The sequence below is a fragment of the Macrotis lagotis genome, chromosome 4 (genome assembly GCF_037893015.1).
Source record: "Macrotis lagotis isolate mMagLag1 chromosome 4, bilby.v1.9.chrom.fasta, whole genome shotgun sequence".
Classification (NCBI taxonomy): Eukaryota; Metazoa; Chordata; class Mammalia; order Peramelemorphia; family Peramelidae; genus Macrotis; species Macrotis lagotis.
Window position 1 is genome coordinate 166715757 of NC_133661.1, and position 288358 is coordinate 167004114.

General features: G+C 35.5%; 1 protein-coding gene across 11 annotated transcripts; it reads left to right on the plus strand.

The window, feature by feature from the left end:
• The first annotated feature begins 95316 nt into the window (after positions 1–95316).
• On the plus strand, positions 95317–198127 carry ZNF280D (zinc finger protein 280D). Of its 11 annotated transcripts, none has more exons than XM_074234597.1 (22): positions 95322–95423; positions 106464–106583; positions 115729–115938; positions 117266–117445; positions 124084–124149; positions 124241–124365; positions 126297–126414; positions 135086–135244; positions 135448–135548; positions 136775–137001; positions 142113–142270; positions 142691–142791; positions 143439–143585; positions 145521–145652; positions 146806–147092; positions 147652–147792; positions 162214–162276; positions 165205–165323; positions 165412–165448; positions 170400–170445; positions 183967–184022; positions 186079–196881. In XM_074234597.1, exons 3-22 carry the CDS (start codon positions 115911–115913, stop codon positions 186695–186697), a joined length of 2910 nt encoding a protein of 969 aa, XP_074090698.1. In that variant the 5' UTR covers positions 95322–95423; positions 106464–106583; positions 115729–115910; the 3' UTR covers positions 186698–196881. The 11 variants fall into 11 exon arrangements, 10 of the variants coding, with proteins under 10 accessions (XP_074090701.1, XP_074090698.1, XP_074090700.1 ...); XM_074234599.1 differs by having other exon boundaries at positions 95348–95423; positions 106467–106583; XM_074234598.1 differs by lacking the exon at positions 95322–95423 and adding an exon at positions 108092–108160 and having other exon boundaries at positions 98572–106583.
• Positions 198128–288358: the final 90231 nt, after the last annotated feature.

The window sequence follows — 288358 nt, forward strand, 5'->3', positions numbered from 1 at the left end:
ATAGTGTTCTTTTTTTAAAAAAGATTTTATCTATGGAGTTTTACAATTTTCCCCCATTCTTGTCCCCCCACCCCCCCCCACAGAAGGCATTCTGTTAGTCTTTACATTGTTTCCATGGTATACATTGATCTCAGTTGAATGTGATGACAGAGAAATCATATCCTTAAGGAAGAAAAATAAAGTATAAGAGATAGCAAAATTACATAACAAGATAATGGGTTTTTTTTTCCTAAACTGAAGGTAATAGTCTTTGGTCTTTATTCAAACTCCACAATTCTTTCTCTGGATGCAGATGGTGTTCTCCATTGCAGATAGCCCCAAATTGTCCCAAATTGTTGTTGCACTGATGGAATGAGCAAGTCCATCAAGATTGATCATCACCCCCATGTTGCTGTTAGGGTATACAGTGTTTTTCTGGTTCTACTCATCTCACTCAGCATCAGTTCATGCAAATTCCTCCAGGCTTCCCTGAATTCCCGTCCCTCCTGATTTCTAATAGAACAATAGTGTTCCATCACATACAAATACCACAGTTTATTAAGCCATTCCCCAACTGAAGAACATTCACTTAATTTCCAATTCTTTGTCACCATAAACAGGGCTGCTATGAATATTTTCATACAAGTGATGTTTTTACCCTTTTTCATAATCTCTTCAGAGTATAGACCCAGTAGTAAGTGGTATTGCTGGATCAAAGGGTATGCACATTTTTGTGGGCCTTTGGGCGTAATTCCAACTTGCTCTCCAGAAAGGTTGGATGAGTTCACAGCTCCACCAACAATATATTAGTATCCCAGATTTCCCACACCCCTTCCAACATTGATAATTGTCCTTTTTGGTCATATTGGACAGTCTGAGAGGTGTGAGGTGGTATCTCAGAGATGCTTTAATTTGCATTACCATAGTGTTGTTAACAGAATGTCATCAACTAATGAGAAAGCATTAATTCTTAACCAAAGCTGAAATCAAGCTGTCCCTAGATGAAGTTCCAACAAAGAGATTTTGAATGCCATTAAGCTCCTTTCATGTGGCAAAGTACCTAGTGCTGATTCTATTCCAGTTGAGATGGGGGTGGGGGATCCATTGCTCATCCAAATGATTGAATTTCCAGTTTTTATGGCATAAAGAGGCTATTACCCAGGAATTTGAGGATGCCTCCTTTGTCCATCTCTAAAAATAAAAGGATTAGCTTGTCCTCTGACAATGACAGGGATGTCATTGCTGGTAAGATTCTTCCCAGAATCCTTCTCTATAGACTGATCCTTCACCTAGAAGATGGTCATCTACCTGAGAGCTAGGGTGGCTTCAGAAGGGTTCAAGGAATAGTTGATATGGTGTTTGCTGCCTGACAACCCCAGGAAAAAGGCCAGGAGCAGAACAGAGATCGATTTACCTTTGATAGCATCAGTCATGAGATGAGGGCATATAGAAAATTATGCCAAAATGTGTTTTCCCAGAGAAGTTCATCAGTAATGTACATCAATTTCATGACATGCTTGCTCAGGTTCTGGACAGTGGACGATGTTCTCCTGATTTCTCAGTCATCAATGGAGTAAATCAAGACTGTGTCCTTGAACTCATTCTTTTTATGATGTTTTCAAATATGCTATGAGGATGAACAGAGCATCAAGGTCAGCTACCATACTGATGCTAAAATCTTCAATTTGAAAAGACTGAAAGCCAAGAACAAAGTGGAGGGAATGTTTGTACATGATATTCTGTTTGCAGATGATTGTACACTCAATGTAGTCTCTCAAGTTTAGATGCCACAAGGCCTGGATTAATTCTCTGTTGCTTTTGCTAATTTTGACCTAACAATTAACACCAAGAAAACACAGATGCTGAACACTGATCAAGTAAAATCTTTGTTCTTTAAGATCAATTACATCAATGTATCTGAGATTACAGATCATAGATGAGGTAAACCAGCTGCAAAAAAAAATACATCCTGTAAAATTTGCCCTAAAGATGCATTGCATATTTAACACATTATTAACAAAAGCATTGTATTCTGGTTCACTCTACCTTGGAATTTAATGCAAGAGTTTGGAAGCAAAAGTCATCAAAATAGCATTGAAAGAGTACAACATAAATTCTTAAAATCAGTATCCTATAAAATTAGTCATGTTACTTATAATATACCTTATGATGATATTAAGCAAATACTTAACCTAACATCATTACTGCAGAGGAGAAGGGTCATTGATTTAAATTTCATATACAAACTTTGCAATAATCTTGTTGAGTGTCCTGCTTTCCTTGAGATTCTATTTCAATGTTCCTAATGTCATAAAAAGAGAAAACAAGTTTTTTAATTTGAGTTTCTACAGAAGAAACTATGCTTATTTTAGTGCCATAAAGACAATGATGAAGTAATAATGAACTGCCACTTGATATTGATATAAATAATTTGTCATTATGCAGCTTTTATAATATTTGTTGTTTATTACTTTGCTATTATCTATGCAATGTCTTCATTTGTATTCTTTTATTGCCAATATTTAAATTTAATTCCTATTATTTATATGTTGCCATGTAACTTCCATTGTAGATACTTTATATATTTTTTACTTTTTCCAAGCTCTGTGATTATATAATCTTTTATTCCCTTATATATTTGTCCTTTAATTCTTGAAATACATTATTTCTAAAACTGTGTTTGAATTTTGATATTTTTCCACTTGAGCAATACAGCTCATTTTTATGATATTTTTGTTTTGTCCCAGCTATTGGCATATTTTTTGCAATTTTTCTTTTTCTTACAATTCTAATTATTGCCTATTCTATATTCTATAATTTCTTCTGGTGATTGTATTGATATATTATAAATTTTGCATTCTGTATTATATGTCCTTGCTTGGTTATTGATACATATACTTTTCAATAAGTTTTTGTACAGTATTTTATGATCTTTGATAGAGGGTATTAATGTCCATAAAAGTTTTTGGTTAGATATTATTGAATATTTTTTATTAATATTTTAAAACTTTTCTTATAACAATCTAGTTTTGTACACCTCTTTTATTGTTCTTATTTGAATATTAAATGCATAAAATAATAAACTACCTTTTAGTATTGTTTATTTACTTAAAACAGTCATTAGGGCAGAGCCAGTTGTTAATTGATTTGAATCCCACCACTGTATGGACAAGTTCACTTACCTTGGCAATGTACTTTCTAGGGAGGTATACATTGACAGTGAGCTTGGCACACACATTGCCAGAGTTAGCTCAGCTCAGTTATTTGGGAGGCTGCTTTTAAAATTCACTAGAAGTTTTATCTAATTGTGAGATACAGCTGTAAATTTTGAGTGCCTGACATTGTAGGCTCTCCAAAAAATTTTTACTACATTAAATCCCCTCTGAGTATAGATTCATAGCAGGAGAGTAGGGTAGGAGGGAGCAGGTATTAGTGAAAGAGGGAAATGGTGAAGTTCTTCAGTCCAACAGTTTACCCATAGTTAGTTTGTAAGCATTAAACCAATTAAGTTTGGCTGCTCACCTGTAGCTAAAGAAGATGTCTTCAGATCCCAAATACATTTAGAGAACCATGTGACCTGAAAATTCTACAGGAACTACGTAACCTTCTAACATACCCTTGCTATGTACTAAAGCAGTAATCTCAGATCAACCTTTTAATATGTTCTATCTATTATATTGTAAAGGTTATTATTATTATAATATGCATATTACAAAGTTTAACAGAGATATAACATGCATATTATAAAGTTTATCAGTGATCATATATGTATATATGTAACTGCATATATGGGGGTGGTTGTGATTTTCACCTTTACATGTGAGACTATCTGATATATGTGCCTTAGTGAGTGTTTTAAGGTTCTTTCCTATATGACACTGGGAAAGCAAGGGAAAAGACAAATATCCTTTTTTTCCCTCAAACCTCAGAATTTCCTTTGCCAAGAATGACCAATTTTTAAACAGGAGAAAAATGCAACAGAGTACTGACCTGCAACTATAATGTAACTGGAGAGTCCTTTCCTTCAAATATGCACAGTGTTTTGCCTACTTCAATCCCCCATGTGGAGTCTTGGTCAAGCAGGTCATTTCTCCAGGCCTTCCTGGCATCTTACTCAGCTCAGCTGATAATAAACTCTGGAATGAACTCTTAATTTCTGGATCTCTGGTAGACAGCTCACTCTTCCAATCCTTCAGAGCTCACAAGGGCATAGAAATCTCCAATATTCCTCCACCTTAGATCAAGAAAGAGCAGATACAAAAGAGACCAAAGTCATAGCAATGCCATCTGCTTACTGGATGTGGTGTGGATGGGGAGACAAAGGCCTAAGGCCTTTATTGCCTACCTCCCACCCCCACCTGGTCTCTGAGACTTGCGGCATTTCATCTTCCTCATTGGAATGCGGCCAAGGAGAGAGAGAAAGAAGTTGAATTGCCCCTTGGGAATCTTTTGTATGCTCATTCAGTGCTGGCTCAGTAGCCAATCCAACAGCCTTTCCTCACTATGCAGTAAGCAGACAGAAAATAGTCACAGAATACCCATGCATGTTCTAAGTCAGGAAGCAGGGCCTTTCTATTATGCATGTCTGGAAGCAGGTTTACTGCCTTTCTGTAGGGGATTGTTGCAAGCAAAACACTAAAATAAGATGGAATAATGGGACTCCCATTGGCCAGTTCCTTATTACATTTGTATCCCCAGGGCTTAGTATAGTGCTTTGTTCATAAGTGTTTAATAAAAGGTTTTTGATTGACTGCCTGACTGCTAAGAAGACTGAAGAAGATGGTAAAGAATTCAGTTCTTTTGTTTTAATGATGTGCTCCACAAAAAAAAAAAAAAAAGCAGATCCTCTAGAAAAATATTCCTGTGTGTGTTTTGATTCATTAAGTATGAACACTTACTTTGTCAGATTGGTAGGTTGTTTTTATTTTTTTTTGTTTCTTTCATCAATGGAAAAGACTTTTTTTTTACCATTTTGATCATTTATTTAGCATTTTTTTCCTGTTTATATTTTGAGTTCAAATCTCTCCTTCCAAAACCTACTCTACCCACTAAGTAGGCAAACAATATGTTAATTTTACATGTGAAATAACGCAAAGCATATTTCCATATTAGCCATATTTCAAAAAAATCAAGAAAAAGAGTGGAAAAATATACTTCAGTTTGCATTTTCATTTCTTCATTATGAATCTTATGTAATTGTCTTGAATCGTTATATTCTACAGAGTAACCAAATATTTCAAAGTTGATCTTCATTACAATATTGTTACTGGCACAGTGATCACTTTTCATCCATTCAATTAGGTCTTGCTATATTTTTCTGAAACCAAACCCCCTCATCATTTTCCATAGCAAAATAACACTCCATCACAGTTATGTGCCCACAACTTGTTCAGTCATCTTCCAACTAATAAGGATTCCTTGCAATTTCCAATTCTTTGCCACCACAAAAAGAGCTGTTATTGATAAAGAGGGAACCAATTGAAGAAATTTTAAAATGAAGTTTAAAGATGTTTTTGGACAATGGTTTTAGGGTTGTCTAGTTTCAGGTTCGAATGTGATGAATTCACAAAAGTTCCAGTTCTAACCCATTTGTTTTTAGGGATAAAAATATTTATTACAGTGGTTAGCAGAAACTAAGGGAAAGATTTGGTTATTAAAGGCACTGGATGTCATTGATTCCCCAAGGGAATTAGCAGCAGCAAAAACAACATCAGCAATATCACCCACCATAAGAGAATAAGGAATAAGGAAAGATATAGGAGCATGAGAAATTACCTGGAGGATCGCTCAGCAAAGGTGGTGTAGCTTCTCAAAAGAAGACAAGTAGTTCAATGGAGGAGAGGGTGAGCTTTCAAAGGGGTTTATACAGGTTTACCTAGGTGTATATAGACTGAGGACCTGAGACTTTGAGAGTAGAAAGAAGATAATGAAGGATAATAGCTCAAAGACTTAATCCTTTCAGGCTAGGGCTGGAGGGATCCATTGCATTGACAATGACTTGTCCAGTGTCTGGGGACAGAGATTTACCCAGAACCCTTGCCAGGGAGGGGAAGATACTTTACTAAAAGTTTATTAATCTCATCTGCATAACTTGAACAATGGGATGGGTGTAGGGGTTTATATTGCCTTGAGTACTGTTAAATGTAAGATACAAGGTTATTGCAGAGGGAATAGATTGATTATAAAACATATTTCTTCTACTACATTATAAATATTTTTATTCATATAGGTCCTTTTCATTTTTTTTTATGTTTTTGCAAGGCAAATGGGGTTAAGTGACTTGCCCAAGGACACACAGCTAGGTAATTATTAAGTGTCTGAGACCGGATTTGAACCCTGGTACTCCTGACTCCAAGGTCCGTGCTTTATCCACTGGGCCACCTAGCCACCCCTGTCCTTTTCATTTTTTAAAAAATCTCTTTGGGATACAGACCAAGTGATGGTATTGTTGGGTGAGGAGAGGTCCTCCAAAAAATGAAGAGAGATCCTTACTTAGTTTTGACCTTAAAATAAATAATTATTTAAAATATGTAACCTCAGAGTTTGTCCTAATCTTTAAGAAAGAGCAAAAGAGAATTAGGCTAACATATGCATTTATTAATATTTCTCTAAATTTGCATATTACACAGGTGCATAGGAGTGTCCGACTAGACACAGGTGCAGTGGATAGAGAACCAGCCCTGGAGTCAGGAGTACCTGAGTTCAAACCCGGCCTCAGACACTTAATAATTACACCTAGCTGTGTGACCTTGGGCAAGCCATTTAACCCCATTTGCCTTGCAAAAACTAAAAAAAAAAATGCTGTTCATATCCTTTGACTATTTATCAACTCTGGAATGACTTATGTTCTTATAAATTTGAATCAGTTCTCCATATATTTTAGAATTGTCTTTTATCAGAAACACTGGCTGCAAAAATTGTTTTAATGCAGATCCAATTCATTGATCTGTTTTTTCTTTTTTTTTAAACTAATATAAACATTTAGGGATATAAATTCTCCCCAGCTACTGCTTTGGCTGCATCCCTCAAATTTTGAAATTTTGTCTCATTTATTGTTATTATCTTAAATAAAATTATTGATTATTTCTATGATTTGTTCCTTGACACACTCATTCTTTAGGATGTTTCCTATTAATTTCTAATTGATGCCCCAAAAACCCTTTATTGAATATAATTTTTATTACATTGTATTTTAAAAAAATACATTTAATAGTTTTGGTTCTCTATTTTTTGTGAGGTTTTTAATGTGTTAATATATGGTCAATTTTTATGAAAGTAATATATACAGCTGAAGAAGAAGGTATATTCATTTATATTTCAATTCAATTTTCACCAGAGGTCTATCATATCTAACTTTTAAAAATTCAATTGAACATCTTTCTATTTTATGTTTTGACTAGATTTCTTCTTTATGAGAAGGGAAAGTTGAGGTCTCCCACTAAAATAATTTCATTGTCTATTTTCTCCTGTAACTCATTTAACTTTTTCTTTGAGAATTTGGAAGTTATAGAGGCAAAGCCAAGATTGTGGCGTAAAAGCAGGGAGTCACCTGTGCTCTTCCCCAAACTGCTCCAAATATGTTAAATAATGACTCTAAACTACTTAGAAGGATGGCAGGAAAGGTCTGTTGTAACAGGGTGAGAGAGAAGCATAAGTCATGTCCATGTAGACCAGGACCAGTAAAGCAGGAGCAGGGCTCAAGGCAACTGAATCAGTGACTGCAGCTACTATTTCCAGACCTCTCAGACCATGGATGTCAAAGATAACTAAGAAGGTCTTCAGGAAAGATCTTTCACACCTGGATAAGAATGGAGCATAATCTAGCATAAGCAACACCAGCACAGACTGGGCCCCAATCTTGTAAATCAGTGAATCTGCAGTGGCAGAGGATTGAACAATTGACCAGGAGGAAATTAGAGGGGTCTCTTAGCTAGCACTGGGGCAAGGACTCTGTTGCTTTGCGCATTTTCAGATCTGGGTCATAGCCCTGAGTGTTAATCCTAGGATGAGGAGGAACAGTCACACACCAATGCTTGCGGTCACTGGAGAACAGGAGTTCCAGATCATAAAGGGATGCTGTGGTCATATACAGTCCAGAGTACAGGGTAGAAAGAATTAAATCTACTTCTGCTTAGATCATGCCCCCTTGGCCAAAATGAAAACTTACAGGTTTCCTAGAAGTATTTCTAAAAACAGTTGCACAAAATTCCAGAGGATTGGGATAGCACACCCTCCACACCGGAAACTTAGCATTAATTTAACAAAGACTTAAAAGTGAAGAAATAGGTAACAAAATTCTGACCATAGAAAGTCACAATGATCACCAGGAAAATCATACTATACAATCAGAAGAAAAAAAACAAAGTCAAAGCTCCTACATCCAAAGCCTCCAACAAAAAAAAGAATTTAGTCTCAGGTCATTGAAGATTTCAAAAAGGATTTTGAAAGTTAAGTAAGAGAGGTAGAGAAAATATTGAGAACAGAAATGAGAGTGATGTAAGAAAATCATGGAAAAAAAAGAGGCAATAGCTGGTAAAGGAGAAACAACAAATATTGAAGAATACCACATCTTAGAGAGTAGGTCAAATGGTAAAAGATGTACAAAAATTCACTGAAGGGAAAAAAACTCCTTTAAGAGGAGTATTGTCCAAATGGGAAAAGAGGAACATAAAATATAAATATAAAAGAAGAAAATAATTTCTTAAAAATTAGAATTGAGCAAGTGGAAACTAATGACTTTATGAAAAATCAATTATGAAAAACTTAAAAAATGAAAAATAGAAAGAAAAAAGAATGCTTAATATTTCATTGGAAAAACAAATGACCTGGAAACTCAATCCAGAAGAGATCATGTTAAAATTATTGAACTATCTGAAAAACCATGATCAGAAAGAGCCATCACTCAAGAAATTATCAAGGAAATTTGCCTTGATAATCTGGAACCTGAGGGTAAAATAGAATTTGAAAGAAACAAATAATTATCTCCTGGAAAAGATCCCAAAATGAAAAATCTCAGGAATATTATAGCCAAATTCAGGAGCTTCCAGGTCAAGAAGAAAATAAGAAACAATTCAAGTATCATGGAGCTTCAACATTTAGCAGTTCAAAGAATCAGAAGGCTTGGAATATGATATTTGTGGGGGGGGGGGAGGCAGAGAAACTAAGATTACAACCAAGAATCATTTACCCCACAAAACCTAGTATAATCCTTCATGGGGAAAAAAATAGATTTTCAAATAAATAGAGGATTTTCAATCATTCCTTTTTTTAATGGCTTTTTTTGCAAGGCAATGGGGTTAAGTGACTTGTCCAAGATCACACAGTTATATAATTATTAAGTGTCTGAGGTCACATTGGAACTCAGGTCCTCCTGATTCCAGGACTGGTGCTCTATCCACTACATCACCTTGCTGTCCCCAATGATGAAGAAGTGAAAACTGAATAGAAAAATTCACTTTCAAATAGGTAAATAGGTAAATAGGTAAATGGGAAAGAGAACTCATAAGGAACTTAATAAGATTAAACCATTTTTACATTACTACATGGAAAGATGATACTGGTAATGCATAAGAAATTTCTTACTATGTCTATTAGAAGGAGTATAGGTGTGAGTTGAATATGAAGGAATGAAATGTACCAAAAAAAAAAAATAGGTTAAGGGGCAAGAGAGGAATATAGAGAGAAAGAGAAAGAGGAAGGTATGGAAGTGGGGAAAAGGAGAAAAGTAAGGTGAGTAAATGAAATTTAATTTCATCAGAATTGCCTCAAAGATGGAATAATATATATAGATATAGATATAGATATAGATATAGATATAGATATATATAGATATGCAATTGTCTAAAGAAAATCTGTCTTACCCTACAGGAAAGTAGGAGGTTACGGGGTCAAGAGAAGAAGGAAATAGGATGGAGAGAAATACAGTTGGCAATAGTAACTGTGAAAAATATTTTGAAGCAAGTTTCTCTGATAAAGGGGCCATTTCTCAAACATAGACAGCTGAGTCAAATTTATAAAAATAAGAGCCATTTCTCAATTGATAAATGATCAAAAGATATTATCATTTTCAGATAAAATAATCAAAACTATTTATAGTTTTGTAAAACTGGTCTAACTCTCTATTGACTGATGTAATGCAACTTAAATCAATTCTGAGATACCACTTCAAACCTATTAAATCAACTGAGACAGAAAAGGGAAATGACAAATATTGGGGGAAAGGAAGGAAAAATGAGACATTAATGTATTGTTGGTAGAGTTGCGAACTGATTCAACAATTCTGTAGAGCAATTTGAAACTATGCCCGTTGACTTAGCAATATCACTACTAGGTCTGTATCCCAAAAGAAACAAAAAGAAAAAAGAAAATTTGTTTTTAGATTTTTTTTTTTTGCAAGGCAATGGGGTAAGTGGCTTTCCCAAGACCCCACAGCTAGGTAATTATTAAGTGTCTGAGGCCGAATTTGAACTCAGATACTCCTGACTCCAAGGCCAGTGCTCTATCCACAGCGCCACCTAGCTGCCCCCAAAAGAAAAAATGTTTAAAGGAAAATTTTTTTAAATATTTATAGCAGTTCTTTTCTGATAGCAAAAAGTTAGAAATTGAGGGGATGTATATCAATTAGGAAATAGCAGTACAAATTGTAGTATATGATTATGATAAAATACTATGGTACTATAAGAAATTATGAGCAGGTTGTTCTCAGAAAGAGCTGATATAAAGTAAAATGTACTTTGTACAAAATAATAGTAACCTTATAAGATGAGCAACTATGAATTATTTAACTCTTCTCAGCAATACAATGATCCAAGACAGAAGACTAAAGGACTTGGGATGAAAAATGCTAAATAACACCAGAGAAAGAATTGATGGTGTATAAATACAGATTGAAGCAAATTTTATTTGCTTTCTTTTTCTTTTTTTTAATTTTCATCTCCTGTATATTTTTAAGTTACAAAATTTCCTTCCATCCTCCCTTCCCACCTCTCTCCCCTCAGCCACAAACAGTCTGGTTAGCATTGTACATACATATTTTGATAAACATGTATACAGATTAGTTATTTTTGGTATGAGGAATTAGAATTAAGAGAAAGAGACACATAAGACATAATTTTTATAAAGTGTTCATCAGATTCTGAAGAGTTGCTTTGTGTGTGTGTGTGTGTGTGTGTGTGTGTGTGTGTGTGTGTGTGTGTGTGTGTGTGTGTGTGTGTGTGTGTGTGTTTTATTTTGATTTGTTTTTCTTCCTCTGGATGGGGATAACATAGTCCATAGCTGATCTAATACAGTTGTCCTAGCTCTATGTATTTTATTAAGGTATTTTCTTTTGGAGGATTGGCTGGGGGTCCATGTTTTCTCTCACAGTATGACAATTTTGGAAAAGTTTTGCATTACTACACATGTATAGCCTATATTCAATTGCTTGCTTTCTCAATGAAGCGGCTGGGGAAGAAGGAAGGGAGAGAATTTAGAACTCAAAGTTTTAAAAATGAATCCTAATTAGGGGAAAAATGAAAATACTAAAAACTTTAATTCAAAAAAACTTACAAGATATTCCATTTGTTGCATATTTGTATCTATGGAACTTTTTAGCAAGATGTAGTTTCCTTACGTATCTCTTTTTAATTAGATCGATTTTTACTTTTGTGTTATGTGAAGTCATGATACCCTTTTAAAGTTCAAATAAAGCTTCATAAGACACTATTCCAGACCCTTATTTTAACTCTGAGTATATCTTTCTGCTTCCTGTGTTTCTTAAAAACAATGCAATCTTTTGTTTTCTTTCATATTATATTTATCTGATATTTTATTTTTTCCAAATTATATGTAAAAACAATTTTAAATATTATTTTTAAAATTTTAACTTCCAAATTTTCTCTCTTCATCCCCTTTCCATTTCTTGAGAAGTCAAGTCATTTGATATAGGTTACTTATGTACAGTCATGCAAAATATATTTCTATATTAATCATATTGTAAAAGAAAGCAAACACCAAAAAAAAACCCCAAGAAAAATAAAGCTAGGTGGCACAGTAGACAGAGCACCAGCCTTAGAGTCAGGAGGACCTGAGTTCAAATCCAAGCCTCAGATATTTAATAATTACTTAGCTGTGTGACCTTGGGCAAGTCACTTAACTCCATTGCCTTGCAAAAAAAACAAAAAAAAGTAAGTTTTGAACTGCATTGAGACTCCCTCAATTTTCCCTCTGACTGTGTATTTTTCATCATAAGTCCTTTGGAAATGTCTTGATTCATGGTATTGCTGAGAATAGCTAAATTATTATATAATACTGCATTATTACTCATCAAACACCACTGCTGTTACTGTAAATAATATTCTCTTGATTCTGCTCACTTCCCTTTTTATCAATTCATATAAGTCTTTCCAGGTTTTTCTGAAAATCCAATTCATCTTTTCTCATAGTAGAATAGTATTTCATCACAATCAACTGGTTCAGTCATTCCCCATATGATAGGTAACGCCCTCAATTTTCAGTTCTTTGCCACCACAAAAGAACTACTACAAAAACTTTTGTTTTTATAAGTCCTTTCCATCTTGGGGACACAGACCTAGTAGTGGTATTGCTGGGTAAAAGGGTATATAAAGTTTTATAGCCCTTTGGGTATTATTTCAAATTGCTATTCAGAATAGTAGGATCAGTTCACCTCTCTACCACCAATACTTTAAGTGAATCAATTTTCCCTCATACTCTCCAATATTTGTCATCTTCCTTTCCTGTCCCTTTAGCTAATCTGATAGATGTAAAGTGGTACCTTAGAGATGTTTTAATTAGCATTTTTCTAATCAGTGGTGATTTAGTGTATTCTTTTAATATGACTATAGATTGTTTTGTTTATTTCATCTGAAAACTATCTGTTCATGTCCTTTTACCTAAACAAATCCTTGATATATATGAGAACTGAGGTTTTACTACAGAAACTTACTCTAAAATTTTTTTTTAGGTTTTTGCAAGGCAAATGGGGTTAAGTGACTTGCCCAAGGCCACACAGCTAGATAATTATTAAGTGTCTGAGACTGGACTTGAACCCAGGTACTCCTGACTCCAGGGCCGGTGCTTTATCCACTACGCCACCTAGCCGCCCCTAAAAATTTTTTCTGTTATAATTATATGACTACTATGATTTCCCCCTTTTATCTTTCTCTTGCTCTCTCTCTCTCTCTCTCTCTCTCTCTCTCTCTCCTTTCACCCTGTCCATCCTAAACGTGATACTTTTAACTACTACCTCCCAGTCTTCTGCCCTACCTTCCATCACACCTTGCCTTCTCTTATCTCCTTCCCCTCCTGTTTTCCTGTTGGGTAAGATAAATTTCTATACCCAATAGAGTATGTTATTTCTTCTTTGAGCCATTTCTGAAGAAAGCAAGGTTCTAGTGTCACCCTCTCTTCCCCCATCTTCCCTTCCATTGTAAAGGTTCTTTATGCCTCTTTTATGTGAGATAATTTATCCCATTCCCCCTCTCCCTTTCCTCTTCTCCCAATGTATTCCTCTTTTTTCCACCTTTTAATTTTTTTTTTAATTGTCCCATCATTTTCAATTCATCTCTGTGCCTTCTGTCAATGCTTATTTCTTCTAATTGCCCTAATAATGGCAAAGCTGTTAGGAGCTACAAGTATCAATTTCATATGTAGGAATATAAACAGTTTAACCTGAATCCCTTATGATTGCTCTTTCCTGCTTACCTTGTTATGCTTTTTTTGATTCTTATATTTGCAAGTCAATTTTTTCCATTCAGCTCTGGTCTCTTTATCAGGAATACTTGAAAGTTTTCTGTTTCTTCGAATATCCATCTTTCCCCCCCTGAGGCTTATTACTGAGTTCTGTTGGGGAGGTGATTCTTGGTTGTAATCCTAGCTCTTTTGCTTTCCAGAATATCATATTCCAAGTCATCTAATACTTTAATGTAGAAGGTATTATGTCCTATGGACTAAGGCTCTTTGATATTTGAAATCTTTCTTTCTGGGTGCTTGCAATATTTTCTTGATCTAGAGTTCTGGAATATGACTGTAATATTTCTGGGAATTTTCATTTTGGGATCCCATTCAGGGGGTGATTAGTGGATTCTTTTCATTTCTATTTTGCTTTCTCCTTTTGATATATAGGGCAGCTTTCCCTGATAATTTCTTGAGAGATGATATCCAAATTCCAGATCATGATTTTCAAATAGTCCAATAATTCTTTAATCATCTCTCCTTGAGCTATTTTCCAGATCATTTGTTTTTCTAATAGGACATTTCACATTTTCTTTCTATTTTTTCATTCCTTTGACTTTGTTTTATTGTTTTTAAATGTCTCAAGGAATTATTTTCTTCAGTGAACTTTTGTATCTCCTTTTTCACTTGTCCAATTCTGCTTTTTAAGGAATTATTTTCTTCAATGAAATTTTGTACCACTTTAATTTTTTTATCTTATTTATTTTGAGTTTTACAATTTTTCCCCCTAATCTTCCTTCCCTTCCCCCCCTCTTCCCCACACAGAAGGCAGTATGTTAGTCTTCACAATGTTTCCATGGTATACATTGATCTAAGTTGAATGTGATGAGAGAGAAATCATATCTTTAAGGAAGAAAAATAAAGTATAAGAGATAGCATAATTACATAGTAAAATAACAGAGTTTTTTTCCCCCTAAATTAAAAGTAATAGTCTTGGTCTTTTTTCAAACTCCATGATTCTTTCTCTGGATACAGATGGCATTCTCCATTGCAGATACCCCAAAATTGTCCCTGACTGTTACACTGATGGAATGAGCAACTCCATCAAGATTGATCATCACCTCCATGTTTCTGTTAGGGTGTACAGTGTTTTTCTGGTTCTGCTCAACTTGTTCAGCATCAGTTCATACAAATCCCCTCAGGCTTCCCTGAATTCCCATCCCTCCTGGTTTCTAATAGAACAATAGTGTTCCATGACATACATATACCACAGTTTGCTAAGCCATTCCTCAATTGAAGGACATTTGCTTAATTTCTAATTCTTTGCTACCACAAACAGGGCTGCTATGAATATTTTTGTACAAGTAATGCTTTTATGCTTTTTCATAATCTCTTCAGGATATAGACCCAGTAACCACTTCAGTATTTTTGTGTGCCTTCTTAAACAAGCAATTTTTATGATTATTAATTCTTTTTTCATAATTTTCCCCTTACATTTTTCTCATTCCTCAGTTTTTCTTTTATAAGTCTTATTTGAATTTTCATTTTTCATATTTCAAATCTCTTTATTTTGCCCTTTAATCTCTTTAAAGAATCCTTTTTGGGCTAGTGTCCAATCTCCAATTTCCTTTGAGACTTTTTTTGTCATATCATTTTCCCCCTAAATTTGTGTCTTCAACTTCCTCCTCACTATTGTAACTTTTTTTTGTGATCAACTTCTGTTTTGTTGTTTACTGATTTTTCTAGCCTACTTCTTGATTTTAAATTTATGTTATAGATGAACTCTTTTCACAGCACTGGTCCATGCTTCAGGCTTTTCCATACTGCCATTTTCACAGCTTCTACTGATTATTTGTAGAGAGGATCATTTGTAAATAGAGACATTTGAAATAGTTCATTATCAACAAGGAATTCTTTTATTTAGATGCCTTTTATGAAACTGATGAATACTTTAAACATATTTTCCTCTCATTCTTTTCTTGTGGTCAACATATTATTCAGTCAGAACCTGTAATCTTATGGGTATGGATAACTTCCTATCATAGAAAATCACTTTACCTATGCAAACTGGCAACTCCTTAGAGTTGCTTGGGCTACCTATAGTCACACAACTACTATGTTTCAGGATCACAATTTAAATCTAGCTTTTTCTGACTCCCAGGGTAACCCTCTATCCAGTATGTTACCTCTCTCTGACATTAATACTCAAGCACATTTTTGAACAAAATTGTCTCATCTCTCTGAGAATCCTGTACAATTTTAACATATGCTTGGAAGACTACAATTTTGAAGCTAACTTTATAAGATGGTATGTACAGTGAAATCTGAAATAACTAAGGAATAAAGGTTCAATTTCCTGAGCATATTGCTTTATTTATTAAATAATACATAAAAATCAGCACCAAGTCTCCTCAGCTTAATACTGGGCCCCAAATATAGGGATATATATATTTTTATGCATTAAAAGAAAAAAAATTAACAAAATGAAAACCTGGATACAAGATTAAGCAATCTGATTTCTAATAGGAAGAAAGACTAGAGGCTATCCAAGTTGGCAATGTAAGAGTGAACAAGTATAATTCCCTGAAATCAGAAAAAGAAATGTCACACTATTCTCCAAGTTTTCAATCAAAGGACAAGGAAATAGTAAATGACTGAACAATTGGGAGACATTGCTCAGATAAGAACCAGATTCAAACAGTGCAATAAAGTTTACTCACAATTCCCATAATTGAATACTGTTTTCTCATGAGACAGAAATTGGACTAGATCCCTAACTGAATAAAAAGAGAACTGTACTAGAGTCAAAATGGAGTTACAAGATGGAGTCAGTGTGGTTCACTCAATTACCACAATTCCCTCAGCATATTTTCATACAGAATATTTTTCTTAAATCAAGAAGCAATAGGAATAGAGGTATTAAAAATCTCTAAAATTCTGTCAGTAGTGTGGCTGTAAATATATACTCTGCTATAGAAAGTTGTCTGCATAATACTATCTGTTCCTTTCTCATATTTAATCAAGGAGGGGCAGCTAGTGGCACAGCAGTAGGAGTACTGGCCTTGGGTCAGGAGGACTAGAGTTCGAATCTGCTCTCAGACAACTGACACTAGCTAGCTGTGTGACCCTGATTGACCTGCATCCAGACCCATTTCCAGTCATCCTGATTCATATCTGGCCACTAGATCCAGATGGCTCTGGAGGAGAAACTGAAGCTGGTGATTTAACACAGATTTAACACTCAAATCCAAGTCATGTGCTTGTCCTGACATCACCTCCCTGATGTCATGGTCTTCTTCTTCTTCTTTGAGAATGAAGAACAAACATTATTAATCAAGGACATGTTTGATTCATGTTTAGATGAATTATTATAGCAGGGATTTTTATCCTGAGGTTCATACACTTGAAATTTTAATACTTTAATAGCTGCATTTCATAAGGTGATTTACTTTGTAATTCCAAAAATTTTATTTTATATATTAAAAAACATTATTCTGAGAATGGACTTTAACCAAACTGCCAAAGGACTGTGACACAAAGACTGTGTCACTTGAAGCTAATCTGACTGTTTGCCGCTGTTGGGAGTGGAGGTAGGAAGGGAGGGTGGAAGGAAATTTTGTAACTTAAAAATATACATGTGCATATGAATGAAAAATAAATTTAAAAAGGACTTCAAGTAGAATGATAATTCTAACAAATTAAATTACTTATTCAGGGCCCTACCAATCAAACTACCAAATAACAACTTTATTGAGCTAGAAAAAATAGTAATAAAATTCATCGGGAGAAACAAAAGGTCAAGAATAGCAAGGGGACTGATGAAAAAAATGTAAAGGAAGGTGGCCTAGCTCTGCCAGATCTCAAATTATACTATAAAGCAGCAGTCATCAAAACTACCTGGTACTGGTTAAGAAATAGAATAATTGAACAGTGGATTAGGATAGGTTCAAAAGAAGTTGCAGCAAATGATCACAACAATCTGCTATTTGACAAACCCAAAGACATCAACTTCTGGAATAAGAATTCGCTATTTGGGTGCAGCTAGGTGGCACAGTGGATAGAGCACCAATCCTGGAGCCAGAAAGACCTGAGTTCAAATTTGACCTTAGACACTTAATAATTACCTGGCTGTGTGACCTTGGGCAAGTCACTTAATCCCATTGCCTTGCCAAAAAAATACCCACCAAGTATTCACTATATGATAAAAAATTATTGGGAAAACTAGAAAATAGTATGGCAAAAATTAGGCATAGAGACACATCTCATACTCTATAGCAAAATAAGGTCAAAATGGGTACAGGGTTTAGACATAAAGAGCAACACCATAGATAAATTAATAGACCAAGAAATTTTCTTATCTATTAGATCTATGGAAAGGGGACAAATTTATGACCAAACAAGAACTAGAGTACATTATAAACAGCAAAATGAATAATTTTGATTATATTAAATTAAAAGGTTTTGCACTAATAAAATCAATGCTGCCAAAATTAGAAGCTGGGAAATAATCTTTACAACTAGGAGTTTCAATAAAGGTCTTATTCCTAAAATATAGAAAGAATTGCATCAAATTTATAAGATTACAAGTCATTCCTCAAATGATATATGGTCAAAGGATATGAATAGAGTTTTCAAATGAAGAAATTAAAGCTATATATAAATACATGAAAAAATGCTCCAAATCACTATTTGATTGGAGAAATGCAAATAAAAACAACAATGAAGTATCACCTTACATCTATCAGATTGGCCAAGATGAGAAAAAAGGAAAATGACCAATGTTGGAGAACTTATAGGAGGATTGATACATTGATGCATTGCTAGCAAAATTGTGAACAGGTCCAACCATTCTGGAGAACAATATAGAACTATAAAACAGTTCATAACATTTGACCCAGCAATTCTGGGTCCAGAAGAAATTATAAAAAAAAATGGAAAAGTGCTACATGTTCCAAAATATTCATAGCAACTCTTTTTGTAGTGGCAAAGAATTGGAAATTGAGGGGATGTCCATCAATTGTAAAATGGTTAAATAAGTTATGGAACACGAATACTGTGGAATATTATTATTCTATAAGAAATCAGAAATAGTCAAAATCTAGAGAAGCATGTAATGACTTACAGGATCTGATGCTGAGTGAAAGGAGCAGAACCAAAAGAACAACAATATTGTGAGATGAACATCCTTGATGAAAGCAGCTCCTCTAAGCAGTTCAGAGAGGCTATGGACAATGTTATCCTCATCCAGAGGAAGAAAAACAAAACAAGAAAAAACCAACATTATAGAATCTGATGAACACTTTATAAAAATCATCTCTTATGTATCCTTATCTCTTATGATCTTAATTCCTCATACCAAAAATGACTAATCTGTAGACATGTTTATCAAAAATATGTATGTACAGGCGGAGCCAAGATGGCGACAGGAAAGGATTGTCTTTTAGGTGCTCTCGAACAAAACTTATGAGCTAAGGACTCTAACTACATTTGTGAGAGATAGAACCCACAGAGGGAGCCAGTGATGTAGTTCTCCAACCCAAGGTAACCTGGAAAAGAGCAGAAAGGCTCAGCATGATGGGATCGGAGGGGTGGCCCACCAAAGGGGCCACCCACCAGAGCAAAGGAACTTCAGCCTCCTGAAGGCAGCCCTAGGGCGCTGCGAGCCACGGCTCACAGCAGCAAGGGCAGTTTCCTGACTTATATGCCAGGGAGCACCAGACACACCTTGGGGGATCAGCAGGGGACCTCTGCCAGAGCAAGCACGTGAAGCCCATCCCTCAGGGCATACAGTGAGCAGTGTGGTCACCGCAGTCCAGATCCAGGAACCAGAAGCAGAAGCTGGTAAGAAGGAGCCCCCCATGGCATGAGTGCTGAGCCTATGGAGGGGAGGGGAAAGAGATTGCCGAACTCTGTCCTCTGTCCCTGGAACAGGACTCTTGGGTTCTGACCACATTCAGATCCTGATCGCAGTCTGGGATCCCCATAGAACAGCAGGGCCCCCCACCACAGCCCCATGGCAGAGGGGTGCCTTTGTGGTCATTTACAGACCAGGAGGAAAGACAGAACCTCACACATGGACATCCTTGTGGGGGGGTGGTGTCCCAATAATACTCAAAAGCTCAGGAAGCACCCCAAAACCAGGCACAGGCTGGAGAGATGAGTAAGCTGAGAAAAAAGAGGAGCACCATTGAGAAATACTTTGCCTGTGATCCCAAGAAGTATCAAAACACTCAATCTGAAGATGAGGAAGCACAAGCTTCTGCATCTAAAGACTCCAGGAAAAACAGAAATTGGGCTCAGGCTATGACAGAGCTCAAAAAAGACTTTGTAAATCAAGTGAGGGAGATAGAAGAAAATTGGGGAAAGAATTGAGAGAGATGCAGGAAAAACATGAAAATGAAGTCAGCAGTTTAGTCAAGGAGATCCAAAAAAACGCTGAAGAAAATAACATGTTAAAAACCAGCATAGGACAAATGGATAAAACAGTTCAAAAAGTTATTGAGGAGAAAAATGCTTTAAAAAGCAGAATTGGTCAGATGGAAAAAAGAGAAAAGAAAGCTCTCTGAGGAAAACAAATCCTTCAGAAAAAGAATAGAACTCAGGAAGATTGTTGATTTTATGAGAAATCAGGACTCAATACTTCAAAACCAAAAGAATGAAAAATTAGAAGAAAATGTGAAACACCTCATTGACAGATATGGAAAACAGATTTAGGAAAGATAATTTAAAAATTATTGGAATACCTGAAAGTCATGACCAGGAAAAGAGTCTTGACATCATTTTCAAAGAATTATTACAAGAAAATTGTTCTGATATCCTAGAAGCAGAGGACAAAATAGAAGTGGAGAGAATCCACTGATCTACCCCAAAAAGAGATCCAAAAAAAAACAACCCCCAGGAAAATTATAGCCAAGTTCCAGAACTCCCAAGTCAAAGAAAATATATTACAATTAGCCAGAAAGACACAATTCAAATATCGTGGAGCTGCAGTCAGGATCACACAGGACTTAGCAACAACTACATTAAAAACATGTAGGGCTTGGAATATAATATTCTGGATAGCAAAAGAGCTTACAGTGCAACTGAGAATCAACTACCCTGCTAAACTGAACATCCTCTTGCAAGGAAAAAGATGGACTTTCAATGAACCAGGGGAATTTCAAATGCTCCTGTTGGAATGGCCAGAGGTGAACAGAAGGTTTGATCTTCAAATACAGGATTCAGGTGAAGCATAGAGAGTGGAGGAGAAGGGGAAAATATGAGGGACTTAATTATGATGAAATATATGTATTCCTGTATAGAAAAATGATATTGAGAATACTCATATGAACCTTTTCATTTAATAGAGCAAGTAGAAGGAGCTTTTATAGATGAAGCACAGGAGAAAGCTGAATTTGAAGATATCATGTGGTGTAAAAATGGAGTCAATAGATAAAAGGGAAATGTAATGGGAGAAAGAAAAAGAAGAGGAGGAATAGGCTAAGATATTTCATATAATAAGATTTTTCTTTATTAAAATGAGTTATTGCAATGATATGGAAGGGGGAAGGTGAGGGGGAATGAGGGAATCTTTGCACTCATTAGAGGTGGCTAGGAGAGGAAACTATATATACTCAATGGTATATAGACATCTGGAGTAAGAAGGAGATGTAGGGTGACAGGAGGAAGTGGGGGGTATGAGTAATGGAGTTGAGGATGGACCATGGGGGGAGAGTGGTAAGATATAACACATTTTCTTATTTACTTCTTGCAAGGGGCTGGGATTGGAAGGCCTGTCCAGGATCATAAAGCCAGGTGGATGCTGGGCCTAAGGGGTAGTATGGGGGCTCAGAGCCTCCTGGCCCCAGAGGTGGGGATCTGTCTGCTGCACCACTCAGCTACCCTACAGCAGAATCAGAGTGAAAGGAGAGAGAAAATATAGCACATGGTACTGGAGAAATACTAAAGGAGGGAGTTGCGATCAGCAATGGCAATGGTGGAAAAATATGGAAGCAACCTTTGTGATGGACTTATCATACAGAATGTGATCCAGCTGCAACAGAGCTGGTGGTGTTGGAATACAGACTGAAGCACATTTATTATTATTATTATTATTATTATTATAGTATTATTATTATTAGGGGGTTGCAGGGCTCCTGGCTCAAGGGCCAGTGATCTGTCTGCCACCTGGCTGCCCCTACTATTATTATTACTATTTTATTATTTTATTTTATTTTAGGTGTTTTTTTGGGGGGGAGGTTTATAGGACAATGGGGTCACGGTGGCTTGCATGGGGTCACACAGCTGGGTGATTGTTGGGTGTATGGGGCCAGATTTGGGCTCAGGTGCTCCTGGCTCCAGGGCCGGTGCTCTGTTCACTGTGACACCTAGCCATACCTACTATTATTATTACTATTATTATTATTATTTTTTATTTTAATTTTTTTTTTAGGTTTTTGCAAGGCAAATGGGGTTAAGTGGCTTGCCCAAGGCCACACAGCTAGGTAATTATTAAGTGTCTGAGACCGGATTTGAACCCAGGTACTCCTGATTCCAAGGCCGGTGCTTTATCCACTATGCCACCTAGCCGCCCCTTTTTATTTTAATTTTAATTTTTTTCCTCTCCCCTTTATATTATCGCTCATGCAGGTCTATATTTTTGGGGGGTGAGAGGGTATTATGTTTACTCTTAAACAAGAATATTTTAGTAATTTCTAAAAAAACATTATTTGTACAAAATAAGAATAAATAAATAATTTTAAAAAGAAAGAAAGAAAAAAAAGAAAAAATATGTATGTACAAACTAACCTGACTACTCATTGCTGAGGGGAGGGAGGTAGGAAGGGAGGGTTGAAGGAAATTTTGTAACTTAAAAATATATATGCATATGGATGAAAAAATAAATTAAAAAAAAAGACTAAACTGCCTCTCTAAATAGGTTGATGATACTTATAATTCTGGAGAAATGTATTACCATTAAAAGGGGGATACTTTGGTGGCAGCTACAGTGAATAGAGCACTGACGCAGGAATCAGGAGGACCTGAGTTCAAATCTCACCTCAGATACTTAAAAAGTACCTAGCTGTGTGACCTTGGCCAAGTCACTTAACCCCATTGCCTTGCCAAAAAAAGGAATATTCTTAGAAAATAAATAAAGAATATTGATACAATCTGAAAAAAAGGAATATTTGAAATATCTTCAATTGAAGTATATTCAATTCTGCAATTCATGACAATTTCAGTAGATAACAAAAGATGCTATGCATCTTCAGAGAACTGATAGAATTGAAACATTTTTTCACTTTCTTTCATTTTTCTTCTTTTTTGTTTTTTTTGATCACTTGGTTAATATGTAAATATCTTGCATGACTTCATGCTATAAATGGATATTATAACATTTGTCTTCTCAATATGTAGAGGAAAAGTTAAAGAAAGTGAGAAAATTTGTAATTCAGGTTTTTTTTAATGTAAAACAAAACAAAAATAAATAAGAAAAATAGAATACTTCTCCAAGCCAAGATGGCGACAAGAATGGATCTTGTCTTAGGTGCTTTCTCATTAAACTTATAAGCTAAAGCCTCTAACTAAATTTTCGAGAGACAGAACCCACAGAGGGACCCAGTGAAGCAGTTCTCCTACTCAAGGTAACCTGGAAAAGAGGAGAAAGGCTCTGCTCCTTGGGGTTGGAGGGGCGGCCTGCTGGAGGGGTGGCCCACCAGAGCGAAAGAACTTCAGCCTCCTGGAGGCAGCCCCAGGGAGCTGGGAGCCGTGGCTCACAGCAGCGCGGGAGTTTCCTGAGCTATGCCCCAGGGAGCATGGGGCACAAATTGGGGGAACAGCAGTGGGGGGACCTCTGCCAGAGTGAGCATCTGGAGCCCAGGCCTCAGGGCACACAGTAAGCAGCAAGGCCAGCACAGCCCAAGTTCCAGGAAACAGAAGCAGGTGGAGAGGGCAAGCAGGAGCCCCCAGGGCATGAGCCCATTGAGCTGAGGGAGGGAAGTGAAGAGAGAGAGACTGCCAAGCTCTGTCCTCTGGAACAGGACTCTGGGGCTCTGACCACATTTAGATCCTGATCGCAGTCTAGGCCCCCCCATAGAACATCAGGGCCCCACCTCAGCCCCATGGCAGAGTGGGGCACATATGGTCAATATGGTCATTCACAGACCAGGAGGGAGGACAGAGCTTCACACACTGAGACCCTTGTGGGAGTGTCCCAAAAGCTCAGGAAGCACTCCCAAACCAGGCTCAGGCTGGAAAAATGAGCAAACAGAGAAACAAGAGGGACACCATTAAGAAATATTTTGCATATGAGCCCAAGAAGGATCAAAATACTCAGTCTGAAGATGAGGAAGCACAAGCTCCTGAATCTAAAGACTCCAAGAAAAACAGAAATTGGGCTCAGGCTATGATAGAGCTCAAAAAAGACTTTGAAAATCAAATGTGGGAGTTAGAAGAAAAAAACTGGGAAAAGAAATGAGAGAGATGCAGGAAAAACATGAAAATGAAGTCAGCAGCCTAGTCAAGGAAATCCAAAAAAATGCTGAAGAAAATAGCATGCTAAAAACCAGCTTAGTTCAAATGGATAAAACAGTTCAAAAAGTTATTCAGGAGAAGAATGCTTTAAAAAAGCAAATTTGGCCAGATGGAAAAAGAGATAAGAAAACTCTCTGAGTAAAATGAATCCTTCAGACAAAGAATAGAACTTAGGGAGATTGATGAATTTATGAGAAACCAGGACTCAATACTTCAAAACCAAAAAAATGAAAAATTAGAAGAAAATGTGAAAAAACAACTGATATGGAAACTGATATGGAAAACAGACTTAGGAGAGATAATTCAAAAATTATTGGAATACCTGAAAGTCATGATCAGGAAATGACATCATTTTCAAAGAATTACTACAGGAAAATTGCCTCCCCCAAAAAGAGATCCAAAAAAACCAACCCCTAGGAATATTATAGCCAAATTCCAGAACTCCCAAGTCAAAGAGAAAATATTACAAACAGCCAGAAGGACACAATTCAAATACCATGGAGCAGCAGTCAGGATCACACAGGACTTAGCAGCAACTACATTGGAACCTCGTAGGACTTGGAATATAATATACTGGAAGGCAAAAGAGCTTAGAATGCAACCAAGAATGAACTACCCAGCAAGGCTGAATGTCCTTTTCCAGGGAAAAAGATGGACTTTCAATGAACCAGGGGAAATTCAAAATGTTCCTGTTGGAATGGCCAGAGCTGAATAGAAGGTTTGATCTTCAGATACAGGACTCAGGTGAAGCATGGAGATTGGAGAAGGGGAAAATAGGAGGGACTTGATGATGAACTGCATGTATTCCTGCATAGAAAAATGACACTGATAATACTCATATGAACCTTCTCAGTTAATAGAGCAGGTAGAGGGAACTTTTATAGTTGAAGCACAGGAGAAAGCTGAATTTGAAGATAAAATATGATGTAAAAATGGAGTCAATGGAAAAAAAGGGAAATGTAATGGGGGAAAGAAAAAGGAAAGGGGGAATAGTCTAAGATATTTCATATAATAAGATTTTTCTTTATTACAATGAGCTATTGCAATGATATGGAAGGGGGGAAGGTGAGGGGGAATGAGGGAATCTTTGCTCTCATCAGAGGTGACTAGGAGAGGAAACAGCATATATACTCAATGGGATAGAGACATCTGGAGTAAGAAGGGGGGGACAGGGGGAAGGAGGGTGATGTGAGTGATGGAGGAGAGGATGGACCATGACGGGAGAGTGGTCATAACACATTTTCTTATTTACTTCTTGCAAGGGGCTGGGATTGGAAGGCCTGTCCAGGATCATAGGGCCAGGTGAATGCTGGGCCTAAGGGGTGGTATGGGGGCTCAGGGCCTCCTGGGCCCAGGACCAGGGATCTGTCTGCTGTGCCACTCAGCTACCCTACAGCAGAGTCAGAGTGAAAGGAGAGCGAAAATATAGCACATGGTAGTGGAGAAATATGAAAGGAGGGAGTTGCGATCAGCAGTGGCAACATTGGAAAAATATGGAAGCAACTTTTGTGATGGACTTATCATAAAGAATGTGATCCACCCGCGACAGAGTTGTTGGTATTGGAACTCAAGCACATTTGTTATTATTATTATTTGGGGGGGGGGGGGTTGCAGGGCAAATGGGGCTGGGTGGCCTGCCTGGGGCCGCATAGCAAAGTGATTGTTGGGTGTCTGAGGCCAGATTTGGACCCAGGTGCTCCTGGCTCAAGGGCCAATGCTCTGTCCACCACCCAGCCACCCCTACTATTATTACTATTTTATTTTATTTGGGTCTTTTTTTTTTTTCTTTTTTTTTTTTTTGGTTTTTGCAGGGCAGTGGGGTTGGGGTGGCTTGCATGTCACACAGCTGGGTGATTGTTGGGTGTATGGGCCTGGATGTGGGCTTGGGTGCTCTTGGCTCCAGGGTTGGTGCTCCGTCCATTGCGCCACCTGGCCATAGCCTACAATTATTACTATTATTTTTTTTAATTTTTATTTTTTTCTCTCCCCTTTACTTTATCGCTCAAGTAAGTCTATATATATTGGGAGATGGGGTATTTCGTTTACTCTTAAACAAGAATATTTTATTAATGTATAAAAAAACATTATTTGTACAAAATGAGAATAAATATTAAATTAAAAAAAGAATACTTGAACTATAGAAAGCAGTTACTTGCACTGACTGTTAATGCCATTGCAGACTTGAAAGGGGATGCACAGGATTGAGGGCAATGTTATAGTTTTGTTTGTTTCGTGATTTTCTGTGGTCAAAAAAAAATTAATTTCTTGGTAGTCAATGATCAGGAAATAAATTTCTCCTTCTGTAGCATGACCAATACTCAGTACCTTTGGAGCCTTGATAGAATTGACTCTTTGAGAAACTTGTGTCACTTCCATACCATGATGAGATACCTGAGTGCGACTTCAGTGAAGAAAAATTTGATTCTGATCAGTCTAATTATTGTACGAATATAACTGAGTTCCTAAACCAACAAGACTAAGGTCTAGTAGACCATAGATACATAATGAATTCTTTGCCATGATTTGTATCACAGGCTTTTGGCAGTTTCGTGAAGTCCATTCTCAGTATAATTTTTTTTAATATACAAAATAAAATGCACAGAATTACAAAGGAGATCAACTTATGAAATATAGCTATTAAGTTTATTTCTAAGTTTATGAATCTCAGGATTAAAATCCCTACTATAGGAAAACTTTATGAGAGCCATCTAAGAATGAATCAAATAAAAATATGAGAAAGGAACAGACAGGCACAGTAGAATGGACCAATATTTAGGGGTAAGAAGGAAGAAACATGTGTCAATGTGCAACTTTTTCCTGCCAGGAGCAATTAGTGGTGATTTGCCACAGATGCATATGACAGAATTAGTAGACATATAGCTGCATAGACCTGAGAGTGTAGTTGTAGTCACTGTTCTTGGATCCAGGAATTTAGTCTTCTGGCCAGAAAGGGAGATTTTTCTGTATAGCTCAAGGGATAGTTGTAGCTAGGGGACTGAGAGATTTTTTTTTTCTTTCAAGTTACAAACATTTTTAAATCAATCTGTTTCTCCTACTACCCCTCCCCAATTTAGCAAATTAAAAAAAAAATCCAAAACACAAATAACTCATGAAGTATCTACAGAGTCAGCAAAACAAAACTTCCACATTGGCAATGTCTAAAAAAAATCTCTCTCTCTCTCTCTCTCTCTCTCTCTCTCTCTCTCTCTCTCTCTCTCTCTCTCTCTTTCTCTGCATTTTATTTGGATGTGAAAGACATGATTCATTTTCATTCTTCTGGACTCATGGATTATCATTGTGTTGATCAAAATTCTAAATTTGTTCATAATTGTTTTTCAACCGAAAGATTTTCTATTGAAGCAAATCCACTTAGACTAATTTTGAGAATTCTAATATGAGACCTAAGAAAAGGTTTTCCTGATATCCTTAGGCAAAGAAGGAGATAAGATATTGAGTATAAGTAATCCTTTTCTCTACCAATGAAAAGAGTCTTCTGCTAATATTAAACTTGAACCTCTGGTTACATTGATATCTATTAACAAGTATAAACATTCAAATGTCCAAAAAAGAATTTTTTAAAAAGTTGGAGGTGTTGTAATTTGGAAATTCCAATTTTTGTTACTTCCTGAGGGAAAGATGAGTGCTCTGTTTCAGAATCCACTTTGGGCATCTATATTTACATGAAGCAAAATAAAGGTTGTCTTATCTTTTAACCCACATATGGGAAAAGTTTGACATGAGCTAAATTGTAAGAGTTATACCCATAATCCCATTTTGTGGATTGAGAGAACTCATTAGATTCAACAGAGCTTTCCTTAAAAGTCTTTTATAACAGGAAAAATAATTAATTTTCCCCAAAATTATGTTATATTGCAGAGTGTTGGAGCAGTTAATCATATATTTCAACTCACTATATGAGATCATGAATGACAACTCATGGTAAGTGGGTGGGTGGGGAAAACAAAATAAGTAACAAAATTTAGTCAAAATAAAAGTATTTTCAGAGAGAAATAAATAAAAGTAACCAGGGAAATGAGGCAAAACTGCTGCTGCATATGTGATCTGTGAGCCTACTCACATGGAAATACATGGCATGCTTCCTAGAAACAGGGCAATAACAGAAACTCTTTTCAAGCCCTTTGGTTTTATGATCTGAAGCAGCAATGTCCTTTCCATTACCTAGTCTTTCCTAAAAGTTTCAGACTTGAAAGAAAGCAGTTGTCTAACTGATAACAGAGTCCAAGACAAAAGGATCCTCTCCCATTTCATTCTGATATCTTACTTAGACTTACTTTTGTTTAACAAGAATTTATTAGGTACCAAACTTATACAAAGCACTGTATAAGATATATATATAAAGATTTTCAAAATGGCACAATCTTTTAAGCTAATTATACACTAAAGAGAAAGAGAGGAATATAACATACATACATACATACATACATATAATTCATATGTGTCAAATACAATACACTGGAAGTGAGGGTGCAACATGTTCATCAGCAAAATAGATAAAGAAAATAAAGGAAACAAATATAATAAAAGACATAAAAAATATCCAGACAAAATGCTCTAGGAAACTCTGGAGAAGGAGAAAACACTTTCAGCTAGGAGCATCAGTTATGGAGATCTTGCTTACACAAATATGTCCTTGCCTAGCTCTTATAGATCTTATACTAAGATTTCATCTCTGAATATAAGTTTGGTCAGTCTCATAGCAGGCTTGGTGGTATGACCTGAAAGGTATTCTGAACCATCTCTATAGCCCATCTATTTCCATTCCTAAAATTCCAATCTATACAGTTAGAGCCTTTATTTCAAGTTTCTCCTTCTATAAACACAATATATTGGACTAAATTGGGTTCTCAATCATTTTTGTACCATGCACTCCTTTGGCAGTCAATTTATGAATACATGTTTTGTTGTTCATATTCATAATTAAAGGAAATGTTTAATTTTAGTTAAAGATTACTAAAAATAGGGGCAACTAGGCAGTACAGGGGATAGAGTACCAGCCCTGGAGTCAAGAGGACCTGAGTTCAAATGTGGCCTTAGAAACTTAATAATTACCTAGCTGTGTGACCTTGGCCAAGTCACTTAACCCTATTGCCTTGCAACCACCCCCCCAAAATTACTAAAAATAAAGTTGCAATTGTTTTCCCATCCAGGTTCATAGACTCCCTGAAATCTACCCATGGAGTCCTATGAAAGCCCATAGACTCCAAGTTAAGAATCCCTAGATTAGGCAAGTTAAATTAAGTACTGTGAATGACTTAGATCCAGTCAAGAATAATGTTCAAATGCAACTTTTCTCAGCAGTTCAGTGATCAAGGACAATCCTAATCCAGAGAAAACTGTTATGGAAAATGTCATCCACATCCAGGAAAAAAACTATAGAGTCTAAATGCAGAGTAAAGCTTGCTATGTTCATTTTTTAAAACTTCTTTTCTGTTTTTTCTGTCTTTCTCATGGTCCCCCCCCCCCCTTAGTTCTAATTTTGCTTTCACAATATAATTAACATGGAAATATTTTAAGCACAATTGTACATGTACAACTTTTACCATAGTTTGCCATCATGGGGAAGGGGAAAAGAAGGGAGGGTGGTAGAAAAATACAGAAATCATAAACTGCAAATGGATGAATGTTGAAAACTACCTTTGCATGTAACTGAAAAAAAATAAAATAAAGAAAAATATTTTTTAAAAAAAGTAATGCTCAACCCACCATGTATTGGTTTATTGAAATGGCAAGTGTAAATGCCTAAGTCCAGGTATGATGCTAGGCAAGACCACTCAGCCTTCTAAGCCTACACAGTTTCAGAAAGGTCCTGCCAAGCTTCCTACAAAGCTGAGTCACTACTCCAGGTGGGGGTGGGGGGGAGTTTGTTCTTGAGAAGGGAAAGCCGCCAACTGTATAGTAAGTAAGGGATCATGCTATTAAGACTACTAGCATGGTCAAATCATTGTTCCCCTTGTACCAAGTCAGGTGGACTTTCCCATCTCCCTAGTAAGTCAGCATCAGTGACTAAGCTGGCTAGTCTACTCTGGCTAAGACTGGATGATCAGTGGACAAAAAAAATCATGGTTTTTTTAATACAGTATTAGAAGGGAGAAAGTATGTGCACAAGGAGGGGTTGAGAGGTTTATCTGGGCAAACACATAGTGAGCACAGTCTGTGGTCTGACTTTATGAAACATATCTATGAGGATGTAACTATGAGGTGTGACTATACCTATAAGTGTATTGCTATGCTTTACAGTTTCACATGTACATAATAGGAGGGCTTAGAAATATAGCTATGTCATGGAAATAGTCATCTGGTCAATATCCTCTGCTAAACCCATTGCTTTGCTCTCCATCTGCATAATCTAGACTTCACAGACATTTTCTTCATCATATCTGGTTGTCAAATCTCTAAATGAAAAAGGGATAGTTTCGCAGGTCATTTCTCCTTTTGACTCTAAAATTCTATAATTCTTATCCTGGTCATAAAAAATGCTAGTATTCCGATAATGGAGTCCCATTCAGAAGGACATAAGGTTTCCTGGCTGATCCTTGCTCTGTACCACAGAACTCAAAATGCCAAGCTTCTCCAGCATAGATGCAGCTACCAACAGATTAAATCTTTTTGTGGGCACCTGACAAAGTTTATGTCGAAAGGAAGACCCATGGACCAGGGGAAAATAACCTTTTAATAAATTAGGATGCTGAGATAACATATAAAGCAATGGGAATCAGTTCAACATAAACCTTTATAGGCAAGCAGTAGGGAAGAAGGAAAAGGGGAAAGGGGACCTAATACACATTACACATTAACAGAATGCAACTTACATAAAGACTGTGTTGCATTAGGAACACAATGAAATGGATCCATTCAATGGGAAAAGTGTGCCCCAAGATGCCCTTCAGAGAACAGTATACCCCAATTTGGGTCACCACATGGAGCTGGACACTTTGCATATCAGGGATTGTGGCACACAGGTACAAGGAGAAAAAATAAGCTAACAGTTAGAAAATAATATTTCTGGATTCAGAGCTGCATGGATTTTAAAAATGTTATTGCCAAATGGTTAAAGGATATGTAAAGGCAATTTACAGCTGAGGAAATCAAAGCAATCTATAGTCATATGAAAAATTGCTCCAAATCATTACTTATTAGAGAAATGCAAATTAAAGCATCTCACACCTCTCAGACTGGCATTATGACCAGAAAGGACAATGATCAATGTTGGAAGGGATGTGAGAAATCTGGGACACTAAATACATTGTTGGTGGAACTGTGAACTCATCCAACCTTTCTGGAGAGCAATCTGGAATTATGCCCAAAGAGCCACAAATATGCGCATACCCTTTGATCCAGCAATACCACTACTGGGTCTATACCATGAAGAGATTATGAAAAAGGGTAAAGACATCACTTGTACAAAAATATTTATAGCAGCCCTGTTTGTGGTAGCAAAGAATTGGAAATTAAGTGGTCCTTCAATTGGGGAATGGCTTAACAAATGGTGGTATATGTATGTCATGGAAAACTATTGTTCTATTAGAAACCAGGAGGGTTTCAGGGAAGCCTGGAGGGATTTGCATGAACTTATGCTGAGCAAGATAAGCAGAACCAGAAAAACACTGTACACTCTAATAGCAACATGGGGGTGATGATTAACCTTGATGGGCACGCTTATTTCATCAGTGCAACAACCAGAGACAATTTTGGGCTATCTACAATGGAGAATACCATCTGTATCCAGAGAAAGAATTATGGACTTTGAACAAAGACCAGACTATTACCTTCAAATTAGGGGGGAAAAACCCCATTATCTTATTATGTAATTTTACTATCTCATACTTTATTTTTCTTCCTTAAGGATATGATTTCTCTGTCATCACATTCAACTGAGATCAATGCATACCATGGAACCAATGTAAAGACTCACCAGAATGCCTTCTGTGGAGGGTAGGGGGAGGGAAGCAAGAATGGGGGAAAAAATTGTAAAACTCAAAATAAATAAAATCTTTCTAAAAAACCGTTATTGCCAGTACTTTTCTATGCATAGATGCTACAGCCTTCCTTAAGGGGAAACTGTCATGGTAGTCTCAAGATCACCACACCTTAGCTCTCTCTTTTCATTTAAGTGACTTGCCCAAGGTCACACAACTAGGCAATTATTAAATGTCTGAGGCCCAATTTGAACTCAGGTTCTCCTGACTCCAGGGCTGGTGCTCTATCCACTGCACCACCTAGCTGCCACCACCATGCCTAATCTTAAAGCACAGGGATAATATATTAAAAAATAATAATAACTAGCATTGATATAGTGCTTTAAAGTTTGCAAAGTGCTTTTACAAACATCATCACATTTTACCCTCACAATAACTCTAAGAGGTAAGTACTATTATTATCCCATTTTATAGATCTGGAAACTTAGGGGTCAGAGGCAGACAGTGATTTGCACAGAGTCTACTAGTAAGTTATTGAGGTAGGATTTTAACTCTGGTCTTCCTGAATCCTGTCTTGGTTCTCCATCCAGGCAGCAACTCAATATATTTTCAGAGATCACTTAATGGATTTCTGTGGTGAACTTTGAACTCAGCATGGTCTTCTGATGGCAGCCTATCTCTGGACTCATCGTTGGTGCCTCTTCTGCTTTGTAAAATTTGACAGGGATAAACTTCATTCGCTTAGACTTAAAGTTAACTTTCATACTAATTCTTTAGTCATTATTATTTAGTCATTTAGTCATTATTTAGTCAGTCACTAATTCTTAAGTCATCATCTCAAAAGAAATTAGAATCAGTGGATGTTAGACTTGACAATAATATAAGAGATCACTTAGTCTATTCTCATTTTACAGATAAAAAAACTAGAGCTAAGGGACTGATCCAAGGTCCCATGGTTAGCACGTAGTAGAACTGAATAGGAAAATTCTAGTTTTATGTTCTTTTTACTACAGCACTCTGCCTACCTAATTTTATCATATGCATTGAGTCTGGAGGGTTTTTGAAAACAAGGGAGAAAGGCATCAAAGAAAAACTACCCATCCTTATAATTTGTTCTGGAGTCCAAGGACATATAATTAAAGTTCTCACTTTAGCTATTTTTGATGTATTTACACCACACACCCATAAGAAGTGATTTTGGGGGTATGGAAAAACCAAATCAATAGTTTACTTCTAAGTGGAAAGGCAGTAAATATAACCATATATTAACTTTCACTTTGTTTAATTTCTTTAATGAAAGGCAAAGTTATTAAATTCATGACATAGTTGAATATTCACCCAATGGCCTCCTGATCCATGGTAATAGCTGTTATTTTATTTATATTAAAAGAAGTTACTATAGCCATACCAGTTCATTGAAGGGCAGTTTAAAGGAAGTCCATGATTTTCCAATAGTAGTGAAATTACATTATTAAAGGGTGATGTTAGAATTAGGTTTAAACTAGTACATCTCTAGTTACTGCTGAAAGTCAGGAGCAACTGTTATTTCATTTTTAGAAATCAGTGTGTCTGTGTGTGTGTGTGTGTGTGTGTGTGTGTGTGTGTGTGTGTGTGTGTCTGTGTGTGTGTGTCTATGTGTGTGTGTGTGTGTATCTTTAACAAGCTGATAATGAAAGCATGTATGTGAAACCTGATCCAAATCTATCAAAGAAACCAAAAAGTTTATCAAGAATGAAATCAAAAAATGTATGTAAAATACATTTTAAATATGAAACTATATAATTGAGCTAAAATTTATCCTTTATATTAACATAAAACTATCTTCTGACAGAAAATTTACTTTAGTTGATAGCTTTATAATGGTAGAATGTCATCATCCATACATTGCGAATAAACTGACTCATTTTCCATAACCAAGAATACAGTCACTTTTTTAAAAAAGTACTCTTAATCCCTTGGCTAAAACAACTGAATGATACTGCCAGGTCAGCCACTTAAATTTCTAGATTCATAAATAGAAATTCTTAGACACAGTCAGACTATGAGGAAATTTAATAATCAAATATTAAAATGTCATTTTCTTAAAAGTTATGGCTTTTAAGGAAATTGATTATAGAAATTCTTGCCAGTGTAAAATGCTAGCTACACAAATTTCGGTAGCTCAGTTATTAGTCATCCAGTTTTGTATTTGTCCAGGCCTTAAGATTCTCCTTTCAGATTGAGGAACCCTTTAACTCTTCCTAGATTCAGTATGATTATTTGGGAATAAAAACTAAGGACTAAGGTCTGTTCATCCTCGTCTAATGTACTATTTAATTAATAACCATCCCTGAGAATGAATCCTAGTGTAAAAATATTTAAGACATGAGAAATAAGTTGGTAAGAAGATACTGACCTGCACTGGTAGAGAGACTTTTCCCATGTGGTAGGTCCTCTACTAATAAAATCACAAATCCAGCTCCTAGTCCTGGTCTAGCCATAGCTCTAGCTCTGAGACATAAATAACAATAGAGCAAAGCAAGTAGTGCATTTTTATACTCATATACAAATGAATACAATCACTTATACTTCTAGGAAAGAGTTATTCTCATTCCTGTTCAATCTCCTTAAATTCCCCAACAATGAACATAGGCTCAACAGAACTCAGTTCCATGGTGGATATTTAAGGTATGGTCCCATCTATCTTTTGGACTTAATTCTCTCTGGCAGGTGGAATGGCTGATGAATCTTCTCACCTCTTTTTTGGAATCATTTGAATCCCATCACAAAACCCTGGATAATCATACTGCTACAGGTTTTGGCCTCCTGATTTCCCTACAAATCATAGCTGTACTGCTTACTTTTCCAGTTCTCTATGTTGAAGAACCTTGTCACTAATTAAAGTCCTCTCCAGGTGACATTGCCATTCTGTAGAGGCACACACATATAAATCTCTAGAAGACATTCTCCTGGCCTCAAGAATTTGAGAATGAAATCCTACAGATATGCCCTGTACCATTTCTCCTCTTTATCTATCCCCACATCAATTTTTTTCCCCTGAATTTCTCACCCATCTTATTTTATGCTTTCACCTTGAATGAGGTAGATGGAATTCCAATAGTAATGGGCTGCTAGAGTCTTTTTTTAAAAAATAGAATACTGGGGCAACTAAGTGGGACAATGGTTAGAGTGCCAGCCCTGGAGTCAGGAGGACCTGAGTTCAAATTCAATCTCAGACACTTACTAATTACCTAGCTGTGTGATCTTGGGCAAGTCACTTAACCCCATTGCCTTGTAAAAACAAAAACAAAAATAAAAAAAATAGAATAAAGTAAGGTTTATTGAAAGGATACATAAAGACAAATGTCATTCAGCAATCTCCAGTTAGTGGACAGAGTGTGCTGGTTTAAGAATCAGCTCTCCAGAGGAAAAATGTATACATGGTACACTTTTAAGCTTAATTCTCATTATTAACATTTTCTCCATCATTTTCTTTTTAAATTTTTTCAAATTTTAAATTTTTTTTTTTTTAGGTTTTTGCAAGGTAAATGGGATTAAGTGGCTTGCCCAAGGCCACACAGCTAGCTAATTATTAAGTGTCTGAGGCGGGATTTGAACTCAGGTACTCCTAACTCCAGGGCCGGTGCTCTATCCACTGCACCACCTAGCTGCCCCTCAACATTTATTTTTGTAAAATTGTCTTTCTTCCTCTCCTCTTTCCCCCCTCCATAAGATAATAAGTAATAGTATTCCATATTCATACCATAACTTATATAGCCATTCCCCAATTGATGGACATTTCCTCAATTTCCAATTATTTGCCACTACAAAAAGAGGAGCTATGAATATTTTGGAACATGTAGGATTTTTCCTTTTTTCTATAATTTCATCTGAATATAGACCTAGAATTGGAATTGCTGGGTCAAAGGTATGAACAGTTTTATTGCTCTTTGGGCATGGTCCCATATTGCTTTCCAGAAAGGTTGGATCTGTTCACAACACCTGTTCACTATTTCTCATTGAACAAAAGTTATAATAGAAAATACATTTACATACCACAACTTGCTCAGCCATTCCCCAATTGATCAGAATTCCCTCAACATCCAATTCTTTGACACTACAAAAAGAGCTGCTATGAATATTTTTGTACATGTGGGTATTTTTACCATTTTTATGATCTCTTTGGGATACAGACCCAATGGAGGTATTGCTGTATGAAAGGGTATGCAAATTTTTACAACCCTTTGACTAAAATTCCAAATTGCTCCCCAGATTGGTTGGATCAGTTCACAACTCCACTAACTTTGTTAGTGTCCCAGTTTTCCCATATACCCAAATTTTATTTCCATTTTCTGTCATATTAGTCAATTTTATAGGTGTGAGCTGGTACCTCAGAGTTATTTTAATGTGTTTTTCTCTAAATAAAAGTATCAATTAATTAACTGATACATTCCTGTTACATGTTGGTCCTTGATGAGTTTTGGTTGAGAAATTTGTTCCAAAAGATCTAAAAGGTTGGACAGCCTTCAGAGACAATCGATAAAATGACAAATCAAGTCCTGATTTGTAATACTTACTGATTTCCAAGGTGTAAATGCTCATACTGAAAATTTAACCATTTTGAGCCATTTAAGCTGGTTTAGTATATCTCTGACTGCATAGTGTGTGAAACAATATAATTAGTTAAGTCACCAGAGCACCATATCTATCTCTACTCATTGAACAGACCAGAAATTAGTGCTTCAAATTTCTGAAAATCACTAAATGAGAATGTATTAAATACTTATTATGTACCAAGTCTTGTTCTAAATACTGAAATTATAAAGAAAAAGCAGAAATGAGCCTTGCCCTCAAGGAGCTTACAATCCAATGAAGACAACAAATACACAAATAAGTAATATAATAGAGTACAGTAGATACAAGGTAACCAAATAGGCAAGTAGGAACTATATGTAGATGAAAGTGAAGGTGAAGGAAGGTGAAGACTGTCACTGTGGAGAAGAGTCCTTACAGGCAAAAAGAACTATAAAAATTCTTTTGTTCTAGGAGATACTATTCCATCCTCAGACATTCTAGTATTGCCTCTTACTGATTTCCTGAAAGTTACCAAGGCAATACATTGGCATAGTCAGTGATCACAAGAATTCACTTATTCTCATCTTAATCTAAACCCAGGCCAGCATAAATTCTTAATTGTGGAGATGATTCCATGCATTTTTACAATAGAGGCTGTTCTTTCATACATCACATCTCCCTTCCCTCTGTTCTAGTTCTGAAAGTGCCAATTACCCAGACTGATTCAGTGGGGTCTGATTGAATGTTGATAAGTATACAAGGTATCCATGGAGATTCATATTAAGTAGATGTTACTGGCGCACTCACGCTCTGACTTTGCTTTGTGGATCTACTCACTTATCTCTCCTTTTTTTTCCTCTAGTCATTCTCTTTTTTTTTATATGGGGAAAAAGAAAGGGCTCAGAATTATGATATTTAGAAATAATATTTGCTAGAATTCTTTCATCTCTATCCCTATGGTACTGAAATCACTTAAAGGGAAGACTAGTCGATCACTATATATTCATTCTTACTGGTTAGATGCATGGGCTTGGGATACTCACCCCTTGGTCTAATCCTCCATTCACTATAAATCATGATTTATTCTAGAGGCAAATCCAATCTTTCCTGATGCAAAGTTTCCACAGTCATTTCCCTCTGTAATTGCTCTCTTTCATCACAAGCTTATATTAATTCCCTACTATTCTCTTTCCGTTTCATTCTCATATCAGTAACATATTCCTATTCTTTGTACATACTCAATAATTGTTTCACATTCTGACTCCATTAATTCAAGGGCTAGTTTCCTAGCTATGTCTCTACTCCATTGACCATCTTTTATAGTCTGCTCGATAGAGTGGCAATTATCAGCTATGAGCTTCTATAATCAATTCCTTTTCAACCAGTATACAGAACCATTTCTACTTCGTAGTCATTCCTTCTGTAGTATTCAATAGCCCTGGGAATAACAATGTCCCATTCATTGTTGACCCTACTTCTAACCTGGGCCCCAGAACACATCCATGAGGGGAAAAATTACTATTCCTTTCTAACACCAATACCAACCAATTGACCAACTGCCACCAATGAGAAGAAAAGTCCAAGAGTCTCAGGAGTGACAGGGCCCCTCCTATCATTAATACTGCTGCCAGCCTAAGCTCCCCTCTGCAAGCTATCATTCCTCAAAGCAGTTCCTTTGGAGATGAGAACTGACTACTGCTTTGGTTGGTTCTGCAGTCATTCAGCCACAGCAGCTACTAAAGACCAAAAAGGTTCTTACCACCAGAGTTCTTGACTCAAAATCACAAATAGATATTTTATGAGTGGAAATAATGTTAAAAAAAATACCCTACTATGATCTGCTCTGCCATTGTTCCTAAGGGCTGTGGAATTTTTCCATATGAAATTTCTTTCATGGGTTGTCTCTCCTATTAGAATATGAGCTCTTTGAGGGCAAGGGTTATCTTTGTTTTCTGTTTGTATCCCCAGGATTTAGGACATGCTTTTGCACATAGTAATTACTTAACAAATACATTTTCATTTGTTTATTTATTCACATCTTGTAACTCCCAAAACAGACACTTCAGTTTATGTCACATTTTTGGAATGCTTTATAATCCTTCAGATAAAAATTCATATTTTCACAGCAATCTCAGTCTTAGACATAGAATATGAAATTAACCATAGACTTGGATGCTATGTTTTACACAATAAGGATAACTGAACCTACTTAGTATCCACCATGGAATTTTAGTTTTATACTAATAATAACAAGTTTTGTTACATAATAAAATTATATAGTTTCATGTTATACTTCATGTGCATATTACATATATTATAATATAATATTTTGAAAATAACTTCAACTCTCTGAAATGTCTTTTTTTTTAAATGAAATAAAGTATCCCCCTTTCATTTTGCCCTCCATTCAATCCATGCACTTCAAGTTCCTTTAAGTCTAAGACTAGCTGGATGATTAATTGGATGATGACTAGACTAAACTTGTAATGCCGCCCATGAACAGCTAAAATAGCATTTGTAGGAATGACCAATTGACACCATATTCTTTGACATCTATACCAATGACCTGTCCTAGAAATGGATAGATCAGTGAGGGAATTGTGGAAATTGAGTGAATCGTATTGACTCCATCTTGGGACTCAATTTTGGAGCTAGTTCAGTTCACATCTATTCAAATTATGGGTCTAGTCCAACTTCTACCTTCTGGGAAAACTTTGGGTCCTCTTCAAGAAGTAAAGACAAGCTAGTTCCAGGCCCTGAGAGTCCATAAAGGAAAATTCTTTCTGAATGTGTTATTTGCATCTGTAAAAAGCATTTTACTACCAATAAAAATTCCAAGAAATTACTTTAATGAGTTAGAAAAAAATTGTAAGTAAATTCATATGGAGAAATAAAAAGACAAAACTTTCCAGGGATTCAATGACACAAAAGTGCAAAAGAAGCTAGCTTAGCCCTACCAGATCTAAAATTATATTATAAGGCATCAATCATCAAAACTGTCTGGTATTGGCTAAGAAATGGAGTCGTGGATCAGTGGAATAGACTAGGTGCAATAGTAGGAAAAGATTATAGTAATCTGCTGTTTGATAAGCCCAAAGAGTCCAACTATAGGGATAAAAACTCTCTCTTCAATAAAAACTGTTGGGAAAATTGGAAGTTAGTATGGAAGAAACTTGGATTAGACCAACACCTCACACCCTATATAAGATCAAAATGGATATGGGATTTAGACATAAAAAACAACATTATAAGCAAACTAGAAGACCAAGGAGTAGTTTACCTGTCAGATCTATTGAAAGGGAAGCAATTTATGACCAAGGAAGAGATGGAGAACATCATTAAAAACAAACTAGACAATTTTGATTACATTAAATTAAAAACTTTTGCACAGACAAAAGCACTGTAACCAAGATCAAAAGAAATATAGTAAACTGAAAAACAATTTTTACAACTAGTATTTCTGACAAAGGACTCATTTCTAAAATATACAGAGTCAAGTTTTCAAAAAAACCAAGCCGTTCCCCAAATGGCAAATGGTCAAAGGATATGCAAAGGCAATTTACAGATGAGGAAATCAAAGCTATCCATAGTCATATGAAAAATCACTCTAAATAATTACTTATTAGAGAAATGCAAATTAAAGCATCTCTGAGGTACCACCTCACACCTCTCAGACTGGCCAATATGACCAGAAAGGACAATGATCAATGTTGGAAGGGTTGTGGGAAATCTGGGACACTAATACATTTCTGGTTGAGTTGTGAACTCATCCAGCCTTTCTGGAGAGCAATTTGGAATTATGTCCAAAGGGCAACAAAAATGGGCATACTCTTTGATCCAGCTATACCACTACTGGATCTATACCCTGAAGAGAGTTTAAAAAGGGTAAAAACCATCACTTGTACAAAAAATATTCATAGCAGCTCTAGTTGTGGTGGCAAAGAATTGGCAATTAAATGAATGTCCTTCAATGGGGAATGGCTTAACAAATTGTGGTATATGTGTGTGTGTGTGTGTGTGTGTGTGTGTGTGTGTGTGTCATGGAACACTATTGTTCTATTAGAAACTAGGAGGGATGGGAATTCAGGGAAGCCTGGAAGGATTTGCATGAACTGAAACTGAGTGAGATGAGCAGAACCAGAAAAACATTGTGTACCCTAACAGCAATATGGACTTGCTTATTCCATCAATGCAACAATCAGGGACAATTTGGGGCTGTCTGCAATGGAGAATACCATCTGTATCCAAAGAAAGAACTGTGGAGTTTGAACAAAGACCAAGGACTATTACCTTTAATCAAAAAAAAAAATGTTATCTTACTATGTAATTTTGCTATCTCTTATACTTTATGTTTCTTTCTTAAGGATATGATTTCTCTCTCATAACATTCAATTTGGATCAATTGTATACCATGAAAACAATATAAAGACTGGCAATTTGCCTTGGGAAGGGAGTAAGATTAGGGGGGAAAATTGTAAAACTTAAAATAAATAAAATCTTAAAAAAAAAAGAAGTCAGAGACTCTCGTAAGACTTTGGAGGAATTAAGGTCCCAGTGGGGTGTCCCAAAAACCCCCAAAGCCTTGAAAGTGTGGTAAATCATTCATAGGCTAAGGAAATGTAAGAAAAAGAAGACTCTATTCATAGAAAATTACTTTGGTCCCATGGAAGATTCAGAAGATGATGAAATTGAAGCTTCTATATCCAAAGCCTCCAAGAGAAATAGAAAATGGGCTCAGGCTATGAATGAGCTCAAACAAAGACTTTGTTGTTATTTTATTTTTTAGTTTAGCCAAGGCAATGGGGTTAAGTGGCTTGCTCAAGGGCACACAACTAGGTAATTATTAAGTGTCTGAGGCTGGATTTGAACTTAGGTACTCCTGACTCCAGGGCCAGTGCTCTATCCACTGCGTCACCTAGCTGCCCCTCAAAAAAAGAATCTGAAAAGCAATTAAGGGAGATAGAGGAAAAATTGGAAGGAGAAATGAGAGTGATGCAGATAAATCATGAAAACCAAATCAGCAGCTTGGTGAAAGAAATACAAAAAAATACTGAAGAAAATAATATGCTAAAAACCAGTTTAGGTCAAATGGAACAAAAGCAGCACAAAAGGCAAATGAGGAGAAGAATGCCTTAAAAAGCATAATTGGCCAGCTGGAAAAGGAGATAATAAGGCTCTCTAAAGAAAATAACTCCTTCAAATGCAGAATGGAAGCTGATGACTTTTTGAGAAATCAGGAAGAAATAAAACTATTCCCCCAAAAAGCCAAAAATTAGAAGAAAAAATGAAATATCTTCTTGGAAAAACAGCCAACCTCAAAAACAGATCTAGAAGAGATAATTCCCACCCCCCCTTCTTTATTTTGTGGTAAATGCTACTGCTGAACATGCACAACAAGGAAAAATTCACTTTCACGCACAATCTGGAAGCATTTTGGTCTGGAAAACAAGTTCAACATAATTGAAACAGGCCTTCAAATTTTCAAGTATTCATAAATAATGTTTATCTCTAAGAAGATTATAATTATTCCTATGTCTTCTATTTTCATGGGCAAACAAATATTTTCTTTTATTACTGTTCCAAGATACATAACAAAGTGAGGACAGGTTAGAAAAGCTGTAGAGGCTTGATATCTACAATAATAATTTTCTCTTCTTCATGTAAAATTACATTGATAGTAAATTATCTTAGACTACTAGAGAGAGCCTCAAAACAACTAATGTTCTAGTTAAAAGGTATTTATACCTTGAGCAACATTGAAAACTTAAAATATTAATTTGGGAGAAATAATTTTTAAATGACTGGGATACCTGAAAGTCATGACTAGAAAAAAAAAGCCTAGACTTCATTTTTCAAGAAATAATAATACAGCAAAATTGCCCTGAGATCCTGGAAGAAGAGGGCAAAATAGAAATTGAGGGAATTCACCAGTCACCTCCTGAAAGAGATCCCAAAAGAAAAACTTCCAGGAATATTATAACCAAATTCCAATACTCCCAAGTCAAAGAGAAAATACTAAAAGCTGCCAGAAACAAGCAATTCAACTACCGTGGCTCTATAGTCAGGATTACACAGGATCTGGCAGCATCTACATTAAGGGCTTTTAGGGCCTGAAATATGATAATCTGGAAAGCAAAAGATCTTGGTTTACAACTGAGAATCAACTACCCAACAAAACTGAACATCCTCTTTCAGGTGAAAAGATGTACTTTCAGTTATGCAGGGGACTTTCAAACTTTCCTATTGAAACAACCAGAGCTGAACAGAAAGTTTGATCTTCAAGTACAGGACTCAGGTAGACCATAGATAAGTCGGATGAAAAGGATTAATTATGAGTAACTTAATGATGTTGAACTGTTTGTATTCCTGCATAGGAAGAAGAAACTGATGACTCATATGAACATTTTCATTTTCATAACAGCAGATAGAAGGAGCATATATAGATAAGACACAGGAAGGAGCGGAATATAATGGTATAATATAGTAAAAAGATGGGGTCAATGGGTGATAAAGGAAAGTACTGGGAGAAAGAGAAAGGAGAGGAAGAAGGGGCTAAAATATTCCACATAGGAGTCAGTAAAAAACTTTTTCAATGTAGTGGAACAGGGAAGGTGAGGGGGGATGAGTGAGCCTTCATTTCTCATCAGAAATGGCTCAGAGAGGAACATGCATCACACTTAATAGAGTATAGAAAGCTATCTTACCCTAGAGAAAAATGAGGAGAAAGGGATGGGATAAGAGAGAATGGGGGGGGGGGCAAGGAGAAGGGGTGAATAGGTGACAGAAGAGAGGGAAGATCGTGGGAAAGGATACTCAGATACAACACACTTTTAAACAGGGACAGGGAAAAAGGAGAGAGAGAGAGAGAGAGAGAATAGAATAGAATAAATGAGAGTGGAAAGAAATAGAGTGGAGGGAAATACAGCTAGTAATAGCAACTGTGGGAAAAATAATGAAGCAACTTCTTTGGTGGACTTATGATAAAGAAGGCAACTTATCCCAGAGACAGCGCCATTGGAATCTGAACACAGACTGAAGCACATTTTTTTCTCTCTCACTACTCTTGAGATTTCTCATCTTCTTGGCGGAAAGGGGGTGTTTACTCTCATAACAAGATTATTATAATAATATAAAATAAATAAACAAAAAAGGGCATTTTATTTTAAAAAGAAAAACAAAAACCTTTTCAGCATAACTTGCACTATACTTTTAAGCTAAAAGTGAAAGTTTAGATTAAAAAAATCAAAGCTTGAAAAGAATCATCAAAAGAATTTCTTAGTTTCAAACAAGTATCAAAAAAATGGTTGGTGTATTTTGTCAATAGTTGTATATGATTTTTGGCACATAACATAAAATGGGTATGTAAACTAAAATTATTTTGCTAAAAGACTATATATAAACTGTGGGTCAATTTTAAAGATGTCTAGAGCAAAGTGCCTTCTTTGTACCTATTTTTAAAAATTTCAAATATACTAATATATATTTTCAGATGTTATTGTATTAAATTGTTTAAGATATAGATATTGTCAAAAAAAGACAACAACAATTCATTATTGGAAACTGAGAAAATTTCATTTCATTGTTTAAATCTAGCCCTGTGTGAATGGGAAGATGAACCACTTCTCCCCACTGCCTAGAGACACTTAACTAAGGAATTATGCTAATCAGAAACCCAGTCAGATCCAAAGACTGATACAAGGAATTTTCTCACAATTGTACATCTCAAGCAACCTATACATCTCTGAAAACTGGTCAATCAGTTACTTTTTCCTTGTTTCTTTTATTGAATACAGAAACTTTGAGAGGAAGGGGGATTTTTTTCTGATTTCAGGGAATTGTACCTATTTGCTCCCTCCCCCAACTTGGAATGCCCCTAATATTTCAATCAACCCACAGGTTACACCAGACCTTTTTGTTATTACTCAAGTTGTGATTTCCAAAGACAATCAGCTAGAATTACTTTTTCCATTCCATAGTCATCTAGTGTTCTATCTGTTCCTAGTATGTGGTAACAATGATGCTAATAAGGTTAAGTGCTTTATATACTTATCTGATTTCATCAATCTCAAAACCCTAAATCTATTTGCAAATAGGAAATAGACTATACTATGTAGAAATGATATCCTTGACTCACTGAGATAGTGGGATTATCTCCAAAAACCTAGTGAATAGATTATGGTAATTTATTTAAGTAGGTCAGGTTGAAATTGTTTTAATCATACATCACATCTTTTTTTTTAATCATTTTTTATCTTTCTATTCTTTTCCATGAACTCTATGGTTCCACTATGTTGATGTACTTACCTTTTCTTAAAGATATTCTACCTCCCATCTCCACATCTTTGCACTGGTTATCATCTATACTTAGAATGTTCTGCCCCTTCAGCTCTCCCTTAAATTCCTTGGCTTCTTTTAGGAAGGGAAGGGCTTGAAATTCACCTTTCAGCAGAGGTCTTTCTAGTCCCCTCTGCTGCTAGTGCCTATCCCCTAAGTTAACCTTTCATCTATTCTGCATATGTATTGTACATATTTATAGTTATTTATATACTGTCACTCCAATAGAATTTCCTTTGGGGAAGTTCTCTTTGTATTGCCATACCTTAGCATAGTGTCTGCCATATAGTAATTGCTCTAAAAAATATATATGTTAACTGACTTCTGTTTGGTAAGTATCCCTGTTTTTGGTCTCACATTCCTTACTCCTTTACATATAGTTTTCTGTTTTTTTCAATTTTCTACATTTATTTTTTCTTCTTTGCATTTTTCCCTTTTGGGAAAAAGAAAAGAAAAACAAAACTTCTGAAGACATATTCATAGTCAAGTAATTACCTATTTCCAATTCCCATATTACTCATGTCCAAAAATATATATGTCTCATTCTGCATATTTAGTCCATGACCTCTGTCAGAATTCTTGATCTTGATTCTCTGTAGTCTCTTTCATCACTGGTCTTCTAGAATCAAAATTCATCACTATATTAATCATCATTCTTGAGTCTTTCAAAATTTCATTTTTATATTTATATTTTATATTTTTCTTTGTCTTATGGGTTGGCTCAAGAATTCATCGCAGAGGGCCAGCGTGCTGATGAGTAGACTATTCTTAGCTCAGAAATCAAACAGAATCTGTTGCTAGGAAAATATTCAAAGTGTTTCCAGTGTAGTAGAATTTGTCAGATCTTATGGTCTGCTGTCAGAGTTTTCAAGAACCTAAGGACACTCCTATGCTACAGTAAGTCATCAAATTCATTCTCAGTAAAGGGTTATTTATCCAAATAAGTCAATATAGATAGAGTAGAAACAATTTACAAGGTCAGCAAAGGCTTCCAGGAAACTGAGTTGAATTTTGAAGATAGTTAAATATATGCTAATATTATATAATATGTTAATATAATATAATAACAGAAATTTAAATATAATATAATCATATTATTATAATATAATAACAGAAATTAAATAAAAGAAATATATTCTAGGCTTGGGGAGCAGTCTCTGCAAAGGTCCAGAGACATGAAAAATGGAGTGTTGAGTTTGATCACTCAATCACCATTTATTAAGTGTCTATGGGGGCGGCTAGGTGGCGAAGTGGATAAAGCACCGGCCCTGGAGTCAGGCATACCTGGGTTCAAATGTGGTCTCAGACACTTAATAATTACCTAGCTGTGTAGCCTTGGGAAAGCCACTTAACCCCACTTGCCTTGCAAAAAAAAAAACCTAAAAAAATAAAAAATATATATTAAGCGCCTATTTTGGTACTAAATACTGTGGCTGTGGTAAGAATAAAAAAGAGGGAAAAGATGGCACTTGCCCTTCTTAGGGAGATAACATGCAAACAAATATATACAAAACAACTTATATACTAGATAAAGAGAAATAATTAAGAAGGAAAGCACTGGAATTAAGAGGGTTTGGGGAAGGCTTCCAGTAAAAGAAGGGATTTTAGTTGGGCCTTAAAGGAAGCCAGAGACATGGACATCAGAGGAAGGAGAGCATTCCAGGCAAGGGAATGAAAGCCAAAGAAAATGCCCAGAGACAAAAGGAGTGTTTTGTTTGAAGAATAGCCAGGAGGCCAGTGTCACTCTATCACCTTAGATAGATGGCTCCGGGAGTAAAGTGTAATAGAAAAGTTGGGGGTGGGGGTAGGGGGGAAATTTTGAAGGGCTTTGAATGCCACAGGGAACATTCTGTATTTACACCCAGAGGCAACAGAAAGTCTTCGGAGTTTATTGAGTAGGGATGTGACTAGAACAACAACCACAACAAAAAAAGGCAGGGTGTGGTCTCCTCTCTGGTTAGTGAATATTGTGAATAAATTTGCAAAATACTGACTCTTGACCCAGAAGCAATTAAGGACAAAAAAGGTTTATTCTGTTTAATTAGGTAAAGGTATTAAACAGTAATGGAGATTTAGCTAAATGAAGAGAGAAGGTTAGAATATTTGCCTAATCATTAGCAACTGCTCTCAGGGGATTAACAGCATAGGGACTAAGCAGCAGAGAGAAATTAGGGACAGTTGCAAAGTGATTACAACTGGACTGAATCAGTAACCAACAGCAATCAAGGGATAAGGATTATGGAAGGAGAAATATCTCTCCAGTTTTTAATATTAAGAAAATGTTATTGTACCTGTCTGGTATTTTCTGAAGGCCTCCTTGGCATCTTGGACCCTAATCAGATGTAAAATCTCCTATTCAATCAAACTTCATTGTTAATATGGATTCCTCAAGATAAAAGCAACTCAGCTCATTCCTTTACCCCTCCTCTAGCCTTCTTCCTTTCATAATGGGCATCTGACCTCAGTCATGGAGAGGGGGTGGAATCCCCTTGTTTTTCTGCACAGGAAGTGAGTAAGACTATAAAAATCTGGCCTAAACTCCCTCATGGCCAGATTCACTTGAGTCTAAACCCAGTCAGCTTTTATGGCTGTTTTCCTTTCACTCTTTCCCTCAGACACTCTTGCCTAGACCCTTGTTATTCAACCTGTTCTCAAGCAGCTTACTGTATCTCCAGGAAAACGTTTTAATCTGTGAACTTGAAGATTTGTGAAATAAAAATCCTGAGCTCTCCCAACTCCAGGGCTAGGCTGTGAGTTTTTCACTTTCAAAATAACTCATATTTATGATGGCACTGTTGGATCCAGGCCCGAGTTTCACTGTTACCCTGTAAAGCTCCATTGATTATCCTTTCCTAAGGACATGAACCCTAACCTCCTTGGAAACTCCAAACAACGCACAATTTCACCTTAGTAAACCTCCAAACAAAACATATACTCCATGGCAACCCTAAAGGCTCCCAGACCCTATAGAAACAACACCATTCTGCCTCCTATATCTCCCACCCTATAAAAAGACTTGCTCTTCCCACTTACCCACTGCTGGAGTCCTCTTGGACCTGGTCTGCAGTACCTTCCTTCAATAAACAGCTTTGCATTCACTTCCATTTATAGTACCATCTTCTTTTTTCTTTAGTTAGTTTTTTTTTTTTTTGCAGGCAAACTGGGTTAAGTGACTTGCCCAAGGTCACACAGCCAGGTAATTATTAAGAGTCTGAGACCAGATTTGAACCCAGGTACTCCTGACTCCAGGGCAGGTGCTTTATCCACCACGCCACCTAGCTGCCCCCTAGCACCATCTTCTTTATAGAGGTTTCATGTTTTGACTTTTTAGGCACCACCAATTTCTCCCATCTCAGGGTCACAGGGAAAGAGTAGCATAAAAAAATTTGGGGCAGCTGCAAAACCATTCTTAGGACTTCACTAATAGCAGTACCAGTAGATTTAAAGGCAGGGTTTATATGGAGGTGTACACACTGGGAAGGGCAAAGGGCTAAGTGAGAACTTAGGGGAAGGAGTTGAGGTAATTCCTATTAACTCAGTGGATATACATCTCACTACATCTCTGGGTGGACTAGCTAGCCCTTATGATGAGTGTGGGAAAGGAGTTGAGATATTTACATCTCAGGACCCCTCTTAGGGGGATAGCTTTAAGTGAATAGGTTTAACATGGCCCACTTTGGGAGTTAGTTATCTAGGTAACAGTGAAATGAAAATCAGACCCTACCAAATATGCAAGAATGAAATAATATCCCACTTCCTGTGCAGAATGAAATAATATTTGATTTAACACTTTTCTTGTCTAAAATTTCTTCTACTTCAATCAGAACTGCATTTCAGGAAAGTCACTTTGTGAGTGAATGGAAAATAGATTGGAGAGAGGACAGATTTGAGGCAGGCAGATCCAAGAGCAGGCTATAGTAGCAATCAAGGTAAGAGGTAATGCAGATCTGCACTAGAGACAAGAAAAGGGAGCTTGTGGGAGAGATGCTGCAAAGGTGAAATCTGCAGGTCCAAGACAACAGTTTGGATATAGGGGGGTGAGAGATAGTGAGGAAGCCAGGAGGATTGTTAAGTGGGCTAGTCTGCCTGAAGTATAGAGTGTGGAAAAAGTAGTAATGTGAAGTCTGGAAAGGCAGGCTGAAACCAGAGATCTTTTAATATCAAGTAGAAGAGTTCATTTTTTTTTATCCTAGAGACAATAGGATAGAACTTCAAACTTTTTAAATAAAGGAATACCATGGTTTATAAATGCTTTAGGAAGATTACTTTGGCACCTATTCAGAAGACAGACTAAAAGGTGCGAGGTCTGGAATCAAAATGCTCAATTAGAAGACCATCCTACAGGCGTCTAGGTTGCACAGTGGATAGAGCACTGGTACTGGAGTCAGGAGTACCTGAGTTCAAATCTGGCCTCAGACACTTAATAATTATCTAGCTGTGTGACCTTGAGCAAGCCACTTAACCCCATTGCCTTGAAAAAAAAACCCCCTAAAAAAAGGACATTGTAGTACTTTGGGTAAAAGGAGATACAGGTCTAACATGGGGTGGGGGCTATGTAAATAGAGTAAATAAAATAGATGGGAGAGATGCTTTGGGTACAGAATTGATGGGGATGTGGGAGAAGAAAGAGTAAAGGAAAACTGAGGAACCTTGAACCTTTATTTATTGGATGGATAATAGCTGATGGGAAATAATGATTGGGGGAAGGCACTATTTAGGAGTGAAAATCAAGAATTCTGTTTGGGACATGATACTTTTGAGGCATCTGTAAGTCATCCAGATAGAGATGTCTAGGATGAAGCTCAGGAAAGATGCAATGTGGATTTATGTGTGAGAATTTCTGCATAGAGATGATAAAGGAGGGGAAGAAGGCAGAGGTCAAACTTCCAAATTTCCTCAAAAAAAAAGTTGGAACAACACCTTAGAATGGGCAAAGAGCGGCAGAAATAAATGAGTCAGGGAAAAGCAGTTGATCTAAGACAATTTGAAAGAACCTCATGAAAAACCTGAGGGGAGGGGAGGGGGTAAGGCTTGGGGTCCAGGTTGGGTCTAAGTGAAGAACAAACACCTCCAGGCCAACTCTATTCAAACAACAAGCCCTGGAAGGTAACCTCCATCTCAGAACTTTCACCTCACAGACAGAATGGGGATTACAGAGATGATAAAGGCCTACTTTATTCAATCCCAGGCTGCAGCAGCTGACAAGAAGGAGCTAAAACACCCCTGGAAAGTTTGGTAGCAGAGGGGCAGGGACTCTGTTAGCTACTGGCATTTGCAGGGGAGCAGAGTCCTTGGTTTCAATTCTAGGGCAGAGAGAGCAGCTATAGTTTGCAGACACCAGAGGGACTACAGGAAACAAACATTTTGTTGGGATAGTTTAGCTGAGGACCCTAGCAATGGTTTTAGGGAATAGAGACAGAATGCTAAAGTTGGGCCCTTAGGACAGAGCTCAGAAAATAACAGTAAAAATAATCTCAGGTTTGAGATATCATTCCCCATACCTTATTTTATTATAATAAAAGCTGCTAAAAATAAAAATGAATAGGCAAAGGAGAAAGATCCTATCCATATAGAGAAACAGCAAAGATTTGGTTCATATTCAAAGGAAGATAGTGGAGCTAAAAAAAGTCACTCCTTTTTCAAAAAGAAATGCCAAATGACCCCAAACCCAAAAAGAATTCTTAGAAGAACTTAAAAATGATTTTTAAAATCAAAAAGAAAGATCCAGGGAAAATTTGGAGAAAAAAGTAATCCAAGAAAATCAATCAAAAGGAAACAGAGTCAAAAACTTAAGAAAATAATTCCTCAGGGCAGCTAGGTGGTGAAATGGATAGAGCACTGGCCCTGGAGTTAGGAGGACCTGAGTTCCAATGTTACCTCAGACATTTAATGATTACCTAGCTATGTGACCTTGGGCAAGTCACTTAACCCCACTGCTTTGCAAAAACTAAAAAAAAAAAAAAGAAAGGAAGAAAGAAAAAAGAAAAAGAATTCCTCAAAAAAAAAAAAAGAATTCCTCAAAAATTAGAACTGGGTAAGGAAAAAGTAATGATATTCTAAGAAATCAAGAAATAAGGAAACAAAATAAAAAGAATGAAAAAACAGAAGAGATGTGATCCATCTCATCCCAACAATTGACCAAAAGAAAAAAGTGAGAAGAGACAATATCTAAAGAGTTTTTCTGCCTGAAAGTTACAATCAAAAAAAGAATCTTGATGTAATATTAAAAGAAATTATCAAAGAAAATTGCCCTGAAGTTCTAGAACAATCTATAGATCAACACCTGAAAGCCCAGAAGGAAAATTTACAGGAATACCATAGTGAAGTTTCAAAGCTCCCAGGTTAAGGAGAAAATGTTGAAAGAAACAAGAAAAAAAGTTTAGTATCATGGAATCACATGAGGATTATACCAGACCTAGCAGCTACTATGCTGAAGGATCATAGGTCTTAAATTACTACATTTTGTAGAGCAAAAGGCCTGGGATAATTATATATCATAAGTAATTTATAAACCAAAAATATCAAAGGTAATTTACCCAACAAAGTTAAGTACAATACTATTTTTTTAATGGGTATTTAATGAATTGAAAGACTTTCTTGTATTCCTAACAAAAATAGCAGAACTTAATGGAAAATAAATATATGATCCAGAAGAAATATAAGGTAAACATTTAAGACCAATTATGAGGGATACAATAAGTTCAAACTGTTTATTTCTTTTATGTAAAAGTGTTATCAGTGCTCTTAAGACTTGTCATTATTTGGGTGGTTTGAAAGAAAGACTTGGGGTGGCAAGGTGGCACATTGGATAGAGCACCAACCCTGGAGTCAGGAAGACCTGAGTTCAAATCCAGCTTCAGACACTTAATAATTACCTGGTCTTGTGGCCTTGGGCAAGCCACTTAACCCCATTGCCTTGCAAAAAAAAAATGAAAGAAAGAAAGAAAGAAAGAAAGAAAGAAAGAAAGAAAGAAAGAAAGAAAGAAAGAAAGAAAGAAAGAAAGACTTGGACTAAGCTGTGTATATGTGGTGATTCTGAAAAATATAAAGGAAAGAGATACAGTAGAACCAGACCTTAAGTTATATTATAAGGCAAGTGTATTGTTGAAGTATAAAATGGATTATTTCATTTTTCTAAAATTAAAATGTCTTGTATAAATAAAAACAATGAAATAGCCAAGACTAAAAGAAATGCAGAAAAGTGGGAAAGAATTTCACAGACAATTTCTGAGATAGACCATGAGTGCATAAAATGCTGTTATGATATAAGAAATGATAAGCTAGCTGATTTAGAAAAATATAGTAAGACTTTGAAGATACTTTCCATTTCCAGAGAAAAAACTGACAAATAGAAATTTATATAATATAGTCCTACATATATTATTTTTCGTTTTTTCTGAGAAAGGACCAACATATCAAGAAGGTGATGCCATGACTTGCAAGTGAATTGATTTTAAGTGAGGAAGGGCTGTGCAAAATAACTGTACATATATGTATGTGCATATATGTTTATATGTGTGTACATATTTATTTGTATATATGAATGTATTGAAAAAAATTAATAAGTATTTTAATCCTACATTCTTGGTAAGGAAAAAAAATCTGAGTTCTTTCTGTTGGGAGAAATGGAATGTTATCTCCCCATATGTTAATTAAAAACTCAGGAAGACATGATTAGGAAGCCAGAAAACTTGTCCTGCCCTCATTATACTTTAAGTCCAGGAAGAGATAACAATTCATTCTCATTTAAAGGAAATAGATTTGAATAAGGAATTATGCAACCTATTGTATATAGATAAATTAGATAAATTTTTTAATTCTCTCTCTCTCTCTCTCTCTCTCTCTCTCTCTCTCTCTCTCTCTCTGGATAGATGGTTTCCACCTCTAGGTTTTCTCAGTAAATCTTAGAGAATAAACTTCTTAACTAATATATTTTCTGTCATTTTATTTCAACCCTCAAATATTTCAAGTTTTACAGTATGTATATTTATATTGTCAACTCTAGTTACAAATAACCAGAGATTTTGCTACTGTTATTAATTTTAAAACTACCTAAGAGCTCACACATGTTATAAACCAAAAATTGTCTTTATTCCTCTGCAGGATTGAAATTAGACACATATGTCGGGGTCTCCTCTAGTAGGAGACCCAGGGCAGTGGGGCTAAACCTTTATCCATTTGTGCTTAAACAAAGAATCAAATAGTGTAGTATGGCAACAGTGAGGCAAGATTGCCTAGTAACAAAAAGTCATTCATAGCAGCAGATTCATATGTGGGCCTGTTGGTGCTTGCCCAAACTCAGGATCAATCATTGTTCTTCCAGAGGGTGAGGCCAAAGGATTGTTTTATGCCAAGTTCAAGGTACAACTTGCTTGCTGGGTCTTAGCTCCAGAAAACAGGGTGTCTCCTAATAGTAAAAAAGAGAAAGGGTGGTCTTGGGCCCTGAAATTTATCTACCTATACATTGTGAAAAAATAATTTCTCAAAACTATATTGTGCCCCTTGGAGAATATGGGCTTCGTATTGGATCATCTTGGCTCGATAATTAGAAATTAAACTCTGTGTTAATTACAAATCTAGAACAATGTTCAGGATGTAAGGAGACCATGCTCCCAAGAAGAGACAAGAGGAGAATTCAGCAAGAGATATAAAGATGATAATCTTTATAGATCAATCCCAGCTAGAGATATTGTGCAAATTCCTTTGTTAAGAATGGTTGATTTTTCTCTATTCTTTGTTTTTGGATAAATATGCCTGTGTCTCTCTTAGTTTCCTGGAAACTATATTTAGATGATCTCTATCTATATATTTTTGTTGATAAATCCCAGAGAATAAAACTTCATGTCTAATCTACATTTTTCTGTTGTTATTTTAACTCTCTCTATATATATTTTTTTATTTTTTTTTAGGATTTTGCAAGGCAAATGGGGTTAAGTGGCTTGCCCAAGGCCACACAGCTAGGTAATTATTAAGTGTCTGAGACCAGATTTGAACCCAGGTACTCCTGACTCCAAGGCAGGTGCTTTATCTACTACGCCACCTAGCGGCCCTTAACCCTATATTTTTAATATTCTTACAATTTTAGGGTTCCCACTTATCTATCTGTATGCATGCATGTATGTATATTTCTATATGTATATTTATACACATACAATTTGTGTTCAATTGTAGCTTTCTCTAGGGTGGGGGGTGGGGAGAGGAAAAAGTAAAAAGAGAAGAAAAGGAAAATTATAAAGAAGTACTGAAAAACTGGGTTGCTTTGAAAACAATATGTAGGATTTATTAGATAGGTTATTCATTCAGTTCATAGAGATGTTCTTTTTTCCCTTTTCTTATTTTGTATTTCAGTTCAAAATAAATAAAAAAATTTTTTCTAAAACGAGATGACAAAGGGATCCATGGGAACTGATATTGCCAGGGATTGATGTCAACAGTTTAAGACTAAGTGATCTTGAAGGTGAAAAAATTCACATATAAGCCTGGAATTTCAAAACCACTCAAGTTTTATTATACCAGCTGGAAAAGTATAAGATTAAAACCTTTTCTCCTCCTGGAGAGTCAATTAGCAGCTTGAGGACAGGTTAAATAGCAAAGGACCAGGCCAAGTGCCTGAGGGAAAAAAAAAAGTGAAAAGGAAAATAGCCAGGAGATCTGACTGAGCACAAGGTGAGAGGGAAAAGAGACAGCCATAAGGGCTGGTTTAGCCATCCACATTCCTTAAAGGCCCATAGTTCTCCAGGTTCTAGGCTAGAAGCATGTGTCATAACCTTCCTGGAGAGAGATAAATCCCCATCCTTGGAGGGTGAAGGTAGAATGAAGGAGAGAGAGAGAGAGAGAGAGAGAGAGAGAGAGAGAGAGAGAGAGAGAGAGAGAGAGAGAGAGAGAGAGAGAGAGATTGAGAAAGGATAGACTCAGCTAGAATTGGCTTGGGGAGTGGTCCCACACTCCCAGGTATTCTCCAAAAGGCAAAGTACTGCTCTCCCCTGTCTGAAGGTGTGTGACCTTTAAGTTCAACATGTCATTTAATTTCCTGTCACGCCAGCACAAGCCTGACCCATTAATGGCAAAGGTCAGGTAGACTGGAAACTGGAAACTGGAGGAAGGAGAAGGAGCCAAGGCCACTTCCATCTTGAGGAATTAACATTCAATTCTGGAGTCACTTTGAGCAACAGGGAGTTCCCCAGATAGGCACAGACATATTTTTCCTTCTAGATAATTTGTTTCTAATCACATCATTTCCTATGTCCATAACTCCCTGCATCAATATCACAAAGTGAATGGAGAGGAGCCTGCACTAGATCTTTGAGAACACTAATGACCTGGAAGTAGGAGTAGACAAGTAGGAGAATTTAGAATAGAGAAAAATGATGAGGGACCAGAGGGTATAGAGAAGGGTATTAACAGTACCAAAGCAGTAGAAAGATCAAGAATCAATCAAGTATTTAAGAGTATAATTTATGCCAACATTGTGCTAGTGGCTACAAATACAAAAATGAGATAGTCTCTGCTAGGATTTAAGAATAAGGACTGATGGGCAGCTAGGTGGCCCAGTGGATAGAGCACTGGCCCTTGAGTCATGAGTACCTGAGTTCAAATCCAGCCTCAGACATTTATTAATTACCTAGCTGTGTGGCCTTGAGCAAGCCACTTAACCCCATTGCCTTGAAAAATCTAAAAAAAAAAAGGACTGAGAAAATGGCATAACATTGAGATATTAAGAGATCTCAGATAATTTTGGAGAAAGGAATTTTAGTTTTCTTTCATGTATAGACTTGACCCTTAAAAAGGTAAGCTCCTTGATTGCAGGGACTCTTTTTTTTTTTTGCTTGAATTTACATTGCCAGGACTTAGTTCAGTGTCTGACACATGATAAGTCTTTAATAATTATTTATTGACCTAATTGGAAGCAATGAGTATAAAATTTCTAGGAGTTTAGAGACCTTGAGTGATAGCTAGAGAGGTGATGGCTCAGATAAAGATCTGTTTAAGGAAGACAGGTCTGTGGCAGTGAAATCTGAATGAGTTTGGGGATTCAAAAAGCAGTATATGAGTAGATTTCCCCTCCTAAAAGCTGGGACAATTTACTTTTTTGTCTTGTGCAATATTCATTTATGATTTCTTGAAATATTGAAAAGTGTTTTTTAAGTAGTCTAGTGATTCTCTGGACCAGCTCATTGTGTTTCAAATGAAACTACTTTACAACACCTTTATTTTATTTTTGTTTTTTGTAAGGCAGTGGGGGTTAAGTGATTTGCCCAAAGTCATAAAATCTAGGTAATTATTAATTGTCTGAAGATAGATTTGAACTCAGGTCCTCCTAACTCCATTTACCTAGTTTCTGCCTTTATTATACCTTTAAATCCCAAAACACTCTGACTTTCACCTAATGACTGATAATAGCCCTCAGATCAAACCTCAAAGGCTGGTCTTTTAGGTTTGATGGCCTAGAATGAATGTAAATAGCAATTGTTTTCTGGTTGGCCAGAAACTCCAGAGGGTATCCCCCTCCCAGAATGATACTTTTGTGATGGTAAATTATTCAGTTCTGTCAACTATTCTTGCCCCCATATGTGGTTTTTCTCAGTAGAGCTACTAGTACTTTGCCATTATCTTCTCTAGCCATTCTAGAGAAGAAGCAAACAAGGTGAAGTGACTTGCCCAGTGTCACAAGACTGTGTTTAAGGCTTGATTTGAATTCTGCTAAATGAGTCTTCCTGACTCCACTGCCTTCCAATCCTTAGAGAACCTTCCAACCTGGGACTCATTTTCCTGGTAACTAAGTCTCTGACTAGCTTTGCCATCATATTTGATTCAACTAACTCACTCTGTGGATTGCTGCACCAGCTGTCTCAACCCCATGTATATGTCCTCTCACTGCTCCCTACTTTCCAACTCCTTTTAAATTTTGTCTTGCCCTAGTAGATGTAGGCTCCTTCAGAGTATATTTTCTTATACTTGGGTTGACAATGCTTAATTCAATTCGGTCAATAAACATTTAATAAGCCTCTACTTTGTTCCAGTCATTCTGCTAATCAGAAAGGCAGTCCCTCCTATCAAGGAGTTAATAATCTAATGGTGGAAGACAAAACGCAAAAGGAAGCTGAAGGTAGCAAGCAGGGAATTTATCAGTAGTATGGAATCAAAACCAACCAGAACTGCAGAGGGAAAATGAAAAATTTACCTGGAAAGTTTTGAAAATTCTAAGCCCTTTATAAAAGAAAGTTTTTAAAAGGAATTTATTGTTCCACTCTCCAACCTTCCAGTCAAAGGAGAGAGGCAACTGAGGGAGCTGAGAGCTCAAAAGCTGAGGCAGCCCGGTAGTTCACAAATAGAATTCCCAGTTAAGTCTTTTTGATGCATCTTCTTGATTTAAATATGGCCTCAGATAGAAACTAGCTGTTTGATCTTTTTTTTAATATAAATATTTTATTTGTTTTTCCAACTACATACAATGTTACATTTTACCAATCTTTTTTTGTAAAGTTTTTCCTCCCTCCATTCCTTCCCTCCAATAGAAACAAAACGAAATTGAACATGCTGAGCGAAGAATTAGATCCAAAAGGAAGAAAGAAAATATTACAGATAACAAAATTACACAATACATAGGACAACTTTGAAAAACTGAAGATAATAAGCTTTGGTCTTTATTTAAACTCCACAATTCCTTCTTTGAATACAGATGTATGTTCCATCACAAGTCCCTTAAAAGTGTCTCTGATTATTGCACTGATTGAATGAACAAGTCCATCATGGTTGATCATCACCCTATATTGTTGTCACTGCGTATAATGTTCTCCTGATTCTGCTCATTTTACTCAGTATCAATTCATGCAAGTCTTTCCTAGCTGTAGGATCTTGGGCAAGTAAATTAACTTTGTTTGCCTCAGTTTTCTCATCTGTGAAATAAGCTGGGGAAGAAATGGTAAACCACTCTGGCATCTTTTTCAAGAAAACCCAAAAGGGAAAAGTTAATAAATGACTGAACAAAATAAACTGAACAAATGGATTCATAGATTTTTCTACTAGGAAAAACAGAAATTTTATTCTCTGGGATTTACCAAACTAGCAGTAGGTAATGGAGACCATCTAAGAATGATCTCCCCAAGCTGAAGGAGATCAGAAAATGTATACAGCAATGGGGGGGGGGGGGATATAATATACATAACAAGAGTAGACAAAAACCTTAAACTTGCCTGGAGACCATTTTATTATTTAATATCAGAGAACCACCCTTCTTTATGGCTATTTTCCTTGAGGGAGGTATCTTTATTTTGAGTTTAAGTACTAGGAGGGCAGGGTGAGTACTTGTTTTCCAAGTCTAGAGGAAGACAGAATTCCTTCTTGGACTAAGGAGGGCAGAACAAAATATTCCTTTCAAATTATAAGGTATGCAATTCTTTTCTGAATTAAAGAGGACCAGACAAGTCTTCCTTTCAAAGTCTAAGGTGGCAACTTACCATTCCTCACAAAAGTAAAGAAACATCAACCATTGACCAGGAATAGCTATAAAAATTACTTATAGTAATTATTATACTTTAACAGTGCTTAATACAGTAACTGACACCTATTAAATGTTTAATAAATGAACTATTGATCTATCAAGAGAAGTAAAGATCTTTTTAGCTTTGGGAAAGAAAAGAACCCTATTTTTATTAGAGACTAAGAAAAATGTAAATGAGAAATAATATAGAAGTACTTTTGAGAAACAGAATATAGAAGAGGGTGCTGTCATATGGTAATAACAATAATACTAATAATAATTTTTCACAAGTATATTCCTGATAAAAAAAAAAGGTTGCTTTCTCTTGACAGTACTCAACCTTTCCATCTCAGTTACCTTTGCCACTAGGTTAAAAAAAACCTGTGATTTACCCCCTATGTTAATTGTAAAAGCAGGAAGACAATGATCCAGAATACTGGAAAACTTGTCCTGCCCTATGTATGCTTAAAGTCTGGGAAGAGATAACAATTCATCAGATAGTATTGTATAAGGAAGGATGATAGGGTCTCTGGAGCAATTGGGCAATTTAAGATTATGCAAACTTCATTGTCAGGTCTTACCAGAAGGTTAATGATTTCCCTTATCCTTTGTTTTTGGATAAATATTCCTCTCTTCTCTCTCTCTCTCTCTCTCTCTCTCTCTCTCTCTCTCAGAGGTAGTCACCTTGGACAGAAGGCTACCTTTAAAGTAATGCTAAATCTCAGAGAATAAAATTTCAAGTCTAACCTATATTTTCACTCATTTTATTTTAACCCTATATTTTAGGGTTTACAGTTTTAGGGTTCACAGTGCTAATAGGACTCTATTTTCTCAATAAAAGTAGGAGGTTAAAGTTAGTTACTAAGAGGCAAATAGTAGGTAGCCAATGCTTTGAGGACAGGTGAAACAATTTGGTCTGAGGAAATTGTAAGAAGAAATCTTTATTCAGCCCTAGTTATGGTCAATGAGACAGACAGAGGAAAAAAAGGTAAATTATTTTATTTAGCTTACAAAAGTAACAAATTTATTGATAAAATTTTCGCTCTGCTTTTTATAGAGAGGAGTCAACAACTTCTATGTGAGGGCGAAACCTGATTTAATCTTCACACTGCTTTTTATAGACAGGAGTCAACAATATCTAAGTAAGGGCAAAAGTATGTTTATTACTACACAAGATCATGAGGAAATAAGGTATGAGGAGATGGCATTAGTGCCACCCCAGCTCCTCCCTCATTAAGATATCATAGGGAGATGGTGATGTAGAGAACTGTGAATTAGCAGAAACAAAATCTGTCAAATGGGTGGAGGTTCCCCCTCTTGAGATTCTGCTTCCCTTGGACACTGTTGATTATATCCTGTCTCCTCTTGATTCTGTTGTTTGTAGTTTATCCCCCTATTTCCCCCTTCACCTGACCTTGGCCTACACACATTAAAATTAGACATCAAGTACCTTGAGACAAGGAGGACCAGCACCTAGATTGCCATTGGAAGTTACCTGCTCCAAGGTGTAAAAGACCACTCCCAAGCACCACCCTCTGTCCAGCCTACAATGGAAGAGTAATGAACAGGAAATCGAGTTCTTCCAGCCTCCCATCCAGAAGGGGCCTGCCTCAAACCATGTGCAACTCCATGGGCTTCACCCTGTGGCCTGGTTAACCCAAGCCTCATGGCTGCCTGCTCGCGCGCACTCTCTCTCTCTCTCTCTCTCTCTCTCTCTCTCTCTCTCTCTCTTTCTCTTTCTTCCTTTCCAGACTTCAGCTGAGCCTGCCAGCTGCCCTGACAAGATTAATTAGCAATCCATGTGTTTTTTTTTCCTGAAACTCTACTTTCCTATCACTTTCCTATGTGGTATAACTTCTTTTAATAAATCTCTATTTTCTTTTTCACCTGCATTCCTGGGTCAAAAGTGAGATTCTTCACAATGGATAATGGAACTCAAGTGGCTACAATGGAATTAATGTGCATGCACAGTTTCCACCAACATCTCCTACAGATTGACTGCACAGGTACCCAAGTTCTAAACAAACTGTAAAAATGGAATCATTCAGGGTAGCTAGGTGGCGAAGTAGATAAAGCACTGGCCCTGGAGTCAGGAGTATCTGGGTTCAAATCCAATCTCAGAAAAAATGGAATCATTCAGGGTGACTGCACAAATACCGACTTTGGAGAGAACTGCATACAGAAGTCAGTCCAGAGGAATAAAAGTACTGCTTTACTGCAGTGAGGACCAATTGATATCACAAATTTTAAATGGACCCAATCCATAGGATTATGAAATTCCTTCCAGTCCTATAGAAAGAAGTCAAGTAGGGAGAGGGAGGGCAAATGGTAAAGATAACCTTTTGGATTTAGCAAGCTATGAGTAGAGAAAGGACAAAGGGGAAAGGGATTCAAAGTAGTGGATATTTACAATAGGGTAGAGAATATTAAGCTAGGAAAGTGAAGTTAGAGCATAGACTTTGAGAGCAAGTTGGAATGGCATAGGTAAGGGTGAAGAATATACTTAGGAGGAGTAGGGCAATATAGGAGATTGAGGTGGGGGGGGATTTCAGAGTTTGATATCATAGATTTAGAGCAGTCATAGGTGTTGCTAAGATCAAGGGCATCACCATCCCTAGGTTCTAAAGCCAGGATATTTGAAGGAACTTTAAAATATATACTAATGTTCTTAAGTTTGAAGGTGGGGATTGAAGATGAGAAAAGACTATGTAGAGTCCTGAATTCCTTGAGAATTCAATAAAATCAAAGTTTAAGATTAATTAAGAAGTAAAAGGGCTAAAGATCAGAGGTAACTCAATGGATAGAGAACTGGACCTGGAGTCCTAAAGACCTCAGTCAAATCTATGTGAGCAGTCACTTTTAACCTCTGCTTACCTAAGTTAGGGGAGAAAAAAAATTGATAAATTGATAAATCACTCCAGAGTCTTAGCCAAGAAATCCAGCAATAACAACAGTTAGAGATAAAACCTTGATAGGCCAAGATAAGACAGGGAATAATAGTGTGAGGAGGATACAGGCCAAGATAAGACTTTGAATGATAGCCAGGAGGAGGATGTAGAAGTTTTCACTTTGGCTAAGCAATGCAGATACAATGTAGATATCCACAGATAAATTTCTAAGTTTAACTCAATCAGTGTAAAGCCTATATTGCCACTGAGCTCCAAAATTTCAATAAATAAGATCTTGCAAGCATACAGGAAAAAAAAAATGACAGACTAAAAAAACATTAATCCCAATCAAAAAGGACTTCTCTAAGATAAGAAATGATAGGTATAAGAAAGGGTTATCCTGGAAATAAGGATTTAAATATCCATCAAAACTAAGTTCATCTTTTCAACAAAAAAGTTTGTTTCTTTTTTAAAAATTCAAAAGATTAATTCAAAATTTAAGAACCTTTTAAATGCAAAACAACAAAGCAAAGCCTAAAATAAAGCATTATCTAAAAAAAAAAACCAAAATGTAATTTTCATTTTAAATTTATTTACTTCTATCATTTGCTTTTGTATCACCCACATTTCTCAACAATATATTTCTTCCCTGAAAGCTATGTCTTTTAAAGAGTAAAAGAAAATAAATGTTCAGCAAAAACTAACCAACAAATCAACCCAATTTGATACTATGTTCAATCCTGTTCTCTGCAAAAATGCAAGGAAAGTATCTTCTCATATTTTTCCATGTTCAAGATTCTTCACTACAGTTTTATAGCATTATTTCACATGATTTACTATTAGTTTTATTTATTTGTTATTAGGTTTTTTGCAAGGCAATGGAGATAAGTGACCTGCCCAGGGTCACACAGCTAGGTAATTATTAAGTGTCTTATGTTGAATTTGAACTCAGGTCCTCCTGACTCCAGGGCTGTGCCACCTAACTGCCCTCCTTGTTCTTTTTTATTTAAAATATTATAAGGGAAGGGGCGGCTAGGTGGTGCAGTGGATAGATCACCGGCCCTAGAGTCAGGAGTACCTGAATTCAAATCCAGTCTCAGACACTTAATAATTACCTAGCTGTGTGGCCTTGGGCAAGCTACTTTACCCCATTTGCCCTGCAAAAACTAAAAAAATTAAATAAAATATTGTAAGGGGGCAGCTAGGTGGCACAGCCCTGGAGTCAGAGGTATCTGAGTTCAAATCCGACCTGACACTTAATGATAATTACCTAGCTGTGTGGCCTTGGGCAAGCCACTTTACCCCATTTTCCCTGTGAAAAAATAAAAATTAAAAAAAGCAAATGTTGTAGTCATTGTGCATATTTTACCCCAGTTCTAAATACTTTTTTTATATTATATACAATCACTTTGTATTGATTCATATAATTCTTCCAATGTTCCCCAAATTCATATATTTATCAATGTTTTGATCATAGTATTATTTCATTACATTTATGCGCAACAATTTGTCATTCCCCATTCAATGAGTGTCTAATTGTTTCTAGTTCAAGGTTATCACAAATATACAGCCAGATATTTAATAATAATAATAATAATAGCTAGCATTTGATAAAACCTGTTACACAACAGAGTATATATACAGGTGTTTTACAAATATTATTCCTTTTATTCTCACAATTCTTCAAAATAGGTACTATGATTTTACTAATTTTATGGTTGAGAAAAATGAGATGGGGCTAAATAACTTGTCCAAGGTCCCATGGTAGATCTTGCTGACTCCAAGTCCAGTGCTCTATCCCCTGAGCCAACCATTCACCAATATAAGATGTTAATTTTTACCACTAACCTCTTCATTTTACAGTTGGGGAAAATGAAATGGGGTTAAGTGACTCATCCAGGGTCAAACAGCTAGCAAGTATCTTAAGCTGAGTAGAACTCATGCCTTCCTGATGGTGCAACAGGAAAGAATGCTAAAGAGAATGAACATTTAGTCACTTTCTTAGAATAGTTCCATATTGCTTTTCAGAGCTATTGGGCCATTTTACATCTTCTCTGCCTCTAATGCACTAGTGTGCTTATCTTTCCACAACTCTTCCAACATTTACTATTCTCAACTTTTGTCATCTTTTGCAACTCTGAAATTGCTGTGAGAAGAGATTATTTCCTTTATCTCCCAAAAGGCAAGAGAAACAAAACAAAAAAACATGTCTGAAAATTGATTGTCAAAGAAAGAAATGTGATCTCAAAGAAGAGAATTACCCTGAAGGTTGATGTCATCAATGTTAGAGAAGTGAGGAGAGGGTAAAATTGACAATCTTAAAAGGACATCTTTATCTATGATTAGACAGAAGGCTCTTATCAAGAGATTATCAATCTCTTGTAGTATCAAACTTATAGTAAGAGTAGTAGTAATATTAATAGTAGTGGTAGTAGTTGTGTTAGTAGCAATAGTGGTAGTGGTGGTGGTAGTAGTAGGAGTAGTAGTAGTAGTAGTAGTAGAGGAAGAAGAAGAAGAAATAGAAGTAGTAGGAAAGGAACTTGGGAACTTTGTTTAATATTGATAGGGTAAGGAGGGTATATGTGGTATGAGTGTGTGAATGGACTAAGATTAGATCAATACATATTTGTGAAATTAAGTGGATTGTGCTGTTTTATTCTTAAAAAGGATCAATGACATCACAATGACTTGCCTGTGGGTCTATGTGTGAACTGGGTTTGAGTGAGTGTACATGGTGTAGAGAGAATAATATTCTCCTGGTTTGGCTATGAATTGCTTCAATCTTTTTGGAAAGTAGTCTTTATGAAAAATGGGGAGCTTTATCTTAACTTCCATTCTCATTGATAAGTCAGGTCCCCTTTGGGCAACTAACTACATTCTCTCCCTCAGAGTTATAGGAGTCACCCTGAGGTCTGATGTCTTCCCTATGGATATATTGTTGAGGAGCTCTAAACAGTATGCTCCCAGTCTTGATTGTCAACTGATTCTCAGTTAATCATCAGCTTTTAGGAAGGAATATTTATGGGATGGCTAGGTGGCTCAGTGGATAGAGCACTGGCCCTGAAGTCAGAAGTACCTGAGTTCAAATCTGACTTCAGACACTTAATAATTACATAGCTGTGTGCCCTTGGGCAAGCCACTTAACTCCATTGCCTTGCAAAAACCTAAAAAAAAAAAGGATTACTTATGACAGTGGTATATAAAGAACAGTTGTTATAGAACACCGCTTCTGAAAGTCTGTGACATTACTCTCACAGAAGTACATACAAAGGGTTGATGAATTTGCTTTTTTAAGTATTTGGTTGAAAAGCATTAAACTGTCATTGGTTTCCTTTGTAATCTATTGTATTTTATGTTTTAAAAACAGTATTCTAAGAAGAGATCTGTAGGTTTTATACTACTCCTAGAATATTGATGATAAACATCAAACATTTATATAGTACTTATCATGGTCAGATATTGTACCAAATACTTTATAATTATTATCTCATTAGATTATAACAATCCTAGGAGGTATATTATTATCCACACCTTACAAATGAAGGACGATTATACAGTTAGTAAGAGTCTATAGTCAGATTTGAACTCAATTCTACTTAACTCCAGACCTGATGCTCTATCCACTGGGTCACTAGGTCAAGTAGCTAATTATCAAATAAGGATCTGAATCATCAGTGAGAGTGGGAGTTGAGATAATGACCCTTGCCTCTTATAAAGGCTAGACTTTCCCAAAAGGGTTGGTAAATGAAGAAGTGAAGAGAATACTGGGCTTGGCATCATGAATTCAAATCCAGTCTCAGACAGTTACATGATCCTGGACAAGTCACTTAACCCTGTTTGCTTCAATTCCCCCCTCTTCTATAAAATGATCTGGAAAAGGAAATTCTTTTTTTTTCATTCATTTATTTATGTAAGACATATACAATCATGAATAACAAATATTTTCCAAAAAGATTGATTTCATTGATGAACCAGAAGAATATGCTGCTATTTACTTTATAAATACTCTTTATAATTTTTCTTCTACTATATCCTGTTATGTAGCTTTGTTAAAATAATGCATCTAATTCCAGTGGTTATTCTTAATCCAATGCTAGTCTACACACATATAAACACACAGGGATCTGTGATACTAAAAAAAAAACAAAAAACAAAAAACTCTTAAGGTCTTTCTGCCTATACAGTTGTGACTTGTTTTGCTTTTTTCCTTAGAGATCTCATCATAGGGGTTCTCGTAACCTGAACTTGAACTGGACCCCACCTGTGTTAAACTTAGGGGTGAGTGACCAGGGTGGGAGCCAGCTGAGAGTTGGGTGTCCTCAATAGTCCTAGAATCCTCCCAGATGTTCCCATTTTACACCTCAGGGTCAAGGTCCTTCCCAGTTTGGAATGAGTCCTTGAGCATGAGCTCTGATATAACTTTTCTTTGCTGTGTGGTTAGCTTTTTTAACAGAGTCTGAGCTTGTTTTTCTGTTGCCTCAGCCTGTGTTTGGCACCCCTCCAAGGATTCCTGCAAAGTTAATTTATGTTCCTCTAGTTCTTCAGTTTTACATGGCCCTGTTCCCACTCCCTCCCTTTGGAGTTTGCTTAGAACACTGAGCAATAGCCTGGATTATTATTTTTTCATTGTTTTGGACATTTCCTATCTCTGTGTCCCTCTCAATCCAAGGGAACAGATTAGTAGTCAAGGTGCTACAAAATTGGAAAGCATGGATGGGTGCCCCTGGTTTTAGAGATTAGAAACTTCTACCCTGCCTAATTTACTCTTATCCATACATAGTAACAATTGGTCTCAGGTCATTAAATCTTACTTAGGTTTTGGATGTTGAAAATATCAAGTAGACCCAAGAAGTCTTGAAGAAGCTAGATTGACTTTCCTGCTCTTGTGGGTGACAGAGTTCAGTTGGTGGGGATCCTTGGGTGATGGCTATGAGGGATGGTCTAGTTATTAGAAGCTGACACTTCCAGGGATCTTGTGTTTATCTGTCTGGTTTGCAGTAGTTAGTTGCTGGTAACAATGAGGAAGGTGGGCCTCCTCTCCTCAGCATTTCTCCTCTTAATGAAGGTAAAAGGAACTGGTGGTTTGGGGGACACTGCCATTCCCAAGGTTACAGGGCTCAGGCTGTCTCCATCAGGGGCTGAAGAGACTGGGGGATCAAAGTTAAAGGTAAATGGTGGTCAAAGATAAATTCATAATTCTATGCTCTTCTACACATACCTGGGATAAGGGGAGTTCATACATTATTGAGGAGAAATCATCAATGCCATATGTGGCATCAATGTTATGTTATCAAATTATGTTAATAACCTTTATAGAAGTTACTGCCCTTTATAGAATAAAGACCTCATCATTTAACCTTGTTAACTTTGACCAGGATTTTCCTGGTTATACCCCTACATTTACATGTGTGGGTTTTGAATTGGAAAGGTAACAACACAACATGAATGAGTTTTCAGTAAAGCATTAAGAAGCCTGCTCAGGTGGAAATTAAAGGACACCAATAATCATGAATTCACATAATACCAGTGCCACAAAAGTCAATGACTGATGATTGAATATGCTCATTAAGCCACTACAGAGTTGAATCCTTAGAATTTTCTTGAAAGCTGTGGCAACATGCAACATTTCTTTTCTTTTTTGCAAGGCAATTAGCATTAACTTGCCCAGGTCACCTAGCTAGTAAGAGCAGACTTGAATTCAGGTCCTCCTAACTTCAGTCCTGTCTCCACTGCATCACATAATTTGCCACAACAGGTCTTTTCAAACACTGTGCTTTACCAATTTGTTGTCATAATTCTTGCCTTACTTAAAGAATAACCTTGTTAACACTAAGTATACACACCATGATTAGCCTTGGCTAATCAAAGAGAGAACTGGTGGTTGTGGAAAAGGTTGAATTGCATTTCCCCAATGGTCAAATTGAATATTTGAATGCAGCCAGAACACTAGCAATATAATGTAAGTAAAAAAAAAAAGCATAATGCATTACAAACATATAGTTTTATCTGATCAGGAAGCTGAGTTAGAATGGAAAGGCAATTTCATTAGAGTTGAGGAATTTGATGAACCAAGAGTTCAGTTGTGGTTGTTATATGACATTTGTTTTCAAAGGGGATCAATAACATCACATGATGATGTCTTGAGTTATGAATGAATCAGATATTTATAGCAGCTCTTTTTATGGTGGCAAAGAATTGGAAAGCAAGGGGATGTTCAACAATTGGGGAAAGGTTGAACAAGCTACTGCATAGGAATGTTATTACTATTGTTCTGTAAGAAATCATCCAAGTCCTCACTTCAGAAAAGCATGGAAAGATTTGTATGAACTGATGCTGAGTGAAGTCAGTAGAACCAGGAGAACATTATATACACTAATAACAACACTGTGAGATAATTAATTATGATAGATCAACTCCTCTCAGTAGTTCAGTGATCAAGGACAATTTAGAAACCTGTCAGGGAAAATGTCATCCATATCCAGAGGAAAGCATACTATGTTCACTTTTTAAAAACTTCCTAGGGGTGGCTAGGTGGTACAGTGGATAGAGCACCAGCCCTGGAGTCAGGAGTACCTGAGTTCAAATCCAGCCACAGATACTAATAATTACCTAGCTGTGTGGCCTTGGGCAAGCCACTTAATCCCATTACCTTGCAAAAACCTAAAAAAAAAAACCCAAATCTTCCTTTATGCTTTTTTTTTACTTTCTCTTGTTTTTTTCCCCTTAGTTCTAGTTCTTCTTTTACAGCTTAGCTAATATAGAAATATGTTAAATTTGATTTTTACATGCACAACCTATATCAGATTGGAGGAAGTTGACAAGGGAAAGTGGCAGAAAAATGTGGAATTCAAAAACTTTCAAAAGGATGAATACTGAAAACTATCTTTGAATATGATTGGAAAACAAAAAAAAAAGAAAAACAAACAAAAATTAAATGTTAACTTCCAGAGTTTAGCCTCAAGGAAAATCAAAACAGAATTAGGTTAATATAAATTATTATTAACATTTTTTCTAAATTTGTTAATTATGTACCCCACCCCCATACAGAACCAGTCCCTCAAAATGGAATTTTGCAAAGGATTTTTTTCTTTTCTTTTTTTTTAGGTTTTTGCAAGGCAAATGGGGTTAAGTAGCTTGCTCAAGGCCACACAGCTAGGTAATTATTAAGTGTCTGTGGTCCAATTTGAACTCAAGTACTCCTGACTTCATGGCCCTTGCTCTATCTATCCACTGCTCCACCTTGCCAACCCTGCAGAGGATTCTTATACCTTTTTATTATCAGAAGGTGACATCTAAAAAATCTGCTCCTGGAAGGGAGCTGTCTTCAGATTAGGATGGGATGGGGGTAATTTAGATTGAGGCAAAAGGAGTGGCTATCAGACATTCCATTAAAAGGAGTATCCTATCTGGCTAAAAACTTCCACAAAGTAACATGAATCTTCCCTCTCCCAGTGACCTTTGTTAAAACAGGATTTGTTATTAAAGATCAATGAAACTCTAGAATTTGTGGAGAGGTGAAAGAAGTTCACAGGCCTCATTTTCTCCTAGGAAGCTATGTGGGTTAAGTGGCTAGATATGAATCAGCATGATTGGAGATGGATGGAATGTGAGACAATTAAGGTTAAGTGATTTGCCTAAGGTCACACAGTGGGGTCGAATTTGAATTCTAGATTCCTGGAGCTGCTCCATTCACTATACCAGGAAGCTGCCTCTATAATCAAGTAGCTCCATTTGAAACATAATAGATGTTTTTTAAAGCCTGTTTTTTTTTTTCCTGGAGCTATATATTTCTAGAAATCATAAATGAAACTTGCAAGGGGCCAAAAGTAAATTATCTCATCTGGGGGGGGGGAATAATTATAAAGAAATAAATACATTTATAAAGAAATAAAGTAAAAATCAAAATAAAAAAATCTAGCCCCCAAATCCTAAAATATCTTGCAAAATAGAATGACAAAAACATATTTCTCTGGATAGAGCACCCCAAGTGAGAGAAGGATCGTATAGGGCAAAGGAAGAGGAAGAGAGGGAAGAGAAAGAAGGAGAGGAGAAAGAGTAGGAGGAGGAGATGGAAGAAAGAGACATTTTGGCTACAACTGCATAACTGGAAGTGAAGGTACATTCAAAAGGCATGGTCCTTCTCTAAGCCTGCCCTTTCTTTTGGATGACTTCTTCCACCTGCAGGTCTTCTGGTGAAAGAAAAGAATGTTGTAAGGAGAGAGGTTTGGCCTTCCCCAGTCACATCTGTCCCATAAATGTACTTTGGTTTTTTACTTCAGCATTTGTTCTTTTGTTTTTAGGAGAAGAAGCTGTGGCCTTCCGAGTTTCCAAAGGTCAGGAAAGCAAACCACCGAGTAAGTTTGAGAGCAAAGTCCATCTTACCTTTTGTAGCCAGAGAAATATTGTAATTTGAAACAATTTTTTGTAATCTTTTCTGTACTGTTAAAATATTTAAAATATTTTCTCTTGACCTTTAGTTTAACCCTAGCTGTCAAACTAGATTAAGAAGGCAAGATAATATAGCACCTTAAACCAGGTCCTAGTCACCCCTTCAATAAAATCTCCTACAGCAATCTCTCCAATACAAGACCTGGACCACTCCCCCCAAAATACTGCCCCTTCCACCGCCCCTAGAGGGCATTTATGGGGAGTCTGACCAGTCCTCACTCTTTACTTTGTTTCCTTATGTCTCTCTCTATGCCCAAGTTAATCAGTAGCTGGTCCATTTGTTTAAACTACCTCACTCAAACCCTATGTAACCTTTGAAGAATGACTAATTACTTCTTGCTTTCTTTATTTTGTATCATAACTACCTTTTAATAAATCTGTATTTTTCTTTTACACACACACACTCCAGGGTCAGTCATGAATTTTTCATTTGTAGCGAACCAATCATCCTCCATCCGGTCCATCTGGGCCATGGGGAGTGCTCTTCAGAACAGAATTGAGCAGTGGTTGAGACATTCAGCAATAGTGCAGTATTAGGGCATGAACTTGGGGGGACAATACTATGTTGAATCTGGGTGAATTCTGAGTCCATCCTCCAAAGGACCAAAGTGGTTATAAGAAGAGTGTGACCCCCAGGTATTAGAGTGAAATATAGATACTTTCTATTCTTGTTTTATCTTTAAAGTAAATTTAAAACTTTTAATTGATATTAACTGGTTAAATAGAACTGAGGCACTAGTCACTGGTACCTGAGAGGAATACACTTGGAATGGGAGCTACAGACATTAACATTATAAAGGTGACACTTAACTTTCAAGGTTACTTCTAAAACACGGAGAAACACAGAGGCCAGACCTCACTAGTTGCACCAATATGACTATACTACAAAGGGATTATCCTACCACTCATCCAGAAGGTGGAAAAAAAACTGAATCATCTCCCAGTCATAGCACTCTGGTGGCAACAAGAACCCTGGACGGGAAGTTAAATGATTCAGGTTTTCTATACTTAGCTCTGCCCTTAATGGCTACAGGCCTTTGGCTTTATCATTTCTCCTCTTGATCTCAGTTTCTTCATATGTGAGCTCTCTAAGGCTCTTTTCCACTCAAATATATATAGTTCAAAGCAAATTTATTTCTCTCTTCAAATTGCAGATTCAAAGTTTCCTTGAAGAATGGAACAGTCATAGTCATTTTGACTTAAAAATTGTTTTTTTTCTCTATCAGATCCAGCTGATATGATTATGAGCCCTATTTTCATTATGATTACATCTAGGGAAGTTAAGAGAGGTGCCTTAGGGCTTGCATTCCAAGTTTCCCCTGGTATAGAAGGGATTGATATGCTCCTAGCATATACATTTGCCTGTGCCTGCCCAGTACAAGCTAAATGAAAAGTGATATGGGTTAATTCCTCCTCTCTGTGAATCTAGATTATAGTTCTCCTAAAAAGGATAGATATTGGACACTGATATAGCTAATTCCTCAAGTAAGAAAATTACTTCAACTAATTCAGGTCAGGATCTTTTCTGCAACTTAAGTGTCTAGGAGAGTTCTACAGAATAAGAAATTACATGATTTACATAGGGTCACACAACCAGAATGTATCAGAGTTAGAACTTGAACCCAGATCTTCCTGACTCCTAATAAATTCATGTATTAAGTATTTACTGTATGTTTGCTGGTATTTGTTGGTATATAAAAAAAAAAGATGAAAAATGACAGTGCCTGTCCACAAGAGGCTCATGATAAAATTTTATTTACAAGAAGTTGGAAGAATTCTGGATCTAGCTCTGGCCTCTCCCCTGAACTCCAGTTTTGCATCACTTCATTTCCAACTGAACATCTCATAAGCATCTGAAACTCAACATGTTTAAAATATAACTTATCTTGCCCTACAAACCTACTTATCTTGCCCTACATACTTAGCCTTCCTCTGAACTTTTCTATGAAGAGCAACATCTTTCCAGTCTTCTGGGTCTGAAATCTTGGAATCATACTGGACTCTACTTCATCTCACATATCTATTCAGTCTTGTCACATATCTGTCCTTTTCTCTCCACTCACATAACTATATCACTTTTTCTGATTGCATTTGTCTCTTAATTGATCTCTCTGTTTCAAGTCTCTCCCCTCTCTAATCCTTCCTGCACACCGCTGTCAAAATAATATAAAGCATGAGTAAAACCAAATCAGACCCCTGCTCAATAAACTGCAGTGGCTCCCTCTTGCCTCTAGGATTATAGATCTAGAGACGGAAGGGAACTAAGGCACAGAAAGCTTATGATTTGCCCAGGGTCATAAAACTAGTTAATATATGAATCAGAATTTGAACCCAGGTCTCCTTGACTCAAAGTCCAATGTGCTATCCACTTTACCATGATAAAACTCAAACTCTTCTCTTTGACAGTGAAAGCCCTACACAATCTGGTTACACGCTGAATTTCCAGGCTCTACATACTGAAGGTTTACAGACCATCTTTCATCTTTGTTTCCTTGTGGATGCTCTCCTGCAAACTTGGAAGGCATTCCTTGCTCACTCCTGGGTCTTAAAATTCCCCACCTTCCTTCAAATCTCAGTTCAAGTACCATTTCCTACATAAAGCATTTCTGATCTGCCTAGCTGTTAGCCCCACCTTCACTTCAAAGTTACTCCTCTTTACTTTTTAGATATTTTGCTCTGCCTCATGTGTACATGTAATTTCCCCCAAAGAATGTAAACTTTTATTTTTGTATTTGTCTCCCCAGTGTCTGGCTCATAGTAATGCTTCATAAAAACTTTTGATTGATTGATGACCAACACATCTGCAGATAATAGAGCGCAGTCAAGTATAACCACTTTTAAGTTGACAATCCTTTTATTCCTCCCTAATTGATTAGCTATCTCATTTCATATAGAAGCTATTTAAAACCTTTTTCTCCCTTTTCAAGACTGGCACGCCTCACTCCCTCCCTCTCCTCTGCTAATATCTGCCTCTAACTTTACAGAAAAAAACTGAAGACATACAATGTGAACTTCCTTTTCTCCCATTTCCTTCATCTCCTTGATATTATCTCTTATTTTTCTCCTTTTCCTAACTACTTGACAAAGAGGTGATCCTGCCACAGGTGGAATTGATCCCAACCTTTGATTTGATCCCTGCTCTAGCAGACTGTATCCTCAATCATTCCCTTTTTTCAATTTGAATCTCGAGTTTTACCTCCTCTACTGGTTTTCCCCCTGATCTTCAAACATATGCAAAATCTTCATGATTCTTTTAAAACCTTCACTGAATCCTACCATTTTTCTCATCCACAATAATATATAAACAAAAACCAGACTTTGATCACCCAACAGAACTCTGATTTCTTCAATATGGTTACTCCTTCTATCTTTCCATGCCTTAATAATCAGTTTAATGAATGGCAAGCAAAAAATAAAAATAATCACTTAATATCAAAACAATTCAGGACAATGAACTTTTCTACCATATATTCAATAAATATTCATTTACCTCTGAAGAGCTCTAGTGACTGGGGAATATGCTAGCTAGAAAGGTAGCCCATTGCATTTTTTTTTTAGGTTTTTGCAAGGCAAATGGGGTTAAGTGGCTTGCCCAAGGCCACACAGCTAGGTAATTATTAAGTGTCTGAGACCGGATTTGAACTCAGGTAGTCCTGACTTCCAGGGCTGGTGCCTTATGCACTGCGCCACCTAGCCGCCCCTCCATTACATTCTGAGATAGGACTATCACAGCTAAATTTATTTTTCTGCAATTTCTTAAAATATTGCTCTTACAATAGTTCTACTTTGAAGATCCAAGTAGAGCAAATCTAATCCTTCTCCTAATAAATCTTTTTTTTTTGCAAGGTAATGGGGTCAAGTGGCTTGCCCAAGGCCACACAGCTATGTAATTATTAAGTGTCTGAGACCGGATTTGAACCCAGGTACTCCTGACTCCAGGGCCGGTGCTGTATCCACTGCATCACCTAGCTGTCCCATCTTCAAATATTTTTGATGTAACATAGGACATTAATCTTTAAGGGAATGAATGAATGATGATAAAGTGTATAAAGTATGAATAAAAAAATTATCAGTCACAACTGTGCTCAACTCAATATGTATAAGAGGGTCCCCCTTTTCCCTGGAATATCCTATCATTTTCGTGATCCTGAAACATCCCTCTGCAAGACTTACAGCCACCACTGTCTCTTTCCTTGTTGAATTTTCTTGAAGCTTCCATTTTGTAAAGAGGTCAGGTGAGGGTGCCTTCATTGCTCTCCAGGCCCTATCCTTACTTGATGAACTTCAGAATCATGACCTTGTTCTGGATGACTTAATTTAACTTTTCTCCCTGCCAGCCCACTTTTTTCTTTTGTGTGTGTGTGTATACTCATCCATTAAAATGTAAGCTCCTTGAGGACAGGGCTTTGGTTTTTTTTTTTGTTTTTTTTTGGCTGGTATTTGTCCCCCATTGCTTAGTATAGTGCTTGTCACAAAATGAAAGCTTAATAAATCTTTATAGCCTTCCTTTCTTCCAAAAATAGTTCTTGTCCACAAAGATAATACTTATATATTAGAAAAAACAAAAATCACACACACATACACATACACATAAAAGATAGGAATGAAGAAAATCAACAGTTTCAGAGAGACTATAATAAGGGATTTACAAATTTCTCATTTGATCCTCACAATTACCTTATGAAAAAGGTGCTATTGTTATCTTCATTAGTAAGTCTCTGAGGCTATATTCAAACTTTTCTGTTTGCAGCCCCAGAGTTCTGTCTATTGTGTCACCTAACACCTGTTTCCAGTAGCTCTAGAATGTTAGCCAGTTTTGATCTGAATGGGACAATAGGGAAATCCACTGATATATCCCTTACAGAAATGCAGATTTCAGTTCCCAGAGCCATAGGCAGAATGAGAGAGGTGTGAGGGAACAAAATGAATGGAAGATGACTAGAGTACAAATGGTCCCCAGTCAGAACTGCCCACTCACATGGTAAGAGCTGGAGGTGGAGGAACAGGTCAGAGCTAGTAGAACAAGAGAGTTCATGCTAAATGAAACTTAGTGAGAACTGTTAGACCTCCTGCTTTACCATCCTAGTCATTAAGAACCATTCCTAAATTCAATGTTCTTTTTTTTTTAATAATACATTGGGGTTGTTACTTGCTCAAGGTCACACAGCTAGCTTATTATTAAGTGTCTGAGATCACATTTGAACTTAGGTGGTCCTGCCCCCAGATTCAACTTTCTGTCAAAGCATCTACCAAGGGGCGGCTAGGTGGCGCAGTGGATAGAACACTGACCTTGGAGTTAGGACAGGAGTTCAAATCTAGTCTCAGACACTTAATAATTACCTAGCTGTGTGGCCTTGGGCAAGTCACTTAACCCCCTTTGTCTTGCAAAAAAACCCTAAAAAAAATCTACCAAATAACTAAGCACAACATCATTGCATTGCTACTCTGGTGCTCCATGCTTAAAGGTGAGAGGTCAGATATTTTAGGAGAGGCTTTATGGTGGAGGGCACAGACAGCTGAGCCTGGAGTCAGATCCTTGGAAGCTGTGTGACCCTAATGTGATTGACTAGGGTAGCTCTGTGGCACAGTGGATAGAACACTGACCTTGGAGTTAGGACAGGAGTTCAAATCTGGTCTCAGACACTTAATAATTACCTAGCTGTGTGACCTCAGGCAAGTCATTTAACCCTGATTGCCTCTCATCCAGGGCCATCTCCAGTCATCCTGATTCATATCTAGCCAATGGACCCAGATGGCTCTGGAGGAGTGATATCTTAGCACAGCATCCCCTCACTCAAATTCAATTCATATACTTGTCATTGGCATCACCTCCCTGTTATCATGGTCTTTTTGAGAATGAAGGACAAACATTATTATTATTATGTGACTGACTGATATTCCCAAGCACAGGATATTGTCCTAACATGACTTTTATTCAGTACAAAGCAGTTCATTACCAATAGATAGGCAACTAGATGATGAATTCTTTATCCCAGGCAAACTATAAAACAAAATATCTCCTGGTCTTATATGTCTAGTTTCCACTACCATAATGACAGTGACAGAATGGTAACAGGGTGAAGAACTATCATTTTTTTATTAAATATAAATACTAATTTTAAATACTGATGTCTTAAATGTGATCTCCTGGACCAGTAATTAATGAATTGACAAAATGCTGTTGCTGTTGCCCCTGCAACATACTTCTGAATGATGGTTACCACTTAATTTTTAAAAAATTAATTAATTAATTATGAATTCCACAATCTTTCCCCCAATCTTGCTCCCCCCACCCCATAGAAGGCAGTCTTAGTCTTTTTGTTTTAGTTTTTTTTTGCAAGGCAAATGGGGTTAAGTGGCTTGCCCAAGGCCACACAGCTAGGTAATTATTAAGTGTCTGAGACCAGAATTGAAACCCAGGTACTCCTGACTCCAGGGTCTGTGCTTTATCCACTGCACCACCTAGCCGCCCCAGTCCTCGTCTTTACATTGTTTCCACTGTATACATTGATCCAAGTTGAATGTGATGAGAAAGAAATCATATCCTAAAGGTAATAATCTTTGGTCTCTGTTCAAACTCCACAGTTCTTTATACATTGCTAAAATATTCTTTTTTAAGAGCAAACATAATACCTCCTCCCCCACAAAAAATATAGAACCTCATGAGGAAATAAAGTAAAAGAAAGAGGGAAAAAATGTGCTTCAGTCTGTGTTCTGATACTATCAGCTCTCTCTTGGGTGGATTGCATTCTTCATAAGTCCATCATAGAAGCCACCTCAATCCTTTTCCACAGTTGCTGCTGCTGACTGTAACTCCCTTCATCCTTTCCTCCCCACTACCATATCCTATATTCTCTTTGTCTCCCTTTACCCCATCCCTCTTCCAAAATGTCCTGTAGGGCAGCTGAGTGGCATAACAGACAAAGCACCAGCCCTGGGGCCAAGGGGCCCTCAAGCTCACATACAACCCCAGAGACCCAGCAAGCATCCAGCCCTGTGGTCCCAGAGAGGCCACCCAATCCAAGCACTTTGCAAAAAGTAAAAAAGATGTTATATCTAACTATTGTCTCCCATGATTTACCCTCTCCTCCATCACCCACATCCCCCGCATCTTCCCCCGTCTCCCTTCTCTCCTCCTTATTCCAGATGTCTATACTCTATTGAGTGTGTATGCTGTTTCCTCTCTGAGCCATTTCTGATGAGCGAAGGTTCCCTCATTCCCCCTCACCTTCACCCCCTTCCATATCATTGGAAAAGCTCAGTGCAAAAAAAAATGTCTTTTATATGAAATATCTTAGCTTATTTCACCTCTCCTTTCTCTTACTCCCAGTACATTTCCCTTTTAGCCATTGACTCCATTTTTACAATATATTATATCTTCAGATTCGGTTCTTTCTTGTGCTTCATCTATAAAAGCTCCTTCTATCTGCTCTACCAAATGAGGAGGCTCATATGAGCATTATCAGCATCATTCTTCTATGCAGGAATACATGCAGTTCATCATCATTAAGTCTCTCATAATTTACCCTTCTCCTCCCTCTCTATGCTCCACCTGAGTCCTGTATTTGAAGGTCAAACTTTCTGTTCAGTTCTGGTCATTTCAACAGGAACATATGAAATTCCCCTGGTTCACTGAAAGTCCATCTTTTTCCCTGGAAGAGGATGTTCAGTTTTGTTGGGTAGTTGATTCTTAGTTGCATTCCAAGCTCTTTTGCCTTCTGGAATATTATATTACAAGCCCTACGAGGCCTTGATATAGTTGCTGCTAAATCCTGTGTGATCCTGACTGCAGCTCCATGATATTTGAATTGTATCCTTCTGGCTGCTTGTAATATTTTTTTTTCTTTGACTTGGGAGTTCTGGAACTTGGCTATAATATTTCTGGGGGTTGTTTTTTTTTTGGATCTCTTTCCAGGGGAGATCAGTGAATTTTCTCAATTTCTATTTTGCCCTCTGCTTCTAGGATAGCAGGGCAATTTTCCTGTAGGAATTCTTTAAAAATGATGTCAAGGCTCTTTTCCTGATCATGATTTTCAGGTATCCCAATAATTTTTAAGTTATCTTTCCTGAATCTGTTTTCTAGATCAGTTGTTTTTTTCAATGAGATGTTTTACATTTTCTTCTAATTTTTCATTCTTTTGGTGTTGATGTATTATGTCTTGATTTCTCAGAGTCATCAGCTTTCTTTAGCTCCATTTTACATCTGAAGAATTTATTTTCCTCAGAGAGCTTTCTTATTTCTTTTTCTATCTGACCAATTTTGCTTTTTAAAGCATTCTTCTCTTCAATAACTTTTTGAACTGTTTTATCCATTTGACCTAAGCTGGTTTTTTACATGTTATTTTCTTCAACATTTTTTTTGGATCTCCTTGACTAAGCTGCTGACTTGGTTTTCATGTTTTTGCTGCACCTCTCTCATTTCTTTTCCCAATTTTTCTTCTATTTCCCTTACTTGATTTTCTTTTTTTTTTTAGGTTTTTTTTTTTTGCAAGGCAAATGGGGTTAAGTGGCTTGCCCAAGGCCACATGGCTAGGTAATTATTAAGTGTCTGAGACCGGATTTGAACCCAGGTACTCCTGACTCCAGGGCCGGTGCTTTATCCACTATGCCACCTAGCCTCCCCCCTTACTTGATTTCAAAATCTTTTTTGAACTCTGTCATAGCATGAGCCCAGCTTCCATTTTTATTGGAGTCTTTAACATGCAGAAGCTTGTACTTTTTTATCTTCAGATTGAGTATGTTGATCCTCCTTGGGATCATAGACAAAGTATTTGTCAATGGTCCAGTTCCTCTTTTTTACTCTGATTACTCATTTCCCCAGCCTGTGCCTGGTTTTGCAGTGTTTCTTGAGCTTTTGAGTATTCTTGGGACAACCCCAAAAAGGACCTCAGTGTGTGAGGTTCTGACAGCTCTCCTAGTCTGTGAATAACCATAAGTGCACCCCTCTACCATGGGACTGGAGGGGGTCCCTTTTCTATGGGGGGGCCTAGACTAGGACCAGGATCTGAATGTGGTGAGAGCCCCAGGGTCCTATTCCAGGGACAGAGGACAGACCTCAGAAATCTCTCTCCCTTCCTTCAGTAGGCTGAGCACTCAGGGCATAGTTGCCTGGAGGATCCTTCTTGCTGGCTCCTGCTTCTGTTTCCTGGATCTGGGAAGGCCAGCTGTTGCAACTGCCTTGAGGGCCTGGGCTTTGGGCTGGCTCTGGCAGAGGTTTCCTGGCTGATCCTCCAAGTTATGTCCAGTGCTCCCCGGGGTGCAGCTCAGCAAACTGCTTCTGCTGTGGAGAGCCACGGCTCCTAGGTGTTCTTGGGCTGTTCCTAGGAGGCTGATGTTTCTTCACTCTGGTGGGCCACCCCTCTAACCTTGTGGAAAGGAGTTTTTCCACTATTTTCCAGGTTACCTTGGGCTGGAGAATTGCCTCACTTTCACAAATATTTTAGAGAGAGCACCTAGGAGAAGCTCTTCTCCTGCCACTATCTTTGCTCTGCCCTGGTTACCACTTTCATGAAGAAGTCTAGCCAAGAACCCAAAAATGAAAGGATGATTTTCCATATATGGTAAAGACTTCTTCTAAATGTTGAGGCTTAAGATGATGTACTGACTGCCTCCAACAACAGAAAACTACAAAGTTCTTTCAGTGAGATCCATAAATACCCAAAAGAGTGTATACAACTGGGGCGGCTAGGTGGCGTAGTGGATAAAGCACTGGCCTTGGAGTCAGGAGTACCTGGGTTCAAATCCGATCTCAGACACTTAATAATTACCTAGCTGTGTGGCCTTGGGCAAGCCACTTAACCCCACTTGCCTCACAAAAACCTAAAAAAAAAAAAAGAGTATATACAACTGTTAGTTTGTACAACAAACAATAGAAAAAAATGAATCAAGAATTCCTATTGCCTAGAATATGATACAAAGCTGAATGGACAGTCAAATGAGTTAATCCATCACTACATATATTCTGGACAGTCACAGCAAATGAATAATGAATTGAGTCAACAGATTATTGTCTATAGAGACTAGAGATAGATCAGAACACAAAAGAAGGGCAGTCTACAGTTGCCTCCAAACTGATTTTGTTAAATGAATACTCATGGAATATTATTGTATCTGTAAAAAAGAAGATTTGAAACTAGTTGTCATTTGATAATAGGAAGCATTTGAGGCATTACTAATGGACCAATTATTTGGGGTTTTTTGTTGTTTTGTTGTTTTACTTTTTTTTATTAAAGATTTTATTTATTTTGAGTTTTACAATTTTCCCCCTCATCTTACTTCCCTCCCCCCACCCCCCAAAGAAAGCAATTTGTCAGTCTTTACATTGTTTCCATGTTGCATTGATCCAAATTGAGTGTGATGAGAGAGAAATCACATCCTTAAGGAAGAATTATAAAGTATAAGAGATAACAAGATCAGACAATAAGATATCAGGGGTTTTTTTCTCCTCTAAATTAAAGGTTCTTGGTCTTTGTTCAAACTCCACAGTTCTTTCTCTGGATACAGATGGTATTCTCCATTGCAGATAGCCCTAAATTGTTCCTGATGGAATGAGCAAGTCCATCAAGGTTGATCATCACCCCCATGTTGCTGTTAGGGTGTTCAATGTTCTTCTGGTTCTGCTCATCTCACTCACCATCAGTTCATGCAAATTCCCCCAGGCTTTCCTGGATTCCCATCCCTCCTGCTTTCCTTTCCTCTCCTCTCCTCTCCTCTCCTCCCCTCCCCTCCCCTTTCCCTTTCCTTTTTTTGGCAAATGGGGTTAAGCGGCTTGCCAAGGCCACACAGGTACTTAATTATCAAGTGTCTGAGGCCTTATTTGAACTCAGGTACTCCTGACTCCATGCTCTAGCCACCCCCCCACTTTCTAATAGAACAATAGTGTTCCATGACATACATATGCCACAGTTTGCTAAGCCATTCCCCAACTGAAGGACATTTACTTGATTTCCAATTCTTTGTCACCACAAACAGGGCTGCTATCAATATTTTTGTACAAGTGATGTTTTTACCCTTTTTCATCATTTCTTCAGGGTATAGACCCAGTAGTGGTATTGCTGGATCAAAGGGTATGCACATTTTTGTTGCCCTTTGGGTATAGTTCCAAATTCCTCTCCAGAAAGGTTGGATGAATTCACAGCTCCGCCAACAATGTAATACTGTCCCAGATTTCCCACAACCCTTCCAACAATGATCATTATCCTTTCTAGTCATATTGGCCAATATGAGAGGTATGAGGTGGTACCTCTGAGAAGCTTTAATTTGCATTTCTCTAATAAGTAATGATTTAGAGCAATTTTACATATGACTATGGATTGCTTTGATCTCTTCATGTGTAAATTGCCTTTCCATATCCTTTGACCATTTGTCAATTGGGGAATGGCTTGTTTTTTTAAAAATATGACTCAGTGCTCTGTATATTTTAGAAATGAGTCCTTTGTCAGAAACATTAGTTGTAAAGATTGCTTCTCAGTTTACTGCATTTCTTTTGATCTTGGTTACAGTGGTTTTATCTTTGACCATTTATTTGAAAGCGATTGGTAAATGTCTAACAAGTTCTTAAACTTCTAGAATCATGAAGTAATTTGGAACCAATCATAAAGTATATTTTGTGGTACACTGAACTTGAAAAAATGTGATTTATGACCTCCAGTCAGTTTGGCCTACATTAAGTAGCCTCTTGCTAAAAACAAAATGAGCCATTTTCATCAGGTTTGTTGGATTTGACAAAACAGATTGGACAGAAATCTTGAATTTTCCCAATGTCTAGAAACCTGCTGTAATAGTATATCATTCCTATATGAAATTAAAGCAACTTTTGCTTTAAATGATATGTGGCACATAAATCACAGGATTATAAATCCAGAGATAGAAGGGACCTCACACACTATGTAATTCCCTGGGCTTCAGTTTCTTCATTTGTAAAACAAGGCTGCTGAACTAAAAGACCTATGAGATCTCTTCCAGTTCTAGATCTAAGAAGTGATCAATCACTTTGGTGGCTAACAGATGTTGGTCCTTAATATCAAAATTTTTCTGCTAGTTACTCTTAAATATTCAAAATATTGGTGTAAATCTAAGGTTTGTAGGTTTAATTTGGTTCCTACTGTTGAAACTAGATGACCATGGACCTTGGCTGAAGACCTTAATCACAAAGAGAGTCACCCTCCTCCCATATTGGGCAACTCACAGTTCATTAATCTTGGTGTCTGTCAGGGCGGCTAGGTGGCGCAGTGAATAAAACACCGGCCCTGGAGTCAGGAGTACCTGGGTTCAAATCCAGTCTCAGACACTTAATAATTACCTAGCTGTGTGGCCTTGGGCAAACCACTTAATCCATTTGCCTTGCAAAAAACCAAAAGAAAAAAAAATCTAGGTGTCTGCCCTAACTGACTTCTGGGTATTCAGAACCGTCCCCAGTCTATGCTCTTTCCCTAAGGTTTAGCAGAGTACTGCACTCTGCACTTTCTCTCCCGGCCCATGCACGTGCACACACACACACACACACAGAGTCACATACACTCCTCCTTATGATTTGTTCCACTCCTCTGTTGCTCAGTTCATTGTCCCAGTACTGAATGTTTTTTCTAGTGGTACAGAGCTTTGTAGCTCTGATGCTTCTAGGTTGCTCCTGAAAGACTTTGGTTGACCTGACTGTCAAAGTACAAGCAAATTTCTAGTTTGGTTTAGAGTCTCCATAGCACAGGAAAGAGAGAAGGGGGCCAAGATAGGAAGTAGGTTTTGATGTAAGCTTATATCATCATGTCCCTGAGTTAGAGCAGCCTTGCTGCCAAATAGCACTGGAAGTGGGGAGGAGTGTAGTCAGTGAGCATAAATTCCTGGGTTTGAGATTTTTGGTTTGTTTTCTTTTAAACCTTTTTTTGGATCCTGGGTGTCCTAAACCATGGAAAAAACTAAATTTGTTTTATTTTTAGCACGTAATTTCTGTTTCAGAAATGTCTGAGAGGATGTAGGGATTGGAAAAAATATGTAGTCAGTCATCTTGTTTATGTGACCTGGAAATGCTGAAGACCTTAATCTCAATCAGAAAGAGTTGGAATGGATTAGTCTATATCCTGTTAGGAGTTGAGGTCATTCAGTTGCTCAAAGCAGATCTAAGCATCTAGGATTCATTTAAAATTTGCCACCTTTTTGAGGAATTTTGAGATGGGTACCAAAGAGCAAGAAAGTCTACTTTATAAACTTTCACAAAGATTCAGCAACTCCTGTATATTCAGCAAGTGATAACCATTATTTAATCATTACTTCTATGTATGTATTGGGAATTGGGGGAAAGTACAAGGGCCCTAGTAGATGATCTAACCTCTTGGTTGAATAAGCCTTTCTCCAATTTAGGAAAAAGGAGATGCTCAAGAAAATATTGAGGGATTAAAAAAATGGCATCAAAACATAGAACTCCAACTTAATATAAGAAGTCTTATCTCTACATTGATGACAAAATATTGAAATATAGCTGAGGTGTTACAGATGGCATTAACTAGTATTTGAAATAACCCTGCCAATATAAAAAGTATATTTTTCACTTAGCCCCTAATCATAATTCTTGATAGGTTGAGTTGTGTCAATACTATCTGTGCAATCATCAAACATTTCAATAGTTCCAAGATAAGCCAAGAAGTATATTTTTGACTTTTAAAAGAATATGATTGAAGGCCTTATAATTAATGGACATAAAAACCCATTCTTTTTCACTTGATGCCTTTTATTTTCTGGACATAGCAAATTTTTGAGGAAACTTTCTAACCCCATGTCCAAACCTGGTACAGCATTGAATCTTTCCTAGAAGATAAAATCTGTTCTAAAATTTCATATATATATCACTCAACACAATTCCAATCTGGAGTTAAGGAAGGTAGATCCAGTGGAAGGGAAATGTTCTCTCTCCTTTTTTCTTACTAGTAAGTTACTTGAAAAAATTATTTATACCCAGGGCCTAAACTTGTTCACTTCTTAATCATCACTCCCCCTTTAGTCTGACTCCCACCCATTATTTCAATGAAATAATGATGAAAACTGGCATTTTACAGAGCAATTTATATAGCAATATGCCAAAAAGCCAAGTATTTTACACACATTATCTCATTTGACCTTTAAAACAATTCTGTAAGTACTGCATGTCTTCTTATTCATGTTGATAGTTTACTACATTTTCACTAAGTAAATTCATTCTCACTACATCAAAGCAATCCTCCTATTCCTCCCTCAATGATTTCCTATTTTAGTTATCATAGGAATTGTTTCAAACCTTTTTTTCTTTCTTCAAACTTCTTATACCATTCCCTCCTCCAAACTTTTCTGCTGAGGACTCCACCCGAAATTTCACCAGAAAAAAAACAAACCATGAGCTTATTTGCCAAGATTTTTTCTTCTCTCCTCCTCCTAATATCACAAAACTCTGGCATTGTGCCCCACTCAGTCCCAACTATCTATTTCTTTAATCTAGTCTTTGATGATAGTATAGTCATTTTGCTTGTCAAGGAAAACTCCTCTCCATATACTATTGACTTTATCCCACCTATTTTGCTCCAGCAGAGTACTCCCACCATATCTCCACTGTCCTAATCTCCAAACTTGCAAACTAGTGGCTCCTTCTCAGTTGCTTAGAAACATGCCCAAATTTCCCCAAGCCTCAAAAAATAAAAAACCCACCAAAAAAACACTCATTAAATCTTACCATGTCCACAAGCATCTTATACCTCTTCTATTCTTTTCTGCTAAATTCCTTGAAAAAGTAAAATTTACAATCAGAACCACAATGCTCTTCTCCCCTTATTTTCTTCTAAACCTTCTTCAGTCTGGTTTCTAGACTCAGATATTCTCTCCAAGGTTAACTTGCTTTTTTAAAAATTTAATTTTTAAATGAACTTTTTTCCTGTTCTCTACCACCCTACCACCACTGAAAATACTTTTAGTCTAAGCTAAACAAATTACTACATTGACCAAATTCCAAAATATACTTGATCCTTTATCTTGCGTTTTTCACTTCTCTCACAGGAGGTGGGTAGCATGCTTCATCATCTATCCTTTGAAACTGTGTTTGGTCATGGCATTGATCTGAATTCTTGAGTCTTTCAAAATTGTCTGTCCTTCCAATGGTATCATTATTATATAAATTGTTCTCTTGTTTCACTCTGAATCAATTCATATAGTTCTTTTCAGGTTTCTCTTTCATAATTTCTTATATAGCATTCCATTTTTATCCATATACCATAATTTGTTCATCTATTTATCAATTGATAAACATCTCCTTAGTTTCCAATTCTATGCTACCACATAAACAGCTAAACATTGCCACAAACATTTTATAAAAAAATTTCTTTTCCTCTTCAAATTCTTTGAGGTATATTTCTTTGAGGTATGGTAGTGATAACACTGGGTCAAAAGATATGCACAGTTTAATAAATTTGGGGACAGAGTTCCAAATTGCTTCCTAGAATAGCTGGTCAAATTTATTGCTCCAAATTGCACTAACACTCCTATTTTCTCACAGACCTTTTAGAATTTATCAGATTCTCTTTTATTATTAGTTATTTGAAACATTTTTTTAAAAATGGTTACTGATAGCTTGAATTTCTTCCTTTGAAAACTTAATTTTCAGTTGAAAAAATCCAAGTTATCAATAGTTGTATAAAAATACTTTAAATCACTAATAATTAGAGAAGTACAAATTAAAACAACTCTGAAATACCATCTCACATATATTAGATTGGCAAAAGGAAAATGACAGTGTTGAATGGGATATGGGAATATTGCAGTAATGTTGGCAGAGTTGTGAACTAATTCAATCAATCAGGTGAGCAATTTGGAACTATACACTTAGGGTTATAAAACTTTGCATACCCTTTTATCCAACAATACCATTACTAGATCTGTAGCCTATAGAAATCAAATAAAAAGGAAAAGTACCCACATGTACAACATTACTTATAGCAATTCTTTTTGTGATGGCAAAGAATTAGATATTGGAGTGAGGGAGATGCCCATCAATTGGGGAATAGCTGAATAATCTGTGACATGTGACTGATGGAATACTATTGTTATGAGAAATGATATAAAACAAGATGGTTTTAGAAAAATCTGGCAGTACTTATGTGAATTGCTGTTAGCAGAATGAAGTGAGTAGAATCAGCAGAATACTGTACTCCATAACAGCAATATTGTAACAATAACCAACTGTGAAAGACAGTCATTCTAATCAATTTAATGACCCATGATAATTTCAAGAGACTCATGGAGAAAAAATGCTAGAGAACTGATAAACTCTGAGTGTAGAATGAAACATATTTTAAATTTTATTTTTCTTGTTTACAACAGATAGATAATATGCAAATATTTTACATGACTTCATACTTATAATGGTATCATATTGCTTACCTTCTCAATGGATAGGGAAGGGGCTTGAGGGAGGGAGATAATTTGGAACTGAAATTAAAAAGATGAATGGGTTTTTTATTTGTTTTTTAGGGTTTTTTTTGCAAGGCAAATGGGGTTAAGTAGCTTGCCCAAGGCCACACAGCTAGGCAATTATTAAGTGTCTGAGGCTGAATTTGAACTCAGGTACTTCTGACTCCAGGGCCAGTGTTCTATCCACTGTACCACCTAGCCACCCCAAAAGATGAATGTTAAAAAAAGAAAATTGCCTTTTCATATCCTTTGACCATTTACCAAAAGGGGAATGCCTTTTGCTCTTACAAATTTAAATTACTTTCTCATGTTTTAGAAATGACACCTTTATTAAAGAAATACTAGAAAAAAATTTTTATAGTTAAGTTTCTCTTTTAATTTTAGTTGTTTTGGCTTTGTTTGTGGAAAACTTTTAAAATTAATAAATTTGTCTAGTTCATCTTTTGTGATAAAGCTATAGCCATTGTTTGGTTATTGATTCTTCCCCAAAATACAGAAACATCAATGATAATTTCTTCCTCATTTCTCTAATTTGTTCATTATGTTACCTTATTTGTCTGAGTCCATTTGAACTTTGTTGGTATATGATGTGAGAAGTAGGTCTATATCTAATTTCTCAATCTGAATGTTTTCCAATTTCCTAGCAGTTTTTGTTGAATAGCAAGTAACTGGGATTTGGGCGGGGTTTATCATGGTAAATGATATCTTCTCAATTTTCAACCTTCTTGATTTCTCTGCAACACCTGACACTGGCAGCCACCTTGGTTCCTCTGTTTGTGTGACTGTGCTTTCTCTTGGTTTTCCTTCTATCAGTATGGCTATTCCTCAGTCTCTGCAGGATTTCATCCATGTTAGAGCTACTAACTAGGAGCATTCCCCAGGGGTTTTGTCCAGAGTGCCCTTCTCTCTATATACTATTTCACTTACTGATTTCAGCTCCCAAGGGTTCAATTACCACATCTATGCAGATGATTGTCAGATCCATTTATGAAGTTCTAGTCTCTCCCAAGCTTCATTCCCTTATCACGAACTGTAGAACAGATAGTATTCTAAACTTTCCTCTTCTCTCCAGGGTTCTTCTGATTCCTAGCTTCCTGTCCTTATATAATCCTCCACTCTTCTCTTGTTAATCCCACATATTCAATCTGTTGCCAAAGCTTGTAATTTCATTCCCTAACCTATATCTCTTAAAACACAGATGTAGCCATGTGGCAATCCTATTAACCAACTCCAGTGGCTTCTTCCTATTGCCTATAAGATAAAATATAAACTTTTTTGCTCCTACCTTTCCAACTTTTTTTTACTTTCTACTTTTCTCTTTTTTTAGGTTTTTTTTTAAGGTTTAAGGAGTTAAGCGGTTTGCCCAAGGCCACACGGCTAGGTAATTATTAAGTGTTTGAGACTGGATTTGAACCCAGGTACTCCTGACTCCAGGGCTGGTGCTTTATCCACTGCACCACCTAGCTGCCCCTCATTCTACTTTTCTCAATGCATGTTACCATTCAGCTATACCAGCCAATTCACTCATTCTCCTACAACATATTCCATGTCTCATCTTTGCACTAGCTGTTCTATAAGTCTGAAATGTTCTTCCTCTCAACCTCTGATTCAAGTCCCTGGATTCCTTTAAAATTCAGCTTAACACCTTTCTTGTTCCCACACTATCCCCACTCCCAGCTGCTAGTGACTTCCCTTTTACAGTTAAATTCCATGTCTTCCTCTTTCTCTTAGCATGTAAGTTCCTTGAGGGTATCCATTATTTTTATTTTTTTCTTTGTAAATCCAACTCATATTAGTGCCTGGCCCATAGTAAGTATTTATATTGAATCCCATTTCAAAGAAAAAAGAAATAAGAGTTCAGTTGGTCCATAAATTCAAGGGATTCATGATTTAAAAAAAATGTTATTTACTTATAGAGAACTAGTGAGCTCTGAAGTTATCAGGGTGTACTTTTAAAACTATTTTAGGGGATTTTTGTGTGCAAAATGCCTAATATAGAAATATCTTTTGCATGTAAAATGAGTATCATATTGCTTGCCTTCTAGATGGAAAGGGGAAGGGTAGGATGGAAGGAGAGAATTTGGAACTCATAATTTTATAAAACTAATATTAACAAAATAAAAAGCTTGGGTGGGTAGGAAGAGGAAGACTCAGGGCAGACCCTCAAAGAACACCTACAATAACGTTTAAGAATAGGAAGATTAAAAAATAAACAAAGCAATGAGAGGAGCAGTTATGGAAATAGCAAAATCAGAAAAGCATCTCTGAAGTTAATGGAGAGAAGAGTGATGAATTTTATAAAAAGCTTCATAAGAGGTCAAGAAGGATGAGAACTAAGAGGAAAAGGCAATTAGCTTTGATCATCAGAGATTATTACTGTGGCAGAAAGAACTTTTTGAGAGGATTTCTTTTTTAATCTTAATAGTATTTTTTCCAATCAAATGTAGAGATAGTTATCAACATTCATTTTTTTTCAATTATATGGCACCATTTATTTAGCTTACTCAGAATTGTTCTTTATTTTAGACAGAATGAAATAGTTAAAACTAGCTATGAGCAAATCTTCTTTAAAATTACTTCAATGCCTTTTATTTTCTACTTAAAAGATTTTGAGTTTTACAATTTATCCCCTAATCTTACTTCCCTCCCCCATCCCCCACAGAAGGCAATTTTCCAGTCTTTGCATTGTTTCCATGGTTACACTGATCTAAACTGAATGTGATGAGAGAGAAATCATATCCTTAAGGAAGAAACAAAATAAAAGAGATAGCAAGATCAAACAATAAGATATCAGTTTTTTTTCCCCTAAATTGAAGGTAATAGTCCTTGGTCTTTGTTCAAACTCCACAGTTCTTTCTCTGGATACAGATGGTATTCTCCATTGCAGACAGCCCCAGATTGTCCCTGATTGTTGCACTGATGGAATAAGCAAAAGTCCATCAAGGTTGATCATCACCCACATACTGCTGTTAGGGTGTACAGTGTTTTTCTGGTTCTGCTCATCTCCCTCAGCATCAGTTCATGCACTCAGGTACTTCTGACTCCAGGGCTTCCCTGAATTCCCATCCCTCCTGGTTTCTAGTAGAACAATAGTGTTCCATGACATACAAATGTTTGTTAAGCTATTCCCCAATTGAAGGACATTTACTTGATTTCCAGTTCTTTGCCACGACAAACAGGTCTGTTATGAATATTTTTGTACAAGTGATGTTTTTGCCCTTTTTCATCATCTCTTCAGGGTATAGGCCCAGTAGTGGTATTGCTAGATCAAAGGGTATACATATTTTTGTTGCCCTTTGGGCATATCAAAATTCATTTTTATTTTATTTTTTTATTTATCTATTTATTTATTTATTAGTTTTTGCAAGGCAATGGGGGTTAAGTGGCTTGCCCAAGGCCACACTGCTAGGTAATTATTGTCTGAGGTGGGATTTGAACTCAGATCCTCCTGACTCCAGGCCTGGTGCTCTATCTACTGTCAACATTCATTTTTGCAAAATTTTCTCCCTTTTCTTCCCTCCCCTTTCTTAAGACAGCAAACTATCTGTTATAGGCTATACATGCACAATCAACAGGCTTATCTATTTCCTTATTAGTCACACTGTAAAAGAAGTTATCAGAACAAAAGGGACAAACCACAAAAAAAATTATAAGTATGCTTTGATCTGCATTTATACCCCACAGTTTTTTCGCAGAATGTAGATGGTATTTTTCATCACAACTCTTTTAGAATTGTCTTTGATCACTGTATTGCTGAGAAGAGCTGTTTTTTTTTGGGGGGGGGTGGAGGTTAAGTGATTTGCCCAGGGTCATGGAGCTAGTGACAAGTGTTTGAGGTCAGATTTGAACTCAGGAACTCCTGACTCCAGGGCTGGAGTTCTATCTACTGTCCGCCTACCTGTCTCTTGAGAGAAGACAGTTTCAATACAATGTTCATGGTGGGGTGGAAAAGAGAAGATATCACTAGTGGCATCCAAAATATACATTAACCTTACCAACAAATTTAACAGTGAAGGTTAAAAGAGAGTTGGGGAGCAGCTAGATGGAGTACCAGCCCTGGAGTCAGGAGGACCTGAGTTCAAATTTGACTCCAGACACTTGATAATTGCCTAGCTGTGTGACCTTGGGCAAGTCACTTAACCCCATTGCTTTAGATAAATAAAATGTGCCAAAAAAAAAAGAGTTGTGAATGTAGCTGGACGGAATAGAAGTATCAAAAGTAGTCTTTTTCAGGATTCAGGAGATATGCGCATATTTGTAGGCAGTGGTGAAGGTGCCACTGGAGAGAGACAGTAAATTTAATAAAGGATCACAGCTGAGGCAGTAGTCATAGAGATGGGTGGAATCAGGGAAAGAATAACAATTTCTCCTGTTTTGTGACCAAGGGAAAAGAGAATCAGCAGTGGAGCTCATTTTCTTCAATAGGGCTGGGAAAGTCATAGTTAATTGTAATCTTGGATTTCAGCAAGCTATTTGACAAAAGCTCTCAGGACATCCTTCAATCAATCATGCATTTATTAAGTAATTACTTTTTGCTTGTCATTGCAAATACAGACAAATAAATGAAACAACTGCTGCCAATCATGGAGCTCACATTCTAATGGAGGAGGTGTGTGTGTGTGTATGTGTGTGTGTGTATACATATATATATATATATATATATATATATATATATATATATATATGGAGAGAGAGAGAGAGAGACATTTATACAAAATAAATATAGATACAAAATGCAAAGTAATTTCTGGGGGGGAAGCATAAGTAGTTATAGAAATTAGAGCTTTTTGTAGAAGTAGAAGCAGTAATTTTTAATAACTGACTGGATATGTTGAGCAAAAAAGAATGAATAAGGGTGGCTAGGTGGCACAGTGGATAGAGCACGGGGCCTGGAGTCAGGAGTACCTGAGTTCAAATCTGGCCTCAGACACTTAATAATTACCTAGCCATGTGCAAGCCACTTAACCCCATTGCCTTGCGCAAAAAAAACCAACCTAAAAATAAAAAAAAAAGAATGAGTAGCTGAGGATGATTCTAAAGTTTCAAATTTAGATGTACAGTAGTGCTTATGATGGATATAGGCAAATTAGTAAGATGCTGGGCCTTATTTCATTTTTTAAATGAAATTTTATTTTATTTTTCCAATTACATGCAATAGTAGTTTTTCAACATTCATCCATATGCAAATTTATGAGTTCTACATTTTTCTACCACTGTCCCTTACCTCCCCTTTCCCCATGGTGGCAGTCTGGTAAAACTGTACATTCATGTTAAATATGTTCATGTATCAGTGTATCATGTATCATGTTAAATATGTTTATGTATCATGAAAGAGAAATTAGAACTAAGAGGGAAAAAATGAGAAGTAAAAAACATAAAAGTTTTAAAAAAGTGGACATGGTATGCTTTACTCTGCATTCAGACTCCTTAGTTTTTTCCTCTGGATGTGATGGCATTGTCCATAGCAGGTCTCCCAATATTAAGATGATGGGTTTTAAAAGAAAAATAATGAGTTTCTGCTTTGAACATGTTGAATGTGAGCTGCTTATGTAAACCGAGAAAGATTAAAGCAAACTATATAGATGTAAAAGTCATGTGCACAAGTGATAATTTAATCCTCTGTTGCTCTTAAAGATAACAAGAGTGTAGAAAGAGAACCGGTTGAGGACAAAACCTGTGGTCTATCACCAGTTAGAGATATAATGTAAATCAGAGCTGTCTAAAATTTGGCCTATTGGCCGCAGCAACTTGCAAGGGCAATTTTATGTGGCCCACTTGGGTGTTTTCTAAATGCTTTAGTAAATGAAGTTGAGCTACTGCAGAGCTCTCACTAAAATGACAAATCAAAACCTATTATCTATTGTTTCAATAAAAACTTTTAAAAGTAAAATTGGACAGCCCAGATATAAATGATGATCTGACAAAGGAGCTGAAAATGAACAGATAGGAGGTGAGTCAAAAGGGAATGGTATCATGAAATCCCAAAGAGGAAAAAGTACTAAGTAGAAGAGGGTCATCAAGAGTCAAAAACTGTAGAGTATGTAGAGGACAAGACCTGAAAAGAATATCAGACTTTACAACCAAGAAATTATTATTAAATTTGAAGAAATCAGTTTCAGTCGATAATAACCCTGGAAGCCAGACTGCAAGTTTGAATACAAAAAAATGTAAGTAGTAATCATGATTTCAAATAAAGCAACAATAAAAACTGATCATTTCTGGAAACAAACAATATAACTAAAGGCGCAGTAAATAATTAAAATATAACACCATTAAAAAAGCATGTACAAAATGGTATAGCATCAAAGATCTTTTTAAAAAGCTAAGTGAATTTCAAAATACCAAAATACACAATATTCATAGGAGACTTTAATATTCCTCTCTCAGAACTAGATAAATCCAACTGAAAGATAAATTAGAAATTATAAGAATGGAACGATTGTTGGAAAAATCACATTTCAGATGCAGGTAAAGCCATAATAAGCAACATTTCCACCTGGAGCCAAAAACAATTGAATTTTGGAGCTGAAAGGTGGTCAGTGGTATAGAGCAAAGTTTGACTGTACCTGAAGTTGCATTGTGAGGATTCAGCTCAACTAGAATCTAGCTCTTTTTCTTACATGCTGGGAGGATGAAGATGGTTTCAAAAGAGAGGCATTACGAGGACTTTGTTACTGTTATTTGTCCTATGTTTTCTATGATGCTGGACTCAGAGTATGTTGAATTTGGCTGCCATTAATCAGCCTAATACATGTTTAGAAGGCACTACCATAGGTTGGGCTCAGTTGGCTCATTTCCAGTGTCCAAAGTCCAAAGTCCTAGGTTAGCTCTGCTCAGGGCTATGTTCATACCTACCAGTGTATCCACAGTGCTGCTTTGTCATTCATCTGTGCCCATTATCATAGGACTTCAAGGTGGGCAAAGTAGTGAATGGATGATATCTTGACATGGATTTATTTAAGCAAAGTAGAGTTGCACAGCCCCAGTCTCTCTTCCAGAGTCATAAGTATCCAGTAGCAAGATTGAAGTCAGGGTGATCGGCAGGGGCCTGGGATGCAGTGGATTTTACCTTGGTGTCTTTATGTCTGGTCAAGTTCTGAGTTCTCCACAACACCTGCTTTAGATGCCTTCACAACCACTGCAAGAAAATTGTTCTCGTCTTCCCTTTCTACAAGGATTGCTTGGGTAGGCAACCCATCAATTCATTTGACAGGTCTGAGGCTTGCTGGCAATGCTCAACTTCCTTTGGCCTATTTGCCTTGACAATTCAGAGTGTGACCACTTCCACTGCTACAGCTTCTTGGAGCCATGGGGAAAACTGGGTGGCAAGAGTAGATATCAAAGGTGGGTGAGCGGCACTGGAGGTACTAGTCCTCTTGGAATACTCCATATACCCCAAGGATGATTACCTTGTATGGCAGTATAGACAAACAGGGAACTATGGTGCTCAGGGATGGTTGTCTCTGTGATAAAAATGCCTTCTAAGAGCATATTCTTGATTATCCCAAGACTATAGTTCTGAATGAGTTAGATGATAATTAGATGGAATTAGGAACAATCAGATCCAGTGTGTTAATAACAAATTATCAATTTGAAGAGATGTCTGTAGTAGAGGCCCATAAATATTTGCCTTGACCCTTCTGGTACAATATTTTTAATAAGCAACTAGAATGTTAGCACAGATGGCAAATTTTCAGATAGTATAAAGTTAGAAAAGCAAGGTAACGGGCTGGATATCAAAACTGGGAACCAGAAACATCTGAACAAGTTGGAGCAATGGACTAGATCTAAGGGCACTTGAAGGAGAATAATATAAAAGTTCTCCACTTGGGATAAAAAACATAAATTAATCCAGGATGAGGTAGATAACATTTCAAATAAAAAATCTTATTGTTTTTGTGTTTTAGTCAAGTGAGAAGTAGCTGTCAGAAAAATTAATAGAAGCTCAAGGTTCCTTAATATAAATATGATATCCAGAACCAAAGATATTATTGTTCATTCTACCCGGGTGAGAGCCTATCTCGAAAGCTGTGTTCAGTTTTGGGAATTATGTTTTTGGACAGACACTGACAGACTGATGCGGCTATAAGGAAGGATGATTAGGACAGGCTGCCATGAGATCAATGGAGGAATAGCTTTGAGAAAATTGGGGGGAGGGATATATTTTTGTCTTTAAACATCTGAAGGTCTGTCAATGTGAAAGACTTGGTTAGATGGACTAGACTTTTTTCTCTTGGCTCTAAGTGGCAGAATTAAGCTCAATAGGGAGGAGTGGCAGATAAGTAGATTTTTGTTTTTATCTACAATAAAGATCTGCCCAAGGCAACACAAATCTCTTCAGTAGCAATCATCAAATAGACTTAACAAACTCAAAAGTTGCCAAGCAAGTGCTGAGCCCTAAGATGCAAGGACAAAAACAAAACCTTTCCAGTTCTCAAAGAGCCTACGTTGTGTTGGATGGAGACTCCAAATTCCAAGTCAGTACCATTGACTGCATTAGAAAAATCTAGCAGGAAAGGCTTGATTCCTTTTATTTCTGCAGATAGTATGCCTATATTAGTTGAGAACTTGCTGTTTTTTCTTTTGATTATAGTTTTTATCTTAACAGAATATGTATTTGGATTCCTTTCTCTAAAGAAATGGGATTTCTTCAGGATTCCAGGGGGTGGCAAAGTTTGGCCCCTCCATTTAAAACACGCCCCCCCCCCCCCCTTTCCGGGCTGTTTATGCGCGCTGGGGCTGGCCTCGCTGGCCCCGCCGGGCCGCTCTTGCAGGCGGGCCCCGCAGCCCGGCCTCTGGGCCGGATGGCCCCCAAGGCCCAGGGGGCGGCCCCCCGAGCACGCCCCCATCTTACCTAGGGCAGCTAGAACCCCCCCGGGCCCCGGGGCCGCGGACGCCTCGAGCCCGGCACATGCTGCGGCGCCCCTCCCCCACCCCCTCCGCCCTCCCCTCCCAGGAAAGAAAGGAGCCGGGCGGGCCGGGGCTGACCTGGAATCTACCCATGAGGCAGCGCGGCGGGTTCGGGAGCCCCCCGCCCCCCTCCGCCTCCTCCTCCCCGCAGCCCAGGCGCCTGCTCCGCTATGGGCGCCGCCGTCCTGCCGGTGGCCGCGGCGCTTTCCTGCTCCTCCTTTTCCTCCTCCTCCGTCTCCTCCTCCTCGTCCTCGCCGCCCCAGTGAGGCCACTCCCGAGCCGCACACGGTAAGCGCCCCCTCTCTCCGCGGCGGCCGCGCCGCGCCCGCGGCCTCCCGCCTCGCGCCCCCGAGCCGCCCGCTTCCGAGGCCCCGGCGGGGGCGTCCGGCGGCGCCCGCGGCCCCCCGGGGGGAGGGGAGCGGGGCGGAGGCGGGCGGCGCGGCGCGGCGCGGCGGGGGCCGCCGGCCGCCATCTTGGGCCGCAGCGGCGCGGGGGGGGGGGGGCGTCCGCCCCGCGCGCCCGGCTCGCCGCGGCTCCGAGGCCCGCGGGGCCCGCGCAGGCCTGCTGCGGAGACGGCGCCCACGGAGGCCGCGGCGCCCCCGCCTCCCCCGCCCCGGCCTCGCCCGCGCGCGCGCCGCGGGGTCGGGCCGCCGGGGAGGCCGGGCTCGCTCCCGCGCCCGCGGGGCCGCCGCCACCTGCCCGGCTGGGAGCCCGGGGCCGCCGCCCCTCCGTCTGTTGTCGTCCGCGGGAAGGAACGCGGAGCTGGGGAGCGGGACGCCGCCGCCTCCTTCCAGGCCGGCCTCCCGCCCCCAGCGACGGCCGCCCGGCCGCCCCGAGTAATGGTAGCAGGTAGGAGGGCAGCCGGGGCGGGCACCGCGCGCGCCCCCTCCGCCCGTGGAAGCCTCGCAGCACCAGGAGCAGCGCCCCTGCCCCGGAGCCCACCCGCCCGGCCTCTGCCCCACAAACCGCTCTTTGTTGCGCCAGCCTCAGCTCGGCCTTGCTGGAGCCGGAAGATGGTAGACGGGGACAGGCCTCCGTGGTTCCCATTTGGGCATTTTTTTATTGACCTTTTTTTATTTTTAAATTAAACGCTCTCTGAGAGGCAAACTTCAGTCTGTCACACTTTAGTTTGAATTTCTTCATGAGGTAATCCACTGTATGGCCACCCGACTGAGACGTAGAACTCCGATGGTGGGAGTTTTGCTAAGAATGATCAAGGGAGAATGGGAAACAGGGTCGGAAAAGAGAAGAAACCTCAACCAAAACAAAAACATTTTTTTCTAGTGTCACTGGTTGCTGATGTCAAGAGTGAAGACCTGCTTGGAAGGATATTAGGCTAAGGAGCTAAACTCATCTAAAGTCCCTTAAATCCAGCTCCTCCCTCCCTTCTTCCCTCCCCTTTGGAAGATCAAATTTCAAAACTGTACAATTTCTTAAACAGGGAATCCTCCCTCCCCCCACCCCCTCAGAGAGACTCTATTTACACACAGTCCTAGATTTGAGGATCACAGTCCTTCAACCGAAAGTAATACATGATTTATTTTGGAAATTTTTTTTAAAAAGCTATAGATATTAGAAGTTTTATCTTGATTGTAAGAGAATTTTTTATTTGTTTTAGACATAAAAAACATCATGAACATATTGTGTGAATGTGTTCCCTATGGTCTACCTTTTTTTTTCCCCTCCTGTAATCACTGCTATTTTCATAGAGGGAGATTTAAAGACATTTTCTGTTTTGGGTTTTTTAATTGAAATCAAATATTGTTACTCAGGAAGTCTATATATTTTAGACAATGCATGTTCAAACACGTTAGATTATATTCAAAGTAACCCTCCTAAGAAGTGTATCAAATTTTATTTTGACAATCGGACTTTTTATTTCAAGCTTTGTTTGCAAGGTTATCTAACTCAACCATTCTTATAGCCAATTTTCACTGTTTTTCATCTTCCCATATCATCCTCATTAGATCTCCAGTTACTAGAGGTTGTCCTCAAAAAAGTATTTCTCAAGATTTTTTAAATATTCTCTTAGAAATATTCTTACCTTGTGTTTATTACTATACTACACCTTCAGCAATTCTTTTGAAAGTACAACCTTTATTACTTGAAATGCTTGCAGAAGACCTATATTTTAGTTAACAGGTTAAGCAAAAAGCCTGTATTTCACCCTTCAAGAAACCTTTCAATAAAAAAAATCTAAGTTTATTTTTCTGCCTTAGTATAATCACATTTAATCCTAATATACTAACAAAGGAATAGACTATACTTTCTATATCTCTCAGAGATTACAGTGAATACTCAACTCTCCAACTTTCCCTATTGGCCTCTGGACATGGCTTGGTTTATGTTTGACTCTTAGCTGACAGTAGAATCTCCTTGCTTGGATTACATTCTTGTAGCTCTTTGAGGACAGGCCTATTTCCTTTTTAATCTTTGTATCTCTATGACCCATGATAATGCCTTAAATATAATATTTGTTTCATAAACAATTGAACTTGTTTTTAGTTATCTTTTAATCTTAGTATAAAACTAATAATATTGTTTTTAATTAACAGAATTTTGATTTGTTTGCTTAGTTTTGTTTAGCACAGTTTTATTATGGAACATAGTTGATGTAAGATATTTAAACGAGATAATATTTTGCTAGTACTTGCTTTGTTGGTTTCTGGTTTATCTTGGGTAAGTGGTTCCCTTTCTAAGATAAATTTTATTCATATAAAATAAGAGTAATGGCACTTAATTGATGGTACAATAATGATTGTAAAGAATTTTGAGGGAAGTATGATAGGAGATCAGGAATAATTATATTCTTTTTAATCTCATGATTTTACCATCCTCCCTTAAAAATGCTTTACATTATTTTAGAGTAAAAGCATATTAATATAGGAAATGTCTTGCTATGATTGTATTGGTAGAAATTAAATTATTATTTGTTACAGGGGAATTCTATTTAAAGGATTACATCCTAAGAAATTCTGTCTCATTCTTTAGACCTGACAATGAATGAAACAATTAACAGCTAGCCTTTCTGTAATAAATTAGTGATGAAGGGCAGCTAGGTGGCACAGTGGATGAAGCACAGGCCTTGGAGTCAGGAGTACCTGGGTTCAAATCTTGTCTCAGACACTTAATAATTACCTAGCCGTGTGCCCTTGGGCAAGCCACTTAACCCATATTTGCCTTGCACAAAAAAAAACAAAAAACAAAAAAATAAATAAATTAGTGACGAAAAAGAAGTACTTTAAAGCCAAAAGTTAGGGAAGGATTGATAAGAGGATATGCTGTTAACTTATTTAAATTTTCTTATTTTTATTGATCCCTTTAGTTTTTACAAAACTCATTTCCAGATAGGTCTCTTTCCACTTCTCTTGCCCAAGAAGCCAAGCCTTTGAAAAAGATTTTTTTAAAAAGGGGGAAAAAACAGGTCAGTAGACAGCAATAGAATATGACTGTGTAACCAAGCAATATTTACCCATAGGCCCTACTCTGCAATGAAAATAAAATGCTTTTTTCCTCAGTTCTTCTCTGGAGTTAAGGTTATGATTATTACACTGCTATTCAGTTTTATTTTTTGTACTTCCAATTTGCATTGTTGTCATTCAGTGAATCAGCGTGCATTTATTAAGCACCTTACATTAAAGCTTTACACTGTATTAGGCTCTGTGGATAAAAAGACTATATTTTGCCCTCAAGGAACTTACATTCTATTACTGTAAATACTGTTTTTTGGATTCTGTTTATTTCATTATGCATTAGTTCTTATAAGTCTTAGCATTCTTTGAATTCTTCATGCTGATTCTACAATTGACTGCTACCTATTTTGTATCCAGTTTTTAACTACCACAAAAAAGTATTAGTAGGTATCATTTCCTTTTCCCATTCTCTCCTTTAATTTTATTCAGTCCTAGTTAGAATCAAATATTTGTTAATTGGTTCCTAGTAAAGAGCATTAAATGGTTTTATGAATTTAACGTTTTCTACATTTTGCCAATATAAACAGTTTTTACAGAGCATTAACAATATTATATTCCATTAAGGTTATTTTCTGAACTTGTCCTGGACAGAATTGAGTTGATTCAGAAAGTCCTCATTTTTAGAAAGGGGTCAAGGAATAGAGAGGAAGTAAAACCCCAAACTCATTGAATACAACTTTACTACAACATTAAATTATCTAAATTAGCCTTTCACTCAGCTATTGTTATAAGCACTTTTGCTGCTTCTAATGCTTTGTTATTGTCGATATTTCTAAACTTAAACCAGGTTTTTTGATGGAAGGGGCAGGTAAGGCCTTGCTAGTATATTGCAGGAGGTTTATGATTAATAGTATTCTTGCTTTTTTTTTTATGAACCAAACAACTTAAGTGTTGTAGATTTTGCAACATTTAAAAATGCCTTTACAATATATATTCTTATGATTGCTGCTTATTTCATAACCATATAGTATTATAACTGAACATATCTTTGAATCTAGGATCCAAAACATAAACAGTTGACAAGTTTTTTCATGTTTTCTTAGTATGTCTTGCTTTTCACTCTTCTTTGTACTTGTAATTGGTGATTATATATCTCCAAACCCTTGATTTTATCTAGGTCATTTAGTTAGGACTATCTGATTTGAATGCAGTTTTTGGTTCTGTTGATAAAAGACTGCCCATCTTATTAGACCTGCTCTTCTAGTGTTGCATTCTCCTCATAATCACAGAAACCTGTTTCCCCTTCTGAATCAAAATCCTTGGTCTACCTTCTCTAGTACTGGATGTACCTTCACTCATGCTACCTGAATATATTGGGGTCATGAGGAAGAGTAGGAAACCTTGCTTTATCACTTCTCAATTCTCCCTGTGTCACTGTCACTTAGCAACATCCCTTTTGAGCTTCATGTCTTCTAATCTTTCTCTTCTGTTGGAAATGAAACACAGAGCCAAAGTATTTGAATTAGGATGGTTATTATTTTTTTTTTTTTTTAGATTTTTTCAAGGCAATGGGGTTAAAGTGGCTTGCCCGAGGCCACACAGCTAGGTAATTATTAAGTGTCTGAGGTCGGATTTTGAACCCAGGTACTCCTGACTCCAGGGCTGGTGCTTTATCTACTATGCCACCTAGCCACCCCCCTTTGCCTCTTTTTTGTATCCTCAGCACTTAGCATAGGACCTGGAAGAATAAATGCTCTATCCACTGCGCCACCTAGCCTCCCATAGGTGGTTATTTTTACTGAGGCTTAAAAAAGAAAAGGTGCATAGTGATCTTGTTTTTTTTTCCTTTTTCATAACTTGTAAAATCTGGCCTGCACAGTCATCTGCCCCTCTGGACAATCCTTTAGGCTCTCTGGAGAGGCCCTTTCACTGCCTACATGAGGGTGAGGACCCCAGAGCATTCATCTGGGGATTGTACAATAGTATTGAAATCACTTGCTGCCTTCTTAAGTCCTTCTTTATCACCACCCATTCCCTGGCCTTGAGTAGTCAGTCATTAGTCACAATAATTCCTACCTTTTGGTCCCCATTCTTACCAAGGGTAGTGCTAGTCCCAAGTCCCTCTTATCCATTTATCCTTGAGGCCCTTTCAATAAGCTTAATTTGCATTGGTGTCAGTTGATACCTGTAATTGCTACGCAAAGCTACCTGTACTACTGCTTCTCTGGAATGTAGGATAGCTGTACTAGATCCTGTGGGCTAAATCAATTTGTTCTGGGCCGAGTTCAATCAGATTTTGAGCAAAAGATCTGCTTGGAGGCATGGAATTTGAATCAAGAGGTTGCTTTTACTAAGAAAGTACATACTGAGCAAGTCTTTCTGGGCCTATGCCCTAGAATATTCACCTGGGGGCAAGTGGCTGTTGCCAGTTGTGTAGCTTTCAAATCAGTTGCTGTTCACCATGATCATTCTGTCTGTGTTGTGATAGTTATTATCTATTCCAGGTCATTTTTCCTTTCTCTGGAGTTCAACTCCCAACTTTTGACTTTTCTCCAATACCTACCTTTCACTTGAAGGATTTCAGTTTAGAATGTGATGCCCTGGGGGCAGTGCAAGGGATAGAGTACCTGCCCTGGAATACAGAGGACCCTAGTTCAAATTGGACCTCAGACACTTAATAATTACCTAGCTGTGTGACTTTGCGGCAAGTTACTTAACCCCATTGTCTTGCCAAAAAAAAAAAAAAGTTGATGTCCCTTCAGATAAGCCTGCTTTCCAATTCATTATCATCCTCAGCTACTATGACTTTACCCTCTTGGAACTATATGCACCTATAGTGATATTCTTGATCTCATCACTCAGAATGTGTTTAGCTTTATCTATAACAGATCCTCTTCTATCTGACTATTACCTCCTGTCTTTCTATTTACTTTTCTTTGCTCTGAAACCTCAAATCATGCCACTCTTGCCTTTTTTCCCCCGGGCTATCATGTGGCTTCCCTTTCCATCTTTCAGAAGCTTGACCTATGTCAACTTCCCAGTGTCTTCTACCTTTCATTCACCTATCTTGTCTTTTCTTTTTCAAACACCAGACCTAATATTATTCTACCATTTGTTATGTAAACTCCTTTGAATCTTGTTATTTACCAAACCTTTTATTATTCCCTATTGACTATCCTAGTCGCTTCCACATCAGTTCCAAACTTCATTTTTCTGAGCCGCCTAGACAATCTTGTCTCCCCTCAACCCCTGTGCACCTCAAATAATTCTTCTTTTTGCTCCAATGTAAGATATTGAGATTATATTTTTCATTGCAAGTGCCAACTCCTTGCTTTACTTGTGTCCTCGATGTTATCCTTTTCTGTCTCCCTTCAGGAGCTTACCCTTTACATGGTTGCCTTGCCCTATTTTAAAAATAATTTAATTGATGTTTTTAATATCACTCTTTCCAAATATTTTCTAGCTCATTCCTCTACCAGGAAACTATTCTTTGTAGAACAGTAAAGACAAAAGGAGTTGGGGGTACTGTTCAATACTGTATTTCATAACCACAACCCTGTACTGACTCAGAGAAAGAAGGTTTTCTTCATAATTTTCATTCTCTCCTTATGCATTGACTCCTTCCTTATACATATGTTCAAATCTTCCTTTTCCTTTAAAAACTTCATATGATCCCATCATCTTTTCCAAGTATTATATCATTTTTCTTTCACAGGAGAACTCCTGGGAAAACCATTTACATCTATTTTCTCCACTTCACCTTCCACAGCCTTACAACCCAACCACTCATTTGAACCTGTTTTCTCCAAAGTCAGCAGTGGTTTATTTATTAGCAAATCTTATGGCCTTTTCTTGAACTTTATATTTCCCTGTCTCTGTAGCATTTGACAATAGTGTTAATTATCTCATTCTTAACTCTGAATCTTTAGATTTTTCTGACTCACTATTGATGGGAAAGTGGCCATTGCTACCATCAGATATATTCTTTAATACTTTCTGACCATTTGTCATTATTTGAGTAATGATGCTTTTCTACTGTAATTCTTGTTTTCATACATCGTAAACCCATCTTCAGATGTTGCAGGGAGGCAAATTTCTCTTCAAATAAGGAATAACTACCATCTAGAGTTATCCAAATATGGTGTAGTACCTTAGTGATATAATAAATCAGAGTCCAGATTTATGTATTTTGAAGACACTTCTATGTGAGCATGATGCCTCTCCCAACATAATGTAAACCCTTGAGGGCAGGAAGCATTTCTTTTTTTTTTTTTTTGTATTTTCTACACCTAGAACATTGCCTAGCTTATAATAGACAAAAACTTGTTTAATTGATGATCACTGTCAGAGATATTGTCAAGAGAATATTTAGAATAAGGCTTTGAGTAGGTTATCTCCCAGGTTCTGAAAGTCCTATGACTTTGACTTAAGACATCATTGACTCTTATAATCTGCTGAGGGTGATATTTTTAACCTTGATGCAAATGCACAGTTGAAATAAATTCTCCAATAATAAAAACATGATTGCAACAAAGTAAGGAAAATTAGGTAATTAGAGAGATCCCTTATGCTTAATTTAAATTTATACTTTTTTTTGTGACAGTACATTATTGAAATTAAATTGATTTCTTTTGTAAGTGCTAAGGGAGATTGATTGAAGATAGGCTAACTATTGTATTATTGTCCACAAAATGTAAAGAGACCTGCAAGAAAGTCTTAATTTACTGTGTTGGTTATACCCTCTTTTTAAGGTTTGTGGGAAGACATTGAGGATTGACCAGAATAAGAATTTATCAATATATTCTTCACTATATATCAGTGAAAGGAATACCCCTTCCATTAATTCTAATCAGACTGAGCCAAATTATCTTTCCCAGCCTCCTGGTTGTTGGGACTGGTCAGCAACAGCTGAGTAACCTTACTGCATATTATAACATACAAAACTATTGAGTTTTGATCAAAGTTTATTTGGGAGTCCTAAGAAGCTTATGATTAACCTTTTTTTTGAGTAGAAAATTCCCAAAGACTTCTCAATTTATCACCAGTATCAAGGATATGGAATATTAGCCTTACGTTTTGGGGTGTTGGAATAAGCTTGTCCTCATCAATCAGACCTTTTAAAACATTTTTATTGATAATCATTTGTTTTTTACATCATTGTAATTTCTTCAATATACTACCCATCCTTGGTGCACTCATTGTCCTTTAATAAGAATTAGAATTAACTGGCGAAGCTGCATCTGGCACTATATGAAACATTGTGTGCTATGTAACTAGTTTTCCCTCCTCTCTACCAAAGTGAAGAATGTGTCATCGACCATTTTTAAAATGGCGTTGACAGAACCCTATACAAGATGACTTAATTCTGTATCTATACAGAATTTACTAATAATCTACTAGGTAAATTGTTAGTACATATTAATTAGGACTTGGTTCACTAGAAGACTGGGTCTATTCAGTCTCATTACTATCCCTAGAATGGCAAGAATTCCATAGCCTTCTACCAGTTCAGTCAGTATAAATCTTGAGGACCCCAAGAACCCATCATAGAGAGACAGTTAAAGTTTATCCTGCTGAATGTTTGAAGTGCCTATTCAACAGGTGATAGGAAATTTCTTTTCTCAGACACATTCCACCCCTGTGGAAGGAAGTGAAGGCTAATTTCAAGCTTTTAATTGCTGATCCTGGGATTTTTCTCAAAAATATTAGTATTTAATTGCCTTATAACATGAAAGAATCAGTTTTTATTAAATTTTAATTAAAAATTTCTGTGGAGTAATTTTTGGAGTAATATTCAACTCTTTTTTATGAAATACTCTTTATTCAAATTTTCCATAAAACATAATACTTCCATTTAAAAAAAAGAATAGCATCACTTAGCCTCCTTTTTAAAAGCCAGTCTGATCCTTTCTCTTTGGAATCATGATTCACGAGGAATGTGAATTTATGAGTACAGATTAGAAACCATTTGGGAAAGGTTGCCTCAGGTGATACCTGAATTCATGGAGTTAATGAATTGGAAGGGGTTTCAAACATTTGTGGTCATTTCTAATTCACCGCATACCAAAAGTATGAATATCTTTGAAACACAACCATTCAGCCATTGTTTGAAGACTTCCAGTGGATCAAAAAACTCAAGTGATAATAGTTAGATTTGTAACCAGACTTAGATTTGTTAACATTCCTTTAAAAAAAATCAATTTTTCCAACTACATATAAAGATAGTTTTCACTAGTCATTTTTTGGTAAGGTTTTGAGTTTCATATTTTTCTCTCTCCCCTCATTGTACCCCTCCCCCTGACAAAGAGCAGTCTGATATAAGTATCAATATACATTTCCATATTAATCATGTTAAATTAATTTTTTTAAAAATTTTGAGTTTTGAATTCTTTCTCTTCCTAGAATGTTTTTGAAATACAAATTTTTTTCTTTCTTTTTTGGGGGGGGCAAGGCAATGGAGTTAAGTGACTTGTTCAAAGGTTATATAGCTAGGTAATTACTAAGTGTCTGAGGCTGGATTTGAACTGAGGTCCTCCTGACACTAGGGCTGGTGCTCTATACACTGTACCACCTAGCTGTCCCCCAATACATAGGTTTTCAAAGGAAACCAATTATATTGAAAAATAGTTCTCAATTTAAAAAAATTTCAAGAAGCTGTTTTTGAGATAGAGTAAATTTTTTAAAACGACTTATTGAGAATTTTGTAATATGCCTTTGGAATATGTCATTCACAATTAAATTTGAGGAAGACAAATATAAATGTCATTTCCATCTTTTCCTGTTCTCTTGTACTACTTCATTCAGTAGAGGTAATGACTTCCATTTTATTTTTTACTGCCTATAATTTTCATTAACTAATTTTACCTGTATATGAACATGCCACCTATTGGTAAAGTAATTGAACTATGGATTTTTTTTTAAAAACACTCCATTTAAATTAAAAAAAAAATTTTAAACCTTTTCTTTAAAAACACCATTCAAAATTTTTAAAACATTAAAAAAACACTCCATTTAAATACTGGATTTATACAAGGTTTACAAAACATTTCACAGAACATCCCTTTGAAAGGTATATAGTGACAGTATTTTTATACATAATTTATATAGAGGAGATACACTTAGATGCTTAAAGCACAACATTAAGGCTTGCTTTGGGGAAATTTTATGAGAGGGAAAAAGAAATAACACTTTAGACTTCTAACCAGTTTTTAAAACAACTTCTAAATTCTCATTAATTAAATGGCAATCAGGAATTACTAATATATGAACTTTCTTGAACTAAAAATACTTGAGGCTTTAAAAGCCTCAAGACCCAAGGATCACCATAATTAAATAATTGAAATTTGAAGTTACTATTTATAAAAATATAACTTGAAGACAAGTAATAGGCCACTGTGAATCCAAACCACAGGTGAAAGCAATTATAATACGTTCTTTTCTCAGTCTGTATTCTTTTCATTCTGAAGGACAGTGTTATAGGATGTTACAATATCATGCCCATATATCTCTTTATATGGATATTTCCCCCCAGTATTGAGATAACTTCAGTCTAACTAATGTCCTCTGCTTTTACTTCTTGATTTTGTCATATATATATATACACACATACACTATTTGTAGTTTGCATAAAGACCCCATTAGTTGACAGTCTGTCTGCTTGTAATAAAAATAAGAACTATTTGGCAATTTCCAAATAAAAAGTCAATGGCCTGGTCAGTAGCTAAGCTGTACTTGAGATCATTTGAGGTGATTTAGGGTCTCTCATTATATTGCAATTTTAATGGCAGCCAATTTTCAAATGAAGAGACTTGATCAGGTCCCTCCTATTTTCTTCCTATTTTAATAATTTTTTGACATCTTTTATTTTGACATCTCCTAAAATTTCCCCCTGTATCATCTCCCTCATTCTTCCCAGAAGCAATTCCATATGATAAGAATGGATCTCACTTACTTCCCATGTGCTACTACCTGTGTGCCGAGCACTCTTCAGTCCATCCTCACAACAACTCTTAGAGGGAACTGAGGTCAACAGAAAGTAAGTACTTTGCTCAGACTTTGGATCACATGGCCATTGTCTGAGGTATGAATGGAACTTGGTCTTATTGCCTCCAGTTCTGATAATTGTATTCACTGTGCCATCTAGCTGCACCAAGATATAAGGATAATAGAACAGATTAAAAATTTTTAAAGAAAAAAGTATCAACAAAATTGATCAATATATTCAAAAAAATTTTTTGATAATATAATTACTGTTCTACAACCATGCAGCTCACTTTGAATTCCTCCACTTGGCATGATCATCTCCAAATTAATGATACAGAAATTAGGGAAGGGAAAAGGTGAAAAGACAAATGCTCACACACAACTCAGGCATCTAGATGAGAGTTATTAAGGATATTTTTTACACCTGACAGGCATCCTAAGGGCTTGGATATAGTATATGAGATGGGGATGCTTTGTGATCCTTCAAATCCATATCCATATTGAAGCAGTGTTGTGATACTCCTAAGATGACTTCTCAACTTTTCTATTTTTGTACAGGACTTTGAAATGTATTAATAGTACACCTTTCCTTTTGGAAGGGAGGACTAGAGTGGTGAATAAAGAAAAAGCAAAATTTTTGTTATTGTGCTTCCTGATTTTTGAGTATTGTAATTTGTTGAGTGGGATAAGAATCATAATTTCAGTGTTCTCCAGTGGAGAGGTCAGCCAACAGGAGGGATGTGAAGGATAATATGCCAGGTGCTATGGGACTATTTGGGCCCAGATGGACACATATTTAGAATTTTAATTGGGGAGACCTCAGATGGTTTTCTAAGGGTGAAAGTAATAGAGAATGAAAAGTAATTAAAACCACATAGGTATGCAAGATAGTAGCCAATTAATATAGGTATTTGTCTACCTAGGGAGTTCTGTCAATAAATTGCCTTTCCATTGCCAGGAGAAGTTTCTTGGGTTGTTCTCTGAAATGAGTTTCAAAGACCGTCATGATAGAGATGCTTATAGCTTTATCTTTTACATGTAATTCTACATGTGAATGCTAATTCATTCTCTAAGAGAGGAATTAATTTGCAGTACACATGGAGGGAGAGAAAAACTAAAAATATCAGTGTAGTTGGGTAGTAATGTTTATGGTTGGTTTTTTGGCAAACTATCAGTTCCTTTGGATTCCCCAGAGGAAAAATTGCACTTGCAGTTTCAATCAGGAAAAACCTATTCTTTGGCATATGGGGGCGGGGTTCATAGCATTAATAAATAATTTATTATGGAGGGGCAGCTAGGTGGTGCAGTGGATAGAGCACTGGCCCTGGAGTCAGGAGGACCTCAGTTCAGATCCAGTCTCAGACACTTAATAATTTACTTAACTATGTGACTTTGAGCAAGTCACTCTTGCAAAAACTAAAAAAATATATATTATGAAATATGAAATAAATTGTTAGTCACAGTTTTAAGGAGGCTTAATAATGAAAATAGTAAAAGAAGCTTATAATTGCTCAATTTTTCCTTTTTAAAAAATTAACTTTTTTTTTTTTTTTTTTTTAGGTTTTTGCAAGGCAGTGGGTTTAAGTGACTTGCCCACTGGGCCACCTAGCCGCCCCTGTAACTTCGAATGTATGAATATATGACATTGTTAGTCATTTATAATTAACTTGATTTTGAACCTTTACTTAGGAACACAGTCCCTAATTATAATGTTCCTTTGGAAAATATGGCTTAGTTTGAATACTTTGTATTCAAGAACAAGCCTAGATTGCCTATGATCAGCTAAGATAAAATTTATAATTGACATTTACATCCAAAAAAAGATTATATTAAATTGTTAGAACAGTCCTAATTGCATATGATACTATGTAGGAACTTACTAAATCAAGTGACTGGTTTCTTTTTTCTTTTTTAAGTGAATTAACTTTATTTAACTTTAAATATTTTTATTATTTTTTGTTTCATTTCCCAAAATACCCTTCCTCTAGTCTCTAGTCATAACCAACCCAAGGGAGGGGTGAGGGTGAGAATGGGGGTGAAGCAGTTCAGAAAATCTTCCTTCCATATTATCTAAGACCTTAGGTTATCTTAGGGCCCCATTAAAATGATAATTATTCGAGGGCTACACCCAGAATAAAAAATACAGTACACTGATAGTTCATTTGTAAGTCAAGTTTAGCAAGCACTATGAAAAATCATGGCACTTTTTAACTTCTCATGAAGTGGGGGCAAGTGCGTCAATAATACAAACACAAAACAACAAAGCAGATGGATTGTATACCAAAGATCAATTAAATTCTGTGCTATATGTTCAATCCATAATACTGCTTAAAACACCAAAGAAAATTAACATCAATGAAATTACTTTTTAGCAATGGAATTAAAAAATCCAATATGCATTTCATGCAAGTTATTATTTTATTTTTTCTCTTGTCTAAATTAAAACCCGCAGGCCAAATTTTGGACAGCTCTGATGGGAGGAGATAAGTTTTCACCTCTCATTTCTGGACCTAAGTAAGCTTGATCATTATAGCAGCAGCATTAAGTTATGTTTTTATTATTATTATTCCCACTTATGTTGTCCTAGTCATATATTATTTTACCGTTTCTTTTTACTTTGTTTTTTGTTATCAGTTTGTGTTCTGTTTTCATATTGCCCATTTCCCTATTTCTTTTTTGCCTTTAGAAGCAGAAGCTATGTATCAAAGTGAATAAGTGGGCCTGTAGTATGGAACATCTGAATTCAAATCTAGTATCAGCTACTTGTGTCACTGGGCAAGTCACTTAACTCTGCCTCAGTTTCTTCATTTATTAAGTGGGGTTAATAATAGTACCTACTTCAGAGGGTTTTAAATGAGCAGCATTTATAAAGCGCTTAGCACAGCACTTGACAAATAGTAGATAATAAGTTTTTTTTCCTATCTTTCCTTGTCCTAGAGAACCATCTCTTAAAATAAAGAATAAAAATGGTGGGAGGATATTCAACAAAACTAAACATATTTAAAAATCTAATATTATGTGTAATATTCTACTCTGTAGGATTGTTTTGATATGTGGGTTTATTTGGTGGGTTGTTTTAGGACTGTTATTCTTTCCAATTCCATTGTTGTCATATATATTTATTTTCCTGGTTTTCCTTCACTTTGTATCAATGTATGTAAATCCTACTATTCTTCTAAATTTTGTGTTTTTTCTATAGAATTCCATTTTTTTAAAAAATATATAGTTTTATTTAATAACCATAGCCTTTTTAGCTGGTGATAGTTTGCTTTGGTTTGGCTTATGGGTATTAAAATCAATTATTTAGTAGGTTGAACCTCAGAGTTAGAACTACAGTTTGAGTAACATTTTCTGTCACTGTAGTACTTGGGGTTATAGGCCAGTTTTAAATGATGCAGGGAAAGGAACTTATTTATTTATTTTTCTTTTTAAAAATTTTTATTTATTTTATTCCAAACTTAAGTATTTCTCTAACTTAGAATGGGGGGGGGCAGATGATTGTATATGAAACTTCAAATTTATTTTTTTAAATACATACCAAAATCATTGTGTATCTTTTTTTCCCTTTTTGTCCTACTCCCCCCCTCCCCCCAGCTTAGAGATGGCTACCATTAGACACAAATAATGTATTTCTATATAAAGTAATTCTGTACATATAATTATCAGTTCTTTTTCTGGATGCAGATAGCATCTTCCTTTGTGTATTCTTTGTAGTTAATTTGGGTATTTACAATAGTCAAAATGACTTAGTCACTCTAAGTTGTCTTGAAATCAATATTGTTACTTTGCAGCATTCTTTCGTTTCTGCTCATTTTGCTTTTCATTATTTCAAGCAAGTCTATCCATTTTTATTTTACATCATTGAACTCATCATTTCTAATAGCACATTAGTATTCCATTGCTATCATATACCACAACTTGCTCAGCTGTTCTTCAGTTAATAGGAATCCCTACAAATATCGAGAGAGCTGCTATAAATATTTTAGAATATATAGGTTCTTTTCCTTTCTCCCTAATTATCTTGGGAAACAGACCTAGGAGTGGTATTGCTGCGTCAAAAGATATAGGCATTTTAATAACTCTTTGGGCATAATTCCAGATTGCCCTCAAATGGTTGGATCAGTAGTGGCCTTGGGCAAGCCACTTAACCTCATTTCCCTTGGAAAAAATTTTAAAAAAATGGTTGGATCAGTTCAAAATCCAGCAACTGAATTAGTGTCCCAATTTTTTTTTCATATCCTCCCAACATTTGTCACTCTTCCCGTTCAATGATCTTAGCCAATCTGATAAGTGTGAAATGATATCTCAAGGTTATTTTAATTTGCATTTCTCTTATCAATAATGGTTTAGAGCATTTTTTCATATAACTATAAATTGTTTTGATTTCTTCATGGGAAACTGCCTGTTCACATCCTTTGACCATTTATCAATTGGACAATAACATTGTTATCGATTTGACAAAGTTCTTCGTATATTTGAATATAAGACTTTTATGTGAGAATCTGTCAATAAAATATTTTCCCCCAATGATCTGCTTTCCTTTTTGATCTTGGCTCATTTGTTTTATTTGTGGAAAACATTTGTATTTGAAATTTTTCATTTTACACCTCACTCCACTATCTCTTATTTATTCATAAATTGTTCACCTGTTCATAAGTCTAATATGTTACATAATCTTCAAATTTTCTTGTAGAACCTTTAAGATCCAAGTCGTGTACTATTTGAATTTAAAGGATCGTGAGGAATTGATTTCTTTCTCTCTCTCCCCACCCCTATCCCCATTACAACTTCTTGTGAGAAAGAAAAAACTAGATAAAGCTGTATGGTAGATGACAATCTTATATTAAAAATTACTTGTCCATTTCATATTCAGAGTTGGGTATTTTGTTTTGCCATTTATTTTGTTTCCTTCACTAATTAATGTCTTATCTGTTCAGGGAAATAGGCAGGATACCAGATTGCTCACATTTACCTAATCTATTCCTCTTATATATGAAACCTGGGGCCCATTCAATGAACTACTTATTTGCTAGAATTAGGAGGAAAAAAAATATTTTATGTATAGAAAACTATAGCTCTTTGTTTTCCATGTTGGAAATTATAAGAGACACCATTATCCTAAATGTCAGTATATTGAAGTTTTTGAATGTTGTCGTCATTGTCAGTTTAGCAGTGCAAAACTTGACAATGTTATTGAGTTACAGCCATATGATTTACATGGGTTCTGTTTTTTGGGGGGAGATTTTTGTTTTAATAACTTTTTAAGGTTATTTTCTACAGCTCTTTCCTAGAAAAAAAATCTGAAAATATGACAGGTTAAATGGAAATGGCTCAGCAGATAGAATTTGAGATGTTTATCACTAGAAATACCACAACTAAAATCTTCTTATACATCAAAATATTAGTTATAAGGAATTTTGAATTCCTCATCATGAGATTTTTTTTTAACCTAAAATTACTTAGAGCTTTATTTATTTATTTATAGATTTTTTTTTGTGAGGCAAATGGGGTTAAGTGGCTTGCCCAAGGCCACACAGCTAGGTAATTATTAAGTGTGTGAGACCGGATTTGAACCCAGGTACTCCTGACTCCAAGGCCGGTGCTTTATCCACTACGCTGCCACCTAGCCACCCCTAGAGCTTTATTTTTAATGGAATTTTGGTAGATGTGTAAGTTTGGCTTCTGACTTTGTCTTTCTTTTTCTGTTTTTTGAAATTAATGATTCCTGTTACACCTCCTTCCCTAGACAGAGAGTAATCTAATATAGGTTTTACATGTATAATGATGTTAAACATATTAACATTAATCATATTGTGAAAGCAGAATCAGAAAAAAAGGTATGAGAAGGAAAACATAAAAGGTAAAACAAATTTTAAAAATTGAAAGTATTTGGTCTGCACTCAGCTTTATCATTTTTCTGAAACCTTTCTCTTTAAATCTATCTGTAACGTCTTTAAAAATCCTATAACCTTTTTTTCAATTTTCATCTTTTTTTTATCTCATTGGACATTTGACACTGGATATCCTCTTTTCTTGGATACTCTCTTCTTTGGGTTTTTGTGACATTATTTTCTTGGTTTTTCTCATAGCCCATCTGTCCCCCTCATTTTCTTTTGCTGGATCATAGATTTAGGGTTAGCAGAGACTTGAGAGTCCATCGCCTATTCCTTTTTTTTTTTTTTTGGCAGTTGAGGGAACTAAGACCTAGGGAGTAACTTGGCTAGGATTATGAGAAGTCAAGTCCTTTGAATCTCTGAACCCCCTGAATCTACTCTACCATCCTGTCTCAATCATCAGTTTGGTATCCCCTACTCCAAATTTAAGACTCAATCCTAGGTCCTCTTCTCTTTTCTTTATATACTTTCCATCCTAGCAAGCTCATCTCCTTCCATGGATTCAGTTATCATCTCAATGCAGATAACTCCTGGATTTCTCTGTTGAGTTTTTAGTTTGTTTCTTGACTTCCTTTAATACTTAGTACTTATTAGACCTTTAGAATTGAATGTCCAAACCTTTTAGTTGTTCTTGACTCTCACCTCACATAGTCATCCAGTCTTGTTGTATATCCTCAATATCTCAAATCTGTCTCTTATCTCTGTGCCATTGCACAAACTGCCTTCCTCATCTCTGTTTTCACCTCATTCTCTTGGAATCTCTATTTTCCTTGAAAGCTCAGCTCTCAGAAGGCTTTCCAGATTCTTCCCTCTGCCTTCCACACCTCCCTACATTTGTTTTATATAGTTTGTTTTAACTTAATGTGAATTTGTATCGTTTCTCATGAGAAAAATGGTAAGTTCCTTATCAGAGATGGTCTTTTTTTTTTGTCCCAGTATTTTTAGCACCTAGCACACAATATCTGGTCTATAGTAGGCATTTAATTTTCTTTTCTTATGAATTTGTCCAATATTAGGAAACATGCACATTTCTATAAAGAAAAAAGAATATTTTTATTTTTTATTATACAACTTTTTAAAAAAGTATATATTTTAATGTAGTATTACCAGTACAATTCAGTTTGTCTGGGTCTCCTTTTGTATTTAAAAATAATTCTTTTGTCTCCTTTTCTCTATCATTATCGTTACTGTCACCCCTTCCTTGCCCAAACTAAATGGCCCCATCCTTTGTAGCAGATAATATAAACAAGACAAACCCACTTATTATATCTGTAAATGTGTGGCTTATTCTGCCCCTCTAGTTTTCTTTCCTCAAGGCTTCCAGTCTTCTAAAGTCATGATTGATCTTTGCATTGTTAAGAATTTTTCAAAAATAGTTCCCTGTATAATATTTCATTACCATTAAAATAGTTCTCTTGGTAATACTTCATTCTGTAAGCCCTTAAGTTTTTTTCTAAATCTGCCCTTTTATCAATTTCTTTTTAAAAAAATTTTTTCCAATCATATATAAAGATAATTTTCAACAATTTTTGTAAAGTTTTCTCCCTTCCACCCTTCCCTCCCTCTACTCTAGGATAGCAAGTAATCTGATAGAAGGTATACATTTACAATAGTTTGACTTGTATTTCCATATTAGTCATGTTGTGAAAGAAGACTTTAGAACAAAAAAGGAAAACTACAAGTAGGAAAAAGCAAAAAAACAAATTTAAAAAGGGAAAATACTATGCTTTTATCTGTATTCAGTTTCCATAGTCCTTTCTCTGAATGTGGATGTCATGTCTTTTATCTTTCTTATGAAGAAGTAATATTCTATTATATTCATACACCATAATTTGTTCAGTCATGCCCTAATTGATGAGCAGCCTTCTCTAGAATAAAAAAAAGTACTGCTCTGTTAATTTTGTTCACAAGAATCTTCTCTCCCAAAGGAATACACAAAACTTAAACTGGGACAACTGAAAACTGGAGTGGAAAAAAAGTGCCTAAAAATTTGATGGGATATTAAATGTTTGGTTTTTTTTTTTGGCGGGGGGGGAGAAGTCTGGCTCTGGGATTTCATGAGTTTGGGTGTCTCTAAATGTTCTTTCCACTACTGGGTAGTATTCCTTTTTTTTTTTTTTCCAGAGAATTGCCTGGGATATTGAGATCTTAAGTGACTGAAACATGACCAACCACAAAGCCAAATGCTAGGACTTGAATTCAGGTCTTCTTGACTTCAAGTCCAGTGTACTATCCACTGTGGCACATTGCCTTTTCCAATAGAATGAATATCGATAAATTTATTTCCCAAATTAATTTATATGTTTAATTTACTATAAATCAATCAGCAGATTTCTTTATGGAATGAGATGAATAATGAAATATGTATATAGACAATTGGGTGAGAATATATTTATTAGGGCTCTCCAATAAGAATAACTAAGAAAGTTGGTCTTAGATTCACCTTGAAAGTGTATTACATGTCACTTATTTCCTCCAAACTTTCTGGTACTGGGTATAAAGAAAGAGAGAAATAGATCAGTAGAATAGATGACATATACCTAAGTCTTTCAAGCAAACATATGCAAAAATACAAATAGAAAATAAGATACAGGGAAAGAATTTGTTATTTTACAAAGGTATATTTGGGGAAATTAGGCAATAATTAGACAGTGGATATCCCCTCTGGAAATCAGTTTTGGATTAATTGAAACTGGGTAAATACACATTTCATTGGCAAAGAGATGATTGGAGTTTTCTAACTTCTACAAGGTAGCTAATTGATTGGTCCCATTTTTCCCTGTACTATCCTTAATTCACACACAATGTAGTGATATATACATGGCAGCTGCTTGTTAAATTTTATTGAACTTTTCTTTTGAGTTTAGGGAAAAATCTAGAAAGTTAAATTAATGTACTTTTATCAACACAGTCCACATTCCTTTAGTAATCTTGCCTTCCAAATATGACTTCTCTCTGCATTGGTAGATGAATTACAACAATGATGTAGCCTTTAAAAAGTGTCATTTTTAATCCCTTTCCTCTGGGTTGGGGATGGGGTAGGGGAGTTGGGAGGATAAGAGGAATAAAAGAATGAATTTACCAAATAGATAAATTAGGGTGTGATTTGTTGTTCAAGATTTCCTTCCTTTGTAGGAGTACACCTTAAGCTTTATTTAATTAGTTTTTCACCACAATAAAGTATTTCCTGTATATGAGAGAATTAGTGGGAATTCATATTTAAAACAAATAATATAGATAAAAGTTTAGGAACTAGAATTTTATTTAAATCAAATCCATTTAATCAGTTTATCTCTTTCACAGACAGGAGAACCAAGACTTATTTACTTGTCTAACATTGTGAGTTTCATGGAGGTGAGAGTTAGACCTGAGGACTTCTGAATTCCCACTTCTGTGTTTTAATTAGCACGAATCAAATGATATAAAATACTTACTGATGTTTGTCATTTGGGTGACTACTTAAAGAAAATTAGCTCTGGAACTTGATGGGTGACAACCTCTTCCACCCAAAAGGTAGGTGGTATTTTAGCTGTTACAATTAACTATGCTGCTGGTATTCTTTAAGGAATTAGGTTGATGGTATTATTAATTTCTAGCTATGGCATTAAGACTTTGATTTTACTAATTATCTGAAAAATTAGTTAGATGTAGAATTATTGAGTATCTGTTGTTTACCTAGTATCTAGTTTGTGTCAGTAAGTACTAAGAACAGAGGGAGTTTAAAATCTGTTTGGGAAGAGAAAACTTATACATCCAAAATAATTAGCAAACAATATGCAACTTTATGTACTTAAGTTTTGAGTTGTGCAAAAATGACCAGAGGAAAAGATCATTTGTTGGCTAACATGAAATATATAGGACCAGATCTGAATCTTGAGTAGAATTGGAGTAGGCAGAAGGAAGGGATGAGAGTTTTTTTCAGGTAAAAGAAGCAGTTAGAACATGTAAAAATATACAGAAATAAAAAGGATGTTAATAGTCAAATAAATTATTACTTTAAAATACCTTTTAGTCATTTGGATTTTTTGAAGAAAAAAGTAATGTAATTTAGAAGAGAAAATATACTGATTAAATGAAGGTATAATGATATTTATCTGAACATGATATTCGCCCAGGATAGGATATAAGGTTTGTTCAGGAAAGACTCTCACCTCTAACTGTGGGGATTGCTGAGTCCTGCTCATGTAACTGTTTTCTACCCTTGGAGTCCATTTGATCTATCTAATTCACTTGTAACTCCGAGAAGCATACACAGCAGCTATACCCTCTGAATCATTTTGGCAACCGGGCTAAACCAGATTGAGGGTAATCAAGAAATATCAAATTGGGGAGTGTCTACCCTTGTAGAATGGGCAGATGGAAACTATTTGTTCTACAGCTATGAAGGCTGCTGAGCAGGTGCTGTAGAGTGCTTATAGCTTAATTAGATAGCAAAGATACCAAGGTAATCCACTGCAACTAGAACTATCACCAGTTATGTTGCCATTGGACTACGTGATTCTGGAAGAGAGTGAGGTTGACAACTTCATTGACTATTATATCTTCACTTTGGTATTGAATGAAGTTTGATTGGATTTTTAATTTAAAATAGCACTTTCAGGTCTTTTTTGCATGTACTCTTAAAATTGTTTATATATGATTGTACATATATACATATATGTACATATATAACTTATTGTATTATTGTACATATATAACTTATTATTCACTACATTGGAGAATGGGAAGGGAAGGGAGGGAGGGAGATTGGGAAAAAACAAAAATTGTTTCTAAATTTATACCTTTTAACATTTACATAGTCTTTCATTTTTTTCAAAGTCAATATACCTGTTTTTATTAGATAATTTTAAAATGGCTGAACTATTTATGGAGTGTGAAGAAGAAGAGCTGGAACCATGGCAGAGGAAAGTAAAAGAAGTTGAGGATGATGATGATGATGATGATGATGATGATAATGATGATGATGATGATGAACCAATCTTTGTTGGGGAGATTGCAAGTTCAAAACCAGCCATTTCAAGTAAGAATTCACTTTCAAAAAGTTAAATTTGCAAAATAATGCATATGGAACCCACATTATCTACAGTAAGACACTATTATAAATCTGGATACTAAAAATCCATTTTTGATTCACCTGTCTTTATACATTAAGCTATTTCCTTATCTTTCTCTAATGTATTATATGATGTCACTTTGAAAGCTAGAAAATATTAATACAGATTTCAAGTCTATATCAGAGGTTTGAAAAAAGTTCTCAAACTGTTTTAACTTTTGAACAAAGATATATAGAAAAGGGAGATAGGCTAACATGGTCATTGAAGATCCTATTTTATAGATAAAATAATAACCTTTTAACAGTGCAAAGATTGTAAAACTATAATAACATTGCATTTCTTCATATGTAAAGCATTCAGCAACTTAAGCTAACATCAGGAGTTGGCAAACTAGGCAGATTATATCCACTGCCTATTTTTTGCTGCCATTTGGTATTTGGTTGTGAACTAAGAATAAGTTTTAGATTTTTAATTTGATTAATTTTACTTTAAAATATAAATTTTATTTTAAAATATAAAAACTCTGTTTGCTTTGGCAGTACATATACTAAAATTGGAATACATAGAAGATTATTCATTCATTCATTCATTTATTTGCAAAGCAATGGGGTTAAGTGGCTTGCCCAAGGTCACACAGCTAGATAATTATTAAGTGTCCGAGGCTGGATTTGAACTAAGAGTCTGGAGTACCTGAGTTCAAATCCAGCCTCAGACACTAAATAATTGCCTAGCTGTGTGGCTTTGGGCAAGCTGCTTAACCTCATTGCTTTGCAAAAAAAAAAAAAAACAACCCTAAAAAAAGAAACTTTTTTAATGGTAATTTTATGGTTTCTTCCTTAGTTTTACAGTTAACATTAAAAGAAGTTTGACAGGAATTCCTTTCCTGGACCCAGTTAAGCCTATTTTGATACAAGGCTAAGAGAATTTCCAAAAACCACTAGCAAAAAATGAATAGAACAAAATAGCTAGCTTTTACATACTGTGTTTCCCCAAATAAGACCTAGGAAAATAAACCCTCATGATTTTTCAAGATGCTCTTGTTATGAATCCTACTTCAAAAATAGGGTCCAGTTAATATCATCAGCTAGATGATTGCATTTAGTATGTCTGGTACAACACATGACAGATATGTTGAATTATAAAATGATACTATTAATATATAATTAGACATAATATTATTAACATTAATACTTAAAATAAATATTATAAGTTATATTTAAGCATTTGTATTTGTAAATACCCAAGTGGGTGCCTTTGAATGAGAGGTAAACACCTATGCAAACAGATGAACTTGAAACTTATTGCCAAATGATCAGACAGACACAATGTACGAGTAATGTGCATACTTGACAACAAATGGATGTGTTTATGTCTAATATGTATCTTCATAATTCAATACATTGGTGTTTTGTAATGGATGTACTTAATGCACTTAACGTGAGATAAACAATTTTTATGCCTGCAATTTTTCGGTGCTTTTGTGTGGACTGTTATTCTTAACTATCATCATTTTTGTTGCTACTCCTGTATTGTAAGTCTTCAATTAATACATGATTTAATGGTAGATTTAAAGGGAATAATATTCTGACCCCCAGAGAAGATGAGTGCAAAAGGAAATCTATTCTGTGCAGTACAAGAAAGAAATCATAGACGACTCCTGGGGCAAGAATCTTATGGCTTTCTGCAAAGTGAAGAAGTTGGATCTCTGAATGGTTCGAAAATGGCAAGCAGAATAGGATAACCTTAGTCAACAGGTGGGGGGGGTGGTTAGGTGGCCCAGTAGATAGAGCACTGGCCCTGGAGTCAGGAGTACCTGAGTTCAAATCCAGCCTCAGACACTTAATAATTGCCTAGCTGTGTGACTTGGGCAAGCCACTTAAGTCCATTGCCTTGCAAAAAAAATGAAAACAAAAAAAAAAAGATAAATAGGTAGATGGGGGAATTGTGAAGAAGTGCAAGTGTGGATCAGGTCAGCAACCATTATTTCCTGAGCTGGAAGACATAATCTATGAATGGATTGCTGATAGGAAGCAAAGTCTTTGTGCACAGGGCTGATATTCAAGCATTTCCCCTTGCAGTGGCACCACAGGTAGAAATAACCCCAGAAGAATTCAAAGCATCACAACACTGTCTGGATGGGTTCCTTCAGCGATATGAACTGTCTCTAAGATCAACAACTATGTTCAAGCTGAAAGATAATGCAGTTATTAAACATGCATCCTTTGCTGATGGCATTGACTTTTCTAAATATGAACTCCAATATGATTACTGTGGATGAAACTACAGCGTTTATGGGCCAAGAATCTCAAGTGACAGATGATCAGAGGGTTGCACATGTTACCTGTATTTTGGCAGGATGGATGGAAAGAAGGCCCTACCTCTGATCATCACTAAGGGCAAGAAAGATAAGATTGAACACATTTCAGGCATTTATGTTCTTGAAACTGAAAAAGCCTGGTGTACACAAGCAGTTATAAGGAAGTGGGTTAATTTAATGCTGCCATTTATTTTGCGAGGTGGCCAGAGAGGTCTGCTAGTGGGATTTAGCTAGCACTCACCACACTAAAGACATGAAGAACTTCCTTGCAGAGAGAAGAATGGATCAAATAATGATTCCCACAGAAATGACTGTCTACCTCCAGACCCCTGATATTGCAATAAACAAGCCATTCAAGGACCATTTACACATGGAAGTCAATGACTACATTGAAAATAGAATGGAGATGGGGGGAGGGAAATAAGATTGGGGGGAAAATTGTAAAACTCAAATAATATCTTTAATAAAAAAACTAAAAGAAAATAGAATGGAGAGAAATCATTGTGAAAACTTTGGGAAACCTAGCTTGCAAGAGGTGGTGACTTGGGTGAAGAATTCATGGGATAAAATGACTGACATCTGAGTTGCCAGTGCCCTAAGAGCAGGCTACGTGGACAAGAAGTTCTCATTAAAGGAGAGCTCAATTGCTGGACATGAGATATTAGGGCCAATGGTTCCATGCGAAATGGAGTTGTAAGAGATTCAGACCAGAATTCAGGGTTTGAAGAGTTATGATGATGTTCCAGAAGAAGATGACATGACTATATTTGAATAAATATAGATTTTTGTACTTGAATATAGATTTTTATTCATGAATAAATGTAGATTTCCATACATGAATAAACGTAGATTGTTCTACATGGCAGGGAAATATCAAAATGATATCACCTGAAAATAAGCCCTAATGTATCTTTTGGAGCAAAAATGAATAAATACTGGGCTTATTTTGGGGGAAATATGGTACTACTTTAAGATTTGCAAAGTACGTTGCAAATATCTCATTTGGTCCTCACAACAACCCTGGTAGGAATCTTTATTTTACAGGTGAAGAAATTGAGGCACACAGAGGGCGAGTAACTTGTCTAGGGTCACACAACTATTAAGTTGACTGGGTCCAGATTTGGACTCAAAGCTTCCTGACTTCAGGTCCAGACTGTTATTTCTCTTCCCACCAAAATAAAGAAAAGAAAGAATGTTGTTTTATTGTCTACCAGGAATAAAGTTCAGTAACAGGTTGTCTTTTTATCTTAGCACCAACTTAGCTATGTTTGGATAGATTTACTAGGTTTGATACAATTGGCTGCTAGAAATTTTCTTGATTTCTATTTAAAATTTTCTTCTAGAATGCTGAGGAGTTAGCATCTCATTCAGAAAGCATGCCTACTGTTAAAATCAAGAGACATTTTGATTTATTGATAATTGAAATTTGACCATTGTTCATTTATAGTGATTCTAAATCTTTAAGGAGAGCTTAAAGTATAGAAAGGTAGTGTATAGAAAGATTTCTATTGAGTTGTTTAATTTTGAAGATTCATTTTTTCTACTAATTTCAAAAAAGTTGATAAGTTAGGTATATAACTTAATTACAAATGTTGATAGTAGCATTTTAGGATATCTTCACTAAATTTCAGGAAAGAAATTTGAAATAGATGGGTGAGGAGCAAGTAATTTCTCATTGTTGGTTAAGGGAAAGATTTTAATATTCTTTGTAAGTTTAAATTAATATGGATCATGTACTTTGAAATTTTTCTTAGTTTTCTAGTTACCCATGATCTTTTTTTAAGATAGGATACAATGGTAAAAGTTGTTTGTGTAACAATGCAGAAAAATAACATTCAGAATTTTTTAATTTTAAAAAGAAGAAATAAACAATTCTCATTTTGTGTATAGGATAATTTCAAGTTAGTAGAACTCATTGAGGTTTCATTTACTATTACCAATGCTTAGAGACAAAAGACTAATTTTGCTTCTGGACACTGACTTAATTTCATCTTTTTCTGATTTAAAACTATCAAGAAAGCATTGATCACTTTTCCCTATAGCACTTTAGATTTGTTGGCTCAAATTCTTAGATTATAAAATGAAGTATTTAATGACAATGCTAGTTAATAATAGTAATTTGTGAAGATCCTTAATTTAATATTTCATCATCAATTTGTCATATTTTTATACTTTAGGATTACAATGATAAAAATTGGTATTAAAAGTTCTCCCACATGTTCCTATTAAAATTTCATCATTATAACTTGTATTGGTAACAATATGTACTTGAAAGATATAATTCTACCAAATAGGGAATTGACATATCCTAGTGGACTTGCTTTTTTTTTTTTTTTTTTTTTTTTTAGGTTTTTGCAAGGCAAATGGCGTTAAGTGGCTTGCCCAAGGCCACACAGCTAGGTAATTATTAAGTGTCTGAGACCAGATTTGAACCCAGGTACTCCTGACTCCAAGGCCGGTGCTTTATCCACTATGCCACCTAGCTGCCCTGGACTTGCTTTTCTTAACTTCTTATTCAAAATAAAAAAGATCTCTGATTTATATGAAAACCTTATGTAGCAAATATAGTACATCAGAAGTCCTAGTTCAAATCAGTCCTAGACACATGAAAGTTTTGTAACCCTGATAAGACATTTAATATCAGATACAATTTCCTCAGCTATAAAATAGGGATAATATTAATACTTATCTCACATGGTTATTTAGGAATTTAATTTTAACTTAGTGAGCATTAAAAATGAGCTTCATTTCTGGAATTTTTAAGTTATGTTAGTTGCATACAAACAGCAGTGCAGTGTGCTCCAACATTTTTGACTGTGAGATACAATATTTATATTTATATATATTAGTATGACGTTTATAAATCACAGGTACTTATCCTAGTTTTTTTGGAGCCTATATTGAATTTTTTAAAAAAATAGCCAAAAATAATAAAGCCCAAAACATGTTAATTTCTTTGGAAGTTTTAAATTGATAATGAAAATCTTTGTAGGATGGTGAAATGTTACTTTTGGATCTAATTTTTGAAAATATTATATTTTATTGAGTGGGGAAATCTTTTTTTTCCAGAATAAATGAATAAGTGCCATTTGAAGGTATCGATCTATATAGGCACACTCCAAATTTAACTATTATTGGTTTTCTACCTAGATTACCAATTTCATCTGTTCTGTATCTTGAAACTTACTATTCTCTCCTTTTTCAACCCTCTACAGCTTTTGATCTGCCCCTCTTTGCTCTAACCATTTGCTTCTTTCCTCTTAGTCTCAATGGGGGAGCAAAGTCTGAAGTTGCAGGAATGGTTGGTAGTTAGGGAAGAGAGGAATGAAGCTTTTCCTCTTTTTTTCCCCTCTTCTGCTCCTAACCCTGCACTTATTAGTGCTTTTATTTACCTTTACCTTTTACTCAGAATTCAATCTGGTTACTGGGATAAATTGTCTGTATGACCTAAGTTTGATTTTACTTTGTAATGTAAATGAATTTTATTGTCCATTGTATATCCAAAGATTTCAATCACTGTCCTTAGAAGATCTAAGTAAAAAGAGTGGGAAATTTTTTATTTCTTTTCTCTTTCCCATTAGTCATCATAGCCTAGTCCTTTACAAAACATCGAAAGGTCCTGCCTGGTACTTTCACGGATCAGAGTGTAGGAAAAAGCTTCCATATAATTACTGAAAACAAAGTTGGCAGTGGAAAGGGAACCAATTGACTGTACTTGAGCCAGTCTTTAAAAACTTTAGAAAACTAAAAAATTATCTTTAGGATATTTTGCCTTTATCAGTTCCTTATTCCTTGGAGATCCCATTCCTCAGCTTCCTCTTACCTTCAGTCATCCACTGTGATGGTCCAGGGAGATTTTTTTTCCTTGCTGTTTATAATTGGAGTCTTGAATATATTTTCCCAGCATAACCTTGTTTCACAATGGTTAAATTCTATAGAGCAGTACTATACTTATGGCCCATTTAAAGTTAAGTAGATTTCTATAAGCTGGTCTAATTCTGATTAATTGGTTCTGGAAGAAAACTACCTTCCAAAAAGAATGAAACCTTTGAAGTTTTATAAAATTGAGACTTAAAAGTAATAAGATTTATATAAGATGTTAAAGATAGAAATGTCATTTCTTTTTATATAATCATAAAGTTTTATAGATCATTAAGTTAATAAATGTTTAAGAAGTAGCAGTCATTTTATCAGTTATCAGCTGTAAGATTAGTTCAGGCAATTGAGTATCTTTTAAAATTTGTCATCTTAACATTAGTCATATTATAACTCTTGTAATCTTAATAGATATTTTGAACAGAGTCAACCCCAGCTCATCATCAAGAGGAATACAGAATGGCGCCACCAGTAGAGGTAATTTTGTTGTGTTATAATTTTCCATACAAAGTATAAGATAGTTAATTCACTTATGAAAATGCTTAACTATATTATAAATTATAAATAGGTGCTGTTACTTCTTTCAAACCAACCTACATGACTTCAACCTCAAATGCTATGGAAGTTTCAACAGTTTTTCAATCTATATCAAGGTCTACAACTAGTTCTGTTGCTCAGCCATCATCTAAATCTGTAAGTTTTTCTGGAAGTTCGGTCATTTCAGAGATCCCTTGTTTATCAGCACTGGCAAAGCCTTTGTAATAAACATTACTGTTTTCCTATCATAGTTAAATCAGTACTCATACCAATTAGTATCTATAAAAATCACCTGGCCTATAATAATTTAGGTAGAATACTTAATTTATTTTATTTTAGTGAGGCAGTCAGGATCAAATGATTTGCCCAGGGTTACGCAGCTAGTAAATGTCAAGTGTCTGAAATCGCATTTGAACTCAGATCCTCCTGCCTTGAGAATTAGTCTATAGTCTAGAATACTTAATTTAAATAGGAATGATATTGAATACTTAGGTTCTAATTTAACTTTGCTATAAAGCATTATTATCATAATCAACAAGCCAAATATTTAGTAAAGCAAACAAGTTTTTGTTATTGAAGTGTTTGGTTGGGCTATTTCAATTCTTAAATTAATAAAAAGATTTATTTATAAAAATTACCTGGGTATGAAATATTAAAGGTTAATTTTAATATAGTTCATCTTAACTTTGAGAAATTACAGAAAGCTTGTGAGAAATCATGGTTTTTACTTGTCATTTGAGAAACCATCAGTTCTTTCATATTCTAAATTAATGTGCTGAAAATTAATTCAAGTTACAAAATGACAAATAAGTCCCTTAATGATATTTGGGGTTTTTTTTTTTGTTTTATGTTTTTAGATTTTTGTAAGGCAAATGGGGTTAAGTGGCTTGCCCAAGGCCACACAGCTAGGTAATTATTAAGTGTCTGAGACCAGATTTGAACCCAGGTACTCCTGACTCCAAGGCTGTTGCTTTATCCACTACGCCACCTAGCCGCCCCGATATTTGTTTTCTTAAGGATTTTTCCCATTTGAAATATTTGTTTAAACTTTTCTGACAGAAACATTCATTTTTTAGTGCTACTAAAATGAGTATTTCTTGGCTTTTTGATACCTTATTAAAGTCACGTATTATTTTCTTAGTTGTCATTTGGTTTAAACAATAATTTTGTTTAAAAAAGGATGGTTTTCCTACTTAGTTTAGAGCTAAATAAATTCTGCCATTATTTATATTTTTGATAATTTTCTTCTTTTTTTTAAATTTTTTTTAGGTTTTTGCAAGGCAAATGAGGTTAAGTGGCTTGCCCAAGTCCACACAGCTAGGTAATTATTAAGTGTCTGAGGCTGGATTTGAACTCAGGTACTCCTGACTCCAGGGCCAGTGCACTATCCACCTAGCCACCCCTTTAATTTTCATAGTTTTATATAGTTTAAAATTTTTAAAGTGCTTTCTCTACAACAATCCTATGGTGATAAGAGTGCAAATATTATCATATATTGTTTATAGGTGAAAAATATAAACTGTAGAGATTAAATCTAGGTCATATATTTAGAAATCAATGGAATTGATATCAGAACCGAGATCTTCTGATTTGTTCAATTTTTTTCTATTAGACTAATTTTATAATAACATACTACAACTACCATTTGAGAAAGATTGACCCTTATTGGACTATTGAACAAGTTAGTTAATATTATTTTTAGTTATAACTTGATCTCGCATGAGAAATTAAATATTGTTACTTTCTTTGTGCCTTCTAGTTATTAGAATGAAATTTTTAAAGTCTAATTTTTTATATGTACTTTTTCTTGTGTTCATTTGTTAATATCAATTTTGAAGTAATGAACTGATTTTACCATAGCTCTCAAATGTATTTGAATATTTTATTTTATTTTTAATGAACCTAAATGATTCTTTTAATATGTGTAAGCAATATCATATTGTGTATTTGCCCATAATTTCTTAATTTGTATATTGTCAACTTATGTCACCCATATGTTTATGTGATTAATATGTTTATACTTATCTTTAAGGATTACAAAAACCAAATGATTAAATTATATATTTTCCCTTTAAATGTTTTATCAGGGTTACATAATGAGCTCACCACAAGTTGTACCTAATAATTCTTCAGGGTTACTGTTTGACTTGAGACAAAACACCGGAGTACCTCAGTACCATGGAGGAACAGCGCATTCTTTAACAGGTTTGTTTAAGTTACAGAGATAACTGGTTAAGATGACTATGAATAGGATTTGACTTTCAATTTTAATGATACTACTATCAAGGAAATGTTGTAATTTTTTTATTATTAAGTCATTTTTTTGTGCTTACATTTCTAGGAAAATAACATTAGAATTGTATAATTTTAGTGCTGGAAGAGAGCTTAATAGGTCTTCTGCATCAATGCAAAATTTTTTGTAAACAAAATGAGCCAAATAATACAGGATTCTTTAAAAGGTCTAGTCAATAAAAATGCTAGATGTGACTACAGTATATTTTTTATTGGCTGGATTTTTGACAAACCTGCAGTAAGATATGTTATTTCTAAGAGAAAATATTTACATTTATGATAAAACTTTAAGTAATCTATTACTTGACAAATGTGAATACTTTACAAAAGCTCACTTCCACAAACAATATACGAGAATAATCTCTTTTGCTTTATTGATTCAAAAGTATATGCCACTGAAGAATTACTTAATTTTTTTTATAACTACTAAAATTTGGTTCAGTTCATTTAGATAAAGGACTTCAATTTTGTAAATGTAACCTAAAAAAATCTCTATATGCAGTGGCAAAACTATCCTAAGAACTACTTGAAAAATCAAACTAGTCATCAAATCTACCAATACAATTATGAAAGATTTCTAGAAATCCCTCCAATTTTGTCTACATGTAGGGCAACTTCACTGATTGGTTTGCTCAAAAGCTATAGTTCTTAAAACCATACTTTGGTTGTGTAATGTACTTTGGTTTAATGCTTTGGTGCCATATTATGTTTGTTTTGGTACAGGATATTTTCAATGAAATTTCATTAATTTCAATGAATTTTCCATAAAATTGTCATTTGTAGACAACTGCATTCCTTGGGTCCATGACTTCCATTTGGTAATTTTCATTTACCAATGAAACAATTTCTATTTGAAGGCAATTACTATGCCATATTTCTGATTCTGTCATAAACAGTTTTAAAAATAAGATTTTAAGAAACGCATCCGTCAGGACAATGAATTGTTTGTAGACTGGTCAAAATCCATTACATAATTTGTGACTGTGCATTCAAATATTTTATTTATGACTAATGCACAAGTCTGACCATGCAACCCTCCTGCTCAAAACCTTCAAACCTCTGTAGGATATAATATACACTTCTTAACCTAATGTTTAATTTCACATTACTCTGCTTCACACATCTTCCAGTCAAAATAGACTACCATTGGTTTTTTTTTTTTAGTTGTTTTTTTTTAATTTTTTTTTTAGGTTTTTGCAAGACAAATGGGCTTAAGTGGCTTGGCCAAGGCCACACAGCTAGGTAATTATTAAGTGTCTGAGTCCAGATTTGAACCCAGGTACTCCTGACTCCAGGGCTGGTGCTTTATCCAGTGCACCACCTAGCCGCCAGACTACCATTGTTTATTGATGTAATCATAGCACTCTTCCACCTTTAGGCATTTATTTGCCTTTGGTTGTCTCCAAATCCCACTCTTTCATCCCTACCTATTAAAAGTTTTCTCTTTAAGACTCACCTCAGGTCCCATCTGTTTTCCATGCCTTCTTTAATGTCTAAGGCTGAAAGTGATCTCCCACTTTTCAAATTTTTCCACCATATTTTGACCACATTTCTTTTTTTGTCACTCTTGACAGGATTTTAGAGATGATCTTTAACATTTACTATTTTAGTTATTTCATTTCTCTTTTTCTGATGTCTTGAAATAAACGTTATTTTTGTCTCTTCTAGTGAAGGTTCTAAACTCAAAGTACTTATTAGAATGCATTATGTTCTGTAATAGAGATGTTACCACGAATAAATTAACTTTCCTTATATAACAGCACCTCAAGAAATCAAAATAGAAATATTATCACAAAATTTTTCTAGTTTTGTCATGCAAGATTGATGTATCTTCTCAGTCAACTGGAACATTATTCTGGTAATTTAAGTTTTTCTAATATTCACTTTCAAGGATCTTAAACGTTATTCAGTTCACTTTTGGAAAGAATACTGTCAGCTTCTATTTGAAATCTCCAGGAACTGGGAACTTAATTACTTCCTCATAATTTAGGAAGGATAGGTGCAGCTCTTAGAGGCAGAAATAGAAATAATTGTAAGAAATGAAAGCAGAAAGTTGAGACAAAATAAGAAAAAACTGTAAAGCGCTCTGAGCATAAGACTTGAAAAATGTCTCAGGAACTTTTGGGGATAGAGGAGGGAGAGAAATGTTTTCTCCTAGTTTCTTTAGGGTTTTATTTTTTGTAATTTTGCAACATGTATTTGATTTTTTTTTGAGAGTTACTATTTTTATTTACATGGTTGTAGTCCTGTATATTTTTTTCACTTGGTTTAGATTATTCTTCATCAGTACATTTGAGTCTTACCATGTTTTGTTATATTCATGAATTAATATAGCTCACTTTCTTATGGGACATTAATAATTCAACATTGATTTAACGCAATTTGTTTAGGCCCCAATAATTAGGTTTTGTTTATAATTCCTTACTCCCACAAAAAGTTTGGCTATAAATATTTTAGTATATATGGGGACTTTCTTATCACGAGTCAAGAGTGGAAAACATACTACTTACTTTATAATAGGTAAAATTATGAGAATTTGGAGGAAGTACAGTCAGTTAAATTGACAAAAAAAGTACATTAGGGAAATAGTTTGCAGGATTATGTTAAAGAAACAGGTATTCATTTTGGGATAGAAGTTTCAACTTTAAATATTATTATTTAGAACATTTTCCAAAAGGATTTCCTTTATACTATCTATTCTTCTACATCCTTTCATCTTTACTTCAAACCTGATTTCATTAGAGAACCTAATAAGAATAAAAATTAAAGCAATTTTGCCATTGTACTTATCTTTTTACTTATCTTTTTAGCTCTGTGTTTGTGTGTGTGTGTGTGTGTGTGAGATTGAAAAAAAATAAAATAAGAACCAGCAACAAATGAATAAAATTAAGAATGTGATTTGTCATGTAAAATGAATTAAATAGGGCTAGCTAGGTGACACAATGAACAGAACATTGGCCTTAGAGTCAGAAAGATCTGAGCTCAAATGTGACCTCAGATACTTAATAATTATGTAGCTGTGTGACCTTGGGCAAGTCACTTTACTCCATTGCCTTGGCAAACTCCTCACCTCCCCAAAGTGAATTAAATACATTAAAAAAATACATCTTGAAATCTTTTTATTCAGATGGTTGTCATAATAATTCATATTATTGTACCTCATGTTTTACAAAAAACTTTGTGGACAACAACCTAATTTGATAGATATTTTTATCTCCATTTTGCAGATAAAGATGTTCAGGATTGCAGAGGTTGTCCTGGATCACATAGTAAAGCATCAAAGTCATGATTCAAACTCAAATCTCCTGACTACAAATCTAACTTCATTCACATGTTTATAATTTTATTTAATTTTAAAATTCAGTAAATTTGAAATTTTAGCAGCATATACTTAGAATTATTTTTGGTGGTTGCTGTTCTTTTCATTTACATTGTTGTGATACTTTATCTATTTTCTTGGCTCTGCTTGCTTCACTTTTCAGTTCGTATATTATTATTTATCATTATTATGATTCATCATATTGGTCTAAATGAAAGAAGGGAAATTTAATAGGATTTCAGACATACTTTATTTTGAGTCATCAAGTATTTGTCCTGACTTGGTGTTTAAATTTGGGTTATATATGCTTTATCCTCTTGTTTGTATCTATATTCAGGGTTGATTAAGGGTAAAATTCTAATTTCTCTTCCCTTTTTGGTTGTCAAATTTTCTTTTTCATTTAAGAATTAGCATTTTTCTCTTTCCTTACTCATTTAAAAGAAAAATAAAGCTGTATAACAGATGTGTGTTTTTTTTTGTGTGTGTGTGTGTGTGTGTGTGTGTGTGTGGTTAAACACAACAAATTCCCAGGTTGTCCATATACAAAAGCTTTTTTCTTATTCTGCACCTTGAGTCTATCAAAGAGGAGTCCATCAATCATAATTAGTCTTCTTGAATCATATTGATGATCGCATTCATCAGAGATCTTAACTCTTTCAAAAATTTTTATATTATTGTTATTGTGTAAATTGTTCCTCCATTTCTAATCATTTAAAGGAATCAGTTCATATTAGTCTTTCCAAGGTTGAATTTTTTTTTTTTGCAAGGCAAATGGGGTTAAGTGGCTTGCCCAAGGCCACATGGCTAGGTAATTATTAAGTGTCTGAGCCCCGATTTGAACCCAGGTACTCCTGACTCCAGGGCTGGTGCTTTATCCACTGCGCCACCTAGCCGCCCCTAAGGTTGATTTTTTTTACTCAAAAAATCCTACAAGTTTTTATTATGTCAGTTTAGCAAAGTGGGATAAGTTGAGCTAAATTCTAAGGAATAATTTACAATAATAAAAGAACTTAAAATTTCTCTCCATTAAATAATAAACTGTTTTCTAATTACCTCCACCAAATTGTAAACCATCTTTCTCTTTTGTTCCCCCTCTTTGCCCTCATATGGCCATCTTTGTGGTTCTTGCACTGACTTGCTGTCACTATTCCAACCTCCTTCTAATTCATCTCCCTGCTTCAAGGACATCCCCTTTCTGCACTTCTTCCTAAAAGCATTTGATTGATAATATTGCTCTCCTGTTCAAGAAACTGAAGTGGCTTTGTATTGTCTCCAGAGAGTATTACACATTTCTTTGTTTGGTACCTGAAACCTCGACAGTCTTGTTCTAGTCACTTTTCCTGACATTTTCTTTTACCCACATTTAGAAACTTCCTGGCAAAACTGGCCTCCTTGGTATTCCCCAAACTTGGCAGTCCTATTCAGTACCTTTGCATAAACTCTCCCACATGCTTGGAATTCTCCATCTTTGCCTCTCAGAATCCTTAGCTTTCTTCAAGACTCTTTATCAGGTGTTACTTCTCTCGGGAGCTTTACCTTTTCCCTCATGTAGCACTCTATTCTTTTTCAAATTGTATTTTTTTTATGTTTTATCCATTAAAAATAATTTTTGGGAGTAGGCACTGTTTTTCCTTCTTAGTATTATATTCCCAGTGCCCAACATATAGCAGATGTTTAAAATATGTTTGAATTGAGATTCTTTTTTAAACCAACCTCACTGCTTTGGAAAGGGACTTAACTAAATATTTGTTAAATAAAATAAATCCTGCAAATAGAGAGGAAACCTTGTAGAGAGTCAAAAATCAGGTTATTGACTAAACTCCAATTACAAAGAAAATTTCTTTCTTCAAACTTAGCCTAGGCAAAATGAAGAATGAGGGATAATAGAAGAGACTTAAGTGATAATGAATTAAAGTTATAATAATTAAAATAATAGCTCCTCATTCAAAAATAAAAGAGGGGTGACTAAGACCCCTCGACTCTTAAGTGCCCAACAGGGAATTTTTTTGGATAAAGCAAGCAACTTGGTCCAGCTAAAAGGAAGAAGCAAAGATTAGGGAGGCAGAAGGTATGTCATGCCAAATGGGCCTACTTAAAATAAGCTATATCCCTTTTGGTAGCTGACAGTTCTAGGTTAGAAGCTATTTCTAATTCAAAGGGAATGCTAGTCAGGGAGTATTCCATTGCACTCTACTTTTCATCACAAAAAATATAGCAGGTAAGTAGTTGCTAAGAGGCAAATAGAAGTTTGATACAAGTTAAATATTTCTTAATTGTTGGGACTTTCAAAAAGAATTAGCTATCTCAGGACCTTGGAATTTGATATTCACAAACATGTATGATCTAGTGTCATGGATATTGTAAAAAAGGAATTTTTCTTCAAGTAGAAGTTGAACTGACCATCCTCTGAAGTAGAAAGAAATTGTACTTTAATGAGACTGTTTTCAGATACATTTTGTGGTATGAGTACTTTGATACCCATATCTTATAATGTGTTTTGTGATGCAGGGAAAGAAATGAATACCCTAGATCAACTGGATGATACCAAATCATAGCCAGAAAAGCTATGACATGGTTAATTATGGGTTTCTGCTTTTCAGGCTTTAAGATACTATTGATGGACCAAAAAGGTGTTAATAATGACCTGAAAGTTTTCCTCTCAAAAGTTATTAACTTAAACATAATTTAGTCATTCACTGTTTCTTGTTATGGCTATATCAATTTTTGAAATTCTATTCATTCATTGAGAACCTGGTACATTACAAAACTATGCTTTAAACTCTGTAGAAAATGCATAAAAAATAGTACCTGCATTGAAGGACATTAATAATCTATTGAGATAAATTATAATTTGTTAATTATACTATAATTGTTAAGTACATAGTATAATTATTGTAGGGGTTCACAGGAGAGAACTTTTCTTTTTCTTTAGAAAGATTTTATTAATTTTGAGTTCTACAGTTTTCCCCCTATTCATGCTTCCCTCCCCCCACAGAAGGCATTTACTAGTTTTTATGTTGTTTCCATGGTATACGTTGATCTCAGTTGAATGTAATAAGAGAGAAATCATATCCTTAAAGAAGAAAAATAAAGTATAAGAGATCACACAATTACATAATAAGATAATGCATTTATTTTTTCTAAATTGAAGGTAATGGTCTTTGATCTTTGTTCAAACTCCACAAGTCTTTTTCTGGATACAGATAGTATTCTCCATTGCAGATAGCCTAAAATTGTCCCTGGTTGTTTCACTGAAGGAATGAGCAAGTTCATTAAGATTGATCATCACCCCCATGTTGCTGTTAGGGTGTACAATGTTTTTCTGGTTCTGTTCATATTGCTCAGCATCAGTTCATGCAAATCTCAGGAGAACTTTTGACTGGGTTGACCAGAGAGGAGTATATGGAGGAGCTTAGATTTTAGTTGTTCCCCAAAAGATGGGTAGAATTTTGATAAGTGGTGATAGTGGTATGGGGAATAATATGTTGAAAGGTAGGGGTAAATGTTTAAGGTTTTACAGGCTTAAGGGAATGAAATTAATAGTGAATTTTATGTATGTTCCTTTGGAGGGTTTTTTTTTAGTGCTTTTAAAATTTCTGTATTAAAACAGGAGATTCTACTCAGTCTATGCAACCTGTCCAGCCAATTGTACATATACATCCAGTTGCTGCAACTACAAGAACAGCACTCACATTTGCTCATAAGTTTTTTGATCAAGTAACTTCAGTTCAGAAGAATGTTAATGTAGTGATGCACAAAGGCCACCGTTAAAAATGCACAGATACCTCAGCTGTCAGCCCATGTGCATATTTCAGTTCCAGTATCTTCGTGTTTTTTAAAGAAGGAAAAAAGAAAAAATCATCAATTGACACACAGATTTGACTAAAGAACCAAGTAGCATAATGACGTTATTTTTCCTGCCAAATTCCACATGTAAGCTGTATGGAAAACTGACAGGAAAATCTGCTATTTTAATTTTATTCAAGAAAGCTAAGATATTGAAAACTATTGGTACTTTAATTCATGTTTGAATTATTAAAGTTGCATATGCAACTAAAATTTTTAAATGGGCATCAAATTAATTTTTATACTAAGTATATTATGCAATTTCATGTTAATTTGTTACAAAATACTCAAAGGAGTATATAAAGCAATTATAATAACAGTATAGGAGAATAGTATTTATTTCCATAAACTGCTTTGGAATAGAATGAAATTTTCCAAGGTCACACACACTAGTATTCCCCAACTTCATTGATAACTTCAGTCTGCTTTTAAAAACTTGGATGAAAACCATTTTCACATAGTAGGGTGGTATTTCATAATATTTCTTCCATTGAGGACAGTGATTTTATTGAAAAGAGCACTGAACTGCAGATTAAGGAAATTCTTTTTTTTTTTTAAGGAAATTCTTAAACAGACTGTTCTCTACACTTTCTGCCTGACCTGGGCCAAGGCATTTAATTTCTGATGCCTTGTTTTCCTCTAATGTAAAAAATGAGAGAATTTGGCTAGTCTCATCCCCATGGTCCCTTTCAGTTTGGAAATCTTATAAAGTCTTCTGAATAGATAACTTCTAAGATACTTTCTACCTCTGATTTTATAATGCCTTCTGTGATACTTTAGCAATGACCCTTTTTTGTTTGTGGAAAGAAATATCATTTGAAAATTTTTAAGATAAAAGAGTAGAATATTCTGCCTCATTTGCTATGCAGTTGTCCATTGAAATTGGGTTTGTCTGAAATTGCCTTATATGACTTTAAATTTATGAAATTGTGAGCTTTAATACATTTTAAAGACCTTTTAAAATTTTAGGAGCAAATTAAACTCATTGTGTTAAGTTCAAAGCAGTTAGCTTTCTGAGTTTTGCAAATGCATTGGTGAAAACTTAGTTCCCTGAGCATGTTACATTTTTTCAAAGCTTTTGCTTACTTTCTCTGATTTACAAATAATGTGCCCTGACTTGCTCCAATCCCCAGGTAAAACAAGGTAAGAATTTTCTGGAATGAAAATAAGCATCATTTCATGAATTATTAGAAAATGAATATTTTTGAAGAGCCATTACATTTTCCCTTAGAGTTCTCTCATTGCTTTTTGATATTCAGAGTCACTAAGATTTTTAAATTGTCCAACTTTTGGTTAGAAAATATCCTTATTCTAAAGAAGTTTTTAGTAATGATTATTATTTATTAGTGTGCACATTTATATATAGTAAGTATATCACACCAAAATATTTAAAAATTTTTTACATTGAAATCATTATAGGTCTGAATGAAAGTTCTTTTGTAACGAAACGTCTCTCTACTCCTGAAGTAAATAGTGTTACTTCAAAGAAGCCCAAGACCAGTGATGATATTGCTGGAACCCAGCCCTTATCCCCATACTCTTCAGTAAAGTCACCATCACAGAGTCCACCTTCCAAAGGTAAAGTCAGCAAATGAACTATTATTCAGCCTATTAAAACATTAGGAAAAAAGAGAAATTTCAAACAAGTAAAAGTATGCGTGACTATATATTTTATAAATTGTATGGGCAGCTTCAAATATATTTTTCATATTTTCCTATTAGATTTTTGAGACATAAAAATGATAAATTTGGAGACTAAATATATACTTAATACATTTTAGGTACAATTACTTCTACTAAAAATGGACCACCTTTCCCAAGAGCTTGTCCAAAGTGTAACATTCATTTTAATCTGTTGGATCCTTTAAAAAATCACATGAAGGTAAACTTTTTATCCAATTATAATTTTGAAATAATCTTTAAATCTCTGAATTTTTGTTATATACATTGTTAGGTTTGGTTAGGTTTTATCCATGTCACCTATAAATAACTTGACATTGTGATTATTTATAGTACATGAGAACAGATATTTATACTCATCATGAGGAGGCATCTGACTCATCAAAGACATGCAGTACCAATGTTCTAAATGGTTTTGTTGTTGAAAATGTTAGATGAAAATATAATTTTTCAGATTATGAGTGACTTGTGGAAATTATTAATTAGAATCTTTAGTTAAATTCAATATCTCACTGCTAGATAACTGCCATTTTAGTTGAGGGGTTTTTTGTTGGGGGTTTTTTAAATGTGTTTTGGCAATATTTTCAAATCCATGATTTTATTGATGTAGCATTAACTCTACTGATACACATGCAGATTGAGACATTTCTTTCTGTTTTATCTTGGATAATTCTTGTGCATAATTTAATTTAAACTCCTCCCTAGGGAGGATCTACCTAATATAATGAAAACTTATTGCTTTAATACTTTAAGAATCCCTTTACCACTGTTGGCTTTCATGCTCATTTATATGATTGACTCACCTCTTTTCCTTCCTGTTCAGTAAAAAAAAAAACTAATTCAGTTAGCTTTTTAAGACTTTAGTGACATTATTATTGATACCATAAATTTTAAAAAATGTTTTTTAACTTTTTTTTTTTAGTTTTTTTGCAAGGCAAATGGGGTTAAGTGGCTTGCCCAAGGCCACACAGCTAGGTAATTATTAAGTGTCTGAGACCAGATTTGAACCTAGGTACTACTGACTCCAGGGCTGGTGCTCTATCCTGCGCCACCTAGCCACCCCTAATGTTTATATAGTTGAGAATAATGTGCTGAAATGACTGTGACTAAGAATGATTTGTATCTTTTTGATATAGAAGCAGTATTAGAATGCTAATAATGAAGACTAGAAATGAAGTGAGGATTTATTTAAATACATGAGATGTTTGTAATCTGATTTATATAGCATAAAGTTCAAAACTTTTCTAAATTATATAATGCCATGCAGATATGCACCTCATTTTTTTATGTGCAGAAATATTGCCTTTATCTAAAGAGTTAAACATGTGTTTTGTGTCATGAAATAAGATAGGTTTAGGTGAGAATTACCATTGTCTCATAGTAATTAATTTTTCAAAAATAATTAAGACTTTTGTGTTTTTCTTTTAGTATTGTTGTCCAGAAAGGGTCAATAACTTCTTTTGGGGATCTAATAAAACGGAATTTTCAAGTACAACAAGTAAAAATAAGATTGCTGATGCTGATAAAGGAAAACTGATCATGTTAGTTAATGACTTTTATTATGGGAAACATGAAGGAGATAACCTACAAGATCAGAAGACTCATACAACCTTTAAATGCTTCAGTTGCCTGAAAGTACTTAAAAATAACATTAGGTATGTAAATACTTATGTAACTATTAGATGAACAGTTATTTTCTGACTATAAAGCATTTCTAATTGAAGTCTCTTTTGCCAGCATTGTTGTGTGCCATTCTAGACAAGTGGGTTTAACACTTCCTACTAAGTAATAAAAACAGGAACTCTTGCCCAAAAATCTTTTGTTTTCGTGTTTTTGCAATTCAGGAACTTGAGAGCTGAAGCAGTTCACTCTACTCTTTTTCTTTGTCAGACACTATGAGAGGAAAAATCTATTTTAATTTGAAGAAAACACGATTCCTTTTCTAGTGTTGTCTATCAATAACTTTCACAAAACTTTTATAGCTGTCTTTGGAACTTATTTTCCTTAATTTCATATAGACTTATTTCTTTGATTTCCCCACCAGTAGTGCTGGATCTTCTCTTTACTCTCAGAATTTTCCTAGTGTTTTTGCATCTTGAATAATTACTCTTTTTGGGAGAAATTTTAAGATAATTAACACATTTAGTTCACTCTTCTTACTAGTGCCATTATAAATTTATTTGTAAAAAGAATAGGTTTTTTTTGTTTCATATAGAACATTAGCCAAGTTGCTTTGTTTTTCAGACTAAACTCCACTAGTGGAAAAAAAATTATACTATCTTTCAAATAGATGAGAAGACTTAAAGAGATGTTTTAATTTAATAGCCTTATTTCTTCATCTGGACATGAATAGTCATATTAAGTATAATGACTTGTGATGCTAACTGGAAGAATGATGATTTAGATTGTCACTAGATGATAGTTCTTTGGTGTCGGCTATTATAATTTTTTAGTATTAAATATATTTTCCCATTGCCCACTACCATGATATTTTGCTCAAAGTAGACATTTAATAACTATTTGTTGATTAAGTTGTAGTGTCAAAGCATAATTAGAATGGATTTTCTAAGTATTATATTTTGATTTTGAAAATTAGTTATAAATGAGATGTTGGAATTATATTTTGATTTGTCATAAAAAGCAAAATGAAGTCAATTAAATGCTAAAATTTTTTAATGTAGAAAAAATAGGACATGTGATTTAAAATTTATCAGACTTTAGGCTCTTAAAATTATATTTTCTATTTTTATCACATATTAGTGAGGCATCATTCCTTAGTGGCAAGAAGACCCATCAGGAAGAATTTGGTTCATGTATAGCTTTTTAAATTCTACTGGTTGTTTGACTTAACTTTTAGTTCCCTCAAGTAGCAATCTGTGACTATAAATTGAAGAAGAGTTGCCTATTTGTTGAGAAAGAGGGTTTCATCACAGTTAGCTCACAATGCCAATGAACATAAATGAACATATTTTTGAAATCTAACCTTTTCTATAAATAACCCTATTTCTCACATGAGGAAACTGAGATTTCTAGAAACAAATGACTTGTGTGGCTAAGACATGGTAGAGCGAGTCTTGGAATGCAGAGGGTTTGAGTTTTTTTAAGTTTCTTTTTCTTTTAATTCAGAAAAGTAGCATGATTGTAGACCCTTGTAGAATACTTAAAATAAATGTTCAAGTTTTGACTGTTAAAATCCTTATTAATAAATAATTTTACACATTAATTAAACACCTATTTTATTCCAGACATTGTGCTAGGCATTGAAGATAAAAATACAAAGAATGGAATAATCCCTTCTTCTCAATGGATTAACTAATAATTCAGTGTTTCCCTTCAAAATTGTGCAGTACTGATCTCTCACATGTGGTACAGTTGACTTAGTTCAGTTAATTGGACAGAGGATCTAGAATCTTAAGAATATGTATTGCAGAATGTTGTGTTGGCTCTTTTTTTTATCTTACCCATTCTATTCTCATTCCTATTTTAAGGAGAACAGAGTATTTTCTCTATCATTTTTGATAATCCACTCTTTGTCAGCTGGTAAATTTTTCAAAAACCCTACACACAAAGTAGATTTGGAAAACTTCTAAGGTCCAGTTAAGTAGAGAGTGTCAGTTTAATATTTTGATGTACCAGGTGAATTTCCTGAAATTATTTTAAATTTTTCTGTAAAAATGAAAGTATTTTTTGAAAATAATAGAGATTTTTATATAAAAAATGATCTTTACTTTTCATCTAAGCTTTGGAGCATCATAGAAAATCATTTATTGTCACTGCCATTTGAATCTTTGATTAGCTTTTCAAGGCAAGTTTTAGAGACAATTTAATGTTTATCTAAGGAGACATATATGTACACTACTTGATCATTAATAGTAATTTGAAGAATATCTTTTGGGACATTATTTGCTCTGTACTATATCTCTTCCTCCTCTCCTCCACACTTTAATAAAACCCTGTTTGATGTAAAAATAGACTCAGGGTTAAAATTTCACAAGGATGATATGATGGTAATTCCACCTCATATTTGTATGGTGCCTTACTTTTTTCATAGTATTTTCACATACATTATGCCATTAGATGTTCACACCTGTTAATTACTCTTTTCATTACTATCATAGTCATTTCTTTTATTTTTGTTAGCCACAACTGGAACTTTATGTTTTGAGTCATAGCCTGGATGAAACCTTTTATAACTTGATTCCATTTCTTACATTTGTCCCCTTTTCTGTTTTTATTACTAAGAAATCTTAGTAAAAAAGAAAAATCTATCAAAACAACAGAAAGGTTTTGACTCATTTTATTTCTGATATAAGCCTGACTTGCTTTGGAAGTTGGAGATAGTCTCACCACTTCCATATTTTCCTTTTAACAACAGTTTTTAGAAAAATCTCTGTTTCACCATTTCCTTTAACATAACATGATTAGCCTATTTAGTATACCATAGGAACCATAGGAATGAGAATAATTTCATTTTACAAGCATTCAAAAGAATTTTTTTAAAGAATATTCATTGTATTCTTTCCCTTATTCTCAGAGTACCATATCATTCCTTATGAATAAAGAATTTTTTAAAAAAGAGCAAAAAACTCAACAAAACCAATCACCACATAAAAAAGAATAAAGAACTATATATGAAATGTTCTACATCCGTGGATCCTCCCACCTCTGTAGAGGTGGTGAGATGGAGGAAAATATAACAGACATTTATTTAATTCTTGCTTTGTATCAAGAATTAGTAATTCAAATGTAGAAAATGAAGAACCCCTTCTTTGAAGGATCTCACATCCTAACAGGGCAGAAAACAATTTAAATTTACAAATAATAAATATATACAGAATAAAATACAAATACAGAGTGTTGAGATTTTAAACAGGGAATGCACCTCTAGTTGAAGTATCAGAAAAACTTCTCAAAGAGATAACTGACTTAGTTCATTTTGAGTGGAAAGTGATACTTTTGGCTAATGAGTTTTATTTCATAATTTTATTTCATCAAAATTGAACTCAATGAAAAGTTAAAAGTCAGCTGAGTTTGAAATTAATTAAGTACCTGCGTTCAAGTTTCGACTCCACTGTTTTTTACCTTTGTGATCTTGAACAAGTCTCTCCTCTTCAATGGAACTCATTTTCCTCATTAATCAAAAAAAGGAATTGACTTCATAGTCTCCAGCTCCCATCTAACTACATGGATGATGTTGTGAACTCGTTTTTGTTTTTTTTTTTAGTAAGTTCCTTTTTTGTTTAGTTACTTGTTTTAGACTTCTCTTCTTTGTTACTTGGGTATTGGCCCATTAAAGGTTAAGTCATATTGCTTGAAAGAATGGCTCTATGAGGCCTCCGTTTTCTATTCAGACATGATTTTTGTCTGAGGTTTCATGCCCCCTCTTTGAGTGACTACCAAAAGCAGGCAGGACTATCATTTTCAGCTTTAATTAAAAAGCTCAGAAACCTATTCCCCACCCTGAGAGAGCAGTGTTGCAGGAGCTTTGCTTTTTCCTGTCTCCTACTGGTAGGAGGAGTTAAATCCACTGATGTCAACTGTCATGACAGCTTGGAGACAGCAAATAGGTAAGAAATTATTTTATATGGATTTGTTTTTCTTGGATTCTTAAAATGAAGAATTGGCAATTTATTTACTAGCTAATTTCTCTAAATAAAATTGTTATACATTATACACAGATACCTAGTTATAATAGCACTACTGTTTGCAAAGGACTATAGGTATTAACTAAATATCATAAACTTCAGATTTAGTGGACATTATACTCCTAACCCTCTAAAAAGGGATTATGCTTTTGAGATGCAAAATGAACATAATGTTATTACTTTCATCCAGACTGATAACATTATCACATAGTTTCAGAACAGCTCCCTTTAAGGATTCACAGGGATAATTTGTTGATAATTTGCACAATCCACGAATTATTGTTTTAATTGAACTGTATTCGTCTCAAATGTTGCAAAAAAAAAAAACTTCAGTAAGCTGTTTTGTTAGGTATTCCCGTTTGTATTTACTCTCTGTCTGGCATTGAAGGTCACAGTTCTTTTTCCTAAGAAGCCTTTTAGAGTAGCTGATATAGCAAAATGTTTAAAACTGAAAAATGGGTGTTGCTTAGAAGGGGCACAGTCTGCAAATTAAAATGAAGAGTCTGTGCTAACATTAAACTAGTGTCATTAAAAAAAACAAAAGGTTCTTGTAAATGCAGGCATTAAAATTGCTTTTATATGTACGTAGAAATAGACAAGTCAAAATAGTGGTACTTTGTCTTTTATGTGGCTGATATATATTGCATACTATCAGGACCTTCAGAGTTTTTATTCTTAAGGCATTATAACTGCTAGTGGTGGGTCAGATTTCCTTTCTTTTAATCTTGTAAACAATATTTTACTTGTACCAAAAAAAGTTAGTTTTTCCAATTTCTTATCTTCACCTTCAATATAATGCATTAAAGATTTTTTAAAGGCTTAACTGAAAAATATTGAGTGAAACTAGTATTTTAAAAACCAAATTAGCCAAATAATGAACAAATTGGTAGATTTAAAATTTTAATGGAGACAAAATAAATTGGTGCTTATTAAAATGATTAAAACCATTAATTGATGAGATATAAAATCATTATTACTTTAATTTTTTAAAGTATATTGAGAGTTATGTAATAATGCAAGCACATTTTTAGTAAATAGCCTTACACATTAATACATTAATTTGTGAGGAGTGGTTTTTTTTTTTAAACTACAATCTTACACTTATTGACAATCACTTATAGGTTTATGAACCACATGAAACACCATTTGGAACTTGAGAAACAGAGCAGCGAAAGCTGGGAAAACCACACGACTTGCCAACATTGCTATCGTCAGTTTCCCACTCCTTTCCAACTGCAATGTCACATTGAAAGCACACACACACCCCATGAGTTCTCTAGTAAGTCACATGTTCACTTAAACTCTGTATGTCATTTGGTTTGATACTGTGAAATGGGGAGGCAAAAGCAAGCGTCATTTTAGAAAAAACTAGACTATATACCAGTTGGATTTCAAGACATAATTGACTTCTGACAGCTTTTCATTATGAATTATCTATTTTTGTAAATTGTAAATTCCATGAAGTGGAAATTCCATTGCCAGAGCTAGCATATGAGTGTCTGTGTTTATGTGTGAGCCTGAACTATTAGCATTAAACCAACTAAATAAGAAAACTCAGGTTCCACAATTTACAGATATTATAGGTAAAAATTTAAAATAATGTCATTTGTACTTTTTGAGGATTAATATGAATAAGTTATATGTAAAATCTTTTTAAAATTATGAATGTTATATCTTGAATGCTTTTTCTTTCTTTTAGCTATTTGTAAAATCTGTGAGTTATCATTTGAAACAGAGCAAGTTCTTTTACAACATATGAAGGACAATCATAAACCTGGTGAAATGCCATATTTTTGTCAGGTACATGAAAATTCTGTTACACATTTATGTATTTCTCAGTTCACATAATTTTAATTCCTTTAGGAAAAATGTTAATTTATAAATATGTTAATGGTTGGGCTTATCTCTACAGTGAGATAAGGTGTTGAATAGGTGATATTACTAGCATGGAGCTTTTTGCAAAGTAGATTCTAAATAAAACTTAATTGAGAAATGGACAATGGTAACTGTCACAGGATATTTAAGCCAGATGTTAGCATCACCTCAAAACATGAAGTATTTTCTAGGACATAGTGATACTAGATAAATTCCTAGAATATAGATTTCAAATATAAGAAAATAAATAATAGTGAAATTATAAAATTCCTCACATAGAGTCAAGAATCCTGAAAATTGGAGAAGATCAGTTTAGATGAATTTGTGGATGATTCCTGTTTGACAAGTACTAAGGTCAGCTAGAATTTAGTGCTATGGTATTCCCACCCTTTTTTTTTTTAATTAACAGCTCACAGTGTCCCTTGGCATCACATTCAAAAATAGAAAATGGGTTTTGGTTGAATAGTGAATCCTATTTTAATGTTATTTGTTGTAAACTGGTTACCAGTTTTTGATAACTGTTTTATCTATATACCAGATATAAATGTTTTAATTTTTCTTTTCATTTCTAGGTGTGTAATTATAGATCATCATCATTTTCTGATGTAGAAACACATTTTAGAACGTCTCATGAAAATACTAAGAACTTGCTTTGTCCATTTTGCCTCAAAGTTATTAAACTTGCAACACCATACATGCACCACTATATGAAGCATCAGGTAAGTCAGTAAACATTCTTGTTAATCCCCTCTTGACTAAAATAAAAGATACAGTGCTTCTATTGAAGCTTTTACTAAACAATGAGTTACAGTTAAAAATTCTCTGTTAATATTCTAGTTAACCTCCAACTGCCCTCCTAGTTTACCCTCTAGTTATGATGCTATTAAAAGGCAATATTCTCTAGGGTTAAATGGAAAGAGGGGTCTCTAGGCATGGTCCTTGTGCATATTGGGTATTTGGGAGAAAGGAATCAGAAGTATAAGAGGTAAAGGAAAGAAAGTAATTCTTTCAAGGAGGAAGTGAGAGAGACAAAAGACAGTATACCTGTTCTTCCCTTTCCAATCTCTCATTCCCACAAATGCTACCTTCATTTGGACTGAAACAGTCATGGCCCAGTGACTCAACCCTCTCATCTCTTTTCCTGCTGACCCCAATAGAATTTCTTTCTAAATCTGTTTGGAAATGGTTTCTTAAGACTTAGCCACTTCTTCCTTTCTTCCTCTTTCTTCTTCTCTAAATTCTCAATTTTTGGCCCAATTATTTTGAAGGGGAGAGTGGGTGAAAAAACAACAGATTAGGTTTATTGATATTAAACCTTCCTCCAGCACAGTTCTGTCACTATAAGATGTAGATGTTGGGATTTAGGGAGATTGGTGAATTTGAGAGTACTGTGTGGCATCCCCAAAAAAGAATTTATACCACAAGTTAATAGGGTTCATGGACCATAACTAGTCATCATGTTGATGCTCTATCCTTGTGTGGGGAATCCATCCAATTGTTGGAGACAAGGAAATCAGCTAAAGGCATGGACATTCAGAGGCAGTTTTTGATTCATATACTTGGATACTTGGATACTCTTTATTCTTAGTGAAGTGAGAAGTTTCAGTGGTCGCCTCATCTAATTTGGTCCATCTAATCATAAAATGGGAAATGCTGACTTTGAAAAAAAGTCATATTAATTAGGTTCTAAACATTGTTAAGCACATTTAAGGTATCTTTGTTTTGTTTACTTATGTATTTTCTTGCATTTTCATAATACATTGATGGGCAATAGGGAAACTGAACAGTTTTCAGCATAGAGATGGAAGAATTAATCTATGTATAAGGAAGATTAATTTGGCAGTAGTGAGAAAGATAAATAACTACAAGTGAAGGCAAAAGATTTGTTCAGAGGCTATTTTAGGAGCCCACACAGTTGTAAATTAAATATTCAGAATAGAATAAAATGTTTTGGGGGAATATAGGTATCAGAGATAGAAGGAGCTTTTGGGAGATGGTAATGAAATGGAAGCACAGAGAGTTGAACTAATTTCTTTTCCAGGATGATAAAGCTAATGAGTTGCAGTAGGAATTGAAACTTATGTCTAACTCTCAATCAAATACTTTTTCCCCCATCACAGCCATAGTGGTATATCAGTAGGAGCTTTATAGGTCTTAACAAATAATTGAATGTAGAAGTAACAGAGTAAAAAGTAAACTGAGGAAGTCAGATAAGAAACAAAATTAGCTTAGTTTTTGAATAATTTTAGTAAGATAATTAATGAAGGAAATTAAGACTACTGGATGATAGCTTTTAAAAATTTGAAATTTCTATGAATAGTAGCATCAATTTTACCTTCATAATTTTTCCCCACCAAAATTTTAATATATGCCTTTAGTATTTTTTAATCCTTGTGAAAGTATTATAGATGAGTATTAGATTTAGATTGTAAGGTTGTATTATAAATGAGTACTAAATTGAGATTGTCAGATCTTTATAATTTATTGACATTATTTGTGAGGTCTTCTAAAGAAAGAATATATGTATTTCTGAACTATGTAAAGTTTTACAATTTCATTCAGATAACTTGGAAATTAATTCATTTAGGACATTTTTCAGTCATGAATGTTTTGATTATAGATTTTTAAAAAACTTCTCACTCTTTAAAAAATAGAAAAAAGGAATATATCGTTGTACAAAATGTCGACTACAGTTTTTGACTTGCAAAGAAAAAATGGATCATAAGACTCAACATCGAACATTTAAAAAACCTAAACAACTAGAAGGATTGCCTCCTGGAACAAAAGTAAGTTTTAAATATGACATAAGCTTTTTCAATTGCAATTCTTGAGAGCAAGGAATTGTTCAGTTTTTGGCTTTGTATCATCCACATATATGAAATTTATATGGAAATTAATATATCATGAAGGGAAACCTGGCAGTAGTAAGTTAAAAGCTCATAAATTCAGGAAAACCTAAGATACACAGCCCTCTGCTGACATAAATATTGGCAGTATGACCCTGGGAAGGACACTTTATTCTCTTAGTGCAGCAGTAAATTCTCTTAAGACAGATGCACAAAAGATACATGCATTTCTATATTAGTAGAATTTTCTCCCTAAAAATTCCTTATTTGAATTGAATGAATGCACAATGAATAAAGTACTGGTCCAGGAATCTGGAGGACCTGAGTTAAAATTTGACCTCAGACATCTGACACTTACTTGCTGTGTGACCTAAGTCACTTAATCCCAGCTGCCATGCATCCCATCTCCAGTTGTCCTGTTTTGTATCTGGCCACTGGACTCAGATGGCTCTGGAGGAGAAAATGAGACTGGTGACATAGCACAGGACCCTCCCTCACTGCAATCTAATTCATATCTTGATGTCATGGTCTTGTCTTCTAGAATGAAGGACAAACAACAATAACAATATTAGTAGGGAATGGACAGTTTTTCACAAATGGCATACATAGTGGACTACATCTTCCCTTTCATAATTTTCTGGAAGACATAGAGAAACATCTCATTATTTGCTAATTTATTCAGGAGAGCAAAACACTACCTTAAAGGCCTTCAGTCTTTAACAGGTTTTTTTCCCACATACTTGTCAAAATTATACAGAATTCTTTTAAAAATATAAGAACAAAAATTCTTTTGTTCAAACTCCATGGTCATTAATATAAAGATCTGTGTTTTCTGTATCTTTTTTATCTGTCTGCTTCTGAAATAATGTTAGTACATATTCATAAAGTTTGAATATTAAGGGAAAATTAAATTGATAATGAAACAGTATAGATTTGTATAGTACAAGTGTAAAAGGTCTATCTGTTTTCTGGGGTCCTGATATTTTCAACCTGCTGAATATTCATTTGATTTGGTACATTAATAATGATTATGTTAATATTGATAATTGCACTTAAAAATTTCAAAACTTTTCAGTAGCCTCTATTTTTCTAGGTCACTATTCGAGCTTCAGTTGGACCTCTTCAGGCAGGAGCATCAACTGCACCTTCCATTAGTGCAAGCACTTCTACCCTTCAGCTATCTCCTCCAAGGACTAAAAACACAACTGCAAAAAGTACAACTGCAAAAAACACCACTGCAAAAAGTACTACAGCAAAAAACAGTACAAAATCTACTGCACCAAAATCCAAATCCAAACCGAAAACATATCAAGTGCAAAAGAAGCCAGGCCCTGGTGGCACAAAAAGAAATAAAGTCAATACAGCATTGCGGAATTTAAGGTAACATCTTTTATTAAGTCATCTCCAAAAATGTTTTGATCTTACATATGAAAATTTAATTCTGTGTTTCTTTTTCAAATTCACCCTGTTTTAATAGACCTCTCTAGGACACTGCCTGACCGCTTTATTTGGCATGAAGAACAAGCAGATAATAAAAAGGTGCTTCTTTCACTGCTGTGCACTACTGGAATTGTTCTGTTTAATCTATAATTTATATATTTAGTACTAAACTTATCTTACCCTGCTTGATTCTCAACTGGTTAATCTTATTGTCTCCCTGCTTATTCATATAAGAAGCATTAACTGATTTTGCAAGACCAGGTAATAGGGTTACTCATACTTTTCAATTTTATACCTTTAGATTTTTGTAGTTTTACTGGATCTTTATTCCAAGCATATCACTAAAATAGAAATCTCTGGTCTCTTGTATAAAAAAAAATGTTGATTTGAGTATTTTGGCTTAAAGAATGAAAATATTAATGAGTCCCCTTACTGTTTTAGTTTTTAAGATGTTATTTTCATTGTTGTTGTTGTTGTTGTTGTTTTATGTTCCCATAAGGTATCGTCGGGGAGTTCACAAGTGCATTGAGTGTTATTCGGAAATAAAAGATTTTGCAAACCATTTTCCTACATATGTCCACTGTAGTTTATGCAGATACAACACTAGCTGTAGTAAAGCCTATGTAAATCACATGATGAGGTAAGATGAGTTGATATTTGTAAATTGTTAGTTTAACACTGAAATTGAGTAGGTTTATTTTTAGTTATGATTACTGTTCCTTATATGGTAAAAGTCATGTTACCTATTGATTGAGAAATTTATAAAAACCATAATATCTTCAATATAATCTTCAGTCTAGTAATCATTCAAATGAGAATTTATGTTACAAGCAATCAGATTAGAGGAGGCTAGCACAGGGTCAAAATATTTTTTCTTCTCGGGTTTTGTTGGTAGAAATTGACTTGGGATTCATAGTAATGACTTTTATGTGATGATAATTGATTTGAATAAATTTGAGCATCTCCAGCCATTCTGGAAAACAAATCAGTTACTCTAATAGTACTCCTATCACTTAAAATATTTTTTAATACTCCAAGTTTGGATTTGCTTTTGGATCCATTACTTCATTCTTAGCATTATCCATGGGCCATTTCATCCTGTAAAGGTAGATTTGTTTGGCTTAAGTTTCCTCCTTTAAAGGTAGTTTTGATTTTGGGGAAATTTGGTAGAGTTAATTCAAATTTATTGATTGGGTTATCAGCTTTGGGTAATAGTATTTTTGACCAAAAATGAATAACATATTTTGTTGACTCATGAGCTTGCCTTTATACCATCTTCCCCTTGGTTCTGCCATTACTGTAATCCAAGATACTATTTCAAACCTCCTAACTGGCAAACATCTATCTGCAGTCCTTCTTTCTAACTGGTCACCTTTAGTACTTCCAACATATTAGTGCTGTTGACAAGTCAAACAATTCTCCCTTTGAGAAGTATTTGACTTCTCCTTACTTGCTAGCTTTTAGTTTAGAACTCTTTCTCATATTGAACAGTGTCATATATAAAAGAACTTGAACTTGGAACTATTCCTTATCTGACTTTTTCCTATGTGATCTTCACTACTTTATTATTTCAGCTCCTTTTTTCATCTTGTTCATCAGATGTCTTTGAAATGTTAATTGCAGTTCACCTACTTGGGACTGAGTTTTATTAATAGTGTCACACTAACATTTAAGAAATCTTTTTTGTTTTCTTATAATGCCCACCATGACCCTTCCTAACCCTAGGGTAAAGCCAAAATCTATTGTCTCTTTTCTCTATTCCTGCAACTGACTTGTTGAAAATTTCCAGAAAAAGTCAAATAGCTCAGTTTATTGACTTTTTGGCAATTCATGCATCATGGTACAGTGCAAAAGTGTGTTGGATTTAGAGCCAGAGGTGTGTGGTTCTAATCTGGTTCTTCCACTACTACCCATAGGACCCTGGACAAGTCCTTCTCTAACCCTCACCCCTTTCTCAACTGTAGAATCTCTTAAGGACTTTTCTAGTTCTAAATCCATGATCCTCAGCTGGGGGGGTGGGAACTAATCACTTTATGAAATATTTTTTTCCACAACAAATATTTCATTTGATCTTTATGATAGCCCTGCAAGGTAAGTGCTGCTATTATTCCTGCTTTTCTGATGAGAAAACTGAGGCACAGAGACGAAGTGGCTGCCTATGTTTACCCAGCCAGTAAGTGTCTCCAGGAAGGATTCTGAGGTTTTCCTGACTCCAAGTCCCATCCTGTCTTCTGTACCATTCAGTTGGAGACATGAAAGATTGTAATTGCCCTCAAAAAGGACAGAACTACTATATCAAGAACAATTAAGTATTGATTCATGTAATTGTTATTGTTAAGGTCACATGTTTCAAAAAAGGAGGAGGCCAATTTGGCAATCAGAATGTTTGGGATAGACTTTGTGGAAGAGGTAATAGCTAAAGAGTGTACATATATTATCTCTTCTTTATCTCCTTTTTATCCACACAATAATTTCTGAAGTACTCTCATTTTACAGATGAGGAACAAAGGTGAATTGACTTTTCCAAATTTACATAGCCAGGAAGTGTCATATGTAAGACCGATCAACCCAGGTTTTCTGATGCCAGCAGTGCTCTTTCTACTATACCACACAAGTTAGATCTTGAACCAGATTTGGAAGGTTGAATAAACATTAGATAGGTGAATGGAAAGTGAGAGAATTGTCCGGATGGGAAGAACAACTTTAAGTCAGTTCATGGGGAATTGGCATATTCCTGAAATATCTGTGGGGCAGTGAAGTGACTTAGTGCTTAGGGCCTTATGTCTGTAGATTTAATCAAGACACATTTGATGCATTACATTATGAAGGGTCTTAAAGAATAGGCAGAAGAAGACTCAACAAATATTAAAAACAATCAGAAGAAAATAATCAACCTACTAAACTCTAAGAAAAACTCTGACATATTCCTCTCATTTTTCTTCTCAGTAAAGAATCATTTTGAGGAAACTGAACAATATGTCAATTATGTTTCATCTTTGTAAATATTGATTAATATTGATGTAGTTGAAACAATCAGGGTATTCACTTTTCCTGGGTTCATAAAATACACACAATTAGTGATTAGCTAATCTTAGTTGACTTTGTTGACTCCTTCAAACTCCTATCTTAGGGTAGTGTAGTGTAAAGCATACTGACCTTGGGAAACTAAGGTCAGATTTTGTTTCTTACTCTTACTAGTTGTATGTTCTTGGATACCTTTGAAACCATTTATGTAGAAGGAAAGAAAAAATGATAAAAAGAAAAACTTTAAAAACAAAAACTGTTCCTTCAAAAAAAGGTAAGATTAATTACATTTTTCTAGAAGGGTTGGATACCAGCTATAATATCCTCCTGCTTTGGAAGATGAGTAAATGAGGTTATATATTTATTTTACTTATTTTTCTTGTGTAGTATTGAGATCAGAAGAATTCAATTTCTGTATCTACAGTATTCCTTAGGAAGTTAGATTAAGGACTTTATTTTTATAAATTTTTAACCTCCTGACTATATAATCTCCAATTATATGCCTTCCAGATTTAATACTTCTGACCTTGGGGTCTTTCTCCTGACCTCCAGGCTTGCAGATCTTTTGTGTCATTGGATGTTTTTGCACTTGATGCCCTCCATACACCTTAAATTAAAACTGGCTTCAGTATTTCCCCCATCTTCACTGCTTATCGCTTTCTTCATACATTAATGCCAAGTTACCATTCATCAAGGCTTGAAACCTTGGTATCATAGTTTGGGTTTTCCTTGTTCCCTGATCTTCATGTGTGTAAGGTCTTATCATTCTCAACTGTGTATATTCATCTTTTCATTATTTTTCTGCTGTCAATACATTAATTAAGTCCTCATTACTTCCTTGTTTTTGGGTGCCTCTTAAACAGTTCTACCTATTGCACTCCAAATAACTTCTTAAAGTATTATTTTGGTCCTATTGTTCCTGTATTTCAGAATTGTTAGTGATCCTGTATTGCTTTTTACAGTATTCCTTAAATATCAAACTCTTGAATTGCTTTCCTGCTTAGCCCCAATCATTTCCTTTCTTCAGCCTCACGTTTGCTTTTTGGAATCCTTGATTTACTTCATCATTTAGCTCAGGCATTTTCTGTGCGAAGGCTTTCTCAGTCCTTCCCAGCTATTAATGCTTTCTCCTTCAATTTTATTTGGTTTAGGTGAGTTTTGTATATATTTAAATATATGCACAGAATTAGATTTAGAGGTGGAAGTGTCCTTAAAGACCCCTCACTTTGCAGATAAGGACTCTGAGACTGACAGAAGTTAGGACTTGTTCAAGGTAAGTCACATAACTTAGTAAATGACAGATCTGGGATTTCAACCCAAGTCTTCTCCAAAAGAGCATATTTTTCAGTAACCACACTGCTTCTCATGATGTTCTTCCTTGGTGAAAGTCAGTTATCAATCCTTCTATATCCCACTGTTTGTCAGATACTATATTAGCAGGCATTGGCAAAAGACAAAAATGAAATGGTCCCTCTACAAGGTGCTAACATGCTATTGGAGAAATAATGAGCAGTGTTGAAGGACAAAAGGAATCCTGAAAAAAAGAGAGAACAATCTAGGTATGACAGATAGCCTTTATAATCTTGTGAGTTTAGAGGTCTCAGAAATAAAGTGTACTTTTCTTTCATCTTTTTTGTGGGGGGAGGGGAAGGAGTGATAAAAATTTCAAAATATTGTTACTTGATGCAGTTTATTGCAGTATATGATGTAAGATGTAGATCCAACCCCCTGTGTCTTGTCCCCTTTAAATATTTAACCATCTAGTTTTCTCAGCTTTCTTTATTAAGTAGTGACTTTGTTCCACAATGTCATTTGAATGATTAATTGAATTTTAATCTTGTTTGTTTTTCTTTTATCTATTTTTAAAATTTCGATTTTAAAGAGCAAAAGTAATCCATACATAAAGCAAGACAAAAAATGGATATTAGATGAAAGCTATGAATGTTCGTATCATATCACTTGTATTTTTTTTAAATAAATTCTACTTTTCAAAACTTGTCTGTGCTTCCTTCTGAATGAACTTTGTTCCTTTTGTTCTTTTCTTTAAAAAAATTTCAATGGCCCCTTTTTTGGCGTCAATATTATTAGGCTCATTTCCTCTCCCCTCCCCCAACTGAGAGAAGATGAGGGGAAGAACCTTTGTAACAAATAAGCACCATTAAGCAAAATAAACACAGAGGTAGTGTCCAACAATGTATGTCTCTGCCCCTTGTCCATCACCTGTCAGGAGGGTGGGTATCAGGCTTCATTTCATGCCATTTGGTGACATAGTTTTTCTTTACCATGGTGCTAAGTAGTTTTCTTTGTTGTTCTTGTTGTATAAATGGTTTTCATGGTTCTGTTCATTTCACCTTGTGGCAATTCTTGCTCTATTTGGGATTCTCTGAAATTGTCTTTTATCATTACTTAGAGGACAGTATTATGCCACAATTTGCTTTGCCATTCCCCAGGCATTTAAGAGACAATCTAAAGCATTCCCCCTTTAGATTCCAACTCCTTTCTTTGCCCCTACACCTTTTATATCTCCCTTTCAGATCATGAAGATTGTTTTTTGCTTGGGAATACCCCTCAAAGATAATTACTTTCTCTTAAACTCCTTCCATCCTCTCTCATTTTTCTTTTGAGTTTGATGTATTTCTATACCAGACTTTTCTCTGTGTGTGTGTGTCTGTGTGTGTGTGTGTGTGTGTGTGTGTGTGTGTGTGTCTGTATGTGAGTTTAGTACTACATCATATAGCCTTTTTCATTTGTTCAAAGAAATTTTAACTTTCTAAGTTTCTTTTGGCTATTATATATGTATTTCAAAAATTCTTATTTAAATTTGATCTTTTCATCAGAATTGCTTAAAAATTTTCTGTTTCATGGCAGAAGTTTTCTGTTTCCTTTTTTTTCCCCTTTGTCGAATTATAGTTAGCTTTTCAGGGTAAGTTATTCTTGGTCATAAGCCTACATTTTTCACTTGATGGAATATTTTATTCCAAGATCACCTCTGTTTTTATTAGAAGCTGCAAGAATGCTCTGTGATCTTTCCGATAGTTCTTTGGTACTTGAACTGTTTCTTTCTTGATGAATCACAATATTTGTTTTCTTTGATATGAGAGTCCTGAATATTGAAGGTGATATTTTTGGGGCTTTTCATTTTGAGGTTCTCCTTTCTCAGGGGACCCCTTTACATTTGTTATCTTAGGATACAGAGCCCTTTAGACTACATATTCCTCATATTTTATTGTTTTGTCACTTAGTTTACTCAGTTCTTACTCTTTTTCATTAACTTGAAACATCTTTCAAACTTCTTATGCAAATGTAGAGTATGTTACCCTGAAATTATCTTAATTTGTTTTTGTTGCCCACTCCTCCTTTCCCCTTGTTGTAACATGTAAATATGCTAGTTTTTGCCTACATTGTGAACTCCTTTGTAGTTGGTATAGGAGTTCAATACGAATATATAGTTCTCTTGTAAAAAAAAATCCAGTTTCAACCTTTATTTCCTGAAATGATTTCTCTAACTAGTTACTTATTAGATTCCATGAGCATTATTTGCTTTAGTGCAGACTTTAGGGCTTTAATGGACTGCCTTTTGTTCGGGTGTCCATCTTGGTAAGAAGTCTCAAACACAAGACTTTTGTAATCATTGTATTTTTTTCTAGTTATTATTTTCCCTGAAGAGAGGCCTAGGGAAGTATGTATCAGAGGTAGATTTTTGAACTGAGGTCCCTGGCTTGAGCTTTGTACCATGGAAGAAGATTTTGTGAGCCTTGTCAGGCTTTTGTACCACCTGAGCAATGATAGGCAAGTCAGTTAGCCTCTCAGTTTGCTTATGTTGTTTTTTTTTTCAGTTTAAATATTTTTATTTATTTGTTTTTCCCACTACATGCAATAGTAGATTTTACCACTCATTTTTTGCAAGGTTTTGAGTTACATTTTTCTCTCATCCCTTTCCTCCCCCTCCTGACAGAAAGCAATCTAATGTAGATTCTACATTTGTAACTATGCTAAACATATAATCATATTGTGTTGTGAAACAATCACATCCAAAGGGAAGAAAAAAATTTGAGAGAAAAAATAAAACATAAGACAGCTTTTACAAATTGAAGATAGTAAGCTTTAGTCCTCATTTAAACTTCATAGTTCCTTCTGGATATGAATGGTATTTTCCATCACAAGTCTTTTAGAATTGTCTTTGATTATTGTGCTGCTAAAATCATAGCTGTTCATCACCCACTGTTTTTCTGCTTCTGCTCATTTCACTCAGCATCAGTTCATGCAAGTCTTTACAGGCTTTTTTCTGAAGTCCCATCCCTCATGATTTTTTTTATTTTTTTTTGCAAGGCAATGGGGTTAAGTGACTAGCCCAAGGCCACACAGCTAGGTAATTATTAAGTGTCTGAGGTTGGATTTGAACTCAGGTCCTCCTGAATCTAGGGCCAGTGCTCTATTTACTGCGCCACCTAGCCACCCCTCCCTCATGATTTCTTACAGAACAATAGTATTCCATCACATTCAGATACCACAGTTTGTTCAGTCATTCCCCAATTGATGGGTATTCATTCAATTTTCAATTCTTTGCCATCATGAAAAGAACTGCTATGAATATTTTTGCACATAGGGGTTTTTTTTTACCCTTTTTCATGATTTCTTTGGGATACAGATCTAGTAATGGTACTGCTGGATCAAGGGGTATGAACAGTTTTATTGCCTTTTGGGGATGCTCATGTATTTTTTTTTAAAAAATTAGACTTAAACCTCAGTTTTGTATTACCTTTACTAGGTGAAAAACCTATGGACCCCCCTCTCAGTATTTTTTTTAGAAAATCATAGTTGAAAAGTATCCTTATACTTCATTTCAGTAAGTGAAAATAAAGATGCAATTTTATTCCTGAAAGACCTCTTTGCATATGTGGATCCCAAGTAAAGAACTCTTGCACTCAGAGAGTCATTCCTTTTTTTTTTTTTTTGGCAAGGCAATGGGGTTAAGTGATTTGCCTAAAGTCACACAGCTAGGTAATTATTAAGCGTCTGAGACTGAATTTGAACTCAGGTCCTTTGGACTCCAAGGCAGGTACTCTAGCCACTGTGTCACATAGCTGCCCCTCCTTTTTCTAAATATGTGATTTTAGAACCTTAGTACACATAGTCACATAGTCACCTAGTACACAGTCACATAGTGTAAATGAACTTTTGATCCAAACTTTCTTTGTCCTTTTTTTTCATTTGCTTTTGTTTTTTGCAAGGCAGTGGGGTTAAGTAACATAACTTAGAAAGCTCACATAACTAAAAAATATAAGTGTCTGAGGCTGGATATGAACTCTGGTCCAGGATTGGTACTCTAGCACTGCTTCACCTACCTACCCATATCCTTTTAATGTTGAAAAATTAAGTCTCTGGTTTTAATTATCCTGCTCCAGAGTACACATAAACAATTTAGGTTTTGAAGCCTGCATGTCATGGCATATTATAATACAGTAATCAAAGTAACTTCATAAAATTTTCTGAACAGTTGTAACATTGAAATAAACATACAAATAATATAGGCTTTTATGGTGACTTTGAGCATATCATCTCAATAGTTAACTGAATAATACAATTATTCAACGATCAGTACATATACATTATTAGGATTTTTTTTTCATTCACATAAAGCTCTTAGGTGGAGAGCAAGGGAGGTGGAGATTTAATGTAGAATTATTTGAGGCGGGAGATTTTTGACCAAGTACATATAAAAAATGGAAACTATAACACTAGGCTATTTCTATGTTTTATGTTCTCTATATATTCTCCTCAGTATTTTTGGATTAAACACTGAAATAATTTGGGAAAACTCCTTACAAAATGGGGAATTTTAAAACTAGTTTATTCTGTAAGGGCTAAAATACAAGCTATGCTTGCTGCTTTGGGAGATAGTGATAAGAGTTCTCTATCAGCAACTACCCCTTAAACACCTCAAAATGGATATGCTGCAGGTCTCTCATACTCAGCATAAGCAAAATAAATCCCATTATCCTTTCCTCCTAAATTCTCTCCTCTTTTTAGCTTCCTTATCATTATGAAAGGCACCTGGGCTTGCAATCTCATTGTCATTTTCAACCATTTTCTCTGTCCCATCTTCTACTGTCCAGGTCTTAGGCATCTATCTTTTCAATGTCACTTACATATGTGTGCGTCCCCTCCTTTATATTCACATTGCCAACAACCCTAATATAGGCCCTCATGGACTGTTGGAGTAGCCTGATAATTGGTTTTCCTTGAGTCTACTCATTCTAGTCTAATCTTTATTCAGCTACCAAAATGATTTGTCTAAAACTTTGGTCTTATCTTGACTTACTCCCTTATCATAAACCCAAACTCAACGAGCTTTAGTGACTCCCTAATAATTCCAGGTTTAAGTAGAATCTCCTGTATATAAAGTTTTTTTATAACCAGGTCGCAGTTGTTCACACATTAGTTGACTGCACACACACCAGTGACACCAACCAGCTTGCAGTTTCATAAACTCATCATCATCTCTCCACATAGAACCTTGTACTGGCTGTGATCCCATCCCTTGAATTCTTTGTCTTAGTTTCTTTGACTTTCTTCAAGACACAGCACAACTACCATTTGCAGGAAGCAGTGCCATTCTTCCTCTCCACCCCCACGGGCTGCTAATTCTTTTTCCTGTCTTCCTCCTTGATACATATATACGTGTGTGTGACTGCGTGTATGGGGTAAATACATATATATATATATATATATCGAGAGAGAGAGTTATATTACCTCATTATATATTGCCTCACGATTTGAATATGAATGAGCTCCTTGAAGACAAAAACCTTTGTTTCTTAGTTAACATTTGGCCTAGTTAAAGCACACATTGAATGATTGGCTTAATTTGCCTTTATACTTTTAATTGCTACTTATTAAATGGGGAATCCTAGTAATAATAGGAAACAGACTAATAGAATGCTGTATAGAATGAAGAAATACTTCTCTTTAAGTTTTGTAGATGTCTTTGAAAGCTACAATACATGTGTTCCATCTATGTTCTTTTATTTCCCAAGTTTTCTCATGCAAAATTTTTTTGAAATAAATTTAAAAAATATATAAACAGTTGAAAAAAATGCCACCAAGTTCTCAATGAAACAAGAGAGAGATACATTTTTCAATATCTTCTCAGGGAATAAATGTAGTCATCAAAATTATACCAAAAAAATTTCAGTCTTTTATTTTCTTTAATAAGTAAAATTGTTAAGTCACAGTTGCTTTTAAGAAAAGACTTTTTTCTTTTAGCATTTGTTGCCCTAAATCTTAAATAAAAATTGTCCTCATCAAGGATTAGATTATGATTTGCTTTTAAATTTTAAAAATTTTCTGCATTATTCATTGATGTAACCATGAGGAGATTAAATTAATGCTTACATTTTGTCACAAATTGTGTTCTTTTCCTGTTTCCAAATATTCACATAAGTAAATTTCTAGAATTTATGTCTTTAAACACTTTATTCAAGGATCCTAAAACTACTAAAACGTTAATTAGCCAACATTTTAAAGGTAAACCACAGAAATAACTGCCACTTAAAAGAAGATAATAAAAACTTTATTCTTTCTGCCATTCCACATATAAACTCTTCCCCAAGGACATATAACTGCTTCTAACAAAATTTTACAAAACAAGAATAAAGGTAATTTTATATATTGATGGTTTATGAGCAAGTCAAAATACTGTTTTAAACAAGTATTTTGAGAAATACACTTTTTTGGGATGTAACAATGTATGCATTTTTAAAATAGTCCATTTTTTTATTTTATGGGAATTTTGTTCTTTTTAGTTATAGCATTGTACATTAAAACATACTATAAACATATCCTTAATTTTGGAGCTAATGTCCCCCAAAAGTTACTGAGCTGGGACCTATAGAAATCCTGGAATTGTCCAAAAGTACTAGGCAAACTCTGGATTTCCATAAGTAGGTTTTTTCCTTTCTTTTTTCAAGGCAATGTGGTTAAGTGACTTGCCCAAGCCACACAGCTAGGTAATTAGTAAGTGTCTGAGGCTGGATTTGAACTCAGGTATTCCTGACTCCAGGGCTGGTGCTGTATCCATTGTATCCCCAATAAGTAGGGTTTTTTTTAAAAATGTAGGAAAATAACTCTTGCCAGTCACTAAAGAGTGTTGATCTACCCTATAAAATGTGTTCTTTATTTTTTGGTTTTAGAGCAGAGGATTTTTATATTAACATCAGTTTAGTTTTATTGTTAAACTCAATTTTCATGTAAAACAATTCTTAGGCTCTTAATTTCTTTTTTTTTTAAAAAGCAGTTTCCTAATACATTGTTCTTATTAAATTATATATATTATCAAAATGATTTTATATCCAGACTAGTATGTTCCTGAAGTTTTTCTTTTGGTATTAATTAGATGCTTCTATTCTCACCTCCATTTCTAGATTTAAATCAGAGACTAATAGAAAACATCTCGATATCAAAACAAAATAACTTATAACACATGTTTTTTATTTCCACTTGTGTGGTAAGTAAATATGAAAGAAATATTTTACTTTCTGGTATTAGTGACAACCCTGATAACTGAGAGTAGCATTAATTTAAAGGTTCATTGATGTACCCTAAAGAATTTTCGGTCTTTTTAAAAATACATTTTTATTAATAGATTGTGTTTTACTTTGCGAAAATTTCTCCCAATATCTTACTCCCCCTTTTTCTTGTAATGCCTCATGTAAAAAAAATTATTTTAAAGAAAAAAGCTAGCTAAATTTAGCTGAACATTATAAAAAGTCTTGAAAATATATGCAATGTTTCAGTCAGATAGACCACAACTCTGCAAAGGAGTAGACTAATATTCTCATATCTCGTTTTTTGGATCCATACTCATTCTTTGTAATTTTGTTCATTTACTTTTCTTTGTTTTGTAGTTGTTCTTTCCTATTTCATGTGTCCTAATGCATTTTATGGACACTATTTACATGTTTATGTATTCTGGATGTTTTATTCTTTTTATAGTATTAGATTAATTTTGCTATATTAATGAATATTTTCAAATCTCTTCAGTTATTTTAGAAATGAGCACTTGGTATGATTTTAAAACTGCTTAATGGTTTTAATCATTTTAATGTGTTTTTTTAACAATGTATTAGATTGTTGAAGATTGAATTTTAGACCATATAAACCTAAAAGCAGAGAAATAAGTACATCATATCACAATTAAGATTATTACAGATGTTCTCAAAATCTTAAGTAAATAATTAAGCCATTGAATTTTCTATAAAAATTCTGCATCTATATTTTCTAAAAAAGTAAATATTTAGCTAGAAGCCAGTAGCATGATTGGCTTAGGTGTCAGGAGACCTAAGTTCAAGTCTTTCCTTTGGTTTTTTTTTTTTTTTTTTGCAAGGCAATGGGGTTAAGTGTCTTTCCCAAGGCCACACAACACAACTAGGTAATTACTAAGTGTCTGAGGTCGGATTTGAACTCAGGTACTCCTGACTCCTGGGCCGCTGCTCTATCCACTATGCCACCTAGCCACCCCTCTAGTCTTTCCTTTGACATATACTAATTGTGTGACTGGGTCATCTAGTCATCTAACTTCTCCTTCTCTCCAAGCAAATTTCTGTGACTACAGATTTCTGATTCCATTTATGTGGAGGAAGTTTTTTCTTTATTGCTGAAGCCACAAACTTATACCAAAATATATACACATGAACATCCATAACAGAAAGGGAAGACAAGGAAATTATTTTGAGCATCTCTATATTAAAATTTACAAAAATAAAAGCAATTTTATTGTTTCCTTTAAGGAGGAATCTCAGTTTTTTGTCGTCTTGTTTGACAATGCAGAACTGATCTTAAAACAAGTTATTTACTTGACTCAGTACTTTTCATCTGTTAAAAAAAAGTCATCTTATTCTATCCATGAACTCATATGCCTAAGTTACATGTATTAAGATTTTATTTTCACTTTACTTTTTGAATTGATGTTTTTCTATTGCCTCTATTCTCCTCACCTCTCATTTAAAGAAAGGGAGGGATGGTAATTCTTTTCCTCCAAAATACACATTCAAGCCAAACGTACTTGAATTGTTTATGTCTAAAAATAAACATTTTTTTCTCCTCTTTGAGTCTGTCATTCTTCTTTCAGGAGATAGGTAGTATGCTTCATTATTAGTTCTCTGAAATCATGGTTGGATTATTGGATTGATCAGAATAAATCTTTCAAAGTTAATGTTTTTATTATATAAATTGTTTTCCTGGTTTTGCTAACTTCCCTAAGTATTAGTTTATACAAGTAATCCCATGTTTACTTGAAAACTGTCCCATTTGTCTTTTTTTAGCACAAAATAGTATTCCATTGCATTCCTGTGTCATCATTTGTTCAGTTGTTCCCCAATTTGTGGACACCTTTTTAAATTTTTACTTCTTTGCCCCTACAAAAGAACCTTTTTTTAAAAAAATTATGAGTTCTTTTCTTTTTTTTTAACCCCTTAGGCTTAGAGGCCCATTAGTAGAATTTTAGGGTTAAAGGATATATAAACAGCCAATAAAATTTGTGAAATGGTTTATATTGTTTTCCAGAATGCTAGACCAGTTCATAGCTTCACTAATAGAATCTAATATACTTGAATTTTCATGACTGTTCCAACATTTGTAATTTTCTTATTTTGTCAGTTTTTTCAATTTAATGGGAATGAAACAGAACCTCTTTGTGGCTTTTATTTGCATTTTCCTTAATAGTGATTTGGAGCATTATTTTCATAATACTTTACATATTTTGGATTTCTTCCTTTGAAAACTATGTGATCATATTTATTGAGTCTATCAGTTTGCATCAGTTCCTTTATATACTTTGGAAATAAAACCATAATTAGAGAAACTTTGTAAAGATTTTCCCCCCTAATCGTTTCCCTTCTAATTTTAGTTTCATTAGTTTAATTTATGTAAAAAAAAAATTTTATGTAATCAAAGTTGTGTATTTGATTTTCTGTGCTAATACTGTCCCCCCCACTTGATCATGAAGTCTTCCCCTATCTATAGATCTGAAAGGTAATTTCTTCTTTGTTCCTCTAATTGACTTATGATGTCTACCTTTATATCTAAGATATATCTATATCTATATATCTATATCTATATCCTTTGGAGGTTCAAAATGTAAGATATTGTACTCTACTCTAATTTCTACCTGACTTCTCAGTGATTTTGGTTTTTGGGCTGCTGTATTTATTTTCTTCCATCGTTATATATCTGTTCCATTCTTTAGATCAGCCTCTGTAATGTTTTGATTTAGGTGACTTAGATATTAGATATCTTTGTGATACAGTTTGAGATGTGACACTGCTAGGCCCTCTTTTTTTCGTATATTTCATAATTTCCCTTGAGATTCTTGATTTCTGTTTCCTTCAGTTGGTTGCTATTATTTTTTATATAGCTCTAGCAATTAATCCTTTGTTTGATTTAGCATTGAATATGTAAATTAATTTAAGCAGCATAGTCATGTTTATTATATTGACTCAGCCTCCCAATAAGTAATTGATATTTATCTGATTTAGACTTATTTTTAATTTCATAGAAAGAAATTTAGTTTTATTCATATTGTTAGAAGTAATATTAATATAGTTCCTATATATATTATATATATATATATATATCTTGTTATAAATAGACTTTCATGTCTATCTTCTGAGGTTGTTTATAAATGGAATTTATCTTTCTTGCTTCTGGGCATTACTGAGTCATATTATATTTTAGGACTTTAAACACAACAGTAACTATTTTGCACTTTTTAATACAGTGTAGGATAAGTATTTCATGATAATCTTCAAATCTACTGTAATACTCTAAATGTAAAACTTTCCCAGTTTAGAATTTTGGTAGCAGCGAAATGGGTAATAAAATACAAAAATCAAACAACAATAAGAGTAGTTTTACTATATGAACTTTTCATCAGAACAAGAAATCCTGTAATTTATTTAGGTTTCAGAGATATTGGTGAATAAATATTCATTGTATAGCAAAACTTGTAATCTTATTTCTAAATCTTTTTTTCCCTTAGCTTTCACAGTGCCCGTGCAAGTAAAAGATTTTGCATTTTTAAGAAGCATTCAGAAGACTTGAGGTACAGATTTAATTTTATAAAAATGATAACATTTGAGTAGTTTAAATGTTAATACTAGCATTTTTCAGGTTTTTTTAATAGTCTTTTTTTTTTTTAGATTTTTCAAGGCATTGGGGTTAAGTGGCTTGCCCAAGGCCACACGGCTAGGTAATTATTAAGTGTCTGAGGTCAGATTTGAACCCAGGTACTCCTGACTCCAGGGCCGGTGCTCTATCCACTGCGCCATCTAGCCGCCCCTTAACACAATCTTATACTAAAAAGTTTGAAGCCTTTCATGCCCTCATAGAATCAGGCAATTCTATTCTTATTGAATAAAAACATTCTAACAGATTTGATTATATTAAAAAGATCCTTCAGGACAGTTTTGTTAATTGACTTGCATTTCAATTTCTGAAATATTTTCTAAATAAGCCATGTAGTTTAAAAGTTTTCAGAATTCTTACCTTTTTATTTAAAATCGGGCTTTCTTAAATAGACAGAATATTTTTTAATGCAAAAAATACCTCTACTTGAGAATTTCAATGTCAGTGATTAAGATGACCAGAGCTGTTTATCTTAGGCTACTTTCCTCTTAACCTTCCTTTTCTTGTTCTTCCGTTATCCACCTTTGTTGAAATAGTTTCTTAAGATGCTATTTTTGAGGGGCGGCTAGGTGGCGCAGTGGATAGAGCACCGGCCCTGGAGTCAGGAATACCTGAGTTCAAATACGGCCTCAGACACTTAATAATTACCTAGCCGTGTGGCCTTGGGCAAGCCACTTAACCCCACTGCCTTGCCAAAAAGAAAACAAAAAAAAAAGTTTATTCTAAAATAATGGGTAGGTTCAAAGTTAGTCAATATATACAATTCAGGAGTTTTTAGTGGTTAAAAAAGTGTAGCTTTGATAAATTTAAAGAACTTTCCAGACATAACCCTTGAATTTAAAAATTTGTATATGAATATCCATATTTGTATATATATGTATATGCATGTGTGTATATATATCCATAACTATACACACATACAATTATATCAAATAGAGAAACAGAATAGCACATATTAGATGGTGGACCCTTGTAGCTAGGAAGCTAGGACAAAATCTAAATGTAGAGAAAATTTTCATTTGTGGCTTAAAATGTTTTTTTAAAAATTATATAAAAACAAGAATGAAAAAATTAGAAAAAAGTTTTACATGATTGTTCATTTTTAGATACTGCTTTTATTAACAGCAGGCTATAAACCAATAGTGAATTTTTAAAATTACATTATTCCAAAAAGCAGAGAATCTTTAAGCTATTATTCTTGGTGGTGTTGTTCAGTATATTTTAAAAAAAAAACTCTGGTCTATATTCATATGGCTATGATATATCAGTTTTTCAATGGACTGGCCTAATTAAAATTAGACCAATTTTTATATATGAGTTTTAATGTATATTTACTTAAGCTGGTTATTTCTAACTTTATGTTAAATAAACATTCATAGATATTGAAATTGAAAAATTATTCCTCCCTTCCCCCCCTTTTAATGGTATTTATCTTTTATTGTCTGTGTGTGTGTGTGTGTGTGTGTATAGATAGATATAGATATAGATTTTACTATGCAAAGGAATTTTCTTTGAAGTCACTGTAAATCCTGGGATGAGACTAAAGATATGACTTTCTTTTTAATGTATGACTTTTGTTTTATCACATATATATTGATTTGCTAGTTGTGCATTGTTATAGACTTTTTTCATAGTTGCCAAGATATATATGATCCTTTCCTTGATTAAAAAGGAACTTAATAAGACATTTTAATTGGGGGAAAAATATATACATAATTAATTTAGAGACCTAAGAGTAAATCAGACAAAAAGTTGAGAGTGGGGGGTGAGACACAGATACCACATCTGGCTAATGGTCAAAAAAGGGTAGAAATTGATGTGGAATTTACTGAAGATAGACATTGCAAGCAACTTGAAGAAAGATCAATGTTGGGAAAATGAGCATTATTTAATAATCCTAGGATTTGGAGAAGGTGGGATAGATAAAAGGAAAGTGCAAAACACGAAGTTGTCAAGTGACTCTTTGGAGCTTTACTATTATAGTGGTAAAGTTAGTAATCATACTAAAGTTGGGGGGAGGGGTTGAATTGGTGATTAAAGTAACAGATACCATATTTTTATATATTTTTATTTATTTAGATTTTTCAAGGCAATGAGGTTAAATGGCTTGCCCAAGGCCACACGGCTAGGTAATTATTAAGTGTCTGAGGTCAGATTTGAACTCAGGTATTCCTGACTCCAAGGCCGGTGCTCTATCCACTGTGCCACTTAGCTGCCTCAATATATTTTTATATATTTATGCTGGTTAATAGTAATTGATGTTTTCCAAAGAACTTTTCTTAAAACCCAGCTTGAGACATTGTTGGTATTTAAGAGAACTATTAAAAGTTATCAGTGGATTGAACCTTAAGTGTTTATCTATTGAAACTGGTAAGTGATCAGTGGCACAAAAATGACTACAAAGCATATGCATCTTTTTACTTTCTAAATCTTCCATCTGTCTTATTTTATCCCCACAACAGCAATTTAAAATTGGTAGATATTATATTCTTGGCTTGTGAATGGGCAATGGGCACAGAAAACTGTGTTTTCCAAAGTTACATGAACTAATCACAAGTGGATTAGGTTACAAGAACCTCAGTCTTCACATGCTTAATTTAAGAAGTATATCTAGAAATTGTTCAAATAGTAAAAATTAGATCTTAATGAGTAAAAGAATTCATTTAAACTTGTTTATTTCACACATACTAATGTCTTTTTTCGTTAAGTATGGTCATAATGGAATTTTCTTCAAAAATGTCAGACGTAGTCATTATGTCATTGAGCATCATTATAATGAAAATAATCAGTGAAATTTTGTGTGAACTTGGAAGTTGAAAAACTTTAATATTTTTTTTTTCTCTAGGGGCATTACTGTAGTGTGCCTTAATTGTGATTTCCTTACTGATGTTTCTGGTATAGATAAAATGGCCACACATTTAAGTGAAAGTGACACTCACACATGCCAAATTATTAAAGAAAATAGTAAGTATTAAAACATTTTAGTTAACTACAGCATTGGTCCAGTCATCATTTCTTGCTTTTAAGTGTAATTTTTTTCTTCTTATTTCAGTGCCTGTTCCTTTCTCAAGTTCTGAACAACTTCCAGAGTAAGTGATTTTTTTTTTCAGAGTACTTTATGTATTGATGGCTGTTAGCACTACTGGATTTTTCAAATGCCATTGTCAGAACCAAAAAAAATATAGGTATGCGTGTGTCTTTGTGTGTGTGTGTGTGTGTGTGTGTGTGTGTGTGTGTGTGTGTTTTTACAGTCCTAGTTGAAAGTGGTTCCTACTCTGGTGTGGAGCTCATGACAAAATGGAATAAGACAAAATGGAATTTCCTAAATTCACAGCCTAGTTGTTTTCATTCATTAGCATTCCTTGACCAATGGCCAACATTATTCAGTTCTTTCTAACTCTTAAATGATATTAGATACTTATTTTACCTGCTCTTTCTGTCAGGTTTCTAACATTTATTTTTCTTTTTGTTGGCTTTATTCTGAAATAACTTTTGCTATAATACCTCTTTCAAACTTTGCTTAATTTATGTCTTTTCTCTTACAGTTTCTAATTTTGACATCAGTATGTTTTACATTAAATAATATAGTTGTTTGTCTTTTAGGTCTGTCTTGTCTTGTTTCTTAATTGATTTCTTATTTATAAGTCTGAGTTTGAGGTCAGTTAACTCTCCTTTCTTTCATTCTTTGTCTGTTATTTTGCTATTTTTCTTATTTTTCAGATGCAGAAGCAGCCCAGAGATTTCAAAAAATGTCCAGGGTATATCTGGACAGTGTCCCCCTTCGATGGACACAACTGGTGCCTCTTCTCCCTTACCAAGGATCGTGAATAGTCTGACTGTGGAACCTGCTCCAGGTTGTCGCCTCAAGCAATCAGATCTTGGGGAGAGTGCCTTGCTACATGGCTGGCCTCCCGTAAGTCTGATGCTAATGTGGTCTAGAAGGCCACAAGGCACACCAAGTTGAGCATAGTTCCCACTGGGGGCTGTGGCTCTTCTTTTTAATCTTTGGTCCAGTTCTAGCCAGTAAGCCCATCAGCCCATTGCTTCAACATTTTAGTTCTGATGTAGTTTGAAGTTTGAAGCTTGTTCATTTTGGCTGCAGTCCTTTAAATTACATTCTTGCATTCATTTTCCAAATGGAAAGCTCAGACTTCCAAAAACTAAGTTGAAGGTGTAGATAAGCTGCAATTTTCTTGCCCATGACCATCATGTCATAACAGTTGCATTCGGACCAGCACTATTTTTTACTCTCATTTATAATTTGCTATCCATTGTCACTCCTATGATTTTTTTCAGCAGTACTAATTTTTAAACTTTTCATTCATTGAGTAGGTGAAATTTATGTTTTTTCTTCCATGTTTGTTTGTGTTCATATTTCTTTGTTTTTCTCTCATAGCTTTTTGCTTCATTTTATTGAATTTCTTATATTTAAAATTATCACCAAATTTCATACAGTTGCTTGTTTCATAACTCTTAAATTTGGATATTGTCCAAAATGTTATATGAGACCATGAAGCATTTTGAAATACTCTATGCCTTTCAGTTCACGTAGATAAATTATCATGAGTCATGATTAACATTATTTAACTTGGTCAGAAGGAAAGCCCTTGGTACTTGAAAAGAATAATTAATTAAAACTTGTTAACAAATAAAACCACAATTTAAAACTACTTTAAACTACTTAAATTAAAATATTTTAATTAAGTTTCTATGCATAAAACTTGTTTTATAATGAAAATGTTTCCCTTAAAAAATCTACATAGTCAAATAACTAGTTTTTAGGAAGAATTGTCAAATTCAAAAGTTATATAAGATCATATCTTTAAGGGATCTCTGATCTCATCTATACCCATTATCCCCAATTATTTTATATTTTGGGTTTTGTTGGGGAGGGCAAGATTGAAGAGTTTGGTGTGTTTATTTTTACTAATATTAAGCCTAGACATCATTTTTCATATATATGTATATGTATATATATATATATATATATACGTGTGTGTGTGTGTGTGTACACACACACACACACACACACACACACACACACACACACACACTTTATTAATTTTATTTTACTTAGAAACTATGTTTAAGTGTTAAAAAATAGTGTTTACTACATAAGCATTTTTCTTAAGAGTCCAAAAAGCACAAAACTTTGCAGTCTATAAGAGTCAGTATGGGGGTAGCTAGGTGGCACAGTGGATAGAGTATGGGCCCTGGAGTCAGGGGGATCTGAATTCAAATCCTGTCTCAGATACTTAATAATTGCCTAGCTTGTGTGACCCTGGGCAAGTCACTTAACCCCATTGCCTTAATAAGTAAAGTATTTTTAAAAGTCAGTATGCCCAGAGGTCTTAAAAACCTGATCTCCTTACTGTGCCCTATTGCCCTTAAATTATTTAAGTTGTAATTTAAGCATGCTTTTATTATGAATAACATTAGCTATATTGTCAGTGACTTATCTCTATATCCCAATTTAAACTTATTATTACTATGACCCTTGTATATCTGGATAATCCTCATCACTGCTATGTGCTTTATTAACTTTGAAAGATGAATTAGAAGTGGACCTGGAAACTTCCTTCATGCAACTTAGAAAGTTACCTAGTACAAGCCTTTTTTTTAAATATCTCAATTTCTTGACTCATCAAATCACAAGTCATGTTTTTTTTAACACTTTACAAAGTGTTAAATATGTATTTTCTCAGTTGATTCTCACAACCCTTCAAGGTAGGAAGAACCCGTATTCTCATCATTTTATAGTTGAGAAAACTGAGGTTATGTAAGCAGTAAATATTGTTAGCTATGACTCAAAACCAGATCTTTAATCTGTTCTGTGTTTTTTCCACATCTAGTTTCTTTATGCCCTATCACTAAGCAAAAGTAATAAAAACACTTGTTAACTGTATAATTTGATGAAATATTTAAGGAGACAAGTTGTTATTAATTCTTTGTACAACTTTTTAAAGAATACAACTTTGTGGTCCATTTATTTTAAATTCCAGCTGATTTTTAAAAAAAGATGATATAATTGACTGATTCTCTAGAATGATAAGGCTGCAGTTGTGAGTAACTCTTTGTCATGTGTTGGGTTTGATCTTCTATAACTTATATCAGACTGAAACCAAAAACCTATCACTGGATAGAACATTTGGACCAATAATTCAAATTTAGCTTAAAGATTTAGCTTAAAGATTATGTGAGTTTGGGCAAATCATTTCAACTTGGTCAATTTGCTCATCTATAAAATGAGGATAATCTTAACACTTCCTTCCCAGAGCTGTTAATGAAAATGAGAAAATCTTTGTAAAGTGCTCTGTTAAAATTAGCTTAAACTAAAGAATGCTTGATAAAGAGAAGTTACAATTTAGAAAGCTATTTTTTATGCAGTTATTTAAAAAAAAATTAGGGATTTGTTTTTTAAAGGGCAAAGTAAATTGTTTCTATTAAAGGAGCTACATTGACTGCTGAGTACTTAAGCTTTTATATAATCAAAGATAACAATTTTTGGCTCTTAAGGTTATTTAAAAAAATTTTTTCTCTGTCATAACAATTTTTAAAGTAATTTGAAATAATGCAAAATATTTTAAACCCTGTTTGGTCATTATCTTCCATTTTAAATGATATGGCTATATATAGCTTCTTCTTGAGATGTTACTTCATGTTTTACTGATCAAACTTCATGTTTTACTGATCAAATAAGGGTTACAAATCCCTAATTTACCAAAATTGGTTAAGAGCCATTTGTTTTACTCAGTGTTGGCATTTATTTTATTCTAGCCAATATTTTCTCACAGTTAATTGTAAGATGTGATAGTATAATATATACTGATAATTCTAAAGAAAGATTATTCACATATTTTCTATTTGCTATATTTGGAATATAAATTCAGGGTAAATAATTAAAGTAAATGCGAATCTTTTTATATAGCTCTAACAAAGTCATTATTAATATCTATAGAATGACCATTATCAAACATAATTTTAGAAATTTATCCATAGAGAGTGTGTAACAATTATTGAAGAAGACTTTATTTCTGTCAATAATCACTTTTTATTGACTAGACTGTTATTATTTAGGAGTTAGGATGAATAGTATTTCAGTATCAGGTAGATAGTATTTCAAACATTAGTGGTTTTGGTTTTCTCTATAAAATTGAAGCCAATGTAGTTATGGCTTATTTTATAAATATTCTTCCATTTAGGCATAGCCCTTAAAACTCTGTGAGGTTTTGAATCAGTTAATTTTTCATCAGTTACATTTCAAATCTGATATAAAAAGCAGATCTCCCAACTTGAGCAGATTGAAATTAAACTTTATGCTGTAATGTCTGAGATATCCTTTAGTAATTTCTAAAATGGATCTTTGAAAAGTTAGATTTTGTATCAAAACTGATGATAAGATTTCATAGAAAAGACTTCCCACCATCTCTACATATGTATTTTCTTTTATAAACACAGAAAGTCAATGGTAATGGAATTACAGTTAGTTCTCTGATATTCAGAATAGCCCATTTATAATCATCAGACAGCATTATTTTTATGATTTAAAAAATAGATTGCATCTTAATATTTCCCTGATAATTAGATTTTAACCCAATAATTATACTTTAATTAAATGTTTATCCTTTTTAAAAACTTGCTTTTAAACATAAATGAAAATTATTTTTTAAAAGTCTACATAATTTTTTAATGTTATTAGTTCCTAAAGCTAAAAAATTTGATTTATCATTTGGGATAGCATTTGATGGTTATGAAACAACAGATTCAATATCTAACATATATGACTATAAATTCCTGGGTAAAGTTTCTTATCATTTAGAGAAATTTAAGGGAACTTGTTTTACATGTAAATCTGCATGTGGTTAAATCTTTATATTCTATTTTTTCGCTAAAATATTTGCTGAAAATTCATATGATAAATTCTGCATGAATTTATTTATTTATAGTGTAATTCTCTTTTAAGCATGAAAAAATAAGAGTTGAATATTTTATTGCTTAAAAGACAAGTAAAATCTGGAATACCTATTTTACTTCCATTAGGTTAAAGAATGAAATAATCACTATGGAAAAAGAAGCTACACCTGAGGTAATATTTTGTTTTTCACCTTAGAGGTTATTTAAATAAGATATATTACTATTTTGAATGTAAGTTTCATTTCAGCAGTTTATATAAAAATAAAAATGTTAACATAGTTTTTCCGTTAATAGAACTTAATTGTATTTTAAAATATGAAATTTCAGTTTTCTATTTATGTGTCAGTATGGTTTAATGATGTATAATTTTATACAGCCTCTATTTAGTCAACTGATTATATAGTGGTTGCAAATCCTATATGCTTGAAAAGTCTATAGACCAACAAGAAGCCATTTTGAATGAATGTATCTTCTGCCCTATTTTAACTCGCCGAGTGCCTTAACATTTTAACTGTTTTAATATAAATCTTTCTGAAAAATAAAATCTTATCTTGAGGCAGCATGGCATAGTGGGCAGTATGCTAAACTTAGAGTGAGGGATACCTGGGTTCAAATCCTAATATTAGCTGTGTGACCTTGGGCAAGTCACTTAACCTCTCTAAGCCTCAGTTTCCTCATCTGTAAAATGGGGATAATTCAAACACCTATTTTTATAACTCGAAGAAGAGACATATACAAACTGCTTACACAATTACAAAGAGGCATTATATAAATGCAAACTATTGTCATCTTTCTAAATAATAGATGAATATAACTTAAACTTTTCTTCTTAACCAGAGTCCTTATTATGAACAATTTTGTTGCACATATAAGTGCATCTCCTAACTGTAGGTGTAGGTGACATGGACTATGGGGTAAAAGGAACCTTGATTACTACTCTGCTGTGGAACTGACCTTTTTGAATAGTACCTCATAAAAACTTGCTTTTAAATCATTTTTCTTTCATAAAAGTAGCCTGAAGAATGTATTTATACCTCATTGATCAGTGTAGGAAATCTGGCTTTTTTGCAAATAATTGGATCAGAGGCTGAAGTAGATTTCTTTTAATGTCTTCACTTCCGAAAATCATCATCACTATCTTCATTATTAGCATCAGTGTCCTTTGACTTGTCCAGCAATCTCCAAAAGATCTATCATTCTATATTATTTACACAGATACCCACAAGTATTGTCAGCTTTTCTTGTGCTTTTTCCACTGTTCATTTGTTGAGGTATGAATCAGGAGTATTCCATAGAATTTCAAGAATTCAATGTTGGGGATAGTGGCCTGTTCAGAATTACAAATGAAAAGACATATTAGTCTTAAGTTTTCTCTATGGACAAAATTCCCAGGATATACCATCTTTGATATCATAACAGGATTTAATATTTGATGTGCTGTCTGCATGATGAATCAGTTTTCTTATGCAATCTCTTTTCTATTCTGTAACATAATAGTTCAGCACTTGGATCATTGAGTAGTTAATATTAGCAGGAAAAAGATGTTAAAATATTTCCAGACAATAAAACTGCAGTCTCAGGGCAGACCATAATTGTCTTAAAATCAGGAAATCTTTTATACTCCAGTAAGGTAATGATTCTTAAATGAACCTTTACTGAAAGTTTGTGGGGTTTTGTAAAGGATACTATAATCAATCAAAATATTTCTTTGTTTATCTATTAGCACTGGAATATTGAAGTATTCTGATTATTAAGCCTTATTTTTTTTTGAAAGACTGTAGCATAAGAATACTGTATTTTATAATCTTAAGACCTTGGGACAATTAAGTTATTAATATTTGCCAGGCATAGTTGGATTCATTTGTAACTCACTGATTTAGATTTAGTTCCCTCCAATAATGTAGAGATTATAACTCTACTATACCTGTCTATCTGGCACCATTCTTATTCATGGACTCCTAGAAATCTAAAAATAAACCTTTTACTTTAGTAAAATTGACTGTAGGACTAGTTCTCAAAAAATAATTTTCTAGAAGAAACTACAACATTTTCTTCAGTGAATTTTAACCAGCTATTTTTGAGCAGCTGATCAAATTTTAAAATGCCTCTAATATCTTAAAGCAGCAAAGCCATAAATTCATGTTGCTTAGTCAACAGAGAAATATTTGCCCTTTTGAATTAGTATTTGACCAAATATGATGGCATTAATTTCGTCACTTTTCCCTTTGCTACTTTGTCTTCACAAAGAGATTAGGCTCTTTGTTGTAGAATTCTATTAAATCTTAGGTTAGATTTGGTTATTTATGTGCTTCATTTTATGACTCAGTTTGTCTATGTAGCAAAGCATCTGGAGAAGCACCCATGAAATTACTAAACTGATACATTAATTCAGCAGAACCATTCCAATATTTTTAAGGAGCTACTGGATTCAAAGTGACTTTTTCTGTTTTCCCAGTTCTTAGCATGCAGAACATAGTTGGAAGAAGTTTAAAAAAAAACTATACTTTTTGAAGGTGTACAATCTCATCTGGGTCTTTGAACATTTGGCAGTAATATTTTAATGACTTTTAGTAGATGTTCAATTATTACTGCTTGTTGAAGACATTTTCTATTTCCTTCAGGTCCCCAGTTCCTTCACTGCTCTCCTCGCTTTGAATATTTATATAGATGTGTATATATATATATATTCATTCAGCTCTTGCTTGACTCATAAAATCAAGGCCTTCAGTTATAACTGTGACTCCCATTTAACTTCTTTTCTCTCTAATTTAACATTTCTCTAGCCCTGCCATTTTAAAAAAGATAATCCTTTTTTTTCCTCTCAAGATTTTTGTCCTTTCCTTCTTCCCGAACTTTCATCTATCTATTATTACTTGTCTTGCATTTATATCTTTTCCTCATCATAGTTTCCTTCTCTTTGCCTAGAAACATATTTGGGTCATTCCCCTATCTGAAAAAAACATTCTTCTCTCCTCTTGTATTGTCCTTTTCATTTTCAAATTATTAGATTCAAATTGTTAGACACATACTTTGGAAAAATCCAAACTACCGGTGTAGGAATTATTGTAGAATTTATTTGACCTTTTAGTTTACTTGAGCTTTTTTATAGGCACTTAACTACTACTTTTCTTAGTCCCTAAATCTATCATATTCTCTTCTCTCCAAAAATCTGTTGTCTGCGTTGGTTTTCTTTGCTAGTCCCTTCTCTGGGTACTATGTCATCCTTGCTTCTATCACGTTCTGTCTCCATGCTTCAATTTAGATTCTCTCCCAGGACCAGTTAATTTTGTTTATAATGCTTCTGTCAAACTCCTTAATGTAATATTCCTGAAAAAATTAGGGCAACTTTTGTATTTCCCAGCTCATAATCCAATTATAATGGTATTCCAAGTAAATCTTAAATGTCAGCAATTCATGATATTAACCCAATTCATAAGAACAAAGAACGTTTGTTGTCCATGTTGTTTTGAACTGAGTTCTGTTTTTCCTTTCCTTAAATTCCTGATAAAGGACTGTAGGCTGGAATTTTAGCATATGGTACCTCTTTTTTGATTCATTACTTGGTGGAATTAAGTATCATTCCTCCACACCTTGTGGAAAGCATAATTCATTTGGCAGTTCATGAAAAGCTTTAACATTTTAAAACAGTTTTTTTAGCAGTATGAAGAAATCATAATAATTTGTTCCTGTAATTTCATTATGTAATAATATTTAAAGAATATAAACAATATTATCTTCAGTGGTTATTAAAGGATATCCATATCATCACATTTTCTTTTTCATGTTCAAATAAAATAAGTCAAGTTGTTAAATATTGCTGCAGATGCTTTCCCTTTAAACACCAATTTCCCTTAATATAATAACATTTTCCAGTGAAAACAATTCAATCTTTTGGCTTATGATTTATATCTCTGAAGTACCTTAATTAGTTAGAGGTATAGAATAGAAGAAAGCAAAAAAAAATCATCAATTCAATCTTGGCTTATGATTTATATTTCTGAAGTACCTTAATTAGTTAGAGGTATAGAATAGAAGAAAGCAAAAAATCATATCCCAATTTTACTTTTTATTAAAATACATTTCCAACATAGCATTTTTTTTCTTAAAAAAAGTTTGCTGGACTTTGTTTTTATTTTATTTTCCCCAGTTACATCAGCATTACATTTCTAATGTATACTAAAATTAATATCTATAGTTTTATAATCAATCATAGTAATACATTTTGAAAATTATGCATCCTTAAACAATTATAATTTTGATTCTTGATTTAAATATCCAGATTGTTTGTATGTATTAGGCTGTTCTTTGCCAGTGTCCTAGTTTGATAATCTATAATAATTATATTTAGAAACCACTACACACACACACACACACACACACACACACACACACATATCAAATTTAATGAATACCACCCTCACTCCACCTTTATATCTATATAAATCCCATTTCCTATCATTAAATCTGGATAGTATAGTTTTGATTATCAATTTTCATGTTCTAAGGATTAACTGGTCCAAAATAGATTAATATTAAAACCCATTATATCCTGTTATGATTTATAATCCACCAAATCAATTTTTAGCCAAATTATATCTGAAAGAAATCTTAAAGGTTGCCTTCATCTAACTGTCATTGTTTCTGAAAACAAGAAGCCTAGGTGTCAACCTTGTCTATTCACTTGTTTTTTCCTGTAAAACATATCGTGTGTGTGTGTGTGTGTGTGTGTGTGTGTGTGTGTGTGTGTCCTGCTTTTTTCCCTGGCATTGGTACCACCTTAGTGCAAGTCTACAAACTTTAAACTTGGACTATATGGAAATAATCTTCTGATTCTCTCTGTCTCAAGTTCTCCCCATTCCAGGCCATCATATATTCTTTCAAATTGTTCTTCCTAAATCACAAGCCTCTCCCTTGCACACAGTGTGCCCCCTCCACCCCTTTCATTTTATTCTATTGGCACCCCTTTGCCTCCAGAATCATATAAAACCCTCCATAAATTGTTCCTTCTTACCTATCCATTCTTTGTACACTTTACTTTCTTCCACATATTATCAGAATTTTATTAACAGCTTTCATGCTGTTCTCATAGAAGATGCTCTACCTCTTAACTCTGGGGAGCTTCAGACTGTCTCTTATCTCTAGTCCAATCCCCTAATTTCTCTGGTGAGAGAAATGTTTATTTGTTTTGTTTTTTTGTTTTTTTTTTGCAAGGCAAACGGGGTTAAGTGGCTTGCCCAAGGCCACACAGCTAGGTAATTATTAAGTGTCTGAGACCTCATTTGAACCCAGGTACTCCTGACTCCAGGGCTGGTGCTTTATCCACTATGCCACCCAGCTGCCCCCTATTTCTTATATTAATATTAGCACCAGTATTTTTTCATAAGCCCGTAGAGTATTCAGTTTTTGAAGGACATTGTTGCTGATTGAGATTGCTTAAATCCTCAGGGTACATGACTTTGGATCCTGGTCCTGGATGTGAGACCTCACCCAATTAGAGAACCTTATGGAGAATATAATCTAATCTTACTGAAATTTGACTCATTGTATTCCAGTCAGAAAGGTCTGAGTGGTCAGTCACATTCCCCAGCCCCTCAATAGAATAATCTTTTTCTGTCATTATTGGTTAACAAATCCTAGTCTGTTTGCACCCTCTGGATCATCCCTTCTTCCAAGGGCATAGGAGTGATGAGTGACTTCCATGGTGGGGGGGATCTTTGGCATTTGAAAGTGCCACTGACCCCTTTTAGCAATTATTGGTTGATTATGATTGATCAAATGATTAATTTCTCCAAAACACTTGTCTCTCAGCCTTTTTATCCATCCTTCCAGTCTCAGCTAAGGTTTCACCTTCCATATTCCCTAACAATATTTGCTTTCCTTTTCTATTTCTAGTTTACCCCATTTATATCTTTCAGCAAATTTTTTTGCATGTTGTCTTCTCTGTCAGAGAAATTTCTTGAGACCAGGGACTATTTTCAGAGTTAAGATTATACTTGATGCATAATAGGTACGTGATAAATGTTAGTTAACTGACTCATAGAATTTGATTTCCTCCATTTGCAGGACAAAAATGTGCCAAATATTGTTTTATAAACTTCCAGAACTATAAGGGACCTTAGAAATCATCTATACCAACACCTTTGTTTTTCAGATGAGCAAACTGGAAAAATGGCTTTGTCTAAGATTAGATGACAATTTTTTTTTTTTTTTTTTTTTTTAGGTTTTTGCAAGGCAAACAGGGTTAAGTGGCTTGCCCAAGGCCACACAGCTAGGTAATTATTTAAGTGTCTGAGACCGGATTTGAACCCAGGTACTCCTGACTTCAAGGCCGGTGCTTTATCCACTACGCCACCTAGCCACCCCTAGATGACAAATTATTGATGCCACACTGGCTATCAATATTTGGAATTTGATATTTAGTGTCCTTACTGGCCAGTCAAAAGAAACTAAATCATATCAGATCTAAAAAGAATTTTTTTCATTTCCAAATCCAGAGAACCAGTGAATTCCCAAATCAGTATGTATTCATTCCTTTTTCCACTCTAGCTTTACTGGAATTTCAGGAAGAGTATTTTTTTTTCCTGATCATTAAAATTGATAGCATTTGCTCACTCCTCTCAGACACTGAAATTTAGTGAGGGAGCTTGATATTTCTAATCATTGAATTCATGTCTACTTTGCAGTTAAGGTATAATACCATTCTCGGTTAAATAACTGATTCATTTAAAGCTGGAAGGGACCTTTGAAATCACAGAATTCAACCTTTTCATTTTAGAGATGAAGAAATTGAAACCTAGAAAGGTAGAGTACTTTGCCAAAGGCCACTTAAGTTTTAATTTTGAATAAAGACCAAATAAAAATGAGCATTCCATATTCACAGTAATGTGGAAAGCAGGTTGTATAAGTTACTGTGATTGTATTATATATTATTTGCTTTATTTTATATGTAAATTTAAATGGGTTATTTTTAAAACTGTTGTTAGTCTGGGATTCCTTCTGTTCCTTTGTTTTATGTTTAAGGTATAAAAGCATTGTTAATCTATGAGTTGGATTAGATTCTCCTCTGAGCTTCAGTTCATATTGTTAGATATTTTAACTGGCATTATAATTATGGCATTACAAACCCAGGATGGCCAAAATTTGAATTCTTATCAAACCCTGCCCTCTTATACAGTTCTTATTTCTGTCAAAGAAATCATCATTTGTCTAGTGTCTCAAGTATATGACACTGATGTTAACCTGTACTCCCTAACCCAGGGCACTGCCCGATTTTTTTCATTTCTCCCTTTTACAAGATCTCTCACATTTGATACACTTTCTTCATTCAGATATCTGCCACCTGGGGGCCGGCTAGGTGGCATAGTGGATAAAGCACCGGCCTTGGAGTCAGGAGTACCTGGGTTCAAATCCGGTCTCAGACACTTAATAATTACCTAGCTGTGTGGCCTTGGGCAAACCACTTAACCCCATTTGCCTTGCAAAAAAAAAAAAACCCTAAAAAAAAGATATCTGCCACCTTAGTTCATGTCCTCAAACCCTCTTGCCTAGATTATTGCAACAGCTTCCTAATTGGTCTTCCTGCCTTCTATTCCCAGTTCCAGTCCTAGTTTCTACAGTACTTGCCAGAGTGATTTTCCTCAATCACATATCTATTTCACTCTGCATGTGAATTTAATTCCATTCTTTCCTCTAGACTTAAATACAAACCCTGTATTTGTCTTTTAAAATTCTTGACAGCATAGTCCAAACCTATTTTTTCAGCCTTATTGGCATTTTTGTCATCCCCCCCCCCCAGCTAGAATTGCCTTTGTTTCATCACACATCACTTTGTAGTGCCCCCTATCTATAATGTACTTTCCTTTATCAAGATGAAGAAGTTCAAGTGTCATTTCCTACATGTAATCTTGTCCTTATCCTTTCTGCTTTTGGAAGGAATCCAGAATACCCTTGCATATAACTTTTTACTTACTTATATTTCTTTTATATTAATTCTGTATGTGTTTAGTTTTTGTTTTTAGAAATTATTTCTATTTGTAGGCCCTTAGCCAGTACAAGTTTTTCTACATTTTTCCTAGACATTAAGCTTACAGGATTTTCTTCTGAATTTGGGTAATCTTAGTTTTACAGTCTTGGGAATTTTAGAGTAACTTAATATCCAACAGAATTCTTTCATGGAGAGAAGTACAAATTACATTGCGTAGAACTTTCCCCTTGATCCAGGGCCATAGAGTTTCTGGCTATTTGTATCCTTGGGAGCATTGATGATCAGTCCCTACATTTTCTTTCTCTCTTTGCCTTCTTTCTCTTATGTCCAAGTAATTAAAAGTTTTTGTTCTGGATGCTTCCATAATAGATTGTTCCCCTTACATATTTCTTAAACTTATTTTTTTGATACTGAGCTGCTAAACCAGATGTCTTGATTCACCTCTTAGAAAATATGGAGAGGATTGTTCTCTTTGGGAGAAGGAAAGCCATTTTTGTATGTTGGATCTAGAAGTTGCTGTTTATAGTACTTCACTAACAGAGTATTTACTTGTGAAAGTGGAACATGAATCTCCTTAAGGTATTAGTCCAATGGATGAGAAATCAAGAAGCTTAGGTTAGAATTTGCCCTACACACTTATTAACTGCACATCCTCAATTTCTTGCTCTGCAAAAATGGAGTTACTAAATAACAACTACACCTAAGGTACTTGTGAGAAAAAAATGAGATAATATTTTTGAAGTGCTATCTATATAAATGCTAGCTGTTGGTTCAACAAGTTCATAAGAGGGGCAAGAGGTGACAAAGTATTGTTTTATCATCCCTGGGTCCATAAAGAACTGTCCATAAAGAACTGTTCCATCAGAACTTCATATACCTGTGATTTTGTCATTGCAGGCATTCCTTCTATCATTCCCTTAGTAAACAGTTTTCTTGAGTTGCTGTGACCAAAAATTGGCATTATTTTAATCATGGTTTTTGAACTTAGCTGACTGGATCTATCAGTCTTTTTATAGATACTGTTCATCACTAGGTCCAACCTCCATCTTTCCAGCTTAAAAAATTTTGCCTAAATGTGTACCATTGGTAGCTTTCAGAACTCTGATATTCTGTCTGCATAGTCATGAGACATTTAAGCAGCACTTAAATTTGGTCAATTTATATAACTTCTAAAGTCTTATAAACCAATTTATTCACTCTATAATTCAACAAGCATTTATTTAAATGCTTGCTATCTATATCTATCTATCTATCTATCTATATATATCTAGATAGATAGATAGATAGATAGATAGATAGATAGATAGATAGATAGATAGCACCTTACCTAGGCATTGGAAAACAAAACTTAAAAGAAACATCTTCCTTCCTGGAGCTAATGCTTTTGATCAAATGAGGTCAAAATTTCTAAAAGTGAAACAGTACATTTCAGGTGGGACAGAGAGCCTTTAAAAAGGCACAGCTGAAAGAGAAAATGGTAAAGCTAGAGAATAGCAAGTTTTACTAGAATGTAGAGTGCAAGATAAGAAATGGTGTATCAGGACAGCTAGGTGGTACAGTGGATAGAGTACTGACCCTGTAGTCAGGAGGACCTGAGTTCAGATTTGGCCTTAGACACTTAACAATTGCCTAGCTGTGACCTTGGGCAAGTCACTTAACCCCCATTGCCTTAAATAAATAAAAATTTTAAAAAACAGTGTGTCATAAGCCCAAAATAATCAAGTGAAGAAGCCCAAAGAATTGATAATTTATTTTAGAGACATTTAGGGAACCATTTATGGTCCTTTTTCACTTTTAGGAGGATTCTTGGATCAACTGTCTGGGAGGGCTAGATTGATAAGGAGAGAGACTATAAGCTGGAAGTCTAATTTCCCCTTGAATTAGATATAATTTTAATTTTATTGAATCTTATTTCATTTGCTCTTAGTCATTCCTTACAATTATACAGATCATAGTCCATTCACTCTTTCATACACAATCAGAATTGTTCTTCTTCTAACTCTCTTCTATATGTACTTGATCAAAGCCAGCTGGTCTTTTAACGTTTTTCCCCCTTTAGGGCCATTTCTACTAATTTGCATAGTATATAATATTATGTTAGGATCTAAATCTGAAATACCACTGATGAAGTTTGTCGAGAAATCCTGACAAATCTTTTCTAATTTCAACTGTTTCCCCATTCACATTTCTTATTTTAATGTCCTTACAGTGATTTGGTACTGTCCCATTGCCTAAATCATCTTGTCTGTTGCCTTTTTTTTCTACTGTATGTCTTATGCTACTCAGATTTTCTCCACATCTTGTAATTTTTGACAAGTATTTGACAAATATTCTAAACTATTGTTTGCCTCTTCCATGTAATATGTTATTGCTTGATAAGTAGATGAAATCCTTACTTTGTGAGATAGCTTCTAGATTCGTTGACCTATTTAGTGTGATGTTGCACTTCAGTGAAACTTCTTCAGGAAATAGTGATAGCCTTAATATGTAACTGTTCATTTATTCAGTTCCCGTTCTTCAGCATGAACAGCCTGTTTTAATTCGGTCAAGTTGGAATTGCCTTGATTGAGCACTCTCTCTATTATTTTTATTCTTCTCATTTGGGATTCATCTTTATCTCATTTTTGTCAGGAAGCAGACTAAAAATGGCAATATCATTGATTTTGTGTGTATGTGTTTGGTGGTGTTTTTGTGCTTACCATGCCCAGTGTTTTCTAATTCTTTTCTTGATCAGCAATGTATAATCATCCCATTATTATAAGAAAGCTCTGGTTATTAGGGTTTCCTAGCTGTCGTCCTTAATTTTCTACCCCAGTCATATCTAATAAATAGTGTGATGGGAAACAAGACCTGCTGTCTTTGACTTCAGAATTTTTTTTTTCCTCTGAGCGGCTTATTTTTCTTAGGAACTCTCAATATTTGGGTTCCACTCAAGTATTATGGGAGCAGCTAGATGGCACATTGAATACAGCACAGGCCCTGGAGTCAGGAGGATTTGAGTTCAAATACAGCCTCAGATGTCTATTAGCTGTGTGTCCTTGTGCAAGTTTCTTAACCCTGATTGCCTTACATCCAGGGCCATCTCCATTCATCCTGATTTGGCCACTGCATCCAAGGTGAGATTGGTGACTTTAGCATAGCCATCTCCTCGCTCAAATCCAATTCATGTGTATGTTATGGCATCACCTCCCTAATGTCATGGTCTTCTTCAAGAATGAAGGACAGATGTCATCATCAAGTATTATGGGGCTACTTTTCTCTTTCAGGGGAGTCACTAACCACAACATGCCTCAGGGTAGAAAAGTGACTTAAGAAATGGAAAAATGTAGAGAATGAGTTAAGCCAGGAAGAATAATAGAATTTTTTCTTCTTTCTCATCCTCTGTAATAGATGTCACATAAACTGATATTATCTTCATGCTGGTCTTTTTAGCACCTGCTTAACATGGACACTGTTCTATGAGATAACCAAATCTCCCAAAAAATTATATTTCACTAGCTTTTTCCATTTGCTTCCTGAAATTGAGCCTGAGTCATCCTTCTATTTAACTGCAGTTTCCTTTTATCTTCTAACTTCTTTTGATTCAAATTTTTTAATAACCTGACCAGTCATTTATTAAAGATTCTACATTTAGAGTACAGTCAGGTAAATAAATATTGATAGGTTCCCTTAAAACTGTGATATCACTTTTTCTGCCCCATTTTTGGCCAGTCATTATTGAAACTAAGTGCCATTGTGTCTTTTTCATTATTTTGTGGATAACTATGATCAGCATTCACTGGCCAATTTACTCTTGATAAATCCCTCTATACTTATCTAAGCTGGTTGACAGGAAGCATAGGTTATTTCTAGAGCTGTGCTTGAAAGCTGGCACAACCATTGATAGTTATGGATTGGGGGGAGAATGAATTTGATGCCTTGACTGTAGTTGTCCATGAAGTTTCCCTTCTAGCTCTTTAAGGAGCTCTTTATTAAACCTAGTACTTGATATTAGTTTGAACCTCTCCTAAAATGTCCCTGTTTTTCATTGTATCACAATAGAATAAATCACTTAGACCAACTATTCTGGGTTGAAAGCAATCAACTTTTATTTGATACATCATATAACTTTGTGTGACCATAATAGGTTGTTCTCTGGACCTAGTTCATCAGATTGTTACTTCAAGTTCTTGTCACATCTTCTCAATTTATTAATTTGGGTCACTGGGTCCGTTAGCCTTCCCCCAAGGCATGATCAATCAGCAGATCACTAGCAACTACTATGTACTAGGTACCTTTAAGGGGGTTGAGGAATTTATAGGGAGAGTGAGGGTCTTGCTCAGTTGGCTAGAAAGTTGAGAATTTCGTACATAGAAGAGTCCAGGCAAGAGAAAGAATTTCTTAAAGGAGAGGTTGGAATGATCGGGGATGAAAAGTAGGGGGAAAAGGTGACATGTCTAGAGAAATAACTTCTAGTAATCTTGGTAATTTCTCTATTAAGACATGCTAGGGGCCACTCTGCCCCCCCAAATTACTAACCACTCTTTTATCACCTTGATTTCCTTCTTTTTAACTTTTGGTTTTTTTTTTTTTGTTTTTATTAGGCTTATTATAAGCTCCATAAAGAGAGTTATCTTAATGAACATTTTTTGAGTATAATAGAGCTTATTTAGTTGAATTAAATCATTTTTCTTTGCTGTCTCTAGTAACTTCTTACATATTTTCAGCTCTCATGGAAAAAGATTGTAATTTATACGAACATGGCCATTCACTAGTGTCCTTTTATTTAATTTCACGATCCCAATATTTTTGTTTGATAATTGGGGGGTTCCCCCTAACAATTTTTGTTATTTCTTGCTTGAGAATTGCTTTTTTGTGGCCAAAAACTGTTTTATGTGAAAGAGGGTTCCTATTTCAGTTTTGTTTGAGGACTCTGAAAGACATGTCTCTGAACAATAGAGGTGGTTTGTTTTTTAAAGAATTTTTTTGCATTCTATTTCCCAGAAATGATATTGATTTATTCCAAGATTATGTATATACAATGGAGGGAATTAAATTCAGTAACTATTTAGCACTTAATCAAGTCTAAGATCCATGTTGGAAATGGAGATATAAAGGCAAAAGTGAAACAGACATATCTTACTTTTTTTCAGGGGAGGGGGCACACCATGTACACACATGGGTAATTAATGCAAGGTAATTTGAGGAGCAAGAGAAATCATTAATTGAGTGACTTGTAAATGTTGAATTTTGAATTATTTCTGAAATGTTTTGTTTAAGTAGATTTTGATATATTTCTTAATTAATTCAACAAGCATTCATATCCAGTTTTCATTATGTTAGCCTATAGTTTGATTAATTGTCATTTCTTTGATAGCTTGAAAAAGAGCAGGCAGTGAGTGAGATAACTTAAATACATATTTGCACCCTGCCTTTTACCATAAACTTTTTGATCCCTAGAAGTTATAGCCATTTGTTTGTCCACATTAAAAATTCATACTTTGAACTCTGTAGTACTTTCCAGTGCCTGATGTAGAATTCTTTATTGTCAGTTATCTTTTTAAATGGAAATTTGATGTTAAAAGTTTTCCCTAAGTTATTAGTGTCTTAAGCTACACACTGAGTTCCTGGTATCTAGTTTGGCATAAAAAAATAGATTGTGTTCTGAGTTACATTATTAATTACTAGTTTAGTCATGAACATAAGGAAAAATATCATTAATCATTACAGAAAAATTCAAGACCTAATATGTCTGAAGGAAAAACAGAAACATCAACTTCTGAAAGGTAAATATAAGGAACAGCTGCATCTCTTGAAATTCAAGTACATAAAATAACACTTGGGCTGTGTTATTTCACAGGTAATTGGCCAGGGAATATTTACAAATTATTTGTGTACTGATGCTTTTTATTGTAGAATATAATTTTAAAATAATGTTTATTCAACAAGAAATGAAATAAAATCTTGACCTTCAAATTGTTTTGTTTTGCACATAACACATTTTACAATTAAATTTAAAAATTAGGAAGACAAAGACTGCTAATGCATTCTGCCAAATCATTTGAAAATTTGTTTTTTTCTTCTTAATCAGAAGTTAACCTCAATATTTTTTTAGTTCCCCCAGATGAAGGAAAAGATCAAGTTTAACACTGTTTGATGAACATCTTTGAAACAGTATTGCATTTTGAATATTTTCTAGAAATCATTAATTTGTTTATAAAGCCATAAGTATATATTTGAAATTTGATAATAAGCTGCAATACTCTCATATTCTATAAATCTAGACATTGGTTTAAATAAATATATATAGAAATGGAAAATTAGAAAAGGGCATAAATGATCGAATATGTGAACTATATCCTGAAACTCTCTTGTCAAATTAGAATTATACCATTCCTAATTGAACTCAATACCAAAGATGAATCTTTTACCTTTTTAAAAGAAAGTGTTTCTATTTCTCCTTTACGTACTGTGCTATAGTAGGTTGCATGAACATTATTTTGCTTTTTCAATGAATTTTGTAATAATACACTTTACATTTTTCAAACAAATTTCACTGGTAAAATAACCTTTCTCTGATGCTAATTGTTAATATAGACAAAAATTCTCATTTCACTTTGTAAATTCATGTTAATTGAACCTTTTTAAGACACTTGACACTGGGAGGAAAATAAATCGAGGTGACCTAAATTTAGACTGAATCAACATTGTTAAATCCTATTGTTAACTTCAAGAGACAGTTTATTATTTTTTCTTTGAAATAGTCCCTTAACAGGGACTTGGAAGACATTTTTGTTTTTACAGAGAGATTTCTTGCTATAATGGTAGTTGATATAATGGGATTTAACATATGTTCCTATTAGAGTGAAAAATTAGTTCTCAGAATACTGATAGAGAAGTTATACTAGACAATGTAGTGACTGTCCAGTGTAATATGGTATTGGTCTTGAATATAAACAGATACTCAAATATGGGCAATGCCTCTAAATTCTGTTATTTCTTTGCAAGGGGGGAAAAAACCCAAGGACTTTCACAGAGAAGTAACACTGAGCATAGATCTTACCAGACTTTTATTTATAATCTAGTTGGAATAAGCCCGTGCAAATCATGGCCCATGTTCAATAAAGGAAGCCTTTAGGTTAGGAAATTGAAGGCAAAAGTTTATTTCCTCTCATTTTTACACACAGCAAATGGCATTAATATCATGGCTAGAAACTTTTTTTTTGGTAGAACACAAAAGTTTCACTGTAATTGAAAAGCCACTTACAGAGTCATGGCTTTAAGCAGAATTGTCTAAGGCAAGTTATAACTAGCAGATTAATTCAACAAATCTAAGAATGGAATGTTTAACTCTTGGTTACAAACAGTATAGCAGAGGGTTCCCAAATAACTGTAAGGCAACTCTAAGGGATTTCAGACAAACCAATTTCCTCATTTCCAAATGAGGAAGCTGAGGCAACAGGACTTAGGCACCTTGTCCAAGGTCACAGATCTAGTTCATAACAGAGAAGAACCAGGCTTAGAGCATGTGTTCCCAGTCTTCTGGCCCAATGCTCTTCTACCTTGCTTAAAGTGAGATTACTTATATTAAATGTAGTTATCTTATATTTATATACCTTTACTATATGATACTGGTTCATCTGATTTTATTGCTTGAAACATTGTCCTCATTTTTAACTATGTCATTGAGTCATATATTTTAATTTTATTTATGTAATTTAGCATATGTTGTGATGCAAGCGTTCCTTGATCCTTCTAATAAGTACTTTTTCTCTTTTTAGCATTTTTTTCCCCCAATAAACTTTGCTGGAGAGAAAAATAATAAATGACTTTGTTTTACAGCAAACAAGAAAATGCTTCTTCAGAGGAAGCCAAAAAAGAATGTGATGTAAATCCATGTAAAGGCTCATCAGCAATAAAGAATGAAGAAATTACAGCAATTTTAAATATGAAAAATGACCCCAACCTAGTAGCCCGGGACAGGGGCTCAAGGAATTTCTTCAATTCTGTTTCAGATAATAGTGATGTTGAAGAGATGATGGAAGAACAACCAAAAACCACTGATAGCAAAACTGAATTGAAGACGTGCCAAAGTTCAGAGAATGTAATTTTAAATGTTCAGACTAATAACACCAATGAAGCTAAGCCTTTTTCACGGAATACTAAAAAATTGAAATTAACATCAAATGATGTAAGCTTTGAACAGTTTTTGCGAAAACAGGATGAACCCGAATCTTTTAGTTCTGATGTTAGTGAGCAAGGCAGTATTCATTTGGAACCTTTGACACCATCTGAGGTGCTTGAGCACGAAGCCACTGAGATTCTTCAGAAAGGTAGCATTGAACCTCCAGCCAAGGAAGCAGGAGTTGATCCTGAGCAAACAGATGACATTTCTAGAGAAAACAGTCCTAGTACAATAGAAACAACTGTAAACCTGACAGGTGAAAAGGAAACAAGTTGAAATGAAATCAACCGTTCATTCTAAGTTTTAGTTAAAAATAATACACCAACAATAATGGTAAAGAACATCTTGGACCATTCTTATTTATTGGGTGTGTTCAGTGACACTTTTGGAAATAAAAAAATGTAAGGAAAAGTTATACATACATTGTTTATGTATGTTAAGCCTACTTACTATTCAAGTAGTCAATTTGCCAATCATAGCACAATTAAACATAAGTATCTAAAGGGGTTTGTTTGTTCTAATGAAGGATAAATTAAAGTGGAAAAGCCTCATTTCATTATTTTTTTTCAGAAAGGGGGAGATTTGTAAAATAAGTAGTCATAAAGATTACTTATGTAAAGTAGTCATAAGAAAGGAGATATAAGAGTATCCATTATTAGTAAAATATTTGAATTTCCTAAAGTGAAAACTTATCACATTCTTTTCCACTGTGGTTAAAAAAGTTTTAAGAATCCTTTATGAAGGTAATTGGTTAAAAATGATGGTTGATGAATGAGTAGAAGGTTTTAACTTGGAGTGTAATGCTAATGTGGAGCATGCTTACAGTGATGTATTAATCTATGACAGTTTGGATTAATGTTAAAACTCCTTTGGATTTAATGTCACATTCCTGTCTGTCAGAGCATGTAAACAGATATATGAATCTATGCACCTCCATACAGGTGTCAGCATCCCAGGCTGTAAGCTTACCTTAATTAAACTTTCAGTGAAAGTGAAATTCTTAAAATATATATTTGTGGTTTTTTGTCAGTGTGCAAGCTGTGCATAAATCCCTGACGTATTAGTTGTATAAAGTAGGACTCATTACTGGAAATACTGTAGCTTATTACTGCCTTTACTGTTGTTTTAATGATTTTTGTTAGGAGTAAGTAGACCCATAAATGGTCTGTAAGTCAAGCCAAAGTACGGTTTAATGTAGAAACTGTAAAGCAGTGAACTGGAAACATGTTCTGCCATGTATTCAGCCATTTTAAAACTACTTTATGTTAAACAAAGACTTAAAGGGGACCTAAAGAAGAAATGTTTAAGTCAATTTCAGGAATTTAGCCTAATGTCCAAAAGATGGCTGCTAAAATGATTTTTTTGTTTGTTTTTACTGTCTTAGGAAATAATAGATGTAGGAATGCATAATATGATTAACAGTAGTTTGCTTTGAAATACTGACAAACTTCATTAAAAATGCTGCAATTTTACTCCTTTAGAATGTGTTTTGAACTTTTAAATTTTGGTTTAATGAATGTTGAATGTTTTAAACAACTATTAAACACTGCTGTATATATTAGTTTTTGAGTAAATATTTGCAACAAAAAGTTGTCTGTGGGTAATTTTATTTTTCAGATCATTGCTTAGTCTTGAACAGTTGTTTTTAACATTAAAATATTTATGCTGGGTAATGAGATTTTTATATTAAATTACAGCATAAGGCATAAGAAATTATGCTCTTAATTTTTCTTCACAGGGAAATAACTTACTGTCCCACCTCATCATGAAGTATCATATCTCACTTAAGGAGAGAACTATATGGCATTTTGTTTGCTGAGCAACTTTGAGAAGTTGGATAAGTAAATTTATATATGGTCTGGAAAAATTATTCTCCATCTGCCATTTCTAATATATTCCTAAAATTTAGAGGTTAATTTTCTCTTTACTACCCTTTAGAGTAAAGAGGAGTTTTTATAAACATTGGCATTTTCTCCTAGAATCTTGTGTGGCATAGTGGGAGGAGTGTTGGATTCAGGGTCAGATACATGAATCTATGCACCTCCATAGAGGTGTCAGTCTCCCAGATGGTAAGCTTACCTTAATTAAACCTTCAGTAAAAGTGAAATACTTAAAATACATATTTGTGATTTTTTTTTTTGTCACTGTGCAAATGACTTGGACATGCAAGTGATCATAGCCTTGCTGAGCCTCAATTTATTTTTCTATAAAATGAGAATAATGGTTTTTTTGTAAGATCTGCTTTGCACAGTTGCTGTGAGAGAAGCATTTTGCAAACCATAAAGCACAATTGTTAGCAGTAGTAACAATTTGAGACCCAAGGGTTCTGCCTTTCCTTTTTACACCTCTAGATTTTGGAGGGGTCCTCATCTGTGTAATTTTAGATAACTAAAAGTGATTTATAAGACCCCACAGTATAATTTTTCATACCTAAGGACTCTAAATATTGCTTTATACTTAAGACTGAAAAGTCTCTTGCCTCTCCAAGTGACTTACAGAGTCTTCTTGTCATTCATTTTCAATATTAGGAGTGCTTCTTTGGGGTTTTGCTTAGGGATTATTAGAAAAGGGGTGACTTGTAAAATAAAAGCCAAGGTCTCAAACTACAGAGAGTTATGAGAACCTGAGGCACCGGGAATAATCTGCATTCTTCCAGACTCCCCCACAGATCTGGAATTTAGAACTGCTAGTTGTGTGCCAAGGAGACAGAGACGGAGAGTGTGTGTGTGAGTGTCTGAGTGAGTGGCCGCAAATTTATGCCCAGAAGCATAACATTCGTAATTTAGATTTTATGTTTTAAAAACTACCATGTTTGTGTTTTTCTCTTCGTTGCTTATACTCTGTAAATTTTAGTAAAGAAAATGTGGTTTTTCTCCCGTAACATTAAAGAATTGGTAAAAGAAACATGATGAAAATATTCTTAGTAAAAGTTTCATTTTTCAAATATATATAATAATGTTGATGAATCAACATGCATTTTTTTTTAGGCACCTTGATGAAAATAGTCCTATTTGCTGAGGATAATAAGATCCACAAACAGGGCAAGAGTTTACATTCCACTAGTGAAGGGGATAACCACCAATAGATAAAATAGGTTCAGTGATTTGAATGGGAGGATGGTCACTAACAGGTGGGGAAATAGGCAAGCTTTTGAACGCAATGGCACATGTGTTTACCTTTGAAGGGAGCACTTAATGCCAAACAGTTTATGCAGAGGCACAAATAACATATTAGATTCAAGAACAGCTACTATGTCAGGCTGGAGTAGAGAGTGAAGGGGGAACAATCAACAGAGATAGAGACTATTATCCCCCATTTCACAGTTGAGGAAACTGAGGTGAACAAGGTTAAGTGATTTGTCTAGGGTTTCATAAATGTCTGAGGCTGGATTTGAACTTTCATCTAAAAAAGTTAAGGCCCAGCATTATATCCACTGAACTAGTGAGCTGCAGTTACAGGACATTATTGTGTGATGTGGAAGTAAAACTCGAGTCTCAAAGATTACGAAGGACTTCTTGTGCAGTGTAGTGAAGGACAGGGCTCCACTTGTGCTTTGGGAATATCACTTTTGTTGCTATCTATCCTTTTGAGGTAAGGAACTGAACTAGGATGCTTGTGCTGTGAGTGGAGAGGAGGAAGGAGAAGGTACAAATGATAAGATTTAGCAATTGATTTATAATCTAGGAGATGATCCTGAAGTCATATGAACAAGCATTTAGTGTCTACTATTTTCCAAGCACTGTGTTAAATCCTGGAAATAAAAAGACAAACCAGTTCCTTCTCAAGGAACTCGATATAAAGGGAGACGACTTAAAAACTCCAGATAGGGTAAATTAGAAATAATCTCAAAAGAGCACTAAAATTAGGGAAGACTGGGAAAAGAAGGTATGATTTTGAGACTTGAAGGAAGCCAGGAGTTCTAGGGGTCAGAAGTTAGAAGATGAAATGTCTGGTGGAAGGAATAAGGAGACTCATCACTGGATCACTGGAGTAAGGTATAAGAAGACTATAATGGTAAGAAGGAGCTAAGTTATAAATAGCTTTAGAAAACAGGACTGCATATTACATATTGGAGGTGATAGCCACAGAAGTTGATTCAGTAGAGGTGTGATATGGTTAGATCTGGATTTTAAGAAACTTAATTGAATAAAATTGAGGATAAACTTGAGTAGAGAGAGATTTAAAGCAAGCCCAACCAGAAGTCCAGGTGGGAGGTGATGAGAGCCTATACCAAAGTGGTCACAATGCCTAAAGAAAGAAGGGGACACATGAGAAATAGGAAAGTAGCAGGGTCAAGGCTTGGCAACTAATTGGATTGGAGGAAAAGGGGAAGTAATGAGAGTATGGCACTTAAGTAGGGAGTCTGGATCACTTAAGAGGATAAAGATTTCCTTGATAGTGTTGGGGAAATTAAGAAAAAAGGAGGGTATGGGTGAGAAAGATCATCAGTTTGATCTTAACACAGTGAAATGCTTATGGGTGTCCACCAGGTAGTTGAGGATGTGAAATGAGAAGTTAGGGTTGGATGAATAATCTGAGAATCATAAACATAGAGATTATAATTAAAAATATTAAGGCTAAATCTGTTGGACTGAAAAAAAATTATTCCCTCTCCATAAATAAAGAAGCTTGAACAAGGGATTGTAATCAAGAGAGAGGAAAAGTTCCAATTTGGACATGTTGAATATCAGGCATGCTGTTAGGAAACCCAAGTTGAGATGGTGAACAGGCAATTGGTCAAGTTGGACTGAATCTTAATAGAAATATCAGGCCTGGAAATAGACTCCACTTTGCTTCCATTCGTTACCAAAAGTTTTTGTTTATTTTTGACAGCTTTGAGGTCTAAAATAATTTTTCGTGCCTTATTGACAAAAATTAGAATAATATAATTATTCAAAATTGACTTTGCTAGTGAAATACCATATTCCACCAAGGAATGATTTGTTCAAGATAGAGATATTATCTAGTGAGACATCTCATTTTTTTGTTTGTCTTTTGTTCTTGAAAAGAATTCTGACTTCAGGAAGGTGATGTCATGAGATTTGCAAGTGAATTGCATTTAAGTGATGGAGGGCTGTACAAAGTCACAGCCTTATTCACTCCTCTAGAGCCATCTGGGTCTAGTCCTAAGATCAATACATGGGGGATTGTTAGTTCATTGGGCTATCATCTCATTAGATCATGTTATCTCATTACTTCATCTTTGTGCATAATTTCTATTTTGAATCATGGGGTTAGGAAAAAATGTCTAGTCCTCCATTTGTTGGTCATATCCAGTAGAAACTTTAAAAGTATTGCCAAGGATTATGAAGTCTTGGGCAAGAAACTAAAGACCATAGAGAGGCATGTTTTTTTATCACCATTTTTTTTTTGCAAGGCATTGGGGTTAAGTGGCTTTGCCCAAGGCCACACGCTAGGTAATTATCAAAGTGTCTGAGACCAGATTTGAACCCAGGTACTCCTGACTCCAGGGCCGGTGCTTTATCCACTGCACCACCTAACCACCCCCACCATTTCTTTTTAAAGTCAGTGTCCAAAGAAGGGGAAAAAAGTTTTTTGAGAAGTAAACATCTGACTCAGAGGGCTATATCTAAGAATAAGATATGGATTAATGTACAGCAGCATAAAATATAGGGAAGACAGGGCCTTGTGGGCTGGGTTGGAAGTCACTGATCAGTCAATAAAGCTGGTAAAAATAGATTTAATTATAAAACTAACAAATGTTAATGATTTTAGACTAAAAAAGGATGAGGGAATGAGAAAACTGCCTTGATCTATTCACAAACTAGATTCCACAGAGTGGCTTCAGTTAAGATATGATGGGAAGCAGAGTCCAAGAAGGGAGCCAATATTCCCCAAAGACTCAAAGTTTACATATTTACCAATCAAGCAAGAGGATATAAATGACCTCATAGGTGTCACCAACTTGCTCAGGAGATGAAACTTTTTCCTGAAATTCTTTTGTTTTTGCTTTCTCTGTCCTAAAATGAACAAAAATGCCTTGGTTTTTAAAGTAAGTGAGCTATTTATTCATGAATTCATGTCACTTTGGTTCAGACCTTGGGGACTAAAAAACTGGCAGATGTGATTATTAAGCCACTTTAAATGATATTTGAAAGATGATGGAAAAGCAGAGATGCATCAGACTGGAGACAAGCAAATGGTGATTAGTCAAACAAGGGAAGAGAACTCTGCAGAAGCTTGATTTGGATTCCTGGGGAATCCTGCAAATACTAGGGCTATACCTTGGCATCTTTGCTCCTTGTGATTGGTTAAATGGAATGAGGAGCAAAGATTTCACTTTTTGGTTGCTGCTCAAGGTCTATTAACAAGAGAATATAAAGCCCTAGAATTCCAAGTGGCCTTTCAGGATAATTTAACATATCTGTGAAATCATCATTTTTAGAAATGGAGATGTCAAGAAATTCAAGGGTTCAAGGCAAAAACAAGTATTGGGAGAATTTGGTTCAGCAAATTGAATGGACATCATTACAACCAACTCCCCTAAATAATCACTAGTGGTAGAAGAGCACTTTAGCCTCACTTTGGTCTCTTCATTGCTCTCCCAAATTTCACCTTTGGTCAGTCTCTTCTGAATGTTAAAAGGTCAAGAGGACTTGGGACTTACTATCTTCTTTGTGTCCTGGAAATATTTGCAGATCAGATGATGGCAGTGAATTTAAATAAAAGATTGGACATAGATTCACATCTCCACAAAAAACTTGATGGAGAAACTACAATTTGCTTAAAGGAAACATCTAGGGAAAAATTTTTAAACAAATAGGTCTGAGTCACTCCTTTGCTAACTAAATGTGCTTTCTAAGTGAACAGATTTTTCTTTGGTCTCTATATGTATCTGAGAAAATATGTTACAGACTTTTTTGGAGATCTTTCATACCAATTTCCTTTTTAAAAACTTTTTTTTGGTTTGTTCATTTTATATTATTACAATAATCTTGTTATAGGAGTAAACATATTTCCCACACACACACACACACAAGAAGATGAGAATCCTCAAGGATAGAGAAAAAATGTACTTCAGTCTATATTCAGATTTCAATGGTTCTGTCTTCAGGGTGAGTTGCCTTCCTTATAATAAGTCCACCAGAGAAGTTGCTTCAATATTTTTCCCACAGTTGCTATTACTAGCTGTATTTCCCTCCACTTTATTCCTTCTCACCCTCATTTATTCTGTTCTTTCTCTCTTTTCACCCTTTTCTTGTCCAAAAGTGTTGTATCTGAGTATCTTCTCCCACAGTCTTCCCTCTCTTCTATCACCTATTCCTCCCCCTTCTCTTCCCCCATTCTCCATTCGCCCTTATCCCATCCCTTTCTTCTCATTTTTCTCTAGGGTAAGATAGATTTCTATACCCTATTAAGTGTGTATGTTATTTCCTCTTTGGGCCATTTCATTCCCCTTTGCTTTCCCCCCATTCCACTCCATTGAAAAAGTTTTTCTTGACTCCTTTGTGAAATATCTTAACCCCTTTCTTCCTCTCATTTCTCTTCCTCCCAGTACTTTCCTTTACCACCCATTGACTCCATCTTTTTACTATATTATACCGTTATATTCTGCTCCTTCATGTGCCTTGTCTATATATGCTCCTTCTAACAGCTCTTATAAATGAGAAAGTTCATATGAGTTGCCAGTATCTTCTTCCCATGCAAGAATATAAACAGTTTAACATCATTAAGTTCCTCATAGTTAATCCTTTTCATCCACCCCCTCTATTGTTCACCAGAGTCCTATACTTGAAGATCAAACTTTATGTTGAGCTCTGGTTGTTTCAATAGAAAAGTTTGAAAGTCCTTTGTTTCATTGAAAATCCATCTTTTCCCCTGAAAGAGTATGTTCAGTTTTGTTGGATAGTTGAGTCTTAGTTGTCAACCAAGATCTTTTGCCTTCCAGAATATTCTGTTCCAATTCCTGTGAGCCTTAATGTAGATGCTGCCAGATCCTGTTTAATCCTGACTATAGAGCCTTGGGAGTTGAATTGTTTCTGGCAGCTTTTTAGCATTTTCTCTTTGATATGGGAGTTTGGTAATTTGTAAGTTTTTGGTAATATTGTAAGTTTTTCTTTTGGGATCTCTTTCAGGAGGTAACCAATGAATTCCCTCAATTCCTATTTTACCCTTTGCTTCTAAGATCTCGGCAATTTTGCTGTATTATTTCTTGGAAAATGAAGTCCAGACTCTTTTCCTGTTTGTGACTTTCAGATAGTCCAATAATTTTTAAATTATTTCTTCTGGATCTGTTTTCAACTTTGGTTGTTTTTCCAATGAGATATTTCACATTTTCTTCTAATTTTTGACTTTTGAGGAAGAGTTTTATTTTTTCCTGATTTCTTGCAAAGTCATCAGCTTCCTTTAATTCCATTCTGCATTTGAAGGAGTTGTTTTCTTCAGAGAGCTTTTATATCTCCTTTTCCAGCTGACCTGTTCTGCTTTCTAAGGCATTCTTTTCCTCATTTGCCTTTTGTGTTGCTTTTTTCCATTTGGCCTAAACTGGTTTTTAACATATTATTTTCTTCAGTATTTTTTTGTATTTCTTTCACCAAGCTGCTGACTTGGTTTTCATGATTTATCTGCATTGCTCTCATTTCTCCTCCCAATTTTTCTTCCACCTCCCTTAATTGCTTTTCTTTCTATTTTTCTTTTAATTTTTTTTTTTTATATTTTTGAAAGGCAATAGGATTAAGTGGCTTGCCCAAGGCCACACAGCTAGGTAACTATTAAGTGCCTGAGGCCAGATTTGAACTCAGGTGCTCCTTACTCCAGGGCTGGTGCTCTATCACCTAGCCGCCCCACTTAATTGCTTTTCAAAGTCTTTTTTGAGCTCATCCATAGCCTGATCCTATTTTCTATTTCCCTTAGAGGCCTTAGATATAGAAGCTTCAAATTTGTCATCTTCTGAATCTTCCATGGGACAAAAGTAATTTTCCATGGTCAGATTCTTCTTTTTCTTTTGTTTGCTCATTTCCTCAGCCCAAGACTTAATTTATGGCACTTCCAAGACTTTGGGAGTTTTATTGGGCTACCCCACTGGGACCTTAATTCCTCCAAGGTCTTATGCTTTCTTGCCTGTGCTTTGATATGTAGATGACCACAGGCCCTGGAGCTGTGAGGAGGGTCCCTGCTCAGCTATCTTAGTATGGAAGCCAAACTGCAACCTGGATCTGAGTAGATAAACAGTAGACTCCAGCCCCAAGGAGAACAGAGAGAATTCTGTAGTCTTCCCCAACCCCCTTACCATCTGTGGGCTGTGCTCTGGAGGCGCAGCCTGGTTTCCTGGATTCCTGCTGCAGGTTCTACTGCAGGGCTGTTCTGAGTCTGGTGCTCCTCACTCCACATTTATTCTGGTGCAGCAGAGTTCTCTCACCACCCCTTCAAGTTGCTCCTGGTGATCCCTGGGCTGTGCTGCACTGTGGCCCTGTTTTTTTTCCAACCCCCATTCTGTGAAACAGCTTTCCTGCAGAACTCCTAAGTTATCTTAGACTGGGAAATTGTATCACTCAGTTTTCTGTGGGTTCTGTCCCTCTAAATTTTGGCTACAGTCATAATTTGACAGCTTTTGGAGTTTTTGGGGAAGGAGTTTCCGGGAAATGCTGCTTGCAAACTGCCATCTTGGCTCAGCCCCCCTGCCCCCAATTTTCTTGCTTTACTACTTTAGTTTAGCCCTTTTTTAATTGACATTTTATTTTTCCAATTTCAACATTCAATCATATGCATATTTTTAAGTTATAATTTCCTTCCCACCCTACTCCCCTTAGCAGCAAATAATCGGATGAATATTGTACGAACACATTTGTGTTTAACATTTTTGCAGATTTATCATTTTCATTATGAGAAATTAGGATTAAGGTAAAAGAAAGAAAACCATGATCTAGGAAAGAGTACATAAGAAATTTTTTTTAAAAAGTGAATATGATATTCATTCAGTTTCTGTAGGGTATTTTTGGTTTAGTTTGGTTTTTCTTCCTCTGGATGGGGAGAACATTGACCATAGTAGGCCTAATATGGTTGTCCTAGCTCTCAGCTGCTGTGAGGAGCTGCTTTCATCAAGGTTGTTCATCTCATAATGTTGATGTGTACATGTTTTCTTGGACCTACTCCCTTTGCTCAACACCAGATTTCTGTAAATCATTCATGTTTCTCTAGAGTCTGACCATTTATGTTTTCTTATAGAACAATAATATTCCTTAGTATTCATGTACCATAACTTATTTAGCCATTCCTCAGTTAATGAGCATCCCCTCAATTTCCAATTCTTTGCCACTACAAAAAAAAAGCTGCTATGAATATTTTGGAACAGGTAGGACATTTCCCATTTTTTAAAATGATTTCTTCTGGAGTAAATACCCTTTTCTAAAAACTAATTGATGTGGGTTGACCAAATTATTCTTAACTGGAAATCTTAGTGGACTAAGTTGGGGGTGAGGGGGGAGAGATGAATGAGGGTGGGAGATTGAAGGAGAGAGGAATTATACCAATGGGGGCTTTAGCCAATAGTTATTAGAGAATCAATCCAATTTCTTAGAGGTACCATTTATTTTGAGGTTAATTGGCTTTGTTCCTGAGACTTTACTGTGAAAGTTGGAATTGAAATAAGAATCCTTGGAGTTATGGGCAACATGTATTCCAATTTGTTTAGCCATTCCCCAATCAATGGGTAGCTATTTTAAATATTTTTTATTTCAGTTCTTTACTAATACAAAAAGTGTGACCATAAGTATTTTTGTGTATATGGAGCCTTCTTTTGGATCAATGACCTCCTTGTGGTATCTGCTAATCTCTGGGTCAGAGTATGGACATTTTTTGCTTTCCTCTTGCGTAATTTCATAGATTTCCAGAGCAATTGTACTAATTCACAACTATTTTTCCACAACCCCCCAAGATTGATTGCTCCCATCTTTTTGCTGAATAGCAGGTGAAACTTCAGGGTTGGTTTTGATTTACATTTCTCTCTAAGGTGATTTGCATTCTTTATTTAATTGTTAATACTTCACAATTTTCTTTTGAGAATTGTATGTTCATATGCAACACAGCGTTTGGAATATAGTAGGTGCTTGATAAATGTTTATTGATTGACTAATATCCTTTAACCACTTATCTGTTGGGGAATGGCTTTAGGCCTTAAACGTTTTTATTCTTATTTATATATCTTGGATACTGTAGTCAATTATGTTTATAACTTCCTATTATTTGAACCAACCTTAAATCCCTGCCATAAAATCATCCTCAGGACAGGATTTGTTGTTGCAGCCTCTTTGCTAATGTTTTATTCACAGGGTAATATGATCATAGGATCATAATTCTAGACATGAGGAAATAATGGAGTCCAACACCTGAAATTCCCAGTTGAGGTAACTGAGATTCAGGAAAGCCAGTAACCTGCCCCACACAGGTGTTAAGTGACAAAGGCAAGATCTGGACCCTGGTCTTGATAATGCAGCTAGCAATCACCTCCATGATTCAATAGTTTTACATAGATTTTCATTAAAATATTGGTCCCTACATTTTAGCTCTCTTAATTTCTTCCTTATTTAAGTTTCTTCCTGATTTAAGTTTCAGGACTTTATTTGTCTAAGAAGAATTTGACAGAATCTCTTCTTTCCTTATTTTTGCAAAAGCTTGTGGTAATATTGAAAATAATTCTTTAAATGTAATTTACTTTACTGTAAATCCACCAACTCCTACAGATTTTTCCTTTGGAAGTTCCTGTATAGCATGTTCAATTTATTTTTTCTGAAGCTGGTTTATTTAGTCTTTATTTCTTGTTCTATCATTCTGAATAACATTTTTGTAAATGTTTATTCATGTTATGTAAATTATCAGTTTCTCCTTTGATTTTCCAAAATGTTTTTGAATTTGCTTGAGGTTTTATGATTTGTTACTTTTATAATTAAATTTTTATTTGCATGTCCAGATTGATTTGTTCTTTCTTTCCTTGATGAAAAATATTTTTAAATTTCTTTTTAGGTTTCTTTTTTGCAAGGCAATGATGTTAAGGGGCTTGCCTAAGGCCACACAGCTAGGTAATTATTAAGTGTCTGAGGCCTGATTAGAACTTAGATACTCCTTACTCCAGGGCCAGTGCTCTATCCACTGTGTCCCCTAGCTGCCCCGTGTGAAAAATATTTTGATGGTATAATTTTGTCCCTTTAGACCAGCTTTTATGGGAAAATTTTTAGCATGTTGTTGCAATGTCCTTATTTTCTATGATGAAATTATCCATTTTTCCTATAAATAGTTTGGACCAATTCTTTAGAATTAAATTATTTTAAGTTTTTAAATGATCCATTCTGATACAAGGATACATATTCTGATGAAGGTATGCTATAAAATTAAGAGATGAGAGAGGAATGTAATTGAGAAAGGGAACCTTACTCATCAGAAATGGCTCAAAGGGAGAATAATACATACACTAAGTTGAGTATCTTACCCAACAAGAAAGTAGGAGGGAAAGTTGATGAGAAAAGGATGGGGGGGGGCACTCAATGTTAAAAGGGAGGACAGATTGGGAGAGGGGTAACCAGAAGCAAAACACTTTTGAGGAGGAACAGGATGCAAGGAAAGAGAAAATAGAATAAAGGAGGAGGGAAGACAAATAGAATGGAGGGAAATACTGTTAGCAATAACTATGAAAAAATGATAGCAAGTTTCTATGATAAAGACCTCATTTTTAAACAGAACTGATTGAAAATTTAAAAATATGAACCATTCCCCAAATAATAAATGATCAAAAGATATGAAGTTTTCAGATGAGGTAATCAAAGCTATCTATATCCATTAAAAAAAAAGATTCTAACACTATCAGTTGGGGAAATTCAAATTAAAACAATTCTGAGGTACTATTTTCTACAGAATATGTGAATGACATATATTAGAGGTGATATGAGAATGAGACATTAATGAACTGTTTGTTAGTGGAGTTGTGATTCACCATTCTATAGAGCAATTTGGAACTATACCCAAAGAGCTGTAAAGCAATGCAAACTCTGACTTAGCAATATCACTACTAGATCTGTATCCAAAAGATAAAAAAAAAACAAAAAAGGAAAGGACCTCTTTGTATAAAATATACCAGCTTTTTTTCTGGTGGTAAAGAATTAGAAACTGAGGGGATACCCTTCAATTGAGGAATGACTGAATAAAATGTGGTATGTGATTCTGATGGAATAATATAGTGCCATAAGAAATGTTGAGCAGGATGCTATCAGAAAAATCTGGAAAGACTTAGATAAACTGATGCAAAGTGAAGTGTTCAAAGTAAGCAATATTATAAGATGATCAGTTATGTCAATAAGATGATAGCTCTTCTCAGCTACAAATGATCCAAGACAATTCTGTATGACTTATGATGAAAAATGCTATCCATCCCCAAAGAAAGAACTGATGGTATCTGAATGCAATTTGAAGCATTTTTAAACCTTTTTTATGTTTTCTTTCACATTATTGTTATGGAAATATTTTATGTGACCACACATGTATAACTATATTAAATTGTTTACCTTCTCAATGAAAGCGGATGTGGAGAGAGAATTAAGAACTCAAAATTTTTTTTTAATTGATATTTTATTTTTACCAAATACTGAAAGTTTTTCAACATTCATCCATTTGCCCTATGTTTTTAAGTTACAAAATTTCCTTCCACCCTTCCTTTCCAACCCACACCCCTCTCCTCAGTGGCGAACAATCAGGTTAATATTGTACATACTCATTTGTGTTAAACATGTTTATAGATTAGTCATTTTCAGCATGAGGAATTAGAATCAAGGGAAAGAAATACGTAAGGGATATTTTTTAAAAAGTGAATGTAGTGCATCAGATTCTGAAGGATTTTTTTTTTGTATTGTTTTGCTTTTCTTCCTCTGGATGGGTATAGCATTGTCCATAGCTGGTCTAATAGGGTTGTCCTAGCTCTCAACCTCTGAGAGCAGCTGTATCCATCAGGGTTGATCATCTCACAATGTTGCTGCTAATGTGTTCATTGGAACTCAAAGTTTTAAAGCAAATGTTAAAAATTGTTTTTACATGACACTATGGAAAGATAAAATACTAAATAAATTCAAAATTGTTTATTCTGAATTTAAACACCAAAAATAAATTTATAAGAAAATAATATGACAGAAACTAGGCATAGAACATCTCTTATGCCAATATCAGATCAAAATGGGTAAAGGATTTATACATAAAAGGTGATACCATAAGCTAGTTGGGAGAATAAGAAATAATTTATCTGGTAGATCTATGGAAAGGGGAAGAATTTGTGATCAAGAAGAGATAGAGAACATTTTAAAATGCAAACTGGATAATTTTGATTGCATTGATGTAATCAATATTAAAATGATTGAAGTAAAGTTGGCAAACAATTTTTGCAGCTAGTATTTCTGATAAAGGACTTTTTTTTTGAAAAAGCAGTGGGGTTAAGTGACTAGCCCAAGGCCATTACAGCCAGGTAATTATTATGTGTCTGAGGCCAAATTTGAACTCAGATCCCTCCTGACTCCAGGGCTGATGCTGTATCCATAGTACCACCTAGCTGCCCTTTAAAGTACTCATTTCTAAAATGTATAGAGAACTGAATCAATTAATAAGAATACAGGTCATTCCCCAAATGATAAATGGTTAAAGGATATGAACAAGCAGTTTTCAGATAAAAAAAATTAAAGATATCTATGGTAACATGAAAAAAATGCTGTAAATCATTATTTATTAAAGAAATGTAAATTAAAACAACTCTGAGGTACCACCTCCTACCTGTCAGCTTGGCCAGTATGACAAAAAAGGAAAATGATCAATTTTAGAGGGGATATGGGAAAACTGGGACACTAATGCATTGTTGGTGGAATTGTGAACTGATCCACTTTTCTGGAAAAGCAATTTGGAATTATGCCCAAAGGACAATAAAACTGTATACCCAATGATCTCATAATAATACTACTATATCCATATCCCAAAGAGATTATAAGAAAAGGCAAAAAATCCACATATACAAAAATAGGCATAGCAGCTCTTTTTTTATAATGGAAAAAGTATTGGAAATGAGGGGATGCCCATCAACTGGGGAGTGGCTAATTGTGGTATATGAATGTGATGGAATACTTTTCTTCTGTAAGAATTCATGAGGGTCAAGACTTCAGAAAAGACTTGCAAAGACTTGTCTGAACTGATGCTGAGTGAAGTGAGAAGAATCAGAGCACTGTATATATGAACAGCATCATTGAATGATCTTCATTTATGATGGACTTGTTCTCAGTAGTATAATCATCAAAGACTCTAAAGGACTTGTGATAGAAAATACCATCCAAATCCAGAGAAGGAACTTTGAAATATGAATGCAGACCAAAGCTTAGGCTATTTTCAATTTTTAAAATTTGGTTTATGTTTGATAGTTTTTTCCCCTTTTTGTTCTGATTCTTCTTTCACAGCATAATTAATATGGAAATATGTTTATCATAGTTATACATGTATGACCCATAATAGATTACTCAATGTTTAGGCAAGGGGGAAGGGAAGGGAGGAGGGGAGAAAAATGTGGAACTCAAAACCTTACCAAAAAATGTTTTTTTGAAAACTGCCTTTACATGTAGTTAGAAAAATAATTTTATTTTTAAAAAGTATTTATATGCATATCAATCACAGAAAAAGAATTCTAAATATAACTGCCCACTTTTTAAAAAAGGTATGTTACAAACCAAATATTAAGACTCCTACTTCTCTGTTTCCTTCACAGCCTCTTTCTGTCCTCTTCTGTGCATTTTTAAGAGTGTTATATTAGCTAGCTCTTTCTCTCTCTCATTATTAAGCCCCATCTTACCCATCTGTTAAAAATCAAGAGAGAAAAATCGCATAACAAACATAGTCATGCTAAAAAAACCATACAGTAACCATGTCCAAAAATGTATTTTGCTGTACCTGGTAACCTACCATCTCTCAGGTGTGGGTAAACACAATTCATCATAGATTCCCTTGGCCATTTTATTGATCAGAGTACTTGTATTTCTCAAAGTCCTATTTCTTTACAATATGGCTCTCATGTAAATAGTTGTATAGTCTCCTATTTTCATTCTCTGTATCAGTTCTCTGAAATTTTGTTTCATCATTTCTTACTGGTTAATAGTATTCCATAACATTCATATGTCACAGTTTGTGCATCCATTCTTCAGTTGTCAATGTGCATCCATTCTTCAGTTGTTTTAATATCTCCATCAAGATGTGAACTTTGTTTTTATTTTTGCTTGTAGTTTTTCCCTCTCAGGTTATTATCCTCCCTCTTTACTCACCTGACTTTCCTACTATCCCTGCTTTTCCTATTTAGAATAATGTATTTTTATACCAAACCCTATAATGTATTCACTTCTTTGTCCATTTTAGTTTAATGAGGTTCCTCTGGTGGTCAGTCTCTACACCTCTTCTTCCATTTTTGTATATTGGTTCCACCTGTTCTTCCTCCATACAAAAATGTATTCCTTTTATATGCCTTTATCTTTCTTCTCTTAAAACCCTCCAGATACAACCAATTCACCACCAAGCATCTCCCTTTTTCTTATTTCTCTCCCTTGATAGCTTGTGAAGACATTAAAGTTCTGAAGGAACACTTGTTGGAACTTTTGGGAGTTTCTTTCAGAAGAAGATGGGTGGATTCATTGTGTCTAAACCTTGACTTCTGTTTCGAATAAGTCTGAACAATTTTCATTTATTATTTCTTAAAGTACATAAGGTTTTTTTTTAGGTTTTTGCAAGGCAATGGGGTTAAGTGGCTTGCCCAAGGCCACACAGCTAGATAATTATTAAGTGTCTGAGACCAGATTTGAACTCAGGTACTCCCAACTCCAGGGCTAGTACTCTATCAACTGTGCCACCTAGTTGCCCCAGTACATAAGTTTTAAAAATTATTGTTTTCAGGGTGTCTGAAGATTCTTAAATTATCTGTGACTTATTTTCCAGGTGAGTTATTTTGATATTAAATATCTTATATTTTTTCTATTTTTTCAATATGTGATTTTTATTTTAAAATTTCTTTCTTTCTTTTGGAGTCACTGATTTCTGTTTGGTCTATTCTGATTTTCTAGGGGTCCATTTCTTGGGTAAGATTCACCATTTTTACATGTGCTCTCCTTCTTATCCCTAAGCCACTTATCCTGCTTCTTTCCCCAAAAACTTTTATTTCATTTTTATTATCTCTTGCTTTATTTCTTTCAAGTCCTCATTCAATTCTTGTGGAAAATAGTTTTCCTTTTAGTCTCTCTCTTGCAGTAGTTATGAAATTAGATTTGCAATTCTGTTTGATATTCTAAGGTGTTTTCTTTGATTTACTCATCTCTTACTGAATTAGACCTTTGTGTTAGTGTTATCCTCTAGCCCCTGTTCAGTGGTTAGCTCTGCTTGGTTTTCCTCTGCCTTGGTTCCTATGCCAACCTCTGCTTCTTGGAGTTAGGCCCCTCTAGATGTTTTGGTTTTTTTTTAGGTTTTTGCAAGGCAATGGGGTTAAGTGGCTTGCCCAAGGCCACACAGCTAGGTAATTATTAAATGTCTGAGGCCAGATTTGAACCCAGGTACTCCTTGACTCCAAGACTGGTGCTTTATCCACTGTGCCGCCTAGCTGCCCCTCTTCCTGTCTTTTTAAAGAAAACTCAAAGCTGTACATTTCTCTTGTCTTCTGGGTCATGCTATACTATGGCTTTGTTAACTAACTCCATTCCTATTTCTGGTGGGCTGCTGGCTGACTTTTTGGCATTTCTAGTTTGGAAAAGTATCTAATTTCTTGTTGGTACAAATTTCAGGGTTTTCTGATTGTTGGGGAGCTAAACAACCTGACTGTTCAGGGAATTGTCTTGGGGGGAAATTTTGTTCTATTTGGTGGGAAGTTTTCTATTTTCATTTTAGCCTCTGGTTATAATAAATCTAAACATTTTATGAATATATGTATATCTTTATGCATGGATATATATGTAAATGTATGTATGTATACACACAAATATAGAGATGCTTTACAGTAAGTTATTGAATCTGATTGCTCTATTCTGTTTTACAGACAATTCATTACTGAAGTAAAGTTTTCTACATTTTGTTATAAGCTATTTATTCTCCTTCTAATAACTTCTTAAAATTAGAATTTTTCCAAGTGAAAGTTTGACTCCATGAGCTATCAAGAAACAATAAGACAGGGGTAGCAAGATGGCACAGTGGCACTGGAGTCAGGAGGACCTGAGTTCCAATCCGGCTTCAGATACTTAATAATTACCTAGTTGTGTGACCTTGAGCAAGTCACTTAACCCCATTGCCTTACCAAAAAAAAAAAAGAAACAAGACAAAGGAAAAGATGGAGAAGGAGAAGGCAAAGGAAGAAATGAAGTAGAATTGAAATAAATTTCTCATAGGAAAAACAAATGACCTGAAAATGACCTGAAAAATAGATCGAGGAGAGGTTAAGAATTATTAGACTGCCTGAAAGGTGGTAGCCAGAAAGAAACCATTGATATGCCATGGAACCACAGTCAGGATCACATAAGATTTAGCAGCTACCACTATAAAGAAGGGCTTGGTGATATTCAGGAAGGCCAAGTAGCTAGGATTATAACCAAGAAGAATCTACAGAACTGAATATAATTCTACAAGAGGGAAAATGGTTATTTAGTGAAATGGAGGATTTCTAACAAATAGAAAATTTGCCATTCAACACAAGATTCAAGAGAAATATATTGAAAAGGAAACATGATAGAGAAATCATAAGGAACTTAATAAGTTTAAACTGTTTACATTTCAAAATGAGAAGATGATACATATAAACCTTGGGAACTTTTTCATCATTGGGGCAATCAGAAGTCATCCACTTAAGAGGGCAAGGGTGTGAATCTTTTATGTTGAAATGACCTCGAAAGAAAAAATGATGAGAAAGGGATGTACTGGGAAACAGGGAAAAAGAAGAATGAGGGAAATTATCTCATATAAATGAGGAATTCAAGGAATAGTTTTTGTAATGGAGAAGAAAGTGGGAGTGAAGCTGGGGGAGTGAGTAACTCTTGGACCTTACCCTCATCTGTACCAGTTCAAAAAGTCAAAACTATATTTATTTATTTATTTATACACGTGTGTGTGTGTGTGTGTGTGTGTGTGTGTGTGTGTCTGTGTGTATTTAGGTATGTATACACACACAAATGTATATATAAAATGCCAAAATAGGTACAGAATAGAGCAATCAGATTTAATAACTTACTGTAAAGCATCTCTATATTTGTGTACATACATACATATATTTACATATGCATACATGCATACAGATATACATATATTCATAAAATGCTTAGATTTATTAGAACCAGAGGCTAAAGTGAAAATAGAATCAAACTTCCCACCAAATAGAACAAATTTTCCCACCAAGACAGCTCCCTGAAAAGTCAGGTTGTTTAGCTCCCCAAGAATCAGAAAACCCTGAAATTTGTACCAATGAGAAATTACCCAATTTCGAAATAGAAGGACAAGGGGCTAAAGAAAAGAGTGGGGTTGAGGGGGGAAGAGGAGAGGACAGACTGAAGGAACTAATAGAAGCAAAACAGATTTTTGAGGAGGGAACAGGGTTAAAAAAAAGGATAAGTAGAGAGAATAGGATGGAGGGAAATATACAATTACCAGTTATAACTGGGAGTAGGAATAGAATGAATTCACCCATAAAACAAGTACAGAGTAAAATGGATTAGAACCCAGAATTCAACACTATGTTGTTTACAAAAGGTGCATTTGAAACAGAGGGACACAATCTATTATTCTTCTGAATTTTAAAAAGACAGAGATAGTAGTCATGATCTAAAACAAAGCAAAAGCAAAAATAGACTTAATTAAAAGAGATAAACAGGAAAACTATGTTTTGCTAAAAGGTACCAGAGACAATGAATTCATATAAATATTAAACATATATGCACTGAAGGCATAGTATCCACCTTCTTGAAGGAAAAGTTAAAGGAGTTATAGTAGGAAAGAGACAATAAAACAATACTAGTGGGGGAACTTCCATTTGTCTCCACCAGATCTAGAAAAAGATAATAAGAAAGCAGTTAGAAATTTTAGAATAGAATTTTAGAAAAGTTAGAAATAAAATTGAATGAGAATAGAAAGAAATATACCTTTTACTTGTATATGGCACCTTCACAAAAATTTATCATGTATTAGGGCATAAAAATATTACAGATGAATGCAGAAAAATAGAAGTATTAAATGCACTTTTCAGATCATACTACAATAAAAATTACATTCCATAAAAGTATAGATTACATTCAGTTGAAGCATAGATTAAAAATCAGAAACTAAATAATTCTAAAGAATGAGAGGATCAAAGAACAAATCATAAAAACAGCAATTTTATTAAAGATAATGACAACAATGGAAAAACACACCAAAATTAATGAGATGCAGCCAAGACAGTGCTTAGGGGAAATTTTATGTGTCTAAACACTCACATCAGTAAAAGAGAGAAAGAGCCGATCAATGCTTTGGGCGTGCAATTAAAAATTAAAAATTCCAAACTAAAAACCAAAATAGAAATCATGAACAAACAAAGGAGAGATTAATGAAATTGAAAATATTAAAAGCCATAGAACTAATAAAACTAGTAGATGTTTTTATGGGGGGAAAGAAATAAAGTATTTAAACCATTAGTTAATTTGATTTTTAAAAATGAAATTAAATCACCAGTATGGAAAATAAAAGTAAATATACATCCCATGAAGATGAAATTAAAGCAATTATTAGGAGCTATGTTGTCCAAATATGTGCAAATAATAGAAGAAGAAATAGAATACTTGAATAACCCTATCTTAGAACAAGAAAATGCAAAGAATCAGTAAAAATAATAAAATTATACTCTAATATCACAGTCTTGAATGTGTTTATGTAGGGAACTGGAAATCAACCTGAAGAAAACAATGATGGGAAAAAACAAAGAAATTAGAACAACTATATGCAAAACAGAAGGCAGCCAGGTGGTCCAGTGGATAGAGTACCAGGTCTGAAGTCAGGAAGACTACTCCAGTATCTCTGCCATGAAAATCCCAAATGGATCACAAAGACTAGAACATGATTGAAAAACATCATTTAGTGCAGTTAAATGGCATAGTGGTTAGAGTATTGATTCGGAGTCAAGAAGACTCATTTTCCTAAATTTAGATCTGGCCTGGAGAAGGATGTGGTGAACAACTATAATATCTTTGCCAAGAAAACCCCAAATGAGGTCATAAAGAAGTAAACATACTTGAAAAACAACTGAACAATAACAACAAAAGTACATGCTGTTGGATAATTTTGACAATGCTGAAAAAGTCATTCCCAAGGTATTTGAAGGAAGACATTAAAGAATGGGGTGAAAAATTTTGGACAATTAACAAGAAAATATCCATCCATCTATCTATCTATCTATCTATCTATCTATCTATCTATCTATCTATCTATCTATCTATCCTGGCATTTATCCACATTCCCATTTATATAAAGTATATGAAATATTTGCAAGTGAGGGCCTCCTTGATGTGACTATTAGAAGGGAATAAGGATTAGTCAAGAAAAGTCCTGGTTTCTGAAGCCTCCTTCATTAAGGGCCTTCTATTCGCCAGCCCTGAGAATACAAAGAATGAGAGATCACAGTCTCTGTCTTCAAAGAGTTCACAGTGTAAAAGCAAATTATACATAAATAAGACCCTTAACAGATTCAATTATGGATCATCTCAGAAGAAAGGAACTACGTTAAAATGAAGGCTTCTTACAAAAGGTGGGATCCTAGCAGAAACTTGAAGTAAGCCCTGAGATGAAGATGTGGAGAGAGAATTCCAGGAATGGGGGGACAGTTTGTGAAAATGCAGAGTTGGGAGAGGAAGGATCTTATGGAAGGAATAGCAAGAAGGTCAGTGTCACTTGGTCAAAAAGGAAAGAATCAGATGTTAAAAAAAGACTAGAAATATTGGATACGCACACTCAATTTGGATCAATGTACAACATGGAAACAAAATAAAGACTGACAGATTGCTTTCTGTGGGGGGGAGGGAAGTAAGATTGGGAGAAAAATTGTAAAACTCAAATAAAATCTTTAATAAAAAAATATTGGATAAGGTCCGTTTATGAAGGCCTTTAACAGTCAAACAGATTCTGTTCTTATCAGTTTATCAAAGTCTATAAAACTGTTCATTTTAATAATATGATATTGCATTAATTTCATTTACTAATTTAATTAGTTTAAAAATCAATTTCATTTATAATTTAAATTATTTAACAATTATGGTACCAATTATTCTTCTGGTTCTGATGATTCCTCTCTGCAGTAATTCATATATCCTTAAATCCTCTATTTCCTCACTTCTTATATTACTCTAGGACCACAGTCATAATCATGACACAGCTTGTTTAGCCATTCCACAATTGATATACATCTTCTTAGTTTCCCTTTAGTTATTGTTTCTGTTTTTGTTTTGTTTTGCCACCACAAAAAGAGCTACTATACACATAAACCATAAAGGACCTTTTCTTCTTTCTTTGATATCTTTTGAGAATTGCAATGATAGGAAAAACTGTTCAGTAACTTTTGTGTACAATTCCAAATTGCTTTCCAGAATGAGTATACACATTTACAGGTTCATCAACAATGCATCGATGTGCCCGTTTGCTCACAGTCCTTCCAACATTCATCATTTTCCTTTTTTGTCATCTTTAACACCTAATTGAAAATCAAACAACTTTGAAAACCATAAAAGCAATGAACATTCAGGATTCTAGAGGATCAGTGATGAAATGTGTTATCTGTATTAGAAAAGGATATAGAAAGACTTAGGATATAGAAAGAGACATCTCCTTTGTATTGTCATTGATGAAATTGTTTTTGCTGAAATATCCAGGTTTGTCACAAATTATTTTTTTGTTAATGGAGTAGGAAATGAGGAAAAAAAGATTTCTGGTTTGATTCCTTTTTTAAATAGAGAGGTGGATCATTATATATGAAAAATTGCATGCCCTTTCAGATAAGGTGGGAGTCATTTCCAATCATCCTGGATCAATATGGCTCCGGAGTTAACTGAGACTGGTGACTTTGCACAGCTTCCCTCACATTAATACAATTCATTTTCAAGTCATGACATCACCTTCCTCTTCAAGAAGAAAGGACAAACAGTGAATAAGATCACTGTCATTAATTTTACTTAACTTTTATTTTATTAAAAGAGACCTCTCATAAAGAGAAATCCTTAAATGTTGATGACTATAAACAGACACCATCAATAAAACTTTAAAAAGAACCACCAAAAAAAAAGAAAAGATGAAGAAAGAGAAGCCAAACAGAGAATTTTTTTATTTGATCCTGAAGATTCCTTTGTTAACTAAGTAGAGAATGAGTTTGAGCACTTGAGATAGGAAGTCCAAGCACAAGGCTTTTGCAGTAGTCCAAGTGTGAAATAATGAGGGCTACACCAGGGCAGTGACAATGTCAGAAGAGGGAAGGGGACATATATGAGAAATACTGTGAAAGTAGAATTGATAAGATGATTTAGCAACAAATTGGATATGGAAGGCAAATTTGAGTGACTTGAAGGATGGAGGTACCCTCAGCAGTAATAGAGAAGTTAGGAGGAGGGGAAAGTTTAATGAGAAAAGATGAGTTCAGTTTTGAACATGTTGCATTTAAAATATCTATAGAGGGAATAGCTAGGTGGCACAGTGGATAGAGCACTGGCCCTGGAGTCAGGAGTACCCGATTTCACATCTGGCCTCAGACACTTAATAATTACCTAGTTGTGTGACCTTGGGCAAATCACTTAACTCCATTGCCTTGCAAAAACAAAAACAAAAAATGTCTATAGAGCATCTTGTTTGATATGTCCAGTATGCAGTTGGAGATGCAAGCCTGAATGTCAGGACCAGGGTTCTTTGTACTAAGCCACCCAGGTAGCAAGTCTGACATAAGGTCTCTGTTACAGGACTACTTTGGACTGGGAGGTACTCTGGGTTGAGGTAGTAGAAAAAGCTAATGTGAAAAACTTAAATCAAAATACTCACATTTAGAAATTTTGTAATGTAAATGTCTCTTCACACACATACACATGAGTAGAATTTGTGAAGATATTCTGTAATTGGTTCTGGTTGGCTTCCACAAAATTAAAAGAAGTCTATTTCTATTGGCTGTGAAACCAGAATTACTGTCACCTTCCAAAAAGTCTGAGTCAACTCTGGCCATCTTTTTTGCTGAGTGAGATGGTTTCTCCACTCATCCATGTTATAAGGAGAAGGGACAATGGGGGCTTCTTCTGAGAGCCCCTAATGGACTGGCCTTTGTATTTCTTTTGGTTCATTCTTTTTTTTACCCCCTAGGTGCTAGGAGTAAATTCTCTACCCCCTAGAGTTTCAAAGCCTGGAAGTGTGAGCCAGAAGATTCCTGGAGTCCAGGAATATGGACTGGTAGTGATAGCCAGTCCAACCATGAGGCCACAAGAAGCAGAGAGGGTTCGTCTGAAATGACTCCAGGAGTCAGCAGTGATGCCGTTTGGTCTCTGGACAGGAACACGGTGGGACTGATGTTATGCCTGTTACATAGAAATCTCTATTGAACTAAATTGTAAAAACTGATTTACCTGGTAAAGGGAAAATACTGCTTCTACTCATTAGTGGATTTAGAATCAAGAAGAAAGACCTAAATTCAAATCCTTTCTCAGGTCACTTCTCTCAACCTCAGTTTCTTCGTCTTTGTAAAATGGCAGGGGGGTGCAATAATGTCTCCTATCTCATATGATAACTATGATGATCAAGTGAGATTGGATACATAAAGAAATTTGTCAAACTTCAAATGCTATACAAATTCTAACTACTATTGAAAAGATAAAAATTATTAGGAAGGAATGAAGTCCTTTGATGAGAATGATATTTTCATCTTTTGGAATAATTCTTCTATAATACCCTCTCCTTTACTGCTTCTGAATGCTATGAGAGTCTTCCGGAAATTGACTTCATGAAAGAATATTTTACTGAAAAAAGAATGCTAAATTGATGTCAGTTACCTTTAATATAAACCTAGATTTATTGTAGCGCTTGCTTAGGTAATTTTTTCCCCTTCATTTTGCCTGTCTCTGCTAAAAGGAACTTAATTTGATTTCCATGCACTGAATTAGATTAAGAATCATAAGATTGTAGATTCAGAATTGAGAAGGAATTTAGAGTTTATTTGGTCCAATCTCCTTAATTTTACAGATGAGGATAACAAAGTCTAATGATCCTATGGCCACACATTTATTAAGTGGAAGAATAAGAATTTGAATCCACCTTCTCTGACACATCAATGCACTTGTTTCTGTTTCATTTGAAAAAGAAAAGGAATCTAAAAGGAAAAATACTCTGGGAATTGATCATAAGATGAAACAGGGTTAGTTCTAAAAATATAATATACAGAAATGCATTATTAAAAAAGAACTGAAAGGGCATCTAGGTGGTGCAGTGGATAGAGCACTAGCCCTGGAGTCAGGAGTACCTGAGTTCAAATCCAGCCTCAGACTCTTAATGATTACCTAGCTGTGTGGTCTTGGGCAAGCCACTTAACCCCATTGCCTTGCAAAAAAAAAAAAAAAAAAAAAACAAACAAAAAAAAAGAATTGAAGAGGTAGCTCACTTTTATGTGGGAATAGGGACTGGACCAGTGATGTCATTAGTATAAGAAATTCCTTGGGTGAAGAAACTCCCTCTACCAATGCAGGTCAGTACCTTCTCTGCAATTTATAACCTTAGGGAATTGCCCAGAGATGAGAGGCTAAGTGACTTATCCAGAGTCACCATAGCTAGTATGTGTCAGGGGTGAGATATGAACCCAGGTCTTCTTGGTTTTGAGACTGGCTTTCCATCTAATACACCTTATTGACTGTTACCTTTATATAGCACATATGTTTGGAAATCATTTTCATATATATGATAATCCTCATTTTACAGATAAAGCAACTAAGGCTGAAAGACATCAGTACTTACCTACAGTCACACAAGTAGCAAGCCTCAGGGAAAAAACTGGAACCTGGGCTTTCCTGACTAGTCAAGCCCTCTATTCACTAAAGCTTGCCATATTGGATTTATTATATCCCTTTTTTAAATGAAGAAAAACCATACTGTATTATCACACTATTAAGATCACTGACTCTGACTTTAAAAAATAGAAACCATAGGATTAACACATGGCTTTGGCACTAAATTTTGTTGGATTCCATTGTGGAGTCTAAAACACTAACTTTTAAATTTTGTATTCATAGTTTTTATTGACCTAAACTGGCCACATTAAGCTGCTAATGGTTTTCCTACACACCAGATGAAACAAAGAGTGAGAGACATTTAACTGTGAAATGTGTCATCCTCCAGGAGTTCCATCCAATTGTCTGTGCCCACCAGCTACAATAAAGTGAATGCATCCACACACATAAAATAGTGCACTGGTTTTGTGGAGGTTTATTTACTATTCTAATGGTTATTTCAGAGGAGCCAAGGCTTTAAATGACAACCACATGGATAATTACAGTGTAATGTGTTTGCTTTTCAATTTCATCAGGTTTAATTCCACATCCACTAAGGAAACTAGCATCTACTCCACAAATGCTATAGTTGTACCACATGATTGAAAAGGAAATGAATTCTTTTTTGTTAAAACTTTAATGACTGAACATGGCATTCCTGACACCCACCTACTTGTCTCTCATAAGCCTTCCTTTAGTTTTTGAAAAACCATTTACTTTCCATTGATAAATTAACCTTTCTGTAAGAGATAATTTTTTTTTTATGCCACAGAAAAATAATGTGATTTTATCTGGTTAGGACCCAAATCTATAGTTCTTGGGCTTTCTGAATTTCTAATGATTTTAAAAAGACTTTGACACTTTTTGCTGTTGTTGTCTCTTCAGTAGTGTCTGATTCTTTATGACCCCATTTGGGGTTTTCTTGGCAAAGATACTGGATGGTTTGCTATTTCCTTTTTTGACTGATAACCTGAATTCTCACTTTTTTGTAGAATTGCCCATTTAGTTTCAAAGGAATAAATCGCATTCTGTGGTATTTACTGGACAAAAAAAGAGCATACATTTTGAAATCACTTGATGCTTGGAATGCAAATCAGAATATTCTAACCAAATACAATTTAGTTGTTTTTTATTCTAACAGAAAAATGCATACCTTACACCCAAAATAGCATCACTCCACAAATTGTTAATGTTTAACTTTCTAGTATATTTTTTATACTTATATTTTAGATATTCAGTCAACAAGCTACAGAGCAAGGCAAAAACGTCTCTGTTCAATGAAGCTCACATTTGCATGGGGTAGACAACATGTAAATAATCAGGTGAATTGAAGATATTTTCAGAATGATGTTTGTCCTTCATTCTTTTTTTTTTTTTTTAGATTTTTCAAGGCAATGGGGTTAAGTGGCTTGCCCAAGGCCACACGGCTAGGTAATTATTAAGTGTCTGAGGTTCGATTTGAACCCAGGTACTCCTGACTCCAAGGCCGGTGCTCTATTCACTGCACCACCTAGCTGCCCCTCTTTGTTCTCCATTCTTGAAGAAGACCATGATATCAGGGAGGTGATGCATTTGAGTTGGATTTGAATGAAGGGTGCTGTGGTAAGTCACCAACCTCACTTTCTCGTCCAGAGTCATCTGGGTCCAGTGTCCAGATGTGAATCAGAGATGGCCCTCGATGTGAGGCAATCAAGGTTAAGTGACTTGCTCAAGGTCACATAGCTAATAAGTGGCAAATTTGAACTCAGGTCTTCCTGTCTCCATAGCTAATTCTCTTTCCACTGTGCCATCTGGCTACCCTTTATACCGAGCAGGTGGAAGGTGATCTCAGAGGGAAGGTCCTAGCAGCCAGGACTACTAAAAAGGACTCCTAAAAATGTTGAGATATTCACTAACTCTTAAAGGATGCAAGGAGAACCTGAGGAAGAAAAGTATCCTAGGCATGTTCAGTCATTTTTCAGTCAAGACCTCAGGTCTGGGCAAAGATGCTGAAGTGATTTTTGCACTCACTTTCTCCAGTTCATTTTACAGGTGAGGAAACTGAGGTAAACAGGTTTAGATGACTTGCCCAGGTCACATGACTAATAAATCTCTGAGGTCAGATTTGAACTTAAGGAAGAGAGGTCTTCCTGACTCTAGGTCTGGTACTCTATTTCCTACAATAGCTCCCCTATTTTAGGCATCATGGATGATAGTTAATGCAAAAAAATAGAATCAGCAGATGCCATGGCATGTGCAATGAACAGTAAGTATGCTATGAAATGGAGTAAAATGTTGGATGATAGAAGAAGAGGTCCAATTGGGAAGAGTTTTAAATGCCAAATAAAGAACTTTGCATTTGAAAGCAAAGTTTCCTCCCAGAACCTTCATTTTGAAGGACTTAAATCATTCTCTCTCTCTCTCTCTCTCTCTCTCTCTCTCTCTCTCTCTCTCTCTCTCTCCATATATACATATATGTATATAATATCCTAATTCTGCCATGCACAAAGTATGTGCATTAAAATTTAAAGTAAAATATTATAACATCTATTAAGATGATATGAACCAGGATAATAGAGTGGGAGGAGGGGAGGGGAGGTAGAAGGAAGAGAGTTTGGAATTTATTTAATAGTTGGAGCGGATGACTCGGTCAGACCCATTCATCAGAAAGAATCAATTTGGGAGCTGAGTGGAGGATGCATTTGGAATGGAGAGTTGATGGTGGGAGATCAATTTAGAAGGTTCATTCCTTAGTCCAGTAGAAGGTGATGATGGCCTCAAGTAAAGTGAAGACTGTGGGAGTGGATCAGTGTTACCATTTTTCCTTATTCAAATACTCAAATGAATCAGGCACTTAACTAATTGTATGACCCTGGGCAAATAATTTAATCTGTGTTTGCCATAATCCACTGGAGAAGGAAAAGGCAAACAGTCCAGTATCTTTGCCAAGAAATTCTCTTACACATCACTGGCATGCTATGATCCACAGGGTCAAGAAAAGTCAGACACAACCGAAGGACTAAACAACATATATTCTACAATCGTATGACACTGGTCTTCCTATTGTTCCTCACACATGAATTTCCATTTCCTGACTTCATGTATTTTCACCAACTAGCCCTTGGGGTTGGAAGGCTCTTTTCCCTTACCTCTTCTTTCTAGCTTCCTTGGCGTTTTTCAAGCCTCAACTAAAATCATAGCTTTTTTTTATAGGAAAGACTTTTCCAGTCCCTTTCAATGCTATATCATTTCCTTCCAACTCATCATCTGCTTTTTTACTAGTATGCTTGTCAAGGTGTTTTCTCCTCCATAAGAATGTGAGCAGGCACTACTTTCCCTTTTTTGTACATTTATCACTTGACACAGTCCTGGGACACAATAAACACAATATTGACTTGAGGGAGAAAACTGTTTTGAAGATTGTCATCAGATTGGATTTGTGGGATGAATGAAAATGAGAAGTATGAGACAGCACTGAGGTTGCAAGCTTGGGGAGACTGGGTGGTGGTGAGGATGGTGGAATACTCAATAGGGAAGTTTAAAAGAAAGAACAGGTTTTTTTTGGGGGGGGAGAAGGTAATGAGTTCTGATTTGGACATGTTGTGTTTAAGTTGTCTGTTGGGTGTTCTAGTTTAAGATGTCCAAAAAAAAAAAAAAACCTGAGATGCTTGTATATACCTCAGGAGAGAAACTGGAGCTGGCTATATAGATCTAGGAATCATCTGCATAGAGATAATAATTGAACCCATGGGTGCTGATGAGATTGCTAAGTGGAAAAGTATAGTGTGAAAAAGAGGAAACACACCAGCACAGAACCTTTTAAGACACCTACAGTTAAAATGTGTGAACTGAATAAAAATACATAAAGGGAACAAAACAGTTGGAGAACAAGGAGGAGAACCAGGAGAGAGCATTGTCAGAAAAACCCAGAGAGGAGAGAGCATACAGCAGGAGTATCAAATGTGGCAGGAGTCAAGAAGGGTGAGGATTGAGAAAAGGTCATTGCACTTGGCACTTAGAATGGAAGAGGAAAGGGTCAGGGACAGAACCCTGAAGACATCCTCTGTTAAAAGTGTGAGCTGCATAAAGATCCAGTAAAGGAAACAAAAAGTTTTAGGAGCCAGATTGCAAAAGGTTCTTTCTCTATCTCTCTGTTTCACTGTATATCCTAATTCCATCATTCACACAGTACCTGGGTAAAATTAATTTGAAATAAAATAGTGTGAGATCTATTAAAATGATATGAACTAGGATAATAGAGTGGGAGGGGAGGGGAGGCAGAAGAAAGAAGAGACGAGAGAGAAATGGAAAGATGAAATGGGGAGGGGAGAGGGAGAGGCAGAGACAGAGTTAGAGAGACACGGGAAAACAGAGACACAAAGACAGAGAGAACAGAACAATCAAATCTGAATATTTCATTTTTATTTAATATAATGTGTTGAAATCAGGGACAGTTTTGGGCTATCTGCAATGGGGAATACCATCTATTATCTAGAGAAAGAATTATGGACTTTGAACAAAGACCAAAGACTATATATATATATATATATATATATATATATATATATATATAACCTTCAAATTAGAAAAACCATTATCTTAGTAATTTTACTATCTCATACTTTATTTTTCTTCCTTAAGGATATGATTTCTCTCTCATCACATTCAACTGAGATCAATGTATACCATGGAAACAAATGCAAAGACTAGCAGAATGCCTTCTTCTGTGGGGGGTGGGGGGAGGGAAGCAAAAATGGGGGGGAAATTGTAAAACAAAATAAAAAAATCTTTCTAAAAATATAAATATATAATGTGTTGACCTCTTTAAGGAATTTAACTACCAAGGAAAGGAGAGATTTAAGGAAGATATTTGAATAGGGAATGGTAGAATCAAATGAGTGTTGGGCTTTATTTCAGACTTGTTTATTTGATTTTATGGGAGATAGACCATCTTTTTTTTTTTTGTGGCCATCAGAGAAGAAGTCACAAGACAATAGATAGGGAAAGATCGAAGATTAGAGGATGACAGTAAGAGGAAGGGATAGGATCAAGATTGCATATAAAAGATTTGCCTGGATAAAGAGAAGGGTGTCATATCATTCTCATAAGCAGAAGCAAAAGTGAATGGAAGAAGTGTATCTGAGTAATAGGGAAATGAAAAGGGGAAGCTTTTGATGAATGGTTTCCATTTTTTAAGAAGTTTCAGGAAAGGTCTTCAACTGAAAGAAAAGGAATTTTCTCCTATTCTCTCAACTGCCTTCTTATCTTAGAAGATCCCTCAGTCCCTGGAATTCCTTTCTCTCATTGGCAAATTCCTCCGAGAACCTTCATTTTGAAGAAGGACTTATGTTAATCATTCTTCATTTCTTTCTCATCTATGCCTCTGACTCTGTGCACTTCACCATCCTCCCTTTCCAGTTCCACTTTATGTATTGTCTTCTGCCATTAGACTATAAGCTTCTTGAAAACACGGGCTGTCTGTATCTCCAGTACTTAATACAGGGTCTGATATATAGTGAATGCTTAATTCATGCTTGGGCAGCTAGGTGTGCCATGAACAGAGGACACATTTTCATTGAGTTCAAATGTGGACTCAGACATTTACTAGCTGTGTGACCCTATGCGAATCACTTAACCCTGCTTGCCTCAGTTTCCTCATCTTGAAAATGAGTTGAAAGAAGGAAATGGAAAACTGGTATCTTTATCCAGAAAACTCCAAATGGGGTTTGGACATGACTGAACAACAGTAAATGCTTGTTGACTTGGGGGGGGTACCATGAGAGACTTGAGAAGAGATGAGAAGGATTTAAATAGCCACTGGGGTTGAGGAGGATAGCAAAATGATTAAGTAGAATGACCTTGTAACAGTGAGGGTGGTATGTATCATAAATTTGTAGTTGACCCAATAGGCACAGTTTTGTGATTGCCTCCAGTTCCATTTGACAACGAACTAATAGAGATATACTGGGTATGACACCAGAAAATCATTTAAACTAAGACTCAGTTTCAACATCTGTCAATTGAAAATAAGAACACATACTATTATAAAGAAAATTCTTCATAAGCTGTACTTTTAAAATATGAGTTGAATAATGAAAATAGGAATTTACTACTGGATGAAGTTTTACCATCCTCCCCCCACCATAAGCCCTTCCCCAAAGTCCTTCACTTGATCCCACCCATCTTCTTCCTCCAGAGGCAGTCCCCCTAGCAGTAGCCTAATGGAGTCTCCTTTTATCCCATGAAGTGTCCTGGGATCTCTTCTTCTTCAGAAAGTTTTTTGCCCCCAAATTCAGTCCCTACCCCAACAAAACAAAACATCTTATATTTTATTTGCCTCAGGCATGTATTTTAGTGCTTGCAGCTGCCCTAGAATCACTAAGGTTCTGGATAATAACATTCTTAGGAGCTGAAAATGCTCCATTCCTGGTCTCTGATGACGGCACCAATGCCAGTTCTTCAGTCTGCTCAGACCCTATAACTGTACTCCTCCACTCCAGTCACTAACATACAAAGATAATTATGACCTAGATCCTACTGAATCCCACAAGTGTTCCATTTTTTAACAAATTCTGAAATTCCTTTAGCCTATTATAATATTTTATTCCATTTTCCCTATGTCTTCTACCCCAACACTTTATCATCACCAGGACCCCTATTTCTTCCACTCCTAGCTAATTCTGAGAGATCAATCTAAACATATTGGGCTTAAAGGGAGAGATCAAAAGCATGTAAAGTACTGACAAATTTCATATAATTTGATCTATATGGAATTAAAAGAAAAATGCATTTAAGAATGAAGATTCTCATATTGAGAAGACATAAGATGTGTAAGAGTCAGTATTTTTTAATGTTTCTACTTTAGAGACTACTGAGTCACTTGAAACCTACACTATTGAAATAGCCATCTGATTGATCTTCAAGCTTCAAATCTCTTATCACTCTAGTCCATCCTTCATGGAGCTATCAAACTGATCTTCCTAAAGCACAGGTCTGACCACATCTTCCTCCCTCCCTCCTGGTCAATAAACTCCAATAGCTCCTCATTTCCTTTAAAATTAAATGCAAAATCCTGTTTGACTTTTAAAGCTCTTTATAACCAGGCTCCCTCCCATCTTTCTAGTCTTCCATTTTCCTCTCCTCTATGTATTCTGGAAGCCAGGCTCACTGGCCTCTTTGCTATTGTTCTCTCTTACAAGACTCTCAATCCTCTGATTCTGACTATGTTCACTGGTTGTCTTCCATGCCCAGAACTCTCTACCTCTTTGTCTCCATCTCCTGGATTCCTTCGAGGTTCTGCTAAAATCTCACTTTCTACAAGGTCTTTTCCAGTCTCTCTTAATTTTAATGCCTTCCCTCTGAGAGTGTCCCCAGTTTACTCTGTTTATATCTTGTTTGCACAGTTGCTTTCGTGTTTTCTTCTCTATTAGCAACCTAGTCCCTTTAGATCTGGCTCTAACTTCCTGTTTATATTTGTTTTCCCAAGTGTTTTACTGGCACAGAATCGGGATTAATAAAATGCTTATTGATTTGATTTGACTTGACTTTTACTCTGCCCTAAAAAGGGGAGGAGGGATGTAAAAGTTAAAAATTATGTCAATCACAAAGTCTGATGGTATGGGTTTATAAGGGATGTCTGAGCAAGATCCAACCATGTCATCTCAGTGTTCTAGAAAAATCTGAGATAAGCTACATCACCTGTTCCCTTTGAAAACCATCCTGAAATAAAAATCTACATTTAAATGATAGGATCAATTAGCCTGATTTTGATTCCATTGACAGTATTTCATCACAGAATCCAGAAGAAGTCTATAGATCTTTAGGTGAGGGTCCAGTCCACTCTACTCACCTCCCTTCCCCCTCCAGCCTGGCTTCCTTCATCTCAGTTCTCCTATTATGCCCCAAAGTCAGTCTTTTGGATGCCATTCGCAGCAATTTTTGCCCTGGAGAGGGGCTTACACTGAGATTGCAGGGGACATTAGCATTAAGAAATTTAGTGCCCAAGCTCATGGGCATCATAGGTTCATTTTATTGCCAGTAACAATGATCTGTTACTGACAAATAACGAGCTGCTCATTTTGGAATATTTTTTCCATTTTGTTTATCTCCCATTAAAAACTGCTATTGTGCTTGCCACAGACTGCTCCCTTTTATGCCTCTGGGGCCATCAAAAGCTAGGGAATCCTTCTGCCACTGAAATAGAGATAGGCACATTACCTTCTGATACTTGCTACTAGACTCTATGATTCAAGGTGGGGGAGACAGTCTTATCCCCAGCTCCAAATTTGCTAGGGCAACTGGGGCACAGTAAAGGAGAATTGGAAGAACCTTGAGTCATTGTGGAAAGCCTTTATTAATTAATTGGTAATGGTACTGAGGAAAGTCTAAGCCAACAGAGAGCCAAATTTCCACAAACCAGCCCTTTGATCCAGTGCCACAATAGGAAGCTTTATTCTCACCACCCAGTCTCTGACATGTCTCATAAGCCTCTGCAAATGCATTCCAACACCATGACCTAAAGGTGCATTTTTGCAGCCATTCCCTCCTTATTCATAGTTAATTTATCCTACTCCTACTTGAACATGAAAGCACAGACTTGCGCTCTTTATGTAGAAATGGGCAGAACTAACACAAATAGGAAGGAATCCATTGGACTATATCATACCATCTTAGAATAAGATGCCAGCAAGGAATCACAGAATCTCAGTTTTTGGAAGGCACCTTAATCTTGCACTTAAAAACAAATACCCTCTATAGCATTGGTTCCTATGTAGTGGTTCAAGCACATCTTGGGGGTGCACAATAATGGCCCAAGAGATTCCTGCTAAAAATTGTTAAATATTACTTGAAGCAATAAATAATTTACTCACTCATGTTATAAATATGCAGGGTTTCCCAAAATTCTTAGTGCAGTAGAGTGGAACACCCTGTATTTTTCCTCTGCAACAAAAATATTTGAAACATTAGAAATCTGTTATCATTTTAGTTACTATAAGCACTCACCTAAAAGTATATTATGAGTAGTATATTAAATTACCCTGGAGGTTCACAATACCTTGTTTTTGTTGAAAAGAGTTTAAGGAATGAAAAAAAAGTTAGGAATCATTGCCACAACATACTCAACAACTGATCATTCAGCCTCTGACCTGAGCCTTGATTCTTTTTTTTCTTTTTGGTCTTGACTTATTTCTTTCTCTCCCCATTTAATCCATCAATTCATTTGTTTATTCAATTAGTTTTATTCTATAATCATTCTCAATAAACCACCTCTTTCCTTCTAGTAGAACCATCCCTTGGAACAAAGAAAATCAACTAGGAGAAATCAATCAACACAGGGCAGATATCTGATGGTATAGGCTACATTCCACATCCATAGTCCTTTACCTGTTTATAAAGCAGAAAGAGAGATGTTTCAACATCTATTTTTGAGGATTGCTCACAATGCATTTAATGAGAGTTCATTGAACTTTTAGAGTTTTATTTTTTCATTCACATTATAGAAGTCATAGTTCTCCTTGTTCACTGAGGCACTTGATTCTTCAAAGATATTTCTTGTTCACCTCTTTGTGGTACCTTCCTTAGAAAGTGGACAATTCTACATCATCGGCACTTTTGTTCTTAGATAGGGAATTAAAAGCATTTAGGTTAAGGTGACTATTTCCAAATCAATTAATTACTAAGACAATTAGGAATACTGAAATGCTTTCTGGAAACTTGTATTCATTGGTTCCATTTAGTATTAAATTAAAGAGCTGATTGAAGAGGTCAGCTCTATTATTGCTCTTCCAGTTCTGATAATAATATGTGATTCTATTACAAAAACAGCCTAAAGGACTGATTATTAATAAATGTATGCTATTTCATATCATCAATGTAGTTTTTATTAATAATGCTGATATTGTACAAAACAAACAGCAATAATTCCAATCCTGCTTTAGGTTAAATAACAACAGCTCACATTTATATAACATTTAGAATTACAAAAACAGCTTCTTCACAACATCCCTGTAAGGTAAAATATAAGACAAATTTTCTTACCCCCCCCCCCATTTTACAGATGAAAACTGAGCTCAAGGAAGATGCCATTTATTCATAGTCAAGTACAAAATGTAGTAATGGAATTTTAGTCTTTCAAAAAGCCCCAAACATCATAATCTGAACTTGAATATTCTAAAGTCTGTATATAGCAAGTTGTAGCAGCAATTCTGTCCTAATATAGCAGATTGAAATTTTAGAGAACATCACTAAAAATGTTAATGAGCACATCTGGGGGGTAATTGACAATTTCCCCCAAGAATATGTTATTGTTATTTCTGAAGCTATTTTAAATAATAAAGTTTATGCTGCCACTAAAATATTGCAAATGCTTTCTTGGTGGTTATTTTTCATAGATACATCAGTTTATGATTTGGCCATATTCCCAATGGGACTCCAGGGTTTGGAGAGTTGACTGCCTTTTTTCAACTAATCAAAGGCAGAGCTGGGACTCTGTCAAAAGGGATAGAGGGTGGGTTGACTGACTCAAAAAAGGATAAATGACATAAATTTATATTAAGATAACTTTCTAGATGAAAACTAGCTGATAAAAATGTCTTCCTATTGCATTATAATTTTTTATTTAAGTGTTGAATTATAATAATGAAAGAACTATAGAAAAGAGAGAATGACTTGATTTAATGGGTTAATGGAAAAGCTATAATTTTCCAGGTCTAGAAGTCAAAATTTCTAATTTATATCCAGTGACCCAATTATACATTCATTGGCTTTTGATCCTGAAAGATTTAGGGACAGAAATCACACATGCAAATGGGCAGGACAGAGAGAGAGAGAGAGAGAGAGAATTTCTTGGCTTGGTATTTTTCTAGCATTCCGTGCTTGGATCATTTTGGTCACCAACTTAGATGATTTGGAGAAATAGACTAAAATTTTAAGAGATCAATTTTTTTAAAAAGGAAGTTTTTCCAGAGAAGTACCTGTTAAGATGTATTGTGCCAGGGGCAGCAAGGTGGCAGTGTGGCTAGAGAACAGGCCCTGGAGTAATTACCTAGCTGTGTGACCTTGGGCAAGTCACTTAACCCCATTAACTTAAATAAATAAAATTTTTTTTAAATGTATTGTTCCAGAAGTAGTTGGGTGAGCTTTAACAGGAAAGGCAGTGTCTATGTAATTAAAAGAGCCCCAAATTGAGAGTTAGGTTGGCAATTCATTTCTTCCATCTGGGCCTCAGCTTCCTCTTGGGCAAAATTAGGGCACTGGATTAGCATTAGATGATCTTTAATGTCTTTTTCACTTTTAAATTCTAAGAACCTATGAAGTGGGAGGAGGGGGAAGTTGAGAAGATAATAGGTGTCAAGCAGGCAAAGAAATCAAGACTATGACTGTTAGGTAAGAAAGAGGAGTATCTTAGATCTAGGCAAGGAAGGAAGATCTAGAATCTAGAGGTCAGAGGTTCAACAGGAATAGGAATATAAGAATAAAAAAGAAATCTATAAATGTTGAAGTAGATCACAAAATGAATATAGAACACAATTATATGGCTGTTATTAAAAATGATTGCTTTAGAAAATTCAAAGTTTATTGCAAAAAAAATCTTAGAATTGGAGGGGGGAAAAAAAAACTAAAAAATTTAACCACTACCAAAAAAAGTATGGTAAGTTTTTCCCTGGTAGATGTTGCTACCTAAAACAATTGTAGCATTGTGAAATTTTAGAGTTGACAGGGACTTTAACAATCATTAGCTCCCTCCTTTACATCTGAGAATTAGAAATTTGCTGAAGGGCATAGAATCAACTTTTTTTCCCCACGGTCTGTGGAGAGAAGAGGTTGGGAAATAACATTTCTAAGTTCCTTATTACAGGCGGAATCACTTTAGGCAACAAATCTGACCCTTAAAATGCTATCTATAAATCAGATTGATATAAATCAAACTGTTTCCCTATTGACTAACACCATAACTGCAGAAATAGTTTATTTCTAATTGGTCTCTAGTTACCAAGATCTTTTTCCACTTCAGTCTTAAGCTTTACAGTGTCATAGCTTCTCTGTTATCCTAATAATATCAGTTTTTAAGATTTGCAAAGTCTTTATATATGCTATCTCATTTAATCTTTTTAGCAGCCTTGTCAGGTAGATGCTATTTTGTCATTGTTGTGGTTATTCAGTCATTTCAGTTATCACTAACTCTTTGTGACCCACTTTGAGATTTTTTTGGTGAAGATAATGGATAATAAAGTTTTGCCCTTTTCTTCTCCAGATCATTTTACAAATAGAGGTAAAACGATTAAGTGCCTTGCCCAAGGTCATAGGGCTAGTAAGGGTCTGAGGCTGGGTTTGAAGTCTTGCCCAAGGTCATAGGGCTAGTAAGGGTCTGAGGCTGGGTTTGAAGTCACAAATAGGAATCTTTCAGACTCCTATCCACTGCACCACTTAGCTGCCCAGATGCTATTATCATTTCTATTTTACAGATCAATGTTATGGGGAAAGATTTAAACTCAGCATCTTCCTAACACCGAATCCAATGCTCTACCAGTACATCTAGCCACCTCCAAATATCTGGTTATTACTTAAAGACTTTAGTGTAAAAGGAGTAGGAAAAGACTGTCTGTGATCTTCCCAGTAGAATATAAATTCCTTGAGGATGGAACATAGTTGGCACTTTCTAAACTCCTATAGAACTTAAAAGAATTGGGCTGAATTCCTGTTTTAAGTCATGTCTATGCATAGCCAGCCTTGGGTCTGAATCAATCTATGCTGATTCAGTATCTGATTATATTTTCAGTACAATAATGGTCTTCCATTGGGAAGACCTCTGACTATTCATTTTAATAAAAATTGATATCATAGAATATATATCAATATATTAATATATATTAATATAATACAATATATAATAGAATAGAAATAATAGAATAAAATAAAATTATGACCTGAATGTATTCAGTGTATAAATATGCACCTTATCTAAAATCCATCACTGGTCACAGGCATGACCTAATTCGTACATGCTTGGGTTTCAGCAATATCTGTAGAATTATAGTTAGAAAATCAATCATCCTAAAGAAATAATTGGCTCTCCACCATCTTCCTTCTTGCGTCATTTTTTATTTCCCTAAGAACAAGAGCTGAATAAGCTATATTTATTTGGACTGATGGACAAAGCCTGCAGGTTGGACTTATCCTATACTGACCTAGAAATGGTGACAAGGCTCATTCATTGCTCTTGCCCTGGATATTCAAATTCTAAATATGCAAACTCCTATCAGCTTCATCCTAATGAGCTAGTGGTGCAATGTAATCATAAAATCACTGTTTGGTGCTCGCACTTCAGCCTAATTAGCAGTTCTTCCTGGAAAGAGACCATGAGATTACAAAAAAGATTTTGCTTATGTTACAAGTCTTAAAGTGAGAAACAATCTATAGTACTGGAAGTTAATTAAATGGAAAATAATTTACCAAGTGGTGTTCACAAATACCAACATTTTCTTGACTAGTTAACATTTCTAGCACTCTGGTGTTTTTACTGTTATTTAATATTCATTTGGTAGACATAGAAAGAATCCTGGATTGGAAATCAAAGGACTTTGGTTCAGATTCCAACATCAACACCGTGTTGATGTGTGGTCTTGGACAAGTAATTATCCTTCTCTTGAGCATTTTTTTCTTCCATAAAATAAGGAGTTGAAATTAGATGACATCTCTAGGTTTAAATCCCGTGGGACTGATTTGTTTATCCAACATTGGCTTTTCAAAGAGATTGTTTTGGGTGAAACAATGGTGACCTAATCTGTTGCACAACCACGTATTCACCAGCCTCCCCTACACTGTTCATCCTTGAAGATTGTTGATAATAGGCAATATATAACTCTCTATGAAGAAACCTAATAGATTTTGTACCTGATCTAAAGGGACAGCTAAAGAGAGAAGAATAATAGGAAGTGAGTTAGTTGAGAGCTACACTATCACTAGTGGGTTGGGCATAGTCCTTTTTTGCTTTGTGTCTTCAACCAAAAGAATCAGTTTAGTTCTTATAGTGTTCTAAACTAGCCACCAATTACTTGCCTAGATCAAACTTCAGTTTTAATGGGAGCCAGAATAATTATGAACAAACATTGATCCCTATCATTCTTCTAATCCAAGGTTCATTGAACTGGTGGTGGCTGGGGCCAGAGACATGGACTTCAATTCAAAATAGAAGAGATGATGTTCATTCTTGTTTCCATCCTCTGTGTCTGTCTTTTGAACATCTATGTTAACTAATATATTCCTCATATGTCAATATTAGTCTCTATAACCAATTTCTATTTTTTTGTCTTCAACAGAATTATTTCTCTTTATGTTTTCAGCATTTCATTCATGAGAGTTCTGCAAGCCTCTGAGCTTCCCCTATTCAAATTTAGGCCATAAGATGTTTGTTACCTGTCTTTTTGAGGAACCTTCCAAAGTCTGCTCTCCAGAATCCCTTTTGTATTTGAGAAGACTGGGTCCAGGGAACAATTGGAATGTTCTATATCTGTAACTAATGAACAATACTTTTGCTTTTATTACTTTTAATCTGATTAAATACTTTGTTAATTAATGACCTTGGGAGAGGTAAGTCAATTTGGCATACAGCCAGGATGATGAATGAGGGGAGTTACTCTTCCAAGTACAAAAGAGAAAGAGTTATGTATGTGTGTGTGTGTGTGTGTGTGTGTGTGTGTGTGTGTGTGTGTGTATGTGTGTGTGTGTTTGTGTGTAGGTAATAATTTTTCATTCATGTTATACCATTCAAAAGATTCAAAGTATCTTGTTATATTTATATCTCATAAATCCTAATATCCTTATGAGGGAGGTAAATGGAAAGTATTACTTATCCTCAATTTACAGGCAGAGGAGTCTAAGGCATGCAAAAATTGTGACTTTTCCAAGGTCACACAGCAAGCCACTGGAAGGGTTGAGAAAAAAGCATATTCCAATTTAACATCTAGCACAGGACTTTGCACACAGTAGAAGTAAAGAAGTAGTCCTCATAGATTTAGAAGAAAAAAAATCAACAAAATTTATCTAATTTATCATCTTTGAAGAATCTTTCTCATTCATTAGAATCACAAGACTTTGTCAAATGCTTTGTTAAAATCTTGATAAACTATATCCACAGTGTTCCTCTCATTTATTAGTCTGATAACCCTATCAGAAAAGAAACAAAAGGGGCAGCTAGGTAGTGTAGTGCATAGAGCACCTGCCCTGGAGTCAGGAGGATCTGAGTTCAAATATGGCCTCAGACACTTAATAATTGCCTAGCTGTTTGACCTTGGGTAAGTCACTTAACCCCATTCCTTAAATAAAAATTATTTTTTTAAATTTTTGTTTATTTACGGCAATGCGGGTTAAGTGACTTGCCCAGGGTCACACAGCTAGGCAATTATTATGTGTCTGAGGCTGGATTTGAACTCAGGTCCTCTTGACTCCAGGGCTGGTGCTCTATCCACTGTTTAATTAAATTTTTTTTTAAAAATTAAAAAAAAGAAAAGAAACCAACATTAGTCTCCTACGGCCAGTTTTTTGATGAAGTCATTGTTGGCTTGGTGGGGTCACCATCTTTTCTACATGTTTGTTAACTGTGCTTTGAAGTTACTGTCTGTATGTTGTAGAATTTTGTTTTCAATAATAGATAGTAATAATAATAATAATAATAGCAATTATGGTAAGGGTTTCCTATGTGCCAAGCACAACTGAGAAAATTAATTGAATTTTCACTGGCCTATAATTTCCAGATTCCACTCTCTTCCCTCTTTTGAAAATTGAGACATTTGCCCTTTTCCAATTTATAGCATTTCACCTGTTTTCAAAGATTTTTCAAAGCTCATAGACTGCTGGCTGTCAATTTTCTGTTCATTTATTATGCTAAGTTGTAACTCAAGTCACTCAGGTGACTGAACTCATAAAAGTCAGCTAGGTGCTTACTTACTGTCTCTCCTTTCCAGTTCAAAGATCATTCTTCCTGCACAGAGTAGGTGCTTATTAATTCTTGCTGACAGGCAAGGAAAAAAGTGCAATGAGAGATGTTTACTCTGCCTCTGTTCCACTGATCACTATCATCACATCCATCCAAGCAATAGTCCTTTTCTTTTTTTTGATCCTCTTTTCTCTAATAGTACTTTAAAACCCCATATTTTTTTGGTTTTCCTTATCTTTCCGTTCCAGTTTTAGTTCATTATAGTATTTTACTCCTGGTGCTATTCTTTTTTGTTTGTTTGATTATTTTGGGTTTTGTTTGCAAGACAATGGAGTTAAGTGACTTGCCCAAGATCACACAGCTAGCAAGTATCAAGTGTATGAGGTCACATTTCAATTCAAGTCTCCTGGCTCCAGGGCCTGTGCTCTATCCACTGAGCCACCAAGTTGCCACCTGGTGCTATTCTTACAGATGTTTGTTATGCATTATTTTCATCATCTTTGTATCAACATTGGTCTTGAAATCTTTAAATGACTCTTAATTTTTCCCCTTCATCAGAATTATTTCTCTTTTTGTCTTAAGAATTCTATTTTTTGAGATCTTCCAATTCTCTATCCTTCCCCTATTCATATAACTTTGAGGAACTCTTTGAAATTTGATGTACGGTGTGTGTCATACTCTGCTCAACTTTATTCTCCTCCATCACAGATTCTAAGTTGAAATGGCCAAATCCTCCTATGATTCCCACCATTTCCATCCAAGCAATTAAGTCCTCTCTCAGATCCAGAAGAGAAATTAGTCTTGCTGCTTCCTCCACCTTTTAAAAGCAGAAGTATTGTTTATTAGTTATAGATATAGAACATTCCAGTTGTTCCCTGGACCCAGCCTTCTCAAATACAAAAGGGATTCTGGAAACAACTGGATAATTTGAAGCATCCAATCATTTATTTATTGTATTTTTTCAAATGCCTCATCTACTTCCTCCTTCTACCCAGCTGGCTTGTAATATAATCTAACAAGATTCCTTTTGTTTCAGTCATCACTGATCCTCACTCAAATATACTTCACCAGTGCTTCCTTCCACTGTCCCCTAGATACTCACATGAATATTAATCAATCAGTAATCATATCTTATTATTATTCAAAGCTACTACACATCTCTCTCTCCTTCCCCTCCAACACATCTTTTATCTGTCTATTCATTTTGTTTTGGTTTAGTTTGCTTTTTGCAAGGCAAGGGAGTTAAATGACTTGCCCAGGGACACAAAGCTAGGTAATTATTAAATATATGAGATCAGATTTGAACTTAGGTCCTGACTCCCGTACCTGTGCTCTATCCACTGTGCCACTTACCTGCCCCTTAGCTATTCATTTTGAATAAGGGTGAAGTCTCAATAAGAGACTTATTCTAGTCATGCATCTCATGCCACAAAATGTCAGTGATATCTACAAGGTCAAGTTACCTCCCTGAATTCTTTCAAAATTATTTATATATTTATATAATTATATAATATGTGAAACATTTGCATATTATATATAATTATATAATATATAAATATTTTATATTTATAATTTTTATTTACATTTTTAAAATTAATTTTTCCTTCCCGGTTTAACTTTTTCAATTATGTGCAATTGCCTCTTCAATCATCCTTGTTCTCTCTTGAATCTCCAATCTATCCTATTTTATTCTTCCCCAATTACATGTTAAAACAATTTTTAACATTTTTAAAAGTTTTGAATTCCATATTCTATGTGCAATTCTATGTACTTCATGTTGCATCAGTTCATGTTTTTCTGAAAGTTTGTCATTTCTTCTAGCACAATAATATTCCCAATAAGTGGAATATTCCCCCTTAAGAGTAAACATTCCTGGTGAAGTCCTCTCAGGGTTAAAAATCATTAAAACAAAGACAGATTATTACCCTTGGACTATTCTAAGAAGAAAGAGGAGAGAGGCCTTGTATTCCCAGTCAGACACGCTCCAGATTCTGTTAGGGAGGGAAACAGTGTACTATTTTCAGAAAGACCTTGCATTCCCAGCCAGAAACCTTCCTGATTTTGTTAGTTAGGGAAATAGAGGAATACTTCCAGAGAAGAGACCTTGCATTCTTAGTTAGCCACCTATTTGGTAATTAACTGGGAGAACAGTAGATTGCCTTCTCTTGTTTCATGATAAGTACTAAGAAGACCTTGCATACCCAGACATTCATTCATTTAGATAGACAACAAAAGGTCATTAGAAATCTTCTTCTGATACCTTCACCATCTGGATGGTGAAAACATTTTATTCTTCTTTCTGTTACTGGGTAGATTTTTCACGTAAAGATTTTAACTCTGAAAACCTTAACCAACCAAGAGAGGGGTTTGGGGCGGGGGGGGGGGGGGGAATCACGCTAGGCCATATAATCTTGCTTGACTGTCACCTTGGGGAAGCTCCTTGATCTTCACTACCTTTGTGAGACTTGGAGTGTGCCCTTTTCTTGAGAAAAGCCAAAATAAACTTTCTTTTTTTTGCTCAGAGGAGTCTCTATATTTTTTAAGTGGATTTTTATCCCACACACCAATCTCCTTTCTCTACTGATTCTTTTCCTACTGCCTTCAAACATGCTCATCTTAAAAAAAACAAAAACCAACTTTTTCTAGGTATCTAAGGATGTGAATTTTACTGTTGGCTCATTTCTTGAAACTAATTTTCCTTATCTAGATAACAATAGTTATTTATCATTTCTGTTTTGTTTTGTTTTGTTTTTATTTATATCTTCTTCATACCCTCTTAGTACTATCTTGTTCAATTGCCATCTGATTTTACTCTCCTCCCTCTAAATTTCAGCCCAATAATTTGCCATTTTTAACTGCATATTGTATTCCTCTCTTAAATCCCTTGTACCCTTGGCCTAAGGACACCCACCTCTTGCCAAAACCTAGGCCTGGATAACTCCAACTTCTACCTCCTCCTGTCCTACTCAGGAACTACTTGAGGCAGTTGGAGAAAATATCAGAACCTGTGAGGATTGGGGATATTACAAATTCACACTAACCAATTTTAACTGGGCCTTCACTTCAACAAGGCAACCTTTAATTTCCTATCTCACCCATAGAAACTATTTCAAACTTATTTCTTCAAGTCTTCTATACTTTCTCTCTTCACTTTCTTTCAGCTGCAGTCCTTGTCCTTCACTTCCCCGAGAAGATTGAGGCCATTTGCTCTTCATCTCAAAGTCCTTTGATATCTTCTTCCACCCTCTCCTCCTTTCTCTAGTCTCTGTTCTTCTCTGCACTTGCACTTGAGCCTAGCCTTTCCTCTCTTTTCAAATAAATTTTTTCTTCAATCATCCCTGTTCTCTCTTGAATCTTCAGTCTATCTTGTCTATGAATATATTTTATTTTTCCCAATTACATGTTAAAACAATTTTTAACATTTTTTAAAAGTTTTGAGTTCCAAATTCTATCCTGTCTACCTCTCCTCCTCCTGATCATATATAGGTTATATGTGTGCAATCATGTAAACATTTCTGTGTCAGGCATTTTGTACAGGAAGACTCAAATAAAAGTAAAAGAATAAAAGAAAGTGAAAAATAGCATGCTACTTTCTATATTCAAACACTATCAGTTCTTTGTCCTTCATCTTTAGTCCTTTGGGATTGTTTTGGATCATTATATTGTTGAAAAGTTAAGTCATTCACAGTTCCTTATCATACAATATTGCTGTTACTGTATACAATGTTCTCTTAGTTCTGTTTACCTCACCTTGCATCAGTTCAGTCATTTCTTCCAGCACAATTCTATTTCCAATCTCCTTTATCTACTAATTCTTTCCCTATTGCTTTCAAACATGCTAATCTTAAAAAAAACTTCCAGATACTACTATTGCATCAAGTTATATGGCTTTCTATTTGTCTTTTTTTTTTTTTTGCAAGGCAAATGGGTTAAGTAGCTTGCCCAAAGCCATACAGCTAGGTAATTATTAAGTATCTGAGACCAGATTTGAACTCAGGTACTCCTGACTTCAGGGCAGGTGCTTTATCTACTGAGCCACCTAGCCACCCCTTGTCTCTTCTTTTTCTCAGTTGAATTTCTTTTTTTCTTTTTTTTTGTGGCAAGATAATGGAGTTAAGTGACTTGCCCAAGGTCACACAGTTAGGAAATTATTAAGTGTCTGAGGTCATATTTGAACTCAGGTCCTCCTGACTCCAGGACTGGTGCTCTATCCACTGAGCTACCTAGCAGCCTACCAGCTGAATTTCTTGAAGAAAATTCCTACATTCACTATCCCTATTTTCTTTCCTCTAATTTCTTAATGTTGCAATTTGACTTCAGATCTCTTCACACACTAATAATAACAATAGAACTTTAAATGATCTCATTTGATCTTCATAACCAACCTGGGAGGTAAATATTATTATCCACCATTTTCCAGGTGAGAAAACTGATGCAAAGAGTTTACCCAAAATCACACAGTGAGGAAATTTCTGAGGAAACATTTGAACTTAGGTCTTGCTGACTCCAAATACAGCACTCTGTCCTCTTTTTCCAAAGTTAACATTGATCTCTCTTTTTTTCTTAATAAATTTTTTGAGTTTTTTTTTTGCAAGGCAATGGGTTAGCTACCCCAATTGTTCTTTTTTTTAATTTTCAACCTAAATACAAAATAGGATAAGAAAAAAACATTGTCATATGCATTACAAAACATGAGATAATTAAAAACATAAAGCAACAAATTTCCATTTCAAGAAAGCTTATATAATAAATACTACACATTGGGTTGAAAATTTTCCATCTTTTTTCCTCTGTTGATTTTTTTTTTTAGTCCTCTGCTGTACACTTTTTTTTTTTTAGATTTTTCAAGGCAATGAGGTTAAGTGGCTTGCCCAAGGCCACACAGCTAGGTAATTATTAAGTGTCTGAGGTTGGATTTCAGCCCAGGTACTCCTGACTCCAAGGCCAGTGCTCTATTCAGTGCGCCACCTAGCCACCCCTGCTGTACACTTTTTACTTTATTTTTTTCTCCTTCCTCTACTCCACAAGAAGGTTACAATTAAGCATGGATATATCTAAGTATGTTTGAATATGTGTATGAGTATATACATATGTATACATTCACATATATACACCCATTCATATATACAAATATACAGATATACACATTTACATATACATATTTATAGATATCTATAATTATACACAAATATGCATATAGACATTCATACACATATAAGTAAGACCATACTATGCCTATTTCCACTTATCCTCTGACAGTGGATAGTGTCTTACTTCATATGTCCAAGTCTTTCCATAATTTTTTTAAAATCCACCAATTCATCATTTTCTCTATCACAGCAATATTTCTACCTTATACTATCTAGTTAATTTAAATAATCTAAAATAATATTGCTGAAATAGTATAGTTTCCCTATTTTCCTCTTTTGTTTAAATTCATTTTAGCTTTAACATTATCTCAGTTCATAATTACTACCTCTGCTTTTTTACATAATAAATTCTACTGTGTGTATCTCTCATTTTTATAGCATTTCCTGAAAGTAACCACACCTCCTTACTTCTCTGCTTTACTTCTACCTGTTATCTTGCCCTCCTATTCCTTAATCTGTCCTCTCCAAGAATCCCTCCCTTACATATCCTTCTATACCCCTCCATTCTCATTAATTTATCTCCCTTATCCTAGTCCCTTACTTTCTAGCTTAGCACCCTCCCTTAGCCTCATATTTCTTTCTTAATTTAGAGGATATATATATATATACATATACATTTATATACATAATATATATATATACCCTCTTTAACCTATTCTTGTTGAGTGTAGATTTCCAAAACTATAGGCCTCCTTTCTCATTTAAATCCTCTGTATCAGTTCTTTTTTCTTGCAATTCATTTGTATGAGATAATTATTATTTTTATCTTTTCTACACCATTTTACTTTTTTATAATCACATCATACCCAGCTCTACCCCAATCTTTCTTTTCAATTACCCAATTACTAATGACAATCTTAGGCATTTGGTTTACATTTCCAATTATAAATAGTAACCTATTTGTCCTTACTGAATCCCTTGTAATTAGTCTTTGATACTTACCTTATATTTCCCTTGGATTTTGTATGTCAAATTTTCTATTAAGTCTTATTGCAACACAATTCTGAAAGTTTGGCAATTCACACTCACTCTTTTTTTTCCATTCAAGATTATCCTTAACTTTTCTGGGTATGATATTTCTGGCCAGCACCCCAGTTCTTTTGCTCTTTGATATATAGTGTTCCAAGACCTGCAGATTTCTAATGTAGCCATTGCTAAGGTCTTATGTAATTCCAAGTGTGATTCTGCCTTATTTTTTCTTGTTGCTCATAATATTTTCTCTTTAACCTGGGAGTTTTGGAATTTGACTATGATATTCCTGTAAGTTTTCCTCTCAGGATCTCTTTTAGGTGGAGGTAGGTGAATTTTTTTCTATTTCTACTTTCCCCTCTTGTTCTAGCACTTCAGGACAATTTTCTTTAATTTTTTTTTTGTACTATTATATCAAGATTTTTTTTTAACTGCAGCTTTCAGGTAGTTCAATTATTCTTGTTTTCTTTTCTTGTTCTGTTCTCCAGATTAGTTGTTTTTTCTTATGAGATGTTTCACATTCCTCCTCTATTTTTTCATTTTTTTGTTTTATTATTTCTTAGTTTCTTATAACTCTGATGGCTTCCCTTTGCCCAATTCTAATTTTCAAGGAATTGTTTTCTTCCTTAAGATTCTAGATCTCCTTTTTCAGTTGGTTGACTTTCTATTCAACATTTTCTTGTTTTTCTTGGATTGTTCTTAATTTTTAAAATTTTTTCCTTGATTGATTTATTTGATTTTTTTTTGTTTTTGTGGGGTGAAGTGACTTGCCCAAGGTCATACAGCTTGTAAGTATCAAGAGACTGAGGTTAAATTTAAACTCAGGTTCTCTTGACTCCAGTGCCAGTGCTCTATTCTATTCACTATACCATTTAGCTGCCCCTCTTATTTGATTTTTAAAGTCCTTTTTTTAATTCTTCTATGAATTCTTTTTGGACAGATGATCATTTGACATTACTCTCTGGGGTAGAAGATGCTTTTTTTTTTTTGCTTCAATATGCTCCTCTGAAGATAAACCCCAGTCTTCTCTATCCCCATAGTAATTGCCTATGATTTGGGTCTTTCTCCTTTGCCTGGTGCCTCTAACCCCAGGTTCTTTGTCTTGTTATTTTTTTAGCATGTCCTAGATCCAACCTCTGCACTCCTCTCCTCCTCCAAGTCACAGCTGGGGCCTCTCGCTTTCTGAAATGCTCTTACTCCTTGAGAACCCTCCAGTCTATAAACTTCAATTCTCCCTCTGACCAACCAAAACCAAGAACTCAATTCTGTAACTGTCCAGTGGCAGAAGCATGCCCGCATCACTGCTTTAGTACTCAAGTACCAAGTGTGTACTGGTTCCTTATCACCCAGAACCACATCTGGGCAACACAGCTGGGTTTGGCATCCTTTATCCCATTGTCTCACTCTGCCCCTGCTCAGATTCCAACTCTGCATACTGTCTGGAAGGTGAAAATCCCTGTGGCTGAGGCCTAGGCTATGTCTCAACTCAGTTACCCTCACGGCTCACTGCTTGCAATTTCAGAGGATTTAGCCTGGAGATGTTTACACTACACTTAGGCTGAAACTTTATCCTAGGATCTTTCTTCCTTAGGATCTGCTTGAGTTGTCCCAGGAGGACCCCTCTTCTGCCCCAACTTTTGTTTATTTTTGCTGCTCTATGGTCACCCTGAGGCACTTTTTAATCTTATTTTTGGAGAAAATCTGGAGAGTTTGGAATTTTCTGATCTATTCCATCATCTTTCCGGAATCCTCCCAGTGATCTACTAATTGAAATCTAATGTTCTTTTCACAGTTCTTATCTTTCTCCACCTCTTGGCTGCATGTGACATTGATGACCATCCTTTCCTTTTAGATAATCTCTCCTATCTGGGTATTAATGGCACAACCCTCTTCCTGAGTACTCCTCATTATCCTTTGCTGGTCCCCTAGCTATAGGTATTCCTCAAGGTTTTGTCCTAGGTCTCTTCTCCCTCTGTGAGAGCTCTCAACCTCATCAGTTCTCAGAGGTTTAATTATCATCTCTATGCAGTTGTCTCCCAGTTCTTTACATCTAGACCCAGTCTTTTCCCTGAGTTTCAGGACATTTCAAACTGGATGTTCCCAAGACATCTACAATGCCACATGTTCAAAACTGGACTCCCTAAACCCTGTTTTTTTCCTAATTTCTTTTTATCTGCTGAAGTCACAATCATCCATCCAGTCCAGACTTGTAACCTTGCCATTATCCTGGCCCCATCCTTCATCCTACAAAGTGGTTAAATCTTGCTTCTCAGTCTCTGTAACATTTCTCAAATCTGTTCTCTTCGCTCACACCCCATTTCTGGTCCCTATCATTTCTTGCTTAGAATATTGTAATAGATGCTTAATTGCTCTCCCTGGTTCAAGTTTCTCTTACACAAAGTCATCTTCCTTAAGCCCATCAATCAGTTTCTGTGGCTTTCTACTACAACTAGAATAAAATATAAATTTCTCTAGCTTTGAAAAATCTTTCACTATCTGGTCCCACTCTATCTTTTCAGACTCACTGGATATTATTCCCACTCCTTAAACTCATTAATCTAGCTATTGTGGCCTTCTTTCTTATTCATACAAACATTCCATCTTCATTCTTTGTGCCTTCACATTCTTCATCTCTCATGGCTAGAATGCACTCCTTCCTTATCTTTGCCTCTTTAGATAGAGTCCCTTTCTTTTTTTTCTGGATAAATTTATGGTTTGTTTATTTTATATTATTACAATAATCTATTGTGAAAATAAATATAAATCCTCCCTCACCCCCCAAAAGGTAGAGAAACCTCAAGAGAAATGAAATGAGAGGGGAAAAAAAAAGTGTACTTCAGTCTATATTCAGCTTCCATCGAATGTCTCTGGGATGAGTTGCCTTCTTTTCATAAGTCCATCTGAGCAATTGTTTCAATATCTTTTCCCACAGTCATTATTACTAGCTGTATTTCCCTCCTTTCTATTCCTCCCCACTTTTATTTATTCTACTCTTCTTTCCTTTCACCCTGTCCTTGCTCAGAAGTGTGTTGTATCTGATCACCCTCTCCCATGATCTTCCTTCTCTTCTATCACCTACTCCCTCCCCCCATTCCCCTTATCCCATCCCTTTCCTCTCATTTTTCATAGAGTAAGATAAATTTCTATACCCTATTGAGTGTATATGTTATTTCTTCATTTAGCCATTTCTGATGAGAATGAAGGCTCACATGCTCCACCTCACCTTCCCCTTTCCACTCCATTGCATTCTTGACTCCTGGAGTCAGGAGGTCCTGAGTTCAAATCCAGCCTCAGACACTTAATAATTACCTAGCTGTGTGACCTTGGGCAAAGTCTCATACCCCATTGGCTTAAAAAAAAAAAAGAAAAAAAGAAATATCTTGCCCATTCTACCTCTCCTTTCCCTTCCTTCCAATACTTTTCTTTATCACCCATTGATTCCATCTTTATCCTGTATTATATCATTATATTCAACTCCCTCTTATGCCTTATCTATCTATCTATCTATCTATCTATCTATCTATCTATCTATCTATCTATTCCTTCTAGCTACTCTTATAAATGAGAAAGTTCCTATGAGTTATCAGTATCTTCTTCCCTTGCAGGAATACATACAGCATCATTAAGTTCTTCATAAGTTCCTTCTTGTCCACCCTCTCTATGCTTTGGAGACCAAAGTCTCTGTTCAACAGGAAAGTTTGAAAGTTCCCAATTTCATTGAATGTCCATCTTTTCCCCTGAAAGAGAATGTTCAGTTTTTCTGAGTAGTTGATTCTCAGTCGTAATCCAAGTTCTTTGCCTTTTGGGATATCATATTCCAAGCCCTATGAGCCCTTAATGTAGAGCCATGGTAGTTTGAATATTTTCTTTCTGGCAGCTTTCTGTATTTTCTCTTTGACTTGGGAGTTTTAGAATTTAGCAATATTATTCTTGGGAGTTTTTCTTTGGGGATCTCTTACGGGAGATGATTGGTAGATTCCCTCAATTTCTATTTTACCCTTCGCTTCTAGAATCTCAGGGCAATTTTTCTGTATTATTTCTTGGAAAATGAAGTCTAGGCTCTTTTCCTGGTCATGATTTTCAAGAAACCCAATAATTTTAAAATTCTCTTTCTCTTGGATCTGTTTTCTAGTCAGTTGTTTTTCCAATGAGATATTTCACATTTTCTTCTAATTCTTCATTCTTTTTTGTATTTTATTGTTTCTTGATTTCTTACAAAGTCAACAGCTTCCTTTAGCTCCATTTTACATTTGAAGGAGTTATTTTCTGCAGAGAACTTTTTTATCTCCTTTTCCAGTTGATCAATTCTGCTTTTTAAGACATTCTTCTCCTCATTTGCCTTTTGGGTTGCTTTTTCCAATTGGGTTAAAATGGTGTTGGGTTTTTTTTAGTTTTTTTGCAAGGCAATGGGGTTAAGTGGCTTGCCCAAGGCCACATAGCTAGCTAATTATTAAATGTCTGAGGCCAGATTTGAACTCAGGTACTCCTGACTCCAGGGCCAGTGCTGTATCCACTGTGTCATCTAGCCACCCCTTAAACTGGTTTTTAACATGTTATTTTCTTCAATTTTTTTTTTGTATTTCTTTCACCAAGCTGCTGAGTTAGTGTTCATGATTTACCTGCATTGCTCTCTCTTCTCAATTTTTCCTCTACCTCCCTTACTTGTTTTTCAAAATCTTTTTTTTGAGCTTGTTCATAGCCTGAGAACATTTGGATTCAGAAACTTCAAATCTTCTGGGTGTGTATTTTGATCCTCCATAGGGCCAATGTAATTTTATATGGTCAGGTTCTTCTTTTTCTGTTGTTTGCTCATTTCCTCAGCCTATGACTGATTTACCATACTTCCAAGGCTTTGGGGGGTTTTGGGACACCCCAGAGGGATCTTAATTCTTCTAAGGTCTTATGAGAGGCTCTGACTGTTCTCCTGGCCTGTGTTCTGATTTGTGGATGACCACAAGCTCTCCCCTCTTCCTTGGAGCTGTAAGGAAGGACCCTGATTTTCTATGGTAGTATGGGAACTCTGACTTCAACCTGGATCTTAGTGTGGACAAATCACAGAGTCCTGCCCCAGGGACAGCAGAGAGACCTCTGCAGTCTCTCCCCTCCCCTTTACCATTTATGGGTTGAGCATTCTGGAAGTGCTGGGTGGCTCTGCAGGTTCCTACCCTAGGGCTGTTCTGAGGCTGGAACCACTGCCTCTTCAAGCTGTCCCTGGTGATCTCTTGGCCAAGAAGTCTGGAAACTGCCCCCTCTGCCACTGACCCAGGTGCCCCGGTGGCTGGACTGGTTTGTTCTGGTTCAACTGCACTATGGCTCTTTCCAACCCTTGGTCCTGGTAAAACAGACCTTTCCCTCAGATCTTCTAATTTGTCTTGGACTGGAAATTGTATCTCTCAGTCTTTCTGTGAGTTCTGCCCATCTACATTTTGGCTAGAGTCATAATTTTATGGTTTTTGGAGTTTTTGGAGGGGGACAAGTTTCCAGGGAATTTCTGCTCTCATGCTGCCATCTTGGCTCTGCCCTCTAGAGTCCCTTTCTTTAATACAACACCAAGCTATATTCTGTGTGAAACCTTTCCTGACCTGCTAAGTGCTAGTAACCTGTCTCCCAAATTCCCTTGTATTTAGTCAATTTATGTATTTGTACATATATATGTATTTATATACATATATTATTTGATATATAAAGTAAAAAATAGGCAAATAAATATATAATTTTGTATATACTTGTCTCTCATTTGGATGTAAGCTGATTGGGAGTAGGAATTCTTTTGCTCTTTTTTTTTTTGCTTTTTGCAAAGCAATAGGGTTAAGTGACTTGCCCAGGGTCACACACAGCTAGGTAATTAAGTGTCTGAGGCTGAATTTGAACTCAGGTCCTCCTGACTACAGGACTGGTGCTTTATCCACTGTACCACCCAGCTGCCCCTGTTTCACTCTTTATTCTTTTATCTATAGCTCTTTGTATACAGAAGCTGCTTATTAAATACTTTTTGAACTATTGATTAACTAAACCATGCTATCCTCTAGAACTTTGGAAGTAAACCTGCCTGAATCTTTTCTTAGGATCAGGAGCCATTTGATAGATTTGTATTACTCTTTGGAATTTGTTTCACTGTGGGACTCCATAACAGAGTCCAAGTCTCTTTTGGCACCCTCCTGAGAATGGTAGACCTTTTGTCACCCCTTGCCTTTTCAACTGTTGCCACCTCTAATTGAGAGTCTTAATGGCCCAGCTTCCTTAGTCAATAGTTCTTCTAGTGCTCAGCTCTCTCTACTCCAAGTAGTTTTAATGATGCTTTGAATTTATAGGCATATAAACTTATAACAAAGTCTTTTTAAAACATGGTTTGGAATGAGTGATTCTCAAGGAGAAAGACCTTCAGGAGAGCCAAGAGACTCAGGACGGCATCCTGAACAAGTACACAAAACCTGAAAGACAGAGCAAAAAACCAATGAATAACCTGCCACCACTAGCACTTGAGGTTGGGAAAAAAGTTAACTTTAGACAAGAGCTTTACTAATGTTGTCCTTGGAGACATTTTGAAGACAGGTTTACAAACAATCGATACCCTCACTTAGCAACCACAGTCCACATGATATTAAGTAATTGTACAGTCATATTTATTTGCCTTTCAAAGACTGGATTCTTGTTCTAGTATTAAAGGCAGGGAAAGATGAAAATTCTACATTTATATTTTCATGAAACATATCAAACTGAATTTATCACTATTTAATTTATTTCCCAGTGATGGTGAAGTAAAGCAGGTTCATTAAATTCCTATTCCAAGTGCTATCTTAATGATTCTCTTCCCTCTCCTATAGGATTCTCTCTTTTTGTACATCAATATTTCTAAGTCAGGTAAAAATAAAAGTGTTTTTTTAACTAAGTTAAAAATAAAAGACACTAGGAAGCAAAATCAAACTCTAAGCAAAGAGTGGTTTCTGAGTAAGATAGGAAGATTCCAGGGTAGAATTAAAAAAAAATTATTCTTAGATAAGCTGGGTCCTCTGACTTGTGATATTTTGTGCTTACACCACAGTAAACCTTTGAAAATTCTAGTATTTCAAAGATTATGATTTCAGCCAAAACAATACTATCTCAACTAATCACCTCTCTTCCATTATTAGTAGACAGCCTTCATGAGATAATATGGCTGGAAAAATTCAAATCAACTCTGATTTTATTCGTATATATATATATATACACACATGCCAGAAATGTAGTTAGGCAGGAGAAAGACACTGATCTTGTCCCATCAATATAGTTTTGTTCTTGTGTTTTTACTATTTCCATTCATTTGCAGAGAAGGTCAAAGAAAAGGTATGGGGGTGGGTTTTTTAAGTTTTTGCAAAGAAATACCAAATTTACTCATGTAAAAGATGTTCCCATGTATAAGATGCACCTTAATTTGGGGGCCCAGAATTTGAAAAAAATATTACATAAAGTTATTGAACTCAAATTTTTCATCATGAAATTCAAGGATCTTCTGCTCATAGCTTTCAGGCATCTTTTGGGCAAGTCTGGTGCATGGACGCATGCTTAGTCGGTTCCATTTCATGAATCTGAAGCACCATTGTGTCCTCCTTTGAAATCAGTCACCTCTCTTTCATTGGCAATTCTTTTGGTTTCATGCTGAACCATCTTTATGGACATAAGAATTTCAATGACCCTTTGCTCTTCAATCCATCTCTTCAATCCCATTTTTAACTCAGGTCATTTGACTGATTTGCCTCTCATGGCCTTCTTCTGCTGGGGCATTTTCAGTAGGGTTTCTTCTTCCCATAGTCAGTCTCAGGATGTTTTCTCAGTTGGAGGAGGGAAAAACTTATGTTCGGCAGCATGATTTCCATTCACTTTTTTTTTTTTAGGTTTTTGCAAGGCCAATGGGGTTAAGTGGCTTGCCCAAGGCCACACAGCTAGGTAATTATTAAGTGTCTGAGGCCAGACTGAGTCAGGTACTCCTGACTCCAGGGTCGGTGCTCTATCCACTGCACCACCTAGCCGCCCCTCCATTCACTTTTGCAAATTGGAACACTTAGAACTTAAATTCAGTATTGTACAAAAATCTTTTCTGAGTCATTTCTGGGCAGAATGAGGCAAAACATAATATACCAGCAACAAATGCAAAACAGTGAGTGCAAAGACAACAAGCATGAAAAAACAGGAAATGCAAGGGGGGGAAAATCTACAGCAATAAGTACTAAAACAAGTATGAAAAAAGCAGGAAATGCAAGTAAAAAAATCTACAAGCACTATGTATATAAGACACTTCAAATTTTTAGACTCCAAATTTTTTGAAAAAGGGTGCATCTTATACATGAAGAAATATGGCATTTAGTTAAAACATTTATCCATAACCAAAGTACAAAAAGCATCTCCCCCCCCAACAAATCAAGGGTATACTCTTTATCATACTACCTTATCTATTAGGGAGAATGGATTAATCTTTAATATGGCTACTGCAAAGCATTCATCTCACCAAGTTCATTTCCAAACATGGCAGAGCTGCTGGAGAAATTGTTTCCTTGCTGTAGGACAAAAGCAGTCCTAAAATCTAAGTTGATATTTACCTGGAGTCAACTGTAAGAGAACTAACAAAAGTCCCTAAAACAAGGAGGAAAAAAGACAAACAGGAACTGATCCCATCCTATACTTGCTTAGGTCATATAACTCCTGACCCCTTGGAATTCAGAGAGTAATATTTGCATCTATTGAGCAACATGAAGGAAAAAAACTCAGAAGAATTTTAGGACTCAAAATATGGAAATCTTAGTCCCTAAACCTTGAGTCCTTAGAAGTCTAGTAAAAGAGAAGTCTCTGAATGAATATTAACTAGTTATAGTTAGCCATCAGGAATTAAACAGGGACTCCTAAATTTGAATGAAGTTCCAGAAAAGAGACTCAGTTGGAAATGGAACTTTAAAAAAAGTCTGAGATAGTGCACTAGTTACCTGAGGTGTCTCTGTGTTCCCAAAAGCTTACCATCTGTAGAAAAGATTCTCCTTCTGGAAAGGAAATACTCCTTCCAGCTAGTCAGGACTCAAAAACTTGGAGAGCCCTCTATGGGAGAAAACTCCAATGGATTTCTCCAATTCCATGATCTCTTTATTACTAATAGAACTGTAGCTGAAAGGCTGTGGACTTGGCAGAAGAGGATATAGTCTTTGAAGAACCAGCAGTGTATCCAGGTAGAAGATTCCAGTAAGAGCCAGGAGCTAGAAGCAAAGAAAAATTCAGCTTCATAACCTGTGCCCAGCAGAGCTACACCTGTGAGTGACCAGCAATGACCACAGACCAAAAGAAGCAGTGGACATGTGAGACCATTAAGGAATAATGCCTTTTAGTAACTACATGTTCCTATAGAGATTATATGCTTAGCAACATCAGGAAAGCAAAATAAGGGGAAGAAGCCTACTGATCTCACCAAAAAATATTATTGACCCCAAAGCATCAGATATGTGAATTGTCTCTTTGTTCATATGTCCTAGGTACAAGTGTTTCTCATGTTATGTGCCCCTGCATACAGGTTATTTTCCAGCAGACTTTCATATGTTTGTGTTCCAGTCAAATATGAAAGAAAACTGAGAAAGCATTGGTATCTACAAAATGTTGAGAGATCTAAAGGAAAGTCCCAGGTACAATGGATTGACCTTTTATGAAGGATTTTTGATAGTTATAGCTCTTCCAATCTCCAAGGTATCTTCAACCAAGCTCCCATTCTGTTACAACTCTGTAACCCAACCTATTTCCACTCGGAGAATTCCCTCGGAGAGGAGTTGGGGTTGATTTTCTCTGCCATCAACTTGTGTCCCCAATGGTGTGCTTTCCTCCAAGGTTATCAGTTGGGAACCATTTACTCAGCTTTTCTAAGATGGTAAAATGTAAATAATCTAGAACAAAACATCTACAGATCTGTGGCACACTCTCTCACAAGTGCAGAATTCAGGCAAACAGTCTCAGACTTGGAAACCATAAGTGGAATGGGCTGACCCACAGCTCCTGGTTATTAGCAATTCTTTTCTCTCTTTCTTGGACTGCTCAAGTTCTTCTTAGGCATGGGGTTGTTTCTTTACTGGCTTCCTTTTAGAAACAAAAGTCCAGTTTGTCCTTGCCTCTTGTTCATCCTTCATTCTTGAAGAGAAGCATGACATCCAGAAGGTGATGTCCTGACTTGCAAGTGAATTAGGTTTAAGTGAGGCAGAGCTGAGAAGTTAGCAACCTCTGGTCATCACAGTCCAATGACAAGACATAGGTCAAGAAGGCTGGAGACTAACTCCCCTTGCCTCTTGATGTAGACATGGATGCCAATCCAAGGAATTTTTAGGAAACCAAGAGGAAGAAAAGTCTAATATCCTTCAGAAACTGAAGCTAGAAGGTTCCTTTCCAATCAAAATGAAGGGAGACAGGAAGGAGACCTGGGCAAGACAAAAACCAAGTTCAAGTCTTCTCCTTCATCTTCAGATGGTTCCTTATCAAGGATGTGCTAAGAAGCCACACCCTCCCAATTTTTGGAAAAGTCTATTATTCTAGCTAAAGCATGACTGGTGGCTTTATATTTAACCCAGTTTGTATAACAAAATGCCACAAATAAATATAACATATCTCTTGACTGACATAATTTCACTTTATCAAATGACTTTTCACACTAAGTCTATGGTCTTGATCAACTAATAGCTGTCCTCATCTAGTTAAGATATCAGGCTAAAATGGGAAGGGGTAGTTTCAATCCCACCCTTGCATGAGGATACAGATCAGAATTGAAGGGGAAGAGAGGGCAAGAAGAGGTTGAGATCTATATTATTGGAGGCAGTGAGGAAATGCTGACAATGAATATAAACTATTTTCACTTTAGCAGTGAAAGAAAGAAGAGAAAATAAGTTTGTAGCTCAAGGGGGAATAGAGTGAGGGCTAGACACTGCTTTTTACTCTATAATGAAAATTATAGATATCACTGAGATAGATCATTAGGTTGAGAGCTAAAGTGTCAATACCAGCATAATCTTCTAAGATGGTGATCATTAACAAACATTAGTGTGTTTCATGAATAAAGACCATGACTGGTTTGACATGTTTGTGCTGAACACTAAATGTTACATATTCATCTTTCTTTATTACTGAATTTTAGTTTTAACTAGATTACAGCACTGAGAAAAGTATTATATCTTTTAATAAAATGAAATTCTACTATAAGACATTTTCCTACAGTCAGCTCATCACAAAACAGACTAACTATGCTTAAGAACTTATATCAATTAAGCAAGAGGAGTGAGTTTTCAATTACTTCATTTACTAAGGCATTCAGAAATGTATTTGACAAGGTGTCTCTGTGTTGGGACTGAGATTCGGAAAAGTACAAAGTTATGATTAGGATATCTGCAGCCAAAAATGTCAAAAAATAATCACAAAGCAGGAGTCTAGAGCAGCTTAGCCAGAAAATAATTTATTATAATCAAATTGAATCCAAAGGAGGGACTACAAGTATGGTTCAACATCAGGGAAATAATGCAATTGATTACATAAGTGATAAAAAAATTGGGTTTTTTCCACAGATGCAGAAAAAGTCCTTGAGAAATTATAGCATTCACTTATGCCATCCCCCAAAAGCATAATAATGAAAGGATTCTTCCTTAATATAGATTAAAGTATCTATATAAAACCAAGGGCTTTCATCAATTGCAATGGAGAAACTATAGAAACTTTCCTAGTATACATGAGTATAAGATTAAAATACTTCCTCTCTTCAATTATTTGATATAGTTCTAGTAATACTAGCTGTGTTAATAAAGTAAGAAAACAAAATTTAAGATATGACATCAAAAAAGAAGAGACAGAATGCTTCCTATTTGCAGATGACAGAGTAATTTAGAAAACACTACAGAATCAGCAAACTTACTGATACAATTAATAGCAAGATAAAAATCAGCATTTATGTATAAAAGTAATAAAAAATATTTGGGTGTTATAAGAATTCAATGTTTTATATATATTATATATAATTTGTATATATACACATATACTTTTACAGAATATAATTAGAGAGATATTTCAGTACTAATGTTTGGACAAGACAGAACAAGATAATATGACAAATAATGTTGGAGAGGATGTAGGAAACCTAGGATACTAGTGCACAATTGGTGGAGGTGTGAACTGATCCAATTATTCCAGTATATAAATCTATAAAAATCTATAAATCTATAAAAAATCACGAATGCCCAGTTTTTAGAAAAGACTTGCATGAACAGATGCTGAGTGAAGTGAACATAACCAGGAGAACATTATGCACATTAATCAGCAACATAAGATGACCAACTATGATGGATGCAGTTCTTCTCAGCAATTCAGTGATCAGAGTGAGATTTGTAATGGAAAATGTCATCCACATCCAAAAATAAAACAAAACTATGGAGTCTGAATGCAGTGCAAAAAACATAGTATGTTCACTTTTTAAAAATTCTTTTATGCTTTCTTTCTTTCTCATGATTTTCCTCCTCTTAGGTTTAATTCTTTTTTCATAACATGATAATATGAAAATATGTTAAACACGATTGAATGTAAACAACCTATGTCGGATTGTTTGCTGCTATGGCGGGGGGAAGGGTGGTAGAAAAATGTGAAGCTCCAAAGCTTACAAAAAGATGAATGTTGAAAACTATCTTTGCAAGTAATTAGGAACAATATTTTTTTAAAAAGACAAGATAGACATGAAGATACTACCTAAATTAATTTACAGATTTAGCACCATAACAATCACCTTGCCAACAAACTTAATGTTTTATAGAATTAGAGAAAATAATAACAAGATTCATTTGAAGGAACAAAGGTCTAGAATCCAAAAGGGAAATGATTTTTTTTAAATACAAATGAAATATCATTTGCCGAACCTTAAACCATATTGTAAAGCTGTAATCATAAAAACTATTTGCTATCAATTTTGTAAAAGTGAATAAATTGAACAGATTAGGAAGAAACAGAAGTGATTAGAAATAGGAGTACATTGGGGTGGCTAGGTGGCGCAGTAAATAGAGCACCAGCCTTGGAGTCAGGACCCTTAATAATTACCTAGCCGTGTGGCCTTGGGCAAGCCACTTAACCCCATTGCCTTGAAAAAATCTAAAAAAAAAAAAACGAAATAGGAGTACAGTACTTGATAAACTCAAGAATATAAGTTACTAGAGAAGAGATTCTATTTGACAAGAACTACTGGGGAAAAAAACGTTTGACAGAAGATATGTTTAGACCAATATATTTATATACATAGCTCAAAAAAGAACACATGACCTAAATATAAAAGATCTCATCATAAAGATGTTAGAAGACAAGAATCCTTCAAAATTATAATTAGGGGTAAAATTCTTTTTTTTTTTTTTGCTTTTGCAAGGCAATGGGGTTAAATGACTTGCCCAAAGGTCACACAGCTAAGTTAATTATTAAGTGTCTAAGGTCACATTTGAACTCTGATCCTCCTGACTCCAGGGCCAGTGCTCAATCCACTGTGCCACCTAACTTCCCCCAGGGGTAAAATTCTTATCAAATAAAGACTTAGAGGAGATAATTTTGACTGTATAAAATTTTAAAAATTATATTAGAATTTATATAATTAAAAATTATATAAAATACATTTTTCAATCAATAAAGAAGAGAAATTATTTTTTATCAAATATCTTATGACAATATCTTGATCAAATATCACTGACAAAAGTCTTAATTTTAAGCTATATAGGAGATGGAAACAAATACATGATTAAAAGCCATTCACAGACAAGTAGTGCAAAAGACATAAATAGTTTTCAAAAGAAAAAATTGACCTTTCAAAAACGTGCTCCAAATCACCAAGAGTAAAAGAAATGTATATTGAAACAAATCTGAATTATCACACCTGTCTGCATTTTTGGTAAAGGGAACAAAAATGGGGGAGGGGGAGGATAGGAGGATAGCTCAGATGTTCTGGATACCAATTTGAAATTATTTAAGAAATGTGACTAAACTATACTCTTTCATCTAGAGATCCCATAACTATGCACATATCCCACTACAGTGAAAAAGAAAAACAGATCCAGTAGTCAATAATGTCACAGAGGCAAGTCAGGCTGCTATCATTTATTAAACACTTATTATGGACCAACCATCATCCTAAATGTTGGATATGCAAGTGCAAGAGAGTTCCTGCCCTTATGGAATTTAAATTCTAATGCATCAAGACAACACATAAAAGGGAGCTGAACAGGATGAAAAGGAAGGTACTTGAGTGAAGAAGGCAAAGGGCCAAAGTCTAGACAGAGTCAGAAGAGTCAGTTGGTCTGAGTCCTCCTTTAGCATGAAGGTTCCAGGAGGAACTCACCAATGAGAGAAAAGGGACCACAGGGGCTGAGGGATATTCCAAAAAGCCCAGATCTTTTTCAGCTATCTTTTGATTCTTTCTCCATTTTGTACTAGAAATTGATTTTGCATATCCACCCAAGAATAAGATTTTACATTTGGGGGGGGGGATAGCAAGTGGACCTGAAATTTCACTGATATAAGCAACTCTTAGATAAGGACACACTATCTACCAATGCAGATGGGCACAATCTCTGCAATTTATAGTCATATATTCTACTTGGAGTTTATTCTAGGAAAATCTCCAAAGGTAGCTTATATATAGCTCATGTCTATCCATAAGCATTTATTGTCTACTGTGTGCCAGACACTGCATTCCTGTGTTTGCAAAAGGCAAAAGAGATATATACATATAATAAATAGGAAATAATCCAGAGGGAAGACCCTAGAATAAAGAGGGATTAGGAAGGCTTTCAGTAAACAATGGGTGGTCAATAAAATAGAGTGATGGAAAGAGAGCAATGAAGGCATAGGAGACAGCCAGGAAAAATGTGCAGAGCCAGGAGAGGGAGTGTCTTGTTTATGGAACATCCAGAAGGCTTGTGTCACTCAATTAAAGAGTTCTTACAAATATGTATACATTCTCAAGTCCTGTATAAGCAATCAAAGGCAGGCTAAGCACAGAACAATATAAATCTATCTAAACAGAAAATGAAGAAAGTGCAAATGACTCACTCATAGGACCCTATAAACAGATACTAAAAACTTATAAAGCAATAATCCCATGTGCTCAAAAACCATCAGCTATTTTTCTTCCTCTCTGGTGAGTCCTGCTTCTCTATCAAGGTCTTAGAATTCTTCCAAATCAGCTGTTTTGGATACCCCTCCAAAGGGAGCTAAACTGGTATTCCTGGCCCTGCTAAATAATAAATAAACTGTATCCATTTAAATATCTTTCCATGCTTCTTTGAAATCTTCATATTAATTTTTTTATGGCACAGTCATTTTCCATTTCATTCACATGCTAATACTTGCATAGCCATTCTTCAGTCAGTGAATGACTACTTTACTGAATCTTTCCTTTAATAGGAAGCCAAATGAGTGTGGACCTAAGGTAGCAATAGGCAAAAAAAATGGATATCTTTTTTTTAGGTTCTTTTTTTTTTTTGTGAGGCAATGGGGTTAAGTGGCTTGCTCAAGGCCACACAGCTAGGTAATTATTAAGTGTCTGAGGCCAGATTTGAACTCAGGTACTCCTGACTCCAGGGCTGGTGCTCCATCCTCTGCACCACCTAGCTGCCCCCCCCCCCAAAAAAATGGATATCTTAGCAGGAAAAGAAAGCCCTCTACTTCTTCAGATATCCAAAGGGTGCAAGAGAGAGCTCAGGGATAGTAGTGAGGTCAATGAGCAAGAAGGAGAGTAACATAAAGGGATGAGAACTTGAAGAGGGGTCTTTGAGGGGACAATCCAGAAAAATTGTCTGATACCTTAAATTCAGACTGGGCTAAGGGAGAAATGTAAAACTGTGTTTGTAAATAGCATGTTTGTAAAGTTAACATGTTAAAATCCCCTAACACTATATATTTGGGGACAGAAACTTGAACTGACAGTAAGGGACTGTGCTTGATAAGGTTGGAGAAGGTGGTATTGATGAAAAAGAAGAATCGTCAGGGACTATGGACTTACAGGTATTGACTTTGAGAGATAAACTGTAGTATCATAAGGGGAAGGGGCTCTTTTATTTTATAGATGAGGAATTTGAAATTTAGAGCAGTAAACAGATCTGCCCAAATTAAGAAAAGTAATAGGAATCAGGGCCTGGATTTGAATCCAGGTACAGTGTACTCATTTCAGTTCACCATGGTTCCCCCCCACTCCAATCTCTATCCCTCACACACCCACCTCCTTGAGGCTTCAGTGAGAAAGGCTAGCAATAGATAGTTAAGCCAAGATCTACAGGGTCCACAAAGAAGTAGGTTAGATTAGACAGTTATCAGTCTGAGAGAGGAGAGGAAAAAGGGATGCCCTTCTTGATCATACAACTAGAAAACGTGAAAAAAGTTTTATTGTATTGTCTGTTTTCCAGAAGAGAATAATTACATATGAGATCCAGAAATCAGGACACTTATATGCTTTAATCCCAGTGAAAACAAAAGAATAATCACAGGTAGAATTTTGTAAGATCCAGCATTATCAGTAGCCCTGTTGTAAGCTGCACTGTGCATTCTCATCCTAACACACAGGAACTACTGTGATCAATTGGCTTGAGTGAAGGGTTTGAATAGTCTGGAAAATCATATTATTAAATGCAAGTTGAAAACACACAGAAATAGCTCCCAGGGAAGAAGCCATTAGCTGATTTATTTCATGTCTGTATTTCCCTATTCTATTTCTCCCTACTGGAAGATGGAGCAGCTGATAACTGGGAAAGATGACTTGCTTTTTCTTCAAAGTAGAAATAACTGATTGTGATGAACTGGTAATAGTTTTTGTTTTCTGGGTCATGAATGTCTTAGCTAAGTTCCAAAATCTTGTTTTACTGAAGACCATTTTCATCTTACCCTGAGAGTATCAAGGGAGCAAGAACCCTCTGGAAAGGCTGGAGACTCAGCTGTTGCACCCCAGAAAGGCTGCAAATGTGGCAGCTGCAATATCATGGCTTATCCACAGTTGTTGAGCTTCAACGTCAGCTGTGATAGTGAACAGTTGTCAAAGCATTTGGAAGGAACCCTATACTTAAGTCACTGTTGAGTATTATTGGGTTGACTGATCTATCAAAAGCACTAGGAAGATAAAAAGCATTGCTCAATGTTGTGGTTTTATCTTATTGAAGTTCAATTTTAATTTTAAAAGGAAAAGAAGGAAAAAAAGTTTGCAATCTTTTCTATGGCATTCCCCACAAGAAATGGGGACTTGGGTTGGGAGTGGAGCTGGAGACTAGACAGACCTGTAAGGCAAGGCAGGTAATCTTGTCCAGACTTTAAGCTATAGGAAGTCCAGTCAGGTAGCCAGATGTTATCAAGGAGGTTCAGCAATGAGACAAGCAACAAGAATGGGAGGAAATCTGTTGTTTTTATCCTTAGTTCTTAAAGAGGACCATGACATCAGGAAGGAAATTACAAATGAATTGGATTTAAGTGAGGGGAGGTAGGCTGTGCAAAATACCAGACTCACTTTAGGGAGGAAATCTAATGGGAAAAGGAAAGCAGAATAAGCAAGGACACAGCCAGAGGGGGCAGAACTTCCAAGTCCTTGGAAAGACCAGAAGTTGGGTAGGGTAGGGTTGAGACCCAGAATAGTTGAGGAACCAAGCATGGAACCTAGGTTGAATTACATACACATAAGATAGAAATGCAGATACTGGAACTGGGCTACAGTGTTGAGCCTTGTCATAGGGAAATTCAGCCAAAGGCCAAGTTCCTGGAACCAAAGCACAGGGTGATCCTGGTGGGATCAACAGGAAGATTGATATGGTATTGAATTAGGGAAAGGAAGAGAAGACAATAAGCTTTTTATATTAACATTATGCTAAGGGATTTATAAATATCATCTCATTAAAACCTCAAAACAATCCTTTAGGATAAAATGTTTTTTTATTATTCACAATAAATGCACACACACACACACACACACACACACACGCATATATATTCATTATATATAGATGTAAGTTCTTTGACTCTCATCTTTTCTTCCCATCTCCAATGCTTAACATAGTGCCTTGCCCAAAGGCACTTGTCTTGAATCCTGGTCTAGTTGTTTGTGGCTTTTTGCTCAGTGAGTAGAACCCTGGAATGAACACTTACTAGCTGTTTCCTCAGCTGTAAAATTAGAATAATAACATCTAACAGCTATGCCTCAGCTAGAATAAATAGTCATTAAGCATGTATTAAGTGTCTGTTGTATTCAGGCATCATGCTAAGTATGAGAGAAAGCAAAGAGAGACAAAATATAGTAACTGCTCTCAGAGTTTGCAGTCAAATGAGAAAACACAGACACAACAACCATACAAACAAAATTGCTGTTACATGTAATTGTTATATTACTGCATGTTATAATATGACATATGACAAATTGGAGCTAATCAGTAGAGGGGAAGGAACAGGGAGAAAAAAAAATCTCAGATCTATGTCAGAACTTCCCCAGAAGTCAGGGTAGCAGCCCAGTGAATAGCATTACTCAGAACTAGGAAATCAGCTTTGACTTTAGGACCATTCGCTAGACCCCTGAAAAAATGTATCCTTTCCTGTGAAGAATTCAAGAGTAATTTCTGGATAATTTGTCATTTTATTAATCATTGCAGCAGATAATTAATAAAAGGGTAAGTGGCATTCTCAAATGCCAGAGACCACTCATAGAACACACTTAGCACTTTTATACACTGGGAAGAATGGATGTTCCTCAGTCTTTACAACTAGTATTTCTGACAAAGGACTCATTTCTAAAATATACAGAGAATTGAGTCAAAATTTTTTTTTAAGAAAAGCTATTCCCCAATTGACAAATGATCAAAGGATATGCACAGGTAATTTACAGATGAGGAGATCAAAGTGATTCATAGTCATATGAAAAACTGCTCTAAATCATTACTTATTAGAGAAATGCAAATTAAAGCATCTCTGAGGTACCACCTCACACTTCTCAGACTGGCCAATATGACCAGAAAGGACAATGATCATTGTTGAAAAGGTTGTGGGAATTCTGGGACACTAACACATTCTTGGTGGAGCTGTGAACTCATCCAGCCTTTCTTTTTCTTTTTTTCTCCCCCGAAAGGCAATGGTGTTGTGATTTGCCCAAAGTCACACAGCTAGGTAATTATTAAGTATCTGAGGTTGGATTTGAACTCAGGTCCTCCTGACTCCAGGGCCCGTGCTCTATCCATTGCACCACCTAGCTGCCCCACTCATCTAGCCTTTCTGGAGAGCAATCTGGAACTATGCCCAAAGGGCAACAAAAATGTGCATACCCTTTGATCCAGCAATACCACTACTGGGCCTATACCCTGAAGAGATGATGAAAAAGTATAAAAATATCACTTGTACAAAAATATTCATAGCAGCCCTGTTTGTGGTGGCAAAGAATTGGAAATCAAGTAAATGTCCTTCAATTGGGGAATGGCTTAGCAAACTGTGGTATATGTATGTCAGGGAACACTATTGTTCTATTAGAAACCAGGAGGGATGAGAATTCAGGGAAGCCTGGACGGATTTGCATGAACGGATGAGCAGAACCAGAAGAACATTGAACACCCTAACAGCAACATGGGGGTGATGATCAACCTTGATGGACTCGCTCATTCCATCAGTGCAACAATCAGGGACAATTTGGGGCTGTCTGCAATGGAGAATACCATCTGTATCCAGAGAAAGAATTGTGGAGTTTGAACAAAGGCCAAGGACTATTACCTTTAATTTAGAAAAAAAAACTGATATCTTATTGTCTGATCTTGCTATCTCTTTTACTTTATGTTTCTTCCTTAAGGATATGATTTCTCTCTCATCACATTCAATTTGGAGCAATGTAACCATGGAAACAATGTAAAGACTGGCAAATTGCCTTCTGTGGGGGGGTGTGGGGGGAAGTAAGATTAGGGGAAATATTGTAAACCTCAAAATAAATAAAATCTTTAAATTAAAAAAAAGAATGGATGTTTTTGAGGGCAGCAGTCAACTCTGAATAGTTAAGAAGTAATGAGAGAAAGAATATTTTAATAAGAGGTAGGCCTATTGTAATGAGAGACTGAGGGGAATATGACTTTGATTCTGTCATTTATTTTCAGATCCCCACCCCAGTCTTGGGTCACCTAGCTAAAGAATCTACCCACACACGAGACTAAGTAGAACACAATAGGCAAGAATTTTTCTTCAATTAAGTTCTTTGTAAAGTTCTCCAGTTGAATAGGACAACAACTATACTTAGATAAGATGATCTAGGTGGGGACAGATTTTTTGGGGTGAGGACAGAGATTTCCTTGAAAAGGAAATTACTCTGGATCTCTTCAATAACTGGCTATTTAATAATCATTTCTCATTCCCAGCTATTGGGTATCGTGATATATATGGCAAGATGAGTGCCATCCCTGGTCACAAATGACAGAGTTCCCTGTATTTAACCCAGTTTCCAATTCTTTGCCATCACAATTTAACCCAATTTCATTATCTGTCAAAACCTTCAAGAAATTCTAATTGGGTTCTCTAGGAGAGTGAATGATATTGGGAGGGAAAAGGAAACTCCCTCTGCTAATACAAGTCAGCACCTTTTCTGCAATTTTTAAGCAGGGATTCTTAGCTTGGGGTCCATGAACTTTCTAAAAATACTTTAATAGCTATTTTTGATATAATTGATCTCCTTTGTGATACATGTATTTCTTTCATTAAAAACATTGTTCTGATAATGTTTGGTCTATGGGCTTCACTAGATTGTTAAGTATGTGTCCTTGACACAAAACAAGGTTAAGATACTCAGGGTTATTTATGACACAGGTTAAGTGACTTGCCCAGGGTCTCTCAGCCAGAATGTGTGGCAAGACCAGATTTTAACTCAGGTTCCTGACTTGAAGGCCAAGTCTCTCAATATTACATTATTCTATCTCTAAGACTTGTGTAGTGATTCTAAACATAACCACATCAGAAAAACAAACTCATAAATCTTGCTCCAACTTAGCCTAATGATAAAGGTGAGGTACTGGTCAGTAGATCTGTGATCTTGGCAAATCCAAGGACAGTCTTGTGATCCATTTGGAAGAAACAAGAAAGTAAAGTTAGACATATGGTAAAGCATATGGTTTGTGACCACATTTCCTCTCCTAAATATGTGTGTATTGATGAACCACCTACTAGTTCTGTTTGAATTGTGTGATTTCCATATTCAGGGACTTGTGGGAGTTGTAGACAATCAATGGAAAAAGAGGATTAGGAGATGGGGTAAGGCAGAACAATAATAGCTAGCATTTATCCAGTACTTTGAGGTTTGCAAAGCATTTTATATCATTTCATTTAATCCTCACAGTAAATTTTAGGGAAAGTGTAATCATTCCCAATTTATTTCATTTTATATTTGCTTATTTTTAATATATTTTTTTAAATTTTGAGTTCCAAATCCTCTTCTTCCCTTCATTTCCTCTTCCACTCATTGAAAAAGTAAGTGATGATATTAATTATACATGAGAAATCATGTAAAACATTTCCATATTAACTATGTCACCAAAAAAAAGAAAAATAAAGAAAGTTAAAATTTTACTTCACTTGCACTCAGAGTTTATCAATTCTCTCTTTGGGGGACAGAAAGAGAATTTTGTTTTTATCATTTCATCTTCATTTTATTTTTATCATATCATCTTCATTTTATAAGTGAGAAAAAATGATTTGTCCAGGGTCACACAGCTAGGAGATATTGGAGGTGAAATTAAGCCCAGTAACTATAGTCACTGGAATATCTTCCTGTTTCTAATTAAAGATAATGGATAGCGATGGTCTTGGATGGTCTAGGATGGTCTAAGACACATATTGACTGTATGGCCACTGCAAATCTACTTAAATTCTCAATGCACCATATAATCTGCTAAAACTATAAATTGCAGAGAATGTGCTAATCTTTATTGGTAAAAGCAATTTCTCATAGAAGTTCCCTACAACAATGAAAAAAGGCAAGAAGGGAAGTATGAGTGTGGGCTCATAAATCATCTGATGTATTCATCTAGTGAGCAACTAGGTAGTACAAATGGATAGAGTACCCATCCTGGAATCAGGAAGACATATATTTCTGAATTGAAATCTAGCCTCAGACATGTACTTGCTGTATGACCTTGAGAAAGTCATTTAACCATGTTTACCTCAGTCTCCGCATCTGTCAAGTGATTTGGAGAAGGAAATGGCAAACCATTCAGTATCTTCCAAGAAAACCTCAAATGGGGTCTCTTAAATGGTCAGATACAACTGAAAAATAACTAAATAATAACAGGCATATAAATAAACTGACAGCCAAAATAGAAGGCACCTCCTTTTGCATGTAAAATATAAGTACCTGTGCACACACGCACACACATACATACCCCTTTTTATTTTTTATTTATTTTTTATTTATTTTTTTAGGTTTTTGCAAGGCAAATGGGGTTAAGACCCCTTTTTATTTTCCCCCCCCACATTATATTACCAGTAAAAGGAATGAGTAGCAAGGCTGAGGAAAAGAGATTGTTGTTGAGGTTATTTTAGGGTGGTAGAAATAAGGGGCAGGGGATAAACCTGAACATGGGGAAAAAGCCAAGTGACATTTATGATATAAGAGAGAGAAAGGATGATTGTTGCAGTAAAGTCTAAATGGAGGTGGGAAATGATGAGATTGAGAACAGGATTGGAAGGATCAGCTAATTTTGGGTAAGGAGAAGAGACGCATCTTTCTGTGAGATGGGAGGGAAGGAGAAGATTAGAAAAGGGAGAGCAAATACACAGGACAAGCTGTGTAAGTGTCCTTGAATTGAAAGATTGGGCTGTTGCCAGGATGGATCAATAATCCACAAACAGAAGCATTGATGTCAGGAGACTGCGGAACCAAAGCCATCAGAATGTGTCCACTTCAGTTCCACTGTTCTTTGTCTCTGTCACCGAGTCCCAGTTCACACGCTCAGTTCCTTGTCAGGGTCATTGGTCTCCAATGTATTCTCCTTTTTCCAAATGTTACCAACACAGGAGCTCTGGAATATGTTGGAGGGAGGGGGGCTGAAGCTATTGGATGTGGTAAGTGGGGTAGGGATGTGTGATTTATTAATAAATTTAAGAGCAAAGCAACTGCATCACAGTAGTCGAGACAAAAATCTTTTGTCTTTTCAGTCTCTGGAGAAAGTGTTTTCAGGGAGAAGAGGAAAGGATCTGTCTCTTATTCTCTGATTTTGCAGGTGCAGAATTTGAGACCAACAGCTAACTGCAAATGACTTTCCCAAATGAGGAGCTGAGTTGAACACCAATTAGAACACAGGAGTCTTTCCAATTCTTCTCCCTTGTTCAACCTATGGATTTAATCCTCCCTCTTCTCCTCCTAAATCCAGAGACCCAAAACAGCTTTCTCCTGGTCCTATTAAGGGTCTTGGATTTGCCTATGTCTCCATCTTTGGCTTGTCAGTGTCCTATCTTTCCTAGTAAAGAAGCAAATTACTTGTTTCTGAGTATGTTTCTGAGAATACTTTTGTGGGCATTCTAGGCATGAATCATGTAAACTTTAACAATTCTTCAGAGGTCTTTGATGGCCACAACACTCTAGTGGTAAGACAGGAATGACCTTCATTCAATAAGATACAATATATTTAAAGTTGGAAAGAACCTTAAGAAAGAAACCAATTGGGACAGCTAGGTGGCACAGTGAATAGAGCACCAGCCCTGGAGTTAGGAGTACCTGAATTCAAATATGACCTCAGACACTTAATAATAACCTAGCTGTGTGGCCTTGGGCAAGTCACTTAACCCCATTTGCCTTAAATTAAAAAAAAAGAAACCAACCAACCTCACCTCCATTTTACAGAGGAGAAAACTGAGGGAAAGATCTAGAGATGTAAAGAGACTGGCCCAAGGTCACACAGCTTGTGAGTTGGAAAAACAGGATCTGAATCCAAGTTGTCTCCTGTATCATATGATTTATACTTGAGGAACGGATCAGGTCTTAGCCTGAATTTGACAAGGAGAAAAAAAAAACAGGTCATTATGGATGTCACAGGTTGAGATTGGAGGAATTTTCAGCTTTTCTAAGAAAGATGACAAGCAATTTCCAGTTCTCATTAGAAGTTAGGGTACTGGAGATCCACAATGCCCCAAGAGACCAAGGCAGATAATGTCATGTATCTGTTTCCTTCTCTAAGTTGGGAAGTTAGGGAGAAAAGAAGGGTTATGTTTTTGTGATGGCTTTTTTTTAGGTCTTTAAAATATTAGCTCCCCATGGTGCTGAACTATCACCCAATGGTAGGGGACCCAAATGAAAGTGTGACTGGTGGGAAGCACCCCCAAAGCCTCTCCCCGTTTTGGCAGCCGCCTTCATTCAAAGCAAAGTAAAGCTCACAGGATGAGGCTGGGGCATCCAGGAAAGCATCATCCATCTGTGTCTCAGACAAAGCTCCTGCCTATTAGCTTGGTGCTCAACGAGGGGCAGGAGGGCTGTTTGTGTTGGTGATACAGGAGGCGAGTTATTCTCCCAGACTAAGGTAAATCTGGCTGGAGCTCTCCGAGGTCTAGCTAGTGCAGGAATGCTGTGAGGCAAGGCAGCCAGGTTGGCAGCATCTCTCTCCCAGAGTCGCAGACAAGTCTACTTACATCTTCCAGGAGGAGATTTGCTAAATTGAAAACGAGCAGGATGTATTTGGGCCCCACTCAAAATTGAGAAAGCTCCCCGAAAAATTGGCAATAAGGGAATTTAGCCAGCCATGGCCTGAAAAGTCTTCTCTTCCTAAAGTTAGATTTGGGGGTCTCATTGTCAATGCAACACGATGGGCTTATGGAATACCCCATGGAATACTCTACTCAGCCTCCTTTATCTGCTGCCGTTTTTCTATTTAATCTGAGCTGTATGCATGCTACCGCAGCTTCAAAACATCTGGGCACAGCAATTTTTTCCTTCCCGCACCTGCAAGTGTAACTACACACATAAACAAAAAAGAAATTAAATCTTCCACAGGGCTGGGGTGAGGGAGGGAGGAACACCAGCTCAACCAGCCATGAAGCTCCAGGGAGCAGTATGACAAGGGCTGAGCTGTAAACAAGCTTGAGAGGGATTTAATTCTTATGACAAGAGCCAGGGGTGGCATCTCACAAGGCCTCGGCATATGCATGCGTTTCATCGACGAGTCACAGAGGATTTAATGCAAATAGGAGGGGAGACAAGCTCACCAAGCATCAGCTTCTCCTCTAAAAATAGCCAAGCAAATCAGGATGAGCTTTCGTTGTAATTATCTTGATTTTTCAGATTTTTTTTTTGCCTCTTAGAAGAAATGTTTTTGAGTCTCCTCCTGGTTCTTCATAATTATAACTACAAATAACCAGCCAGCCAAGGGCAGCTTGGTAGCAGAGGAACGTCGGTCAGGTGGCTGTTTGGTGATGGGAGAAACAAGTCAAGATGCCTTAGGTGGTTGGCAGTTTGTTATTCAGAAGCCAGATTCAGATTTTTAGAGAGAAGCTATTCAATATCCACTGGAACCACTTCAGTCAGTCTGTCAATATTTATGAAGCACCTACTATGTGCTGGCCTTCCTCATTAATATAATGGTGAATATTGATCATCTGATGGAAATGATATGCTCTCATCATCTGCTAGATGATGCAGCCAATAGAGTGCTGGGCCTGGAAGGAAGACTCATTTTCCTGAGTTCAAATAGGATCTCAGACATTCATTTGGCTGTGTGACCCTGGGCAAGTCACTTAACTCTGTTTGCCTCAGTGTTCTCATAGGAAAAATGAGCCAGAAAAGGAAATGACAAGCCACTCTAGTATCTCTGCCAAGGAAACCCTATATGGGGGTCACAAAGAGTCAGATACAACTAATAGGCACTGTACTAAATGTTAGAATTATTTTTTTTTTTAAAAAAAGGAAAGACAGGTCCTGCCCTGAAGAAGTTTCCAATCTAATAAGGAAGACAACAAACAAACAAAATATGTTCAAATGAGCTATAAACAAGATAAATAGGAAATAAATAGAAGGAAAGCACTAGAATTATGAGGGGTTGGGGAATGCTTCCTGTAGGAGAGGATTTTCATTGGAACCTAAAAAGGCCAAGGCAGCCAGGAGGTAGAAGGAAGGAAAGTGTTCCAAGCAATAGGGTCAGAAAGAGAAAATACCCAGAACAAGAGATGGGGTGTTTGTGGAACCTGGGATAAGTGAAAAACATATAGAAGTTCACAGACCCCATTCTGAGTTTGTGTAGGTGACATTGCTAATATTATCCTATTACAAATAATTATTACTATATCTGTATACATTACATGTATTTTTACACATCTACTGTATGTAGAACCTGGACTAGAAGCTGGGAGAGATAGCAATGATAAGTACTATCCAGATCATCTCTGGATAGTACCCACAATTTCATTTAGACATTGCTGAGATTGCAAAGCAGCTATGCTCCATTTTGGGCAAGAGAGGACCAGAAACCAAAGGTTAGATGACAGTAGTGACTAGCCTTCTACTTTCTCAACCACCCTACTCCTTCTTAGACTACACATGCCACTCCATATTAAAGGCAACTTTAATATAGGAATACTTTAACATAGGAATACCAATAACAAAATATCTTCATCTTTTAATGATACCTTTTGTTTTAATATCATCTTCATTTATAGATGTTTCCCCTTATTCCCTAATGTTAATTTTTGAAAATTAAATTTATTTTCTTCTATTATCAAACATTTTTCTCTTTTCCCCTTCTTTAGGGAAAAAAAAGCCCCAAAATCCTTGTACTTAATGAGCATAGTCAGGCAAGACAAATCCCCATTTTGATCATGTCCAAAACCATTATGGACAATGCCATCCATATCCAGAGGAAAAAACAAACAAACAAATAAAAAAAAAACCCCACAGAATCTGGATGAACTCTATATTCACTTTTTAAAAATTTCTCTTACATTTTTCCTTCCAATGCTATGGTTTTCTTTCTTTTCCCTTAGTCCTAATTCCTCATACATAAAATGACTAATTGTGAATTATTTTGTATGACAGAGATTTGAGCAGCTCAATAACACAGTGTAGAAAGTGTTGGAACTGGGGTCAGCCTCTTCAAACACTATTTGTATTAACCTGGATGAATCACTCAACCTATGTGTGCCTCAATTTCCTTATCTGTAAAATGGGCCTAATAACAGCACCCACCCCCCCTAGAGTTGATGTGAGGATCAGATGGGATAATTATAAAGCACTTTTCAAAACTTAAATTTCAAACTTCAAATCTTCAAATTTACATTAATGATAGATATTGTTGTTGTTGTTGTATGGGCCCTTTTTCTCAAAGGACCATAAGCTCTATGAGGTCAGATGCTATGTCTTATCTAAACTTTCTCTGTTGCCTGGCACTAACAATGGTGTCTTACCCACTCACTTTAAAAGGGTTTGTTGATTGAAATTGTTCAACTTAAAATTGAGTTTGGAATTGATGACTCCTGGTCTTCAATTCCTTGGGAGCAAAAAATGGGACTAGGGAGAAACAAGTAGAGTGGTTACCTAAGGTGTAGGAAGCAATGTTTAATTAAATATTTAAAAATTACTTTCTTTAAATGTACATGCATAATGCCACGAAATTTCACTTTCTAAGTCATCTAAGTAAAATTTTAAAAATACTTGTTTTCTCTTTTATTTGCATTACCATCAATACATTATCCTCAAAAGCACCCTCTCTTGAAACGATTCAGAAAAATCAACTAACCCTTTTCTGTGTCAGATAATGGATGATTCATTTTGTACCTTCTCTATTAAGAAGGGGGAAGCCATATTTCATCATGAACCCTCTAGAATCAAGATTATTCTCAACATCTACCAGAGTTTTAATGTTATTTATAGTAGTACAGTATATAGATATATAAATATATAACTATATATAAATTAATAATATATAAGTATATATTACATATAACATATTATAGCTATTATATATATACTAGAAATGAAATATATATCATATATATCATTCTTTTGATTCTATTTACTTTCTATAAATTCATGCAGATTTTCCAAGTTTCTCTGAATTCCTTATATTTATCATTTCCTTTTATGTAATAATAATTTCATTCCACTCATATTCTATTTGTTCAGCCATTTCTGATCAATAGACATTCTCTGGGTTTTTAGGTGTTTTTTATCCCTACCACAAAAAGTACTTTGGGAATATGTGAAACCTTCCTTGTTGCCTTTGACCTGCTTGAAGCATATGCCCAGAAGTGGTATGACTGGGTCAAAGCATAGGAACAGTTTAATTGCTTTGCTTTTTATTTCCAAATCATTTTCCAGAACAGCTGGACCAATTGACAGCCCCACCAACAGTGGATTAGTGTGTCTGTTTTCCCCCAGCCCCTCCAATATTCATTATTTTTTAAATCAAATTTGTCAGTTTCCTGGATGTTTTAATTTGCATTTCTTTTCTCAGTAATTTGGAGCATTTTTTAATATGATTGTTGACAGGTTACATTTTTCTACTGAAGGATATTCATATCCTTTGACTACTTTTCTATTGGGGAATGACTCCTATAGGTATTTATTTTATAATAAGTCAAGTCGTATGGGTTAGAATGAAGGCTTAAAGTTTCGGGTGGACAGCAATTCACAGGGGACACAATTTTCAGATCTTGCCTAGGGCATATAAATGCCTAGTCCCAAATCTGCTTGGAGGTTTGAGAGGTGATCACCATCTGCCTAGCCTCCCAAATGGTGAGGTGCTGATTGGGGGAGAGCTCCCAGCTCTGCCCGGGTTCTTGCCATGGGTTGGAACTGAGAATCTTCTTTGGGGCAGACTGCAGCCTCCCAGGCCAAGAGTCAAGGAAAGACTACAGTCTGAAGCATCCTGCCCAAGAAGGGACCAGAAGCATTTCTGATGAATCACCAAGTATCAGTTACTGAAAACGTGGGTCATTTAGTTGAGGGGTCAGAGACAGAAGGTGATATTTGGATCAAAAGTCAAAATTGGAATCAAGCTCTAAGAAAGACACAATCTGGACATCAAGTTAAAGAGTCAGTACTGGAATCATGGGTTCTGAATTCTGCAGAGTTCACAAGATTTTCTGTACTCATGCTAATGTAAACAAATGTTTTTATTATTTAAAACTATTTCCAACAACCCCTAAGTTATTTGTAGTTGAAGAACTCCAATCAATGGGGGAAGCATTATTTCCTAAGGAAATATTTCAATGAACTTGTGCTGTCTTGAAAAGTAGAAAGAGCAGCAGGGAATCCTGAAAACTATGTTAGGGTAGAGGTATAAGGGAGAGGGAAGAGGTCTGATAATAGCCATCAGCTTGTCTGCCATGAGTTGATAGCACCTGGATTAAAGTAAAGGGAAGGCTGGACTCTGCAGCATTTTTTCCCCTCTATTTGACTCCATTAGAAATTTGGAAAAAAATCTGAGACTGAGATTTTAAAAAAAGGAAAGAAAAGGAAAGAAACTTGTAGGTCTCCCTGCAGTTTTTCTACATGTCAGTTTAAGATCTTCATCATTTTCATTGATTTAACTGACAATTTTAACAATGTTTTGAACTTTTTAAAAGCACAACAATGGAGGGCATAGGGGAAATCCAAAAAAGAATAGTGTAGATTGAGTTCAGACCCTGAATTAAGCATTTACTAGCTATATAACCTTGGGCAAGTCATTAACTTCTGTGTTCCTCAGTTCCCTCATCTGTAAAATGAAGGGGTTGGACTCTCTGGCTTCTGCAGTATCTTTCATGTCTAAAGCTGTGGGGAAAGAGATCCCCAGATCCCTTTCCTGGTCACTTCTCTTCATGCTTTCTTAGCCAGAGGGCTTGTGAAAAATAAGAACTTATTAAATATATTTGATCATAGCAACTGACTGGCTTAGAAGGAAGCACTTTAGCTTGGGCCTATGAGGCAGGGGTGAAGTAATAGATAGATAAACAAATAGGGCATTTATTAATCTCTTCCTATGTACCAGGACTGTGATCAAAACCAGGCTTACAAAGACAAGATCTTTATATTCTAATGGGGGAAGATAATTATATCATGGGGAAACTAGAAGCCAAGGAATATGCTTGTAGCAGAACTATGTGGAGATAGATGGAAAAACTATAGAAGGCAATGGGGGAGGAAGAGAAAAGGATGATGTCTTGGGCAGCATGGCCAGAGGAGGAGATGTCTGGGAAGAGAATGAATGAAAAAATGTAGACTGTGGTTAGAGTTCACTTTGGGATGACTTATTTTACATATACTTATCTTCCATTCCCTGTCGACAATTGTTCTTGAATAGCCTTTTTTTCACTAACCAGTATCTTGTTTTGATTGCCTTAATCTGTCTCATATTTTTAACTACTAACATTAATTTTTACCTGTAGAAGTAAGGTTGCTGCTGCTGCTGCAAGCTAGCATTTATATAGCAAAGCATGCAAAGGTATGCAAAGTGTTTTATTTTTTATTTTTTTAATTTATTTTTGAATTTTACAATTTTTCCCCTAATCTCGCTTCCCTCCCCCCACTCCCCACAGAAAGCAGTCTATTAGTTTTTACCTTGTTTCCATGCTATGTACTGATCTAAATTGAATGTGTTAAGAGAGAAATCATATCCTTAAGGAAAAATAAAATATGAGATAGCAAAATTACATAATAAGATAACATTTTTTGTTGTTTTTTTTTTAATTAAAGGTAATAGTCTTTGGTCTTTGTTCAAACTCCACAATTCTTTCTCTGGATAGAGATGGTATTTTCTATCACAGATACTCCAGAACTGTCCCTGATTGTTGCACTGATGGAATGAGCAAGTCCATTAAGATTGACATCAACCCCATGTTGCTGTTATAGTGAACAATGTTCTTCTGGTTCTGCTCATCTCGCTCAGCATCAGTTCATGCAAATCCTTCTAGGCTTCTCTGAATTCCTATCCCTCCTGGTTTCTAATAGAACAATAGTGTTCCATAACGAACATATACCACAATTTGTTCAGCTATTCCCCAATTGATGGATATTCACTCCATTTCCAATTCTTGAAAAGTGTTTTATAAATATCATGTATCATTGGGAAAAATAAAATATAATTAAAGAGATAAATATTGTTGAATTTTATTCTCACAAAACACTGGTTGGGAGAGGGAGAACAGGAATAGATAATATTATTATCTCCATTTTACACATGAGGAAATTGAAGTAGACAGAAGCTAAATGACTTACCCATGATCACACAGCTTAAATGTCTGAGAAAGATTTTTTTTTCTTTTTTTAGGTTTTTTTCAAGGCAATGGGGTTAAGTGGCTTGCCCAAGGCCACACAGCTAGGTAATTATTAAGTGTCTGAGGCCGGATTTGAACCCAGGTACTCCTGCCTCCAGGGCGGGTGCTCTATCCACTGTGCCACCTAGCTGCCCCATCTGAGGCATATTTTAACTTACATCTTCCTGACTGCAGTCCCTGAACTCTAAATAAATTTCATTATTGTTGTTGTTGATGTTGTCATCATAATTACAACCATCATCAACTCCACCATCATCAACATCATCACCTAATTGTCTTTTGAAACTGCAAGTGTAACTAACCCCCATTTTAGGAGACACCTTTCCTATATAGTAGAAATTGGCATGTAACCTTTTTGCTTGCATGTTAATTGTTTGTTTTCTTTGAATCTTAACTGCCTATAGTATAATTTAAACGATTTTTTTCCTTTTCTTGAAACATCTGCGGGGCGGCTAGGTGGCGTAGTGGATAAAGCACCAGCCTTGGAGGCAGGAGTACCTGGGTTCAAATCCGGCCTCAGACACTTAATAATTACCTAGCTGTGTGGCCTTGGGCAAGCCACTTAACCCTGTTAGCCTTGCAAAAAAACCTAAAAACAAAACAAAGAGTCTTGAAACATCTGCAAAGGGTTCTACAGTACCCACTTATCTACACCCAAGATTACAATGGCTTCTGCACGTTCATTCTTGGAATTTATTAACATTCAAATTGAGCAGATTGCCCATCTTTAGATAACCACCATTTCCCAAGGCCACTAGCTATATCTCACCTAAGGTTAATTATGAGCTCTGTTTCATAGGGCTACTCCATACCTCATCACTAAAAGGTGCAACAAGGCTACTGAACCTCCTAAAGATGTGCCAAGGCAAAGTTCCATCAATCATGAGAGTAGAAAAGACTGTCCAAGAGCAGCCAATTATTGATGAGTGATATCAAAAGTGTTTGGGATTTTTTTTACAGAGGCCTCAAACTTCATTACTGCCAAAAACATATCCCTTGTTCTTCATATATTGTTAGTATCAACATGGTGAAAGCTGGTGGAAGAACAGAAGCTCTACAAGCCCCAAAAGTAATGCCTACAGGTCTAAAAGATAACATCTTTTGGAATTCCTAATAACAATTGCACTCCCTACACTCACCTTTTATCCAAGGTCTGGCTCACTTTAATTTCAAAACCTTTAAGACAAAATGCTAGAAGACACAAGTAGTTGTTTACTAGGTTTTGTGGTACCCACTTCTTATCTACAATATTTACCATATAGTTATTCTCTAAAGAACAGCTACTAAATAGGAAGGAATGCTCAGGAAAATCTATTTCTCTCCCCAACCCTTGGAATTAGGATGAACTCAGGACACAAGATGCTCCATTCCCCTCTCCTTCTCTCCTTTCCTTCTACTTTTTTCCCCAAGTTTTTTCCTACTTTCCCTTTCTCTTCTCAGTTCATACCACTACAGGGAAGCAGGATGGTCCAGAAGGATAGGGAGAGTGGGAAGGTACAAGAAAGAAAGAACTATAGAGTATTTTTCCTCATTTCAAGTTCTGGACGAATCACATCTCCTGACTCCACTCAGCTGTAAGGACATCTTACTGGCCAGAATCTACTTGTGCTAAACAGAGCCATCACTAAGATATTTCCCCCTAACTCAACCCCTGAAAAAGAGGTACAAGGAGGCATTTGTATATCTCATCTCTTAAAAGTCAGACAAACATAAAAGAAACCACTTACTATAGTCTTCATGAAACAAGTTGTGGTTTCCTCTTCCCATATCACTTACATAACAAGATTCTTTTCAGCCTAAAGCCCATCTATGTTTTCTTTTTTTTTACACAGATATGTGTGTTGTTTTTCTGACGGAGTGAAAATAGAATTCTGGAATTAAATTTTATCCAGTCAGATCATTTATGGAGATTTCCTTTTATTTTTTTTTTAAAAACTATTATCTTGGTCCTGAAGGTCTTGTGATTTTTATCAGTGATTTCCACTTCTATTATGGAAACTCCTTTCACTGGAGAGGATGAAGGAAGAAACAAAGATTTATTAATTCTAACTATGTGCCAGGCAGGCCCTGGCTAAGTGCTTTATATGTCTCATTTGGTCCTTACAGCAACCTTGAGAACTATACATTATAATTATTACCATTTTACAGTTGAGGAAACTGAGGCAGACGATGACTAAGTGATTGGTCTAGTGTCACACAACTAATAAGTGTCTGAGGTCACATTGAATTCAGGTCTTTCTGACTCCATTCATTCTCTCTATTTCCCTGACTCCAAATTTAGCTTTCTAACCATTATTCTACAGCCCTCCTTAGGGCTCAGCTGACAACTGAAATCAGATTGTTTAAATTTAAAATTATATTTAACAACCTTGAAAAGTTCCTATGTAGACTTGAGGTCTACATACGTTTCATGTAGTCAGTTTGAATAATTATTCCTTAAGGACTCTCTCAAATTTGGGAAATGCTGGGATTCACGGACATCCTGCAGATTGGTTCATTATGCAGGAACCACCCAAAAGGTTTATGGGTTTGACTGCTTTGAAGGGTAACCCTGTTCACCAGCAACATATATAGTACATATTGTAATGTCAACCTATCTTATTAACTATCACTATTTAAGAACAGTTTGAATAATTTAGTAGAAGGAGTTCCAGCTTGTATAAGATTCAGCACACTCTGGTCTCGGCATCAACTTTACCATTAATTAGTTATGTCAAAATTACTTGATCTATCTGAGATTCCATTATTTCATCTGTAAAAGTGGGAAAATAACAGAATTACAGACTTTGGTAAGGCTTTCAGAGGCCATCAAGTAAGCTCAACATGGCTCTCCTCTACAATATTCTTGAAAATAATAATAATTGCTAGCATTTATGCAGTGTTTTAGTATTTGCAAAATGGTTACAAATATCATTTCATTTCATTTATCCTTACAACACTAAGAGATAGATGCTATTATTATGCTCAGAGTGATTCACCCAGGGTCACACAGCTAAGAAATATTTGAGGCTATATATCTAGTAGCAAGACAAAAGTCAAGATGATTGATGATGGTCGAGGTTGCAGTGGCTGACCTTGGCCTATCTAAATTAAGGTCCTACAAGGTAGATTTAGGAGCAGTCCATCAATGTTCATCTTAAAATGTGGTGTCCAGGGGCAGTTAGGTGGCAAAGTGGACAGAGCACTGACCCTGGAGTCAGGAGAACCTGAGTTCAAATCTGACCTCAGACACTTAATAATTGCCTAGCAGTGTGACCTTGGACAAGTCACTTAACCCCACTGACTTTCAAAAAAACATAAAAAAATTATAGTGTCCACAAGTGAACACATTATTACACATGATAAGACTTACCCTATCTATCTTACTGGGCTATGGTAAGGAAAGAGTTCTTTGTAAACCTTAAGTGTAGTAGTGTGCTCTTATAAATCTCAGTTTCATGGTGGCTGGAGGAAGTTTGGGAGTTTATGAGCTACAGTGTTAAGCCTATCAAGTGACTACACTATTTACCATTAAGATAGTAGGACCCCTAAAAGGGAAAGGCCAACAGTTTGACTAAGAAAGGGAGAACAGTCCAGGTTGTAAACAAAACTTTCATATAGATCAAAAAGGGGCCAGACTCATGAATGGTCCTTGTTCTTCCAACCTGGTGACTATAGGGAGACCCATACTTCAAACACACACTATTAAAAAAAAAAAAAAAGAAATGTGGACTGTATCCACTCTTCTCTGGACCCAATGTATTAATTTTAAAAGGAGTGTTGGACTATGTGTGTAAAAGAAATCAGATTCCCTAGGTCCCCCTGTGACTTTGGGTAAGTCACTTAATTTCCCTGGCTCTCAGTTCCCTCACCCATAACATCAGCTGTTTAGAATAATTTTTCTCTAAGTGTTTGCCCTCTTCTGAATCTATGATCTTTGAAACTAAAAAATGCCTTCTACCCCTCACTCTGTATGATTTGAATTACCTGGGAAATAGCAATGAAATGACAGTGTTAAACATCACATTAGAAGTCCTGGACACTTTCATTCGTTTTATTAAAAATGGTGTTACCTTGTTGGATCAGTTGCACTACTCTGACTCCAAATTACTTTCCAAAACTCAAATCTAGCCATCAAATGATATAAAAAACGCCAGCATGAGAATATTCTTTTAAAAAAAATTATGGCCCACATCAGAAAGTAATTCCAATAGGACTGCAAGATGAAGTTTAACGTATACTAGTTTTGAAGCCAAAAAAACCTGAACCTCAGCTCTGTTATTTCACCTTGGGTAAGGGCTGGGTTCCAATTCCCCAAATGTAAAATGAGGAGGTTAGACTAGATGACGCTTCAGATTCCTTCCACCTCTAAATCTATGATCTAAAGAATAATTTCTTAACCCTTTTTTGACTCTTGAACCACTTTTGGCAATTTGGTAAAATTTACAGACCCCTAAGAATAACATTTTTAAATACATATAAGAAAGTACATAGGATTACCAAGGAAATCAACTATAATGAAATGTAATTTATCAAAATAATTGTTAAAAGTCAAAATTCATGGACCCCAATTTATGAACCCATGATCTAAAATGATGTCTAAAAGTGTCCCAAATAAGTTGTGAGCATGGATAAGATCATTAACATTTTTTAGGCACTGGCACCAAACCCTGGGCTAATAAAAAGACAATCCCTGACCTCAAGGAGCTTACAACTAGATCTACAGATAGACATATTTGTTTTCATTATGTGGATTCTCAGTACTGGCTTCAAAGTGGATACCATGCAGCCTTTGTTTTAGTACAACTGTTGTATTGCTTCTAGCATATGATTTTGTAATCCTGAGATTTAAGAAATAGTGCCTGTGACTTCCTCTCTCCTTCCCACTGGGAAAGAGCACAGTGAAAAGTTTTCTGCCCTTATGCAGGGAGGGCAGCTCATGATGAATAGTAAACTATTTACTTTTCCTTTTTTTTTAATAACATTCCTCTGTTGGCAAAATATAAACATGCTGATAGGCTATAGTACTTTAATGAACCTGGCTGACATTCAAACACTGTAGTTAATGTCAAGGAAGGAGCAGGCTGCTGATTTATAAAAACAATTCAAAAAGCTTTAAGGGTAAAATCCTCTTTTGTTCCTTAAACCAATAGGAGAGAATCCTACCTTTGGCCCTATGTTCATCTTATAGTCCATGAGTATATCATTGCTGGGGAAATTCAAAATAACAAATATTTTCTCTGGTCTCTTTAGAAGAGATGGATGCCTTCAGCATTGTTCAAAAGTCAGAAACAACAACTGTGAGATTATAGGCAACCGATCACTGCCAGACAAAATTGGCCATTGAGCATATTCCCACTAACTCCCGGCCCTATATTCAGATCATTTCAATTCTATGAGGAGCAACAGATTCAACATCAGTAACATGAGGCATTTGTTAGGAGCTTCAGCTAACTAATTTCCACTGGGGTTTTTGTATGTTGACATCTGCTAAAAAATCATCCAAGAAGAGCTCCCAATTCTTGTTGCCTCCTTCCCAGACACCTGCACTGTGATTCGTGTTTTCTTTGATATTCCCTGGGCTTATTTAAATGGGATGCATGGGTCCCACTACCCACAGTTTGACTTTATGTTGCTGACTCCAAAAAAAAAAAAGGCAACCACAGAAATATAGCACTTTCAACTTTAAACCTACAACTGGGATCCAGAGGAAGGATTGTATACCAATTTGTATGGGTGACTGGATTGTAGACTTCTAAAAAGTTTATTTGCCATCCCTCTGCAGAGTAACCAAAAGAAAAAAAATGGGAACAAAATGAGGTCTATCCACTGGGGAAGGGTAAACAAATTGTAATATGTTGTCGTGTAGTTGTTTTAGTCTTGTCCAACTCTGTGAGACTCCTTTTTATTTTTATTTTTTTGAGAAAGATGCTGGAGTGGTTTGTCATTTTCTTCTCCAGTTCATTTTACAGAGGCACAATTGAGGCAAGAAGGGTTGTGACTTACCCAGGGTCATACAACTAGTATCCGAGGTCAGATTTCTACTCAGGAAGGGCCACCTAGCTGGGCCTATCAACTGGGGAAAGGCCAAATTGTAACACATGAATCTAAGTGTGTTATTATGGTTTAAGAAATGACGGCTAGGAGGAATTCAGAGAAACATGGCATCCTCGTTGTACCTAATTCAGATTGATCCCCTGGTAGTTTAGGTCTGAAAATGGAGTGAAATGAGGCACTTATAATCCATCTAATAGTGAACAAAGGGAGGTTTACTCAGCCATAGAAGCAGAAGGATGTTCAAAGCAAGGAAGGATATGTTCATTCAGGATAAAGCTTTGATTCAATTGAGCACAGCTTCTTAGAGCTGTTCACGCTGCTGGTCCGAGGGAGATCTCCGGTCCCTCAGGGACTGGCTGTTTTATATCTGGGCAACCAAGGATCTAGAGCAAAGACCGGACAGTTCTCTGAACCAGTAAAACTTGAGGGCAGTTTAAATACCTTTAAAGGAACTTGGGGGTGGGATATGTCAGGAAATACTTAGGATATTGCTCTTGCCACAATTGCAGAGACTGATATAAACCAATGCTTTGTTAAATAAACAGAATGAAGATCTACACATGACTAACAATAATATAAAAGATATGACACTAAAAAAGCAGTAAGGCTAGAATAAATTGTATTGAATGACCCAGGTCCTAGAGAATTGATAAAGAAATACATCTTCTTCTTCTTCACACTAACAGAGACTATGAAATGCAGTAATATTAGTTTCTTTGCTTAAATATTGGAATTTTTTGTTGTAACAAGAAAAGAATCATTGTGGGGAGGGAAAGTGAAGGGGAAATGATTATGGTGTTAAAAACAAAAGGCAACTATAAAGTTATTTTTAAAACCAAAGAAAAAGTTGATTTGCCAATGAAAATAAATATGAAGAAAATAAGAGAAAAAAAATGCAGAAATAGTCCCCAGAATATTTAATATTATTTCACAGGCATAGCAATAATATATTATAACTAAACTGTGACTGAATAAAAGTGAATTGGTCTGAGAGCCAGGAAGACCTAGGTTCAACTTAAGGCCTTTGATGTGGTTCTAAGGAAACTCTCTAAGAATTAAAGTTACAGAGTTGGTGACAATCTACATCAGTGAAGGAAGTTTACTCCCTGGGAGTTTTCTATGTGTTTCTAGTAAAAATAAAAACCTCAAACCCCCAAAACCCAAGCCTTATCACAGAGTCAGGAAATCCCACTTCATTATCATTCATCTGTTCTCCAGAAAGGCAGATCCTAACACCATTCCTCCGGACGAACAATCTCCAAGCTTGAAATCTGGTTTTCCCAGAACAGAAATATTTATTAACAAGTTCAGGCTGGGTATGCCTGCACTCAGTTCTAGGTGCATTTTCCCCAAAATACCAGAGTATAGACCATGCTGAAAGGCATCAGACACAAGGCAAACTTTGGTAAGTCTTGTGAAGCAAATGAAATTTTCCATTGATAGTCCAGCCTGGTCTCTGATCCTCCCACTGTTTCTGCTTTTTTCCTTTGATTTCATATAATTTATTATGAATAATGTGGTGAGTTCATCCTTGATCAAGATTTTCAGATTCTCCTAAAAAATGTCCCCTGCAAAATATTTCTAATTGACTCATTTGTTTTTTTCAAGGCAATAGGGGTTAAGTGACTTACCCAAGGCCACACAGCTAGGTAATTAATAAGTGTCTGAGGCTGAATTTGAACTCAGGTTGTCCTGACTCCAGGGCCAGTGCTCTACCCACTGCACCACCTAGCTGCCCCTAATTGACTCCTTTTGTGAGTAAATGGGTTCTTTATCTTCTTGCTTCTCCTCCTCCTCCTCCTCTTTTTTGCTCTCTATTTCTGCTCTCTCTCTCTCTCTCTCTCTGTTTCTGTTTCTGCCTCTTTGACTCTCTCCTGTCCCTCCCTCTCTCTCTCCATCTGTCTGTCTATGTCTCTCTAGGTTTGCCACTTGTGTCATTTAAAATATCATTCTCTTTGCTGAAAGATGCACAGAATGTGGTTAAAAAAAAAACACCAACCCTTAAAAAAAATTTTTTTTAACAGAGTTGGCTCTTTGACAGTCATACTGTTGATGACAAATTTCCTCAACTCCTCCTCCTATCCTTTTTTTCTGAAACCTTTCAGATCTTTGATCTTCAGTCCTGGCAGCCAACAGATACAACTACCGGAGTTTCTGTCTCTCTGTCTCTATCTCTTCATCTTCTCTAACCTTCTTGCTGAGCTGCCTTAATGTGTGCAGGTTGAAGGAATTAGACATTCCTATGAAGAAATAAGGATGAAGAGAACTTTGGCTGTACCAATCCTGTGACTGTCCTTTTTCACTGGCTTTTGAACCCTGTTCTCTCTCCTGACATAAGAGTATGCTGTGATCTTTCTGGTCATATCTTTAGTAGTCTCTCTCCCCTTCTTCTTATTTTTTTTCTTGACTGATCCTGTATCCCTAGGTGTCTTCTTGATTGACCTCCCCCCACAGGATAGCCTTTCTTGCCCCTGCCCTTGGTTATTCGTAATTGCCTGTCTGTTCCCTGAGTTGTCTCATTGGAGAGCTTCATGCTGTCCCATGTGAATTTAAACACTTATATAATATAGGTTTATTGCTTTGATTTTAGTGACATAGGCTAGTCTGTCTCTACCATGAGATCTCCATGCCTCCAAAAGCCTCTGCAATGAACTTGGTCAATGGATTTCCAAAACCTTTAAACATCTATGTTCTCTTTTCATCCTAAATTTTCTGTGCCTTATCTATAATCAATAGCTCATCCATCTAGAGCTGTAAGGGATTCTATAAGTCATCTCATCTAATCCCCTCCTTTTAGAAATGAGGAAACTGAGACTGAGAAGTCATATGATTTGTACAAGGTCACACAATGACAGGGTCTGAATTTGAATCAAATGACTTTTAGTCCTGGTTCACTGATTTCCTTTTGCAACATTCTGCCTCTGTGTTTAAGTGGATGTGATATTCTAATGAAAATATTAGTTTTATTTGTACTTATTACTCTTCTAATGACCAAAAGGAACATGTATGATGTAGACTAAGTCTTTATTTCTTCCTAACCTGTCTGACAAAACCCATTGGAGTGAGGGAGGCAAACATTAAAATATTTTTAAAAAGCATAATGCCAAATGAGACAGCAGCTAATGCCTTTAATATGGTCTCATGGAGAAGGAAAACAAATGAGCCAATTGATGGCTTATATGCCAATTATTTGTATTGCAATTTCAAAAACACTATGGTGTAGCTGAAGGCAATTTTCAAATTCCAAAATGTAGCAATGATAACATAAATACTGAAGGGTTTTACTCTGGTTATGTTTGAAAGTAAAACATTTAAATAATAATGATTTTGGCAAAATCATTTGACTGACTGGGATGAGATTTGAGAGTGCAAAGGGTTTAGGGCAAACTTAATAATAGGTAGTGTCTTCAGATATAAGGGGTAACAAACTCACAGAGGATTGATATAGCTACATTTCCAAGTCCAGGTCTCCCTGCCTGATTAGCTCAAGTAGTCAAAGCATCAATCAGTCAATTAACACCTACATCCTGGGGATACAAAGAAAGAAGGGGAAAAAACAATGATGTCCAAATTTTTAATCTGCCCCATTAATTAAAAAAAATTTAGAACAAGCATCACTTCTAAGAATAAATTTAGTTGTTTATAAATTACATATATTTACTACTATACTAGTAATTATGTACATTATAAATCTTAAAGATTAATTTTAAAAGTATGTATTGAAGATGAAATGATATTTAATTTTGGGTAGATAGTGCCATACCTGAAATTTATGGAGTAGGAGTGTGGCAGAGTTAGGTGTTTTTTTGTTGGTCTTTTCTTGTTCATTCTTTGACCATTTGTGACCCCATTTGGGATTTTTCTTTTTCTTTTTTCTTTTTTTTTAGGGTTTTTTTTTAGGGTTTTTTTTGCAAGGCAAATGGGGTTAAGTGTCTTGCCCAAGGCCACACGGCTAGGTAATTATTAAGTGTCTGAGACTGGATTTGAACTCAGGTACTCCTGACTCCAGGGCCGGTGCTTTATCCACTGTGCCACCTAGCCGCCCTTTGGGATTTTTCTTGACAGAGATATTGGAGCAGTGTGCTTTTTCTTTCTTCAGCTCACTTTACAGAAGAGGAAACTGAGACAAACAGAGTTAGGTGATTTGCCAAAGATCACATAGCTAGTAAGTGTCTGAGGTCATATTTGAACTCAGGAAGAAGAGCTTTTTTGACTTTAGACCCTGCACTCTATCTCAATGCTACTGGCCTTGTTCAGGGTTCCAATTTTATGAAAATCACATTGTCAGCTGTAGAGGTAAGACACTTGAGGAAGGGATATCAATTAGGAGGTGAGAAGTGATGGAATCCTGAACTAGGGTGATAGCTATGTGAATAAAGAGAAAGAAGGGGCCAGATGTGAGGGAAAGTTTGGAGCTAGAGATGACAAGATTTGGCATCACTGGGATCACTGAGCAAAAGTCAAAGATGAGTGTGAGATGAGCTTGGGTGATTGGAAAGATGGTGACAGAAACAGTAGAGTTTGGGAGAAGAGTGTCAAGAAGACACCTAGGGATACAGGATCAGTCTAGGAAAAAAACAAAACAAAATGTAATACTACAAATCACCAAATATGCTGTTTATTCAGTGAGACTCAGTATGGATCCATTCGAAGGGAAAAGGAGATTCGGTGTCTCTCTTATTCTGGTCCTTATCCAGAAGCATAAGGGCCCATCCTGCAAGAGGAGTTTACTTCAGTCACTAGGTGGTAGGGAAGAGATGGGAGGGGAATTTTCCCAGTGTTACCTGTGCTGTTGTGTGTTACTGAATAATGGTTATACCCCAATAGCCCTCAGAATTTGAGAACACAGTTCTAAGGAGAGAGGTGGAAGAGTGGAGGGGTGGAGGAAAGAATTGGATCACATGAGGAATAAGGATGGGTGGGTTTGTGGAGAGACAAAACTCACAATAGTTATTTGGTTGATCTCATACTCCCCTACAGGTCGAATCATACCACACCCCACCCCCATTTACCAGCCCTTAGCTCTCAATTCTGAGACTATTGGCCTAAAACGTTTCACTAAAGCAGTTTTCAAATTTTTTGATCTCTCGACCTCTTTACATTCTAAAGACTGTTGAGGAGACCCCAAAGAGCTTTTGTTTATGTGGATTATAGCTATTTATAGTCACTGTATTAAGAAATTAAAATATCTTGTTCTTATTAAGAATATAGTTTTGATCTCAAAGACCCCCATAAATGAAAGGGTCTTGGGAACTCAGTCTTTGAGAACCACAGTTGTTCTTACAAAGCTAAGGTTAGAGGTCAGAAATTGGAGCAGGCTAATTAGATTCCTTCTCCTTATTTGCTTTGTTTAGATTGAAATGCTGACCTCTGATTAGGTCTTTTGCAAATGTAAGCTGTTTTGTTACATGGGAGACTGGGAAAGTGTGGATAGACCACTAATTGTTCCCCATTACTATAAAGACTTTATTTCCTAATGACATGTAATAGATCACAAAATTCAGATTTTGGGGGGGAGGGAGGAGGCAGAGGTATGTCCTTTCTTTAAAAGGAAGGTAAAATATTTCCATTTTTAAGACACTTCAGGAATAAACCTCATCCTATTTTTCCTACCCAAGGCTGTTAAAACCAAGAATAAAGTGCTGACCTAGCCAGTGGTTCCAAGACATGAACCTGGGACCTCTGCTCTCCCATTTTAAAGTCTTATCCTCATAATCAATTACTATTTTAATGACAGTCCTGATAACATATGGTGAATTTAAAACATCTTCTGCAGAATAAGTAGCAAAGTTAAAGGTTTACTGTACTTGAGACTTAAGATTTAACTATTTAGCAATTTCTGTGAATTATTTAAAATACTTCCTCACTGCAATAAGCTTTGAATTTACATTAGAAATTAGGAGATCAATTAAGAAATCCACCATTGTCTCAAATGTCCATTACAAAATAAATAAAAACCACTGAATACTGGAAGAAGCCCTGTGCCTAACTACGACTCCAATCTGACCCTATGGCTATCAAAATTTAACTACATCTTACTTGAACTAAGATAAAGAGAAAGCCTGAAGCTTTCAGAATGATTCACAAAGTTGAAAAAGACAAAAAAAAGATAGCTGAATCAAGGCTCTGCAATTTATTGATAATTTACTTTTCATCTTGGGATTTGAAAAGTGGTTTTAGTGAAGGAAGTAGATAGTACAAATATAATTATCCCCGTTTTACAGATAAAGAGGCCCTTAAAGTAGAATTACTTACCCAGGGTCACACAGCAAATGTATCACAGGTGGAATCCTAAAACTAGGCTTCTAGACTTCAAGTACAGCATTGTTTTCTCTTTGCTATATTTTCTCAGAAAGCCTCAGTTTCTTCAACAATAAAATAAAAGGTTTTGACTAGATTTTTAAGGTCTTTTCTATTTTTAAAACTTAAGATGCTTGAATCTTATGTTCTGAAAGTAAAGAAATGGCTTCTCAGAATTCTCAGGTGTTATATGATCACAAATAATGATCCAAATTTTTAATATTTAATTCTTATATAAGAAAAATCTTTCAACTGGAACAGTATAGCACCATCTAGCTGACTACATAATACAAAATCTAAGTTTTGTGCATGTCTATACTTGACTGGTCCTAAAATGATTTTGTAAAATAACTTATTTTCACACTATCATAATAGATGAAAATTCTGGTGTAAGACTAACTAGTAGATTAGTAGGGTTATTAGTTTAACAAAATTCAATATGCTATCCTTTTTATTTTCTCAATTAATCCTGGTATAGAAGCAATTGTATTAAAATATTTTCTTATAGATTCCTAGAGATGGAAGTGTAGTATGTATTGAAGATGAAATGATATTTAATTTTGAGTAAATAGTGGCATACCTGAAATTTATGGAGTAGAAGCGTGGCAGAGTTAGGTGTTAGCAAATCTAACCTTTCCTTGAGGCATATCAATAACTCAACAAGGATTTATTAACCACTTGTTTTGTTCCAGACACTGCTACACTCTGAGGATGCAAAGGAAGGCAAAAGACAATCTTTGCTTTTAAGGAGTTAATGGGAGGGATATGCAACCAACTAGATACAAACTACTTGTCCAATTCCAATTTTTAAAGAATTATTTTCTTCAATGAATTCTTGTACCTCTTTTTTTTCCATTGGACCAAATCTGCTTTTTAAGAAGTTCTTTACTTTAGTGAATTTGTATGCCTCTTTTACCTTTAGGTCAGTTTTTAAGGTATTATTTCTTCAATATTTTTTGGTAAGTGATTTACCAAACTTAATTCTCTTCATAATTTCTTTCCTCATTTTCATTTCTCTACCCATTTTTTCTTCTACTCTTTTGTCATTCTTTAACTCTTCCATGAATGTTTGCTGAGTTTGTATCCAGTTTACAATTTCCTTTGAGGTTTTGTTATTTTTCATGTTCTGTACTTCTGAGTTTGTGACTTATAACAGACATATAGTACCAAAAATGAGATTTTATATTTGATTCTGGAAGTGATCAGGAACCATTGAAACTTTTTGTATATAATGGGTAACATGGTCAGAACTGGACTTTAGAAAGATCATTTGACAGCCAAATGGAACAGTAGGGCTAGAGTGGGAAGAGGCTTGGGGCATAGAGACCAATCAAAAAGCAATTGTTATTGTCTAGGTATAAGACAGGTAATGAGGACCGATACCAAGGTGGTAGCAATTTGAGAGGAGAAAAAAGGAAGAATATTCCAGAGATATTGCAAAAATGAAATTGATGGGCCATGGAATAGATTGGATATGGGGGTGGAGAAAGAAAGCAGAAGGAGCTTCGCATGGGGGATTGAATGGATTACTTCAAAAGTAATAGGGAAGATCTGATTGGAGAGGGTTTAGGAGGGAAAGATAATGAGTTAAGTTTTGGACAGTTTGAATTTATGATGTCTTTAGGACATGTAATTTGAGCTGTCCAATAAGAAGTTGAAGATATGATATACTACTGCTTCAAGAGAGAGAGATTAGCACTGGTCAAGTAGATCTGAGAAATCATCATTTGAATCTATGGGAGCTGAGATCTCTAAATCTGGTAGAGAGGGAGAAGAGAAGGTCCAGGACTAGAACACTTCTGGTGATGAGGAGCTCATAGGAAGTCAGGACAATTGAATTGTGGTGTGAGAGTCAATAGCTGCTGCCAATAGCTATAAACAGAACATCCTTTGAAGTTCTGATCCTATGACTTTTTAACAAGGTCTAGAAAACTTTCTCCAACCCAACCCAATAAACATTTATTAAGTGCCTACTATTTGTTTGGCACTGGCTTCCTCCAGCTCCATACTGAGGCATTTATCTTCGAGGCTGATCATTCAAACAGTTCTTAATCCAGCTAGTATCTTCCCTTATCTTTATATTTTACTCACCAGGACATCATGAGATACATTGTCAAATGCTTTGCTAAAATGCAAATACAATCTGTTTAGGCAACTCCCCAATCTACCAATCTACTACTTAAGTATAAGGAAAACCTAATTGTTCTTATCTCTTGTTATTGCCTAATCAAGAATTTCTACTTAACAACTCTGACAGACAACTTACTAGGTCCTATGAAACCTCTGAAAAAGCCTTACCTACTCAGAGGGTTGTTCTTCCCTTCCAACTCTCTTCTAGTCCCTAATCACATGCCACCTATTCAAAGCACTGCTTAAGACTCACCCCATCTATGACCAATTTCTAATGGTTTCAGGTATCTTAATCATCTTATTAGCAGATGGATAGGTAGGTATATGAATGAAGAGAGAGAGAGAGAGAGAGAAGAAGAAGAAGAAGAAGAAGAAGAAGAAGAAGAAGAAGAGAAGAGAAGAGAAGAGAAGAGAAGAGAAGAGAAGAGAAGAGAAGAGAAGAGAAGAGAAGAGAAGAGAAGAGAAGAGAAGAGAAGAGAAGAGAAGAGAAGAGAAGAGAAGAGATGACAGATTGGAGGAGGGTAGATCTGTATCCATCTAGGGGAATTCCTATGAGATAATTCCCTCTCCTGATACTTGTCTTAATACACACACACACACACACACACACACACACACACACACACACACACACACACAAAACTGAAGTAGGTTACAAAAAGAGTGCAGAACAGAGAACAGTAACCATATTTCTCTCGGGATCATATCCCCTTGAAAGCACCCAAAACTTGCAGAATCTCAGATCTGAAAAGAATAACATAAAAAAAACCTGAAGCTTTAAAAAAAAAAACCTGAAGCTTGTAGCAGTGCATCCCCATTCCCAGGTGAGTAGGGTCTAAAATCAAGAAGTTGACTGGAAAAATGAGCAAGCAACAAAAAAAGATTTTGACTATAAAAAGTTATTATGGTGGTAGGCAAGATCAAGACAAACTCAAAAGATGGCAACAATGTGAAATAGACTACAAATATGAATTTGTGCTTCTGCTGTCCCTTCATACATTGTCATTCGAGTTGCACTTTTTTCTCTAATAATGGATAAATGTTGTCCACATGATCTAGCCCAGTACTCTATACACCATCAACTCTTTCTCAATAAATGTTGCTGACAGTTTGAAGGTTTGGGTCATCACTTTGAATTATAGTGCCATCTACTGGTACAAATTTCACAGTCTAGACACTACCTTTTTGACTTTGATAAGTCCATAAAAGATACTATTTGCATATAGCCTCTTGTCTGAGGAGGACACCCAGTGGCTCCCTTTTCTCTTAGTATATCCATATGCATCTTCATGAGTACAAAAATGCTTGTTTCTGATTTGGATCAAGAATAAGATCAACATTGAGGCTGAACCAATTCCTTTGGAATTTTTGTTTGATTTCCTGAGCTCCTTAGGCCATGATTATTTAATGCTGAAAGGAGGGGAATTGGAAGCAATCATTCCTGGTTTCCATTTTGACCTCCTGTGAACTCATTTTTTAAGATAATTTTTAGAAAATGGGAGAAAATTGTGTTCTGTGTTCTGCATCTGCCTAATAATGTGGATTTCTCTTTCTGTTTGGCTAAATTCCTTTCACTGACAGATTGGAAACTGGGGTACAAGTTCAATAAAATGTTCAAATGTTTACAGAGTAGTTCTAGTGTAATTTCAGTTTGCCAGAGATCTTTTTTTCTACTCTGAGACTCAGCTCTTCCTTATGTCAGATAGAATTTTATTGCAGCTTCAATTGGTATCTTGGTATGAAAAGGAATTTGGTAAAATACATTTTCTGTTAAAGGTGCTGGAATATATGAAATACCTAAGGTCTCATCCATCCCTCAAGGATAGCCTATAACTTTCAGCAAAGCATTAGAGAATTTTCCAAATCCAACCCAACAAGCATTATTATTGTCTACTGTTCATGACATTAAGTTCCTCTAGCTTGATATTGAGCCATTATGAATTAGATGTAAATGAGAGTATTTTTTAAAGAAAAGATTATTGAAAACCTATCAGCAACTGGTAATATTTTATACTGCTAGAAATATTAGAGACAGTAGAGTAAAATGAAAAAGAGCTCCAGAAATGGGTTTAAATCTTGCCTCTATCACTACTTGTTTTGAATAGTCACTTAAATTCTCTGGACCTCAGTTTCCTTATCTATAATGAAGAGACTGTACTTCATGGTCTAAAAAGGTCCTTCCAAAACTGTATATAGATATATGTCCTATGAATTCAGATAATCTTTTTAAAATTTGGTCTAGACCTGTAGTTTTATTGGTAGCATAAGAAGTATTAGGGCATAGTTAATAGAAAGTCAGCCTCAAAGTCAAGTCTTGATTTCAAATCAGTGATTGTGCTGTTCTCGGTTAGTCATTCTCTCAGTGAAGGGTGGTTATTCATTGAAGCTCTCTATAGAAATGAAATGACAGAGAATCAGGGAAGACATATAAACTGCTACAAAGTGAGAGAGTATATTATATGTGTGTGTGTGATATACATGCACACATAAAAAATATTTTTTGATGTTGAGTCATTTCAGCCATGGTTGACTTGGACCCCATTTGGAATTTTCTTGGCAAAGATACTGGAGTCTTTTCCCTTTTCTTCTCCAGTTCATTTTTTTAGGTTTTTTTTTTTTGCAAGGCAATGGAGTTAAGTGGTTTGCCCAAGACCACACAGCTAGGTAATTATTAAGTGTCTGAGGTAGGATTTGAACTCAGGTACTCCTGATTCCTGGTCTGGCTTTCTATCACTGCACCATCTAGGCTGACCTATATAAAAAATATGCAGCTGCAGAAAAACATCTTCATATATAGAAAGACTACAGCAGTAAATGAAAAGAACATTAATAAGTTTCTGAGCAATGATGTTATTATAATGTACAAACTTGACTTTGGAGACTTGAAGAGAAAATATACCTGGGGAACATCATGGAAGAAGTAGAGAAATATGGATGTGGGAACAACCATCAGACATGGTTGTTTCATTGATTGGTTTTGCTGAATTGTTTAGTTTGGTTTAACATTTTCCTTTAAAGAGGATGTGATGGGAGATAAAGTGGGTTGAGATGATTGTAATGTAAAAACAAAAGACATCAATAAAACGAAACAAGATAAAATGCTCCCCCAAGCTCTTTCATTTAAGGTCTTTTCTTTCCACCCCAGTGAAAAGAACCATCTCAGTGGATAAAAGAGCGGGCGCACAAATAGCAGCCCCTCTTTTGCCAATCTGCAAATCAAGAGGACAGTTCTCGGTTCTGAAATGGAAGCCTGCTTTGTATTGCAGGTGATCATTAGTGACCCAGCAGATGCCCCAGCCGCATCTCTAACCCACAGACAGATCTCAGCTGCGCCGAGAGCCTCATCGCAGCCTACTGAGAGGTGAACTCCAAACTTGTCACTGCTTTTGTGCGCCCTCTTAATCTTCCTGTTTATTCTGTGCTTCATTAAAGTCAATCTCTGCCGGACAGACTGTCACTCAAGCTTGGCCCATCCCGCTGGCTGCTCTCTCCAGAGAGCTTCCGTCATCCTGAGCACCGGTCTGCTGGCTGAGCACAAGACTGGAGGAAGCACCCTTAGGAAGGTAAATAAATTCCGGAGAACTGTTTTCGGAATAGTGGCTTGAGAAGATTTAATGAATATGCGCATTAAAGCCAAAGCTTCAGCTCCTACTCTTGGAAAATTAGTTGGATAAATATTTCTCTTAGCGGGTGCTATTCCATTTATTTGACTAGCATCCGTCCCTGACACCCTCCTCAAGACTCAAAATTTTTAAATGCAATTCCTGCAATGGATAAGGCATTGCACTTGGGTTTGGTGATAGGAAGTTCTCTAGAACACAGTCTTTGACCTTGGAGATTTATAAACCAGTTGGAAAGGAAAGACAGATGAATAAAGCATTGTTTCAAGTCTTATTTCCAAAGTTAATAAGAAAGAATATATGAGATTTTATAATTTATGAGTTACTCTTTCACAAGTAGGAGTTGTTAGTTGAGGACTTCTGTCTACAACCAACAAGCATTTATTAAATGTCCACTCTACACCAGATTCTATGTTAGGCTCTGGAAATTAAAAAAAAAGTTAAATGATTCCCTGCTCTCAAAGATCTCACTTTCTATCAGGGAGACAATATGTTTACCTATAAGAATGCTCTTATATCTGTAAGAGGGATAGTCCATATCCTTAGCCACAGTAATTACAGAAGACCCTGGTCTCAAATGAATCAATCAACCAATCACCCTATTTCACCTAAAGTAACTTCCTTAATTAGGTGAGAATACTTCTATTGAATAAATCTATCCATCAAAGTCATTTTCAACTAAGTGAGAGAAATCCTTGGTCAGTTTGGAAAGAATGAAAGCTATTGGATGAGGTGAAATAATTATGACCAGGAAGTCTATCAGGACTGACTCAGGAGACTCAGTCATGTCTTTTGGGTTGGGGCTAAATTAACAAAACATTTAGGGACCCAGTATTGGAGCATTGAACTAATAGTTCAAACTGAGCCCCTTAGAGGTAATTTCTTGGGAGTATAAAGGACTAGAGCCTCTCTTCACCTCCAACTGGAGAATGACCTTCTGAATTTTGAAGGGTTAGATGATTCAAACTTCTCATCAATGTCCCCAGAACAGCAGTGACCAGTGGAAATATCTGCATTGTGAGCCAAAGAAGACCTGAATTCAAATCTGAACTCAAACATTTATTAGCTGCATAAACCTGGGCAAGTCACTTAACTTTGCCTCAGTTTCCTCAAAATGAGAAGGAAAAAGCACCTTTAGGATTGTACCAGAAACCCAACAAAAAGTTACATCATACCCATGGGAAACATTATGGGAGTCCCATAAAAGGAAGAAAAGGACTTGCAGGAATTGTGATTTATCCTCTTTGCCACATGTACTGTCTAAACTTGCATCTACTTTCTACTGTACTTCAATTATTCTTCTGGGAGAGTATGTGCCATCTTCTGGAGAAATATTTTTATAGAGAGACCCATTTGCTGTGAGGCAAGAGTTGTTCTCTCACCTACAACATGACGGTATTGCTATAAGACTCAAAAAAACAGGCAGAATAGCTGTCTTTAGCCTTATTCCCATACCCTTTCCTCCAAAAAAAGGAGACTCAGTTCTACCAGAAAAAGGAAGTTGGGGGCCAGAGGCCTCTTTGCTTTCCTAAGACAGAGGCTAGCAGTCTAATATCTGTCTTTTACCTAGATATATATTATTCTAGAGGATATGATTAGGTTCAATATAGCTTCTGATCCCTGGTGGTGATGGTGGGGAGAACCCCAAGCTTTATATGGAAGGCTTGATGTCCCTTTCTACCAAATACTGGTTCCATAATGAATACAAATATAGCAACCCATTTATTCAAATCGATAGCAAAACAGAAATTAGAGGTGTACATAGGAGAATATATACTAGACAATTCAGAAGGAAAGAACTCTCTCATTGGGAGTGAGGTAACTTAGCTCAACCAAGCGAGAGTCCCAGATCTCACCCAAGGGAAAACTCCTTAAAGTCTATAGTGTATCAAGCTAGAGATACAGACATGATAAAGAGGAATGATTCCTCTGATATCACTCTTCCCAGAGTCTTTTCCCTCAGCAACTTAAAGTGGGTTTCCCCTTTCCCATCTTCCCTCTCAAAGCTAGAAGCTGAGAGGAAGCTCTCAAAGTAACATGACTGAAGAATCCCCAAGAAGATGGAAGATTGCAGCCCTCCTGTTCCTGCTAACTCTGCTCACTCAGCAGGTTATCACCAAGAGAGAATCACACCAATGGGCCTTGGAACAGGAGTTTCATTTCCCTGCCATTTGTTCATATCAATTTTTAGTAACTATCTGCTTCTAAAGGCTAAGTAAAGCAATCAGAAAAATCTATGTCAATTGATAATCATTGAAGGTGAACATGTCAGTGAAAGATCATGAGCTCTGGCATTGGAAAACCACCCTCCAAGGTCTTCTAGAACCCTGAAGGGAGAAGAAGCTCTTTGAATTCTGAAATCCAAACGTATGATTAAGAGTAGGAGTTGGTAGAAGAGCCCAGAGTACATGTTATACATGAAAACATATATGCTTTACCCACTTACTTGAGCACTAGCATACCTTCATCTTTGATATTGTTCCTGGACACTCCTGGAACTTGGGAAATAGAGTTGGCAGCTAATTTGACATTATTACTACAGAAACTCCAGGAGTTTATAATAGACTAAGGCTTGTTCTTTCTTTTTTCTTTTTTCTTTTTGGTGAGGCAATGGGGCTAAATGACTTGCCCAGGATCATATGGTCAAGTGTCTGAGGTCAGATTTCAATTCAAGTTTTCCTGACTACAGGTCCAATGCTCTATCCACTGTACCATCTAGCTGTCCAGAGACCAAGGCCTCTTAACTTCAGGCACATAGATTTATATTTGTCTAAACATTTTTTTGATAACTCTATTTTAACATGATTGATCTCTTTTGCAATATTAAATATTTTATGCAATTAAAAATATTCTTCTGAGGGGCGGCTAGCTGGCATGGTAGATAGAGTATGGGCCCTGGAGTCAGGAGTACCTGAGTTCAAATCCAGTCTCAGACACTTAATAATTACCTAGCTGTGTGGCCTTGGGCAAGCCACTTAACCCCATTTGCCTTGCAGAAACCTAAAAAAAAAAATCTAAAAAAAATTCTTCTGAGAAGGGAACAGAGACCAACGGGGTCTATTACACAAAAAAAGTTAAGAATCCTTAACTGTAAAAATTTCCTTGTCACCCTCTGCTCCACTGGATGTAGAAATATGGTGGGTGAAAAAGGCTTGCCTTTTGTGGCAGAGTACTATATTTGAAAGTGATGGCATCGAGTCCTGCTTCTAGTCTATAAGAAAGTGATAAGATTCCATGCCAACCCTGGCAGTCTCTTATAATTTAGGATTGGTAGCACTGGATAGTTATGCAAAACAAGGTAGGATTTCCTAGTACTTGAGGGATAGTGGGTTAAGTAAATTCCTCTAGATAAATTGAATATTTTGGAGTTAGATTCCATTGAGAATTAGATCAGCAGAAAAAAAACCCTACCAGTAATTTCCCAGATATTAAATGCTGCAGATCTATCTACTCCAAAAAAGTTATCCTAGTGAAAACTGCAAAGAAATGGTTCAGAATAGTTATAATGCTCCATAGTTTCCAATTCAAAGATGCTTTTTAAAAAGGAGCATCTTAACATCTCAGTTCATTTGAGGGGAAAAAAAGAGGGAACATCTTTTTCTAACCCACATAACAAATGTGGTTTAAAATCTTTGAATTGGAAAGTTAACTGATTAAGCCAGAAAGTTTTTCTCCCCAGATTGCAAACCTTGGCTCCCTCTAGTGTTTCTAACCCAGACTTGTTTCTGAAAGAAAATGTTTCTGGAAGTTTCTGTCACATTGAGGATTCTTCACATACATGAAACTATTGCTTCAAGCCTGGGTAGGGTATCAACTGTGGTTTGCCAAGATTATTTGTCACTGGAGAAAGCAGACTTAGTCATTTCTACTCATAAGGACAACAGACATTGTCAGACTAATCTTCATAGATTTGATTGAATTTGAAGGGACTCTTAGAGGTCAAAGCTCCCCATTTTGTGGGAAAAAAAAGAAGCTGAAGGTCAGAGAAAATGATGATTTGCTTTCAACATGTGAACCTCAGAGCCCAGATTCCTCATTTTACAAATGAACAAATTGAATCCTGGAGAGGATAAGGACTGGACCAGTGACACACAAATAATAATAACTCCCAAACCAGTGTGCTCTCTACTATATCACATCTTTTTCTTATGAAAGTAATAACCAATAAAAGCCTCCTGTAGTGACTGTTTCAAATTTAAGTTCAGATTAAAGACAATTCTCCTTTTGAAAGCAATAACCAATAAGGGGGTCCTATTGTATATTGTTTCAAGTTTAAACTCAGATTAAAGACAATTAGAATAATTGTCACTTGGTGGCACAATTTTATGGGAGGAGTTTTATACATGATGCTTCTTTCTCCTGGGATGGGAAAAGATGGGGACCCATGGTTAGTAGTGAAATGCCTATGTATACCTTCTTATAACTTCCTTGCATGAATAAATATATTTTATTATTTATTATTGTATATAATTTTATTATTATACATAAATAAAATAACATAAATTATTTATTATAATAACATTATTCAATACATCATAGTTTGGCTAAAATGTATATGGCTATGCCTTAATATC

What these genes read in the sequence shown, in the direction of transcription:
- ZNF280D (XM_074234600.1), top strand. Translation starts at nt 115,911, where the DNA reads ATGGGTGACAACCTCTTCCACCCAAAAG. An exon ending in CTTTAAAAAATCACATGAAG is followed by an intron (nt 135,549 to 136,774) that starts GTAAACTTTTTA and finishes TTTTTCTTTTAG; the next exon opens with TATTGTTGTCCAGAAAGGGT. An exon ending in CACACCCCATGAGTTCTCTA is followed by an intron (nt 142,271 to 142,690) that starts GTAAGTCACATG and finishes TCTTTCTTTTAG; the next exon opens with CTATTTGTAAAATCTGTGAG.